The sequence below is a fragment of the Macrotis lagotis genome, chromosome 8 (genome assembly GCF_037893015.1).
Source record: "Macrotis lagotis isolate mMagLag1 chromosome 8, bilby.v1.9.chrom.fasta, whole genome shotgun sequence".
Taxonomy (NCBI): Eukaryota; Metazoa; Chordata; class Mammalia; order Peramelemorphia; family Peramelidae; genus Macrotis; species Macrotis lagotis.
The window spans coordinates 95,875,731-96,164,088 of NC_133665.1; the positions used below are offsets into that span (position 1 = coordinate 95,875,731).

The following is a 288,358-nucleotide window of genomic DNA, read 5'->3' on the forward strand; positions in this document are numbered from 1 at the left end:
GCACATAGTAGGCATTTAATAAATATTTGTTGATTGAAGTAATGAAAAAATTGCAAAGTGATTATGATGTGGCATGTTAGAAGTTAGAGGTAGCCCTTATTTTAAATTAAGGAGTAATTATTTTATATAGAAATTTGTACATTGTGTTTGACAGATGACCAATAAATGAAGAAAAACCTTGGAATTTTTTCTTTCTTTTAGTCTATGAATGTAACAAATTTTCTGTTAAGCTTTTAGCTCTACTCATTGTTATTATAACATGACTCTTGGTCTTTGGTGTAATTGTAGTGTGAGGAATTTAAGGTTTTAACTTTTATGTGTCAGGAGAGGTCCTGAGACTTGAAATCTCAGAGTCCCTGTAATCCAATCAGAAAATCATATGTCAGCATTGGATGCAACCTTAGGGGCAAGCAAGTCCAATGCATGCCAAAAAAAAACAACCAAAAAGAAAAAAATTCTTCTACAACATACCTGGCAAGTGGTAGAAAGCTTTTTCTTGAAAATCTTCTTTGAAGGGAAATTCATTACCTCCCAGAAGAGCCCGTATCATTTTTGGAAAGCATCTCCATTTCAGGTGAAGCTTTCTTACTTTTAATCTCCACCCATCATTCCTAGTTCTGGTCTCTTAAGCCAAGCTGAACAAACTGCATCAGGAGGAGAGTGTCTTCTTATTTGATATACCAGTAACAGTCAGCCCATAAGCTTTCAGTAAGTATGCAATAGGACTATTTTGAGCATCAGAGACACAAAGATAAAGCATGGTTCCCTTCTATCCACTTCCACACTTCTATAAAGAAATATTTACACTTCATGTCATTCTCCTACTCAATAAACTCCAGTGGCTTCATATTGCCCACTGAATAAAACACAAAGCTACTATTTTGTGCCATTAAAGACCCTAAAACCTTGTCCCCAAACAAGTCCCAAGGTACCTTTCTAGTTTTGTCACTGATTACTCCTGTCCACATTCATTGCTGTTCAGCTGTTGAGGACCACAGGTGAGTGGGGCTCTGACCAAGATCTCTTGGTAGAAGGAGTATTGCTCTTTCCCTGGTTTGGTTCTCCATCCCAGGAAGCTTAAGAATTTACTTTCTAAACATACAATGTTACTGGAAGTTGAGTGGTTATGTGGTTATGACACACTTGATGTGCCAGTACATACAACAGGACCTGGGAACAAGGGAAGTGCTCAATGTTCTTAGGAGATTAGATAAAAAGGGACCTAGTGGTTTTTGCGATATATAAGCTTATGCATGGCTCAATAAATCAGACTCTCTTTTCCATCTTGTCATTGTCCCATCTTTTCATTTAGTAAACAGCCTTCAGTCATATAACTCTGTAACAATTTCCTTGCACTGCCACGGGTTGGCAAGGCACCCAACACTCTGGCGTCCAACATGGGGCACTGAGAGCACTGATAGCAGGATAAGTGGTGTGTCACATGACTGCCTTAGTTTTGCCTGAAGGTCATGATAAGGTAAGAGTAAGGCTTGCAAGATCCACTTTATGGTTACTTTCACTTTCCTCCCAAACAAGGTAGCAACAAACATGGGTCAAATCTAAGTTAAGCAACCCTGGGGAGAGACATATGAGAAAGTCCTTTTGAAATAAATGAAACACTAAGGAGTTCTAGTCACAAGAAATCAGATAAAAGAATTCTTAAATTTGATAGAGATCACATTCCCCTGGCTACTCAAGGAGAGAACTTTAAACCCAGAAAAATGGAAGGTAGTTGTGGAACAGCTTTCAGAATATTTTTTGTTAGAAGGATCTGACAATTTCCCTGTTCATTGTTTCCAATTATATAATATTATAAAACTATACCTAGCGGACCCTGCACATTATAGAGAAGTCTGTAGGTTAAATACAGGTTGAAGAAGGAGGAGGGGAGTCAAGAGAATTGGCCTTAGAGTCAGATAAAAAGGCCAAAAGAAAAGACACATGAGGTGGGAACAAAGTGACTGAGCTTATTTGTCCCACTGCTCCTCTATTGTCATGCTGCCCCTTTTACAGCAGCATGCAGCCCTCCATACTTCCATTGGAAAACCCAAGATGAAATAAAGAATAGATGCCCCTATGGGCAGATTTATTGATAAGTTTAGTGGTAAGTGTTTATGTGTGTTCATGTGTGTATTTAAACAGCAATTGGATGTTTTACATCTCTCCACTAGGCTTGAGAGTTGGAAAAATGTTCTATATTTTGAGATTTTGGTGCTGGCCAGGGTGTCCAACAATCTCACTTTGCTAAATTTGAAATCTTTTCACAAAAGAGTTGTTTCTGTGTTTGTGTTAGTGTCTAAACTCCTGTGTGTAATTCAGATCTGAAATAGTTACTGTTACTCAAGTTAAATGTTACTCTTTTTAATTTAGGTTATGCTTTTGAAGTTTATCAGATCTTTGGGCAATGTGCTTTGGCCATCTGGAAGACAATACTTACTCCTATACATAAGAAACAATCATTAGTGATAATTATACAAAACAGTTCAGGAAGTTTTACAGATTTTATTTCTTGGCTACTAAAAGCCATTGAGAGGTGTATAGGTACAGGCCCTGCATTAGACAAGATAAACAATTGTCTTTAGAGGAACTGCACAACTGATTATAAGCGTGCTTTTCTCACCTTTTCAAAAGATTCAGACATTGATGAATATGTTAGAAGGAGCAAGGATGTAGATTCTTAGACTTTTCAAGTAGCTGTGATGACTACACAAGACAAGAAAAGAGAAAATACAGAAAATGATTAAATATTGTTGACTTTTTCTTTTCCCCACTTCTTTAATATGATTCTGTGCTACCAGAATGTTTTCTCTGCCTCTTCCCCCTCTCTGCTGTTTGCCAGCTTACAGTTCTGGCTCTTATCTCTTAACCTTGAAGTTAAGTGAAATGGAATCTATTAACAAAAAAGGTCTAATTTATAATAGAATTATTTCATGAATACTTAGTACTATAAGTGTTAAAAAGTGAATTTTTTGCAGTTAAAAGAATCAGGAAAAATACAGTGTATATTACCAAATATGTTAATTAAAGAAACCATAGAAAGAAATGCTATCTTAATTTGAGAAAGTTTGGGATAGTAAATTCTAGATAGACAAGAGAATCAGGTACATTTTAAGATATATAATTTGGTCACAATGCCAGGAAAAGGGAAATTAAATAGTTAGTTTTTACTAGAATAATTTGGTAACATTATAGCTTCAAGAGTTTATAAGTATAGATTTTGATAATATTAGTTATTACCTAGATTAATGGAATTCTGGGGATCTAAAAACAGAAGAGCCCCCAGGAAATATTTTGGACCCCTCTCCCTCAGGAGGATTTATGTGGTCTATTCTATCTGAAGAAGAGGACATGGGATATTCTAATTAGGCTTTGAGAATTTTTTTTTTCAGTGGCTGCTTGCCTTCTCACTAGTTATACCAGTTAAAATCTAGAAGTGTTAAATATTAAAACCTTTGAATGGAAGATGTATTGTGAAAAGTGGAATCATGTAGAGGTATGTACTAATATCATACGAGCTAATAGAGAAGAATAAAGCGTTGCAAGGAAAAATGTAAAGGTATATAGTGACAACTGGGTTTTTTAAACCCCTTGTGAAGTATGGAAGTTGCTTAATGTAAATAGATAGAAGGACGTTTAATTTTGTATAGTAAAAGTGGATTTTGTAAATTTAGGAAAGTTATTTATAAATCTGTGTAAGCAGAGAAATGACAGAGATATGTGTTTAAATGATGTAATTGCATTAGAAAATTGCATTAGACTGTCACATTTTCAATATCTGGCAGTGAATTGATTGGAAAAGTGATAGACCCCATAAGATTAAAAGTTTGATATGAAAGCACTTGCTAAGTAAATGTTCATTGTTTCTTCAGTTGGGTAATTATATAATATGATATAACCTCTGTACAAAGTAATATGAAAATACATGTAATTGAATTAAGGAAAGCATAGAGATATTAAAACACTCATCCAAAAATAAAAGAAATGGGGGGGGGAGATAAGGGTATAACCCATACCCACAGATTGAATACTCTGAATTTTCTTTTATGTAATGTTTCAGGAGTTACACCGACTGAATAGTACATTGGAGTTAAAAAAACTAGGAGTAGAGAACAAGAAACAAACCTATGTATCAAAAAAAGAACCCCAAGGGTCCTGGGAACAAACATGTTATGTGGAAAAATCTGGCCAGTATTACCTGGCATGGGTCAGGAAAAGTAATAACCTAGGGGTGAGGATTTGTTTGTGTTTCCCTAGGTAATGGAGAACCATGGGTCACACAGAAAGCATTCTCCTGTACTGGGCACCCCAAGGTCTAGAATCTACAGTGGAGACAGAGAAGACAACTTGCAAGGAGTCATAGGAGTGACACACGAGTGACTGAACAAACCTGAAACTATGTTTGCTAGTCTTATCTATGACAATGATGACTAAGATGGCTCAGGGAACAGAGAAAACAAAAACCCATTGGGCTTATTGGATTAACCCTCTGTGGCTATCCCTAGTCATGTGGGAAGATCCCTCAGTACCAATAGTAATGATTGGCCCAAAGATGCTGGAGCCTGTATTTGGCCCCTCTTTAGAAAATATCAGTATAGCTGGCCATATTGGGTTCAATTATAAAAGTTTACCCACCAGTCCCCCAATATGGTTTTCCCCAGTTGGTTCGGGTCCTGATCCATGTATTCCCTTACTAAATGTAACTCATGTACTCCAGGCAGGACATACCTTTGAAACCTATGGCACCATTACTTTTAATCTGACTATGAACAGTCCTAACGCCATGTTCAGCAATCATACATCAACTAGTTGTCTATCACTGACACCTTATTCAAATATTACATTTTGGACATTGAAAAAATTGGTAACCCCCAGTAGCTGAATTCCATTCTACTTGTGCCCAGGAATGCAAGTTATGGCAAGAATTGAGTTATAATGCAAATGGCACAAACTCTACTATTTCTACACTCACTGGGACTTGGGTGGATGATGGGTCCATACGTGGGTGGGGTTAGATCAAACCCATATGGACTACACAAATCCACAAATATCAGTAGCATATCAAGAAAATATTCATTGCTACTGAAAAAATCAACCTTCTTTATGATTATATGGGACACGTACACACCAATGAAACAACAAAGAATAGTATCATGCCACGTCTCCCTAAGAATTATAGGTTCTTGGTAGGAAATGTCATCACCAAAAACAAACAATTAGGGAAACTTTGGGATGTCATATAAATGAATTGTGAAATTGTTCAGTGTATAAAGCTTTAGTTACTAGCAAACACATACTAACACAAACTCCTTTTACCCTCTTACCCATTAAACATTGGGTTGGTCTCAAGCTACATCCTTACTCAGCTAGTAAAAAGAGGAAGATGTAAAAGGTGCATTTTGTATATTATTCTTGGAGTTATTTCGCTTGCTTTGCTTTTAGCTTCTGCTACCTCAGTAGCAATATCAGTCACATCTTTGCAAGTGCGAACAAAAACTGTTGAATTTGTTATAGAATTGCAAAATGTATCTAAAGCATTACAGCAACATGATACAATTAACAGAGATCTCCTTGCATTGACAGTATGAAGAAAGGAGTTTTTGCAGAAGGGAATGAACTTGTTCTGTTAGAACATGGATTGAATATAAAATGTGATTTTATATATATATATATATATATATATATATATATATATATATATATATATATATATATATACTTGTGTTACCCAGTAATATATAACATGTCTGACTAATTTGGATAAAGTTATAAACAATTTGCTGGGAGCATTTGGAAATAGATCTGTAACTTTGGATATGCAAGCATTGGATAATATCATTGACCAAATTAATAATGCATCTTTAAATAACATGAATGTAGATGAAATTATTGAGAATCTCTGGAATTCCTTGAAAGAATTGACTCCTATGCATTGACTTCATATTCTTGTTTCACCTCTTATCCCTCTGATCATATTAGTACTCCTAGCCTTTTGCTTTGTTCCTCCATGTTGCCATCACTGGAGTCAGGCCATGAGCTCCATTGGAACAGAATTGCATGTCCTTAAGCTTCAACGAAAGAAAGCAGGAGATGTTGAGGACCACAGGTGAGTGGGTCTCTGACCATGATAGTTGAATAAACCCTCTCAGTGGAAAAAGTCTGCTCTTTGCTTGGTTAGGTTCTCCATCCCAGGAAGCTTAATAGGCACTTTCTACCATTCAATGTTCCTGAAAGATAAGCAGTTATGCAGTTATGATGCATATGCCCAAACATACAGCACAGCCTGGGAACAAAGGAAGTACTCAATATTCTCAGGGGCTTAGACAGAGAAGAGACTTTGTGGTTTTTGCAATATATAAATGTGTGCACAGCTCAATAAATCACACTCTCTTTTCCATCTTGTCGGAGTCCCATCTCTTTATTTATTAGATAGCCTTCAGTCATGTAACTGTAACTTTCCTTGCTCTGCCATGAATTCGCAGGGCCTCCAACATCCATCCACATTCATTGCTGTTCAGTCATGATAGCCTTCTTCCTGATCTTCATCTGTGGCATTCCAGTTCTGTGTTTTTGCACATGTTTTCTGCCATGCTCACAACACTCCCCACCTTACCTCCATCTCTTAGAATTCCTAGTTTCATTCAAGGCTCAGCTGAAGTAACATTTTCTGTATGTCTTCTTCTCTGATTCCTCTCCCCAATGTTTGTTCTTTTCCCAACAAATTTGACATATAATCATACATACATATGCATATAGATAGATAGATAGTTAGATATACACCTACATATGCATATATATGTGTATTCATATATATTTATATATTATAATTACCCATATATGTATGTGTTATCTATGTTGGCTAGACTAAACTTCTTGGGAGCAGGTACTGTTTTTGTTTCTTGATGGTGTTTACTGAGAATTTAATACAATAGGCATTCAGTAAAAATGCTTATTAATTGAAGGAGATAATCATTCTTTCCTGTTCAACTCTCCATTAACTTTGTTGCTTTTATACTATCTTATTCAATCCTTCATCTAAGTAAACTCTGAACATTAATTTGTTCCTTCTTTGTCCTAAACTTAATACCTAACCTATCACTTCCTTCCTTCCTTCCTTTCCTTTCTTCCTTCTTTCCTCTTCTTTCTCCTTTTCTTCCTTCCTTCCTCTCTCTCTCCCTTCCCCCTCTTCCTTCCTTTTCCTTCTTTCCTTCCTTCTTCACTTCTGCCTTCCTCTTTTCTTCCTTCCCTTCCTTCCCTCCCTCCCTTCTCCCTGTCTCTCTCTTCCTAGCCAAAGGGCTTTGGAAATGCAAAAATGGATTAAAAATCTCTATTTTAGGGGTGGCTAGGTGGCACAGTGGATAGAATGCTGGCCCTGGAGTCAGGAGCACCTGAGTTCAAATCTGGCCTCAGACTCTTAATAATTACCTAGCTATGTGGCCTTGGGCAAGCCACTTAACCTCATTTGCCTTGCAAAAAAAATACCTAGAAAAAAAATCGCCATTTTAGTCTAACCATCTCATTTTACAGATGATGGAAACTGTTTCAGTAAAATGGTTATGCTTTCAGGGAAGATTCCCTCCTATTTGCAAGCCTGGTCAAGTCTTTGTGCCCTGAATGGAACTTTTTAAAATGTTGCTGTTGTGGTGATTAGGATTTTGAATGAAAGGATTTGGGAAACATTATCCCCAAAGTTTATTGTCTTCATTTGTCTTTCAATCACTATTCTCAAAATCACTTTTCCACTGCCTTTTTCTGCTCTTTCTTTCCTTTGTCCAGGGCTGTGCTTGCCAACCAGGGATGGGGAACCTCCCATCTGTGGTGCTGCCAAGACAACCTCAGGCAGGACTCAAAATTCAAAAAAAAAATCTATTTTTTAGGGATAAATTAATTGTTTGACCAAATATAGCCCATAAATAATGTTATAAATATCTAAATGACCCTTGGCAGAAAAAAGGTTCCCTGCCCCTGAAATGTTTAACAACTTCCCTCCCCCACCCCATGTATACAATGCATATTTTTTAAAGATTAATCTGCATCACGAGTATTTTCTTCACCCCCTTTCTTAAGTCTAGACAACCAATCTCCAAAACAAATCAGTCCTAAGGTTTTCAGAGTTTTCCATCTTCCAAGGTATCAATGATCACAGTGAAAATTCACAAGCTGATCCGAACTGGCTCAGCAAGCCCCTACCTTTAACCCTCATTTCTCCTTTGTTAGAAACTTCCTAACCATCTGAAAGAAGGGGTAGTGGAACCTCTCTGAAATTAAGTAGGCTTGTCCTTGGATGATAAAATATCTGTTTTGAGACTATAATTGAAGCTTGGTTGGATCTGCCAGTTTGTTTTAAGTCTGCATACTCTTTGGCTGAATGACATCACTTTTATTTAAACAAAAAATAAAACAAAAGACAAAATATTTTCACGTTCCCATCTTAAAATTTTGGAGGTTAGTACCATATTTATTTGTGATCAACTATTTCCACGGGATTCTGGGAAATTGAAAGGTTGGATTAGACGATCACTGAAGTCTCCCCAGCATTACATCTATGATTCTTTGGACACAAATTTCATAGAAGTTATATAATCAATCATTAGCTGGGAATAATTGACCCACAGTAGTCTTTTAAAATTATTTCAAAGGGGGCCATTTTAAATGCAAGCTTTGGATGAGAACCTGGAGAAAGGGAAAGTGCATTAGACAGACCAATCCCTTCCCCTGGCCCCTTAAGAGCAAAGTGGTCTTGGCTTAGTTTCTTTCCTTGGAGTCCTATTTCCCTATTATACAATGTGCATAATACAATGGCCTCACCTGTTCCCACAGTTTCTGTAAGGATCAAATGAGGTAAGGTATCTATTTTTTACTTCCCATGTGACACTGGAATAATAACTCAACTTCTATGGGCTTTGTTTTCTTCAGCTATAATGAAGGTAGAAGGGGGAAGATAAAGGCACTAGCACTAGACTCTCTTGATGATTTTACAAATATCTCATCTGAACCTTACAACTTTGGTAGTGTTTTTATTATCCCTAATTTGCAGTTGAGGAATCAGAAATTAAAGTGATTTAGCCAAGGTCACCCAGTTTATAAGGGTCTGAGGTTAGATTTGAATTCATTTTCCTGACTACAGGCTCAGTGTTCAATCCAATGTATTACTAGTTGCCATATAAAATGAAGTGTTGGATTCCCCTAGTCTGGACATTCTTCTTTTCTTAATGGTACCTTGTATGGCATTCATTTTTTTTGCCATATCACATGGTATGATAGAGAGCCAGCCTTAGAATAAGGAAGCCCTGAATGTCCATAGGGAAATTACTTAACATCTCAGTGTCCTAAGAAATGTGGTGCATTGAATGAAAGTGCATGTTTCATTGAGATTCAGAAGATCTGGGTTCAAATTCCACCTCACTAACTATATGACTTTGGAGAAATGCCTTATTTTTTCCTGACTTCAGTTTTTCTTACCCTCAAAGAATGATTGAAGGGGTCAGACTAGATGACCTTTGAGGTCCTTACCAGTTCCAGATGCACCTAAGTTTAGAAATTACTGAAGATTTGTTCATCAGTAGAGTATCCCAATTGCAAGTGTCCTCCACTAATGAAACCCTAGACCCTGACCTCTCCCACCAAAAAAAAGGCAAAAAACAATAATCTTTGTCACTGATATAGTGCTTTAAAATTTTCAAAGCACTTTATATATATATGTATATATATATATATATATATATATACACACACACATATATATATATATATATCATCTGTACATAGGCATATTAGGCATATATATGTGTGTATATATATATATATGTGTACACACACACACACACACACATATATATATATATATATATATATATATATATATATATATATATCCAGTATACAGGTAAGAAACTATGGGTAAAAAAAAATAAGGGTATCTGAAGAAAAACTTAAACTCAGGTCTTCCTGACTCCAAGGCCAACACCTAACTGTTATCTGGTTATCCACATATGTGAATCTATGTGGGTATGTGTATCTACATATCTATATTCAGGACCAGGCAAATTTGAGAATAAGAGTTTAAGTAAAGGGGAGGCAATAAGCAGTTTTATCACATCTACTATATGTCAGACTTTCTCATTTGGCCCTCACAAAAATTCTGTGAGAAAGATGCTATCATTATCCTCATTTTACAGTTGAGGAAACTGAGGCAAAGGGCAGTTGCCCAGAATCACACAGCTAGAAAGTGTTCTGAGTGTCATTGCACCCGTAAAGGATGACATATGTAGAAGGTGTCATTGTTACCACATACTGGAAGAACGTTTATCCCCATTGTTTTAGATGATCCAGGTAATTGATAAATTTTGACTGAACTGTTCCATTGCCCCAGTCAGATCTGTAGAAGGTCATTGTTAGGTTGATTCCCAAGCTGTGACAATAAACAAATGATTTGTCAGGGCTTCCTGAATCCAGATCCAGTTCTTTATTCACTGTGAAACTGGAAGAACAGCAAATGACTTCCTGGAGAACCAAGAAGAATATAAAGGTAGGATATACCAATATCAGTATTACAATACACACTGAATTAGGCACCAGACCATATTATCCGGTCACCTAATAAATTTGCTATTTCCCCCAATTCTCTTCTACTTCATCTCTAGCATGAAATGTATATACATTCACTGATCCATAACTAGAGTCGCCTACGGCCACTCAGAGACATCCACTCACGCTGACAGAAAGATGTTTACATTCATCCATGGGCAAGGATACACATAGGCACACTCACACACCTATATGCATACATTTATTCATCTATAACATGAACACACACACTATATATTTATGCCTTGGTGTATATGCATACATACATAACATATATATGTATATATATATATATATATATATATATATATATATATAATATGTGTGTGTGTGTGTGTGTGTGTGTGTGTGTGTGTGTATGAACATACTCCCCATCTAACTTGTTTCTGGTACAAAAGCCCAGCCTAAAAGTAATCTGTACCTCTTTAGTTTAGCACAGGTGAAGTCTCCATGGTTGAACCTAGGGTTGATTCACAAACCCATTGATGTCCAGGGAGGAGGCATCATCTGTTCCTGCTAAATTATACTAGTTAATCAGTGAAAGTAGAAAAAAAAGACATGAGCCAGAGTATTTTTTTGCGGGGGGAATAATTTTTTTTCATCTCTTTAGAAAAATATGTACAAAAAAGCTGACAACCAACATGGAGGTGTCAGGTAAAACCTTCAAGAGTTATGGATGAGTGATTCCTTATCTCAAAGGATACAGTTTAGTTATCAGTATGCTAGAAAAATGGGAAGGAGTGAAAAATTCTAGAATGATTAAAAGTCACAAAGTGAAACCGTTGCTCATGTTCCATTTGTTGTCAATGATCTTCTTCCCTTTAAAATAATGCTGTGAAAACTGGAAAATATTCATTTTTCATATAAAGTCCATACAATATGATTTACAGAACTGGCATTGAAGAGGAGGCTTGGTGCTGATTATTCAGGAGTTCATGGGAGGGTGTTAAATGCAGGGTCCTCCTAGAAGATGCTGCTGTAGAAAAGTTTTCTCACTTTCTGAGCTGTTGAAGAAGGAATCCTCTAACAGTATATGAGAGAATCTAGGATTCTCAGCAAAGGACTTGGGATATCCCAAAGACTCCACTGAAAATAGGAGATATGATATTTTTACCACAGCCAGGTCAGTCAGATGGCAGGTGCTTTAGAAGGTCAGAATCGGTGCACCTTCCCAAGTGACACCCTTTTATTTTTGATCTCTGGTTTTTCATTAACTATCATGGGCCTCCCTGCAAACTCAGAAAACATGATATACTTCTCATGGAGCAAAAGCAGCTAATGCAGTAAAAGGAAGGTAAAAATGAGTTATTAGTGGAAACTTATTTCAGTGTCTATAAAACTGAGAAAAATAGGCCTGTGTACAAATATCACAAAACAACATCAACGATTAAATAATTGTGTTTCCTCAGTGAACACTTGAACAAGGGAAAAAATGTTGATTTTTAAAAATCTGGCATAAACTTGTTAAAGAGACAAAAAAAAATTAGGGTTAGCTATATCACTTCCTCATACAAAAAATGTATAAAGCATCAGGTTCTAACTAGTCATAACATAATACTTGTCTTCATAGTCTGATATTTAGTAACTTTCTCTTGGAGTAGTGAACTGGAGGGTAATTAAAAAAAACCCCAGCTTCTGGTGTCATCATCTACCTCAAGTAATTTCATTAATGGAGGCCAAATGATTCTGGAGAGCAAACACAAAGATGTGGGCACCTGAACATTGGGTTATCTCATTACCCTTCGGTCCCCATATACTCCAGTCCAATTGACTCTTATGCACATATCTCCCATGCTTACCTGCCTTTGAATCTTTGCTCATGATGTTGCCTTGCCCCAAAATGCTTTTTCTTATTTCTATTTGTTGATATTTTAGTCATCTTTAAAGCCACCCCCAGTAGGAAATCATAGATGATTCATGACCTCGCAACCTTGCTCTGAACCTCTCTAGCTCTTTGTGACTATCCCAATAATAATCACTTTATTGAAATTTTTCTGTAACATTTTTCTTCTATTAAAGATTTTATTTATTTTGAGTTTTACAATTTTCCCCCATCTTACTTCCCTCCTCCCACAGAAAGCAATTTGTCAGTCTTTACATTGTTTCCATGTTGTACATTGATCCAAATTGAGTGTGATGAGAGAGAAATCATATCCTTAAGGAAGAAACAAAAAGTATGAGATAACAAGATCATACAATAAGATATCAGTTTTTTCTAAGTTAAAGGGAATAGTCCTTGAACTTTGTTAAAACTCCAAGGTTCTTTATCCAGATACAGATGGTATTCTCCATTGCAGACAGCTCCAAATTGGCCCTGATTGTTGTACTGATGGAATGAACAAGTCCAGCAAGGTTGATCATCACCCCCATGTTGCTGTTAGGGTATAACAGTGTTTTTCTGATTCTGCTCATCATCAGTTTGTGCGAATCCCTCCAGGCTTCCCTGAATTCCCATCCCTCCTGGTTTCTAATAGAACAATAATGTTCCATGATGTACATATACCACAGTTTGCCAAACCATTCCCCAATTGAAGGACATTTACTCGATTTCCAATTCTTTGCCACCACAAACAGGACTGCTATGAATATTTTTGTACAAGTGATGTTTTAACCCCTTTTCATCATCTCTTCAGTGTATAGACCCAGTAGTGGTATTGCTGGATCAAAGGGTATGCACATTTTTGTTGCCATTTGGGTGCAGATCTAAATTTCTCTCCAGAAAGGTTAGATGAGTTCACAGCTCCACCAACATTGTAGTAGTGTCCCAGATTTCTCATAACCCTTCCAACAATGATCATTATCCTTTCTGATCATATTGGCCTATCTGAGAGTTGTGAGGTGGTACCATAACATTTTAAGATGTCTAAAATACTCCATTAGTAACTTTATTGTTGATTCTCTCTTAATCATATCTTTGATATAACATTTCTAGAGCATTTTAAGATGTTTAAAACACTTCATTAGTAATATTGTTATGATTCTCTCTGTATACTTTTCTAAACCATAAATTCCTTGAGGTCAATGATGACATCTCATTCATCTTTTTATCCTTCACAGCACCTAGCATTGAACTTTCACATAACAGGCAATGATGAGATAGGGTAGAGACTACACTGAGGATGGCAATAGTGGTATTTTCACTGTAGAATAGGGTAACATTTTTCAATTTTCATCTCAATTTAAAGAAAGCTATAACTTAATAGGATGGATGGATGGATAGATGGATGAATGAATCAATGAATGAATGAATAAATATCTTTAGAGGTACTAGAATCAATCTATCCTGGAAGGCAAGAGAACATTTACCCCATGGTTTATAGTTTTTATGCCATTCATCAGAGGTGAGGAAGGGGAAAAGTGGTGCAACAATTGCTTAGCATCTTTGGAAATTCTATCTGATGATTTTGACATCAAAGACATTTACTTAACTCAATTCTGACTTGGTGAATGATGTTATAGAACCCACAATGTGAAAAATGATGCATACTAAAATTTCCTCATCTCATATATGGACAGCACATCAATATATATTTAGATGCAACAATATAGATTGACAAATAAAGGTGTATAATGAATCACTGAGCAGAAAGTTAAAATCTTGCAGTAAATTTGATAAACTGCAGCTTTATCAAAATCCCAATGAAACATGAAAAATCATCTACTATGGTTTGTGCTTAATTTAGTCATATTAAGGGTCCTTGAATTTGGAGACTGTTGGTAAGAGAATCAGTATGTTGCCTTTTATTTGAAAAAAATATTGGGTTTTTCAGATAATCCTGGGAATATATTGCATGGAAATTCCCATGAAGAAGAAATTTAACTTCTTGAAATTGGGTCATGATTAAGCTAACCCTGCCCCCCCCCACATCTGCCCCCTCTCTCCATCATGCCCTTGGCTTCTCAGCACTTGGCGTATTGGCAATATGAGCTTTTCAACCTGAGATTCTTGCCAGTTTGGAGATGAGTAATCACAATAGAAAGAGCATTGGCCTGGCAAGAATCCTTGGTATTAATCGTAACTGGTCTTCTCATTAGATGACTTTTTCAAGTCACAATTTAAGTAGTCTCATTTTCCTCTCCTTTAAACAATATAAAATTTGGAATCCTTTTGGTCCAATTCATCTCTGACAATATATGACTACGGCCCTAAAATAATGAAATCTCAGAACTGGAAGGAATGACAGAGGCTATTGAATCTTATGCAACATCTGGGCAGGAATTCCCTCCAAATTCTCAATGAGTTTTGCTTCACTTGAAGATTTCTGGTGACACAGCCCCACCCCCCACATTTGTGGAAAGCTCCAGGTGCTAGGGAATTTCCCCTAGCAACATTCTGTCCCTATTAAATTTTCCACTTTAGAAATAGCCTAATAATCCTCAAGTCTGGGATATGACATCTAGAAGGATTAATTCTCAGATCTTAAAAGTCCATAAAGTAAGTAGGGTATCTCTGCTGATACTATTTTATCTGAGAGCAGGTGCCTTTTTATCTGTAGGATCCAGTCTGATGGGGAGGAAAGCTATTTCCCAGTCAGTGGGTTTTGATTCTTGGGTCACTGACTTTAGAATTTTATATTAATGCATGATGGCCCAAAGTACTAGACCTGTAGGCAGGAAGACATGAGGTCACATTTCAGACTTCAGTGGATATGAAGAGCAAAAAGATTTCTCTAAGATACTCAGAGACATAGTCCTGTAAAGGTGCCATCACACTTGGACTATCTAATCTATAGATAATTTAGTTTTGTTTTGTAGAGGAAATGTATGAAACCTCTGTTCTGTGAGTTTGCAGAAATCATCACCCTAGAAATAATAGCCTTAGAGTTGAAAGAAAAGTAACCTGGTCTACTTCTTTCTCACCTGGGGACTCATCTAGATATTCTGATAAGATTAATGAGATAATGCCTACCAAACTAAAATAGTCTGAGATTAACTATAGAGGAAACATTCTCATCAGCAACATACCTGATCTTAAAGTTATTCCATAGTTTAGACATCCCTCTGTCCCTGTAACTTCATCCCCCATTGGGGAAAAAAACAAAACATTGGACAGCCTGTCATCTTGACTAAACTTCTGAAATAATGAAAGTGTCTGGGTAACCTAACCTGAGAGGATCCTGTTACCTCTTGTTCTAAATTTGTTGAAAATCCTAAACAGTATATCTATCTATCTATCTATCTATCTATCTATCTATCTATCTATCTATCTATCTATCTATATCTCCCTTATTTTTATGGAATTGCTAGCTACATCAGCTGCAAGTAATGAAAATTATCTTCGAACCTTCTTACTTGCTCTGACACCCAATCAAATGGACCCAGGAAGGAAGAATTACTCTCCAGGAGTATTCTAGTGACTTCCTTTGAGTGAAAGTTGGCACTTCCTTTCTTGTTTTAAGAAATTTAACACAGAGAAGGAGAGTGACTGCTCTTGGTTCTGGAATAAGCTCATCATCATCATGAGGATTGCTACTTGGACCTCATCAATTGCTTTTGCCTCTCTGACCAAAAAAAAAAAACCCATAGTTTCCCTTTTAAAAAGACTGAAAATAGTAGCCATCTCTTCATTTGCTACCAGTTGCTGTGTTTGGAGTGGAATCATGACCATCTCCATCTTCCACTCCCCCTTCCACCATCTTTTTAAGATCTGTTTGTGCTCTGTCTTCCCCAAGTAGATTCTAAGTCTCTTGAGGGTAGGAACTGTCTTTATTTACTTATTTGTATCTCCAGCACTTAACATAGTGCATGGGACATAAAAGATTTTCAATAAATGTTTATCATATTAAGTTCAAATAGTGAGCATGTTTTAGAAGTAGTAATCCATACTGCCTCTTCTGCCTATTATTGAAAGTTGTTAAGTTCTAAGTGGATACCCAAAGGAAGCTGTAAAAACTGCTTTCTTGGAAGTCTTTAAAACTCAAGAAATCTCTTAGCTGTCAGGATGGATATGTTCATGGACCCATCATTATATTCCTGTTGATAGATATTGGTAGAAATCAGGTGACCTTCTAAAGCCCCTATTTCCCCATCATTCTTTGATGTTCCTTCTTACCCCAAGTATCTGCACAAGTCCCATCTTTGTGGCTGATGGGTGGTTTTCATAATACTTGTGTACTCTGAGTCACCAGAGGACTTTCTATTCTGGGAAAGGTCATTAGAGGCATTTCTCAGGGATCCTCAGGTTTGGGTTTAGAAAGAGAGCCATGTGTTTCTTTGAAGTTGTGTACAACATGCATTCTGTATAGGATGAAAATAAAAAGAAGTTGGAGAAAGATTGAAACCATTACCCCCAGGACCACTTCTGAGGGGAATCAGGTCCTTTGAAGACCATGATCAGAGTAAAGATCTTCTCCTTTTCTTGCATTTCCACCAATGATTGGTGAAAATCCTAAAACCTCTATTAATAGTTGAATGATGATCCAGCATCACCATAATAATAGTTTTTTTAAAAGAAGCCTTCTTTGATTTTGCTAGTTTCATAAATATCATCTTCTTGTCTTCCATTTTCTCCCTCCCCCCCACAGTTCTTGGTTAGTTGTCTCTATTATTCTTTTAGAAAACAGATATTTACTCATCTTTTAATTTTTATACCACTTACATTTCCCAATATAGTCTATAATATTCCCCTCTTCTGATAGATCTATTATTATGCTGCATAAGATCATAATTGCCTCTTCCTGGCCTCTGTCTCTCTCTGTCTTTCTAATAATTTGCCCTGTATCTCTTTCTGCTTTGGGTGTCTATCTAAATACTCTGCCTCTGTCTTTGTCCCCTATTCCACCCCAGTTTACCCACCATGCTCTTCCCTGTGCATAAGCAACAAATATCCTGTTCCCCTATGCCTCTCCCATGCAAATTATTTTATATTCCTTTCCTGGACTCTTCTATGATGTTTTAATTTTAATTTTATAAACTGTGAAATGAAATGTTACCAATTCCTCAAAAAGCTTTCTTAACCCTGGATTTTGCTATTATTCTCTCTGCTCAATTATCTACCCTGAAACTTGATCTAGTCAAGTCTCTCATAAAATAAAAGAAAACATCACATGACAATAGGAAGAGTACTGGGATTGTAGACCCAAATCTACCATTTCAATTTAGGTAAGTCTTTTGATTTCTTGGACTTTTGACCTTACAATTTTGATCTGCTTAATAAAAAAAGGTGGGGGGAAATTGGGTAAGAATAGGTGATCTTTAAAGTCCTTACCTGGGTTTGAGAGAAATGATTATTTCTCCCTCTCATATTAATATCTAATTACTGAAACAGAACCAAGGTTTTCCCCCTTTTCTACATCCTCGTCCAGAAATCAAATAGCATGGGAAAAACTTTTACCCAGCTGGGATGGGTAAGAACTAATCAAAGTCAGTAAAAGAAATTCTAAGTTGGAGAAGCTAGGTGATGCAGTGAATAGAGCACCAGCCTTGGAGTCAGGAGTACCTGGGTTCAAATCGGACCTCAAACACTTAATAATTACCTAGCCATGTGGCTTTGGGCAAGCCACTTAACCTCATTGCCTTGAAAAAATCTAAAAAAAAAAAAGAAATTCTAAGTTTAGGTGAATGGGTAATTTCTGTTCATTTTGTTTACTTTGGTGTGGAAAAATGTGCATTCTCCTTTTTTTGTCAGACAGGTGATAAAGACATTGATAAATATCTTTGCCAAAGATGTAGGTGCTCAGTACCCTCATAGTACTATTGACCTCCTCACTGTAATATTTAGAAACACCCAATTTTATACGGGCATATAAACTTGCGAATCACTCACTATAGGACAACTTTAACATCTGAGAGTGCCACTGACCTCTTTAATTAAGTACATGAGCCTTATTAATAAAATTATTAAATTATCCAGAAACTATATCTCTTAATCTTTTAACTTGTCACAAGCTGATGTTTAGCAAATGTTGAAATTTTTTCAAAGGACACAACTAATATTTTTCTGAAATGAAATTTTGGAAAAGTTTTTTGGCTGGTGACACATTGTGGAGGGATCAAGTACAAAAATCATTTGAAGGTTCCAAGTGTAAACTGAAATGAAGCTGAGCAGTTGAAGAAATAGAGGTGAAGCTACTGAAGGGAAGATATATTTTCTTAAGTCATGGGAGTTTTTCATATTCAATCTAATTCCTCTCTGTGGAAGAAAAGTTTTTGTCTCCTCTTTAAAAAGTCTGTTCCCTGCTGTAGGAGAGGAGTGAGGGAGATAGCTAGGAGTAGGGAAGGGATTCCCCCAGCAGTCATTGTCACTGTTAGCCCTAATAGGTTCTAATACCAGAAAGATCATATTGGTGCCTTAATTGAATGTGAGGATCTTGGGTTGCCATGGAAGAAGAAGATAGATAGTAGCTTGGAGGAGCCAGAAAATAGTCTTTGATTCTTCTAGAAATATTCTTTGAACATTTCACAAGGGAGTTACTGTTAATATTTTTGTACTTTTCTTTTTAAATTTTTTTTGTTCTTTTAAAGCATTGGAGTTAAGTGACTTGTCCAAGGTTCCACAGCTAGACAATTATAAAGTGTCTGAGGCCACATTTGAACTCAGGTTCTCCTGATTCCATGTCCGGTGATCTAACAACTCTGCCACCTAGCTGCCCTTATTTTACTTTACAAATACAAACATAAATTCCTGTGTGTGTGTGTGTGTGTGTGTGTGTGTGTGTGTGTGTGTGTATAACTATCTTGGTAACTATATTTAAAAGTAATTGATTTCATTGGTAATTCCAAGTATATAAATATATATATGCATATACATGTACATATATATGCAGATACAGATACACATACACATACACACACATATACATATACATGTATATATATATAAACACACACACACATATATTTATATTTGGAGACATACATTTTTTTTTAGGTTTTTGCAAGGCAAATGGGATTAAGTGGCTTGCCCAATGCCACCCAGCTAGGTAATTATTAAGTGTCTGTGGTCAGATTTGAACTCAGGTACTCCTGACTCTAGGGCTGGTGCTCTATCCACTGTACCACTTGCCACTCCCACAGACATACATTTAAAAGCATTCTGGGAAGCTAAGCGCATAGAGTGCCAGTTGGGAGTCAGGAACCTCTAATCTGTTCTCAGACATTTATTCGCTAGACAAGTCACTTAACCCTGCCTCATTTTTCCCTGAACTGGAGAAGGAAATGACAAAGCATTCTAGTATCTCTTCCAAGAAACCCCTAACTGGGATCATGGAGTGTTGGACACAACTAAGAACAAATCAATAAGAACAACAACAAAAATTCTGATATTGGAACTTTAGGCTTCAATATATAGGGATTCATGACACAGAAAAGGTCAAGAATTCTTGTACTAAGTCCATGATTCTCTCTAGTGTGCCAAATTGCCTTTAAAAATACTTACCTAAACTTCTGGCCAAGGTGGCAGAGAGAAGACAGGCAGAGTTCTAAAGTCTATTGATCTTTCCCCATCTATGATATGAAACAAACCTTATAACAGAAATCCAACCCACAAAACCCAGAAAGAAAAGCCCAGAGAAAGAACATCTACCTCAGGATTTGTCTTGGGTGAGTTCCAGATGGTGAGTCCTCATGCAGAGGGCGGATCAGTCCTGGATCAGCCAGATTAGCAGCTGAAGTGGAGCTGGGGAGTCTGCCTGAGAGACCTACTTGCTAGATCAGTAGGGGGCTAGACCACGGGGGCTTGAGTCAACTAGGGAGCAGAGGCATTGGTGTTGGCACTGACCCTCTGGAGCTTGCCAATAGGGCTGGGGGGAGAGTTCTGGTGCAGAAGAGGTGTGGTCACCATCCCTGGGCTCCTCTGGTCTGAGGAACTCTGAGTCCATGCCTCCATTGCAGCTGGGGTCTCTTCCCAGAACAGTTGCAGACTACTTCTGCCTCAGGCACAGGTGTGAGAGCAGAAGAAGCAGCCCATCTGACAATAGGGAGAGGGATGATGATCTCACCCCAGGGTAAAGCCCACAATTGATTGAAGACAAAAGAATTCAATATCTTCAATTGCTCCCTTCAAGCTAAGGGAGAAGGCCTCAATCAAGGTCAGAGACCCTCCAGAGAAAGCAACAAGCACCCCCTACTGGCCAGCCAGAGAAATTGCACTTAGTGAGTAAAGCCTCTAGGGATCCCAACACAAAACCCCCAAGAACCAGTCCTTCCCAACTCAAGGTCTTAGCAAAATGAAGAAAAGTCAGTGGAAAGGTGGATCCATACAAAAATACTTGGAAGGAAAAGACCCTAAGTCAGAGAGACCTAAAACCTCTGAGTAGAATATGACCTCGTCTCCAGCACAGAAAGACCTCCTTGAAGAAATAAGGAAGGAGTTTAAAAATCAACTGGAAAATTTGGGCGAGACAATTAATACCTTGCAACAAGAAAACAAATCATTAGAAAATACAATTGCTCAAAAACAAAAATGAGACTAAATCAGATCCTCAAGTGGAGAAATACAAAATGAGAATAAATTTCTCAGATCATCAGTTGGGCAAATTCAAAAAGAAAATAATTCTCTCAAAACCTCAGTTGGTCAAATGGAAAGCTCTTTCAAAAGTAGAATTGACCAATTGGAAAAGGAGTTGCAAAAGGTTAATGAAGAAAACTCCTCCCTAAAAAAAAAAAGAATGGAGTCTGCAGAAACTAATGACTTCATGAGACAGAAAGAGCCTGTTAAACAAAATAAAAAAATAGAAAAATAGAAGAAAATGTAAAATACTTCATCAGCAAAACCACTGGCCTCAAAAACATGTCAAGAAGGGGCAATCTGGAATTATTGGACTTCCTGAAAAGCCTGGACTTAATATTACAGGATCTGGTGATGGAAGATTGCCCTGATATCATGGAACAAGAGGGCAAAGTAGTTATTGAAAGAATACATCAATCCCCTCCAGAAAGAGATCCTAAAATGAAAACCCAAAGAATGTTGTGACCAAATTCCAGAACTATCAGATAAAAGAGAAAATCCTGCAAGCAGCCAGAGAGAAACCATTTAAATAGGCTGCATCAACATTAAAGGATCGAAGGGTCTGGACTGAGACATTTTGAAGAGCAAGGGAGCTTCGAATGGGGCCAAGAATCCACTATCCTGTAAAATTGAGCCTTCTCTTCCAGAGAAAAAGATGGACATTTAACAGAATGGAAGGATTACAAAAATTCCTGAGGAAAAGACCAGAGCTAAACAGAAAATTTGAGCATCAAACAGGAGGCTCAAGATTCACATGAAAAGGTAAAAAAAGGGGTGGGGCAGTAAAAGAAAAAATAAACTGTTATACAATAAGTTGAAACTGGCTATATCCCAGCTTGAGGAAAAAGATTCTTGTAATTCTTGAGAATTGTAAATCTAACAGAGAGAATATAGCTAACCAGAACTGATGGGCATTCATGACCTATCCATGAGATTGATATCCAATGGGATGAAACTGGGTATAACCCCACTTGGGAGAAAGATTCTAACAACTCTCAAGAATTTTTACTCTATTAGATAGAATATACTTAGCTAGAAGTGACAGATACTCAGAATTTTCTATGACTCAGATAGAATGGTTTTAAAAACTCCTCCTCCTTATGAAGGGGGACAGGAAGGAGATGGGAGGAGTGAGGGGACTGAATGGGGTAAATCTCATTACACTAAGAAGTACAAAATACTTATGGTAACAGAGGGGAAGAAGGGAGGAGATGAAAAACACATGAATCTTCTCATCAGACTTGTCTTAAAGTTAACTTACACACATACTCAGTTAACTTAAAAAATATCAAACCTTTCAAGTATTAAAAGGGGAAAAGGGGTGGGGGACAGAGAAAGGGAGGGTGAGGGGGCAAAAAGGGAACTAACAAAAGGAAAGTAAAAAGGGAAAGAAGAAAGAAAGGGAAAGGGGTGATATAGGAGGGCAAACACATGGAAGGGGGTGATATTCAGAAACTAATACTGGGGAATATGGACAACAGGGTAAAGGAGGAAAATACAAACAGAGGGAAGATAGCATGGAGGGCAATAAAGAATTAGTAATCATAATTTTGAATGTGAATGGGATGAACTCTCCCTTAAAACGTAAGTAAATAGCAGAGTGGAAGCAGAGAGATACATATAGAGTAAACGTAAAAGTTGGGAGCAAAATATATTTTGCTTCAGCTAATGTGAAAAAAGCAGGGTAGCAATCCTTATCTCAGACAAAGCAGCTGCAAAAATAGATAGCATTAAAAGAGATAATGAAGGAAACTTTATCCTCCTAAAAAGTGCCATAGAGAGTGGGATAGCATCCAAATTCTTAGAGGAGAAGCTGAAAGAACTACATGAAGATATTGACCTCAAAACTCTACTAGTGGGAGACCTCAACCTGAACCTCCCACTCTCAGATCTAGATAAATCAAATCATAAAATAAACAAGAAAGAAATTAAGGAGGTAAATAGATTGTTAGAAATACTAGATATGGTAGACTTATGGAGGAAATTAAATAGGGATAGAAAAGAATATACCTTTTTCTTTGCAGTATATGGAACTTACACAAAAATTGACCATAAAAACCTAATGAGCAACTACAGAAAGGTAGAAATAGTGAATATATCTTTCTCAGATCACAATGCAATAAAACTCCTATACAATATTGGGCCAAGGAGATACAGACCCAGAACCAATTGAAAACTCAATAACCTCATTTTAAAAAATGAGTGGACCAAAAAACAAATTATAGTAAGAATCAATCATTTTATCATAGATAATGATAATAATGAAACAACATACCAAAACCTATGGGACTCACTCAAAGAGGCTCTCAGGGGTTATATATCTTTAAATGCTTACATGAATAAATTAGAGAAAGAGGAAATCAATGAACTAAATATGAAACTAAAAAAATTACAGAAAGCAGAATTTAAAAATCCCCAATTATATATTAAAGTAGAAATTAATAAAATTGAAAGCTAAAAATCTATTGAATTAATAAATAAAGCCAAAAGTTGGTTTTATGGGAAAACCAATAAAATTTATAAACCTTTGGTCAATTTGATTAGCACAAAAGGAGAAAACCAAATTGTGAGTATTATAAATGAAAAAGGTGAACTCACCACCAATGAGGAGGAAATTAAAGTAATAATTTGAAATTATTTTGCCCAACTCTATGCCAATAAATTTGATAATCTAAGTGAAATGGATGAATGTTTCCAAAAATATAAGTTTCCCAGGTTAAATGATTAGGAGATTAAATACCTAAACAATCCTATCTCAGAAAAAGAAATTCAACAAGTAATTACAGAACTCCCTAAGAAAAAATTTCCAGGGCCTGATGGATTCACAAGTGAATTCTACCAAACATTAAGGAACAATTGCTTCCAATTCTATATAAACTTTTTGGGAAAATAGGGAAAGATGGAACTCTGCCTAACTCTTTCTATGAAACCAATATGGTGCTGTTACCTAAACCAGGAAGAGTTAAAACAGAGAAAGAAAATTTTAAACCTATCTCCCTAATGAATATAGATGCAAAAATCTTAAATAAAATCTTATCAAAATGATTACAACAAGTTATCACTGGGATAATACATTATGATCTAGAAGGATTTATTCCAGGAATGCAGGGTTGGTTCAACATTAGGAAAACTGCTAGTATACTTAATTGTATCAACAACAAACCTATCAGAAATTATATGATTATATCAATAGATGCTGAAAAAGCTTTTGACAAAATACAGTACCCATTCCTATTAAAAACACTATAGAGTGTAGAAATAAATGGTCTGTTCCTTAGAATAATTAATAGTATCTATCTGAAACCATGGGGAGAGGCTAGAGGTATTCCCAGTAAGATCAGGGGTGAAACAAGAGTTCCCATTATCGCCACTACTATTCAATCTGATATTAGAAATGTTAGCTTCAGCAATTAGAGATTAAAAAGAAATTGAAGGAATTAGAATTGGGAAGGAAGAAACAAAACTCTCACTCTTTGCAGATGACATGATGGTCTACCTAGAGAATCCCAAGAAATCATCCAAAAAAAAGTACTGGAAACAATTAGCAATGTTAGCAAAGTTGCAGGTTATAAAATAAACCCTCAAAAATTCTCAACTTTTCTATATATGTCTAGCAGGATACAGCAGGAAGAGCTAGAAAGAGAAATCCCATTCAAAGTAATCTCAGACATTATAAAATGCCTGGGCATCTATTTGCTAAGACAGACTCAGAAACTTTTTGAAAACAATTATAAAACACTTCTCACACAAATTAAATCAGATTTAAATACTTGGGCAAATATCAATTGTCCATGGATATGTAGAACTAATATAATAAAAATGACAATTCTACCAAAACTAAACTACCTGTTTAGTGCCCTCCCAATCAAAATTCCAAAAAATTACTTTAATGAGTTAGAAAAAGTTGTAAGTAAAAAGTAAAGTCAAGAATTTCCAGGAATTTAATGAAAAAAATTTCAAAAGAAGGTGGCTTAGCCCTACCTGATCTAAAATTACATTATAAAGCATCAGTCATCAAAACTGTTTGGTATTGACTAAAAAATAGAGTTGTGGACCAGTGGAATAGACGAGGTGCATTAGCAGGAAATGAATATAGTAATCTACTGTTTGAGAAACCCAAAGAGTCCAGCAGTTGGGATAAAAACTCCCTCTTTGATAAAAACTGCTGGAAAATTGGAAGTTAGACTAACACCTCACACCCTTTACCAAGATAAGATCCAAATGGTTACAGGATTTAGACATAAAAAACAATACTATAAGCAAATTAGAAGATCAAGGACTAGTTTACCTGTCAGATCTATGGAAAGGGGAGCAGTTTATGACTAAGGAATGAGAACATCACCAAAAACAAACTAGATGATTTTGATTCTATTAAATTAAATTAAAAAGCTTTTGCACAGATAAAACCACTATAACCAATATCAAAAGTAATGTAGGAAATTGGGAAATAATCTTTACAACTAATGATTCTGACAAAGGATTCATTTCTAAAATATATAGAGAACTGAGTCATATTTTTAAAACAAAAAGTCATTTCCCAATTGACAAATAGTTAAAGGATATGCAAAGGCAATTTAAAGATGAGGAAAGCAAATCAATCCATAGCCATATGAAAAATAGCTCTAAATCATTAATTTTTAGAGAAATGCAAATTAAAGCTTCTCTGAGGTACCACCTCACACCTCTCAGACTGGTCAATATGGCCAGAAAGGATAATGATCATTGTTCGAAGGGTTGTGGGAAATCTGGGACACTATTACACTGTTGGTGGAGCTGTGAACTCAAACAACCTTTCTGGATAGAAATTTGGAACTATACCCAAAGGGCAGCAAAAATGAGCATACCCTTTGACACAGCAATACCACTACTTTGTCTATACCCTGAAGAGCTGATGAAAAAGGTTAAAAACATCACTTGTACAAAAATATTCATAGCAGCCCTGTTTGTGGTGGCAAAGATTTGGAAATCAAGTAAATGTCCTTCTTGGCATATGGCTTAGCAAACTGTGGTATATGTATGTCATAGAACACTATTTTTCTATTAGAAACCAGGTATGATTGGAATTCAGGGAAGACTGGAGGGATTTGCATGAACTGATGCTGAGTGAGATGAGCAGAACCAGAAAAACACTGTATACCCTAACAGCAACATGGGGGTGATGTTCAACCTTGATGGACTCGCTCATTCCATTCAGTGCAACAATCGGGAACAATTTTGGGCTGTCTGGAAAGGAGAGTGCCATCTGTATCCAGATAAAAAGTCATGGAGTTTGAACAAAGTTCAAGGACTATTCCCTTTAATTTAGAAAAAAAACCCAGATATCTTATTGTCTGATCTTGTTATCTCTTAGACTTTTTGTTTCTTCCTTAATGATCTCTCTATCATCACACTCAATTTGGACCAATGTACAACATGGAAACAAAGTAAAGACTGACAGCTTGCTTTCTGTGGGGTGGGGGGGGTGGGGGAGAGAAGTAAGATGGGGGAAAAATTGTAAAACTCAAATAAAATCTTTAATAAAATACACCTAAACTTGCCTAAGTAATGGAAATCAGATAAAAAGACTGCTCAAATCTTTCCTTTAACAATAACCAATTTTTAATGAGAGTATTTTCATTTCTGTAAATAAAAGTATTGAACTAAAGGGTTTTTCCATCATTGAATTTGTTATTTTATAACCTATTTTGTTACTAAATTTAATTGCTTTTGCTTTTTTGGAATAGCTTAGAATTTATCTAGGATTTCTCGGTCCCCACACCTCCTGAATAAATATACTTCATAGAGAAAGATGATTAGCAAAGACTGTGTTCCTACTCCTACCCCCACTGTTTCCCAGTCAAATGGAATTAGGCAACTTGGGAAATAACATTCCAAGTCTTTAAGATACATTCTATAGTCTGTATCTACAGGTATGGTTCCCTTGATCTTGCTCTGACCTGAAATTGTAGCAGCTTGCTTGGGGTGGGGGGGGATGGGTGGAATCTACAGGGTTTTTTTGGTTAAATTGTATTTGTACTGGCTTCAGCTGTGACTTTGGTAAATACGTGCAAGGTTATAATATATTTGGCTAGGTCTGTCTGTCTGTCTGCCTCTTTCTGTCTATTACAGCTATTGTTTAGCTTTCTTTCTACAAGCTGTTTGTCTCTCTCTACCTGTCTCTATCTCTGTCTCTGACTCTTAGAAAATCAAAAACCTTCAAAGGAGGCTGAATTGTTTACCCTGTCTCTATCTGATGATTTGACATTATAGCTCAACTAATAAACTATCCAAAACCCTGGTGAGAATATGGAAAGTGATTTAATAAAGACAGATTTATGGCTGAGTCTAAAACACTGACTTGTACATAATAGAAAATTACTAAGTATTTGTTGAATAGCATATTGTCCTAGAATCTAGATGATGCAAAGATATAATGGGGGTTGGAGGAGAATTCAATGAATTAAATAATTTATTAAAAATGAAGATCTATAGCATTTTCTTTGTTGTTGTTTGTCATATGCCAAAGCATATTTAGCTTAACATTTAAAAATTCTGAAACATATCAATGGTAGCAATTGCAAAATAGGAAGGAGATTCTTTTTAGCTGCACAGATATCTTTAAGATAATAGAGCATCCAAACACAGATTGAGAACCAGAAGGAAAGTAACTTAGAGGACATGAGGTGCATCCCTCTCATTTTTAATGGGTGTGGAAACAGATACGAGAGAGGTTGACTTGACCAGGGTCACACAGCTGGTGGGTGCTGAGGTGGGATCTGAATCTGGGTGTCTCTTGACTCTAAGTTCAGTGCCCTGTCCACTCTATTGCCACCACCCTAAATACAGCATCCACTTTGCAGTCAAGGCTATGGAGAGGTTTTGGTCTTAGAGGGTCAGGGATATTGGAAAAGTCTTAACAATGGTGAATGCACATCCTTTTACTTCAGGGTAACCTTCAAGTTGAATCCCACTCACTTAGGCAGCTTTTCTAGTGTGTAGAATGGTGAGTCAGAAGTGTGAGAACTACAAGACTGTGGATTTTTTCCCCTCCCAAGTTGCTGCAATTTCAGGGCAGAGCAGGAAGACCAAGAGGGGGAATCATTTTTCTTTCCTTTCCCAATGGGTCTGTCACCCATGAATTTATTTGCAAGATTTTCCCCTTTGTTCATGGATTATGCATGGATGTGAGAACTTCTAGAGGCTGCAGTCCTTTAAACTTTGTATTTCCTTCTGAAGCCAGTGCAGTGATCTGTATGCAATTAGACATTTAATAAATGTTTGTTGTATAGATTATTCCAAAAGCTACTCAAAGGCAGGGATTTTTTTCCTTTTGTATCTCCAGAAAGTGCCTTGTATACAATAGACCCTTATTGTTTGCTAAATTTAATGGACAAGAGGTTAAAAAGTGACGGAATGTTCCTTCTGTTCCTCCTCATGTTATAGAGAAGGATTTCAAGGGGAGAAAAAAAAGGAAACTTGGTTTTATTCTAAACCTACACTAGATATCATCACAGAGTCACTCTACCATCATTCTTTGTCATCTCTGGCTTTGTTGCAAGAGGAATTGTGTTTGTGGACAATTCTGCTATTCAAAAGCTAAGAAAAAACTTTAGATTAAGAAAGAGAGATATAGTATGAATGAGCAGAAAGTGGGTGTCTGGGGGGTCTCTGCCACTAACTTGGATGTGACCTGAAGCAAATCCTTTTATTCTTTTCTCATCTCAAAGTTTTCACTGATTCCCTATGGTTAATACTATATCTCTGTAAATTATTTATACTTACTTATATTAGGATGCATTATCTAATTATCTAATCATTCAAAAGAATTATGTGATAATGGAAGATGCCCTCTCTTTGTAGTTGGAAAACTTGGGTTCAGATATTTACTAGCTGAGCTACCCCAAACAACTCATTTTCCTCAGTTTTAAAATAGAAAGAATAATCTATAGGCTTCAATGGTAAACTGTATTTAAAATACTTCACAAGTCTCAAAGTATAATAGAAATGTTAATGTTTCCTGTTGGTTTTAGAACATAAATTCCTGGAGGGCTATCTTTTTTGTATATACAGTATGAGGAAAGAAGGGCATTGTTGGTCTTCACAAGGTGTGGAGGGAGGCCCCTTTGAAATCTATTACAAAGGGGGAATGGTTCCAGTCAATCACAAAACTGGGATAGTTGTCCTAATCTCATTCCAAATGTGGCAAACTAGATTAGAAGAATCTAGTCTTTAACTGGTGAAGAAAGAGTAACCTAATCTTGACCTTCTCCTTTGCACATGCTCAAAGAGATCTATCTGTTCTTGCTCATTAGTATAATTAGCAGGATGGAGAAACATATAGGAGCCAAAGTATCAATTAGATTTGTGACCCCAGGTTATGTTGGCATGAAGGGGCAGGAACAAAGTCTTTCAAAGTGCATAAAAGATTGTATGTTGGGATTTCCCCTCTCCTCTCTCTGACCATGAGAGAGGTGTGCCATTTTGTTAAGATATCTTAATAAAAATCATTTTAAGCACTCTGGACTAAGTATTCTCGAGCCATTTATGACATAGCACAGAGTATATTTCAGAATAATGCTTTTCACATAGAATTGGATTAATTGTGCTAATTGAGTGTAAAATGAGGCGGTTGAACTGGATGATCTTTGAGCACCTTCAAACTCAAATTTTGGTTCCTTTGTTGATTCTCCAAAGGAGTCATGATATTTGAAGGTTGAAGGTGTTAGGAGGCTCCTCAATGAAGGGTCCACAGATCCCAGGATGGGATCACTCACTCACTTACTCACTGTAACATACAGAGCTGAGTAAATGCTTAAAGCAGCATATTTGGAGGGAAAGGATCTCTGGGCCTTTTCAATCACCTCCAGGTCACCAGTGCAGTTGCTCCCATTTTTGATGAACTGCTGGTGGATCCTGCAGGATGTGCTGGTGTAATTGGGCTTACACACTGTGAGGAAGTAAGGTGCCAGGTTCCTGGTTACTATTTGGCTGGCATTTATGAATATGTCAGTAGCAAAAAAGTCCTAAAGGCAAACACTCCTGTAAAAAGGTTCATGGCGGGGGTGGGGGATAATAGTAGATTAATCTGGGGGCAGCTAGGTGGCGTAGTGGATAAAGCACTGGCCTTGGAGTCAGGAGTACCTGGGTTCAAATCCGGTCTCAGACACTTAATAATTACCTAGCTGTGTGGCCTTGGGCAAGCCACTTAACTCCATTTGCCTTGCAAAAAAAACCCCTAAAAAATAGTAGATTAATCTAAGGGTAATGCATCTATCCCTAGAAAAGCAAAAAATATTAAGGGAAGAAGCGGGAATTTCTCCTTTACAATTCTGTATATATTACTCAAAATATCTAGTAACGGATGGACCCAGAGAGGTGGTCTAACGAGCTACGAAAGGAGTCTTAAAATTGTAGAAGTGATAGGGTAAGGCTGATCTTGTTCCCTGCTCCATGGTGTGATTGGAGGAGCAGTAGAGAATTTTACCAAGGCTGTCCAAAAACGTAAGTCCACTGATGCTAAAGAGCCATTAGCAACTCATCTCTTTCTTAAAGCACTAATCCTTTGCAAATGTTTCTTTTCTTTTTTTTTATTTTCTTTTTTTGTTTTTGCAAGGCAATGAGGTTAAGAAACTTGCCCAAGGTCACACAGCTAAGTAAAAAAGCCTCTTTTTTTTTTTGAAAGGCAAAGGAGTTATGACTTACCCAAGTCAAATTTGAACTCAGGTCCTCCTGACTCCAGGAATCATGCTCTTTTCACTGCGCCATTTAACATCCTCAAACTTTTTTTTTAATGAAAATATGCATGAGAAGAAAAGCATATCAAATTAGAAAAATATAAATGCTATTAAATCTTTCAGATTCTGGAGAATTATGGCAATCAAAGTAGGTAAAGAGGAAATTTAAACAACTATAGAGGGAAACACAAAGGGATGGGGGAATGAATTAGGAAAACACTTTATTCTCTTTATGGAATGCTAGCCTGGGTAACCCTTTCTGTGTCCACTCTATTTTTCCAAACTTCCATGGGGTTCCTTAGAAACTCCACTGAATATATACACTTAGAGAAGGCAGCCAAAGGTATTCTGGTTAAATAAGCTCTCTTATCTTTGTATTAGATTGTGAAAGACCACTGGTCATACACCCCATGAATCACAAGAGAGTCAATAGCCTAGCCAGAAATGGACTTGTGTCAAGGAAGGAAGATAAATCTCTTTTGCATTTCTGCCTGGAAAATTCAGGGGTAGGTCTAAATGAGAAACATCAATAGAAGTTATGGCCTCATATCTCTTTTCAAATCTTTGCGAAGAACTGAAGTGCCCATCTGCCTAGATCTCAGGACATGTGCTGTTTCTATAGAATGTGGTCACAATTTCTGTGCAGGATGCAAGAATTCAAAGTCTGGATTTCAATGTTTTAAGTGCAAAAAGAAGTGTATGAAGAATCTGTGGCCTAATCGACAGCTGGAGACAGTGCTGATCCTTCAGATTGCTCACATTTCACATGATGAGGAACTGCAAGTTCAGAGATGTGATCAAGAAAAAATTCCATGAAATCAGTCTGGATCCTGAAACTGCCTATCCTGGAATCCTCTTGTCCTCAGATATGAAAACAATGAAAGGAAGAGATTCATGGAAGAAATTGCTTTATTTTCTGAAAAGATCCGATTTATGTGGTACTGTTCTAGCACTTCAGAGTTTCATGTCTGGGAGACATTGTTGGGAGGTGATAGTGGGAAACAGTTGTTCTTGGGATGTTGGTCTTTGTACAACCTCTGCAAAAAAAATTGGAGAGGTTTCACCATTTTCTTCTACTGGCTATTGACTTTTGAGTCTAAGACAAAAAAAGTATTTATTTTGTACCACACCTAAGATGAACATTCCCTTAAAAGAGGAACTCCACAAAGTGGAGATCTTTTTGGATTATGAGGCTGAAGACATAGTCTTTTATGACGTAGACAATAAATGCCACACATATGTATATGCATATATATGTATATACATATATATATATATATATATATATATATATATATATATATATATCCACCAGCAACTTTTCAGAACCTCTCTGGCCTATATTTTCCATTGGCCTCTACTCCAAAAATAAAAATTGTATGACAATTGACCCAATAAGACTGCAGATAAGGCTGCAGAACCCCAGAGCATGACCTTGACACTTGCTTGGAAATTTCCTCCAAAGCAGAATCCAATCCCTGACCCCTACATATATTATTTTCCTGTATTGTAATGCACTTCACTTTAGGAATAAGTAGACATTTGTTTCATTCTGTAATATTCAGGCAATGAACTACCATTACCTTGTAGGGGGAGGTCACATATTGATGATCCACAGATGAGAGATAGAATATGCTTAATAAACTAGGGGAATTTAGAAGATTCAAGATTGAGGAGGTAGATTTTCAAAAGACATGAATAAAAAGAATGATGACATATTTCTGTTCCTTGACATAAGTGGTTCTTTGTAGTAGGAAACCAATGCCCATTCACCTCTGCTTTGTAGCATTCCTATCTTTATTTTCTGTTGATTCCACTTCTCCCAAACCTTTCATAGAAGTTTCTCCCTTTTCATTCCATTCCGCATTTCATCTCACACTATTTTAGTGTATATTTATTCATAAAAGAGCTTTGTGGCAAGAATGCTAGATTCCGTATCAGGAAGACTTGGATTCTAATCACATCTCTACTAGCTCTGTGACCCCCCAGAAAGTCCCTCATCTTGATTATGTCTTCCTCTTCTCGAAAATGGAACTTTAAACCTTAGAGTTTATATGGATCTATACTGTCTCTACTAGACTGTAAGCTCTTAGAGAGTAGGCAAAGTGTCTTTCATTTTTGTTCAACCAATTAAATGGTACCTTATATTGTTCAGTTCTTTTCAGTCAGGTACAACTCTTCAGGACTTTATTGGTGTTTTCAGGGAAAAGATCATTAAATGGTTTATTCCTTCTCTAGTTCATTTTACAGATGAGGAAACAAGTAAATAGGGTTAAGTGACTTGTTCAGGGTCACAGAGTTAGCAAGTGGCTGAAATCAGATATGAGCCCAGAAAATTGAAGCTTCCTGATTTCAGGATTTACACTCCATTTGTCTACATAGCTGGCCTGTCTTACATGCACAAAGATGTGAATATATATATATATATATATATGTATGTGTATGTATATGTATATGTATATATATACATATATATGGCAGTTCATAAATATTTTTCAAATAGAATTTTTTTATTGCATTTCATTTTTAAAATTTTTAAATATTAATTGGACACTCAAATGACTAGTTCAATTGTACATATATACTTATGTATATGTGTATATACATTCATATATGCAAATATATATGACAATTCACAAATTCATGAAGTTGAATATTTTATTGAATTTAATTTTTGAAATTTTTCTTTTATATAAGCTGGACTCACAAATGACTAGTTCAGGTGATCATTTTCCACCTGTCTGAGATACTTTGGCTACTTCTGTAGAATGTGTATTACAGCCTTTGGGAAGCTACATTACTGCTTTCAAGCCACAAGGGGGCTCTTTAGCTCTCCAAAATGTCTCATTGCCTCCTAGGAAAGCAGTTTTCAGGCTAAAAGGTTAGGCATTTAGTAAAGCTTTCAAAACCTTCCTCACTAGGAAGAATTCTCCTAAGAATTAGCAGGGCTGTACTGATGTTACAGATGTGGAAGAAGGAGAAACCTACATTTTTACGCATTTTATGAAGCAAGCACTTTCCTATCATTTGTTTTTCCTTTTAAATATTTTTTATTTAGCATCTACTGTAGACCAGGAAAACATTTGCATGAAGAAGGTAGAAGAGCTAATAAGAAAGAAGCAACAGCTGATTATGTGATGGAGAGAGAAAGGAGTCTTGGGTTACGGAATTGACCAGGAATGGAAGCCTTCATGGACTAGAATATAGATAGTGGCATCATAGATTTGAACTAAAAAAATTACATATATATATATGTACATACATATATATGTGTGTATATACATACATACATACATACATACATACATATATATGGGAAGGTAGGTGATGCAGTGGATAGAGTACCAGCTCTAGAGTCTGGAGGACCCGAATTCAAAACCAGCCTCAGTTGCCTGATACACACTAGCTGTGTGACTTTGGGCAAGTTACCTAACCCCATTGCCTTGCCAAAAAAAAACCCCAGAAACAAAAAAAGAGATAATAAAAGAAAGTGCTTTGGGAACTTTAAAGCATTGCATTACATTACAGGAAGCTCCCAGTTGGTTGTCAGTGATGAGAGCTATGCCAAGATGACTGGGATCTAAGAGTAGCGAAGGATAGATTCTGCTGGAAGAAGCCACTTTCCCTAAATGGAGTACATGAGCTCTTTTCTCTTGTAAGACCCCTTTTCATCAGTTTCTCTTCCTTGACCTTCCTGAATTCAGTTGAGGAGGAGAAGGACTTCCTTGGAGGAAAAGATGCCTAGGTAGCAGAATCCAGCAATAGAAAACCTAAAGAAAAAACCATGTCCTGATGGGCAGGAGATCCAGATGATGTGAGTAATTTAGACAGTGAACATGAAAGTTGTTTATTAGTCCTTCAAAATAGCCTTTACTTTCCAGGAGGACTATAGTGAGTGTAACAGTCTGCTTGAATGTTTTATATTTTTTATTTGAAGTTTGTTAATTCATGAATGTGATTATATCACAACTGCCTAATTAACACCTGATATTCCTATTTTATATTGAGTTTTTTCTAGGTTATTCATACTTTGGAGAAATCTTTGAGAGGTTTTCTACCTGATCTTTGAATCAAAGATTTTTTTAGAGTTTCTCCAGGGTTGGGGCAGATTCAAGGAGAGAGAAATGGACCCTTTTTGGTTTAGTCACTTCAAGATTTAACCCACTTCACCATGAGCTTAGAGCTATAGTTGGGTAGTAGAGCTATACATAATTGACTGGTAGATTCCTCTCAAAAAGTAATGAAGTAGGGGGCCACTAGGTTGCACAGTGGATAGAGTACCAGCTCTGAAGTCAGGAGGACCTGAGTTCAAATGTGACCTCAAACCCATAATATTTACCTAGCTGGGTGACCTTTGACAAGTCACTTAACCCCATTGCCTTGCAAAAACTAAAAAAAGAAGTAATTAATTATAGAAGGAGAACATTGGGACATTGGGAATTGGAGATTTGGAATGAAGGAGAACCATCAAGAGAAAAGAACTGGAAAGGAGAAACTCAGGAACAAAAGGTAATTTTTTGACTTACAATTTTGCCATGCTTTGATTTCAACACCAGACGTAAAGCTTATGAAGAGAACATTGTTCTTTCAGGAGTGAAGGGAAATGAGGAGGTTAAAGGACAACAAAATTTGTAACATAAGCATCTATCAAGTGCATCTCAAATCTAGGATCTGCAATCATCTAAATGAGATCTGGTGTGCTCAGGAGCTTCTCTTGTAGCTTAATCTGATATAGTTGCACATACATGATATGGTTAGAGATAGCCATAGGTGAATAGAAAGTAAATGACAAATGCTGCATTTTCAGTCAAAGGAAATATGTTCAAATGTGGACTTTGAAACTTCTTGTGTGTGGCCTTGGGCAAGCTGTTTAACCTTTCTGGGCCTCAGTTTCATTATTTGAAAAAGTGAAGGGATTGGACTTTGTGAATAGGAGTATGAACTCCTTTCTTAGTAAGCAAGTAATAATAACTAATATTTATGTAATGCTTAGTAAGGATATAGTGGAGACTCTGGATAGCTAAGGGATCTGAGGAGGCTGCTCAGGTGAAGGGGAGTGAGGAGAAAGGTGTGCTGATATATGTTTAACAACAGATTCTCAGAAAAAAATTGCTTACAACACACTTGAGTTTAATGTGCATTAAGTTTCTTTATCATTTTTAAGTCATCACTCAACAAAACAATAAATCTACACTGATCTAAATTGAATGTGATGAGAGAGAAATCATATCCTTAAGGAAGAAAAATAAAGTATAAGAGATACCAGAATTACATAATAAGATGTTTGGTATTTTTTTAAATTAAAGGTAATGGTCTTTGGTCTTTTTTCAAACCACAATTCTTTCCTCTAGCTACAGATGGCATTCTAAATTGTAGATACCCCAAAATTGTGTCTGATTGTTGCACTGATGGAATGAGCAAGTCCATTGAGGTTGATTATCACCCCCATGTTGCTGTTAGGGTGTACAGTGTTCTGGTTTAGCTTATCTCACTCAGCATCAATTCATGCAAATCCTTCCAGGCTTCCCTGAATTCCCATCCCTCCTGGTTTCTAATAGAACAATAGTGTTCCTTGACATACATATACCACAGTTTATTAAGCCAGTTGATGGACATTCACTCAATTTCCAATTCTTTGCCACCACAAACGGGGCTGCTATGAATATTTTTGTACAAGTGATGTTTTTATTGCTCTTTCATAATCTCTTCAGGGTATAGACCCAGTAATGCTATTGTTGGATCAAAGGGCGTGCACATTTTTGTTGTCCTTTGGGTGTAATTTCAAATTGCTCTTCAGAAAGGTTGGATGAGTTCATAGCTCCACCAACAATGTATTAGTGTTCCAGATTTCCCACAACCCTTACAATATTGATCACTGTCCTTTCTGGTCATACTGGCCAATCTGAGAGGTGTGAGATGGTACCTCAGAGATGTTTTAATTTGCAATTCTCTAATAAGTAGTGAATTAGAGCAATTTTTTCCTATGACTATGGATTGCTTTGCTTTCCTCATCTGTAAATTGCCTTTGCATATCCTTGGACCATTTGTCAATTGGGGAATAGCTTTTTATTTTTTTAATGAAAATTTGACTTAGTTCTTTGTTTTAGAAATGAGTCCTTTGTCAGAAATACTAGTAAAAATTGCTTCCCAATTTCCTACATTTCTTTTGATCTTTGTCATAGTGGTTTTGTCTGTGCAAAACCTTTTTAATTTAATATAATCAAAATTATCTAGTTTGTTTTTAATGATGTTCTCCATCTCTTCCTTGGTCATAAACTGCTTCCCTTTCCATCAGTCTGACAGGTAAATTATTCCTTGATCTTCTAGTTTGCTTATAATATTGGTTTTTTATGTCTAGGTCCTGTATCCATTTTGATCTTATCTTGGTATAGGGTGTGAGATGTTGATCTAAGTTTCTTCCATAGTAACTTCTAATTTTTCCAGCAGTTTTTATGGAAGAGAGAGATTTTATCCCAATAGCTGGACTCTTTGGGTTTATCAAACAGCAAATTACTATAATCATTTCCTATTATTGCACCTAGTCTATTCCACTGATCCACCACTGTTTCTTAGCCAATACCAGTTTTGATGACTGATGTTTTACAATATAATTTTTGTCTGTTTGTTTGTTTTTAGGTTTTTGTAAGGCAAATGGGGTTAAGTGGCTTGCCCAAGGCCACACAGCTAGGTAATTATTAACTGTATGAGACTGGATTTGAACCCAGGTACTCCTGACTCCAAGGCTGGTGCTTTATCCACTATGCCACCTAGCCGGCCCTACAATGTAATTTTATATCTGCTAAGGCTAAGCTACCTTCTTTATTTGTCATTGAATCCCTGGAAATTCTTGACTTTTTATTTCTCCACATGAATTTACTTACAACTTTTTCTAACTCAATAATTTTTTGTAATTTTCATTGGTAGGGAACAAAAAAGGTAGTTTAGCTTTGGTAGAATTGTCATTTTTATTATATTAGTTTGACCTATTCATGAGCAGTTGATGTTTGCTCTGGGTGTTTAAATCTGATTTTATTTGTGTGAGAAGTGTTTTGAAAATATTTTCAAAAAGTTTTTGAGTCTGCCTTGGCAGATAGACTCCCAGGTATTTTATATTGTCTAAAGGTTACTTTGAATGGGATTTCTCTTTCTAGCTTTTTCTGTTGTATCTTGCTAGTCATATATAGAAATGTTGAGGATTTATGAGGGTCTATTTTATATCCTTTGACTTTACTAAAGTTGCTAATTATTTCAAGTCATTTTTAGATGATTTTTTGGGATTCTCTAAGCATACCATCATGTCATCTGCAAAACGTGAGAGTTTTGTCTCTTCCTTCCCAATTCTAATACTTCAATTTCTTATTTTTCTCTAATTGCTGAAGCGAACATTTCTAATACAATATTGAATAGTAATGGTGATAATGGGCATCCTTGTTTCACCCCTGATCTTATTGGGAATGCCTCTAGCCTGTCCCCACTGCATATAAGGCTTGTTGATGGTTTCAGAGAGATACTACTTATATTCTAAGGAGCAATCCATTTATTCCTACACTCTCTGGTGTTTTTAGTAGGAAAGGTTGCTGTATTTTTTGAAAAGCTTTTTCAGCATCTATTGATATAATCATATGATTTCTGATAGATTGGTTATTGATATAATTAATTATACTAACAGTGTTCCTAATATTGAACCAACCCTGAATTCCTAGGATAAATATTACTTGGCCATAATGTATTATCTTAGTGATAACTTGTAATCATTTTGCTAGGATTTTATTCAAGGTTTTTGCATCGATATTCCTCAGAGAGATAGGTCTCTAACTTTCTTTTTCTGTTTTTACTCTTCCTGATTTAGTTATCAGCATCATATTGGTGTCATAGAAAGAGTCAGGCACAGTTCCATCTTCATCTATTTTTCCAAAGAGTTTATATTGAATTGGTTCCAATTGTTCCATAAAGGTTTGATAGAATTCACTTGTGAATGCATCTGGCCCTGGAGATTTTTGTCTTAGGGAGTTCAATAATGGCTTGTTGAATTTCTTTTTCTGAGATAGAGTTATTTAGATATTTAATTCCCTCTTCATTTAACCTGGACAACTTATATTTTTGTAAATATTCATTCTTTTCACTTAGATTATCAAATTTATTGGCATATTTGGGCAAAATAATTGTGAATTATTACTTTAATTTTCTCCTCATTGGTGGTGATTTCACCTTTTTCATTTATGATACTGGTAATTTGGTTTTCCCTTTTTTAAATCAAATTAACCACGGGTTTATCAATTTTATTGGTTTTTTCATAAACCCAACACTTGGTTTTATTTATTAGCTTCATAGTTTTCTTGTTTTCAATTTTATTAATTTCTCCTTTAATTTTTAGAATTTCTAATTTGGTATTTAATTGGGAGTTTTTAATTTGTTCTTTCTCTAATTTTTGTAGTTGCATATTTAATTGATTTCCTCTATCTCTAATTTATTCACATGAGCATTTAAAGAAATGACATTTCCCCTGACCATTGCCTTGGTTGTGTCACATAAGTTTTGGTATGTTGTTTCATTATTGTCTTTATCTAGGGTGAAATAATTAATTCTTTCTATAATTTGTTGTTTAATCCACTACTTCTTTAAAATGAGGTTATTTAGTGTCTAATTATTTTTGGTTCTATATCTCCCTCACCCAATATTGCATGTGATTTTTATTGCATTTTGATCTGAGAAAGATGCATTTACCTATTTCTGCCTTTTTTTTGCAATTGATTATTGGGTTTTTATGCTCTAGTATATGGTCAATTTTTGTGTATGTGTCATGTACTGCAGAAAAAAAAAGTATATTCCTTTTGATCCAGATTCTTAGAGGAGTTTGAAGGAGTTACAGGAAGACATAGACAGCAAAACTCTACTAGTGGGAGACTTCAATCTCCCACTCTCAGATTTAGGTATTATACCATTGGGTGTATTACATATTTAGTACTGAGATTACTTTATTGTCTATGCTACCTTTTAGGAGGATATAGTTTCCTTCCTTATCTCTTTGAATGATATCTATTTTTGCAGCTGCTTTGTCTGAGATAAGGATTACTATCCCTGCTTTTTTTCACCTCAGCTGAAGCAAAATATATTTTGCTCCAACCTTTTACCTTTACTCTATATGTATCTCTCTGCTTCAAATGAGTTTCTTGTAAACAGCATATTGTAAGAATCTGGCTTTTAATCCACTCTGCTATTTGCTTATGTTTCAAGGGAGAGTTCATCCCATTCACATACAAGGTTATAATTACTAACTCTTTATTGCCTTCCATGTTATCTTCCCTCTGTTTGTATTTCCCTCCATTTTTCCTTTTATCCATATTCCCCAGTATTTTCTAATATCCGCACCTTCAGTGTGCTTGCCTTCTTAAATCCATTCCCCATCCCCTTTTTTGCCCTTTCCCTTTGCCCCTTCTTCCTTCCCTTCCTTCTGTTGGTTCCACCTTTCCTCCCCCTCCCCTTTTCTCCTTTTAATACTTTAAAGGTAAGATAAGGTTCTTAACTTAACTGAGTGTATGTACCTTAATTTTAAGCCAACCTGATGAGATTAAGATTCAGACAGTTCTCACCTCCTTCCTTCTTCCCCTCTACTGCAATACATCCTTTGTACCTCTTAATGTAATGAGATTTACCCTATTCAGTCACTTCCATCCTCCCTTCTCTTTACTGTCCTCCTTTTTAAGGAGGTATTGTTTTTTAATCATTCTTTCTGAGTCACAGAAAGGTCATGAGTGTCCATAATTTCTAAGTATATTCTAATAGAATTACAATTATTGAGAGTTATTAGAGTCTTTCTCTAGTCTTTCTCCCAGGTAGAGATATTGCCAGTTTCATCTTATTAGATAACAGTTTTTTCCCCTTCCCCCCTCTTTTTTTTTTAAACTTTACCTTTTCATGTGTATCTTGAGTCTCCTGTCTGAAATCCAAATCTTCTATCAAACTCTACTCTTTTCATCAGGAAAAGTTCGAAGTCTCCTATTTCATTAAATGTCCATCTTTTGCCCTGGAAGAAAAGGCTCATTTTTGCCAAATAATGAATTCTTGGCTGCATTCCAAGCTCCCTTGCTCTTTGGAATATTGCATTCCTGGCCCTTTGATCTCTTAATGTTGATAGAGCCAGTTCCTGTATAATCCTTACTGTAGTTTGTTAGTGTCTAAATTGTTTCTTTCTGGCAACTTGTAGGATTTTCTCTTTTATCTGATAGTTCTGGAATTTTGCTACAATATTCCTTGGAGTTTTCAGTTGGGATCCCTTTACAGAGGGATTCAATATATTTTTTTCTTTCTTCCTTCCTTTATTTTTTCTTTTTTATGTTTTTACAAGGCAATGGGGTTAAGTCATTTCCCCCAAGGCAACACAGCTAGGTAATTATTAAGCATCTGAGGTTGGATTTGAGCTCAGGTACTCCTGATTCCAGGGCCAGTGTTCTATCCACTGCACCACCTAGCCACCCCCCCAATGTATTTTTTCAATAACTATTTTGCCCTCTGGTTCCATGATATCAGGACAGTTTTCCATCACCAAATCCTGCAATATTGAGTCCAGGATATTTTTCTCTTCAATGTTTTCAGGAAAACCAATAATTTTTAGGTTATCTCTCCTCAATCTATTCTTGAGGTCAGTGGTTTTGCTGATGAGGTATTTGACATTTTCTTCTATTTTTTTCAATTTGTTGGTTTTATTTAACAAATTCTTATTGTCTCATGAAGTCATTGGTTTCCATGGATTCTTTTTTGAGGGAAGAATTTTCTTCATTTACCTATTGCAACTTCTTTTCCAATTGGTCATTTCTATTTTTGTAAGAGTTTTACCTTTGATCATTTGAGGTTTTGAGATAATTATTTTCATTTTGCATTTGTCCAAATGTATTTTCCAAGGATTTGTTTTCTTGTTGCAAGGTGATAATCTTCTCTTGGGTTATTTTTCCAAAATTTTACAGTTGATTTTTAAACTCCTTCCTGATTTCTTCAAGGAAATCTTTCTGTGCTGGAGACCAAATCATATTCTCCTTAGAGGTTCTACGTCTCTCTGAATTAGGGTATTTTTCTTCTAGGAATTTTTCTATGGTCCCCCATTTTGATGGCCTTTCATAATTTTCCTAAGATCTTGTGTTGAAGGAGGGGCTGGTTCACACAGGTTTGGTGGTGGGATCCCTAGAGCCATTACTCACTGTTTGTAATGTCTCCAGCTGGCCAGTAAAGGATGTCCGAGGCTTTGATCCCTGAATGTCTAGTAGGGGGCACTGGAGGCTTTTCTCACTGTATGCAATATACCCTTCAGACCAGTAGGGGATACTGGAGGCTGGAACCTACCCTCCAGCTCCTCCCAGACCTTCACTCCCATGGCCCCGCCTCCACTCTCTGGTTGTTTCTCAGAGTGATGTGGTTCCCAGAGTGAAAAGCCCCCAGGGCTAAGCTCAGATAAGTCCTGCTCTGGCCCCTCAGCCACTGGCTGTTGGCACTGCTCCCTCGGTAACTGGTTTTTATTTCTCACTTATCTTTCTGGGCTTTAATAGGACTTCCATTAAAAGGTTTGTTTCAGGGTGGCTAGATGGTGCAGTGGATAGAGCACTGGCCCTCGAGTCAGGAGTACCTGAGTTCAAGTACAGCCTCAGACACTCAATAATAATAATAATAATAATAATAATAATAATAATAATAATAATAATAATAATAACAACAACTTAATAATAATTACCTAGCTGTGTAGCCTTGGGCAAGCCACTTAACCCCATTTGTCTTGCCAAAAAACCCCTAAAAAAACGAAACAAAATACCCTATAAAAATGGCATCTTTGATTTCACTGGAAGAGGGAACTGCATTCCTACTCTGTAACTTAGAACAGTAAAGATTGCCTGGAACAGAGAAGCTAACTGGCTTGCCTTAAGTCTCCCAGCCAACATGAAATCAAAGTGGGACCTGAATCTATATATTTTTTTGAAGTTGGCTTTGTAACCACTTGTCCTCATGTGAATGATACATTCAAAAATATGAAATGTCAGGATAAAATTTTACCAAAGGCTACTGTGATCAATAAGAACCTAAAATAAAATGGCAGAATCCTAAACTCTCTGAGTTGGAAGGCACCTCGGAAATCATTTAATCCAACCTGTAATTGAGCAACTCTATATTTTACAATATTACTTTCAGGTTAAAAATCTTCAGTGATGGTGAGGTCCTTACAGCAAGAAGACAGTGAACATGAAGTCAGAAGCCCTGGGTTCAAATCCTGGCTTTACCACTAATTACCCTGACTTTTAAAACAAATTTCCTTTGTTATTTTTGTTTGTGTGTTAGGAAAGGAAGTTGAGTGACTTGTCCAAGGTCACAGCACATCCCAGGGGAATGATAGTAAATATCAAGTGTCTGAGGTTGGATTTGAACTCCGGATCAGTGTCCTATCTTCACCAACTAGCTGCTCTCTGAGTTACTGTATGTGTTCAGACAAGTGATTTTTAACCTCACTGTGCCTCAGTTTCCTCATCTGTAAAAACCAGGAAAGCTTAGATTTCATTACTTTTTTTTTCTTTCCTTCTAGGTTAAATCTATGAGTCTATTAGTATATTCTACTTCCGTATAACTCTAATTGTTAGAATACTTTCTGTTACAATGTACTGAAATCTTTCTTCTTATAAACTACTCTCAGAATTCCTTGTTCTTTTCCTCTAAAATCCAACTCAATAAATTTAATATTTTCAGATATGTAAACTACTTGAAGATAATGTGTCCTGTCTCTCCTCACTATTCTCTTTTCCATCCTTCAGCCAGTCTTCATGAGGTATGGTCCTCCTTCTCTTCACAAACTCTAGTCAAATTCCTCCAGATGTGTTCTCCATCATTCAAGTCATTCTTAAAATGTGCTGCCTAGGGAACACAATGTCCCAGATGTTGTCTGACCAGGTTGGGGTCTAGCAGAATGCCACCCTCCCTTGTTCTGTATTCTGTGCTTCAATTAATACAATTTAAGAAGATTAAAGGAGCGGGGGAGGATATTTCCAGTCCTAGAATGGAAGACGGCAATAGTATTAAATATGTTAACGGTATCAATTAATTTTCTCTTTAGCCATGTTAGATGCCTTGCATCTTGGAGATTGTCATGACTTCAGCTTATAAAGACTAATCTATCATTGCATTGACAGAGAAGAGCTTTGCAGGAACCTCCATACCAGCATTCATTCAGACTTGCATTGATCATTCTAATTTTATTTTTTGCAGCTTTGCCAAAAGGCATTTTATTCAAATCACAGCCAGCTATTTTTAATGACTCCAGCTGGCTGCAATTCAACAAGGCTTAAATTCTGAGAGAAGATGATAATCGCATGAAGCTATCCAACACCCAACTGACCTGGAAACCAGACATGCCGGGGCTTTTTATATTTTCTGGGGAGATTCTCTTGGCTGGAGTGAAGTGGACTGCTCTTCTCACTTCCTTTCTGGAAACTAAACTGGCTTCATTCTATAAAAAGTGAAAGATCTAGGAATTGGCTCTATTCTGTCTTCCACAAGTGTTGCTCTAAGGAATCTGAATTTGTCTTCTTTATTGTCTTCTGGGATTCAGCAGATCTATTCGCTCCTCAGATCTGTGGCTCTGATCCTAGGTCCTTAGCCATATGACCCACTAACTGACACTATCCTGTGATCTACCTGTCCAGTGATAACTATGGCTTTCCTTCATTCTCTGCATCTTTCGGGTCTGAATATATTCTACTACTGAATGTATTTTACCAAGAGCCTGCTCTCTAGGGCAAACTGTTTTAGTGCAATTGCTCTTCCCTCAAAACCATACTAGGGGACTCCCAAGGGAGAAGACATAGTAACTGGGTAGACAGAGCCAACAAAAGGATTCACAGCACAAAACATTTGTGTAAGGAAAGCCAAATTGTTTCTTTTTATTTTAATCCTAGCTCCCTGTTTACATGTCTTACTAGTTCCTTATTCAAGTCTCGAATGCTAAAAATACAGTTGTTCTTTCTATTCTCTAATTATTGATAGTACCTCTGGTACCAGCTGATTTCATAAGCAATGACTTTTCTTAAGGAGTTACAGTGTCATTTATGTGTTAGGATTGGAGGGGGATGTTAAAATACTCCCATCTTAATATGTATCTCTCTCACTGATTCAGTCCTTTTGCCAGAAATTGTGGGTATTAGGTAGGGATGCCTAAAATGGGTTTACTAAATGGTTAGTAAAGGAAGCAGAGCTCCTACAGAGCTCTCACTAAAATGGCAAATCAAAATATATTACTGATTGTTTCGACAAAAACTCAAAAACTTTTAAAAGTAAGATTGGACAGCCCTGTCATTAGAGATAAGGCATTTTTGTGTTCAGAAATCTTGCTTTAAAATAGAAATAGTTACAGGAAAGATAGCATCTTAAGTTGTCTATAACACCTTAGTGGGATCAGAAAGCTGACTATTGTCTTGGAAATGATTCCTGGGTCATGGGAAGCTAACTTTGCAGGGGTACCACAGAGTCCCAGGCTTAAGCAGACTTGGGGCAGCCTATAGACCTTGAACACATTGTGTGTGTATGTGTATGTGTATGTGTATATGTTTGTGTGCATGTGTTTGTGTGTGTGTGTGTGTGTGTCTTTGTGTAAAGGATAAGAGATAGGAGAAAAAGGAATAAAAGATCTCAAATGTGACCTTCATGCTGATATCTCTGTTACCCTGTTCTCTGAGAGTAGGTTTTAATGGGAGGGATCTGAGGTATTGGGTTCCTAAGGTAAAGAGGAGAGACTAGGAAGACCAATGAAGTAGAAGGGTTCAGAGAAACGAGGACAGTGACAGCAAAGGCAAATGATCCCTACAACTACTTGTGCCTTAAGGGAAATCTCTAGGCAAAGACAAGATTGAGGTGACTACTAGCTATCTGGAAAGTATCCTATGAGGGATGGAACTTTTACTGTAAGAAAAAGACCCTCCATGTCCTTGTAGGGTGGGGATGGAGATGTTGGAAAGGTACAATGATGGACTCTCATTTTAAAGTGTTAAGACCTGAACTAGAAGAAAGGAGCTACTCAAAAAATGAGACCTCAAGAGAGATTTGTTTAATTTCAAACATCCTCCTTTACTTCTCTTCAGTGTACTTAGAAGATTTAGAATTGAGTGAGAAACATACTGACACATAAAGATGAGAGGGAGACTTAGTGTGAACAGGAGGAAGCAGAGACAAAGAGAGAGAGACAGAGAGATAGATGGAGAGACAGAGAGACAAATGGAGAGATATACAAAGAGAGAAGAAAGGAGAAATGTAATAATGTGTGTATACATACATGTATACATATATATACATACATACATATGTGTGTGTATATATATATATATATATATATATGTATATAAATTGTGACCATAAAATAAGTATATAAATTCAGCCTGGCTCTTTTAAAGGACTAATTGTATCATAAGAAGACAAGCATTCTTTTGCAATAAATATCCGAGTGGCTCAATCTTATTTATATACCTTGAAAGTATGTTAACTATGCCTTCCAGCTGCCTGACAAATTGAGGTCAGAAGCATTCTTGTTTGTCTATTTCATTAAAAAACCCTTCAAGTGCATAAATCATAAATACATTTATTTTCAGAAACTTATAAAGAGCTTTAATTTCATTTTTAGCTTCATTCTGTCAGGCTTCTTTGTATTTTATATTTAATGTGTAGATTTTGAGATTCAGAATTCACTGACACAAATGGTAGAAGTATGAATTCAACCTTTTTGCTACCTCTTTGCTAGTATCATCATGTAAGTAACTTAATGACATGGACATCCAGTCACAAAATCTAGGTCTATATTAGAGAAAATAAAATCAGGGTAAAGTCAGGTCATTGGAACTGAGTTCAATTTTTTAACAATCTAAATTAAAAACAACATAATCTAGTGTCTTTATTAAGATGTGTTTCTCCCAATGTAAACAAGATCAAAAGAAATGTAGCACATTGGGAAACAATCTTTACAACTAATGATTCTGACAAAGGACTCATTTCTAAAATATACAGAGAACTGAGTCATATTTTTAAAACAAAAAGCCATTCCCTAATTGACAAATGGTCAAAGGATATACAAAGGCAATTTACAGATGAGGAGATCAAAGTAATCCATAGTCATATGAAAAAATGCTCTAAATCATTAATTATAAGAGAAATGCAAATTAAAGCTTCTCTGAGGTACCACCTCACACCTCTCAGATTGGCCAATATGACCAGGAAGGATGATGATCACTGTTGGAAGGGTTGTGGGAAATCTGGGACACTATTACACTGTTGGTGGAGCTGTGAAGTCATCCAACCTTTCCAGAGAGCTATTTGGAACTATGCCCAAAGGGCAACAAAAATGTGCATACCCTTTGACTCAGCAATACCACTACTGCGTCTATACCCTGAAGAGATGATGAGAAAGGGTGAAAACATCACTTATACAAAAATATTTACAGCAGCCCTGTTTGTGGTGGCAAAGAATTGGAAATCCAGTAAATGTCCTTCAATTGGTGTTGGGGGCAGGGGGAAGAGGCTTGGCGGTCGCTTAGAGGGGGAAACATAATCACCTTATAAGGGAATGTTACAGAACTCGGCCCCTCATTGAGTAAGAGTTCATGGGAGGGAGGACAGAGGGGATAAAAGTGTCTGCTGAGAGGTTGGGCGTGAGCGGGATGTGATCACAGAAGAATAAAGACTCATTATCCACCTCAGGCGCTCTGTCTGGTTCTTCCCCCATCAAAGAGTGGGGGCCGGAGGTACCCCGAAGACTCATCACGTGTTGGACTGGTGAGTAAGAGGACGGACTAGCATAAAGAAGCCGGCGTTGTAAATAAAAACCCGGCAAGTGGCACCCGGAACAGGGACCTGATTTTGCTAGGGAACGTCTGAATCCGCTGGTCGGATTCTCCAGACAGCCTTGGTCGTTTCCGACCGGGAGGAAGGAGAGGGCGTTTACTCTCAGATATTGCCTGAGGGACATATCCCTATTGTGTTGACTATGCTTCCTTTCTCTTCCCTTTCTCCTTCTGCTCTAATCACGCTCCTTGCCATGCTGGCCTGTCTGATTGTGCCCTGCTGCCTCCTTCTCTTTTGCCGAACGGGAACTTTCCAGTTCTGCCACCTGTTAGGATTGCAGCCTCGGCTAGTAGACAGCATGGGGGGCCGGAATAGTATTCCCGCCTTTGAGCCGGAGGAAAAAGAGGTCGTTGCAGCGCAGCTTTATAAACTCTGCGCTAAGCATGGCTGTAAATTACCTATCAAGACGTGCCGTGCTTTTGTTGAGAATATCTGGAACATCTGCCCTTGGGTGCAACATAGTGGGATCCAACCAGATAAATGGAAGGTGGTAGGGCAGCAGATGGCCTCCTATGATGACACCTGCCCGGGAAAACTGACCCCTGAGGATTTTACAGTGTATAAGATAGTGGATGCAGCCCTGCATCCCCAGAAGGTGACTTTGGCACGACCAATCAGCACTCAGGTGGGTAGCTCGTTGGCGGGATCGGATTCAGAGAGCTCAGAGGAAGAGGGAAGGCCACCCCCTCCCCTGTATCCATGGGAGGAACTTAGAAGAAACAATGGGGGAACAAGGGGCCCCCAGGGAGAAGAAAATGCCGCATGCCCCTCCTTACCGAGACAGAATGAAAAGGGGGAGGGCGATGAATGTGGCACACTTAGAGATTCAGGGCCGGAAGTTTCCGAGCGCGGGAAGGGAGGGGTGCAAACAGTCCTCAGGGGTGGCAGGAAGAGGAGCGTGAGTAGGTGGGACCGGGAGGCTGCTGACGAGGAGGGAGAAGTCCGCGCTGATTGGACAGCTGCCGCGCCCCAGACTTGGCGGCCCAGCCAGGAAACAGAGGCAAAAAATCCCCCGTGTTCCTTGTCCGCCCTTCAGAGATCCCCTCAAGGGCTCCGCCCATCCGGCCTACTTGCCACGAGTGCCTCCATAGCAATAGAGAAAGGGGAGGAGGTGGACTGGGATGACTGGGGCCTCTACCCGGTATTTACGGACCCCCTTACCGGAGCCTGAGACTACCGCCCTGTCCCTTTTAAGATGCTTAAGGAACTTAAGGAGGCCGTGACTAAATACGGCCCAAGCTCCCCTTATGTAAAAAGACTGATGCAAAACCTCTTTGCTACGCACCCTTGGACCCCTGCTGACTTTGACGAAATTGCAGCCGCGTGCCTGGATGCCTCCTCATATTTAGCTTTTAAGGCTCAGGCCCGCAGAGAGGCCTCTAAGCTGGCAAAATCCCGGGGTTATACTCCCCTGGATTTAGCCATTGACCTCCTGTGTGGAACTGGAGCCTATACTGACCCTGCTGTTCAGGCCCGGTATGGCCAGTTTGAGCTAGAGACTGTTAAAGAAACACATGTTGCAGCTTGGGATAAGATTGGAGCCATGAAAGGGGGGAGAGCCACACAGAAGTTGGTTGGGCTGAAGCAGAGAGCAGATCAGACACCCCTCTCATTTGTGAACGAGGTTAAAGAGACAGTGACTCGTATAATGGGAGACACCCCGGGATCTGATCTACTTATGAGACAATTGATTAAAGAGGGTCTTCGCCCCAAAGGGATCGCAGCCATTAGCAGCCTTCCCCCCGACGCTTCATTAGAAGAAATTGTTGACAAATTGCTGGACATGCCCAGCAAGGATTCAATTCAAGCCTTAGTGACTGCCATGGAGAACCGGGAGGATAGCCTCCTGACCGCCCTTCGTGGTATGCAGGTGAGACCCACCTGTTTTGGGTGCGGAAAGCCAGGGCACCTCAAAGCACAGTGCAGGCAGCGGCCCCCCTCCACTTCAGTTCCGACCTGTTATTCCTGTGGAAAGCCAGGTCACATAGCCAGGTTCTGCCGATCCAAAGAGAAGTCGGGAAAAGGGAAAGGGAGGGGCCCGGCCGCGGGCCCCCCCCCCCCCCCCCCCGTGCTCGAAGACAGCGGCCCCATTACTGTGACTATCCCCGTGAGGGTTGACTATAGAGAAGGGACACAGCAGAGAGAGATCGGGCCTTGGGAAACCTCGATGATTCCCATCGAGCTAAATATTTTCCCAGCGCTCATCACAGGGGCTGAGAGATGTGTGGACTTAGTCACCCATACCCAGGTCATTTTTGGTCCCGGAAGTCCCACATCCGTAAGGGTCACAAACCCCCACCCCTTTCCCACCTTGGTAAAACAGGGCCAAGAGGTGGGAAAGGCGCTGCCCTTGCGGGCCCCTCCCGCTCATGTGAACTGGGTCCACCCGGTCAGCTCTGGGCGACCACTGTTAACCATCACGGTGGAAAATCAGAAGCTCGAAGGGATAATTGACACTGGAGCCGATTGCTCTGTCATAAATAGGGGACAGTGGAGGCGCGAGTGGCCACTCCTACAGAGCCCTCAAGCAGTGACGGGGGTGGGGGGCAATAGATCTGCCATGAAAGCAGCACACGCCTTACGGTGGTCAGCTTTGGAAGAATCTGGACTCTTCACCCCACTGTGCCTACCCGACCTCCCTTATGCATTATGGGGTAGAGATATCTTGAGCCAGCTTAACCTGACACTTGCCACCCCTGATAGCCTGCGGGGAAATTAATTGGGGCCACTCTAGAGATGAGCTTTTCCCCCAGAATAACATGGATTAATAAGAAACCTATTTGGGTTGAGCAGTGGCCCCTGACAAAAGAAAAGCTCATCGCCCTCACAGACATAGTAATGACCCTTCTGCGCGAGAACAAAGTGGAACCGTCCCTTAGCCCGTATAACTCCCCCGTCTTTGTCATAAAAAAGAAAGGGGGGAGTTGGAGAATGTTGATTGATCTTCGGGCAGTAAATGCCAACATGGTACCCATGGGGACCCTCCAACCTGGTCTCCCTATGCCCACTGCAGTCCCGCAAGGGTGGACTATTATAGTGATTGATGTTAAAGACTGCTTCTATAGCATTCCCCTCCACCCGGAGGACAAAGAAAAATTTGCCTTTTCCCTCCCCGCGATCAATTTCCAAGCCCCCAGTAAACGTTATCAGTTCACCGTCCTACCGCAGGGAATGGCCAATAGCCCCACCCTGTGCCAGCTTTACATGGATACTCTGCTACATCCTATCAGAAAAGAATTCCCGAATTGCATGCTCATACATTACATGGATGATATCTTGATTGCAGCACCTTCTGTGACGGGGGCTCGGGCTTGCTTGCAAACGCACCACCCATGTCCTCCGCAAGAAGGGGCTTCACATAGCCCCGGAAAAGGTACAGATGGATTTCCCCTATGATTACTTGGGGCATAGGATTTTTCCGGGAAAGATTAGTAGGGCACTTCCTCCGATCAACGTCGAGGGATACACTACTCTTAATGATTTTCAGAGGCTTGTTGGCGCCATACAGTGGCTGCGTCCCGCTATGCCCCTCCCATCCTCCTTAATGCAACCTCTATATGATGTCCTTAAAGGCGACTCCCATCTGTCATCCCCTAGAAGTTGGACCCCCCAGGCAAGACAGGCACTCTCGGAAATTTTCCGCAGAACCTCTTCCTTCTTGGTTCAATACGACCCGGAGTCGCCTGTCCTCTTTCACACACTGGGGGACAGTTCCCTGGGCTGGGGATGTTTATTCCAGAGACATGGATGCCTTGAATGGCTATACCCCCGGACCACTAAGAGCATCATCCGGGACCGGTGGGAGGCCCTGGCCTTATTTTGCCTTCAGGCCTCAGAGCGATGCCAGCGTCTCTTTGGCCTCTTGCCTGTCCTCAACTTTACCCTCCCAGAGGAGGTGACCCACTCGCTAGTTGATAGATCTATCGCTTGGGCCACTGTCCTGACTACCCTCTCTCAGACCAGACTCACACCACCTCCCGTGGTTAGAGTGTTCGCTGAACTGCACCTTTCCCGCCCGCGCCCTCTAGTGTCCCCAGAACCAGTGACCGGCCCTAATGTCTTCACTGACGCTACCAGGTTGGGCCGTGCTGTGGTCCATGACCCTGCTAGACCCGCCACCTGGATTTTTGATACCCCCTTTGACTCCACTCAGAAGAATGAACTATATGCTATACTTCAGGCTTTCCGTCTCTACAGAGACACCCCTTTTAATCTTATTACTGACAGTATGTATTGTGCCATGCTAATCCCTCGTTTAGAAGATGCCTTCATTTCCTCGACTTCTTCCATTAGCCCACTCCTTATACAGCTGCAATCCTCCCTCCGTGATAGAAACCACCCCCTGTTTGTTCTTCACGTGCGCTCTCACGTTTCTTCCACCGGCCCCATATTCCAGGGCAATGCGGAGGCAGATAGGGCTCTCTTGTTAAACCTGTCCACACCTGCCCAGCTGGCACATGGTAAGTATCACTTGTCATCCAGGTCGCTCCGGCGCCTATACAGCATTCCCCGGAAGGAGGCTCGCCAAATTGTGCGCTCCTGCACTTCTTGTGCTCCCTTTAGACAAGCCCTCCCCGCAGAGGGGTCTAACCCACGTGGGGACGGCCCCAATGCTCTTTGGCAGATGGACATTACTCACCTGGGTCGTAAGTACATCCATGTCTCGGTGGACACCTTCTCCTCCTTCACCTTCGCCTCTCTACAGCCAGGAGAAGCGGTTAAACACGTTCTCTCACATCTATATGCCCAGATGGCTGTCTTAGGCGTCCCCTCGGCTATCAAAACCGATAATGGGCCCGCCTACACCTCGAGAGCCTTTGCTTCCTTTTGCAAAGAATTTTCCATTTCCCATTCCACCGGGATCCCTTACAATCCCACTGGCCAAGCTTTGGTAGAAAGAGCAAATCGCACACTCAAAACTACGCTCTTTAAACAGAAAGGGGGAGTTGGCAGGTCACTGACCCATTCAGACCTGTCTCAGGTACTATTTACCATGAATTTCCTACAAGTCAGGGATGACGGCACTACAGCCGCCCAGAGATTTTTCTCCCCAAAAGGACATGCTAAGAAAGAACCAACACTCCTGCCCTCTCCCACCAAGGCCCTACCAGGCTCTAAAGTCATGTGGAGAGATGAAGAGGGAGGTTGGCATGGCCCTGTAACGGTAAAGAACAGAAGACAGGGCCACCTGTCATTTCATCCCGAGGATAAGATAGAAGAGCCAGAAAGATGGCTCCCTGTTTACAAGATAAGAGACCTTGATTAATGCCCAACCCTATGGGGTGAGAGGAATTTCTTCCTTTTTCAGGCCTTCTGATCGTCGTAGGGATCCTTGGAGGTGCTCCATCTGAAGGAAATCCGACATGGGGAATACTCCGAGTTATTCCCTCTCCCCTTCCGGTAGCACGGAACTCCCCGATCTACCCTCGCCTGCTAGTGACCAATACATCGATGGGGCTCAGCCCAGCAGGGACAAAAAAGGGGACCCAGCTCCGAGGCCTTCTGGGTTGGCGACCCCTGGTGAATCAAACTCAACGGGACTTCACGATTCCTCGGTGGGGCCCCTCATGTGTGGCCACAGGGGAAGACATCAAGGATCCCATACCATGGAGGGATTGCCAGATGGCGGGAGGATACCCCCTTGAGGGTGAACAAGGACGCTGATTCTGGGAATCACCCTACTTGTTGTCTGTTTCTGCCGCCTAGCTAGGCGACAGAGGGGCTATATGCTTCTTACTCAGAAAGCCTTCATGGCCATGGAGACGGGGGAGGATCCCCAAGTCTGGCTAGCCGCCATGCATGACATGTGACACCTAGGGGTAAGACGAGGTAAACCCCAAGACGGGCAACCTCTCCTAACCCAGCCACCTAAGACAGGCCCTGAGGGTGTCGGGCGCCTAGGACGGGCAAGGTCCTGGGTTGAAGGAGATGACCTAAGACAGGGTTCCTCGCCCCCGGCTATCAGAGGCCAGTAGAAATGACACCGCTTAAGACTAACCTCAGCACCGCTTAAGGTCACACCAAGTGATAACCTTGTAAAACAGAAAGGGGGAGATGTTGGGGGCGGGGGGAAGAGGCTTGGCGGTCGCTTAGAGGGGGAAACATAATCACCTTATAAGGGAATGTTACAGAACTCGGCCCCTCATTGAGTAAGAGTTCATGGGAGGGAGGACAGAGGGGATAAAAGTGTCTGCTGAGAGGTTGGGCGTGAGCGGGATGTGATCACAGAAGAATAAAGACTCATTATCCACCTCAGGCGCTCTGTCTGGTTCTTCCCCCATCAAAGAGTGGGGGCCGGAGGTACCCCGAAGACTCATCACGTGTTGGACTGGTGAGTAAGAGGACGGACTAGCATAAAGAAGCCGGCGTTGTAAATAAAAACCCGGCAAATTGGGGAATGCCTTAGCAAACTGTGGTATATGTATGTCATGGAACACTATTGTTCTATTAGAAACCAGGAGGGAAGGGATTTCAGGGAAGCCTGGAGGGATTTGCATGAACTGATGCTGGGTGAGATAAGCAAAACCAGAAAAACACTGTACATCCTAACAGCAACATGGGAGTGTTGTTCAACCTTGAAAGACTTGCTCTTTCTATCAGTGCAACAATCAGGAAAAATTTTGGGCTGTCTGCAAAGGAGAGTGCCATCTGTATCCAGATAAGGATCTGTGGAGTTTGAACAAAGTGCAAGGACTATTCCCTTTAATTTAGAAAAAAAACAGATATCTTATTGTCTGATCTTGTTACCTCTTAGACTTCTCTTCTCTTCTTTAAGGATATGATTTCTCTCTCATCACACCCAATTTGGATCAAGGTACATCATGGAAACAAAGTAAAGACTGACAGAGTGCTTTCCGGGGGGGGGGGAGCAAGATTGGGGGGAAAATTGTAAAACTCAAATAATATCTTTAATAAAAAGAAATTAAAAAATGTGTTTTCTCTATAATCATTAATCAATAAATCATTCAGGCTTTACATGGTCAAGCATAAACTCAGAAATGAGCTTTTGCTGAAGCAGAATGTAGTGAATAGGAATGTGAGTTGGATGGCCTGTAAGATCCATAGCTTGGTGATTTCATTCGAAATGAAAATCCATTCACTAAGGAAGGTATTGTTGTATAGATATGAATGATCTGAAAAGCTACTTCAGGCTGTACCTACTGGTCTGACATTAGCTCTTATTCCTGAGTGTTCTTGACCACAATGGTAGGTGGAGTGGAAAGCACCATCAGACTGATCCTCCTGACTGTATTCCTCTGTCTTAATATTTCTTAAATTCAGGTTATATGCAAATTGATTATATAGAAAAATATTTGGGTAAATAGCACCTTTCATGCAGTGGTTAAAAACTAATTGTACTGCTGGCAAAGATAAGATTGGATGATATACTTAACAAACTACTTTCTTCCTCTAATTGAATTTTATATTACTAAGGAACAAAGCTTTGTTAATGCATGTTGCAGTCTACTTCCAAGTAATAATCCTTTGCTTGGTTTTATTGATAAAGCATTGGCTTGCTTCTGTCACCACTGTGGGAGTTGGATCATAAATCCAAATTGGGATTACTCAGAAGTAGAGCTAGCTACTAATTTCAGTACAAAGAACAAATTAATTTAGACATTGGAGTTCATCCTTTCCCTTCCCTGGATTCATTAATTACTCAATAGTTAACATGTGTCCGCCCTCTAGTACTCTTCCAACCAGTGATTTTCGAATTCCCAGTTGTATTTCCATAGCCATTTCTCATCCTCCAGTATCTACTTCCTTGATCCAATCTCTCTCATTTCCACCAGTCCAGATGTACCTATTCCTTTCACTCCTGGAATGAGTATTCCACATTTACCAAATTGAGTCTCATTTTGAACTTTTTCCACTCTCACTGTCTTCTTCTTTTGGCTACTATATAATGACACTGCATTTTGAGCCATCCTTTCTAGGACTAGTTTGTAAATTCACTCCTAATTCAGGATTCTCAGGTCATGGTGGAGGCATCTGAATATTCCTTGCTTCTCATCGCCACTTCTGAACTTTCCCCTCTATCTCCATCACTCAGTAAGTTGTCCTCAATCCAAATTTATCATCCAAAGAAGATAATGGTTATCAACAACATTCAGGATATTATCCTCCTCTCCTCAATGACTTCAGTGACTGGGACTCAGTTTTTCATTTTCAACTCATGCCCTCATTGTAGACTTCAACATACATGTTGACATTCCTTCGATACTATAACTTCCAGTTCACAACCTGCTCAGTTTCTATGACATACTCTTCCATCCTTATCATCATTCACAGAAGTGCTTGAGTTCCATATTTGTGAACTTCAAATTGCTATATCTGATAATAAATATCGTTATATGTTCTTCATTGGCTTATGACCTCTTCTCTTTGCCTTCACTTTATTTATTTATTTTTTTTAGGTTTTTGCAAGGCAAATGGGGTTAAGTGGTTTGCCCCAGGCCACACAGTAAGGTAATTATTAAATGTCTGAGGCCGGATTTGAACTCAGGTACTCCTGACTCCAGGGCCAGTGCTCTATCCACTGCACCACCAAGCTGCCCCTTCCCTTCACTTCTAATTCCTCTACTCCTCTGTTCTTATGGCCTTTTTTCAGTCCTTTTCCTTCTTCCAACTCCACTATTAGTTCCTTAAACTTTCAGTTTCCAAAATATGTAATTTTTTTGGGGGGGGGAGATTTTTTCTCTGCCCTATTAAAATGTGAATTCGTTAAAGGCAGGGACCATATTTTGGCTTTTCTTTGTGTCCCTACCACTTAATACAGGGTTTGGCACTTTCCAACCTCAATAAATTCTTGTTGACAGTCACTATACCATCCTCTCCTTTGTATTGGGGATTTTAAGAGACATGTGATACTCTCTCAAACTAAAATTTCAGCTCTGTCCTCCTTTTCATCCAAATATTGATCTGCAGGAACATTTTAGAAAGTCAATAATGAGAAACTTGGAAGAAAAGTTTCGCATCCATGGATGCAGGAGGTAGAGACTTCCACAGAATGACTAGAGACACTTGTTTTGCCTGTCTGAAATGCTCCTCTTTTTCTGGGGCAGAAAATGTTAGAGGGAGGGTATCTCCAAAAGATCCTCTCTCTGTGGGCTGATCTCTGGCTCAATTTGCCAGGACTCATGATGTTCTTCTTAAATAGTACCTGGTTGCAAAAAGTCCTTTTATTTTCTCAGAAGAGATTCCCTCATATCCATTATCAGCCCCCCACATATATTTTTTCTCTTTCCACATTGCCACTGCTTCTAGAACCCTGCTTCCTTCCTATCTCCCCACAGAAGCCTTCTTCCCCTACATTGGGAAGACATGGGAGTATGCATTAACAGTGAGATAGATCCTTTCTTGTTGTGCTCTCCTGTCATCTCCAATGGGTATTTTCCTCATTATCTCCTGAAGGTGTAAGACCCTTGGAGGATGTCAAGGTGTGAGAAACTAGGATGGTTGTTTCTAGGCTAGAGGAGAAATGGCATCCTGCAACTATTAGCATGTGTGGGAAATCATGTGCCCCACGATATTTGTCCCCCAAATTAAGTCAGCACTAAGGAATAGGGCAATATGAGCAAAGTTGGACAAATTTCACCAATCATTCCAGCTCCAAAAGGTTTCCCTCTTCTCTAAACTGCTCCTATGTATCAGTATTATGTCACTAGATCCATTCTTTCTAATTATTGTATAAGAATTATTTATTTTTTCTAACTAGATCATAGACTCCTTGAGGGCACAGATCAATTCTTATACTTATATCTCCTCACAGTGTCTAATATATAGCTAACAGAAATTGGAGATAATTAATGTGCTTTCATGAAATTTGAGACTGAATAAAAGAGAAAAGCTGAATTATGATATAAAAATCTGTTTCCACTACACTGTGGTATGTTAGAAAGAATATTGGACTTGTATTCAAATTCTGTCTCTGATACTTGCTAGCCAAGTGACCAAGGACAAATCATGATCTCTCTCACTCTCAATTTCCTCAACTGTAAAATTGGATAACGCATTTCTTATCTTCCTGACATAATTAATATGAGGTTCAAATAACGTAATATATAGAAAGGATGTTATGAACTCTATAAAACTCTATAAAAAAAATCAGTTTGTATTACTTGTGAGTCTGCTAGCAGGTCATTCCATGCCTCTGGAGCTCATCAGTTTTCTGCTCAGTAAAACTGGGGTGTGTGTAAACTGGGTCACTTCTAAAGTACCTTTAATTTTTTAAATATATAATCCTATGAATTCTTGTTTCATATATATATATATATATATATATATGAACTCAATGAGAGTTAGAACCAAGTGAGGAAGAACTTTCTGATTGTGAAAGTTGTGAGCCATTTCAAATGTCTGAGTTCTCTGAGCTCAACGGCTGCAACACTGATCTGGATTGCTGATGCAGCCAGTTTGGACAGCCCCTTCTTGTAAAAACTCTTATCTTCAGTTTTAGAAGTCATATAATGACATTTCATTTTGTGTCAAGTACAAGAAATGTATGAAGAAAACTTAAACATTTTTTGGTTAGGTAGAGCAAATTAATGTCTCTAACCTCTGGGACTTTGTAAAATGAATTAAACTGAATAAGAAATATGAGAAATACTCTGATTATAAAGAAGAAACGTTGCCTGGTACATATTAGAAACATAACAATAGAAACACAAATGACAACCAGAGCCAAAGAGAATCTTGCTCAGAAAAGACCCAATTGAATACAGGAGTTACAAATAATATGGTCTATAATTGAATGAGGTAATGAACCTATAAGGATTATCAGTATTGCTATATGGGCCTTGGGGAAACAATTGTTTTTATGATATGAAATATTAGAATCGATAAGGCGGGGAAATGGTTGGGCTGACACATTAAGGTAAATGAAAAGGTAAGTCTTACTAATTCTGGTTCTTGAAAGTGTTTCAGCCCCAGCAAAGCAGAAAGAACAACAGTGTTTCAGCCAAGCAAAACAGAAAATACTCGTCACATTGTCATATTCAATTTAGCAAATATTGCTGAATATTGCCTAAGGTTGTTGTATTTACAAAGTATGTTTACATTTGCAAAGTTTTTTCTCCATTATAATGTTACTCCACATAGTGTAATTACTTACTTCACGAAGGAATAAACTATAGAAGGAAAGAAATTTGTGTATAATGATGATCCTTGGAGGCATATCCAGAGTTATGAAACTCAGAGTCCTACATTCTAATCTGTCTCTAAACCCTTTGCTTTCCACCTTGCACCTCTTGGGAAAAACTTGCCTATTTTTTTCTATTCTGTGAGAAATTTGTAAATACTTCAGTTTTGTGATACCTTGATCACAGAGCCAGAGAGAGGCATATGATATGGCCCTCAATGCAGGAAATGAAGTCACCAAGTCACTAGATGATTTGTTAATATGATGAAGGTGAGAAAGGATTTTTATTTTGGAATTGTAGAGACAGGATGCCTTGTCATTAAAACAGGCTCAAATTCTTTCTCTTATACTTCCTTTTTAAAATGTCTATGGGTAAGTTATTTCATGTCTGTGAGCTTCAGTTTTTTAAACTGAAAAATGGGGATAATACAGGGTTTATCTAAAAGAGGTTTGAGAACTGATTTAGATAACGTATATTTTTAAAAAGCAATATGTAAATTTCAGTTGTTGTTGAATAGTGAATTTTGTGAATTTGAAAGAGAATGGCAGATGGGGAAAACTAGAGCCAGCCAACCAAATTAATGTAACACTTGAGCCACTGTTTCCTCAATTGTAAAATAAGGAGTTTGGACTATAGGGTCATGGAAGTCCCTTCTGGTTTTATATTTGTGTTCTAATGTTCATTTAAATTGTTTTTTTTTCCATTCTATAACATACTAATGACTAATGACTCTGTAACTATCTTGCAATACAGCATGGTGGATGGATATTTCATTACCTTTCATGTCAAAATATGTACTGGCCAGAGAACAGATAAGATATTCTTGAAAGGTATCATCTTTGTTTCAATAAAGAACTGTCAAAAACAAGAATGTTGGATTGTTGAATGTTGAAAAGAATGTGGATTCTGAGCTCTTTCTGTGTGGTTTATGATACTAGAAACACTTGTAGGAGATTAAAGTCATGTACATATTTTGCTTTGGTCAAGTTTGGGTAAAGTAGTTCCAGAATGTAGATATGGAATTTAGATAACTGTTAGATTTCTGGTATTAGAAAATCACCATTAGCAGCTTAGAGACTTCCAAACTTCCCAATAGATGTTTTGACATAGTAGTTTTGAACAAGATTAGATATACATATCATTCTTGATCTGCAGACTCTTCTTAACTATCTGAGGCTTAATAATAAGTGGCAATAGGTATTAGATCAGAGACTAAAGAGGCTCACGGGGAAAGGGCAGGGTGGGTAATTTTGGCTGGTTTCATTAGCAGTAGAAAAAGACGGACATGAATTATCAGTTACTACTGTGATATAACAAAAGTTTAGCTATGTGAGATTAGTCAATATCTTCACCCCTAAGCCAAGGACAAATAAATGCTCAGAATGGGACTGTTAGTATGGTTGATTTGATGCTGAGTCACTCCATTGTGTTCATATTGATGGTTCCAGAGACTAATATGGACTGAACTTTTAGGCAAGGAGGTGAAGGATGTTGGGGCAGGGAACCATGCCAATCCTAATTGTTTCTAAGCTGGTGAATTTGATAAGAAAAGTTGACAAGGAATACCTTTGGGAGTTGTTCATGTCCTGTCCATCCTCTTTTATTTCAAGATCAATGTGGGGAGGAAGAATAATGAGCTGTCAGTGAATAGTTCTCAGGTCTTGCTCAAGCAGGTGGCATTGAATAGAGACAGTTTTGGGGTGTTTTCATGTCCATCAGCACTGGCAGTGCCTTTGACCACAACTATAGTGTACTGGATATATAAAGTTCCCTGGGACTGTAGCTGCTGGCTGTGTGCTCTTTACTCCATATCAGCTAATATACCAAGTCTGTTGAATACATTTGAGAAAACTCTCCAGCTGTGCCCCTTATGGCATGTCTAAGTTATTTTGGGAAAAATTAAAATTGAACCAAAACATTTATCAAATGCTCAGGTTTTCCATAAGGATAAATGGCCCTCTCACCAATTATGGAGGGCTTAGACTGAACATGTACAGTTCTTTGGAGCTTCTCCATTCAAAAAGCTGGAAAGGTTGGGTGAATATCAGAAGAGAGAGATATATCAGCTTTTGTAGTAGGATATTTTCTGAATTTACTCAATAATTGATTATATTGCCTTCTTAGACTTTTTTGAAGAAAAGGAGTAATTATTACATTAAGGCTTTATTTTCAGATTTAAAAATACTTCTTTAAAGGAAGGAGAAGCTTCCATCTATTTTTGACCTTTTGGAGAAAGTCCATTATGATGCAGTGACCTAGTGAATACAAGGCAGAATTGGTATTAGAAAGCCTCCATTTCTCTCGCATTCTAGTTAAGTCACTTTGGTCAATTAATACATTTATTGGACTTCAGTTTCCTCATCTATACATTAAGATAAAAAAAGTTGCATATGGGTGACATCATGGTATAATGCATGGTTCTTAACAAAGGGTTTGTAAATTTTTTAAACACATATTTTTATGTCATTAGAATTGGTTTTCTTTTTACTCTTGTGATTTAATTTAGGGATTTAAAAACATTTTTTCTGAGAAAGGTCCATGGCACAAAAGAGGATAAGAACCCCTGATTTAGAAGGAAGAATACACAAATGGATTTAGAGGACTTTGATCTGCCTGGCTCTGCCTCTTACTCCCTGTGTGATTTGAGAAAAATCATTTAACCTCCCTAACACCGTTTCCTCATTTGCAAAATGAGGAGCTTCTACTCCTTGGCTGGTGAGTTCCCAAGTCACTGTTTGTGCATAGTCTAAACTCTGCACAGTTGACAATGCAGTAAAGGGCTAGAATAAGGAATTACTGATTATCTATTTGACACTCCAGTGCAAGAAAGAATTGAAGCCTGGACTGGATAAATTGTTGCTTCCATTTCAACCATCAAGAAATCCATAAGTCTTTGTACCCAATGTGGATTATGCTAAGTGGAAATTCCCAGATTTCTAGTCCATTTTCTCTGTATGTTTCCTAAAGAGCACTGTGAATAAATAACTTTTTTCTAACATGTTTTGCAGAATTGAATTAAATGTCATGGATTAATGACCAATGAGTTTCTTTCTCTGACATTTTCTAAGACCCATTACTGCTGAAGAGAGGAGAGGGAAAAGGAGTGACAAGTTAAGGGGCTGGAGGTCAGTCCTGGAATATTCCCTATAAGAAAATTAAGGTTAAAAGTTTCTTCCTGGGAAGAAGGCAAGATCATCCTATAAGAACTAAAAAAGAAGCAAGCACTCAAGTTTCTCCAGGAGCAGCCTGGCTGCTAAACTCTATGCTGTGGAAACTTCATTTCTGGATACATTTTGGTTTGGGATCTAAACATTATCAGTCTTAGTCAATCTGTAAAAACTGAACAGACAAGTCATCTAAAGAGAAGAGCCTTAAAAGGAGATTTAGCTCTGGGCTTGACTCCAAGTGAGGGATACTGAGCATGCCCTACATTTCAGACCAGGCTACATTTCTGTAGATTTTTGTTCCTTCTCTTGGAAATCACTTAACCTCTCATTGCTCTAGGAGATTCTCTAAGACCATGAGTTGCAGAGAAATTGCTGACCTACATTGGTCAGGGGAGTTTCCATAACAAGGAATTCCCTGGGCCAATAAATCATGGGTCCAGTCCCTATCCCTAAGAAATAGTAAGCTTGTTAAACAAATAAATACATTTGTAGCTTGGGACTGAGAAACAGTCATCCCCAGTCCTGTGTGTTACTAGAGATCTCTCTTCAATCTCAAATAACACTTTGCTCCTACCTTTATAATCCATTTAATATGGAATATTGAAGTTTATAATTGTATCTTGTCTAAAGTATCTTCACCAGAACAGTTTTCTATAGATGCTTAATACATGTTTACTGAATGAAAAAAACAGGAGTGGATGAATGTCCAAAGAGAAGAGTGATACATTAGGTCTACAATGGGACAGGTAAACTTTGAAACTATAGTGGAAATTTCATCTGATATCATGGCTCAGCAGGAGAGAGAGAGAGAGAGAGAGAGAGAGAGAGAGAGAGAGAGAGAGAGAGAGAGAGAGAGAACCTAAGATGGTTCCTGGGGATCCTCATGGACTTGATCTCATTCTAAGTTTGCTGTCACAATCGGGTATCATTTCAAAAATCTCTTTTTTAAAATTTTTTGTTGAGTACAGACAGAGATAGAGATTCGGGTTAGTAAAGATTGTTCAATTTTTAACTGAGACTTTAAAAAAGGAAAGGGATAGTTAAGGAGAGGACAGTTAAAGGAGGTAGAAGGGAAAGGAAAAGGGACTTGATGATAAAGGGGAAACAAAGAACCAGGCAGGTGGGACAGAATTTGGCAGACAGCCCTGAAAGCTTTTACAATCACTAATAAATTCTTGTTTCTTTGCTTCTGTCTGCTCATAACTGAGGAGCAGAGAAGATGATAGTGACAAAAGAACCCCCAAATCTGTAACCCCAATTCAATCAATAAGCTCTTATTAAATGACTGCAGTATTCAAAGTTCCCATTCAAATGAAAATGCTACCTCTCTTGAGGGAAGAGAGACCTGGCAGCCTTTTCCTCAACTATTCTTTCTGTCATATCATGCCAGAATACTTGTGCCTGATCACCTCCCCTCATTTGTATCATCTCCAGCTCTTTTCAGTGGAAAGTAATGGAGTTCTCTCCATTCACTTTAATCACTCCCTTTTGTCTTCCTTTCAACCTTCCCTTTCACATTCTACCTTATTTTACAACATGGTTTCTTACTCTCTTTTAGTTCCTGTATCCCTAAGAGAATCTGGCAAAGTCTCTTTCCATTCTCAGAATGATGCTTTTAAATACAAAAATCAAAATAAACAAGAATACTAAGGAAACCAGAGATTAGTGAAAATACAAATATATATATATATATATATATATATATATATATGTATGTATGTATGTATGTATATATCTCCTTTGCTCCATCCAAGTTCCTAGATTTCCCAAAATTTATTCATAGATCCTAGGGTAAGAACCCTTGGATCATAACTATTTGTGTCCATATCTCTTCTCCTCTCCCCCATTAAATTATAAGTATTAGATTTTAAGACTCCTTATGTCTTATTTCATGTTTGTATTTCCAGCACCAGGTCCAGTATTCTGTGCAACACTGAAACTCTTTTAGAAATTGCACCCCACCCTATTCCAATCCTGACATACCTATTTATCACACTACAGCCAGTGCTAGTAACTTATTAAAGTTTATGCAGCTTCCAAAAAGGCTTAATTTCCCACCAGGGAGTAGTTTTGACTTTGGAAGAAATTGGTTGCTTTTTGTTTTATGATAAAGAAAGTGAGTCATATCCCCTTTTAACCAAAGGAAGTTATTTATGATGATTTTAATATCCCAGGATGAAAATGGGGCCTCTAATGGTTTGCAGCTTGTATTGATCATTAAAATTGTGCAGAAGTGTATAAAGAATTTTGAAAAATACACAGTAGAATGATGTTGGCTATAGGGTCTGAATCCTAGCTCTACCACTTACTATCTGTGTGACCCTGGGCAAATCACTTCTCCTTTCTGGGTCTTGGTTTTTACATCTGTAACATGAAGGACTTCAACTAATTTCTAAAAGTCTCTTCTATTTGTAAGTCTGATTTAATGCAGCTTAGATATGGATAAATTCTCTTATTAATATGAGTTGGATATAGATTATCTTTTTACCTAGAGTCAGGATTTAAGTTTAAATCTCATTTCTATCAATTACTAGCTAATAATAATAACAATAACAATATTTTTATTACCATTATTAATGCCATTAATATCAGCTAGTCTGTAAAGAATTCTTTAATGTTTAAAAAGAATTTTATATATCTTATCTCACTTGATCTTCACAACCTAGGAGAAATGAGTTATTGGTTTTCCCAATTTAAAGATTAGGAATTGGAGGATGGAGGGTATTGTTTCTTCACTACTTTGAGACTTAATATACTCCTCTGTAAAAAGTACTCAAATAGCTTCTTCATGAAATAACTTTCCCAAGATCTCACAAATACTAAGTGTCAGAGACAGGATTTGAACCCAGATAGAGGTGTAATGAAAGGCTCTGAATATGATATCTGAGCTATGCTTTGAGGGAAGATAGAAATTTTAAGAAGTGCATTTTGGAGGGTATGCATGAGAGAAAAGCATGGGGGTATGATAGGGAATTTTTCACCCTGAGAATAAAAGGGCATGTTTCACTGGAACAAATAATGCATAAGAGTGAATTGTGAAAATCTCTGAAAAGATATTTAGGAGTCAGATTATAAAGGACTTTTTAAAATGTCGAACAAAGGATTTTTGAATTTTATCTCAGAAGCAATTGGGAATAAAGATGTAGAGTTTTATGGAGGCCAGGATCATAATGATAACAGTAAGCATATAGGCTAAAGATATGTATGTAAGCGAGAAGATAAAGCCTTTGGATGCAGAATGTACCAGAAATGAATGTCAGTCCTCAAGGAAAATTTTAAAAGATCAACATGGCCATGTCTGTGATCTCATTGACTACTGAAAATTTGATCAGTCTTTGCATAAAGTTCCTTCTTAAGGAGTCCTGGTGTCTTGACTTTTACTGTTGGACTGAATTCTTGCAAGCATTGGTTGCCTCCCAGCACATTTCACCCCAGAGAATTTAAGACTCTCAGAAGTCATGTGTAAATTTGGTCTTCATGTGTTTACCTTGTTCATTTCTTAATCCTCTTAACCTCTAATCATGCCATTGGTTCTTGGTTTTGTTCCCAAATCTCTGGTAATACCTGATTGATACTGGTCTATGGTTCTTAGTCTTCTGCTATATACTCTGCCTAATTGAATATCATCTCAAGAGTGAACTCTCAAGAGATCCCACAAAAAAGAAAAAATACTTTTTAAATTTTGAACCATATTGAGGCTAGCATCGCTATCTGATATAATTATTGGTAATATTAATAACAGATGTTTGGAGAACACATAATAAGTGTTTAATGAATATTTGTTGATTGATGGGTAAGAGATAATTGTGAAAGGTCTTTGGAAAAATTTATACTTTTGATTTTATAAATTGTCATGAATTATTATAGCTCACTCTGCTAGTTAGCAACTTCCAAGTTAACAACTACCCTTTGGAAACCAGTGATTTTCCTTAAATATGATCATATTTCTGAATTCTTTAGTTTTATGTTGGCAGACCCCTAGGAAAGAAGGAAGGAAGAAATGAAAGAAGGAAGGAAAAGAGAGAGGGAGGGAGATAGGGAGAAATAGAGGGAGGGAAGAAAGAGAAGAATAAAGGGAGATGGAAAAAGCAGGGAAGGAAAGAAGGAAAGAGATGAGGAGTGAGACAAGGAAAAATGGCAGGAGAGAAGAAAGAAGAAAGAGAATAAAGGGAAAAGGAAAGAAGGAAGGAAGTATGAAAGAAGTAAGAGAGACAGGTAGAAGTGGATGGAGAGAAGAAATGGAAGAATGAAGGAAAGGGGAAAGAAAAAAGGAATGAAGGAAGGAAGGAAATAAATATTTGAAGATATACCCTATGTTAGATATTAAGCTAAGTGCTTTAAAATTTTTCATTGATCCTTATAACAGCTCTGTGAATGAAATTCTGTATAATATTCCACTTTCATAGTTAAGGTTGACAGAGATTGAGTGATTTGCCCAAGGTAACACAGCTAGTAAGTGTCAGAACCTGAATCTGAACTCAGGTCCTTCTGACTTCAAACCTAACTCTCTATTATACCATATTTCCCCATTTATAAGATGCACCCTTTTTTGAAAAAAATGGGGTCTAAAAACTGGAGCCATCTTATACAGTTCTTGTAGATTTTTTTTAGGTTTTTTTGCAAGGCAATGGGGTTAAATGGCTTGCCCAAGGATGCACAGCTAGGTAATTATTAAGTGTCTGAGAGTGGATTTGAACCCAGGTACTCCTGACTCCAGGGCTGGTGCTTTATCCACTTCACCACCTAGCTGCCCCTCTTGTAGATTTCTTTACTTGCATTTCCTGCTTTTTCATGCCCATTGTCTTTAGGCTCATTGTTTCATATTTGTTACCAGTACATTAGGTTAAGTTTTGCCACATTCTGCCTAGAAATGGCTCTGAAAATATTTTCAAATGGTGCTGAATTCAAGTTCACAATGATCCAGTTTGCAAAAATGAATGGAAATCATGCTGCTGAATGTCAGTTTGGTCCTCCTCTGAGAAACCAATCAGAGACTGACTACAGGAAGAAGAAACACTCCTGAAAATGCCCCAGCAGAAGAAAGCCATGAGAGGCAGATCAGTCAAATGGCCTGAGTTAGAGAGGGAATTGAAGAGATAGATTGAAGAGCAAAGGGGAAATGGAATTCCTGGATCCACAAAGATGCTTCATCAGGAGGCCAGAAGAATTGCTGATGAAAAGGAAGTGATTGATTTCCAAGGAGGACACAAGTGATATTTCAAGTTCATGAAATGAAATATGGACTAAACATTCCTCCATGCACCAGACTTGCCCAGGGAGTGCTTGTGGTCAACCACAGACTAGAGCACAGGCAGGAAAATGGTCAGAGCCTCTCCAGAGAGAGAGTAAGTCATCAAACACAAATGAGGATGAACTAATGGATGGGAGTTTTAACAGTGATGGGGAGTTTTGTGAATTTTGTGATGAATAAAAAAACTTCAGTTCAATACCTTTTTTTTCAAATTTCAGTTCCCCAAATTAAGGTGCATTTTATAAAGGGGAGAATCTTATATTTGGGGAAATACTGTACTATCAATCTGCTTCAATCATATGATGAAATTATATAGAGTTCTAGATTTGAAACCCCCCTCAAAAACTGAGTTTAAATCATGGCTTTTCTACTTGTTATAAACAAGAATCAAATAGAAGGAGAAAGCATAGGTAGGCTGCAATCTGAACTAATAGAGGAAGTACCATGTAAAGGCAAATATAGGCACTTTGCTTTATTGCACTTTGCAGAGATTGTATTTTTTCCTTACAAATCAAAAATTTGAGCAACCCCATTTTTTCAACAGCATATGTTCATATTGTGTCTCTGTGTCACATTTTGGTAATTCTTGCAATATTTCAAACTTAATATATTTGTCATGATCAGTGATCTTTGAAGTTATTATTGTAATTGTTTGGGGTGCTATTAACCATGACTATTTAAGATGATGAATTAAATAAATATTCTGTCTGTTCTTACTGCTCTCCTGGCCCTTCCCCCATTTCTCTCCCTCTATTCATGCTTTCCTATTCCCTAAGCCACAATATTGAAATTAAGCCAATTAATAAACCTTCAGTGGCCTTGAATTGTCTAAATGAAATGGAGAGTCAATTGATTGGGCAAACTTCATTATTGTCTTTTGCCAAGAAACTGCCACAACCACCTTAAACTTTAGTGACCACCACCCCGATCAGTCATGAGCCAAGTCAAGACTCTCCACTAGTAAAAAGGCTGATTTTCTAAAGGCTCAGGTAAGGGATAACATTTTTTATCAATAAAGCATTTTTCATTGAGGTATATGCATTATATTTTTAAGACATAATGCTATTGCATATATTACAGATAGCAATATAGTATTAATATAATATCTATATCCACTGGGAAAGCAAAAAAGTTAATGTGGCTAGATTCATTGCAATATTTACTTTATTACAATGGAACCGAAGCTACAGTATCTTCCAGACAGGCCTGTATAGATATGCCACCTTAATAATATTGCTAGTTTTAGTTTCCTTATCTGTAAAATGGCATTATCATAATCCTATGATTAATCTCATAGGATGGTTAATATTCAATGAGATAATGTAGATAGAGTTCTTTGCAAACTAGAGTGAAAAATAAGCATCAACTATTATTCTTTTTCAGCCCATATACCCATTAACTATTGTAATATTCCTGCAGATGATAGAAGTTAAAGAAGATAGAATTAACTTATCCTTTCCTGTATATTCAAGCAGATCTGTGATCTCAATGATACCAGTAACAAAGATCATAAACCCCACAAATCCCATTCATCCTTGTCCATTTCCTTCAATAAGTTTGCCTTGGGTGTCTACCTGACCTGCCTTATCTTTTCCCGATGTCACAGGATTCTCAGTGAAGCATACAGCCTATTCATTGGTTATTCTAAAACCTCACCATGTGACCAACCAATTTTCTTTTCAATCATACATTTCTCTGATGACAACCTTTTTTGTAAGCCTTGAAATCTGATCAAACCTCTCATATTTCTCTCGTTTACTCTGAGAAGTACAAATTTTTTTTATTCTTTTGATATAATGCTGTTTCTTGATTTTTACCCATACACAACCAGTAAAATAATGATAATAAAAGTATGAGTCATTTTTTCTTGTATGTTGCAAGAACAAAAGACCCTAACAAAATCTGTGCTATTGTTCATCTTCTTCTACCCTTTAACCTGAAGGCCTATGTAGGTGAGGACCAGATTCCTTTTCAACTTTGTATCTTCCCCTTTAACTAGGTAGAATTCAGCATAAAACATGTATTTGGTAAATGTCTGTTAAATAAATTAATTAATGAATGATTCCTTGAATACTATCCACCATAGGATATAAGAAATGTATCCTTTTGTAGGAAAAGATGTTTTCTCCAAGTAGGATATATATGAACGTTTTCTGAATTGTAAAGGAGTACTTAGTTTTAGAACAGGTGCCCTATGGTATCCATTCTTACATCCATAAAACACTATGGCTGTGAAACTGCATTTAAAATATTTATGCTTCATTTGGAATGCCCCTGATTATGTGGCAATGAATTCATTGTTAAGTGAATTAGCTGTTTACCACAGCATTTCTTGTTCAGTGTAGCCTTTTTCCTTCCTTGCCCTAATTTAAATGGCAGAAAACTTGTTTGCTATTCAATTTTTTATTGAAAGCAATAATGGAGCAACTTTGTAATCCCAAATGAAAAGAATAACATAAGTGGATTCATTATGATCGACTATCTCAGGTGCTATTAGATGGATAGTTAATCTAATCTCAGCACATTCAGGTAGCTTTTTCTTCTTTCTCTCCTTTCCAATAATGATAAGTGCTTAAGAAGGGGAGACTAATTTGTCTTCTTGAATATGAAGTCTTTCTGGAAGTAATGTTCCAGGGAGAAAATATATATATATATATATATATATATATATATATATATATATATATATATATATACAGATATATATATGTATACATATATACATATATATATATATATGTCCATTACTTTTATTATTGGAAGATATGCATGAGAGAGACAAGCATATGGTTCAGGGGTTGTATAAAGGGCAATGATCCTATTTCTTTCATTTAGTATTCTCATCTTGCCTCTAAAATCTGTAGCTTGATAAAGAGAATCTTGAGAAGGAGAGGGCCTCAAACACTTCAGTCTCCGTGATTCCTTTGGCTTCAGAAGGAGAAGAGGTCTTGAAATGGCATTAGAATGTAGACATGATCAGGAAATTAATAGGAGCTGAAAGGTCTTTTAAATCTCAAGATAGATAGTTGTCTAGGATCAAGGACCTAAATAATATATTACATCTGAATCTAAGGGATTCTGGTGCCATTTGTTGGTGACTTGGTTAAGGGTGATGATTCTAATCCTTGGGTTTTGTCTTAAGAGAATAATAGCTCACTCTGCTAATAAAAGTTTTTTTCTTTTCTTTTCTTTTTTCTTTCTCTGGTAGTTGTTAAAAGTAAATGAAGGTCACCTAACCTCATTTCCTTTGGTGACTTGTCCAATGTCACATAGATAGCTAATTATTAAGTTTCTGAGGCTGGATTTTAACTCAGGTCATTAGTTATGATTGGAAGGGGTATTAAATCAGAGTATTTCAAACCTAGGACTATTTTTCTGAGGAAAGCCCTCTGAGGAGGGCTCCAGGGATTACAAAAAGAATAAAAAGAGATTTTTAATAAACCTATTCCATTTTCTTCTTTGTTAATCAATATTATAGTCACTAAAGTAACTATTCCTTGATAATTAAAGTTTGGAGGTTATGATCCTACATACTACATTCAAGTAATCTCTTAAATTCGTTCAATAAATTTAAGAAAACTCAAGTTTCAGGTGAACTGAAATATTTTGTAATCATGGCTCACTCAGTTTGCATCTGGTAAAACTGTCCTTTTGCATTTAACTTGGGCTGCTAAAAAATATAAATGGAGGAATTTTTGTCACTTGAAATCTTGAACCTCAGAAGTTTCTATATGTTACAGCTTAGTGAAATAATGAATTTTTTGCCAAATGGACTTTGGAAATGCTTACAATATGCCAGTGGCTGAAGAAGAAGGGTCCAGTAAATTGTTTGGTGGTAATCAGATCAAATAAACAACTTGATTGAATGAAAATGTTTATTTTTCCTCTGTTATGTTGACAAGATATAGATTAGAGGAAACAACAAAGATCAGAGATGAAGGGAAAGGCAATGGTGGCATGACAGCCTTGAGGGTTTCACATGCAAATTTAAGAGAGGGAGTTTGACTCTAAAAGTACAATAATTTTGTGAGTTGATGCACTCTTCATGCTGGGTTGGCTCCTCCACTTAAAAGCCAGATTCTCTTTATCAAAATACTTCATTAATACCATCTGTCCTCATATGGATTTGATAATATAAGCATTACTTTCTTGGTTTTATTCTACTTGGGATTTTCCCCATTGCATGGGTTACTGTTGTCACCTAAGGAGCATCACAGACCAGGACCCTAGGAATCAGAAGACATGAGTGCTTTTTAACTCTGCTCCAGGACTGAAGCACAACTCAGGATAAATTCTGCCATGTTCTGTTTCCTCCCTTTGAAAATTGGAGTAGGTTGAGACTTATGGCCAAATAATATCGATCATATGCTCTGAAATATTTTTAAAAGTGTCAAGATTAGGGGCAGTTAGGTGGTGCAGTGGATAGAGTACTGACTGGCCTTGGAGTCAGGAGTACCTGAGTTCAAATCCGGCCTCAGACACTTAATAATTACCTAGCCATGTGGCCTTGGGCAAGCCACTTAAGCCCACTGCCTTGCAAAAAAAAAAAAGCTATAAAAAAGTGTCAAGATTAAAAAAAATGCCACTTTAAAGGAGGTTTCTCTTTTATTAGAACAAAGAGCTGAACTGTGATTTTCTGAACGTTCTTACATGGCAGATTGTGTTTCATGTACTCTTGGGGTCACTGGTCTAGAAAATAAAGCTATCAAAGCTCTTTATACTAATATTTATTTATAAAATTATTATTTTAATGAAAAGAAATCTATGTTCTCTCCCACCCACTCCTATCCCATTAGAATTGCTGCCTTTGAGTCATTTCCAACGACATGATAATATTCTAGCATTTATATAATGCTTCAGAATTTACATTGTACTTCACAAATGTTATTTTATTTGCATCCCAGAACAACTGTGGGAGGTGGGTGCTATTATCCCCATTTCACAGGTGAGAAAACAGGGAAACAGAGGTTGAGTGACTTTTCCAGGATCACACAAGTAGATGTGTGTGAGGCAGGATTTGAACTCCTCCTCCTAACTTCAGGTCCAATTCTTTATTCAGCTACCTAGCTTTCTCTTAAAACAAAATATCTTCATATATGGGATTCCTGCATTCCAAAAAACACAAAACAAAGATAATGAGTATCTTTATTTCCTTGATTCTTTAAAAAAAAAAAACAAATACATCCCCCACAAAAAGCCTGAACATATTTCCTTTTGTTTTTCTGAATCAAATAGGTTCTGCTTTTCACTATGCCCATTAATGAAAAGAAGCATTGAAAGTGCAAGGCACACTTGATCTTTTTACAGTAAAACATTTCCTTGCTCATTTACTGGATATAAATAAGAATGTACATGAAGAAGCTTTGATCTTGTGCACATTTGTGATGGATACAAAATGTATTTTTGGCATCACCATTTCCAAATTTCAAGCACATTCCTAAGCAATTCTTTTTGATGTCACTTTCTTCAGAAGCTCAGTACATAGGCATTCATTGTTGAACTTCACCCATGCTTATCTTGCCTGGGCAGCTGCCAAAGTTCTTGATGTTTTACTTCCCTCAACAAATGTGTCAGTCCTTTGTCATATTTATTTAGCACCTATCTTTCTTGTAAGATGATCCAATCAATTTAGAAGTGTTCATCAGTTAGTAGGCAATGATGCTTTAATGTTCTCAAATCCCACATGCCTATGGCCATCTTTGAGAAATCATACTTTAACCCAAAGAAAGCATCCAAATTGTATAAATTTTAGGAACCATGGAAGATAGGGAAATCAAGTAAACTTGTATAGTGGGGGATTCTTAGCAATTTAAAAATTATATTATATAGGTGGCTAATATTCTGCAAACCCATAGCACTTACATATATGATCAATAGCCAGCCCATGACTTATCATTTCAGTCCTGTTAGTCTTGAACTGTGGAAGATGATCAGATCTATTATATTTAATAACATGTGCCATTATTTTCATTCTACAGCACGTTTGTGAGTTTGATGAACCTTACCTCCCTGACAATTGACCAGGTATCAATTTATTCATCACTCTAACTATAATTTCCAGTCCCAGCATATTCATATGCATATATATATATATATATATATATACACTTACATACACATATACCCATATATTTGCAGGTATACACATACTCCCTTTTCTGCATCTAGCCTACCATAACTTCCTTGGTTTAACCTTTTCTTACTGGGAAGTAAAAAAAAGCATGCAGAACATTGTAGCATTCCACTGATGTATTTCCAAACACATGAGTGTGTTTTATTGCATTTCTAGGAAAGCATGGACTAGAAAATAACTGCTATATTGGACAGATCACACACCAATTTAGCTTGGTTATCTACAGTTTAAAATTGTTTACTTTTAAATTAATATTTCCTAGGTTACTCTCTTCCCTCTTGTCTTATTTACTCCTATCAAGTGAAAGTTTTCATATTTATTTTTTTTCCTATGGCTAGTTGCCTACGGATTTTCCAGACTGGATGCTCTGAAGACATTTTGCATTTAACATATCTAAAATGGAGCTCAGTATCTCCCCCCCCCTAAAGTTTTCCCTTTTCCAAAGTTCTTTATTTTTTTTCAAAGAAACAATGTCTCAGGTTCATAATCTCAGCATTATCTTATATGGAGAACTCTTCATTATCCTGTATTTATAATCAGTTGTCAAAGTTAAAAGTTAATCATTTCTAACTTCATTGCATCTCTTATATTCTACCATTTTTTCCCACTCCCATAGCTATACATCTTTGTTTAGGCCTTCATAACCTCTCTAGATTATTACAGATTCTTAACAGGCCTACTTGCCTTAAATCTCTCTTACCACTCCAGTTCATTCTACACATTGATGCCAAAGTGATTTCTTTAGGTGCAGATGCAACTATGTGACTTTTTTATTTAACCAACTCAAGTGGCTTACTATTGCCTTTCGAATGAAATAGAAATTACTTTGTTTAGTTTTAAAGCCTCACCTATTCCTTACCTGCCTTTCCATTCTTATTGGACAGCACCACTTTCTTTTTCCAGCACTCTGCTAACTAATCAATGTTAGTTTGTTTGATCTATATTCAATACATTCCATTTTTCATTCCCATACCTTTGCACTAGATATTCTCTATATCCAGAGCATTCTCCCTTTTTATCTCTTCTCACAGAGTTCCTATCTTCCTTTAAGACACAGGTTAGATATCTTCTTCATGAAGTTTTTTTTTTGTATTCCTTCACCTGGGACTGCTATCCCTTGCAAACTATCTCATATATAGCTACTTTGTGCATATGCATTAACTTTATATTTATAATGTATACAGTATTATATCTACTTTTTCCCTCCATTATAACATAAGCTAATTGTGCAAATAAAAATTTTTAAATTCTTTGTACTTGCATCCCCAATGCTTGGTATTATTTATTAAGATTGTAGTTTCAAAGTCACTTCAAAATCAATATATTTATTTATTCATTAAGAACTTAATAAATACTTGTTAATTAATCAAAGCTTCTTATTGGAAAAATTCAAACTTTTATATATAGAGAAAAATGAGTTAAACAATCCTAGGACTCTCTGGTTCCACAACTTATGACACAGACACTCTTCAAGGCCAGACAAAGCACAGAGAAAAATCAAGGATTCTATAGTTTATAAAAGGTTGTGAAAGATATACTTTCATTTCTAGAGTCTAAAGAAAATCAACAAATTTTCGGAAATTGGTGAACTAATATAATTTTGTACTATCGCAAAAATTTTAAGAGCTATTTTTACATTAAAATAAAAGTTTTCTGAGTTTTATTTTTTATTAATTTTTGGTTAATTGTTATATTTATTGAAACTTACCTATAAATCAGATGATCCTTCGGAGCAGTAGGCTCAGATAACAACACTCTCCAGTCAAAATCATTTTCTCCTGGGCAATCAAGGTTTCTCTGGTAGACTTTATGAAATACATGGACAGCTCCCCAATAAAAATCTGGGAATGAAAAGTTTGAGAAATTTCAATACAGAGAACTGTGTAGTCAATTGAACCCTTTGAGGAATCTCAAGATGTTTTTAATCACAAAAGAGGCAGAGTCCTCAACAACAGTTGGCTTTGAACTATTTAAGAGAACTAAGGAAAGAGTTCTTGGATAACATCAGCTGGCATCCTCACTGGAATGCTAAAATCTGAGAAGAAACAAAACACACTGGAAATACAAATCTTTTAAATATGCTGTGGAGGGAGTGATCTATGATATTTTATGCTTTTACTGGGAATGTGTGTGATGGGGTCAGTAGGGGGAATCAAAATGAGGAATAGATTACATTTCAGTCTCCAACATTCTGTCTACACAATGACAAAACAACTAACAACTTCAAAGAATAAATAAATAAACACAGGACTATTAATACCCTTCCAAACTAGGGGTTCATGCACTTATTTAAAAGTATCTTGAAAACAGTTTCAATATAATTCCATTTTGTTGTATTTCTCATGTATTTTATGCTTTTAAAAGCATTATTTTAGGAAGGGGTCTATAGACTTCAGGGTGGTTTGGTTGTTCAGTGGTCAGTGGACCTGAAGTAAAGAAGATCAAATCTGGCCTTAGATACTTACTCAAGTCAGTAAACCCTGTTTGCCTTGGTTTCCTCATCTGTTAAATGAAGGAAATGACACACCATTCCATTATCTTTGCCAAGAAAACTTCAAGTAAGGCCACAAAGAGTTAGGCCTGACAGAACAGAACAACAACAACCATAGGCTTTGTCAGATTTTACCAAAGGGGTTCATGACACAAAAAAAGATTAAGAATTCCTGTTCTAGAGCTAGCAGAAATTGTGAACATGAGAAGATTTGTTTATTTTTTAAATATTTAATTCATAGTAGATATTCAATAAGGAATTTAGGTAATGCAATGGATAGGGGAATGGGACTGCAGTCAGGAAGACTTGAGTTCCAATTTGACCTGAGATACTCACTTGCAACTTTAGGTACCTAGCTTTTGTTTATCTCACTTTCCTCAAATGGAAAATAGAAAAAAAAAAACAATAATACCTCGCAAAGAGTGGTAAGGATTAAATGAGTTAATTTTTGTAAATTACTTAACACAGTACCTTACCACATAAAAGTTGGCTATTATTATGTCTTAATTTTTTCCCATATATTATTAAATATCTTAAGAACCCCCCTCTTCTCTAGTCATTCCTATTTTTCTCTATCTTCTTTCTTTTTCAATACCAAAAAATATGATTTTGGTTATGAAAGGTCTCTAGATCTTTTGGTTTATGGCATGAACAGTGAATCAGAGATGGAATAAGTAGAATGAAATGAGATCCCAATCTTACATTCTATTTTATGTTTAACTCCCCAATACCTGTTTTCATTTAAAAATCAAAATTGCTCATCTTCTAGAATGCTCATGTTATCACTTTGGAAATATCATATCTGATTACCAAGAAGATATGGAGATAGGGTAGGGTCCAGTTTTCTAGAAAGCAAGTGTCCCAGAAGGAAACACGCAATGATTCATTGTCTCATCTGGTCAACTGAGCAGCTGAGACCAAGGGGTCAAGTCACCACAGAAGAGGTTTAGTAGGGAGAACAGGCATATAGCAAATAAAAACATTCATGTAGGAAGTTCTGTAGTAACCATATTCCTTGTTGGTTTGTCCTGTTACAGTTAGGTACCTTAGTTCCATAGCCACCATCATGATGAACTGCTTCTTTGTATGGAATCTGACCAAATTTTATTTACATTTATTTGAAACAGATTTCAGTATAATAGCAACAATGGTTGAATGCATAGAAAGATATTTGTATGGTACATTGTGCTCTGGAGCCTCCAGTGTCTGATTTTATTAAAAATGGCCTTTTGTGTGAATCTTTGTGTATCTCGCTTGGGTTTAACCCCTTTGGAAGTGACACAAAATCCATATGGCCTGACCTTTCGTTCCAAGCAGGGTCCTGCAAGGAAGGTGAAGAACTGGTACTGAGGCTCTAAATTTTTTTTCATAGAAAGGTGACATTGCAAGAAAAACTGCTCTTATAGTTGGAGGTATCTGACTCAGAAGGGATGTGAATCTTAATGACTCCTTAAATAATATCTTGAGACCCTAAAGTACAAATTGATCTATCAATCTGTCTTTCTATTTGCGTATATTCTGAGGAATCCAGACTTCTTCAGATTGTCAATGGGAACTACTACACAAAAAAATGGTTGAGAACCCCTACTTTAAAAGTTGTGACACTGGAGGATGCATCTTTTTACATGATATACATATATTGCTATTTGGAGAGGAGGGAAGGGAGGAAGGGAGGGAGAGAGAAATAACTCCATTTTGTAGATGGGGAAACTGTGACTCAGAGAAGGGAAAATAAGTTGCCTAAGGATATACATTTGGGGAACTGCAGTGCTGGATATTGAACTCAGTTCTTCTAACTTTGAATCTTTCTTTATACACCAGACCATCTTCATTGTAAAACCACTCCCAAGGCAGATGAATACATGAAACATAACTATTTCTCACAATCATATGAATATACTCAGCAGTAATAATAGTGCCATATACCTTGATGCTGGGGCATAAGTAGGACTAGTTTTATAGTTTTCTGTTTCTATGGTAATCTGGCAAACAATTAGCCTTGGGTGAAAAAAATTGCTGAATCTGCACAGTAGGTTTAGCAAATGACTGAACTGGAAAATGAATCTCATTTTCTCTTTTCATATCTCCTATCTGTTATGGCTGCTATCCCAAATTAGTTAGTCCATTGACCTTCCGTACTGCTTAAGTGACAAGAGCAACTAAAGACCCAATTTATGGTACACCTCTCACAATACCAAGAAGCATGTTAACTTTTGGGTAGACACCTGAATGACAAAAAGCTGCAATCTAAGTAAGAATGAAACAGAGAAGTCCTGTGTCTTAATGTTTCACAGGATACTTATGATTTCTGCTTCTTATACTCTCCCTGTGTTCCAGTCAACCTAGGCTCCTTATTGTCCCCTGATGACTTCTCTTCCTCTTCAAGCTGTCTGCAAAGCTCTGTCTTCCTGTCCTCATCTTTATCTGCTGAAATTCATGAGCCCTTCAAAATCAAGTTGAGTTATTGCTTCATCCATGAAGTTTTCCTAATTTTTCCCATGGGAAAGCTCCCTCTCTGTTTTCCTCTCAAATTGTGTCATCCCCAACATTCTTAAGCACTTAAAGTCAACTATATTACAGTTATTTGTGTACATATTTTGTCTCTGTTAGATTGTAAACATACCTTGAGAAAAATAATTATGTCATAGAGTTGTACATTTCTCTAGTAGCTAGAAAACTATATGTAAAACAGTTAGACCTTAAGTAAAGGTTTCTTACATGAATGATTTGCAGTAGGGGAGAGGAAGTGATATAAATGGTAAAACATTTTAGTAGAATGCTCTGAATTAAATATAAAGGTTATTGGGGAAAATGTTTAGAATAATAACTATTCAAAGTATAACAATGTAAGATGTGGCATGTACAATGTGACTGGATTTATAAATATACTGTAGAGGAAAGGGAGGTGTTTTAGAATTTTCTAGCTTTTTTTATAGAACAGAAATTATAAAGTGAGACATAAACAATCTCATCATAGAATTTCTCAAGATTTTTTACTGTTTGAGGAAGAAGGTAAGATGTACTTCAGTCAGGGGTTATGAGAAAACCTAAAAACAAAAATGAGTTTCTGACCACAAGTTAGAAGACAGTTGAACTAAAAAATGAAAGGTAGACAATGGAGGACAAGGTGATTAAAAAGTAGTTTGCAACAAGAGAAACAGTGTTTGCTGTTTAAGTGTTCTAAGAGGAATTCAAAGGGCACAGCTACTTGTTATCAGATTTGGCTTCTGCATCTACCGAAGCACCAACTGAAGGAGAGAGTAGAAAAGGGAGGGGAGAGAGAAGATGTTGGATATACCACATGTGATTTTAAAACATATACTTTTATTGTTGAGTATTTTTGCATTTACGAGAAGGTGAGTTCAATGATTCTGGAATGTGTATGTGAATATTTAGTCATTTTATTTACAGCATCTAATTAAAATGCCTCTGTTGTGAATTATTTTTGTCTTATTCTGATTAGGAAAGGTGAAACATATCAGTAGGAATTCTGGAGCCATAATTCAGAGAAAATTCTGACATATAAAGTATCAATAACCTGGATTTGCTAGAGTACACAGAGCAAGGGGTAACTCCTGGCATTATAATATTTAGAGATAGAATAGTATCATATTTGAGGCAGCATACATAAATTTTCATTTTATCCCTAGTATTTTATGATGATTGTTTATTGTTGCGGTCTACTCTGGGCAGCCAGGTCTCAGTCTAATTCACACGACTCTTCAGGGAGTTCCGCCAGACATGTCCCGCATGTTCAATAATGAAAGTCAGCCAGTGAGAGATAAGCAAGGAGTTTATTGCAGGTATATGCTACATCTCTGACTCACATAGTTGAAATAAGGGTATATATAAGCCTAGTCCCCTTGTATCAGCATCCCTCATCTCCAGGCCTGTGGAAGTATAATGGGCATGCCACAAAAGGTCTGTATCCTGGAAAAATGTGGAATCTTCAACAAGATAAAGATGAAAGGTCTCTAAGGACCAAAACTCCTTCCTGGGACACTTGAGCAAGATGAGGATGAAAGGCAGAGGGATAAGGACAAAAGGTCCTTCCTGAAAATATTCAACAAGATAAGGATGAAAGGCTGGAGAACAAAGAGAGAGAAGGGCCAGAGCTCCTTCCTGAGTTCAGAGCACTCTGGTATGGACATTCCTGTTGTCCCAGGTCTCAATGACTCTCAGGATGAACTCTGTCTATTATCCCCTTACAATTCCCCTTTCTTGTTTAAGAGCAAAGCTCCCTATAGATTCCCAGAAAAGGGTTGTCTTGGAGGATCAACAAAAACATCAATCAGAACCTTTCTTATTTATGAGATGAGGACTTGCATCACAAGGGGCACACACAAGCAAAATAATAAAAGTCCAATACCAAACAATATATAAGGTAAAAATATATGCAACAGACCACCAGATTGAGCATGAAAGAACTGATCAGAATCTGCTGCCTGGTCAATATAATCAACTATTTGGGCTAATTTTGACAATTCTAATGTAACATTTTCCATACTCAATCCATGCAGCTGGGCTCTAATAACATTCCATTCTACTTGAGATTCATTATATTGTGCTTTGGTTATCTATAATCACATTGTAACCTTTGTTGTAATTCCAAATATTGTACTTCTTCTCCCAAAAACATAGTGGCTTTCTACAATTGATATAATGCTTTACAAAATTGCTCATCTACCTGAAGCTGGTGTTTAAATCCCACTGAAACATTCTGCATTAATTCTTGTAATCCCTGTGCTTCAACTATCCAATTCTGAGTATTAGATATTGACATAGCAAAGGCTGTAGAAGCCACAATGGCTTCTACCAGTAATGTAATGCCCAAAATAACACACAAAAAATATATCTTCTGTTTCTCTGTTGAAAGGATAATATTTTCTCATTAATTGTCTCAAAAATATGATCACTATGTGTTCTATGACAATTTTTTTACAATAGTAAATGCATAATGTGGTCATGTTACTTTGAAAACTTTTCTACCTACAGCAAATTTAGGGCCTATGCAGGTTCTTACTAAACAATTCATACAGGTTAAATTGAACACCCCATCAGAATATTTAGTTAATGTAATATTAGATTTTCCTTCTACTAAAAATGCATATTCCTCACCCAAGCATACCCTGGCACTAATAGCGATATTACTAGTTATATTATTCCTTATATCAATATTAACCAATTCAGGCATTCCTTGCACAGTATGTCCCCCAACCAATGCAACAAATGAAATGTTTCTATCCCTTTAACCTCTATTCCAGATCCATATATATATATATATATATATATATATATATATATATATATATATATATATATATATGTATGTATGTATGTATATTGCAGTCGAGGATCATTTACTGCTCCTCTATCTTGCATGTCTCTTGTGGTATTATGACAAGATATTAAATATTCTGTATAATTCATAAAGTCTAAAGGTACTTTGATGCACTGATGAGTATGGCAATATTCAAAGGGCATGAAACCAGGATAATGATACATAAGTAAATAGAATTACAAGAACTTAACCTGTTTCCTTGATATTGTTTAGTTTCATTCAAAGGTATCTCAGTGCCATTTAATCTCCATGTATATAAGTGATATTTCCTGGTGTCAATTTGTATAGAATTCTTATTTGTTTTTACAGCAATATCCCACAAATATATCCTTCCATCCACAATCTGAGTATACCATCTATCAGCAGGTACAATACTTTTAGTGTAATTCCATTCAGTGCTCAACCAGATTCCTCCCATTTGTTTCTGGAAGTACACAGGAAATCCTTTAATCAATCCCATGAAAGTCATTGTTTTGTTAAAGTTCTGTATGGATTCATTACTTGTTATTTCTTCAACACTCCCTTCATTGTACATGCAAGAAAGATTTCCATGTAAAATAAATACTAGCATAGTATCTGTCAAGGATAGTGTTTTCAACCACGGTAGAGACAGAATGAGAGCCCATCAATGATCAGTCATATTAGCCTTTCCTACTGTTAACAAGTGCATCATCATAAATGTTCTTATGAGTATCTTTGTCTTTTATGAGCATTATTCTTTCTTCCTCTTTTGCCTTGCCTTCTCTTTTGTCAATTCTTCCTCAGTTTCCACATTTCTTATTCTTTTTGCAGAAACCCATTTGTCTCCATGATCTGTGGAAACACAAAGAAAACCCGGACCCCATATTAATACTCTGTAAGATCCATACCATGAGCCATCAAGCTCCTTTACCAATACCATAGATTTTTATTTTCAGAATTATTTTTAAAGTATTTTCTTTCCAACTGTTTCTTAATTTGTATAAAATGTCTCATGGCTGGAGACAAATTGTCCAATTTAGAAATTTGTAAAAAATTATACATATATATATTGCTTTGTCTAGAATTCCTTGTGATAGACGTCCTCTTCCCCTTTCTTGTTTAGCAAGGATCACCTTAATATTTCTGTTAGCATGTTCCACTATGGCCTGACATGTAGGATTGTAAGGAATTCCAGTGACATGCTTTATTCCCTAAAACTTTTAAATTACAAAGATTTCTTAAGACCAATTATTGCTAAAAATCCCTTCTTATGACTATAAGATTTTCTTCATACTTCTCTTAAATTCCAAAAGTCATATTCAAATTAGTTTTAAATCATCTTCTTTTCAAAAGCCTAAAAACTTTGCAAATTCTTATCTTTATCAGTGCAATACTAACTTCTCAATGCTTTCACTTATAAAAACTTTCTATCCTTACTGACCAACATTTCTTAATATTAAATTCTTATTATTAAATTAAATTCTTAATATTAAAACATCCTATATTCTGGGAATGAGAGATTCCCCACAATTTGAGATATCAAAGTGATATGTACTAATTCTTTACCTTTATTGTTTATCATTAATCACTCATTCCAGATTCTTCCTAGATACATGATCCACATTCCAATCAGTGTAAAATATTAACTTCCTCTTAGTTATTATGAAGCTAACTCACAAGTCTGTCCTGACTCCCATAACTCTGGAGGAGCCATAAAACATCAAAATCCAAACTCAAACATATTCTTTACAAACCCCTTAATTCAATTTACATGTATCTTTAGATTAGCATACTATAGGATCAATAATAACATAAACATTTACCTTACAATTGCTTTCATATCAAACTTTTTACTTTATGGGGCTTATTATTTTTCTAATCAATTCATTGCCAAACATTGCAAAAATTACCAATTTAATGCAATTCTAAATCATCCCAACCTCATATAAACACATATGTCCCTATAGACTTACAGTTCTATACTTTCTTCTTTTCTTATAATGATTTGTACACCATTTTCCAAAGTTCCCAAAATCCATTTTTTGTATACAAAGTCAACCCTGCTCAAACCTTTCCATACTTAACAACTGTTTCAAAAGAAACCCCAATTGTCTCTAAGTCTGGATTTTCCTTCCAGTACTTTCAGAATCTCTTACTCAAAGTATACCACTCACATTTTTCCACCATTCCTTTTCATTAGCTCTTCTTGACTTTAATTCATACTATTCCGAACTAGAGTCACATAGCTTATACAGCTGTATAACTACAGATATGATTCCACTTTTCACAATGCGTTTTTCCTTCCAAGGTTTTAATATTTAACATTTCTTGATTACGACTGCTAAAATCCTGGAGAAGGCAGTCATTCAAAAATCCCTTAGCCTAATTAAAATATTCCCTGCCCCCCTTCTTCAAATAGAGTAAACTAAATAACTTTTATAGAGAGAGACCATCCTAGATTCTTTCTGGGGGTGGTGGTCTTCTATTCTTCAACCCTTACATGTCCCATAATTTTCTGTAATAACTAACAATATCTGAATCTATATTGATAAACTCCTGAAGCTCTAATGGTGCCATATCATTCTGGAAAAAAATTAATTATTTAGTTTCCCCTATATGGGCATTTTGGTAACCACATTATACACTTTAGGATTAACCTGACTCTCTTGTCTTTCTGAAATTTATTTTCCCTATTTTCAAATTAAAATAGCATTTCTTTCTATGATTTCTTTGTTTAACATATTTGGTAATATTTGCTGTTTCTTTAACTTCAATGTCCTTTTTAACACTTACTTTACTAATTCTTCCTGAAGTAGCTCTCCCTCCTGAAAGTGGGAGGGAGGGGGAAACACACCGGCAGCACAAAATCAAGGAGAATGAGAAAGAGAAGGGAACATAAAAAGGAATTGGGGGGGGGCTCCTCATAATACTAAAATAACAGGGTGAGTAGTTTGGCCTCAGTCAATTTAACACCAAAATCCATTCCTTTTTTAAAATAAAAACATAAAATCCTGGAAGAGGAGGGGGATCAGATTACTCACAGAAAGCAGGCTCAAGGGGAGAGCCAGTGAGGGCATTAGATGCCAAAATAACAAAGAGCAGCAATTTAAATGAGGCAACCCAAGGACAATTTTAGGGGAACTTTTCTCCCCATCTAGCAAATCAATAGAAGAACCCGAACACACAAGTAAACAGACAATCTAAACACATAAAGACAGACAAGGCACAAGCACAGTTTACACAAACACAATAGAATTTTCCAAACTGACAATCTCAACACATATCCACAAACACAGACCAATGGCAAATTCCTGACGTCTCAGGAATGCTGTGAGGGGAGACTCTCTCTTAAACTAGTAAGAAGGAGCTGGTAGGGGAGGAGGAGGCCAAATTTCATCCTCCTGTACAACTTTATTTCTTTTCTTTTCTTTTTTTTTAATATAGTTTTACTGTCTGTTTGGCTTTCTATAGAGAAATATCGCTCCATTCCCTCAAAAGCATTTTTCACTATACTAATTATCAAGAAATCTAGTTCTTTAAGATAATCAGGGCATTCTTGTTCATAGCTAGTCATCTGTTCTCCTGTTACCTGCCATTTATCTTTTGTTATTTCTATATTCTGGGCCCATGGTGATATAGTCTATATTTTTTCAATGAATGTCCATAAATCTTTTAGTTGTATAGTAATCCCTTGTTTCTTGATAACTTTGTATAACTGTCTGGCTCAAATTTCACTTTCCTCTGGCTTAACCATGGGAACCTATTCCCCATCTTCCCCACCTACTCAAGTAGCGAAGGTACTTTCACTATCGTCTTGTCCTACTGACAAGGTCCCGGTTCTCTTTCCTGCCCTTACCTTTAGTCCCTGTTCGGACGCCAATTCTGTTGCGGTCCACTCTGGGCAGCCAGGTCTCAGTCTAATTCACACAACTCTTCAGGGAGTTCCGCCAGACATGTCCCGCATGTTCAATAATGAAAGTCAGCCAGTGAGAGATAAGCAAGGAGTTTATTGCAGGTATATGCTACATCTCTGACTCACATAGTTGAAATAAGGGTATATATAAGCCTAGTCCCCTTGTATCAGCATCCCTCATCTCCAGGCCTGTGGAAGTATAATGGGCATGCCACAAAAGGTCTGTATCCTGGAAAAATGTGGAATCTTCAACAAGATAAAGATGAAAGGCAGAGAGATAAGGACCAGAACTCCTTCCTGGGACACTTGAGCAAGATGAGGATGAAAGGCAGAGGGATAAGGACAAAAGGTCCTTCCTGAAAATATTCAACAAGATAAGGATGAAAGGCAGGAGAACAAAGAGAGAGAGAAGGGCCAGAGCTCCTTCCTGAGTTCAGAGCACTCTGGTATGGACATTCCTGTTGTCCCAGGTCTCAATGACTCTCAGGATGAACTCCCCATGGCCACATACTCTGTCTATTATCCCCTTACAGTTTATCTGTCCTGAATTTACACTGTGTTATTAGGGTTATTGGCATCATCTCTGGACCTGCTTTCATCTCTCTTCACAACTCATAGGAGATTGATAGATCTGACTAGCAAAGCACATATATTATCTAGTGAGGTTCTATACTCCATTCAGATAAATAAAAAAGTCAAGACCCTAAAATTTTCATTCAGTGGTTCTTCAAATAACTATTTCTACTCTTTGTATTATTATTATTCAGCTGGAATTTTCAGCTAAAAGAGCTTTGTCTTTTCTCAGTATGTTATTTTCCCTGAAGAAATAAAGAGCTTTAGAGCCCTAGGACACTTCCCAATTTACTCCCTGCTAGTAGGCATAGACCATCTCTAATCCAGATGGGGATAGACTATCTCTATTCTCCCCCTCCACCACCCTCCAAGACTTTTGGACTTGAAATTTGTAAAACTTTGCTTGAATTCTTAACTTTGCCATTGATCACCTTTGTGACTATTCACTTAACCATTCTGTGTCATCAATTTCCTCTTCTATAAATGAGGTAGGCAGTTTAGATGGTCTATGAAATCCTAATCTTCCTGTAAGGAAACATCAGTATGTTCTCAGTAGAACAGCAGGTGTTGCCTCAAATAGTCAAGTGGTTGGTATGATTAATCAGAAAGTGATAAGTAGAAATTCAGCCCAACATTCTGAATCTTTCCAGTCACCAAATACTCTATTCTAATCTATGGAATGATCCTGAACCTTGTTTCAGATTTTAATTAGTGGCCCAAGTGGCATCAAGAGCACTATTAATTTTGCTGTCACTATTAAAGCTTTTTATTTCAATTAAACTAATATTCTGATGGGGATTAACTAACTTTAGCCTAAAGTCTGATTTTGTGTCTGTTAAAAAAACTTATTCATGAGATTTGTATAATTATTCATGCTTATATTTATATTTTACAATGTACTTCATATATATATATATATAGATATAGATATATATAATTCTATTAGTTCCTTACAACTATCTTTGTATAAGGTTCTATTAGCATCTGTATTTTACACCTGAAAAAATCAGTCAGAGAGTTGCTCATGATGCTATAGGTTTCTGCTGGAGAATCAGAACCCAAGTCTTTCTGACCACAAGTCCACAAAACCTGCACCTAGTGACATATTTTATACATAGCCTTCCTCTTTGTTTTGCTTTTAGTGCTTGCAGTGTAAACCACTGACCTATAATGTGTTAACATGAACAGTTAATTTTTAAATTATTTGATGACCATCAATGAAAAATAAAAAATGATCCAGATAGATATGGTACTAATTTTTCTTAGTCTAACTGGTTCCATTATGCTCTTTAGAAGATTGTGTTAAATTTTTACTAGCATTTTTATTCTGGTTCTGCTCTGGGGAATTATACTCATATCCTTGAAGTCAGAACTTGGTAAATCTTAGAAACATAACTACAGCTCTATAGGGTATAATTTGAGAAACAAAATTTGCTAGCTTTTTATCTGAACGCTTCTCTCTGTTTCTGAACACAAGCAAATTTAGGGGACACAAGTGAGTCATGGAAAGGGAAAGAAGAGGAAGAAAGCACAAAAAAACTCACAAATGGGCAATTAGTTCTTTTACCCTGGCTTTTCAGGATAAAGTTCATTGAAAGAAGTAAAGGGAACCCTGTTTAGGGATCCATAGAAGGAAAAGTGTGCTAACATTAACATATTTGCCAGCTTTCATTGAGATCCCTGGAGAAGAAACCAGTATGAGAAAAAGCTCAGTACTCAGCAGCCAAGTGTTTCCCTAGTCTATTCAAGATTCCTTTGTTAAAATCTGATGGAGAGACTTCCTACCGACAATCAGCTTCAATAATTAGGGACAAGAGTTTAAGGTATCCCTCTATTTCCCAGAGACATAATGATTGCTCTAAAAACTAAGCGAGGGTATCAAATCTCTAGGAAGAAAACAAGAAATATGAAATGATTAGGATATTTGCATGGAAAAAGTTTAAGTAATTTTCTGGTGATGACTTGCATCTGTCTAGTATTTTATTAAGTGTGCATGGAGTCCCAATGAGTTCTTGTACTTTACAAAGTACAAAATTATCAAAAGGCACAATAAAGTTTCATGAGACTACTACATCTGCATCTGGCACAAGGGGCTTTGATTTTGTGGGGGGAACAATTTAAATGATATGTATTTTGGTCTTTTGGATCCAATGTGGAAATGCCTTGGATGGATCAGGTAGTTAAGAGCATCTGGGAAATATCAGACAAGCTATGGATCAAACTTCAAAGTTGGACCCAAAGGAAAAAATGCCTTCAGAGTCATAATATGGTAATATGTTGCACTAGAGACATCCACACATACATGTATGTGTTCATGTACACACACACACACACACATAAGATGTAAGAAAACAGAATCAACTTATGTTTGTATTAGAGAATTTTTGTTATGGATTTGGGAATTCTTTCTACCAAAACATATTTCAACCAATCTATGATTGAGCAAATGAGTACTAGGAAATTGCCTCAGGAACAAAGGTTTAAGTGACTTGTGTAGGATCACAGAACTATTTCAGCTCCCAGAACAGCATTCTCTCTCCTCTACAACTGGCTGACTTAGGCAACTGGGCAGGTTTACCATTGGTACTGGGGCTTCCAAAATCCATTGCTCAAAGAGGTGTCACTTCTTTGAGGATTATTTTCGTATATTTAAAAGCTAGGGCAGCTAGGTAGTATAGTGAATAGAATACTGGATTTGGAGTCAGGAAGACAGGAATTCAGATCTAGCCTTAGACTTTTTCTAGCTATGTAAGCATGGGCAAGTCAATTCACCTCTGTTTATTTTAATTGCTTTATGATATAGTAATTATAAAGTATTAGCACAGCTCATAGTTGTTGCTGTACAGTCATTTCAGTTGTTTCTGACTCTTTTGGACCCCACTTGTGGTTTTCTTGGCAAAGATGTTGGAATGGGTTGGTCATTTCCTTCTTTAGTTCATCTTACCTATGAGTAAATTGAGGCAAATAGGGTTAAGGGCCTTGCCCAGAGTCACACAGCTAGTAAATAACTGAGCCTGGATTTGAATTCAGGGGGATGAATCTTCTGACTTCAAACCCACATTTACTATGCCACCTAGCTGCCTATTAAAACACAATAAGTGCCATTTAAATGTTATTATTAGTTAAGAGTTTGGGAAGGAAGTGTAGCTATTAGAAGGCAAACAACAGTGAAAGTAAGTTCCAAATGCATCTGACTGTTTTAGAGTGTTCTAATCTCATGATTTCTATAGCTAAATACTAGAGAGTTAGCTGAGGAATATGATATAAAATGATTTACTTAGAATCAAAGTATCAGAAGAAAAGGCATAAATATATACAAATATATAACCTTTCCCAGTCCTTAATCTCAGTGGCTGCCCACCGAGGTCATCTCCAATTTAATCTGAATGTATCTTATTTGCATGTGTTCTCCCCTATTAGATTATCAACTTCTTGAGAGCAGAGGCTGCTTTTTGCTCTTCTTTGTAGCCCCAGTGTCAAGTCCACAGTAGGAACTTTATAAAATAAGTGCTTGTTGATTTGACTTGATTTTTGTCACATGTTATATAAACATATATACATAAATATTAAATATAATATTTTATACTTATATATTTAAAATGGAGAGATACCTGAAAATTCATCTCATCCCTCTCCTTCCCCTGTCCAATTTAGAGACGAGGACCAGAGAGAAAACGATTTTCCAAAGTCACATAAGCAGTATTTAACAGATCCACAATTCAAACCTAGGAAACTTCAGTCCAAATATGCTTTTTTTCCAACTGTGCCACAATATTTGGCAAATAAGCCCTAATGAATTGCCTGAGATGTGTAAGGTCTGAACAACCTAGATTAAGCGCTGGAATGGATCATAGAAACCAACTGTTTTTGACTCCCAATTTTATGACTTTGGAAATCAAAGTCCAGAGAGCTTATGTGATTTGCTCAAGATCATGTAACTAGTAAGTGTACAAGGAAAATCCAATTTTTGGTGATGGGAAGATTCTATAAAAGTAGTGGTTGCATTTCAGCTCCACTTGGATATTTATTTCTCATAGACATGCTTCTTTCCCAGCTGCTTAGAGAGAATGTTCTGGTTTCTAGATCTATGAGAATGGTTAGCAAAGGTGAATGAATTGAATTCAGGGAGTCTGAGATCAATGACTAATCTGGGCAATTTCCTGATTAGGTAGAGGTTTTAAAAATGTAATCAAATAATGCAATTACGATTATGTCCACAGAAATATATTAGACTCATATAGAAAACATGATTTCTCAAAGCTTTTAGTAAAGAAAGAAGGAATTCCCCCTTTAGGTTCTGACCATTACAACTAGCACTTTAACGGACAACAGCTAAGTGAGAGGAAACTAAATGCTTATATTTTTGTATTCCAAAGTAATTCCTAAATTGTCTTTGGATCAATTCATTACATTGAAGTCTGGAAAAAAGCAGAAAGATGGAAGTAGGGGGAGGAAGGAAGAAAGGGGACAATATTAAAGGAGCATGCTGCCCTTTGCCTTATCTGATATGTTTTGTAAAAAAAAGCATCATTTTCCTTTTCTTTCTGGACACAAAGAATACAAATTGGTGCTACTGTACAGTACATTGATTAAGAATTACTTTTTAAAGTCATGTAACAAACTGAAAAGGAAAAACTCATGAAAATATTAAATATTGGACATTCAAAGGTCAGCAGATTCTTTGAGAAGAAAAGGTGCTCAACCTCTGCTTAATTACAAATTCCAATTTCATTCACAACTTTTTATTTGGAATTCCAAAGAGAAGATTATAATTTACTGACACCATGTCAGGTCTGAAAATTTTTTATGGAAAGATGAAAGAATATAACTAATTGTTACCTGAACATTTAGAGAAAATTTCATTTAATTTCTTTACTGATATTAACACTGAAAACTTTCATTAATTTAATTTCAGAGACAGAATTTAGGTAGTATCTGTGATTCTTTTGATCACTAAATACTGGGGCAAATAACTTGTGATATAGGAAAACTAACACACTGACAGTCTTTATTTTCCATTGTTTTTATATTATTTGTGGCTAAGAGTTCAGCCAACTTCATGTAGAGCCTAACACACAAGACTTGATAAGAGTTCACAAGTTTTGAGAGAGACACAGGTCAGAATATGTAAACATATGGAAAAAGGAACTGAACCTGTAATTTTTCTGGTTTAAGGTAACTCCTACATGAGGAAACTTCCTCAACACATACAGATTGGCACTTCTTCAACTTACTGTGAAGTTGAATGGCTTGACCAGGGTCACATAAAAAGTTTGTGTCAGGGTTGGAATAGCGATACAAGGCAGACAAATATTACACATAAGACCCAAGTAGCCAGACTACCAGGCAACCACTGTTTAGTGAAAAAAAGAGGTCTCACTTAATTCTCTTGCTCTCTCTAATGTCAAAAAATTAGTTTTGTAGAATATGAGACAAATTAGGAAACATTAGTCCATTGATTCTTGGTCTCTGCTTTTATCTGTTCATCCTGGAAGCCTCAGAGTGAAAGGTTGATGCCATAATTAGGATTATTACCTTGTCTCCTCAATTTTGGCAATAAGTCTAAGGAAGCAGGCTATATAAGAATGTACAAGAATGTAAGGAAGCAAATATACAAGAATTTAGAGAGAAGGGGAGGGCAAATCCCAGGCAAAAGCATTCACATAAGGAAAGTGAAAAAAGGTTTAGTTCCTCTGGTTATAAGCTTGGAAAAAGCATAGCATCATAGTTTCAGAGTTGGAAGGGATCTTAGAGTCTATCTAGCCCACTCCCCTCAATTTGCAGATTAAGTGACTGAGGCCTATTGAAGTTAAAGGAAACCTTAAATTGGAACTTCTCTTAATAATACCCTTGGAACATCCAATTATCCATGAAGACTTCTGACCTTGGAATATTCCTCTTATAGGTTGACTTTTTTCCTCTTATTGATGAACATAGAGATGTTCTTAGATGGCCTTGGGCAAGCCACTTAACCCCATTTGCCTTGCAAAAACCTAAAAACAAAACAAAACAAAACAAAAATATTACTCTCAATTTTTGTGAGTAAAAAGGGATGGGAGAAAAGAGGGAGGAGACACAGATGTGCTAGCCCCAACTGCAGCAATATGCTGGCTACATAATTATCTACAATGGTATCTTACTAATGGACTACACTTACAGGTACTATGTCTTTTCTAAACTTTTATCTCTCACAGCGTCCAGCTATTTAGTAGGTCATGGTAGGTCATAGATGAATGGTTTATTGAATAGAAGGAGGTATCAGCTTAATATTCATATTGTGAGGGGTGCAAAATAGGTAAACCAGTCTTTAGGTCTATCCTCTCCATGGGAATGACTTTTATTCCCAGAATACTCCTTCCTAACTTCCAAACTGAACTTGCTAAGAGTCACATGAGTATAAATGAAAAATTCATTTTTGGTCAAATTTCAGCCACCAATGTAGATCAGTAAGTGTCCTATAATTTATAGTCTATGAGAGTTAGCTGGGATTTTTGAGATTGTTCAGGGTCACACAGTTATTATGTGTTTAACTCAGACCTTCTGGGGCCATTACTGTTCCTACCATTCCAATCAGCTATAATGAAAAATGATGGATAACATCTTCAAATAATACCCTTCTCAAGGGGATTTGTAATTTACAAGGGACACAGGTGTAAACTAAAGGAATGGAATTTAGACAATGGAATTTTAGATAGCAGGCTAGAGTAAGGATTTTATTGGTGTTTGTGGGAAATCTTCTTATTGACTTTAATATCACTCATATCACAGACCATCGCCTATTCTTTCTAGGAAGACATCTGGAATCTGTTTGGCTCAATATCACATTAACAGCTACAATAATAGCTCAGATATCTAGAAATCTTTCAGGTTTATAAAGCATTTTCTTTTCTACTTTCCTGTAACTATTTCTAATAAATATCTATTATACAGTAAAGGACCTTCTTTTTTGTGTGATTTTGTGATTTTTTTTGTGATTTTGCTATTTGGGGAAGGGGCAGTGGTGATAGAGGGTAGGTGGGGCATAATGGGCATAGTATTGAGAGAGAGAATTTGAGATAAATGGATGAAAACAATGTACTTTTAATATCAACAACAATCAGTAATGAATATATTTGTTATGAGGTGCCTAATTTCATCATTATCCATTGACATAAACTTTACTTTCTAGGTACCTGGAACAAGGTGAGCAAAAACTCACCTCCCAATTTCTTTTCCTTCTCTCTCCCCACTCTGCCAACCTAACAATTAGTCAAAAGAGCAAGTTTTATTAAAGATGGCATTGATGGGTGTTTCAGGCCCTCAGTCTAAGGATGATTATATTTCTCTCTCTGTGCTCCTGTCTGTCTCTCTTTTTTCCTCTATTTTGTTTTCTCTTTGTCTCCCTATGTCTTTATTTCTGTATCTCTGTCTTCAGCCATGTCTTCCCCCTCCCTTTCTGTTAGGTCTCTGCCTCTTGTCCATTCTTCTCCCCATCCTCACCCTCTGCTTTTCTTTTAAAAAAGTTTTTAATGGCAATGGGGTTAAGTGACATGTCCAAGGTCACGCAGCAAGACAACTACTAAGTGTCCAAGGCAGGATTTGAACTCAGGTCCTCCTGACTTCAGAACCAGGACTCTATCCTCTGCACCACATAGCTGTCCCACCTTCTGCTTTTCAATTGTGAGTTTGTGAATATATATATATATATATATGTAAATAAATTGATAGTGATTTTTATTCTTTATCATTGAGAGTCAAAAGTCCTGCTGTTCCCCATATTATATTGTCTCTCCTTTTTGCTAGGAATGGTAGTAAACAGGGTTAATGTCAGGGACCCAGCTCTGGACCTTGGCCACCTATGGGCTAGGAGACACTTGGTGGTGCAAACCCGTCTACTTGGGCACTGGGAATGCCCTGTTAACAGAAAAGGTTCCACCCATGAGGGAGGAACAAGGGAGGAGCACAGGGGCTATAAAAGGGACTGGACTGGGGAAGACGGGGCCATATTCAGTGCAAATGTAACCAATAAAGACCTGCTTGTTAGACTGCAACCAGCTGCTCTGTTTATTGCCCTCCATCCCCGAGGAGGGTCCGTGACGTCCAAAGACTGGGAAAAGGTATGTATCCAGGAGAAGGCTCTGGATAGGTCCCCAAGCAAGTTAATAGCCATTTTCTCATGCAATGTGCTAGTACTGAGATAAATAAGGGTAACAATTTCTCAGGAACTTAAATCCTCCCCAAATTGATTCATTACTTTCTGTCTCTGACTCCAGGGACATGAATAGGTAGCCTACCCAGGAAACCTATGGCAGGCTATTGGTTTAGTCTTAAGGGTTAATCAGGACAGAAACTACAACTGCCCTTATCCTACAGTTCAAAGACTTCTAGTCAAATGATTCTGAAGTTGGTCTTGAGAAATTACAATGGGAATAAACCTGTGGTCTATGACTTTTTATAAAGAGTCTGAGAAGCATGGCTATGAACTTCTTCCTTTTGTTCCATATGGTCTTTGGTTAACCAGACAGTAATCATATCTGATGAAGAAAATCAAAAGAAAGTCAGATACTTGAAGGAGGTAATCTGTTATAGATCTCTTTATATGCTTCTGGATAACATGGAATTTCATGGGGTAATCAGAAATGTATTTACCAATCTAGGAAGATTTGTTTTAGCATTTGTACTGTATCAGGTAATTGGGAATAAAAAGAAAATTTCCTCCTCCCCCCCTCTATGGTTTTTCTCATGCCATGCCAGCAACTGCAATACTTGCCACCCCTCCTCCACCTCATTCATCTTTGCTGGTAAGTATGACATTCACCAATACCTCCTCTTCATTGAAATTGTTCCTTTTTTCCTTAGATCTGGTATATAATTTATATTTTTGTATGTATTATCATAATAAACTTTGTAATTTGAGCTAGAATGCTATTTCTATTCTTTGCATTCTTTATGTTGATTGAAGTCTTTGAAAGGACAGGGGATGTATCTTGGTGATCTTTTGTTATTCCAGAATAGTACTCATAGGAGAACCTTAATGTGTAGTAGTAGTGGTGGTAGTAGTAGTAGTAGTAGTAATACTAGTAGTAGTAGTGGTAGTGGTGGTAGTAATAATAGTAGTACTATTAGTAGAAGTAGTAGTGGTAAATAGTGGCAGTGATGATGCTGCTGAAGCCAAAGAGGAAGACAGAGACCAGGATTGGATAAGTTTGGAGATCTTTATTTCCCAGCGACTGCTTAGGGATGCAGAGTACCCAAATCATACAGTACCTGTGTATTCAAGGCTTAGGATTTTTATAGTGTTTTGGGGGAGAGGGGTACTGAGAGCCAGCAGGATACAGAAGCAAAGACAGCAGTTAGATATGTTCTCTTGGTATAAACATATGTAAACATTGGGGTTCCATATAGATAGGGGTGGGCAAGGGTCAGGGGGTCTTTGTGTAATATTTGAACATATTTTTTGAGATGGAGGGAGCCACATATTCATGGGGTTCCCACAGGTTTGAGGGAGTGGAATTTATTGTCTTATGGTTCCAACCACATCTGGGGAAGGAAGAGGCAATCCTGGAATTTAACAGACACAGAAAAATAATAGGCTAACAAGGGTGCTTTGTAAATCTTTAGACAATTGTATGGTATATCTGAGATCCCCAGGATCAAGACCTTGGGTCCTATCAGACTATTTTCAGACCCAAAAGCACCTAGCCAAAGTTATATTTCTAAGGAATTTCATAGGGCCCAAAAGGATGTCAGGGAACCCCTTTCTATATAGGAATTTCACAAACATTGACACTGTACTTCAGTGCTAGCAGTATCAGCAGTTTTAGTACTAGAAGCAATAATAGTAGTGGTGGTGATGATAGTTTTAGTAATGAGAGTAATAATTATTGTTATAATAATTATTGTGATGGCTGACATTAGATCATTTTGACTACAGTATCTCATATAAGCCTTAAAAAACCCTATGAGGAAGGTCTTAAAGTTATTATTACTACCCTGATTATATAAATAAGGTAAGATGAGAGAGGTTCAGGAAAATTACATGACTTTTTCACAGTCACACAGCTAGTAAGGATTACAGGCAAGATTTAAATCACGTTTTTCCTTAAATGAAGTCTAGCTCCCAATTTACTGTGCCACTTCTCTTAGGGACTAAACTTATTCTGTTCATTCTCAGGAGATAGAACTAGGAACAATGAATGGGAATTGTAAATTTAGTCTTGATGTGAAGAATTTCCCTACAATCACAATGATCCCCAAGAGGAGGAAGAGAGCCCCTCCTCTTCAGAGGTCTTTGAGTGAGAGCTGGATGTCCACATCTTTGGGTTTGTTGTAGAGGAAATTCTTCAAACATGGATGTTTGAAGACTGTTGAAGTCTCATTCAGCTTTGAGATGCTGTGATTTGGTGATTCTATGTGTCATTGAATTAAAGGTTGAGTTATTGTCTTGAGAACATTGTCAGCATATTTCAACTCCTTTGTTGTTGAGTCATGTCTTACTCTTTGTGACCTCACTTGGAGTTTTTTTTTTTTGGCAAAGATACTGGAACAGTTAGCCATTTCCACCTCCAACTCATTTTATAGATGAAGGAACCAAGGCAAACAGGGTTAAGTGACTTCCTTGGGGTCACACAGATAATAAATATCTGAGGCCAGATTTGAACTTGGATCTCCTTGATTGTAGGATAAGCACTTTATCCACTGTAACACCCCTCTTTCCCTGATATAATTTAAATCTAATTCATGCCTCACTTCTATTCTGGAGGTCATTTAAGAAAGAAAAACAAAGACTAGGAAGAAAGGGACAATGAGAATTGGACAACATAGCAGAAATATGACTACAAAATGACAATGATTGAAGTCATTGTTTGTTTTCTCAAGTTCTGAAGTCCTGATTGAAGAGCATTTCAACCTGAAAAATAAAGGAAATTTGGTATTCTAGAGCCATCAGCCCAAAAATTTATTCCTGAAGCTCTCAGAGAATCATTGAATTTAAGGGGTCAAATAGGAATTTAAAAGTCATTCCAGTTCACTGCCTTGATTTTACTGGCATAGGGAAATCCCCAGAAAGGAAGTTTTCCCTCCCTCTGCAATTCATTGAGAGAGTAAGTGACATTCAGGGTTCACAGAGCCAGAGACAGAGTCAGAGGTAAGATATGAAGGGTGTCCTGGCTCCTAGGCTAGTTCTCTATCCACTACATCCTATTACCTTTTCTTAGCTTTGTTTTAAAGATTTGATTTTGAAGATTTAAAGTCACCCAGCTGTTTTGTAGCAGAAGTGTTCCAAGAACCTCAGACTTCACCAAGCATCTTCTTGAATTCTCTTAGCTTGTTGGTTTCATACTCTAGTTATTTGTGTATTTTGTCACATCATCCTTGCCACATCTCCCTCTAGCTGCCATTCCCAAAGTCCAACATCTTTCAACCATCATGTATGGTTTTGTTCACTACCATAGAAGTGGGATCAGACAATGCAACCCATTCATTTTACAAATGAGGAAACTTCAGAGATAGGTAAAGATTTGCCAAAGGTCACACTAATGATAAACTTGAGAAGTAGAATTTGAGTCTGGATTCTCTTCGTATTGCTTTTCCACACCATACTAGCATAGTAAGATTTGCAAAGTGCTTTCCTCATAAAAGTCAAGTGAAATAAGAGGTATAAGCATTATTATTCCTACTTTACCAAGGAGCAAACTGAGCCTCTGAGCATTAAAATGACTTACTCGAATTCATACAACTGGTAAATTTCTCATAGAGTTTGAACTCAAGTTTTCTTACTTTGCACTCCTTCTGCTACATCCTAGGCTCTTTGGCAGATCTGCTGTATATAATTTTTTCTATGTGAACTATTTTATTTTTTCCAATTACATGTAATTTTTATTAACATTTGTTTTTTAATTTTAGTTACATAATTCTTTTCCTTTCTTTTCTCCCTTCATTGAGCAGGTAAACATTTTGATATAGGTTATTAATGTGCAATCATGCATAACATATTTCCATATTAGTTATATAAGTGAAAACACAGGCCTCCCCACATCTCCCAAATAAAGTTTTTTTTTAGTTTGTTTTTTTTTGCAAGGCTTGCCCAAGGCCACACAGCTAGGTAATTACTAAGTGTCTGAGGCCAGATTTGAACTTAGGGACTCCTGACTCCAGGGCTGGTCCTCTATCCATTGTGCAACCTAGCTGCCCCCCAAATAAAGTTTTAAAAAAGTATTTTTCTATCTGCATTCTTCATCAGTTCTTTCTTTAGAGGGGGGAATCATGCTGTAGATCATAAACTTGTAAGGGCCCTTGATGTCATCAAGTTCAACACCCTCTATATTCTAAACATACCTTATGATTCCAAGAGGTTTTCTAAAGCAAAATGATAAAATAACTGTGTCTACTCAAATTATATAACTAGTTGAAAGAATGAAAAATTAAATGTGTGCTGATCATTTACAAAGCATATTTTTCCTCTCCAATGATTCTTCCATGATAATTCCACGCCATCCAATGGGGGTAGGGTGGGGAGAAAACTATCCTTTTGTATAGTAGTTCTTCAAGTCAGATGAGTTCTATGTCCTGGATGAATGAAAATGAATAGATCAAATAGAAAATATGAATAAAAGCAATACAAGGGAGGGAGGCAGAAGTACACCTAAAGTAAAAATCATGAATGTATTTCTTGCACAGGGTTATCAGAATGACACTCACATGTCTATAGCTACCTCCTTTACTGGCATATTATCATTCAGAAGTATTTGATTTGATGTGAACTAACTAGAAGCGGATGTAAAGGAACAGATAATACTTGATAACTTGAACATTTATTTATAGAAGAAAAAAAGAGATGCTACTAAAAAGCAGAATCTGAGTTCAAAGGGACCTTTGAGTTATCATCAGATCCAAGACAATTTTTGATAATATTACTTGCAGTTGTCATTCAGTTTTGCTTGAAGACCTCCACTGGAGACAAGGGAAGATGGTGAGAAACCACTGACTTCTTATGAAAAGATTCCACTTTTGGGCTACTTACTAAGTATTTGAAAATTTTTTGTTCCTGTCTCCTGTAAAAAAAGAGTAAATCTTCTTTTCTGCCCTTTTCTACCTGTTGGTCTCATATCTCTTCTCAAGTTCCAAGCAGAGCAAGTTTAATCTCCTTTTCCAGTGATAGTCTTTCAAAAGCTTGCAGAGACAAGACAGTGAACAGGACACTGAATTTGGCATAGGGAAGACCTTGGTTCAAATTCTGCCCTAAATTCTTGCTAGCTGTGTAATCCTGAGCACATTACTTAAACTTTCCATGCCTCAGTTTCCACATCTGTAAAATAAAGGGTGGGGGAAATTGACTCAATGACCTCTAATTTTCATTTTAGCTTCAAATATTTGATTTCTCATCCATGTTTAATTCTTCTCCAGCTAAACAACCTTATTTTTCTTTAATTGGTCCTTTCTGGAAAGGTCTCTGGTTCTCTTTGCCATTCTGGTTGACCTCTTTTGGTGGTGCACTAATTTATCATCTCCCTAAGTCTGGAATTGTGTATCTCTTATTATTAACTAAGGTAAAAACCTTGCCTGTGGATATTGGAAGGACCGATAGAACCAATGATGGCATATGCAAAAAGTGGTGAAAAAGACACAATCCCCAAAATATATTACTGGGAAAGGAAGTGGGTCAGTCATGTACTGTGTATGAGAGAGATAATAGAGAGCTGTTGCACAGATAGCCACAGAAGGCTAAAAAGAACTAGAGGGAGGTCTCCAGAGTATTGGTTAGGTATGGAGGATTTAAGGGAAAACACAGGCAAACACAGATGAGAAGGCTTATATAATTTGAGAGTTGTAGGGGAGGCTCGGTTGCACAGTGGATAAAGCACCGGCCCTGAAGTCAGGAGTACCTGGGTTCAAATCCCGTCTCAGACACTTAATAATTACCTAGCCGTGTGGCCTTGGGCAAGCCACTTAACCCCATTTGCCTTGTAAAAAAAAACCTAAAAAAAAAAGAAAGTTGTACTATCAGAGTGAAGAAAAATGATTATTGGAAAAATGAAGTTATTAGAAAGCAAAAATAAATTATTAACTGAGCAAGAACTCAACAAAGTTGACCAAAATGTTTTATGTATTTTCTTATATTTATATCTTGCAACAGTTCTAGAATACAGGCACTGTGAATATTGTTATTCCCATTTTTATAGAAGAGGAAATAGAGATTCAGAGAAGGTGAGTGGCTTACTTTTGGTCACACAACTAATAAGGATAAGTGGAAAGATTTGTACCTAGGTCTTTCGAACTCTAGGTCCAGCTCTCTACCATCTATATCAATTTGTCTTTCAACAGCTCATTTCTAAGGAAATTAGAACACTACGAAGAACCCAAATTGTGTCTGTGTGAACCCCAATTTTAATCAAGTCCTTATAGGATTGAAAGTGACCTTAATAGACTGGTCATCTCCTTTTTGCCTCATTATAAAATTACCAGTAGAATCCTTTCAGTCAGAGAAAAACTTGTTCTTGGTTTTTTGTATTTTCAGTTCTGCAGGTTGCCATGTAAGGCATGTGGGTGGCACTCTTTGGTTCTCTCCCTTGTTCCTAAGGTTGGCAAGGAATTGAGTATGACACAGACCCCAGTTCTTTGCCTCCTTCCAGAGGGAGGGCATGCCACATAAAACTCCAGTACTTTGCAAGAGAAAGGAATGATGGAATGCAGGTAGAATTAAATCTAGTTCTCTTCAGTTGAGAAAACTCTACTTATGTTTCTAAAACTGCTAAAAAATAAGTTTGGCCACCCAGGAGCTCCCCAGCCAAAATATTTGGAATTACAGAATTTAAAAGACAGAAGGGACCTTACAGATCATCGAATTCCCTCTCTGGCTCCCTTCTGTGTCCCTGTTTCCCCTGACACATTCCATATATTAAAACAAACAAAGAAACAAATAAATGAGAGTAGGTGGCTGGTCTGGTTCTCAAACTCAACTCTTCTGACTCTAAGGTCAGCACTATTTCTATTTACCAGGAGGGTGGGGGTGCACCCTTATACTCTTCTCTATTCCAAGCCCAAGAATGAAAAGGATGGTTTGAAGTGCGTTCAGTTAGCTTTTGACTCAGTCATTTTAACAGCCTCTATCCAGCTAAAATATTTTACAAAAATGTTGTGACTAAAAGTACTTTTCAAATAGAAAAAGATGTCTTGTGCTGTGGTAGATATACCCTTGATCCAGAGAAAATCAAATGAAACTGAGTTTAAATCTGACTGCAAATATTTTCTAGCCTTGTGGTCCTAGATGAGTTACTTAACTTTTGTCTGCTTCAATTTCTTCATCTATAAAATGGTGATAAAATATATAAGGTACCTACCTTCCAATATTGTTGCAAGGATAAAATATTCATGCTGTTATTAAAAACCCTAGTACATATAGGTGCCATAGAAATGCTTATTTAAAAAAAGGGAAATAAGCAGTGGAGCCAAGATGGCAACAAGAGTGGATCGTGTCTTAGGTGCTCTCTCATAAATCTTCAAAATTAAGGGCTCTAACTAAATTTTCAAAAGACAGAACCCACAGAGAGACCCAGGGAGGCAGTTCTCCTATTCAAGGTAACCTGGAAAAGAGCAGAAATGCTCAGATCCCCGGGGTTGGAGGGGCGGCCCATCAGAGGGGTGGCCCACCAGAGTGAAAGAACTTCAGCCTCCTGGAGGCAACCCCAGGGCGCTGGGAGCTGCGGCTCACAGCAGAGGGGTAGGGGTAGTTTTCTGAACTACGTCCCAGGGAACACCAGGCTCAAATTGGGGTAACAACTGCCAGAGGGAGCAGTGAAGTCCAGCACTCAGACCAGACAGCAAGCAGCATGGCCACAGCATTCCAGATCCAGGAAAGAGAAGCAGGTGAGCCAGTAAGGAGAAGCCCCCAGGGCATGAGCCCATTGAGCTGAGGGAGCAGAGTGATGAGAGAGACTGCAGAGCTCTTTCCTCTGCCCCTGGAACAGGACTCTGGGGCTCTGACAACATTCAGATCCTGATAGCAGTCTAAGCCCCACCATAGAACAGCAGCCCCCCCCCACCTCAGCCCCATGGCAGAGGGGGGCGCATATGTTCATTCACAGTCCAGGAGGGAGGACAGAGCCTTACACACTGAGACCATTGTAGGAGTGGCCCAAAAGCTCAGGAAGCACCCCAAAAATAGACTTGCTGGGAAAATGAGCAAGCAGAGAGAAAAAAAGAGGAACACCATTGAGAAATACATTATCTATGATCCCAAGAAGGATCAATATACTCAGTCTGAAGATGAGGAAGCACAAGCTCCTGCATCTAAAGACTCCAAGAAAAAAAAGAAATCGGGCTCAGGCTATGAAAGAGCTCAAAAAAGACTTTGAAAATCAAATGAGGGAGTTGGAAGAAAAACTGGGAAAAGAAATGAGAGAGATGCAGGAAAAACATGAAAATGAAGTCAGCAGCTTAGTCAAGGAAATCCAAAAAAAAAAAATGCTGAAGAAAATAGCATGCTAAAACCCAGCTTAGGTCAAATGGATAAAACAGTTCAAAAAGTTATGGAGGAGAAGAATGCTTTAAAAAGCAAAATTGGACAGATGGAAAAAGAGATAAGAAAACTCTCTGAGGAAAACAAATCCTTCAGACAAAGAATAGAACTCAGGGAGATTGATGAATTTACGAGAAATCAGGACTCATTAGTTCAAAACCAAAAAAATGAAAAATTAGAAGGAAATGTGAAACACCTCGTTGAAAAAAACAACTGATATGGAAAAAAAGATTTAGGAAAGATAATTTAAAAATTGGTGGAATACTTGAAAGTCATGATCAGGAAAAGAGCCTTGACATCATTTTCAAAGAATTACTACAGGAAAATTGCCCTGATATCCTAGAAGCAGAGGGCAAAATGAAAATGGAAAGAATCCACCGATCCCCCCAACAAAGAGATCCCAAAAAACCAACTCCCAGAAATATTATAGCCAAGTTCCAGAACTCCCAAGTCAAAGAGAAATTATTACAAGCAGCCAGAATGACACAATTCAAATATCGTGGAGCCGCAGTCAGGATCACACAGGACTTAGCAGCAACTACATTAAAAGCTGTAGGGCTTGGAATATAATATAACCGAAGGCAAAAGAGCTTGGAATGCAACTGAGAATCAAATACCCAGAAAAAATGAATGTCTACTTCCAGGGGGAAAAGATGGACTTTCAATGAACCAGGGGAATTTCAAGTGTTCCTGTTGGAATGGCCAGAGCTGAACAGAAGGTTTGATCTTCAAATACAGGACTCGGGTGAAGCATAGAGATTGGAGGAGAAAAGGAAAATATGAAGGACTTAATGATGATGAACTGCATGTATTCCTGCATAGAAAATTGACACTGATCATACTCATATGAACCTTCTCAGTTAATAGAGCAGGTAGAAGGAGCTTTTATAGTTGAAGCACAGGAGAAAGCTGATTTTGAAGATAAAATATGGTATAAAAATGGAGTCAATAGAAAAAAGGGAAATGTAATGGGAGAAAGAAAAAGGAGAGGGGGAATAGGCCAAGATATTTCATATAATAAGATTTTTCTTTATTACAATGAACTATTGCAATGATATGGAAGGGGGGAAGGCAAGGGGGAATGAGGGAATCTTTGCTCTCATCAGAGGTGGCTAGAAGAGGAAACAGCATATATACTCAATGTGGTATAGACATCTGGAGTAAGAAAGGGGGGCACAGGGAAAAGTTGGGGATGTGAGTGATGGAGGAGAGGATGGACAATGGGGGTAGAGTGGTCAGATATAACACATTTCCTTTTATACTTCTTGCAACGGGTTGGGATTGGATGGCCTGTCAGGGACCATAGGGCCAGGTAGATCCTGGTCCTAAGGGGTGGTATGGGGGCTCAGGGTCTCTTGGCCCCAGGGCTGCAAATCTCTCAGCTGTACCATTAAGCTACCCTACAGCAAAGTCAGAGTGAAAGGAGAGAGAAAATATAGTACATGGTAGTGGAGAAATACGAAAGGAGGGAGTTGCTATCAGCAATAGCAATGGTGGAAAAATATGGAAGTAACTTTTGTGAAAGACTTATCATAAAGAATGTGATCTACCTGCAAAAGAGTTGTTGGTGTTGGAACACAGACTGAATCACATTTATTATTATTATTATTTTGGGAGGCAGGTGCAGGGCAAATGGAGCTGGGTGGCCTGCCTGGGGCCACACAGGAGGGTAATCATCAGGTATCTGAGGCCAGATTGGGACCCAGGTGCTCCTAGCTCAAGGGCCAATGCTCTGGCCACCACCCAGGCAACCCTCCTATTATTATTATTTTATTTTATTTTGGGTCTTTTTTTTTCTTTTTTTTCTTTTTGGTTTTTGCAGGGCAGTGGGGTTGGGGTGGTTTGCATGTCACAGGGCTGGGTGATTGTTGAGTGTATGGGGCCGGATATGGGCTCGGGTGCTACTGGCTCCAGGGCTAGTGCTCCATCCATTGCTCTACCTGGCCATACCTACAATTATTACTATTATTTTTTTATTTTAATTTTTTTCTCTCCCCTTTATTGCTCAAGCAAGTCTATATTTTGGGGGGAGAGGGGGTATTTTGTTTACTCTTAAACAAGAATATTTTATTAATGTATAAAAAAACATTATTTGTAGGTTTTTTAGGGTTTTTTTTGCAAGGCAATGGGGTTAAGTGGCTTGCCCAAAGCCACACAGCTAGGTAATTATTAAGTGTCTGAGACCGAATTTGAACTCAGGTATTCCTGACTCCAGGGCCAGTGCTTTATCCACTGCGCCACCTAGCTGTCCCTAAAAAACATTATTTGTAAAAAAAAAAAATGAGCATACCCTTTGATCCAGCATACCACTCCTTGGTCTATATAACCTGAAGAGATGATAAAAAAGGGTAAAAACATCACTTGTACAAAAATATTCATAGCAGCCCTGTTTGTGGTGGCAAAGAATTGGAAATCAAGTAAATGTCATTCAATTGGGGAATGGCTTAGCAAACTGTGGTATATGTATGTAACACTATTGTTCTATTAGAAACCAGGAGGGATGGGATTTCAGGGAAGCCTGGAGGGATTTGCATGAACTGATTCTGAGTGAGATGAACAGAACCAGAAAAACATTGTACACCCTAGAGCAACATGAGGGTAATGATCAACCTTGATGGACTCGCTCATTCCATCAGCGCAACAATCAGGGACAATTTGGGGCTCTCTACAATGGAGAATACCATCTGTATCCAAATGAAGAACTGCACCAAGGACTATTACCTTAAATTTAGGGAAAAAAAACCCTGATATCTTATTGTCTGATCTTGCTATCTCTTATACTGTATGTTTCTTCCTTAAGGATATCATTTCTCTCTCATCACACTCCATTTGGATCAATGTTTACCATGGAAACAATGTAAAGACTGACAAACTGCCTTCTGTTGGGGTGGGGGGTGCAGGGAGGGAAGTAAAATTAGGCGAAAAATTGTAAAACTCAAAATAAATAAAATCTTTAATAAAAAAAGTAAAATATAAATTTTAAGAAGGCTTTGATAGCTCTGAAAGTAGATAATACTCTAATACCACATTATAGTTTTGTCTGTCCATAGAGCACCATTGATTTAATATTCCATCCAAATTGGGTGTTCGTTTTTTTTGTCAATTGATATCAGTGACAAAACAATCCAAGTTCATCCCTGTATTTACTTATTGGGTTGCCTTTCAGTCCCAGAGCCTCTCTGCCCCAAGTCCTAAAATGAAAAAGCTTTCTGTTCTAGTCACATTTTATAGAGGCTGTTATAAAAATCTTAGTGCAACATACTTTTGGGACACCTTGCATAATTTCTACTCAGAATACTACTCCACCACTAAGCCCACAAATCTCAGGATGTGTATGTCTAACAAACTAAACTAGATGAATGGTTGTTCAATCTGTTTGTTAGAAAGAACTCTGGTCTTCAAGTAAAAAAGCGAAGGTTCAAATCCTTTTTTGCAGCTTAGAAGTTGTATAATCTTTAGCAAGTTGCTTAGTCCCTTTGGGGATAGTAGTGGAAGAGTTCAGGTTGTGTGTAGGTGGGGTGATGTCATGCAGAAATCAGCACTAAGCTTGGTAACTTGAGGTGAAAGAGAGCAAATGATTTGGGGGACCCAGGAAGGCTTTGTGAGTAAGGACTAACAAGGAATACCACCATCTAGCATTTATATTTGAGCATCTTGAATGAAGACCAGCATTATGGGAAGTGATGATGGGGAGAAGTGTAACAACCACATAAAGAAAAGTAATCGCATATTTTCTGACTAGGTGTTATATTTAACTGAGTATTAGCTTTAAAACATAATAATACCAAACCAGTCATCATTTTTACACTAAATCATTTCAACAAGAAGCCCAGATGCTTTAGCTACTTACTCTGAATGCAATATTTCCCAAGAGGATCATCTAGGAGAAGTGTATTGACTTGTGAGAGAATAAAGTAAATGAAGGTAAAGATGAAACTTATTGGATGTGATTTAAAGGAATCCCAGATAGAAACAAAGAACTACTGAGGGCAAATTACAAATGAACTCTGGGAGACACAACTTTTCTCTTCCCTGAGCTCTGCTATAGTTCGTTCAGGATGGCAATAGAATTTTGAGGATCTGAATTTTCCTTCCCTTCTAAATTCAGTCCTAATCCTGTGAAGATCATGGGGAAAAGATTTTATTTACCACCTACATTCTCCAGACACATGTGCTAAAAGTTAATTTACAAATTTGATTTTCATTTGATCATGGAAATGTCAGCAAGAACATTTACATCTGGGACCTCTGTTTAAAATCATGCATTGCAGAAGTCATTAAAAATAGTCATGTTTCCACTTCAGAATATAAGTACATGATTTTTAAAATTCATGTTTAAATTTTATTCCTCAGAGAATAACAAAGGGACAGCAGCTCAGATTAGAACATGGGAGTTGCTGTTATGTTTTATTCTAGAACAACTGGTCCTTGTAACCTGTACAATTAAATCAGAATTTTTTTCAAAGGCTAACCCTGAATCTTATGTTGTTATGACTTTCAGGCAGCAATTGAGGCAGAGCTGCTTCTGAAAGCTCTGGAGGACAAAACAACAAAAGGCAAAGGGGATCTTCAGCATTCCCAGTGAAGGATTAAATTTATTTACTTACAGTAGCTGTGGGGGTGGCAGCCAAGACACAGTAAAGCACAAGAGGTGAGATGAAACTTTCTTCTTCTGTCCCAGGGTAAGGCTTCATCAAGTCTCCATCCTGACAGAAGAATCCTTGGATATGTACCTGGAAAGTGTCAGTACACTCCAAGTAATAGGCAAGTAGAATGGTCCCAGCTATGATGACAAGCTGAAAATAGAGTATGATCACACACACAGATATACATGTTAGTTGTCATTCCCTTGTTTCTCAGCTGCTTTCACCCCACCAGGCAGCCTCCCTACATTGCCCAGCATGATCAGAGTACATGTGCCTAAAGTTCCTGAGCTTGGGCATGAGTGTGCCTGCATGAATGTGGATGTGCCTTGTCTTCTGACATCTGCCTAAGTAACATTAATGCAGATCCATGGTCTCAGGGAAGAGGAATCTGGACACCTCTGATATGGCCCCAAGCTTCTGAAACTGCTTCTCAGGATGTCTAAAAGACTGCCAGGACAGTTAGAGAAACTATTGAAGCTTGCAAGATGTCCAAGTGATATCAATACGCAAATGATTTTTCCATTTCCCTAATACAGGCTTTGCTTTGATACTAAAATGTTTTTTTTTTCTCGGAGAAACTTAAAATACCCTTATAGAAACCATACCCATATCATTTTTTTCACATCTCTGATAATGTTACTTGGGGAGAGGCAAGGATGAATGAGTCTTTAATAGTTTCAGAAACATAAATATATGTGTGAGGTACTTGGAGGGCAGAAGTTAAGGTGCATGCAAAATGTACCCAAAACAAAAAATAGTTATACTAATAAAAGGTTGATTAGCACCATTAAAAACAATACCTTTTGGGGGTCCAATTTTTTCTTATCAGGTTTGAAGAACAGTGCTTGTCAAAGGCAACAAGGTCACAGCAGGGTAAAGACTTTGTTTTGGTATTGGCAATATTGGAAGGTGAGGATTGGTGGCTACATTGGGTAGAGAAAGTGGTCAAACTGAGCCAACAGAGAGGGATACAAGAATTTATCAAATAGATATTATGTCCTAGACATTGTGCTATGAGCTGAGAATATGAAGACCAAAAATCCTTCCCTAATAAAATTTACATTCTATGAGGGGAGAGAAATGTATACCTACACACATACACACAGAAACACATGCATATCTATCATCTACCCATCCATCCATCCATCCATCCATCCATCCATCCATCCATCCATCTATCTAACACAGGGTAATTTTTTTTTTCATGGTGGGAAGCAGTCTAACAGTCGGGAGAATTAATCATAATGGCTTAAAGTAGAAAATGATGCTTGAATTGTCTAGAGAGAAAGAAATAAGATTCTTATCCTTCATTTTAGAAGAATACCATGACATCAGGGAGGTGATACCTTGACACACACATGAACTGGATTTGAGTGAAGGGATTTTGTGTTAAGTCACCAGCCTCACTTTCTCCTCTGGAGCCATCTGGGTTCAGTGGCTAGCTATGAAACAGAGCGAGAGTAGTAGTAAGTAAGGCAATGAGGGTCAAGTGACTTGCCTAAGATCACACAGTAAGTATCTGAGGTCAAATTTGAACTTGGGTCCTCTTGATCTCAGGGCTATTGCTCTACTCATTGCTGCACTAGCTTCCCATAGAAGGAAACAAAGGATTCCTTGTGGTGAAGGTAAGGAATGAATATATTTCTTTTTTAAATTTTTAAAATCTCTTTAAAAAATTTATTTATTTGAGGCAATGGGGTTAATTAACAAGTGTGTCAAATTTGAACTCAGGTCTTCCTGACTCCAAGGCCAGTGCTCTATCCACTGTGCCAACCAACTGCCTCCATGAGCATATTTCAAGAATGGAAACAGTCAGTGGAAATGTATGTACATGAGAAGTTGATAGTCATGGGAGAAAGGACGAGAAAGTCAGTTTGATTGGACCATAGATTGTGGGAAGTTAAGTAATGTTTAATAAAGTCAGAAAGATATGTTGTGACTTAGTCATAGAAGGCTTTAATTACAAAATAGAGGAACTCACATTTGATATTAGAGGCAATAATGAATTACTGGAACTTATAACTAGGGGAGTAATATAAGCAGTCCTATACTTTAGGAAAGATATGTTACATTTAGTCTTTCTTTCATTCAACAAATATTTATTAAGTCTTTACCATGTGCTCACTTTTATGATAATTTCTGTGGAAGATATAAAGTTTATATTATATGGTTTCTTTTCATAAAGCTTAAAGTCCAGAACGGAAAGTCAGACACAAATACAGACTGGTTTTATTTATTTTATTTTGTAAGGCTGTCAGGGTTAAGTGCCCTGACAAGGTCACACAGCTAGTAAGTGTCTTGTAGCTGAATCTATATTTGAATTCAGACTATCTGGACTCCATGGCTTAATGCTCCATCTACTGCACCACCTGTCTCCAAATTGACTTTAAAACAGTATTACTTAGAAGAATTAAATCAAAGTACTGTGTGAAATCATCAGGGAGGAAGGCCTTTACTTGCAGGGAGGCTCAAGGAAAACTTTATGGAAGGCATGACTTTAAGTTGCCCTCTATAAGGTGAACAGAAACTCATAAGATAAGTTAAAGAAGCATGCTTGCAGGATAAAGAAGTGTCAACAAAGACATGGAGGTGGAGATGTAACTTTTCTCTATACCCATGAAATTATTTTCATGTGAGCTACTTTGTATCATGTCTACTTCATCTAGAAGTTGTGCAGTTGACTTTTTGAATCAAAATTCAAGAATTTACATTTGTTCATAAGAAATTTAATCACGATTATCTATTGTCCTGGCTTCTTAGTATTTTATTGTTCCCAATTTTATCATCCAGATGATTGGTGTCATCAAAAAAATTTGATGAAATTGTTGCCAGAACTAAACAAATTACTAACTTTTACAAATGCAATTACCTCTGTATGGACTGCTTTCTTCCTTTTTTTTTTGCCATGTTTTGTAATTGCTTCCTTTAAGTAATAATGGGGGTTTATATGACACTTTTATTTGCTTTGATTTTATAGACGCTTCCTGCACATAATAGGAATTTAATCTAAACTGATCTACTCTCTGTCCCCAATACATCCCCTCCCTCCATTTCTTTTTTGACACTATTCTTTATTCTTCAAGCTTTCTCCCTGGCCTCCTCCTGTGGCATTCCGATTCATCCCTTAAGTTTGTTGAATTACCTTATTTGATCTTTATATAAGTAAGAAGGGCAAATAGTGCAAATATTAGCCCATTTTATAGATGAACAAACTGAGATTCAGAGAGATAAAATTGCTTACTCAAGACCATATAATTAGTAGGTGGCATAGCTGGAACTCAAACTCAGATCTTCAGAATCCCAAGCCAATTTTTCTTTACCTCTCATTTCTCTATCATGAACACATCTTCCTATCTTAATTATTCATTCTATTTAATCTTTTGGATCCCATGTGATATATATATATATATATATATATATGTATGTATGTGTGTATATGTATATGTATGTATATATACATATATCCACATTATATACATATATACCACTATATATATATATACATATATATCTCAACATCTCTAATTTTATCCTCAAGTTTCCTGTGTTTTTCTGTCTTCTTTGCATTTATGTTGACATTTACACTGTAGGTGGATTCTCTCTACTAGATTATATTTGAGAGTTTCTCAAAAGTAGGTGCTAAAGTATTTCTTGTTTTCAAATCCCCAAGACTGAGTGGAGTGAAAAGTACATAATAGATACTAAATTCATTTTTGCAGAACTAAATCTATGGTTATCTATTTATTTTAGACTATTTCTCTGTCAAGGATAAATGACTGGTGCTAAAACTAATAAATCACTTTATTGCTTCAAGAAATAATTTAAATTTTTTTTTTCATCATAGGCAACAAGGAGTGCAGGAGGAGAAATGTGTTTGCATGGGATGGCCAACAAAATTTTTATCTGTTGCTAAAAGTCTCCCTTATCATTTATATATAGAATTTCAAATAATGCTGCTAGTCATAAAATTTCTCATTGTACTGAATTTAGCAGGTTGAACTGGTTAAAAAATAATACAAAATTTTGTAGTAGAAAGAATGAATTTTCAGGTTTCTTTGAGATCTTACACAAATCACTTAAGGTTTGAATTCTCTCTAAAATCCTTTCCAATTCTAAATCTATAATGCTTTAATCACAATAGCTGGAAGAGAGAATGTAGGCAATCCTGAGTGATTATAATGATAATAAATCTGAGCTAAAATCCAATTCCCAATCTCACAGTACCTCTGATTTAGTCATCTAGTCCAATTTTAGAAAGAATCCTTTTTATAGCAGTCCTAGCAAGTGGCCATTCTACTTTTGCTCAAAAATCTCCTGTGAGGGGAATCTCATTGCTCTTTAAGGCAGTCCATTACATTTTATATATTTCTAAAATAAAGTTTTTCCCTTACATCCACCTTAAATCTACTTCCTTGAATCTTCAGTTCATTATGACTAGTTTTGCCTTCTGGGGCTAAACAGAAAAACCTAATTTTTATTTCATAGTCAGACCTTTAAATACTTAATAGACAACTATCATATCCTCCCTAATTCTTCTCTTCTTCAGGCTCAATATTGCCTTCAACTATCATCAGATGATGACATGGTCATATCTTCTTTTAATTACTCCCTTCTACTGAGTATAAAACCAACTATCCATGGTTTAGATAGAGGCAGAATTAATCAGAGGTGACACAAAAGGTAATATTGAGGATAGCACTGCCCTTTGTCATCAGTAATAATGGCCCACCTCAACAGTGATGTTTAATTCATTTGAGAGTGGATTGATGAGGGAATTGGAAGCCTTGATGTCTCTAGCCAGCTAGTCAATTATGTCAAGTCACCCTATTAGGATACCAGTAGATTTATGCACATTGCACCTCTCATTTTTTCCTCTACTGAGAGTAACGAATGTGCATGATTACCAAAGTGAAAGTGAAAATGAGGATACAATAAATCATGTGAATGCTTGTAGTCATGAAAATTAAACATGAATGGTGAGAATCGATTGTATATGCACACTCATGTGTGCATGGAAATCTCTTTTATTCTATAGGGAAATAGAACGGGAAGGAGATGAGCAAAAAGGGGGAGATGGAGGATTAAGGGAGGCAGGTAATGATGATCAACTATGAAAGACTTGTCTATTTTGATCAATACAATGACCCAAGACAATTTTTTCTTTTTGTTGTTTTTCTTTTTTTTTTGGCAAGGAAATCTGGATTAAGTTACTTGCCCAGGATCACAGAGTTGGTAAGTATCTAATTGGTAAGTATCTGAGACTAAATTTGAACTCAACTCCTCACTCCAGGGACAGTGCTCCATCTAATGTGCCACTGAGATGTCCTCCAAGACAATTTTAAGTACTCATGATGAAATAAATCTATCTACCAGAGAACTGATGAGCTTCAAGTTCAAATTGAATTATACTTTTCTCACCTTATTTCTTTTTCTTGACAATGTGGCTATTATGGAAATATATTTTCATATCATATTGATTGCCTTATCATTAGAAGAAGAGTTTCCCTAACTTCTAGGGGTAGAACTGAAATGACTTGCATGAGTAAACTAGTGAGTAGATAGAGGAGTCTTTATTCCTGTCTATCCTATTCTATTATGACATTATCTCACTAAAAAGGCAAATGTATCACTTCCACTTACAAAGCAAACAGAATTAAGAATTTCTATTCTAATTCTGTCTTATGATATGGTCTCTTGATGATACATTACAATCAGACACTAACATCTTTGTTTCTTCCTTTTCCTTGATCTATCATTCATCAATTCCTTTCACCAGCATGTGTCACAGTTGTCTACTTGTACATCTCTACCTACAGGCACTGTTGCTTTCCCCTTCTTGGTGTTTTTAATGATTCAGGAGGGAGTCATGCTGTTAGGTGTCACTTAAGCAGATGATGAAATCCCACTGGGGCCCCTAAGGTTGTATGACTCCAAGGAAGTTAGAAGGTGTCAATAGGCATTATCAAAAGAGCAACTGTGAATGGTAGACAAAGATGAAATGAAACAAATGTGTGGAAAATTAAACACAGATGCATTTTATGGAGAAGGAAAATAATGCATCATAAAGAGAAAAAGGAATATTAGATTCTTGCTATTCCCTAAGGTATAAAAAAGAAATAGCCTATCATATCTTTAATCTTCTTAAAATAAATGACAAAGGAGTTTTAGGTAGATTCCAGATCTCTTATTGCTTTTGTCATTATATTTTCAACTACATTTTTAAGTGAGATTTTACTTACTTTGAATTTTACAATTTTTCCCCTAATCTTGGTTCACTCCCCCCTCCCACCACAGAAGGCAGTTTGTTAGTCTTTACATTGTTTCCATGGTATATATTGATCTAAGTTGAATGTGATGAAAGAGAAATCTCATCCTTAAGAGAGAAACATAAAGCATGAGATACAGCAAAATTACATAAAAAGATAACTTTTTTCCTTTTTAAATTAAAGGTAATAGTTTTTGGTCTTTTTGAAACTCCACAATTCTTTCTATGTATACATATGGTATTCCCCATCATAGATACCCAAGAATTGTGCCAATTGTGATTGGTAGGGCACTAAACAAGTAGTTTAGTTTTGGTATAATTTGGTATAATTTTGGTACAATTTGGTATAATTGTAATTTTTATTGTATTTGCTTGACCTATCCATAAGCAGTTGATATTTGCCCAGTTACTTAAATCTGATTTTATTTGTGTGAGAAGTGTTTTGTAATTGTTTTCAAAAAGTTTCTGAGTCTGCCTTGGCAGATAGACTCCTAGGTATTTTATATTGTCTAAGATTACTTTGAATGGGTTTTCTCTTTCTAGCTTTTTCTGTTGTATCTTGCTAGTCATATATAGAAATGTTGAGAATTTATGAGGGTCTATTTCATATCCTTTGACTTTACTAAAGTTGCTAATTATTTATTTCGAGTCATTTTTTAAATGACTTTTTGGGATTCTCTAGGTATATCATTGTGTTATCTGTAAAAGAGTGAGAGTTTTGTCTCTTCCTTCCCAATTCTAATTCCTTCGATTTCTTCTTCTTCTTCTTCTTCTTCTTCTTCTTCTTCTTCTTCTTCTTCTTCTTCTTCTTCTTCTTCTTCTTCTTCTTCTTCTTCTTCTTCTTCTTCTCTTATTGCTGAGTTAACATTTCTAATGTGATATTGAATAGTAATGGTGATAATGGGTATCATTGTTTCACCCCTAATCTTATTGGGAATTCCTCTAGCCTCTCTCCATTGCATATAATGATTGCTGATGGTTTCACATAGATACTGCTTATTTTTCTAAGGAATAATCCATTTATTCCTACATACTCAAGTGTTTTAGTAAGAATGGGTACTGCATTTTGTCAAAAGCTTTTTCAGCATATATTGATAAAATCATATGATTTCTGATAGGTTTGTTAGTGATATAATTATACTGACAGTTTTCCTAATATTGAACCAACCCTGAATTCTTGGGATAAATCCTACTTCATCATAATGTATTATGCTAGTGATAACTTGTTGTAGTCCTTTTGCTAAGATTTTATTTAACATTTTTGCATCTATATTCATCTGGGAGATAGGTCTATAATTTTCTTTCTCTGTTTTATGTCTTCCTGGTTTGGGTATCCACACATATTTGTGTCATAGAAAGCATTAGACAGGGCAGCTAGGTGGTGCATTGAATAGAGCACTGGCCCTGGAGTCAAGAGTCCCTGAGTTCAGATCCGGCTTCAGACTCTTAATAATTACCTAGCTGTGTGGTCTTTGGAAAGCCACTTAACCCCATTGCCTTGCAAAAAAAACAACTAAAAAAAGAGACAGAGTTCTTTCTTCACCTACTTTTTCAAAGAATTTATATAGAATTGGAACCAGCTGTTCCTTAAATGTTTGACAGAATTCCCTTGTGAATCCATCTGTCCCTGGAGATTTTTTCTTAGGGAATTCAATAATGGCTTGTTGAATTTTTTTCAGAGATAGTATTATTTAGGTTTTAGTTTCCTCTTCATTTATCCTGGACAACTTATATTTTTGTAAATATTCATTTATTTCACTTAGATTATCAAATTTATTGGCATAAAATTGGGCAAAATAATTTTGAATTGTTACTTTTACTTTCCTGTTCATTGGTGGTGAGTTCACCTTTTTCATTTATGATACTAGAAATATGGTTTTCTTTTTTCTTTTTTTTAATCAAATTGACCAGAGGCTTATCAATTTTATTGTTTTATTCATAAAACCAGCTCTTGGTTTTATTTATTAGTTTAATAGTTTTCTTGCTTTCAATTTTATTAATTTCTTCTTTAATTTTTAGAATTTCTAATTTGGTGTTTAATTGGGGGGCATTTAAATTGTTCTTTATCTATTTTTTTAGTTTCATATTTAGTTCATTGATTTCCTTTTTCTCTAATTTATTCATGTAAGTATTTAAAGATATACTATATCCCCTGACAACTGCCTTGAGTGTATCTCATAAGTTTTGGTATGTTTTTTCATTATTGTCATCATCTAGGATAAAATAATTGACTCTTTCTAAAATTTGTTGTTAGATCCACTCATTATTTAAAATAAGGTTATTCAGTTTCCAATTAGATTTGGGTCTATATCTCCCTGGCCCAATATTGCATGTGATTTTTTAATACATTATTATCTGAAAAAGATGTATTCACTATTTCTTCCTTTCTGAAATTATTAGGTTTTTATGCCCTAGTACATGGTAAATTTTTGTGTAAGTTCCATGTACTGCAGAAAGGAAAGTATATTTCTTTCTATCCCCATTCAATTTCCTCCCTATGCCTGTCATATCTAGGTTTTGCAATAATCTATTTACCTCCTTAACTTCCTTCTTGCTTATTTTTTTTAGGTTTTTGAAAGGCAATGGGGTTAAGTGGCTTGCCCAAAGTACACACAGCCAGGTAATGATTAAGGGTCTGAGAGACTGGATTTGAACCCAGTTACTCCTGACTCCAAGGCCAGTGCTTTATCCACTATACCACCTAGCCACCACCTTCTTGCTTATTTTATGGTTAGATATATCTAAATCTGAGAGCAGGGGATTGTGGTCTCCCACTAGTAGAGTTTTGCTATCTATGTCTAACTGCAACTCCTTCAACTTCTCCTCTAAGAAATTGGATGCTATACCATTGAGCGCATACATAATTAGTATTGAAATTACTTTATTGTCTATGGTACCTTTTAGGAGAACATATTTTCATTCCTTATCTCTTTTAATGCTATCTATTTTTGCAGCTGCTTTGTTTGAGATAAGGATTGCTACCTCTTCTTTTTTCACTTCAGCTGAAGCAAAATATATTTTGTTCCAAAATTTTACCTTTACTCTTTATATATCTCTCTGCTTCAAATGAGTTTCTTGTAAGCAGCATATTGTAGGATTCTGGTTTTTAATCCCCTCTGCTACTTACTTATGTTTTAAAGGAGAGTTCATCCCATTCACATTTAATGTTTTAAATATTAACTGTTTATGGTCCTCCATATTATCTTCCCTCTATTTGTATTTCCCTGACTTATTCCCTTTATCCATATTCCCTGGTATTTTATTTCCGAATACCACCAACTTCAGTGTGTTTGTCTTACTATATCCAACCCCCCCCCACCTTTTTTCCCCTCTGCCTTTACTCCTTCTTCCTTCCCTTCCTTCTGTTAGTTCCCCCTTTCTTCCACCTTCCCTTTTTCCCTTTTGATACTTTAAAAGTAAGATGTGTTTCTTAACTGAATGTATGTATGTATGTTAATTTTAAACCAATCTGATGAGAGTAAGATTCAGGCAATTCTCACCTACTCCCTTCTTCCTCTCTACTGCAATAAGTCCATTGTACCTCTTAATGGAATGAGATTAACCCCATTCATTCTCCTCCCTACTCCCTTCTCTTTACTGTCCCCATTTTTAATGTATTGTTTTGAAATCATTCTGTCTGAGTCACATAAAGATCATGAGTGTCCATAACTTCTGGCTAAGTATATTCTCTCTAATAAAATTACCATTATTGAGAGTTATTAGAATCTTTCTCCCAGGTAAGGATATATCCAGTTTCATCTTATTGGTTAATAGGGATTTTTCTTTTTTTTTTACCCCCACCTTTTTTTTCCTTTTAATTGGTCTCCTGAGCTTCCTCTTTTAAGTCCAAATTTTCTATAAAACTGTGATCTTTTCATCAGGAAAAGTTGGAAGTCTCCTATTTCATTAAATGTCCATCTTTTGCCCTGGAAGAAAAGGCTCATTTTTGCTGGAATTCTCGGCTGCATTCCAAGCTCCCTTGCTTTTCAGAATATTGCATTCTAGGCCCTTCGATCCCTTAATGTTGATGTAGCCAGGTCATGTATAATCTCTACTGTGACTCCTTGGTATCTAAATTGATTCTTTATAACTGCTTGCAGTATTTTCTCTTTTATCTGATAGTTCTGGAATTTGGCCACAATATTGGTCTTTACATTTTTGCATCCCTTTACAGAGGTAATTGCTGTATTCTTTCCAAAACTATTTTGAGGGATGGCTAGGTAGCCCAGTGGATAGAGCACCAGCCCTAGAGTCAGGAGTACCTGAGTTAAAATCTGGCCTCAGACACTTAATAATTATCCAGTGTGTGGCCTTGAGCAAGCCACTTAACACCATAGCCTTGCAAAAAAACTAAAAATAAAACAACCCCCAAAGATCAGTGATGGGGCAGCTAGGTGTTGCAGTGGATAGAGCACTAGCCCTCGAGTCAAGAGGACATGAGTTCAAATAGGAATACAGACAATTAATACCTAACTGTGTGACCTTGGACTTAACTCTACTGCCTTGCAAAAACAAAAAAAGAAAGAAAAAATAATTATTTTGCCTCCTGGTTTCATGATGTTAGGGCAATTTGCCATTACTGAATCTTATAATATTGACTCCAGACTTTTTTTCCTCTTCAATGTTTTTAGGAAGACCAATAACTCTTAGGTTATCTCTACTCAATCTATTCTCGAGGTAAGTTCTTTTGCTAATGAGGTACTTTACATTTTTTTCTATTTTTTGATTTTTTTGGTTTTGTTTAACAGATTTTTGTTGTCTCATGAAGTCATTTGTTTCTACAGACTCCATTCATTTTTTCAGAGAAGCATTTTCTTCATTCACCTTTTGTAATTCCTTTACCAATAGGTCAATTCTATTTTTGTAAGAGTTTTCCATGTGACCAACTGAGGTTTTGAGAGAATTATTTTCTTTTTGCATTTGTCCAATTTTATTTTCCAAGATTTGTTTTCTTGTTGCAAGGTATTAATTTTCTCTCCCAAATTTTCCAACTGATTTCTAAACTCCTTCCTGATTTTTTCAAGGAAGTCTTCCTGGGCTGGAGACCAAATCATATTCTCCTCAGAGGATCTAGATCTCTCTGAGTTAGGGTCTTTTTCTTCTAGGCATTTTGCTCTGAACTCCCCTTTTTGCTGGCCTTTCTTCATGTTCTTAAGATTTTGTGTCAGGGAGGGGCTGGTTCCCAGAGTTTTGTTGTTGGGATCCCTAGAGGCTTTACTCACTAGGTTTAGTAACACCAAGTGTGCTGGCCAGTATGGGGTGCTAAAGGCTTTACTCACTGAGTTTAATAGCTACACAGAGCAGTAAGGAGTGCTAGAGGATTTGCTCATTGAGTTTAATAACTCCACCTGGCCAGTAGGGGTGCTACAGGCTGGAACTCACCCTCCATCCCTTCCATTAAGCCCTACAACATCAATCCCACAACCAATGCCTTCACTCTCCATTTGGTTCTCAGACCATAATTCCCTTAGTGAACACCTCCATGGCTGATTCCAGGTTGTCTTTCTCTTACTCCACCTCCCTGGCTCTTTGCTCTCTGTGTCCAGCTCACCCACTATCTCTAAAGACAAACCTTGAGGTAGATGTTCTCCTGGCTTCTCTTTTTGGGTTTTGTCAATTGGATTTCTATTAAGAGGTTTGTTTCGCATTATATATGAGGGAAGATCAGGAGACCTTAGCATGGGTCTGGTTTCTATCTGCCATCTTCAATGGAAGTCCCCTCAAGTAGATTTTTTGATGAGAGAAGAAGAACACCTAGGAACTTAAGAGAGAGAAAAATAAAAAAAAGAAAAAAGAAAAAAGATGAGAGAGTGGTTTCAGGAAGATGAAATTCTTTCATCATAGATACATAATGGCTTCAGTATCTGCCATTCTGATTGGACAACTGGAGAGTATAGAAAAGAACTTCAACCCCCCTTTCCCTCCCTCCTCCCATTCTCCCTCCCCCCCTCCCCTGCAAATTTCTAAAGGAGTTTCAGGCCTTCATGACCCTTTGTTCCATTTTTAAATTTCCCTCCATGGAGCTTCCAATCCTCTATACTATATATACCTAGATGAAAAAAACCTCCACTTCCTGTTTCCCTCATTTAAATCAAGGCTATTATGTATACAATTCAAAGTTCATTTTTTCACCTCCTTACACGATCCCATACATCCTTGATTGATTTTTCTAAACCTCATTCCAGTTCTACCTCATTTTTGAAATGAAGAGAATATGGGGAGCATACCAGTGTGGCAGAAGGAAGCTTGCTTTAGGAAGCTCATGGGAAGGAGGGAGGGAATATTTAGACTAAGTATTATGTCCTTGTCTGTCTGGATGAGCTTAGCAATGATACTCAGCAAGAGGAGTATTGCCTAGTGTTAGTCTCACCAAAGACATTTTTTGTATACATTTGCTTCTTTCAAAGACAGATTCAGAGAGTCAAATTTCACTTAAATGCACTGAAAATAAGAGACTTGATTGTTTCTTAATATATGCTGAAGCACAGCTCATTAACATGCTACTTTTCCCACACTGCAACATTAATTCCTTTCTGCCTTTAAATAAACATAGATCCTCTCTGAAACAAGCACAATAAGAATACACTGGCTTCTCACTCTAAAGCCATTCTCAAGAGTTATGACAAAATTCAAAGTAGTATTGCTTTATATTGAATGATGAATTAGATACTTGATAGCCAAAGGGATTTGCAAATATAATGGCCACTGTCTATTATTTGATAATTTGCATTGATTCAATTTATATCTATGCTCTCTTTATTTATATATGAATTATCTCCTTGCATATAGGGATTGTTTCTTTCCTTTTATCATCAGTGTCTAGCAAAACACCTGGTAAGACTTGGTATTCATGAAGTGCTTGTTCATTGGATTTTTAATGAGTGGAAGAGATGCTAGAAGATTGGAGAAAGACAGTATTATTCCAAATGGTGGAAAGATAAACTATAAATCAGAATGCCAGCTTGCTGTGAATCTTCAGCTAAATTCTGAAATGAATTATAAATAATTTGTAGCATTTGGAAAAGAATGTGGTGATCACTATGAGATAAAATGGGTTTATTAAGAACAGATCTTGCTTGGTGGAGTGACACCTGCCAGAAATCACAGCTATATGGCTACTGAGGCTGGTTGATCTTTTGAGCTAAGGAGATCTGAGTTGCAATGGGCAACTTTTTATTCACACTAAGACTGGAACTTATATAATAAGCTCCAGGGACAGGGGCCACCAGGTTGTCCAAGGAAGAGCAAACAGGTCCAGGTTGAAAAAAGATCAAGGTTTTTATGCTAATCATGCAGGATTGGGCCCAAGAGTAATTTTAACACTTCTAGTCTAGGTAAGATAGGGAGATCAGCCTTAAAAAATCTTGCCAAAACAATTTTGTTATTTTTTTAAAATAGTTTTGTAAATGTAAAGAAAATCTACTAAAATAAAGTTCTGATAACTAATCATTATGTGCAGGTTACCCTGAATTTTAAATCATATATCAGTTGGGATACACATGCTGTCAAATCCTACCCAGTTAAAAACACCAGATACAAAAATATCAAGCAGACTTTGTATCTTGTCATTTGAAATTTTTTTGAAATTTTGTACTAAATTATACTGGAATTATACTTTTTATCATTTGAAGAATACTTACAAGACTGCAAATCACTAAGTCTACTGAGGATTTGGAAAGTTAATTGAAAATGATAGAGCATTTTGGTAAAATAGACAAAAGGTGGGACAACTAGGTGGTACAGTGGATGGAACACCAGCCCTGGAGTCAGGAGAACCTAAGTTCAAATCCAGCTTCAGACACTTAATAATCACCTTGCTGTATGGCCTTGGGCAAGCAACTTAAGCCCATTTGCCCTGTAAAAAAAAATCTTAAAAAAATTTTAAAAATTAAATAATTTCCCAGGTGTGTGACCTTGAGCAAGTCACTTAACTGCATTGCCTTAAATAAATAAAAATAACCAAAAGGCATCTTTTCTTTTTAAATTTTTTTTTTTAGGTTTTTGCAAGGCAATGGGTTTAAATGGCTTCCCCAAGGCCACACAGCTAGGTAATTATTGACTGAGGCTGGATTTGAACTCAGGTACTCCTGACTCCAGGGCTGGTGCTCCATCCAATGCCACCTAGGTGCCACAAAAGATATCTTACATATAAGAAAGGTGAAATGGGTTGGATGGCAATGTGGAATAATAATTAGGTAACCATACTCTGTGTGGACTGTTTTTGACAATATTGAAAGAAGCTAAATAGAAAAACGATAGAGTGCTGTAAGCTTCCATCTTTTTTTCTTGTGTTGTTAGACATTTTTATCAGTTACTGATAAGAAATTATGGAAAGGAAGCTTACAAATTTACAAATCCAGGAGGACTAAATAATACTATCATTGGTGGTATGAACATTCAGTTCATACTGAGATTTTAGAAGTGGAAGGTACCATATGGTCCAGTTCTCTAATTTTATATATATAATGAGAAAATTTATTATTAAGTGGTTTGCCCAAGGTCACAGGTAGTGAGGAAAATTGAGGAAATAGTACAACAAGAGTCAATTCTGGGAAATGAGTGAACCACAGTGACACTCCATCTTGTGACTCAATTTTAGAGGTAGTTTATTTTTCTATTCGACTATGGGGTCAACTTGAGTTCATATCTTGTGAGAAAACTTTATTTAATCATGGAAACTGGGAGAAAACCTTAATACATTGTTTTAATGTAATCTTGTTTGGGTGGGAAATTGGACCACCTTTCTCTATAGTTTAGAGATCCTTAACTAAGGATCTAGGTTATGCTGACAAGAAATTTAGTCAGATCCAAAGATTGATGCAAAGAGTTTTCTCACAATTGTACATCTCAAGCAATCCATATGTCTTATCAGAAAACTGGCTCCATATTTATCAGTCAGTTATTTCTGTGTTCCCTTGATTGTTTACAAATACTTGGGGGGTAAGACACCTCCTTTTTTGAATTCAGGGAACTGAAATTGGTTTCTCTTCCCCTCCCTACTTGGAAAAGCTGTAATTCTTCCTCCCATAAGAAATCAAAAATCCTAATGTTGAATTGTTTTCTTTTATTAATTGGCCTTATGTGATTGATTGCTTTTATTGTATAAAAATCTGCATCATCCTGAACCAGAAGCTTAGGCCTAAGCTGATGAGAGCTGGTCTCAGTTTCTTAGGCAATTGGCATACATTATTTAGTAAACTGGTATGCTTAGAAGATTGAACATTTGTTTGACTCAGTCATTTCATCTTTTACACAACACGGAGTAGTAAATAGCAATGCTGGGGTGTAATCTCATTTTGAGATTCTTTCTTCCATACTATCTCCCCACCCCACTGCTCTCCATAATGCTTCTTAAGACTATTATCATATAAGCAAAAGAAATTCAGGGAGGAAAAATGTGAAATTGTAAAATTTTGGTTATGAAATTCATTTCATCAATATAAGATATTTAAAAGCTACAAAGAGACATAATCAGTAAGAATTTGTAAATGAATAGAGTTGTCTAACAGTACAATAAAGAAGAGAATAATGAAATAAAAAAGTCAGAAAGGGAAGATATCTTAGAGTGTAGTAAAATTCTATTTCACATGTGAGAATGATACTAATTGGCATTTATGTAGCACTTTTAGCTTTAAAAAATTATTCCAATGTTTCATGTTATCCTATGAGCTAAGTACTGGAAGTATTACATCTAATTTTAAAGATGAAGAAATTGATGTTCAGAGATATTAAATGATTTGCCTGAGATCACATAGGTTGCACATGTCAGCAGTAAGATTCAACGCATATTTCTCCAGCTTTCACTCTTTCCACCATGAAAAAATATAAATTATTTGTTCTGGTAATACATTTAATCTTTGGATTCCTGTGGGTTTCTTCCCCTAAAACACAGGATCTCTTTCTTATAGCCAGAGGCAAAAGTAGCAAAGTGTGGACTGAGTTGCTGGCCATGATGTTGACCCTTGCTACTCAGTCTTATATGCAACAAATGGGCAAACTCTTATATAATAATTATAATCATTGAGAGATATTTGAATGGTGCATTAATTTACATTTATGAATTCAGTAAATTATACTCCCTTACTTATTCCTTTACTGCATCCTTCCTTTTAACTTTTAACTCTCTCTTCAGTGGGATGATGTTTTCCTTGGAACTTTGAATCTTTGACCATTCTGATTGAGAGGGCTAATGTAAGAAGTAGATTTACCTAAAAACCAACTGTTCAGGGTTTAGTACCATCTGCCCATCATAATCAAGTTTATGACTTATATGCAATTTCATTTTTCACTAATTCACTAATATCAAGAGTAGCTTTCCATTTTTTGGTCTTGTTTGTGTGTGTGTGTGTGTGTGTGTTTGCGCACGTGCACATGCACACAAAGCAATGGGGTTAATTGACTTGTCTAAGGTTACACAGGCAAGTAAGTATTAAGTGTCTGAGATGGGATTTGAATTCATGTCTTCTTGACTCCAGGGCCAGTGCTCCATCCACTGAGCCACCTAGCTTCCCCTAGTATTCTATTGAACACATAAAATGCTTAATGAATATTTTGACATGAATTAAAGTATTGATTTCTGTTATCAGAGGCATTTAAGTAGAGGCTATGGGACTATTTGCAAAAAAGATTTTGTAGAAGGGATCTCTGTAAATGGAAAGTTAATCCCTTAGAAGTACCCTCAGACCTTGGGGCATCTTCTTCTGATAAGATGACTCCTCCCAAAACCTCCATTTAAGGAAAGTCACCAGACTGGTCATCTTTTTACATCTCACCAGGTTGCAATGCATAATATCATGATATGAGGTGACTTCAAGTCCCTTATTCTTTCAATTTTTTACTCTTTAGAATGTGAACTTCTTAAAGGCAGGGCTGTCTTTCTGCTTTTATTTGTCCAGCAAATAGCATAGTACCTAGCACATACTAAGTCCTTAATAAATCTGTGTTGACTGACCATGTAACTTTAAACTCCCATGGTTCTGTGGCTTCTACTATCCATATTGAACAGTCTTACAGTAGCATACCAGAGACATTTAATTATGATTCATAAAAGGTAGCTTTCCAAAGCTGTCCTAAGATTGGATGATAACTTAAACTATCTGGCTCTTTTAAGGGGAGAGTTGCTGTTTAATGGAATTGGGGGTAGGAAATTGAGTAGGTATGTATAGCTTAATCATATTAAAGAAGAAACATCATCATCATCATCATCATCATCATCATTATCATTATCATCACCTTGCCATCACCTCACCATCATCATTCATCATGAAAACCTGACAGAGCAGGAACTTTTCCAACAATAAATGGCATTGGTATATGACTTTTTAAATGGTCTACAAATTGCTTTGTACTCATTAACTCACTTGATGTTTATAACAGCCCTATGAAGTAGGTTGTGAAAACACCATTTGCTCCATTTTATAGATGAGGAAACTGAAGCTCAAAGAGATTAAGTGATTCATCCAAGGTATCACAGGAAATAAGTGCTGGGGACTGGGTTTGAAGATGGGCATCCTGGTTCCAAGACCAGTATTTCCAAGACTATATTGCCTTTTGTAGAGTGTATATAACTTAGGTGAAAGAAGATGATTTACATCCAATTTTAAGAGATTTTCTAAATTCAGGTGAAGGCAAAAATGAACACAACACTTGAAATTCTGTCTAACTTATAGGGGAAGTCTGTTTTTTTTAATTCTCCAAGGAAATGTAATGATTTTTATACTAAAAAGAAATTCTAGACATGATTCAGATCTCCAGCTAGGAGAAAAATATAACATAATGGATCTTACCTTTGTTATGTTGCTCTTTCTACATGGGCAGAACTCCCATTGTTATCCAGATATTGTATTGTATAACTTGAAAATCTGGGGAGGGGGCAACTGAGGGATTCATTCTTTTAGGTTGTAATGCTTTATATCACTGTATCTACTTAGCATTTAAAAAAAGTGATCAAAAACATTTCAGATATTTGTGATGGATCCACCCAACCAGTTTCCTTATGGGTGGAAGCTAGGTGACACAGTGGACCTGTAGTCAGGAAAATCTGAGTTCAGATATGTTCTCTGACAATTACTAGACATTTAAGCTTAATGAAGTTACTCCTTTTGACTCAGTTTCCTAAACTGGAAAATAACGTCTCCTGGGGGTTCTGAGGATCAAATGAGAAAATATTTGTAGGTATTAGGACAGTGCTTAGTATATATATGGTGATTAATAAATGCTTATTTCCTTCCTTGTGAATTATTTGCACTGAATGGAAGAGAGAGGAAGTGTTGGACAAATTCAATATTCTACTCTTATTGCTAAAGGATTATGTTAGGAAGGTAAGTATTCAGGAAGAAAGCAGTGTATGGTGAGAATGTTTTTAGTATACTCTCCACAGCTTCACCTCCCTATGAAGTGTAAGACAGGTTGCTTCTGGAATTAACCTGGAGTTTTCATACATAGGAATTAGGAAGGAATATAAATGAGAATAGGAATTCTACCCTCTGCTTAAAAGGAAGTGCCTGCAGAGATGATGAGTATCTTTCTATTAATCCTTGAAACTCCTGCACTCCCTCCACCATAAAACCTAACAGAGTTACAGAGTTCCCAGAACCCCAACCGAGGCATTTATTCTCTTCTATTCAAGCAAGCAATATCTCCCACTGACATCAAATGTGCTACCTTATGCAGAGACATACTTTTTTTTTTTGCAAGGCAATGGGGTTAAGTAGCTTGCCCAAGGCCACGCAGCTAGGTAATTATTAAGTGTCTGAGGCAGTATTTGAACTCAGATACGCCTGACTCCAGGGCCAGTGTTCTATCCATTACGCCACCTAGCCACCCCTAAATATTCTTTTTTTTAGTTCAGTTTGTTTTTTTTTTTTTTTTGCAAGGCAAATGGGGTTAAGTGGCTTGCTCAAGGCCACACAGCTAGGTGACATACTTTTCAGTGTGAGCCTGTCATATGCTAATGCATCTCATGACTGAGTGATTACTTTCAAATATTTTGGAATTGGGGTATAAGAAATATAAATGCTTATATCCTTTAAATTCCATTGAATTAAAGAACACATGGTTTAAATCTCTTCTTAGCCAAAGAAGGCTCGGACTCATGCTTAGGAACCTTTGAAGTAAGGTCATATCTCTATATTTGGGGGGGGTGGACAAAAGACAGCTGATTAAGTCCATTCAAATCCTTGACTCCTCATTTTATCTCAACCTCACCCACCCCCCAGTCAATCTGTTGCCAAATTCAGTCAGTTCTACTTTTGTGACATCTCTCCTCTGACATTTTCACAATCCCCTTTCTTTTTTAAAACTTGATTACTTTTTACCCATTTCCTCCATCTTCCCCCCTTTTTTATGTTTTTTGCAAGGCAGTGGGGTTAAGTGACTTGCCCAGGGTCACACAGCTAGGTAATTATTGAACTCCCACTGCATCACCTAGCTGCCCCTCTATTTCCATCATCCTGGTGCAGGCCCTCATCATCTTAAGTTGTACTCCCTGCCTTAAGTCTCTCCCCTCTGTAGTCCATCTTATATCTGGTGGCTAAAATGATTTTCCTAAAGTGCAACTGATAATGTCATCTCACCCCCTCAATAAATTCCACTGGCTCCCAGTGACCTCCAAGACCAAATATAAAATATTGCTTGCTATTCTAAGCACTTTATAGCCTATTCCTCTTACCTTTACAGTCTTCTCAAATCTTATCCTCCCCTAAATATATTCTGATTCAGTAACACTGGCTCTCCTTAGCATTCCTTTCCATCTCCCAACTTCAGACATTTTCACTGGCTGTTTCTATGCCAGTGGCTTCCCTGGTTTCCTTCAAATCCCAGATAAAAATTCAAAAAAAAAACCCTTCTAATCCCTTTCCTCTACTGATTTTCTTTAATTATCTTGTATATACCTTGTTTGTACATAGCTGTTTGAATGTTGCCCCCTCCCCCCCAATAAGCTGTGTGTAAGCTTTTTTTTTCTTTTTTCTTTTAGATTTTGAAAGGCAATGGGGTTAAGTGGCTTGCCCAAGGCCACATGGCTAGGTAATTATCAAATGTCTGAGGTCAGATTTGAATCCAGTTACTCCTGACTCCAAGGCCAGTGCTCTATCCATTGTGCAACCTAGCCGCCCCCTGTGTGTAAGCTTCTTGAGGGCAGAAACTATCTTTTTTTTCATATTCCCAGTCCTTACCACAGTTCTTTAAAAATGTTTGCTAACTTTACTTGACTTGATTCCCTCCCTTGGAGCAGTTCCTGAACCACCCAATGGAAGTCCACAAGGACTTTTCTATCTATTACTCTTATCATTCTGTACCTCATTTTTTTCTACAGAGAATGGGAGTCATCATAATCATAATCATCATTTTTTCCAGTACCCTGGCAAACTTGCATAAAAACTAATCTATGTATAGAAAATGTTTTCATTCGACTGCCACTCTTCTGCCTCAAGCATTAGAGAGTAGGAAGAATTTGCCCTTTTCATGGTATACATGCAGTGGCGTAAGTCTGTGATATGTTATGCCTTCAGCTTAAAACACCAAGGAAAACCCTTAGGAATCCAATTTTCCACATAGACAGGATAGTCATACTGCTCAAAGAAATCAAAAAGACTTTGATTTCTGGCTATTGAGACATGCAGGAGACTTATTAAGTGACTAAGAAAGGCCATGGCTGAGGGTGGGGGTGAAAAGAACAGATGAAAGGGAGCCTCATTAATCTAACAAGATGAGACCTTTACCATTTGTAAAGAGACAGTAGAAAAAAACTGCAATTATGCTAAAATATCAAAGAAAATTATATTTCATTCTTATCTTTTTAGAGTCTTCTTCATTAATACCTCAAAGAATTTCCCAGTAAAGAGGATAAGGAAAGATTTAATCACTATGTACTGAAGACAGCTTCAACTTGGCACCCAAACTAAATATGAGAGCACACTGTTTGAACCAAAGGCTTCACTGGTCTTTTTTTATTTTTAGCCAACTAGTAATGGACTTAATAAAAAGTGCTTTGATTCTCCTTTAATATAAAAGGAGAAAAGAATAAGAAATAAAACAATTTTTAAAAATAGCATCTCTACATGGGTATTTCTCCTAGAGCTTATGTACAGTATTCATGATGTCATATTGCCAGCTCATTACCCTTAGAACTTTTTAGTTGTCTTTGACTGTTGCTTCTCATTCACTCACCTTTCAACTACCAACACTCATCAAATCTATTTCCATGACCTCTCTCATATTTATCTCTTACTCATTCTCATGATACTCTCATTCAGGCTATCATTATCTCTTGGCTGTACTTTATAATAAGTTTTTTAACTGGTCTCTGTGTTAACAGCTTCTCCCCTTATTCAATATATCCTTCACAAAGAGTTAAAAATTATCTTCCTGATATGCACACATTTCTGACTCCTATTATTCCTTTGCTCTAAAGTTTTCAGTGGCTCCCTTTTGCCTGTAAGACTAATTATAAACTTTTTGTCTTGTCATTTAAGGTCTTCTCTATATGGTTCCAAACAACCTTTCCATATTTTTTATACTCTTGAATTTGATGTCCTTGTTAAACCATTCTCTGAATTTAATATTCCACTTCTTGCATTCATGTATTTTCAGAATGTATATCCTGCTCTCAGTAACTGGTTAAAAACCTTTTCTTGCTTCAAGGAGCATCTCTGGTGTCACTTCTGGGAAGACATTCAAGATCCTCTCACATAAAAGTGCTCCTTTTCTCCTCATATCTCTTAGCTGATTTTGCATTAACCTCTTCCTTGCTCTCATCATACTTGACCTTGGATTACAATGATTTGTGTATTTTTCTTCCTCCAACTCCAACTTCGATTGAATATTTATCAATTTTCCAATGCCAGATAGTCACTTTGTCTCCACAATTTCAACAGCTAGTACAGTGCTTTATATACAGCAGGAATATCACAAATATTTGTTGAATTTAATTGAGACTTTATTATTTACCAATCATTATTGTATTGTATTGTATTGTACTGTATTGTATTGTATTGTATTGTATTGTATTGTATTGTATTGTATTGTATTGTATTGTATCCTATTGTAAATAGATTGTAATAGATCCATGCTGTAAATAGATATCCTCTGAAGCACAGTGGATATAGTACTGGACCTGGAGTTAGGAAAACACATCTTGCTGATCTCAAATCCAGTCTCAGGTACTTACTAGCTGTGTGACCTCAGGCAAGTCACTTAACCCTATTTGGCTTAGTTTCCTCAAATATAAAATGAATTGGAGAAGGAAATGATGAACCACTCTAGTATTTTTGGCAAGAAGATCACCACTGAGGTCATGAAGAGTCAGACAGAACTGAAAAAAATGACTGAACAACAATAAATCACAGAGATATGGTTAAAATTCCTATTGTATGGTATAATCTCATTCACTTTTCAAACACAATGTGTAGCATTAAATATCTCTGAATCAAGTTCAGATATACTTTGAAATTTACCTTGGTCTATCAATCCTTAAAATAATATGAATTTGTTAAATCAAATATGCATTTAAACATAGGCTAATGGTTACTTAAGTTTCTATGGTATGTTATGATTATAAAGTATTTCATATAGAGGCAGCCAAGTGGTACATGGTTAGAACGCTGGATCTGAAATCAAGAAAACCTGAATTGAAATCCAGCCTCAAACACTTACTAGTTGTTTGACCTTGGACAAGTCAAGTACTGCTGTGTGTCTCAGTTTTCTCAACTGTGAAATAAAGATAATAACATCTATCTCAAGGATCATTGTAAGGAGAAAATGAGATAGGATCTGTGAAGTACTTAACACAATGCCTTGCACATAGTAGTTACTATATAAGTGCTAGGTATTATCATCATTAAATACTTATTGAATTATGTATGAAATTAAGAAAAGAAACCTATGGACATAGGTTCAGAAGATGAAATTTTAAGGTCCTGATGCAGAGAACTTTCTTGCAACTCTACCAACCACTAACAAGCAGAAACAATTGATTCACAGGAATTGATTTAGAATGACGGAGGAATAATATAATAACTCACATTTGCCTAATTTTTTTTTTAAAAATCACTTCCTTTATTTATTAACAACCTTATGAACAATTTAAGTGCAGATATTAACCTTATTATAGAGATGGGCAAGCCAAGGCTCATAGAGATCATCTAAGTTGCCCAAGGTCAGAGAGTTTAATGTGTTATAACTGGGCTTAGAACCCAGGTCTTTTGATTCTGTTTGATACTCTTTGTATCACACAATCTCACCTCAGTTTGTTGTTGTTGTTGGGTTTTTTTTTTTTTGGCATCTCAGAGTTGGATCCCATCTGGTCCAAACAATACCATACAGAAATCAATTCTTTAATAATTTCACCTCCCTATTAGTCATGCTGTCTTTACTTTTGCTCAAGTGAGATAGAAGATATTTCTTCCCAAGAAACTTCATGTCACTTTGGGGCATATCACTTTTGACAGAAGACATTCCTTCCATTGAATTAAGATCTATCTCTCTGGAACTCCCACCCACCACTTCTGCTTGTACCCTTGGTGGAATAAAAGATCTTGTAAAGACTATATACCATTTGTTTAATCTCTGTAACATCAACCCATTAGCATGATGCCTGGAACAATAGGGTCCTACCTATTGGTACCTAACAAAATAAGTGTAATCCTCTTCTATAGGATATTCATTAAAGTATTTGAATAAAGCAACTATGTCCCCCATCCTTCCTACATCTTATCTTTTGTAGGTCCAACAGACACAATTCCTTCATTCATTCTTCCTATATCATTGTTTTGCATAACCTTACTATCCAGGTTGCCTTTTTCAGACACTCTTTAGTTTGGCAGTGTCTTTCCTGACATATGGTATTCAGAACTGAACATAAAGAAGTCTGAATGTGGCCTGACCAGGACAGAGTACAAGAGTAATAGCATCTCCTTATTCTCAGATACTATATCTCACAGGGAAGAATTTGAGAAAAAAATCTTATGACTAAAAAGTCTTGCTATTACTCAGTTATTTCCAATTGTGTATGACTCTTTGTGACCCCATTTGGAGTTTTCCTGATAAAAATACTGGAGTGGTTTGCCATTTCCTTCTCCAGTTCACATTATAAATGAAGAAACTAAGGCAAAGAAGGTTAAATGATTTGCTTTAAATCACATGGATAGAAAGTATCTGAGGTTGGATTTGAATTTAGGTCTTCCTGACTCCAGACTCAGCTTTTTAGCCACTGTGCCACCTAGCTACCAAGGAAGGAGAAGATATATCAAATAAGAAACCAAATCCTCTGTCTCTTCACCTCTGATACTAGCTTCCTTGGTTTTCTTCAAGACTTAGCTCTAATCTCATCTTCTGACTCACACCTTTGTTGCACCTAATTCTCCCCAGCTGTGATTTCACTGGTATAGGGAAAGGTCTGTTTGTGTTCAGTCATATCTGGCTCTGTGACTCCCAGGACCATAGCACACCAATATTGTCCATGGCAATGATGTTGGAGTGGTTTGTCATTTCTTTCTCCTGTGGATTAAGGCAAATAGAGTTTAAGTGATTTACCTAGGCTCATATAGTAAGTGTTTGAGGCTGGATTTGATCTCGGGTCTCCCTGATTCTGGGCCCAGTATTTTCTCCACTGGGTCACTTGGCTCCCTCCTACAGTATGATATAGTATGTACATCCAGGACTATGGAGGTGATAGCTCCACTTGTGATAGTTCTGCCTAGATCAGATCACACCTGGAGAATTGTATTTAGGATAATGAATGACAAAGCTATCAATAGTTCACTAGATACTGAACTAATCTCTGGAGATAAAAATATAAGAACACAAGACAGTCCTGGCCCTCAAGAAACTTACATTTTAAATGAGAAAGACAAATTCTATCCTATAATCCTATAGTTTCTTCCATTGGAACACATAAAGGTGAACTAGAGGAAAGAAAAATGTACATGGGAGCATGTTATGGATATGCCTTGAAAGTAAGAATGGAAACCAGATTCAGAGTAAGATAAGACAAGAGGTCACCCATCCCAGAGTTTCTGGGAAAGATTCCAAGGTTCTGGTGGTGGTTAGAGAATGAAACAAATGGCAAGAGCATAAGCATGAGATCTAGTAATGATTAGGAAGTGACTTGGAGGCATGGTTTCAGGCAAGGCAACATCAGAAGTCATCTATCAGAGCTCATGAAGGCTATTGGATAATGCAGGTATAGTAAGAGGATGATGAAGGCTGGCATGACAGTCCATATGAGGACTTGCTGAAGGAGGGGAAGTATACCCCAAAAAAGAAGACTCAAGGCATAACAGTGGCTTTCAAGTATTGGAAGAGCTATTATATGAAAACTGTAATAGATTAATGCTGCTTTTCTTCTAATGGAGAAATGAGTGGCAGGAGAAATAAGGAGAAATTGGAAAGAAGAAAATCTAGATTTGATGTCAGGAAAAAACTTCCTAACGATGGGAATTTCCAAAAGCAGAATGGGCAGATTTGGGAGGGAAAGGACTTCTGGGCCAGTGGTGGTCTTCAAGTAAAAACTGTCCAACCTTTGCTTAATATCTTGTAGAGTGGTTCTAATTCAGCTTTGAGTTGGGTTGGATATCCCCTGAGATTCTTGCTAACTTGGAGATGCTATGATTCTATATTTCAGGTTTGACTTCTTATCTAAACTCTAGCCTCATTTGTCCAAAGGCCTAAAGGATGTCTCCACCTGGCTAGAGTATTAGCAATACAAACCCAGTGTGTTCAAGATTAAGCTTACTAACTCTTGCCCTGAACCTGCTTCTATTTTGGACTTTCCTCTGTCATTTTGTAGTATTACCATTCCACTAAGCTCTATATTTATAACCCTGGTATTATGTAGCATTGTGGATAGTGTGTTGACTGCAGAACCAGGAAGCCCTAGATGCAAGTCCCACACTTGGTGTAGACTGGCTGGGTGACCCTGAGAAAGTCACTTAACCTCTTTGGCAATTCCCTAAGAATATCTGTTGTAAAGAAGCTGTTGACTTCCTTTGGCAGAGGGAAAATTATGGTGGTTTAGTGAATGGACTGTTTGACTTAGGGTCTGGAAAACTTGAATTTGAATTCTGCCTCAGAAACTTAACCATGTGTTAATTCTGTGCAAATCACAACCTTTCCTGGCCTTATTTTTCTTATCTATATGAAGAAAAGGATCAGATAAGGTTCCTTCCAGTACTCAATCTATGATCCTATGATTCTATGAATCCCCTCTTTTGAATGTTCTCTATACCAATAAAATCACAATCGGTCTCTACTGCCTATTCCTTTGATTCTACCTCAGAAACTTCTCTAGCAACATTCCCACTTCTCTATATTCATCCCCTCTACCACAATAGTCTCCCAACAAGTCATTCTATCATTAGACTTCCTCCTTCTATCCATTCATTCTTACTGCTACAGGAATAAATATTCTTACATACAAATCTGATCACTTACTATTTTGCTAAAAAAAAATCTTCAGTGGCTCAATATTTCTTTCTGAATGAAGAACAGATACTTTTGTCTGAATTTATATTCCTGCATATCCTGGCCTTTCCAACCTTCCTACTCTTTTCCATGATCTTTTTTCTTTTGTTAAACTCTGTAACTCTCTATACCCTACAATCATATCTTTATCAAACATCTCTACTTTGCATGACTGGAATGCCCTTATTCCCCAAACTTGCCTGAAGTATTATATTCATTCTTTATATCAAAAATATCATATTTTGTACAATATGTTCTTTCTTTCTTTCTTTTTTAAATATTTGCTTTTGATATTTTGTTAGTTAAACATTTTGGCAAGTAGGAGTGATAGCTAATTGATCTGTGCAGTAGAGAAATTATTCTGGTTTACCAGTAATGGGTAGAACAAAGAGAGGTGTGAACCCCTTTAATTGCCTTGAGCCTTTTGTTTGATGGATGGACATCTCAGACACATGAATTTTCCAAAATCAAGAAATGCAGGGGTTTTTTTAGGTTTTTGCAAGGCAAACGGGTTAAGTGGCTTACCCAAGGCCACACAGCTAGGTAATTATTAAGTGTCTGAGACTAGATTTGAACCCAGGTACTCCTGACTCCAGGGCCAGTGCTTTATCCACTACGCCACCTAGCCACCCAAGAAATGCAGTTCTTAAGTTTGTTTCAAATAATAATAAAAAACAAAAACCTGGTTGAAGAATCCACTTGCACTTATTCTATTAAATATTTTAGGAGCCTATGTAGCCTTGTAGAATCTTCAATTAACAGAAAGCTGGAAACAGAAGATAAGTAGGTGGCTAAGTGGTTAGAGCGCTTGGCCTGGAGTCAGGAAGACCTGATCTCAAATTTGGGTTCAAATATTTACTTGCTATATGGTCCAGGAGAGACATGAAGAGTCAGACACAACTAAACAACAGAACAACAACGCAACAAAAACTGAAGATAAGCAATGGGGAAAAGATGGATAGTATGTTAGTTAGATAACAATTTAGAATCTAATAGAATTGAGAGAGACTGAAACAATGGGCTGAATATCAGACAGTCAGTCAACAGGTCTTTAAGTCCCCACTATATGTTGGAACTAGCATCTCGAAGATCCTTCTTCAAGACTTCAAATCCAGCCTCAGACACTTACTAGTTTGTGTGACCCTGGGCAAGTCTAGGATCTACCCAAGGGGATCCTGTGTTGGTGTTCTACTGCGGATTAGAGATCTGAATAATCTCATGTTTTTTGTCCCTTTATTCAAAATGGTAATCAAGATTACATATAATCTTTTATCCCTTTATTTAAAACCAAGACAGAAACAAGCAGGATATGAATGCATACACATATGTTGTGGGTTTGGGGGTTTTCAGTCATGCCTATTTAGAGATTCCTTGGAAACTGAGACAAAAGGGTTAAATGACTTGCCTAGGGTCACACAGCAAGTTAGTGTCTGAGGTTGGATTTGAACTCACAGTCTTCTTGACACAAGGTCTAGTGCCCTATCCACTAGCTACCCCTAAGTATATATACCCATAAACAATATTTGTTAATCTTCAATAAATGGATAAATTTAAATGCTTTTATTTTATATAAATATAATAATAAATATTAATCTGTTCACAGTAGAAAACTATACTTTCATTTTATGTCTGTATAATATATATAAATATATATTTACTCCATATATGAATATATCACAATATGTCATTTTGTAATATAACATATATTACAATATATTATATTATAATTATCTGATTGATTGGTTGTTGCCTGGTTTTAAGGCAGTCCAAACCAGTCCTTGTCATGACACTCCTTCTACTCAAGAAATTTTAAAGTCTCCCTAATGCCACTAGAGGCTCATTTGATTCCAACCTATCTTTCTATGCTGACTTCATACTACTCTCCTTTATATACTCTACATTTCAAACAAATTGTCCTGCTTTCTATTCCTGTCACATGAGATTTCATCTCTAACTTCTATTACTTTATAGAGGAAGCATATCTAGAAGGCTCTCCCTTTCTGCTCTCTCTCCTGCCTCTTTGCAATCCCTAGTTCCCTACAAAATTCCACTCTGTTACCACTTCCTATTACAAGGCCTTTTCTGTTACCCTTAGTCAAGTCAACAAACAGAAGAATGGAAAGGTTTTAAAAGCAAAGTCAAAGAAGAACAAGGAGACCAGTGTCATTGCATCACAGAGTATATGAAAGTGAGGAAAGCGAAAGGAAGCTGGAAAAGTAAAAAAGGACCAGATTAAAAAGGGCTTTAAAAGCTAAATTTAGGATTTTATATTTGCTCCTGAAAATGATAGGGAGTCACTTGAGTTTCTTGAGTAGAGGAATGGTATGTTTAGACTGGTCCTCTGGATAACTATTTGGATTGATTAAAATGGAAGATTCTTGAAGCAATGAGACAAGTGGAAGGATATTTTAAAACTCAAAGCCTGAAATGATGAGGGTATGCACCAGGGATGTTACTGTATCACAGCAGAGAAGGAGATCTGTATAAGAGATGGTGTGAAGGTATAAATGTCAGAATTTGGCAACAGATTAGATATATGGGGCTGAGTAAGAGTGAGTTGACTCTGACACTTGTTTTCAGTCAAGATGACTGGAAAGATTAGCAAGGAAATTTGGAAGAGAAGTGTTGGGGAAAGGATAATGAGGTCAATTTTGGAAGTGCTGAGTTTAAGATGTCTACAGGATATTTTGTGCTAGATATTCAATAGGTAGTCAGAGATGTGAGACTGAAGGCCATGAGAGATGTTGGAGTGAGATAAATAGATCTGAGAATCTTAAGCATAGAAATGACAGTTGAACCTCCAGGAAGTGATGAGACCACCCAGGTGAGAAAACATAATACAGAGAAGAGAAAGACTAGGTTAGAGCCTGGTAGGAACACCGATAGTATGGGTGACCTCGATGAAGATCCAGCAAGGGAGAGTGAGAAAGACTGATCAGACAGGTAAGAGGATAACCAGAACAGAGCAATGTCATAGAGGTGAAGATCATTAGCACCAGAGACAGCAGAGAGTTCAAGAAGAATGAGAACAAAGAAAAAGTCATTAAATTTAGTAATTACAAGATCACTGGTAATTTTAGAAAGACGTTTCAACTGAATTATGAGATTAGAAGCCAGATTATAGTGAGTTTAGAAGAAAGGGAGAAGTGGAAGCAACCATGAAGAAAGGAAATGTAGTATTAAATTTGGGAAGCTAATAATTCAGTTTTGTTGGAGAGTTTATGAAAAGGGAATAATGTGAATTAAGGCTAAAACATTAGAAGTTGTAAAGTTCATTTTATGGATGGTGGGCTTCATTGGCCCCAGAATTTCCTTACTCTGTCTTGGGAATGATTTGGACCTCTTGGGAATGGGACTTCAACAGGCATAAATTTCTTTAGGTTCTCAGAGTCATTCATTTATCCAACAAACATTTGTTAAGCTCTTCCTACATTTTTTAAGTTCAAGGTAAATATTCCTGAAAGGGCATCTGCTCAGTATGCTAAAAGGAACTATAATTATAAAATCTGCAGGAAGATTCGAATGGAGGGAAGAGCTTTGATGTGAATGATAGCCACAAATATAGAGGACAATGAGATATCTGGTTTGTAGAATTTTTCTATTACCCTTGAAATAGATTTTATTCAAAGATAGTTATACAGATTGGTGCTATTGAACTTAACCAGTAACCCTGGAACCCCTGCTCAGTCTGTGCTAATGGTCTGTGTCATTGATATTCGTGAAAGTGTAAAAGGAACTTTCTTCATATCCATGTCTCTGAGGTATGTGGTCAAACTGAGAGTCTAGGAGTTCCCAGTTAATTATTTCATTTAGTAAAGGGTTACTGAACAGATACAGAGTCATTATTTTTTTTAAATTGAAATTGGATAAGGACTGACATTAAGCTGCTTAGAGACCTGAACAACAGAAATAATTATTCTAATATGTAGAAGACAGTGCATCTTGAAATGAATAATCTCCTAATTCTTATGAAACAGCATGATTCTGTGGATGGACATGCTTGATTGCAGGTTTTACAAAGATACCCTAAACCCCCTTCTTTCCTTTATCCTCTTTGGTTTTTGTTTCCTTTGCAAACAATTATCTTGCATTCAAACTTTCCAACCCTGTCACAGTTCAAAATATGTCTGATTTGACTCTCTGAATGTGCTACCATCACACCAATGCTCTTAATATTGGATATACCTTGTAAATTGAAATCCATTCAGTGGCTTGTGAAATTGCTTAGAGAGGAGGTGTCTTGGATAAGAATTATTACCCTGAAAAAAGATTCAGGGGACTCTAATTCCTAACTTGAGAGCAAGCTAAGCATTGATACTCTCAAAATAAAACAAATATTCACGGCATTATAGAGGATCCTATATGAGATTCTCTTTGGGAGATCCTAACAGTTTCTCTGCATTTCCTTATCTTTCTGAAATCAGAGCATCTGTACCCAATGCATCCAGGCAGGGTCTGCACCCAGCATCTGCTAGTTCCAGTTCTTCTCCCTCTGTCCCAATTTCTAGGTCAGCTAATTCCTCAAGGATCACAGATGTCTGGAAAACTTTTGCAACTTAAGACTTTCTGGGTCATCTTTGGAGATGGCTATGGGCTACTTGGATCTCTAATCCCATCTTATTCAAGGTGTGAGCCAGTGAGAATCTTGATATAGTGGATAATTAGAAAAACCCAAGTTCAAATACCACTTCTATCAATTACCCACAGTAATTTTTTCATACCCTGGTTATTTCCTTCTTTTGTTTGGCAAGGTAATGGGGTTAAGTGACTTGCCCAAGGTCACACAGCTAGGTAATTATTAAGTGTCTAATGCTGGATTTGAACTCAGTTCCTCCTGACTTCTGGGCTGGTGCTCTATCCACTCCACCACCTAGCTGCCCCTTTATTTCCTCATCTTTACAATGAGGATGTTAGACTCAACAAATTCTAAGAGTCTTTGCAACTCTGAATTTTTGTTTCTGTGATCTTGATTTTATGCATATCATTTGTTATGGGAATGGAAAAGGCTTGAAAAGAGTTAATGGAGGTCAAAGATATTCAGATTATCAGGGAAGATGTTAATAATGTCTCAAATATGATTAGGTTGATTTAATTCTTCAAAATATATGTAGAGTCTCATTATCTCTTGGCATCATAGTCTAGACCTTTGGACCACTTCCTTATAGAAACCTATACCAGATAAATAGCTGTGGTAGTGAAGGGCATAAGTCAGAAGTAAGAGAAGTTCTAAGTTGTCAGTTTATTTATTTACTAAGCATATGTGTCCTCATCCTAGTTCTCTTCTAGTTTCATTGATGATAAACTAAGTATTTATACAATTCAAAAATATTCTTACTTGTTACAGTTGAAAAAATAATGAGGTCAACAAAGAAAGATTGGGACATAGTTTCATTTTATGTCACACACAAATGAATTTCCATTCATTTAAAAAAGTAGTATTTAATATTGAGTGACCTATACATTAATTATGAGTCCCATTAGAAACTGAAAATGTTTAAAACTGAAATTCTCATAGATAGAATATTGGTAATATCTAATAGGACTTTAATAAGATTATAAGCTGTAGGAATTGAGTTTATAGGAAGAGGGTGGTACAGGTGGGGAAAATGATGTGAAGTCTGAATCAGAAAATGCCTTGAAATAATAGTCTAGCAATCATTAGACATGAGCTAATGATTCTTAACATGGATTCAGTGATTTCTATTATCCCAAGTTGGAAAATGGCCATTTTATTACCCAAGGGGAAGGGCAAGGTGAAACACAGCTCAGACACATAGCCTTTGGTAAAACCCAGTGTCAGCATTTAGAAATTTTAACAAGAAAGACTCACTTAGAATCATAAATGAGGAGCCATTTTCCAGCTCATTCCAGTATGCCTCCCTGAGCCCTATTTCATCTAACCTATATTTTATCTCTCTCTCTTTCTCTCTCTCTCTCTCTCTCTCTCTCTCTCTCTCTCTCTCTCTCTCTCTCTCTCTCTCTCTCTCTCTCTCTGATTGTCTATCTCTTTGTCTCTGTGTTTCTGTCTCTCTCTCCCTCCTCCCCTCTCGTCTCAACTTCTTTCCTATCAACTCCTCTTTTCATCTCATCTCTTCTTGTTCTCCCTTCCTCACTTCTCCCCTCCTTTTCCTCTTTCTCTTTTTTCCAACTTCCCTCCTCCACCCCCACATGCCCATGTACTTCTGTTAAAAGTGTAATTGGAATCAGCTGCCCTTTGAAAATAGTTTCATCTTGTTGAAGACTGACAATTCATTAGTTTTTATATTAAGCCAGAATCAAATGGTAAGGAAAAAATATCAATTGCCTTGGTCTTAGAGTGTTATTTTGGTAAGTAGTTGAAATAACATAATAAATTTGTTTTAATCATCACTATTTCCAACCACAACAAACAATAAAACACACACACACACACAAACACACACACACACCACACACACACACACACACACGTATATATACATATATATATGTATATATATGTATGTATATACATATATACACAGTATTGCATCATGAAAAGCACCAAGGGGTCTGTTGCTAATTGGCTGTGAAATGTGTTAGTTATTTAGTAATATCATTTATAAAATGATCAAGTTGGAATAAATCATCTTTGAAGTCCCAACCAACTTTGAATTTTTTTCTAAGTGGTAAGAATCATATAGAATAAGAGAAAGGATACTGGTCTTAGAAACAAAAAACTTTGGTTCAAGCATTAACACTGCCTTTAGGCAAAGTGTTTTGTCTCTCTGAGCCTCACTTTTCTCATCTGGAAAATGGAAATAAAATTCACACTACCTACCTCATAGGATTATGAGGAAAATACTTTAAAAAACAGTAGAAAGGGGAATTTTTATGAATGGTTTGTGATCTGCATGCCCAAAGGGTTCAAGTAAACCAAATCATAGATCTCCTAGAAAGTTTTATATTTTGACGTGGAGATGTTAAGCTGCCCAAAATCATTCTTCACTTGTTCTAGCATTTTAGGAATATTCCTTCAAATAAAAGGAAATAGAAGAGATAATATCTGAATCTTCAAAACTTTTGAAGCTTTGAAATACTAAACCAATTGTTTTCTTCCTAAACCAATTGTTTTCTAATGGAAAATGCACAGAATTCTGACCAACTAATTCACACTTATAAAATGAGAGAACTACTTTAAAGTTTCTTCCAGTTCTCATATTTTGTGGGGATTTTTCTGTTGATCTGTTAAAGTCCTTTACAACTTGACTTCATCCGATTTTTCTATCCTCATATATTACTGCCCTTTCTACATTCTAAGCTTCAGCCAAATTGGCCTTCTCTGTTCTTCACACCCAACATTTCGTCTTCCAACTTCATGTTGTTGTATAAATCATCACCTATACCTGGAATTCACTCCCTTCTTCTCTCTACCTAATATCCTTATTTTCCTTCAAGAGGTATCTCAAGTACTACTTTCTTCCTAAAGCCTTTCTAATTCCTGATTGCCAGTGTACTCCCTAATCACCTTGTATTTATTTTGTATATGGATATCTATATAAATGTGGTTTATTTATTATATATGTATGTGTGTATTTATTGTATATATAAGTATATATATATATATATATACATATATATGTATACAGACATGACCCCCCCCAATAGAATGCAAGTTCTTAAGAGTAGAGATTGTCTATTTTTATTTGTATCTTAAGTGATTGGAACAATGCTGGCAAATTATAGATAATTAATAACTGTTTATTGGTTGATTATTGATGCAAATTATTTAATCTGGTTGGTTTCATTCTACTCTTTCCCCAATAATGTTCTGATCGATACAATTTTCTTGTGACCAATGTATTTGATGTCTAGCCAGGATTAAGGCTCTGTGATAATGAAAAAGAATAAAACCATCTGCTCCTGTATTAGAGATCTGAACCTGTTACCCTGGACTCATTAGAGCTCTTATTTAAGTAACTGAGATAACCAGTATACCAAAATATTGTAGTATCTGTAATAGTTCTAGGCAACATCCTCATCTAGCTGTGAATAAAAGCCAAGCCATGATGTATAGTGAGTTTCATCAGATGATCTCTTAAAGAACACAGTAGCAAAAAAGGCATATCCATGTGCTGATTGAACCATCTATTACCAAGATCAATAGAAGGCTGCCAGAGTGCTATGAGGCCAGGTGCTACCATGGCATTAATCCTTCTGTTGATGAATGATCTTTGGTGGCTTTAGATCCATGAAGGGGACATTTCTAGTCATGTGCAAGGAACTGCTCCAGACCAGTTCATTCACCATCCATGACTGAGCTGATGGTTACTATTCAGTGGTACAAGCAACAAAATGGAATCCGTAAGAGTCCGTAATGATGGGTCAGTGAATGGTTCTCCAAAGCCACCTATTCTGGAAAGGAGTGAGATGCAATTGTACATTTTCCAACTAACACACAACAATGTAAACTTCACATTCACATGTACAGCAACACAGTTTTTGGGGTCCACATCAATGACCAACAATCAATATAATCAATCTAATCAACCAATCAATATAAACAACAATCATTTATTAAAATAGGTCAGGGAGAGAAAGATCTAAAACTATTTAGAAACTAAATAACCTCATTTTTTAAAGATTTTATTAATTTTTAGTTTTACAATTTTCCCCCTAGTCTTGCTTCCCTTCCCCCAACCAGTCTGTTAGTCTTTACATAGTTTCCATGGTATACATTGAACTAAGCTGAGTGTGATGAGAGAGAAATCTTATCCTAAATAACCTCATTTTAAAGAATGAGTGGATCAAACAATAAGTTATAGAAAGAATTAAAGATTTCATCATAGATAATGATAATAATGAAACAACATTCCAAAATTTGTCGGATACAGCCAAGGCAGTTGTCAGGGGATATATTATATCTTTAAATGCTTACATGAATAAATTAGAGAAAGAGACAAGCAATGAACTAAACATGCAACTAAAAAAATTAGAGAAAGAACAAATTAAAAATCCCCAATTAAAAACCAAATTAGAAATTCTAAAAATTAAAGGAGAGATTAATAAAATCAAAAGCAAGAAAACCATTGAACTAATAAATAAAACCAAGAGTTGGTTTTATGAATAAAACAATAAAATTGATAAACCTCTGGTTGATTTGATTTAAAAAATAAAGAAAACCAAATTGCTAGTATCATAAATGGAAAGGGTGAACTCACCACTAAAGAGGAGGAAATTAAAGTAATAATTTGAAATTATTTTGCCCTACAGTATGCCAATAAATTTGATAATCTAAGTGAAATGGATGAATATTTACAAAAATATAAGTTGCCCAGGTTAAATGAAGAGGAATTTAAATATGTAAACAATTCTATCTCAGAAAAAGATATTCAACAAGCCATCAATGAACTCCCTAAAAGAAATCCAGGGCCAGATGGATTCACTGGTGAATTCTATCAAGTATTTAAGGAATAATTGGTTCCAATTCTATATAAATTCTTTGGGAAAATAGGCAAAGAAGATGGAACTCTGCCTAACTCTTTTCTATGACACCAATATGATGCTGATACCTAAACCAGGAAGAGTCAAAACAGAGAAAGAAAATTATAGACTTATCTCCCTGATAAATATAGATGCCAAAATCTTAAATAAAATCTTAGCAAAATGATTACATCAAGTAATAAAAGCAGATTTAAATAACTGGGTAAATATCAACTGCTCATGGATAAACTGAGCTAATATAATAAAAATAATTCTACCTAAATTAAACTACTTATTTAGTTCCCTACCAATCGAAATTCCAAAATATTACTTTAATGAATTAGAAAAATTGTACGTAAATTCATATAGAAAAATAAAAAGTCAAGAATTTCCAGAGATTTAATGAAAAAAAGAGCAAAAGAAGATGGCTTAGCCCTACCAGATCTGAAATTATATTATAAAACTTCACTCATCAAAACTGTCTGGTATTGGTTAAGAAACAGAGTGGTGGATCAGTGTAATAGACTAGGTGCAATAGAGATAGCAGGAAATGATTATAATAATATGCTGTTGAAAAAACCAGAGTCCATCTATTGGGATAAAAACTCTCCCTTTGATAAAATCTTTTGGGAAAATTGGAAGTTAGTATGGCAGAAACTTGGATTAGAACAATGCCTCACATCCTATAATAACATAAGATCAAAATGGATACAGGATTTAGACATAAAAGTCAATATTATAAGCAAACTAGGAAATCAAGGAATGTTCACCTGTCAGATCTATGGAAAGGGAAGCAGTTTATGACCAAGGAAGAGATGGAGAACATCATTAAAAACAAACTAGATAATTTTGATTACATTAAATTGAAAAGTTTTTACACAAACCACTGTATCCAAGATCAAAGGAAATGTAGTAAATTGGGAAACAATTTTTACAACTAGTATTTCTGACAAAGGACTCATTTCTAAAATATATAGAGAACTGAGTCAAATTTATAAAAAAATTAAGCCATTCCCCAATTGACAAATGGTCAAAGGATATGCAAAAGCAATTTACAGATGAGGAAATCAAAGTGATCCATAGTCAAATGAAATATTGCTCTAAATTATTATTGATTAAAGAAATACAAATTAAAGCATCTCTGAGGTACCATCTCATACCTATCAGATTGGCTAGTATGACCAAAAAGGACATTTATCAATGTTGGAAGGGATATGGGAAAACTGGGACACTAATATATTATTGGTGGAGCTGTGAACTCATACAGCCTTTCTGGAGAGCAATTTGGATTTATGCTGAAAGGGAAATAAAATATGCATACCCTTTAATCCAGCAATACTACTACCAGGTCTGTACCCTGAAGAGATCATGAAAAAAGGATAAAAACATCACTTGTACAAAAGTATTCATAGCAGCTTTGTTTGTGGTGGCAAAGAATTGGAAATTGAGTGAATGTCCATCCACTGGGGAATGGCTGAACAAATTGTGGTATATGTATGTTATAGAACACTATTGTTTTATTAGAAATCAGGAGGGATGGGAATTCGGAGAATCCTGGAAGGATATGCATAAACTGATGCTGAGTGAGATGAGCAGAACCACAAGAACATTGTATATCCTAACAGCAACATGGGGGTGATGATCAATCTTAATGGACTTGTTCATTCTCTCAGTGCAACAATCAGGGACAATTTTGGGGTATTTATGATGGAGAATACCATCTGTATGCAGAGAAAGAATTGTGGAGTTTGAACAAAGACCGAAATCTATTACCTTAAATTAAAAAAAAAAACCTTGTTATTTCATTATGTGATTTTGCTATTTCTTATATTTTATTTTTTTCCTTAAGGATATTATTTCTCTCACAACACATTCAATTTAGATCAATGTATATCATGGAAACAATGTAAAGACTATCAGACTCCCTTCTGTGGGGGTTGGGGGGAGGGAAGCAAGATTAGGGGGAAAATTGTAAAGTTAAAAAATAAATTAAAAAAACAATCATTTTTTAAGTGACTGCTATGTGCTAGTGCTGTTCTTTTTCTCACCCAACTCTTTAAGGCTAGAGCTTAGTTCAAGTCAACAAGTCAAATCAACAAGCATTAATCAATCATTTCTATTTTACTAGGCATCGTACTAAGCACCAAAGATTTTAAACAGAGGCAAAAAAGTCAGTGTATATAATGGGCACTTTATAATGATTATTGATTGGATTGATTAATTAATGAGGTTAAATAACTTGTCCAAAATCATGTTAGATTTGAGACTTGAAACCAGATTTTTAGTTCTCTAAACTCTTGTTCTCCTATATCATGTTTCTTCCCCAAGAATTAATCATTTAGTTCAATCCCTACCAAAATCATTTATATTTTCTATCATACCCTAACAGGTAGTTACCCACTCACGCCTTAAAGACTTTTGATTACAGGAAATTCATTACCTCTTAAAGCAGCCCATTTCATTTTTGGATGGCTTTTATTATTATAAACTTTTAACAATTTTATATCCAGTCATAATTTGCTTCTTGGAAAAGTATACCAATTGTTTCTAGCTCTACCTTTTGAAGCAAAGCAAGTATGTTTAATTCATCTTACATTAGAGTGGCCTTTTGCATGATTAAAGATAGCTCTGCTTCTTTTAAGTTTCACTTCTGTTTCTTGATTTCATTTTCCTTCTTTTCTTTTTTTTAAACCAGGAGATATTGAATAGTTAGTTTAATTCTCTAATTTCTCCTCCCAGATGTGATGTTGCTTAAATGTCTACAGGTTGTCAACAACAAAAAAAGACAGTAAATTTCCTAAGAGTATCTGATCTCACTTTCAATAATTGAATTAAATTCACTTCATGTTCAGGTACAGATAAAACACAGCAGATTAGAAACTGGACAGATACTAAAAAGACTCTTATTTGAGAATTTCTTTGACAAAAGTGCTTCAATTTTAAATTGAAGATATCACCAGCAAGGAGGAGAAAAGTGGCAGAACTATTCAAGTTTACATCATAAATCCACTGAATGGAATAGTTATCTAATTTAGCTTCATGTAGAGAAATAATTTTGACGATCAATGAACAAAACACAACACATAGGGATTGTTCCTACTGTTATTCAATTTTACAGATTTTTCTGCCTCATCTTACAAATATCTAAGGTGCAATGTCTACCATATCAATGAACCTAAAAAAAGCTATAGGTCTTTCTGACTGCTTTTTACAATACCCTGGCTGGATATTAAAGCTGGTCAGTCAACCTTGATTCATCTTAGGTCCTTCTGCTTATCTCAGATTGCTCTGACTTCTGTTCCCTTGGTCCATGGCCCAACATACCACTGTTTCCTGTCACTGGAATAATACACAAAGGAACAATCTTGAAAGGTATTCACTTGATATTAGAGAGGGTGAGACCACTCTTTTCATGTCATTTAGCATGAGCCCCAGCAAGATTATGTTTCCATCTCACTATCTTAGACTGGAAGCCAAGAAAATGAAGCTATATAATAGGATACATACATTATAAGTATTATTTTCAAACATTACTGAGGCCACCGTTAGAAGTTTCGGTGCTTTAAAAAATAAAATCCTTTGCTATGTTTTTCTCTTACTAAGCTCCCATTTATTAATAGAATTGTATAACATCAATATTAATTTGTCAGTTAATTAAATTAAATTAATTAAATAGTGCTCCCTTAAGCTTGAGTATGATGATTAAGTCTCAGAAAAGTTTAAATTCTATTTTTCCAAGGTTTGACTCCAAAAGAATCAAAGAATCAAAATTTAATTACTGTAGATTCAAATTGGTTTATTTAACAAATCTTTTCTAAAAAAATTTTTCCTTCTCTTCTCCTTTCCTCTTCTCTCTTTCTGTCTCTGTCTCTCTGTCTCTCTGTCTCTCTCTGTCTCTCTCTGTCTCTCTCTGTCTCTCTCTCTCTCTCTCTCTCTCTCTCTCTCTCTCTCTCTCTCTCTGGACTTGTATCCAATCTGTCCATAGAAACCAAACTTCACCATCACATCTCTCTCTCCACTTACTCTAACCTGTCTCTTGATTAATACTAATGTATTTAAAAGTTAAATTGATATCATATTACATAATCTGTTTTATCTTTTCTCCTAGGACTTTTAGCTCTTGAGATTCTTGGACCATGTCCTTCCCGTATGCTCTTCATATGTCAGTTTTTGGACTACTGTCTAAATATTAAATCAAAAACTTAATATTTTATTTACTGACTTTTTTTTATAAGTTGTCTATACACTTATTCTATTTTCAGTATCCAAATTGCTAAAAAATAAAATTCTATGAATAGTGAACTCCATTTCACATAGTGGTAAACAAAGGTAGAATTTTACTTGTCTGAGATAATATTGGTATCATGAAGTCTTGACTTCCAGCTATATGAAAAATATACCATTCCAAAGACCAAACAAGGACAATTTGTTTTTAAATGCTTCAATACATCTTGTATATCCAATTTTTCTCTTCTCTGGATTTTTTAAAAATGTGAAACAACTTCAACACAGGGGAACCTCAAACTTTTCTATTTTTGTTTTATATTTACTGTAAGATACATGCACACACACACATGTATATGTATGTATCAGTGTGATGGGAGGATTTTTTTCCTATCTGATTATACAATGTCATCACCCACTTGATCAAAGAGTATTAGAGATATCATTTAGTCCAACTCTTATTTCATAGGAAAGAAAATTGAGGCCTGGAGACATGAAGTGAGTTGTACAAGGTTATATAGATAGTGGCATAGATAATCTAGAAACCCAGGTCTACTGTTTTTCCAATGCACTCTGATTTTTATATATGTTTTTATGTGACAAGGCTTTTAAGATTATGTATTTTCCCATAGGTGGATTTTGGAATCTGCCCTACAATGTAATATAAAATATATCTGTCCTATATCTGGACCTATAAAATTGCCAAGGAGGAAAATTTTGATTCCCCTACTGTATATAACCCAAGCACTTCACTTCTATACTTTGAATCAGTGCACTAATTGAGACTTTGGTTTTTTTGGTCTCAGGACTCCTTTGCACTCTTAAAAATTATTGAGTACTTCCTAAAAAGCTTTTGCTTATGTGCTTTAGATCTATTAATATTTACTAGATTAAAAAGGAAGAAAAATACATTTTAAAATACTAATTCAATTAAAATAACAATAATAAACCCAATACACATTATTGTAAATATTTTAATGAAAAATAATTATATTTACCAAAACAAAATCTTGAGGAATGGCATTGTTTTACATATTTTTGCAGATCTCTCTAAAGTCTATTTTGAGAAGATAGCTGAGTTTTTATATAGGCTTTTCTGTTCAGTTTCTTGTGATATGTTGTTTTGATTGAAGGATATGAAAATAATCCGGTCTCACAGTGATATATAGTTGGAAAAGGGAAGAGCAATTTAATAGATATATAATGTTTTACTATTTTTTAAAAAAAGTTTAATTACAGTGGATCAAGGATCTCCAGGTATCCATGGATCACACTTTGAGAATCTCTGCTTTAATGAATATCTGATCTCACCATTGACGCATGCTCCTTCTAAACTATGAAGAATATGACTTATCCATGTCTTCTCTTTCTATGGGAGTCATGACTATGTCTTCACAAAAACCTTCAAAAGAGAACCTAACTATTGAGCTGAATACCAATGGGACAGTTTGTGGGCACCCATATAGCAGTCAGGATGTCCCCTGGTTATCCTTGGTTGTTGCTACATTATGACTCCTCTCCTTTTCTGATCATATGTATCAGGGGTAGGGAATGTCCTGCCTATGTACATATAAGGCCCACAGAATCATTTGCAAACAAAGGTGGAACTCAAAATTCAATAAATCTAGGAGCTTTTTAGGGGTGAATTAATTAAATGTTTGAACAAATATAGAGGCTAATTTTTAAGCTGACAATTGTGTATGACATGAGAATGATGATATAAATATCCAAATGGTTCTTGGAATATAAAAGTTTCCCCACCCTTGATATATACATATATATATATATATATATATATATATATATATATGTATGTATGTATATAGCCTGTATTATAGCTTTTATTATACTTCTTGCATTCAAAACCCAAGATATGAACTTGGTACTATATTTCTGTCTACTTCCTGACACCATGAGTCTTTCAACCCAAACCATACTGGAGACTAATGACATATAGCTTCTGAATGTGTACCATCTCCCATTTATTTTTCACATGGATCAGATTCCCAATCTATAAAATGAAAAATGGTAAATACAAGTATTTCTATGGGGAAAATGATATCGAAGTATTTAAAGAGAATTGATCAACTCTAGTCCTTTCACAATTCAATAGAAATTAATTAGTACAGTAGACTATTCTAATAGAGTTTTCAGATTAACAGTGAGAGTGGATGTTTTTGCCTAGATAAAACAGTAGGTATTAAGGAGTACCAAATGTTAGCTGTTTCCTATTTTGTTTCCATTTGAAGTATTTAGATAATTTTAAAATATTTTCTAATAACAGCTGCCAATCATGAAATAATTTCAAATCTATTTCAATAAAATTGAATAGAGTGGATTATACTAATGAGTATTCTGATAATAAAGAATAAGATGTCCTTAGGGGGAAAATCCTTTAAAAATTAAGATGGTGAATAAATATTGTGCTCAGTCTGAGTGGTTGTTTGAATTTCTGTTAAGAAAGGTTTGGTTAAATATATCAGCAGGGGGCAATGATGCTCTTCCAAAGTCCTGCACTGATCCATCACAGAAAATGCTATTTGTAACACTGAATGCTTTAGAATGATCAATAAATTATTGAGAGAAACTATTTTTCTTAGAAAATCTGCATAGAAATATCATCTGTTCTGAGTGAATCTTTACAAAATGAAAGTACTCTGTGTACATACTTGGCTCTTTCAAGTAAAATGAAAGATGCTCAGAACTTTATATGGGAGGGGGGGGTTGGAGCTTGGTAATAGAGAGGGGAATGTTGATGCATAGATTCAAGGTAGTTGCAGATTCAGCATTTCCCAATCACAAGAAAGTAGAATATAGCTCAATTTTCATAGTGGGGAATAGGAATCTGTAACACTGCTTACATTTAACTGTGAAGGGAGCCAAATAAACAGCTTTTTTTGGGCAATGGAAATGTATTCCAGTACCACATATTCTAATCCTCCCTCTGCTCTCTTCTCCTTTTCTCTTTTTTTCCTTTCCTGTGCTCTCCTATCATCTTCTCTGCTCCTTGTTTCTGCTCTTCTTTGCTTTGCTTTCTTCTCTCTTTTCTTTTTCTCTCTTTTCCTCTTCTTTCTCTAGAAGGATCACTCACATAGTTTAATGAAAGGGGTGGGAAAAGAAAGGAATGCACTCTACATGAGACAAAGAGAAAAAGAAAAAAATAAGATGAAGTAAATTCTACTATCTTCTGTCACACTCCTTTAGGACATAACAGAGTAAAAGATGACATTTCATGGTAGAACAGATTATTTAAAACTAATAAAAATAGCAGCAAACTATTCTGCCAATGTAGAATGCCATTTAAGTACTAGGCAACAAGCACAATTATTTTTATTTGATTTTTCATATTAAAGAATCTGTTCAAATTTCTCTTTCTCTTTTGCTCAGCCTGGAAACTAAGATATTCTGATTTCATGCATGAGGGAAAAGGGTGAACAACAAATTGGTCATTTGTGGGAGTCAAGAGAATAAGGGACCATTAGGGAGTAAGCCTTCATGGAAAATATTGCATACTTGTCATGATGTATCTATTCTATCGAAGTACAAGAAAGCAAAGTTTATTTCTGACACATTATGATTTCTTCCAACCTGACATGTATTCTCTCTCCCAATTCCACTTGAATACATGTATATGTCTTACTTATCCTTTAAAGAACAATTGTCTCATTTACTATTGTCCTAGGACATATTCTCTTTATACAAACACAGGTGGTCTATTGTTATCAAGGGAAGGAGTGCGTGTGTTGATTAGTTACCAAAACTATGCATTTGTGGAAACAGACTCCTCTGTCAAATAGTTAACTGTATATCTCTTTCTGTCTTCTATTAACTCATAGTCTTCAGGTTTCTCTCAAATTCCTTTTCTAAGATTCTGACTGATTTTCAAAAATCAAATGCTGCCCACATGCACAAGTTGGTAGAGGAATATATGTGAATTAAAATGTTATTGGCCCAGTTTCCAACAGTCATTTTCCCCCTAATTCCTACCAGCAGAAACGATTACTTTCTCTTTTGAACTCTGATTAAGATTTATTGGTGTCTTTCCCAAGTGGTTTCACTCCATTTTGTATTATAGTCACTTCCGTTCATACCTTATCCACTCAAATTAGATTGTAAGTCCTTTGAAGACAGGGACCATGATTTGTTCATAGTTATATCTTCTTCAACATGGTGCATTAAACATATTAGAAATCCGATAAATGCTTGCTTAATGTTTACCCCTCAAGGCAAAAGCAGTATTTGGGTTGGATTAATTCCTCAGAGAAGTGTGATACAATAGTTAGAGAATTAGCCTGAAAATCAAGATCATCCAGATTCTAGTCCAACCTCTAATAAACACTGGCTGTGTGACCTGGGGCAAATGATTAAACTTCTCAACTCGCTAGGCAACACTCTAGGACTAAGTTGCCAACTTGTATTGATAGAGGCATTTTATGATCCCAGGAGTGTCTCCTATCAATGAGATCACAAGTCCAGGGCCTATCCATAAATTCTTAAAACTAACCAAGTGAACTTCTTTGACTTCAAGTCATTGGGGATCAAGAGGAGATATATCCAGAGAATAAAGGAGAGGAGAGTCTGAAGTCTAAAGACCTTCTTCATGATGCCTCCCCCAGGTTCTCTAATCATCATTAGTATCCCCAAAGTGGAAGTATAATGCCTTGATATCTGTTACATTAAACTGTATTAAAAACATTCATAACACCAAACAAATTCAACTAGAAAAAACATCTATAAAGCACGTATATAGTTAGGCCAAGACTCTATGATGACTCATTGGGGATATAAAGACAAAACTCAGCAATAATCCTTCCTATTAAAGAGTTTATAGTTTATTATTATAGTTGCTGGGGGAAAGGTGAGTAGGGAAGAAAGTCAAGATAAGAACAAAAATAAATAAAATACAAAGCTGAGCATGGAGGGAAAGGCTACCTCTAGATAAAGTATTCTAGGAAAATGCTAGAAGGGAGAGAAGACTGCAGTTCAGGCACTGAAGCAGTACAGGTGATGCAAAGAAATTCTAGAATCCAGCTAGAATTGGAAGAGATCTAAGAGATCATCTTGTCTACCATACTTAGGGTCAGTTAGGTGGTCCAGTGGATCATACAGTGGACTTGTAGTCAAATTCAGTTTCAGATACTTACTAGCTATATGACCCTGCTCAAGTCACTTCACTTCTATTTGTTTCAGGTTCCTCATCTAACAAACGGTGGAGGTAGGAATATTAGCATCTAACTCCCAGGGTTATAGATAATACTTGTAAAGTGTTCAGCACAGTGCCTGAGATATATGTGTGTGTGCGTGTGTGTTTGTGTGTTAAATATTATCTTGTTTCATGGGCGATAGGGAACTAAGACTCAGAGAGGTGAAACAATTTTCTTAAGATAATACAAATATGAAGCCACAGATCTGTGAAGGTAAATGATGTCCTCAGTACTCTTGAGGACTCTAAGAAAGGAGAGAGGACATTTATATAAAGCAATAAATATCAATGCCACAGCCTGTGCTGTGTCCAATAATTGGTGGAGTCAGAGATGCTTTGAGCACTTCTCTTGAATATTCAAGGGCATTGCTTTTGCAGCCATTCTATTCCAAAATTTCTTATGTATTGACTTGTCAGCTGGTGAGAACATGAAGTATAATTGGTGATTTTATAATTCCATAGAGAATGGATATACTTTATGGTTATTTGCTATCTCTTCCTTTCTGGGTCCTTATAATTTTAACCTTTGTTGTGGTCATTATATCTTTCTCACAATAAAATAAAACACCTTGATTCAACCTCATTTCTTAATAAAGGTGAGCTTTTGGCAAATTAATTAGAAGAAATGGAATCTTTTACATCAATAACCATAATTTCTAAATAGGTCCCATCTCAATACCCTATTGAATGAATCCTGGTTTTATTTTTGAATGACTGGAAACAGAGTTTTGGCATATCTGGATTTTCCTTTTTTATTTTTAATGATCCCTCCAATCTATGTAATTTCTTTAGAGATGCCTGGGTTGTTTCCAGGAAAGGGAGGGTGGATGAGATGTATGCTCTGCATCTATAATGATCTCTGACAGATTGACATGGAGCATTGATTTTTTTTTTTTACTACAGCAGCCAAAATTACAGTAATTAGAGGAAATATCTACATCTTTATAAACAGAGAGTTAACTGATTCAAAGGAAACTTAATAAGAACTTACAGAAAAAAATGCACTTTTGCCTTTCATTATTAACCATTAATTAAAGTTAGGAGGTGATAGCTAAATTAACTGTGATTCAGTCACTTGGCAAAGCACTGAAGTCAGGGAAGGAGCTTTCTATAGACAAAATTGGTTAGATTGTTTGGAGGTCAAGAAATTAATGAGCATTTTTTGAAATAGGGTAAAGAAAACATGCACCAAACTATTTTGACATAATAGATGATTCTTGAGTAGAATAGAATTGACTAATGTCATAAACTAATGCTTCAAGTTGTTCATTGTTCAGTTGTTTTCAGTGATGATCTGACTCTTCATGATTCCTCTTGGGGTTTCTTGGGAAAGATACTGGAGAGGTTTGCTATTTCCTTCTCTAGATCATTTTACTGATGAGGAAACTAAGACAAACTAGTAGGTGACTTGCCCAGCATCACACAGTGTCTGAAGCCAGATTTAAATTCAGAAAGATGCTTCATCAAGACATGGATGTTAATCTGGAGATGATTTTGAAGGCTAGATTGAACATATATTCATGGACTGAGTATTCATTGTCTAATGAGCACTCTAGATAAGTCTAGAGGGACACACTACTAGATGGACTACAAGGTGATGAATTTTTTAGCCATAGCAACTCTCAAGCACATAGTATGTTGGGTGGGTTGTGTTCTGTATCATTGAAGAGAGTACCCAAGCCCCTCCATGTGCTTTTAAATACTTTTATTGCTGTCTTTTCATTTATTGATTTATTTCAGTGCTGATTTTACTTTTCCTCTGTACCCATCCCACATTTAAGCAAAGCCAGACAACAAAATGACCATTTGTAATTGTAGATATTGCTTCTTGCATCTCTGGTCCCTATCCTATGGTTGATAAAGGATAGGTATTCTCAAAACTATTATGGGGATGGAATCATAGACAGAAGACCCATTGGAATCCCCTGCAGTGTGAAAGATCAAAGCTTTTCAATATCCTAGAAGAGAGCACTTTTTAGGGCAGACACATTGTGTAACAAGTAACTCATAAGTATTGGCAACAGCATAACATCAACTCTTTGCTCATTTCTGGCCCATATAATTGTATGTATCACAAACTACTCACTTCAGTTCTTAGGCAATCTAATCCTTCCAGTGCATTTTATCATGATAGCATAGAAGGCCAAACATTTATGTCTGCATCTAACATGAATGTTGGTTACTTGTTAGATTTATTGCATTTTCCTTCCACATCCTCCCCTCTAGCCTTACTGGATTGTAGCTTGGTTTCCTTCCTAGCCCATTAAATTCTCAACAAACTCCACTGTATCTTCAAATGTTCTAGTTAATATTCCTGTCATCTCCCTTTTAATGAAAGCTGGCTTTCTCCTTTGGACACCAAACCCTACCAACCCTCTTCTTCAGAGATTCCTCTGATATACAGTGCCAAAAGGAAGGTATTGGTGTGTTCTCTATATTCTCCACTTAGCTCACCCCATTCCAGGTCAGTCCTCTATCTAAATACCTCAATAACCTGACTTCCCTTGAAGTACATGTAATCTGCTTGTTAACATCCTAGATTTCCTCGTTGTAGCTGTCAATGTATTGACCTTCAGGTAATTTTCCCAACTCCTTCAATGTCATTAAGTATCTGTATAGTAGGCTTTCTCTCCATTCCTTCCCTTACTATCATCTGTATGGGCTTAATTATTCATGTTGCTGATCCCTCCAATGTCTTTATAACACCTAATTCTTCAAGCTTATTGATTTCAATGACTTGCTCAGAGCCACTATAAATGGTATATGTACAAAGTTGGGGATCAAAAGCAGATTTTTCTACTCCAATGTCTCTATACCACACAATTTCTAGACTCCAATGTCTTTATATCATCTAATTCCTCAGTTTTTCCAATTTCAGAAAAACTTTCTTACTCACTTTAGTCACACATCAGCAACATGTTCATACCTTGAATGTTATCATTTCATTGATTTGGAGCCTTAAGGAAAATTGGAGTTCCTTAGCCTGATCCTTTTATTTTATATATAGGAAAGTTGAGACTAGATTAAGTGATTTGCTGATAGTCTTATAATTTGCAAATGGTAGAGTTGGACATGAATCCAGATGTCTTGTCTTCCACATCCAGAACTTCCTGTTGCATCACACCATGTTTGGATGTATACCTCATGTTCAGCACTTTGTACATGTTCAACACCTCTAACTCTTTCTCTTATTTCTCATGTAATAGCAGCTGTTAAGTCCTTTGAAATATCTCTGAGTTTTCCCCGCCCTTCATTTTTCTACCCTAATATCCATTACTCTAAGGGTGGGGGACTCTCATTACTATTATCTTGATATTCTGGTAGATCCCTAAAAGGTCTTCTTCCTTTACTCTCTCTCCCCCCACTCCCCTCCTTCTAATGTCCATACTATTGGCAGATTAGCTTTCTATTGTACTTAAGATTTTGTTGTATGAATTTTCTTGCTCAAAATCCTTTGTCAGTTTTCCACTGCTTTTTGAATAAGGCTCTGGGTAGCATAGTGGTATGGAATGCTGGGCCTGGAGTCAGGAAGATAGGAGTTCAAATCTGGCCTCAGACACTTATTAGCTTTGTGCCCTGGGACATTTAACTATCTGTATCAGTTTCCTCAACTATAAAATGAATAACAATAGCCCCTATTTCCCAGGGTTGTTGTGAGGATTAAATGAGGAAAAGAATTAGTAAAATGGTTAGCATAGTATTTGTTGATGCTGTTATTATTTTTATATTATTATTACTTGGTTTAGAATTTAATGTCTCATTATTTATTGCCATTTTACCTTACAACTTATATTAATCTCTTATGTATGACATATATTCTATCCAAACTGGATGACTTCAGTTCCTCCATATAATTGGATCTCATCCAGCACTAGTATTTTTCATAGTACTCAGGGCATTGTAAAAACTTCAAAAAATTTTGCTTAATTTAACTATTTACATGGTATTATGGAAAGAATATTGGTTGTAGATTTAAGAAATCTGTCTTTGGACCCCAATTTTGAAGATATACTAATAACAGGGTAGATAAGCAAGTCAATTTAGTCTTTTTTTGTTTCAGTTTTCTAAACAATAAACTAGTTATAATAACCAAATTGTTCTATATATCAGACTTCATCTGATTATAGCATTTCCCTCTGAAATATGGTATCTCTAAAGGGGAGAAAGGATAAATAACTATAGCCTAAAAAAGAAAATTAGCATATTTAAAACATTCAAAGATATTAAACTTGCCATTTTTCCCTGAAAGTAGGATTTCAAGTCTATAGCTTTGGAGACTCTTATTAACCGCAATTACGGAATTTATATTTTCTGGCCATGATTAACTACATCTCCTGAACATTCTACTCCAGTGCTGTTCCATTGAGATTTAATGTACAATTATATTGCAAGAGCTGAAAGATGCCCCAGTATTATCAGCTTTCTTTTTTTTTGAATGATACTCTCTAATCTCATACTATTAGAAGGAATGACACTTTCTCATCTTTCCTTTTTTTCTAAATTCTTAAAAAAAAATCTAGCGATCTGAAAAACTTGATGTGAGTCAGCAGCCTAGTCTTGACCTGCATTGGAAAGCCTATTTTCCAGGAATAAGCAGAGATGTTAGTTTCTTTGCAGTTAAGGAGAAAAGTTGATAGAGTGACAGACATGGATTAAGAAGACTCATCTTCTTATGTTAAGAATCTGGGCAAGTTTCTTAACTCTTATCTCAGTTTCCTCATCTGTCAAATGAGTTGGAGAAGGAAATGGCAAATCACTCCCTATCTTTGCAAAGAAAACTCTAAATGGTAATATGAAGAGCCAGACAGGACTGAAAAATGACTGAACAAGTCCCTTTGCTCTCTGCCCTGGTCAGATCATGTTTTGGCACTTAATAGAAGATGCAGTTGAAGGCTTCTATTTTTCTTTACTTTGAATTTCCTTCTTCCCCTTGCTTAACCCAATTTTAGCTGTTTCTGGACCTTCTCTATTTTGCTCTTAGTTCTAGTCACTGTAATTTAAGAAGAAAATTAGTAAGCTGGAGAATATTAAGTGGTCATCTGTCAAAATGGTAAAGATACCTGAGTTTATAGTATGTCAAAATAAACAAAGAAATAGGGATATTTAACCTGGAAAAGGGAAGCAGTTGTAGGGGTAGGAGAAGGGGAGTGAGATCACTGATTTTTCAAGTATTTAAAGGGCCATCATATAGGGGGGAAAAAAAGAATTCAATTGGACTCAAGGGCAGAAACAGAAGCTGAGGGTGGGGTGAAGCTGTAGAGTTAAATTTTGGTTTATTATCTTAGTTTTAGAGCTGAAAGGGATCACAGAGTCTATCTAGTCCAATTACTTTATTTTATATTTGAGGAAACTGAGGCTTAGTGAGTTTAAGTGGATTCCTCAAGGTCATGTAAGTAGCAGATATCAGATTTGGGTATCTGAACCCAGATTTCCCAATATAAATTTTATACAATTCTATAATGTTTTATGAATTATTACACAAGTGGATAAAATAAAAATTTTAGGTGAATTTTTAGTTGTACATTTTTTCTTCTGTACATTTCATGAAAGTACATTTTGAGACAATGTTGATAGAAGACAGTATGATGAGAATGATATGCATCTCATCCTGTTCTCACATAATTTTGATTTCTTTGGATAGATTTTTTTAAGTTAAAGTTTGAAGATAACAATTATTTGGTGTAGTAACACTTATTAAAGATATTTTCCTTAAGTTTTTAGGTGATATTATTTATCTGGGCAACTTGGGACAACTGTTTTATCTGTGATGATTCTCTGATTCCATTATAGTTTATTTGCTGAGTTCACAAGGACAGTTTGCAATCTATTATTTGTAGTGGGCAAAGTTGGCATCTGTTAATTTATTAATATTATCAATGATGCCAAGAGTAGAGTTGCTAATTTAGAATTGAGCTAAAAGATAATAAATCATCCTTTGTTATACCCATCTCTATTTTGGGGAAGTCAGTGTGCTGAGTGACAATATTTCACTTTGCAAATGGCTCATAAGAAGTGTTAAATCTGTCATGGGCTCTAAAGGCATTTTGACTTAATGACCATTCTTACTTAAGGAATTATTCTTAGTAAAATTCATTCTTAAAATGACTGATAATGACAGTTCCTTGACAAGATAGGGAGTCCTGGCTCAACCTACTAAAACATGTTTTTAGTATCCATATGTCTTCTCAGTGGAGTCTTAAAATGTCAGTCTCAGCTACCCATTGAAACCTGAAATGAGCCTGCCAATTGCTTTTCCTGCCAAATTACATAGCCATCAGAATGCCCTCTTGATGAGGAAGAAAGAACATGCCCTTTTAAAAATTCACAGCAAAATAGAGAAGGTCTGGAAACAGCTAAAATTGGGTTAAGCAAGGGGAAGAAGAAAATTCAAAGTAAAGAAAAATAGAAGCTTTCAATTGCATCTCCTATTAAGTGGCCAAAATAAAGGTTTGTTTGAAATCAAATCCTAAATACTCTCTTATATAATGGGGCCTTGTAATTATATTTAGGACTTTTACCATTCTTGGGTGTAGGCATGTTAGTTATGGCCTGGGTGAATGTTCTCTGGGGTGGTGATATGCAAGGACAATATGCCCTGGATTGTGGCAGGAAATGAACATAGTGGTAAGGGTATGGGTGGTACAGGCAGATGGGTGGAAATGTTGTAAGGGTAATAATGTGGGATTGATAAGAAATCTGGGATCATCATACTGGTCAATGGATAATCAGAAAATGCAGGAATGGTGAATCAGTGGCTTGTCAAAAAGAAGGAAAACTAGGTTCACTTTTTCTGTGGAATGCTGACTATAATCTCAGAATCCATTGATATATTATTTATGTTAGCGCTCTCTCTCTCTCTCTCTCTCTCCTTCTCCTCCTCCTCCTCCTCCTCCTCCTCTTCCTCCTCCTCCTTTATTACAAGAGATGCTCCTCTGGGAAGAAGAAGAATATATCTGGAAATGAAGGTGATATAAGAACAAAATATAAAAGAAATTTTAAAAGTTTTTTAAAAGGAATATTTGCCTAAGGATGATTTCAGAAAAACCTAGACAGACTTACGTGAATTGACATAAAATGAAGTGAGCAGAACCATGAGAACCTTAATTACAATAACAACAATTATTATATGATGATCAACTCTGAATGACTTAGTTCTCAATAATACAATGATCCAAGACAATCTACATCCAGAGAAAGAACTGATGGAGTCTGAATGTGGATTGAACTTTACTATTTTTCACCTTATTTTTTTTTCATTTTTTTCTTTTTTTGGTCTGTTTTCTTTTGTACCATGACTAATATGGAAATGTTTTGTATGATAGCACATGTATAATCTATATTGAATTATTGTCTGGGGGGGAGAAAAGGAGAGAATTTAGAACTCAAAATACTAAAAAATGAATGTTAAAATTGTCTTTATTCATAATTGGATAAAGTAAAATATTATTTTTAAAAATGCTTACTGAATGAATGGAAATGTCCATGAGTTTGTTACTCTTTGACCTAAAAACTTTATTTGAAACTTAATGCTATAATAATCCTTATTGACCCAGGAATAGATTTGGTAATATTACATTCTCTTTTATCTCTTTTTTTGAATAATAGAGTTTGTACAACACTGGGAATTCATTTTTTGTAACTAAAATATTACCTATCAACTCCTCATGTCCACATGGATATTCAAAAGAGCTCTTCTATAACTGTTAGGCTATATAACTGTGGAATCTCATAGATGTAGTTTACTTCTGGATCAGCTTTGTAAGGTGGTCCCTAATGTCTCAGGAGATTGTCAAAGAATAAGTTCAGTCATATAACTATATAACCCAGCATTGGTTTCATTGCTGAGGAGAGAGTCTTTTTGTGAGAGAGTATAACACTGACTTTGCCCATTTCTCCTACAGATGCTGAACTGGGTGCCAGGTTAAATTTCTGGGGAAATTCAGAGAAAGAATTATCATTTTACCATTAACTTTCTCCTGTTCAGGTAATAAAGGTATAGGTATAAATCCAAAGATAGCATCCCTACTACGTTTTCTGTGAGTTTAAAATGGTGAGGTGGTGGTTAGAGTATTATTGCTGACAAATCATATAAATAATTACTAACATTTCAAGAGTATTGAACTCAGTCAATAAGCAAACAAAAAGATATTCTTGGTAAGACTTACATAAAGTAATCTGAAATTTGGATTTTTGATGAACATAAATACACTGGTATAACAAGCTCTCTTGTCTGAGCTCAGAGACTTCTCAATCATAATATTCTTTGATTTGTACTGCCTTCCAGTGTATCTCCTAGGAATATTAGAAATCTATCTTGTTTATCTTTGAGTCATAATCTTTGTTTCCATTCTACTTCTGCAAGTGCCAAGCTTACAAAGCATCAAAAAATTGGTTTATTAAAATGGCAGTAACAAAAGAAAGTAAGCTGGTAATGGTGGCACAAGTCTATAATCACTCATGGACAGAGACCAAGTTGGACCATTTCTATGTTGCAATAAGACTAAAGCTGACTTTGTGTCTGGGCTAAGACTGGTGTAAAGATAATGGGCTCCCTGCAGTAGAAGGCTACCAGGTTGCTTAAGAAGAGGTGAACAGGTGGAGCTTGTTAGTTTATGTACTGCTCAAAACTGTGATTGCCCTGGGCTCCTCCAATATTGATGAGATACGAAGACCATCCTAAAGAACAAACAAAACAAGAGAAAGCAAAATAGTAGTCACCCTTGTAATGGGATTCCCATTCTCCTAAAGGTGAAGGAAGGAAGAAAAGGAGGGAGGAAGGAAAGGAAGGAAGAAGAAATGAATGAATGGAGAGAAGGAAACATTTATTAAGCACATACTATATATGAGCCCCTATGCTAAGTGATTTATAAATATTATCTCATTTACATCAACCCTGGAAGATAGGTGCTATTATCACCCTCATTTTATAGTCAAGGTATCTGAGGCATACAGAGAGAGTTAAATAGTTTGTCCATGATCGCACAATTAATAAGAGTCTGAGGCCAGATTTAACTCAAGTCTCTCTAGCCACTGTGCCACCTAGCTGCACCATCACTTTCAACTCACTAGCTTTTAAAAAATAGATTTAATTTCCTTGGTAGAATCACCATTTTCTTGGTTCTTGCCTATTTCTCCCTAGGTTTTATGCTTTCCCTTCCAATTACTACTGTTCCTGCTACCACCGCTGAGATGTATACCCAGAGCTTGATGATGAGTCTTCCATCCATAGTCTGTCCTGGCTGTTTGGTTGCTTTCACCTGTTTGGCTTTGGTACTCTTAGTAACTATCCCACCTATTTAGCTCCTTAAAGCCTACAGAGGTAATGTGTACCATCACTGAACCCTCAAAGAGCTACCTGCCTTCAGTCCCACAGAAAGGAAGCACATTCTAATCCTACAGTTTTATATTGTTCCCATTGATTCTTGGACTGGCAAAGGTCACACAAATCCTTTATATAATCTCTGCTACTTATGCATTTCATTACATCTCCATGATATACATGCACATATACATATATTAATATATATATCACCTCTCTATGCATGCATATATATCTGAATATGAAAACAAACACAATAGTTTATTCAACAGTTCCTAAAACAAATGAAAATGTGTACTATAATATTTAGAGCATTCTCTAAAATGATCTTTGGTTATAAAAAAATTAGTTTCTCTTTTATAATAGAGTAACTGACTATTTTTCTTTACAGTGAATTTCTTTTCTCTAGAAACCAACAGGTTCTCTATACCTTAAAGTTGGAAAGGAGCTCTCTCTAGCTTTATACCCATTACAGTACAGACCATGACTAGCCATGACTACTATATGGTGAATGATTGTTGTTCAGATTCTTCTTGACTATTGACTGAAATTCTGCCTTTTCTGGGTCCACTTTACTATAAGACATTATTCCACTATGCCATTAATAGTAGTGGAAAAGACAATAACAGAGACAATGTCTGCCTTGGACTTGCTATTTTTATTATACTTGTTGGCCATGATGAAAAAAATATTGATGGTATCCTACCATTAACATCTCAATATTCCACAAAGCCTTGCCTAGCATTCTGACACTCTGCTCTGGCTTCTGAAAAATAGTGGAAAAATAGTGGGTATTGGCAAGGTGGACAAGTCTAGAGAATGGGGATTGAATTGAAAGCAAAGTGAACAAGTCTTGGGTTCCTCATGAAACAGTAGACAGATTTGTCCTTTTCTTGTTTCTCCTATAGCTTGTAACTCAGTGTTGGCATACAAGTACTCAGTTGATTGACATCCTGGCCTTTGGATATGCTACACAGTAAGCAATTATTCTGGGCTTCTGCTCAGTTCCACAGTGAGTGGCCTGGGTCAGTATCATCCCAGAGGGAATGTAGCAATTTTGGATTAAATTTTTTTTCTTTTTTAGGTTTTTTTTTTTTTTGCAAGGCAATGGGTTTAAGTGGCTTACCCAAGACAAAACAGCTAGGTAATTATTAAGTGTCTGAGGTCATATTTGAACTCAGGTACTCCTGACTCCAGGGCAGGTGCTCTATCTACTGCACCACCTAGTCACCCCAATTTTGGATTATTTCTTAATAGTAAAAAGGAGTCAGGGTGCTTCCAGCCTTTCAGAGATACCTCATCTCACCCCTTCAAATCATGCTATTTTTCACTTGAATTATTGTACAGAATTGATTTTTTTCAATTAAAATTTTTCTGTTGATATCTTCTGTTTTTACATTACTTTCATTTTTAAATATGTCTCTCTGTATTCACATATGTAATTAATCACCATCCCTTATAATCAAGAAGAAAAAATGAAAGAGGGAAGAAAGGGAGAGCATTCAAACTGACAAAATGTAAAGTGAGTCGAGTCTCACCATCTAATATTTTGTGAAGAAACTTGATTTTTCTCAGTGAAGAATCACCATCTTCCTGTTGCTTGTGTGTTTCTCATTAAAGTTGGTTCTCCAGCCACTACTGTTGTTGCTACTCCCACTGAGCTGGAGGGTATAGCTTGATGAATGTGCTATTCACAATCCTTCCCAGTATTATTGTGGCTTTCTTTTATTTGGTTTCTGTGTTCTTAGGGAATCTCATAGATAGAAGGGAGGGGTGCAGTGTTTTATGGGTACTAGTTGTTTTTTAGGTTTTTGCAAGGCAAATGGGGTTAAGTGGCTTGCCCAGGGCCACATAGCTAGGTAATTATTAGAGACCGGATTTGAACCCAGGTACTCCTGACTCCAGGGCTGGTGCTTTATCCACTTTATCCACTGCGCCACCTAGCCGCCCCTTTTATGGGTACTATTTTGATTTTTTTCCCTCATGCAGAAAAGCAAGAATAGACATCTATTGTATCTCATTTTTTCAGTCTTCTCCACAGGAGACTACTTCTTATTGGGAGGATCAGCAGAAGGTTGGAGCCAAGGGTTGACCACTCTCTTCTCCTCAGAAAGAGGAAGGTATCAGGCTTATATCATCTGCTCCCTTAAATTATTAGTCTACAGGAAGTAATTTTTAGGTTCAAGTTAAGCTCCTGAAAATTGTTTCAGGAAAGAAGAACCAAAATTTTATATTCAAGGCTTGATCTCTTTCCTACCAGACGCCAGTTCCACAATAAATACATGTAGCAATTAGCAAAAGAATCCATTTATCTAAGTTAATAGCAAAACAGAAATCAAAGAAAGTATATGGAGGTATCTAAAATGTACACTAGACAATAAATAAGTAATAAGCTTTCTTATAAGGAGTGAGGCAGTTCAATAGAGACAAAGTCTCTTGTCTAACTCAAGCAAAAATTTTCCAGTCTCTAGAAAGGTGGGTTTACTCAAAAAAGTAGGAGAAACAGAGGAAGGGGAAAAATTAGCAAAACTAATGATGAGCAATACATCAAATTATATTCAATGCTCCTGTTTTGTGAACCCCATCCTGTTGTCTCCTACTAAACCAATGCTAATTCTTGTGTGGCTCAATTCTTAAATTTATTTTTTAAGGAACTATATTGACTCTTTTCCATGTTTCTAAATATTTCTTCCTTCATGGAGCAGAGGTTGGAATCAGGTATCTTCTCTCTTCAAGCCAGAGAAACCCAGGTCTCTCCCATCCTCTACTCTCACAAACTGACCAACTTCTCATGTAGGCAGGTGCATTGATCTGCATTAATCAGGAGATAGTCTCATTTAATTGACCCTTAGAGTCAAGGGGATTGGGGCATAGAAAAGATGTGAAGGCAAAACCTACAAGACTTGGAAACAGATTAGATATGGGGGGTATGAGTGTGGGGCTAAAGGTTGACACCATGGTTCTAAATCTGCCTGATCAGAAGGATGTTTGGACCCGTGGCAGCAATAGAGAATTTAGCAAGAAGAAAGGGTTAACCCACTCCAAAATGTGTACAAGAATACAGAAATAGAGTAAATACATGTATCTCTAGGAGCATACTGATGCTACATTTTTAAAAATCTCCCATTCCCAATGCTTTCACATGATCTACTGTCTTAAATGATTTATTGCCCCGGGGATTTCCTGCTATTTTGAACATAAATGGAAAAAGAGATTCCTTGTACAAGGCGAATATTAAAAGGGTTAATAAACTCATTCCACAGTTCTAAGGGTCAATCCACCCTGCATCTTACCTTCCAAAGATCATCTATGTCATCTCCAGAAAGTCTATAGCCACTTATAGAGAAATCTGAAGGTAATATAATGTACTATACTCTTGTTTCTGGCCCAAGTAAAAGTTGTTAAAGAGAAGCCTTAAATGGAATACTATGACTGCCCTTCTATTACATTCACCATGGAGAGAAGTTGAATTGAAATTTTGGTGTTTGGTTTATTTTTTCCCTCTTTTTTGTATTTTTTTTTCTTTTTTGTAAGGCAATGGGGTTAAATGACTTGCCAAAGGTCATGCAGCTTGGTACTTGAGGTCACATTTGAACTCAGGTCCTCCTGACTCCAGGACTGATGCTCTATCCACTGCACCACCTAGCTGTCCCGGTTTAATTTTTAAACTACATTAATTCCTTCTTTCTAATTCCTCTGCTTCTTTTACAGACAGTTCCAAAAATTTCATTTTTGTTCTTTTCCCTTAGAACACATTCCTCTACCTCTATTTTTAAAGATATGTAAGTTGAGACTAACTGAGGTTAAATGACTTATCCAAGGGTCATATATTATATGTCTAACCTATTATGTATATGTGTGTGTGTGTGTGTGTCTGTGTGTGTGTGTGTCTCATTACTATTTTTATTTTCTCCCTTTATCAGGCTTTTTCACCCTCCCTGCTTCAATTTTTAAAATAGATTTTACTTATATCTTTTGTTTTTACATCATTGAATTTCTATCCTTTGACATTTCTCCTCCTCTCCCCTCCAAGAGAGACATAGTTGAAAACAAAGAATCACCAGAAAAGTATGAGAAATAGAGGAAGAAGAAAAATTATTAAAACTGGGCAATACATAAAATATATGATATTATATTCAATATTCCTGTTCCATGAACTCCATCCTGTTGCTTCCTCCTATACCAAGGTTAATTCTTTTTTTTTTGTAAGGCAATGAGGTTAAATGGCTTGCCCAAGGCCACACAGCTAGGTAATTAAGTGTCTGAGGCTGGATTTGAACTCAGGTACTCCTGACTCCAGGGCCAGTGCTCTATCCACTGTACCACCTAGCTGCCCCCCAAGGTTAATTCTTGTGTGACTCAACTCTTCAATTTATTTTTTTTGCAAGGCAAATGGGGTTAAGTGGCTTGCCTAAGGCCACACAGCTAGGTAATTATTAAGTGTCTGAGACCGGATTTGAACCCAGGTACTTCTGACTCCAAGGCCGGTGCTTTATCCACTACACCACCTAGCCGCCCCTTCAATTTATTTTTTAAGGTACTATATTGGCACTTTTCCATGTTTCTAAGCATGAAATCTTTTCCATAATCTCTTTTATGGTCTATGTTTCAATAATTTTCTTTTGCTACCTGCTGAGGATATGATGGCCTTAATCATCACATTTTAAAAAGACAGCTGTATTATTGTGTGTGTGTGTGTGTGTGTGTGTGTGTGTGTGTGTGTGTGATAAACAAGCTCCAAGTGACTCAGTGTTTGAAAATGCTAAGCAAGGTACTATTTCTTTTGCACTAGATGTCATTTGGACTGCTGAGTTTATTACATTAGGTTTCCCCATTTCACTGGAGCAAAGGAAATGCCATGGAATGGCATGACCCTGGATGTTCTGAGAGAGGCTAAATGAACCCTTCTCTTTCCTACAAACTAAACCTACTATATAATTATTTAAAATATGAAACACTATTTAGTTACAGGACTTCAAGGGTGAAAGGGATCTCTGTAAAAAGTTGGGTTGTCCTTCTCATCCTAACCATATTTACATGGGTCATTTTGTGAGCTGACTCTGACAAAGGTATCTCTTTCCCAAATCTTCAGTATCTTAAATAGTAGTAGTGGGCTAGTCTCTTCCCAATAGGAATGCGGTTTGTCACTGACCTCATCATTCCCTTTATGTGTTTTCTGTGAAGTTTAACAAGGGAGTCAGGAGCAGTTCCACTGAATCTCTTCCTCACCATGGATTTCATAAATCAAGACTTAACATGAAACATCCCCAACTCCCACCCCCCTAAAGTGACCCATGTTTCCTAACCAGAATTTTCTTAAAGAGCTCTATAGGTTTACAACAATGAGATGTTGATGAAGGGAGAAGCTAATGTCAAATTTTGCTTTCTCATCAACACTGCTACTTCCTAACCCTCATGCCCCTGTAAATTATGTTATAGAGAATGTCACAACCTGGCTGATTTGAAGACACTGCAGATTTATGCAATCCAGTCTCTTCTCATTTATACCTTATAGAAGTCCTGGATTTATACAAACCACAAGTCAGATGACACCTAGAAGCTAAGGCCTTCCCTAACCCCTTGCCTCATCTATCCACATTCTTTTTTGATGTTTCTTTCATTTCATTTATTTCTGTATCTGCTGTGTCTCCAATTAGAGTTCAAACCTTTTGAAGGCAGGAGCTATTTTTGTTTTTACATCATCTAGTGCTTTTTCACTGGAGGCAGTTTATAAATAGAAGAAATGGAGATTCTCCCCAAACTATGTAAACCTCAAAAAAAGTAACTAAGAATTATTTGCTTCCTACCTAACATCTGACTAGCTTGTACTTATAGAAAAATATCTGATCATTAAATGAAAAAGAACATTTACTACATGAAGTCAATGTTTTTTTTTCTATATTCACATCTCTAATGGAATGGTCTCTTGTAAATAGCAAATGAAATGAATTTTAAAAACATGCAAGGCATATACTATAAAACATTGACTATGACAGGAAACATTTATGCTTAATGCTTTTGGTTCATTGTTCAACAAGTCTTTACTAAGTGTTAGCTATGGGCCAGACCCAACCAAGGGGGATACAAAGACAAAACCAAAGTAGTACCTGCCTCTGGGAGTTCAATGGCATGAATTCCATCGTTCAAGATAACCTTGCCCATATTTTCTGTATTTTGGTCAATAGTTTGCCTCAGCTTATGTCTGAGAAGATTAGAAACCTGCATCTATCCAGGTAACTCATTGTACCTGACTTACTATGACTGAGCCATCTTGCTATCTGTCTAGCTCCCATTAGCTTCTTGCCATGTTTTAGAGAGTATTGCTTCTTTGAGGTCCTTAATGATCCTAGAGAGAAAACTGGTGTACTGTCCATATCGTTCTATGATGAGACCTCCCTACAAAAGTTCTGATTGAGTTTCAGAGGGAGACCTGAGATCCTTGGCAGAGACAGCAGACCCTCAAATGACAAGAGGACTGAGCCACTGGGGAAGTAGAAGGGATTAAGCAGGATGGGGTTGCTCCCAAGAAAAATTAACAGAAATTATTATTTGACTGTTTCCATTTTTGCTTTGCTGTTTTACCACCTTCTGATTTTCTGCCTCTCCTGCCCAGAGAAGTTAGCACTCTCTTGCTGCTCTATGACTAATAAGCTTCCAGACCTGAGTATTCTTGACAGACCTAGCATCCCTGCAAGTGTCCTCCCAATTGCTCACTTCTCCTTCCCAAATCACTCTCCCAAACTCTCATTCTTAGAACATATATATCACTTAGGTGTTTCCTTGAAATTAAGAAAGGTAAATTAAGCAACATTTTAAAGTACAGATTCATAGAAACTATATATCCATGTCAAAGATTCTTGTGCAGGATTCTTGTGTAGGTGCTGATTAGATTGGATCAGGGGTTATTAAAAGTTTTGTGTGCTTAACAGTATCCGTTAGCTTGGTCTGGTGGGAACCTTTGAACTCTTCAGAATAATGCCTTTTAATACATGAAACAAAATACATATTATTACACTGTCAATTCAGGATTGGGGGGTCCAATTTTTCATGTCCCCATTAGGGTTTTCTTGAAAAAAAAATAATGGAGTGGTTTGCCATTTCCTTCTATAGCTCCTTTTACAGATGAGAACAATGAGGTGAAAAGCATTAATTGACTTGCCCAGGATCATCTAGCTAGCAAATGTCTGAGGTCAGATTTGAACTCAGGAAGATGAATCTAATTTCAGGCTCAGTACTCTAGCTCCTGATTCATTTAGCTGCCTCCACAGAGGATTACAAAGGAAACCAAATATATTAAAATGCATTTCTCTATCTTTATCTATCTAAAATGAATAAACTCCAAATTAAGGATCTCTGAACTAGGTCTCTGAGGTCCCTTCCTCCTAGTATTCTATGATGTAAATGTTTCAGATCTCTCTCTCCAACTTTCTCACCCTAACCTAGATCCCATAAGGAAATTTACTTGTTTATTTACTAGATTATCCCTTAATGGTAGAATTTTAGGTAAGAGGGAGCAAATATTTCTCTAAGTCAGCTCCTTAGGCTATTGCTTTCTAGGCTACTACATAAGGGAAGGAAAAGGAAATTTTTAGCTCTATTCTTTCTTCTGCTAGGGAAACAACTGAAAGTATCCATCACTGTTATGCTTTTTCATCTTCTATAAGTATCCTGTAAAAAAGCCTAGTTTGTACTGCCCTGAAATGCACTAAAATGCATTATACTACCAACTCTCAATGAAATATGTTTGTGTGTGAGTATGTATATTTGTTTGCCTGTGGGGGGGTGGAGTAGAGAGGGATTGCCACAATGAAAGGAAAAATGATTCAAATGCCTTATACCAGCTGGTATGATCAATATATGGAACTCCTAGTATGGAAACTCTCTCTAATCTTTCTCTAAACTATTTTTACTCTGGGAACAGGGGTTAAACCATGACAGGATAGTCTCAGATTGGGAAACTATTCTTTAGAATGCTGATTTTAGCTTCCCTAGCTCAGATGCCAGAATCTTTGGTTATTTCTTCTCCCTGGGTCTTGATTTTCTTATTTGTAAAATGAGAAAATGTGGCTACATAGAATCATAGATTCAGATCTGGAAGGTATTTTAGAGGTCATTTAGACCAAACCTTTCATTTTATAGATAAGAAAACTGAAGTTTAAAGAAAGGCAAATGACTAGCCCAAGATGACACCAGTATTTATGTAATAGAGCCATTATTCAAACTCACTCTAACTTCAGACCCAGCCTCTTTCTGCTGCATCACCAGGGTTCCCTTCAGCTTTAAAGCCTACGATTCTAGGACCAATGACAGATGTTGCAATTAGTATGAGAATCAGAACTTGAACTCAGATCTTCTGACCCCAAGTTTAGTGCTCTTTATATTAGGCCATGCCGCCTAGCACACACTATTTAATTTAATAAATATTGATAAGATGTTCACCCCGTACAAGACCTCAAGTCATGTAGTAGGAATAGGGAATAAAAAAATCGATATAGCATAAGCATTTCTGGTCTCAACTCCTTTCACCTAGGGGTGCTAATTGTAGGCTTCCAGAATATCAAGGCTACAACATCCTCTTTGGAGGACTGATTGCCATTTGGCTTTTTAGGTTCCTCTAGTTAGATTTTGCAGTGTCTCCAGAGGAACCTCATTCAAGCTCCAGGCTTTGTGGAGTTTCCCCTTCCTTTCCTCCCAGCTGACTTGAGAAATGTCTGGTCTGGTGGTGTAAAACTGATAGTAATTATGGTTATTTACATGAACTACTTACTATTTATGCCTGATTACCATGCTGCATGTGAACCATTATGCATATGATTAAATATATGCCAGATTCCCTTGACTGTAAATTATTTTGGTTACAGCACTAAACTCTGCTCATATGCAATGTCTTCCATTTATTGCTCACATGTATAACATAATACTTTGCTTTTTTAATTTTATTTTTTCCAATTACATGTAAAGATAGTTTTCAACATTCATTTTTTAAAAAATTTTTGCAAGGCAATGGGGTTAAAGTGGCTTGCCCAAGGCCACACAGCTAGGTAATTATTAAGTGTCTGAGGCCGGATTTGAACTCAGGTACTACTGATTTCAGGGCCAGTGCTCCATCCACTGTGCCACCTAGCTGCCCCTTCAACATTCATTTTTTGGCAAATTTTAAGGCATACATTTTTCTACCTCTTCTCCCTTTCCTCCCTACTCTCCAAACAGTGAGTCATCTGATATAGGGTATTCATGTACAATCATAACCATAATACTATAAAATCCTTTTTAATCAAGAAAGAACTAGTGAGAAATCTTGAAAACATTGAGGTATCCTCAATAAAGGGTTTGTAGAGGGATTCATATAAGAATTGGCTCAGATGGGATGTTTGGAGGGCTTTCAATCTATACCTACATCAAGGAGATTATGGATCCATGGAAAGACTCACAGGCTTAGAGAATATCCAATAGTCATATATTATCAACTCCAGAAGAACTATAGAAGGGATCTATATATACAAAATGAATAGACCGTGGCACAAATTATTTCATTTTTTTTCAGTCTTGAAGACATCTGAAGTGATCTGATCAGTTGGGATTTTGATATGGCAGTGGGTATCTATCATCATTTCTTGGTTTTTATTATACTTTTTTGTTTTCTTCTTTTTGCCAGGCAATAGGGTTAAGTAACTTGTCCAAGGTCATACAGTTAAGTAATTATTAAGTATTTGAGGCTGGATTTGAACTTAGGTCCTCCTGATTCCAGGATTGATGCTCTATCCACTATGCCACCTAGCTGTCCCTCTATTATACTTTTAGAACAATATCTTTATTATTTTACTTTTTAATTACACTTTATAGTGCCTACCATGTCACCAGAAAATATACATTAATTCATTTACTTAAACATTTATTGAGGATTTACAATGTACATCGAACTATGCTGGGGCGGGGGGGTCACTACCATTTTGTAAAGTTCCAGGATGCCATGAAAGATAATGAGTCATGGTGTTGATGGGAACTCTTCAGAAAACTTTGGGGGGGGGGGGAATTAAAATAAAGGACTAAGCCACACCTGACTTCCCCTTAAAATTCAGAAACAGGAAAATGAAATTATTTGTATTTATGTTAATACCCCTGCTCACAACCCTATTCTCACTTCTCCCTCATCTGGAACTGAGCCCTACATCCTAAATCCTAGATTTTGCCTCTTGAGAATTAGCCAAGGATATGGTTATGTTTCTGCTTGACCTGGATTCCTTTTTGAATTCCATTATTGGATTAAACTTATTAAAGTCAGAGACTGCCTCTCTTGGCTACCATTTTTGGCTTTTATCAAAGATATCACTATCCATTCTGTTTCCTTCATTTCCAAGGTTTGCATCCCTGGTCACTGACCTCTATTCACAGAATTCTATCCTTACCCTTGTTCTACAACCTGTGTCAGAATGTCTTGCTTGAATTCCCCCCACTGCTTCTCTAATGTGGGAAGGCTTCAAAGAATGTTAGAGCTACAATGGATATTAGAAGGCATTTATCACAATCCTCACATTTTTCCATTGGTTCTGCGAGTGGTGGGGGGGGGGGGGAACTTGTACTTGCCCAAGGTCAAGAGTCGTAACTTTTGTAGACATAGAGTTGGAAGGGATCTTAGAGGCCACCAAGTCCAATATCCCCATTATATAGATGAGGAACCTGAGTTTAAAAAAGTTTAAGTGACTTGCCCAGGGTCACATAGTATGTTTCTGAGGTAAGACTCCCTGACTGCAAACCAATGCTCTTTGAACCAAGATTTTCTGACCAAAAATCCAGTATTTTATCCATTAAAGCACATTAAAGCTTTAGTCAGCACCATGCAACCCTTAGAGAAGAGCCCCTACTCAGGAGAAAAACTTACAAATAGCTATAAAGTAGAATGCCATAAAATCAGAACAAATAGAAATAAAGTCCTAGAGCAGAACAAAATAGACCAAAATCTTGTCCAGATCTGAAGACTAGAAGGAAGTATTTGATATGGGTTCTGACATTAGAGTTTTACTCACTAAAGATTGTGGAGCATCTTTGAGAGAGGAAGCCTGAGAAGTGGAGACCAGAAGCATCTTCCAACCACTTACATGGGTGTTGAAATCACTAAATTCAAGTCCTGATCCTCACACACACTAGTTGGTTCCGTGGGCTGGGCAAGTCATTTCCCTTCTTGATACCCTGGCTGACTCTTGAACTATTACAAGAAATTACAGACAAGCTTCTGAATAGCATAGGAAGTTTCAATATCAGAAGTTCTCTGCTTTGATAAATTCACAGGTTAAGACAAAAAAGAACAGGAGACATTTTTAGAGCAATGATGCCAATTGGATCTGATGAACCCATGAGCCTAGATCTCCTGCTGGTTCTTCAATTGGGTAAATACTGATTACATTGTTACTGAGCTATGACTAAAAATAGTTTAATAATCACCCCTAGTTATGGAAGCTCTCACTCTTACTGGAAGGTTCCATTTTTTTTGCTTGGGGGACTGGATGAATGAGGGAAACCTTCTGCCTATATTGTGACTATAAAAAAACTGAACTGATCTAATGATAGATATTTACTGAACTAAACTAATCTTTGAATACAGAGGCATTTTAGCTATTTTGAGCAAATTGCAGATGAGAAGCACAGATTAAAGAATAGCTGTGATGCCCAAAAGGAGATGCTGGCAAGGAATTCAAAGAAAATTGTAGGCAACAAAATGACAGGCATGTTGAAAGAGGAAAATGCCATAAGGTAGTGGGAAATTAGCTACTACCAGAGACATTAGAACCATTCAACTAAAGACACTATTTTTCATCCTTGAACCTCAAATAGCACTATTCATTTTCTTTATCTATTTTGTCTAACAGTAAATTATGTTTTTCTCTGAAAATTTTATAGATTTTCCAAGAACCATTGGAGTCAAATCAATTCAGTTCAATATGTATTGTGCATTTAATTTATACAAGAAATTGTATTAGGGATCTAGGATGCAGAAATAAAAATGAAATATTCTTTATTCTTAAGAAGCTTATATTTGATGTGTATTATACATGTATTATAAAATTTACATAGGTAAATAAACAAGATAATTTGATGGATGAAATAGTATTAGTGATCAGTGGTGGTGGTGGTGGGAATCATGGAAGGCTTCCCAAAAGGAATTGTGCCAGAACTGAGACTTGAAGATAAGGATTCAGATAGAAAAAGGTGAGCAGAAGATGCACTTCAGATATAGGAAATAACTCCTTTTACATTCCTATAACACAAATACCTATACAAATACATTTCTATAACATAAATTATATTCTTATAACACAAATTTTGATTTCCCAATTAAGAGAATGGTATATGATATATGTTTTCTAGATTTTAGGATAAAACAATTCCTTTTGCTATCATTCCTTTATTGCCCCTTAATGACTTTCTCACCAACTGCTGTCTTTCTACCTGTTAATCTCTAGACTCTTTAAGACTTTGCCCATGGAACACAAATTCTGAAAGCTATTACCAAGCCTAATGACAGATTTCTTGACAGGCTATACGCCTATTGCCTTTCAACTCAATAAGTAAGGAGCAACTCATTGGCAGAGGGTTGAATAACTATCGATGATTACTTTCAGACATAGTAACTCATGAAGAATGAGGTCCACTAAGGAATTGAGGAGTTGTGATCTATGACACTGGATTGAGTACCTTCACTGTTAATTCCATGGATTCTTGACACACGAAAGTCAATTGTCAGTGGAAGACATGGGAACCCATCACTGAATGCTACCAAGATCCTCCAAATAAAGGACATTATTGCATATAGGTGACAGACAAAAGTATAATTTCATGCATTTGCATTAATGAAGTATTTTCTATGACTGAGAATCAGAACTCTCAGAATGCTAATGGAAGAATTCTCTGAAGGGGTCATGGAGATGAAGCTATGGGCCTAGAGGCTGTTCATTAGCACAACTTCTCCGTGACCTTGTCATCAAAGGAAAAAATGTTTCTCTTTTCTCAGGCACCATCTGTTCCCCTTTTTCTCCTATTATTACCATGTCTACTGGCATTCCCTCCCTATTAACACTCTTGTACTATCCACCTCTCTATCACCTCTCTTTTCCTTTCCTCCCCCATACATACATACACTCTAAAAGAGAAAGAACCAAGCAATTATGAAATGAAGAAAACAAAGGAAAGATGCTATTCTATCAGTATCCCTTCTCATCATACTTGAGATTCTGCCATAGTAGGGGATTCCTATTGAGGAATGACCCAGGTAACCATGTTGGTAAGACTAGGAAATATAGAGCCGATACATGAAAAAGTTAGTATGGAATATTCATGCAAGGCAATCTCAGGCAAAAAATCCCAAACAAACAACAAAATAAAAACACATTTTTTCCTGATATTAATGTGATACAGTGAGAAGAGACTAACGATTAAGAAGATGCCAACTCAAATGGAAGATCTGTTTCTTTACTACCTCTGTGTCTTGGTTTCCTTATATGTCAGATCACAGGGTGGGAAGAAATGATCAATGAGGTCCTAATTGAATAAATGAGAAAGTATTTTTAAGCAGTTTGTGCAGAATATTGATGGATAAGTGAGTTTGACTTAGAAAGATCATCAATATTCACTGTTAAGTTTCTGCATGGCAACTCCCTGTCCCTAAACTTGGTCCTGGGAGATTGCAGGATATAGAGCTAGAATAGTCTTTTTAAATAATTTAATCTAATTCTCTCATTCTACAAAGAAACTGAGGTCTTAATGGATAATTTAATGCAACTCCTTCATTCTACAAAGTAAATGGGTTCAGAAAAAGAATTTTGACAGGATTAAACAAGTGGCCAAGATTTGAATCCAATTGTACTGATTCCAAATCTAGTGTTTTTTCCATTTTTTTTAACTTTACTCGCAGGAGAGCTGAATTTTAGTCCAGACATTGCTGTTAACTTATTTGACCTTGTGAAAAATCGCTTTCCTCTCTTAACTTCAATTTCTTTATCTATAAATAGACTGGGCTGGCTCAGATCATAACTAAGGTACCTCCTGGTTCTGGCATTCTGTGATTCTTGATTGTGAGAAAGTAAATCTGAAAGTTTTATATAAAAGTTATCTGTCTATCTATCTATCTATCTGTCTATCTATCTACTGTCTATCTGTTTGTTTTTCTGTCTGTATTCATCTATGGTGTTGCCTGAGGGGAAACTCACTTTATCTTCATAGAATATTGAGTCTGGAAGGAAACTTAAAATGTGGATGTTTAGAGCATCTGTATCATTACTCTCAGATTTCAACAAGGAACCTTGAAGATTGTGAAATACAAGTCACAAAAAAAGAAAAAGGAAAGGAAAAAGAATTTTTTTTCCCCCTCTTCTAGGTCTATAGCTACTTTACATGAATTACCAAAGTAATTAATGCTCTAAACAGAATGTCATGAGATTCATGTTTTGTGTACAGGTGAGGGATAAGGAAGTCTCTGAAATGTCCCAGTAGAAATAAAGCAAGCTCTGAGATTTTAATGAAGGGAAACATCACAAGAATTTCTAAAGTTGTTTTGGGATCATCTGTTAAAAGACTATTTGGATCACCTGCCTTGTCATGAGTCTCCTCAAGAGCTAACTCTCAATGCTGTAAAAAGGGGTTCTCTGCCCAAGTGTTCTTCTAAGAACTGGAAGAGATTCAGGGTTGAGTTCAATTCATTAAGATCATCAAGATTACCTTCCATCAGAGGCTTTTCCCTGTCTCTAATCTCTATATATCTTCAAATGTATATATATATATCAACCTCTTAGAGACAAAGACTGTTTTTGAAATTTCTTTTTATACTAAGTGATCAGCATAAGAGACATGTACAAAGGCCTCATATGCTTATTGATTGATTGCTGCTATTTTCAGGATTGTACCATGTTCTCTACCCTCTTCCTGTCTATTGAAACAATATACATCCCTTTGGTAACTAAGACTGGGGAGTCTCTAGAATTGGAATGGACCCTAGGGATGCAAACCAGAAGTACTCAAAGACCTAAAACTGAAATGGCCAAATTTTGGTAACCCTCTTCATAAAATATACTCTGGTAATGGAATTGTAATCAATAGTTTATTCACCTGTACCAATCATTATGAGGGTGGATGGAAGGATAAATTAGAAAATAGGAGGGAGGTGGTAGCCATGCAGGGAGGATAATAGTGGGAAGGGAGTATGAGTACAGCAGATAGTCTTGCTATAGGTTCAGTGGAACTGGTAAAAGAACTGGCTCATTCTCAAGTTTCTGACCCACAGTACTGTAAAGGCTAGTGAGTTAGGTGGGCCCTAGAAATGGTGTCAGAGTGATAGAACCCAAAGGGTCATTGTCCTGGGTCAAGAACAAAGGAACAGTGTTGCACCATATAATCAAGACTAGCAAAGGACCACAAGGAACAAGGCGTAGAAATAGCGATCCTTGGAATATACCAGGTAGACTGTTGGAACTGGACCTAACTCAGTCTTGCATCTTGCTTGTCCAGGTTTGATTGACCAAATGAAACATTTGAAACTCACTGGATAGATAACTAACCATTGCCAAATCCATCCCACAATCTTCTTAATTAATTCAGCAAAGACAACACTTAGTTTAGATAGGATTTTCTTCGCTCTCCCTTTATCCTTCTGAAAACATCTCTTCAGCAAGGGTAGATGTGGTGCCTAGCATGGTCACCAAATCTGAATGGTACCAAGCCAATGAAGGTTGGTCATTTTATGTCTTTACATTTCTAGTAAACTACTTCAAGATATGCAGAGGCTACCAAGAGGGTACAGTTGGTGAAGCACATCTTGAACTTAATGTTGAAGTAAGATCTATCACTGGGCCAATTAAGTCCCAATTTTGTCATCTTTTAGGGATAAACTTTCTTATCTTATGTTGATTGGGGCAGGGAAGAATCCTGGTATATCTTGTTCTATCAGAAAGTATGCCCTTTGGTTGTCAGCACTCTGGGGGAAAACTCTAGTTGCATTGCCTTAGGGCTGTTTGGCAATATATGCTAGCATATCCAATGACTGCATCAGAACCCAAATTCAAGACAATGTTTTTATCACCATGTGGGACTCTTTCTTTAGTACTTTAGCCTAAGGATGTATCCCTTCAAGAAGCCTTATTGAGAAAGTGGATAATAAGGATGGTAGGGAGTAGATCAGTGCTAATAAAGAAGGTATAAGTGTAGTGTATCAGTCACTTTAATACCAATCCAATCTAGTCTAGTCCATACCTGGTATCCAAACTCTCCTCATTTCTGCCTCTTAGAATCCCTAGTTTCCTTTAAGACTCAGCTCAAATCTATCTAAAGCCTTTTGTGATCTTCCCTACTTGAGATAATAATAGATTAAATAAATATTATTCTCCTGTGCTGGAGGCAAAAACTTGTTCAGAAAGAGTGACTTGCCTAGGCTCACATAAACAGTAATATCAGAACCCGTATTTGAAGCTACTTTTCTTTGGATTTCAGGTCCAGTATTCAGTTTGTTATACTAACTACCTTTCCAGTATGCACTGGAGTACTGGGTTGAAAGTCCATCTGTCAACTTGTACTTGTGTGTGACCTTGGGTCACTTATTTTCTATGGACCATAATTTCCTTTTTTTTTTAATAAAAGAGTTTGTCTCAATAATCTTTGAGGTGCTTTCTAGCTGGAATTAGATAATCCTCTGATAGTAATTATTGCTATATAATTGATCTCAAATCTTAGGTAAAACAGTTATTAAATTATATTGAAAGTAGTGATATCACAACTTCAATGAAATCTATTATGATAGCACAATTTACAATGTCATTTAACAGAGATAAGGAAACAAACACACAAACAAGAATTCTCTGAGAACATTCTTTCCCTCTTATGCTGAAAATGGTATCTCAAAGAAAGGAATAGAGAGACACACTTTCTTTAGAAGATGTGTATATACTTTGGTGGTGTTTCAAAGTTTGTTTTATCAGGGGCAGCAAGGTGGTGCAGTGGATAGAGCACCAACCCTGGAGTCAGGAGCCCCTGCATTCAAATCCAGCCTCAGACACCTAATAATTACTTAGCTGTATGACCTTGGGCAAGCCACTTAACCCCATTTGCCTTTCAAAAACCCAAAGTTTGTTTTATCAACTTAAAGGATAAAAATATGACTTTCCTATCATATATATGAATGAAGTTGTTTTTCAATATGAGTTTATGGTAATTCATCAAGTCTCTTGAAGTTGTGAGCAATGATGTGCTATGGTTAAAAGAACTGACCAGAATCTAGGATTCAGAGATTTCAGTGAATGTTGGTCTGTGGGTCATTAAAACTCCACAACCCTGGCCTCCTCTTCTCATCAACTCAACTAACTATCCATAGACATGTGCATTAAAAAAAAATCAATCAACTGACTTTGGCAGAATTTTAAAATAATGCAGAGTAAGACGTGCTATTTCTGAATATTTTTCAGTCAGCATTTGGTAATATAACATTTCAGCTTCTCCAAAATGAATACCCATCTGGTAACTCTGAAAGCCAAGACAGTGACATCTCTTGTGTGTCAAGATCATTTTCAGATTGGTATTAACTTTTTAGTAGGAGCCAAAATTATCTCTGGGGACTAACTCAAAAGTTTCAATGGAGTTGGAAAAAATTGGTTTAGTATTAAAGACTGATTTTTTCCACTCATTTTTTCACTTTTTTTCTGAAACACTGTTAAGTGTTGATACTAAAATAAAAAGTACCTACCACATAAAAAAAAATGAGAAAAAAATTAAACAATATGCTAGCTTTGAAAAATCTTACTAACTTGGGAGTCAGTTGCTAATGACCATCCTCCTCTTGTCTCTGGTTACAAGTTACTATTCCTAATACACCCTATAGGACAAAGTCTAATCTCTTAGCTTGGAATTCAAATTCTCAGTAAATGTCTCAATCTACCTTTACAGCTTTAACTTTCATTATTCACTGTAACTCATTCTATACACCAGCAAAAGTGGTTAACTAACCATTGCCAAATCCACCCCACACTCTTCTTTAGGTAGCAGAGAATAGTTTTACAGAAACAATTTTTATGTTTGGCTTACCATACAATTTTCCATTTTCTATTGCTTGACATCCTACCTCTACTTTAATTCTGAATTCAAATGTGACTCACTCTGTGAAACTTTCGACAATCTATTCTTCATTTTATTTCACAGTATACTTTGAACTCCCTTTTATATAACATTAATTTCCACATGCCTAATCATTCCAGCATTGGAATTGCCTTGAATGATGTAGATTTTTAGTATATGTTTCATTTATGAATGGGAAAAGAATAACTGCTAAAATAGAAAAGATACAAAGTCTCCTAGGGAAGAGTGCCAGAATCATATTCATTACAGCAGCTTCTGGTGATGATGTATGTTTTTTTTAAACCAAAGCAGAGGTTTGGTTTTAATTTCTCTATATCCAAACAGTCAAAATTTACAGTCAAAAATTCAAGTACATTTGAATGCACTCCTTGGAAAAAAAGGGAGGTGACTACTTGCTTGAGAGCAAGGGGAAGTACTTTTTCCTGGGAAGTCAATGTTTGCTCAAAGGAAAAAGAGCATGAAGCTAGTGAAAATTAATCTAGTAATATTTTGGACTTATCTTTACTTCCTTTCATAAGTCCCTTCTCTGTAACATTCCATCTTCTGCCTGTGGTTCTGACTTCCTTCTGGATCTAAACATGTTTTTGAAGGGCATGAATAGAATCCCAGTGAGGCATAATGATGTCTATTCAATCCAATGTGAAATGTCCAAGACCTGAAACCTGGTTGGCAAACTTCAGGGAAAAATATAAATAATGTCTTTGTGGCACAGTTTACTTTAGAGAAAAGAAAATCATAGATTTCTAGAGCTGGAAAAAACAAATAGTACAACCCTTCATTTTAAAGTAAGGAAAACTAAAATTCAACATTGTGAAATAATTTTCTGTCATATCCTGAAGGGAGAGGTCACCAGGGGTTAGAAGAGGACACTGTGAGTCGAGTGATGGACTGACTATGATAGTTATCTGAAGAGAGAGTCAAGGTAGCAACTCTCATGGAAGTGAACTTTATAATGATAGATTATGGGATATCAAAGTATTAGGAATAACTTGAGAAATTTCTCATTCTGGGGAGGCATTCAGACAAGGAACAACCAAGGTCAGAGTATTTTTGTTAAGCAACTTGTAGGATTCCAAGAGGCCAGATGACTAGAAGGGAAAGATGGTAGAATGTCAGACAATGACAAGGTCTCAAAGAGCAAGGGGTGAAGCAACAAGCTATATGGGCCAAGAACAGAGTAGTGGATCTCACATTTGATTAGATATTTACTAATAATTAAATAGCCATATCAGCAAAGTTTCCACATATAAAATAAGCAGGCTTACACCAACCCTTTTACTTATACATATTTCCTCTTTTGTGGTATGTGGTTTTGGTCTTGACGATTTTGATTTTAATTAGAACTGTGAGTACATTTGTCTTTAAAGAAATAAAATGAAAACCCCTTCCTCAACTCTGCCTTACTCAAAAAATGGTTTAAATGAATAGCCAAAATACTCCATAGTGCCTAAATAATTGTAATCTCTATTTCCAGATAAACTTCGATCCCTTCTAATTTTAGGAGTTTGATAATTCTATGATCCTATGGTACAATCAACTCTATATAAGCTTAGGTGTAGTTGTAGGATCATAGGGACATAGATCAAGAGCTGGAAGGGACCTCAGAGACCACTTAGACTAATCTCTTTATTTTTCATATAAAGGAACAAAGGTCCAGGGAAGTTAAATGACTTGATATAGGTAATGCAAATAGTAACAGAGGTAGTAACAGGTCCTCTAACCGGAGCCAGTGGTCTTCTGATTATCATGAACTTGAATTGACACGGATTCCACAAGAGGATAAGTACAAAAAAATTATGGCTCCCTTTCTCACCTCCAACTTTACAAATATATTTTTGTTTTGGCTGCACTGTTCCTTCCTTTAGGATTGAAATAAAAGTAGACCTTTAGACATTTATTAGTCAATCTTTTTTAAAGTCAAAAATCCCTTTTATTTATAAGATATCTGTTTAATTATCAGAGTTAAACTTGGGTATTTCAATTTAAGCCAAATTAGATAGATGCAATGCCAAATTAGAGTTATTATTCAGGTCAAATATAAGAGTGTGTGTGTATGTGTGTGTGTGTGTGTGGTCTTGTGTGTCTGTAAAAGTACATCTGTTTATGTCTTCAGCTTTAACCTTTTAATTAACATTTTCATGCTAAAAGAAAAAATACCTTTCCATTTTCAATCATTTGCAAGCACTGCATACATACATACATGCATACACAAAAATTAATTTATAATAAAGTTACAAAAAATACAAAAGCTTTTCTTTGGGTTGAATTGACAGATGTAGTATCCAGTGGGTAGAGCTCTCCAACTTCAATGTAAGGATTTCTGACCTATTAGATTTCATGAAGAGCTGATTATACACATATACACACATACAAAAACATGATAATCTTATCAAAGAAATCAAATCAATTCAAAAGAGAATGTTTGAGTTCTGTACCAAATAACTCTCATGCTGAAGGAAGTCCACTTCATTAAACATACTTCAGATTCTGATAATTTTCATCTCTATAAATTTTATCTATTAGATTTGACAGATCTTTTTGATTCTTTATAAAATGTCTATTTTATTATATGTTTGAGTTCATTAACTCATTTATACATTAGCATAGTCAGAATATGATGCTAATGAGGCCATTGTGGGTTCACTCCCTACATGATACCATTGGTTTCTTGCAGAGAAAACCTGTCTTCCATGATGATAGACTATACCAATTATTCTAGTAAGGCATTTAAAATTATGTGCTTTTTCATGAAGGTAAATGGATTATTTTCAACAAATCAACTTCATTCAGGGAAACCTGAATTTTTCAGTTATCATTTTCATCTTCTAAAGGGAAAAGTGTCTTTAGTGATTGTTAGTGGCTCAGTTTTCCATAATGAGATAATCTGAATTTGATCACTTTGCTTAGAAGAGCAAGGTTATTCCTAAGAAAAATGTCTTGAAAACTGACTTCTACTTCAAGTTCAAAGTTTAGAGTAGAATGGGATGGTAGTAGATCATCTAGTCTATTCCCTTCATTTCAAAGATGAGAAAGCTTATATGCAGAGGAACTAAGGGACTTTTCTAAGCTCCCAAGGAATAAGTAGTTCTCTCTGATGTCAAAGCTACTTCCCTTTTTGCTCTACCATGTCCTGCTCCTCTAAGGAAATTTTTCATAAAGAAAATGTAAAATTTTTACCATTGCTTTATAAATTACAATATGAGCATTGCCAGGATACTTTTAAAATTTTTAAATGAAATGGTCAAACTGTGTTTCCATATCCTACCCATTCTATATCCAATTCAAATAATTTCTCTTGCGAAATTTTCTGCAACCAATCTTTAATTTGATTTCAGAGAACTTTGAACTACTCTCATATGCTTAATCTAGTATAATTTTGATGGTATCTATTTTTACATGTCAGATCATCCCTGCCAGACTGTAAGTTTTTAAAAGACAGAATATGTATCTTTTTTTTAATCATGTATTTTCTCTCTACCTTGTCTCTGCTAGTCATTTTGCACAATGTAGATTTTTGCTACATGGATGGGGAAAAATAATTGCTAAAATGGGAAGAATTTAAAATCAGTCTGGGGGGAAAAAGTCATATTTGAGACACTAAAGAGCCTTTTAGTGGTACCTATGGAACTTTTTTACCTTTGCTTATAGCAGAAGTGGAAATTTTCTCACTAGGTTGCAATTTAGATTTTTTTTTTTCCATGCTTCCTTCCCTAAGTTCTTCATCCAGGGGGATTAATTTAGCCCCAGAATTCATACCTTGAAAGAATCTTCAGTCCTTAGGTCCTTCCTTCTGATTGGATGGTGTTTTCCATAATCCTCTTAGTTCACCTCACATCCCCAAATCTCCTTTATCAAATGATCATCCACCTTCTGTCCACATGGCTTTACTAAAGGATTCTTAGTCCCTCTTTCTCTTCCTTTTTGACATTCTTTCTCACTGATTCAACCACCATTTCTATTCAAATTACTCCCAAATCTATGTATGTAGCTCTTAGATCTCTTTTGAATTAGTAGGGTGGAAGGATCAAGTGAGGAGGGAATCAAGGACATATTTTTAGGTAGCAGGGAGCAAGTAGGAGAGAGATTGACGATAGGTATAGACTGGGGTATGACAAAAGGACCAATCAACTAGAGGAAATGGAATAGAATTGGGTGTGTGTCAAGGGGTTTGCCTTGGTAAGGAGTAAGGCTAACTACATGAAAGTGGGAGAGCAGTGAAGGAGGAAATACTGGAGGAAGGTATCTAAGTGATATGAGGTAAGGAAAAAGGAAGATGAGAGAACTTAGGGCTAATGCTTTTTTTCCCCTGTAAAATATGAGACAAAGTTCTCAGCTTTGAGAAAGGTGGTGGGAAGGTTATCTATGTGAAGTTTGAGGAGAGATTAATAGGTTTGGAAGAGGGGCAGCTAACTGGTGCAGTGGAGTCAGGAGGACCTGAGTTCAAATTCAACCTCAGATACTTAATACTTACTATGTGACCTTGGGTAAGTCACTTAACTTTGATGGCTTTACGAAAAGCAAAGGTTTGAAAGAGCTTTAAAATAGTGAATAGAGATCTGACCTCACACATATCATGATCCTGGGCAAGTCTCTTAATATCTCAATGCCTGAGACAACTCTCTAGGACAAAAAGTTGCAGAGAAAGAGCCTGTTGACATTGGGAACCTCAGTTTCATACTAGGGGTTTTCTATGTCAGTAAAGTCATATTAGTTGAACTAAAACAACAACAGAACTCTTTATTTTCCCCATTCTTTTCACTCGGGTCACGATCAATTAATTTCAGGAACTCAACATTTCTTGTCTGGACTAATGCAATAATAGCCTCCTAATTGCTATCATACCTAATTTCTCCCATATACATACCATCTTCCACACAGGTATCAATATAATATTCCTAAAATATGGGTTTAATCCTATCACTGTCCTGCTCAAAAAGTTTCAGTGGCTCCTTATTGTTTCTAGAATTATATATATATATATATATATATATATATATATATATATAATATTATATTATATTATATATATATATATATACTCTTCTGTTTGTATTTTAAAATACTTCACAATATTGTGCCCTTCTCTCTCCTGACTGATTATATATTTCTTCCCCTCACATACCTTATAGTCTACCCAAACTGGATTATTTGCTATTTCTCTGCCTGTGAAACAACTCTGGAACAACATTCAACATTCCATCTTCCATTTTTATATCATTTTACAGACTGTCTCCTGTCACATGCCTGGAATGTTCTGCCCTCTTAACTTCAGTCTCATCCACAATCTAACTCCTTTCAAGATCCAATACCTAAAAGAGGTCTTACCAGAAGCATGGTCCAGTCTGTTCCTGGAGTCCGGAAGAGGCACTTACTAATTGTGTGACCCCAGATAAGTTACTTAAGCTCTGCCTTAGTTTCCTCAACTGTATAATAAGGATCACAATAGCACCTACCTCACAGGGTTGTTATGAGGCTCAAATAAGATAATATTTGTAAAGTGTTTACCATAGCTCAATAAAAAGTTCCCTCCCCTTACCAGATTCACCCAGTTGTCTGTGGGTTTCTCTCTATTTTGCATATTTTTATTTGCTTACCTATATTATTTCCATGTTATTTCCCCATTAGAATGAAAGCTTTTTAATGTCAGAGAAATATTTCCCCCCTTCTTAAAAATCCTTTTCTATCCTTTTATACAGATCTATGCACACTGGTAATATATGCTAGCTGAGTTGAATTGAATTAGTTATGGGGAGAAGCAGAGCAAGGTAAATTGGAAAATTACTTTGGTGTAAAGCAGCATTTTCTCTTTTATATGTGGCATACACCCCAGCCCTCAGCTTTGTATTGGGAAAATGATAGGATAATGAAATCCCCAAGATCAAGATTGACATTCCTGGTTATATTAGTCAAGAGGGTCACCTTTGTGTATGAAGAAAACAAATCTAATAATTATTTGGGGTCATCATGTAGTCAAGATTGTATTGATATTGTCATCAATTAAGTTTTTGGCGTATCTACATAAACACAATAGTAGCTCTAAATCCCCAATGGGACAAGATAAGAATGTCCTTTTACTGAAGATATCTTCAAGCCCTGAAAAATTCAGTTCATTGTCAGAGGTACTGACAATTTTTCTGTTGCTAAATCCCTCATTTCCCAAAGCATACTCTGTTCACTATAGCTTTCTTTATTTTTCTGAAAAGAGACAGGCAGAAAAATTAGATTATTTCCCCAAACTCTCCCAGCAAGAAAAAGAAAAGAGACACATCCAAGTTCTTCTACAATTATAGGTCTCAAGCCATGGTATACAGATCACAGGTAATGAGAGAAAGTTCTAAATAGGGTCAATGAACTGGTCTCTTATAGGATTAAATGTTTATTATATCTTCATGTCTAAACAGTGGTTTCAGTGATCATTACTAATGTATGATTTTGGGGAAATTAAGATCCTTTAGATGTCTTTTTAAAAGAAGTACTAGTGTTCCCCATAATTCCAGTGGTGACTGTTTATGGTAACAGGAAGAAGCAATAGATGGGAGGTAAATTCCAGAGTCTACTGGGTCAATGGACTCTTTGTGTACTGCTGAAGTCCAAGAAGTATAATTTTAACCTCATTGGTAGAGCCATGCCCTTATTGACTTCAAGGGTGAATAGAAGAGAGGTTCAAATCCTATAAATGATTTAGCATAGTGCCTGCTCAAAAAATACTAGTTTCCTCCCCTTACTAGATTCATCCAGTTGTCTGTGGTTTCTCTGTATTGAAATCAATTTGCATATATTTTTATTTGTAAAGTCAAGGACACATTCTGTTAGGTATCATAAATGAGTCAATACTCTGAAGAAATGAAGTCTGGAGTACCACAATGAGCAATACATTTTCCTAACCCAGTCTCACAACTGTTGTGGCTTTTATTATTTGCCTTAGTGATCACCCTGTATTAGGACTTAAAAATTCAAGATGTTAGTAACAGCAATCTTTAATGTTACTCTAATTAAAATTCTACTCAGCAATCAAGTGATCCTTTTGGATTTTCATGATTCTAGTCATGTTTGCACATTAAGGCAATGAGAATTAGCCCAGTTTCACATTTCATAAAGTATTATATAGAGAACATATTTGATTCCATATCAAATTATATGTGCCATATCTTTGAGAATGAAGGTAAACCCTAGCATGAAAGCATAATATTACTAAGTAAATTATCACAGCAGGTACATTTATTTTTGTTTTAGGAATTAAACTCCATTGACTTTTGGAGCTATAATGAAGAGAAAAACAAAGAGCTCAAATAACAGCATTCACAATTACAAAGTTGATAGGTAAATAGTTTTTTTAAAGGAAAATTCAACTCAAACTGAATCATGGATTTACAACTAATATAGGATAACAAATATCATGAATGTTTAAGAAACGTGATATATCTTGAACAAAGTCCACGATGGCATCATCACAGTTGACTTGGCTGGTCATGTTCCTTGAATGGAGAATGTTAGAGTGCCCTGGATATTTTCTAGGATCAACTCATGTGATGGTACCAAGAATTCCATTTACTACACAGAATAAGGGTTCTTGATTGAAATCTAAGGTCACAGACTTTAATTTTATAGAAGCTACTAATGCCACTAGTACATTAATAAACTGATTGTACATTTAGCAGATATACCACAGTCTGGTCTAAGAAATTGCACAATGTTGTCATAAGGCAAGAGTTTTAGTGAAACAATTCTGTGGAGGGCATGAGGTTCTGGGAATAAACACTAATCACATGGCTAGAATAATCAATAAAATTTGCCTACTGATAAGTCAAAAGTACAATCCAGACACAAGTACATATATCATTATGTGTTCAGCTAATCAGAACTTGGGTAACTGAAGCTCTCAATTAAGCAGGGGGTGGGGGGGGTGTTTAAATTAAGTGAGGCAAATCAATAGAAAACAACTTCTTAATAGAGAGAGGGTTTCACCTATCAACTTCCAGGCTATGTCCTGGGGTCAGTGGAGATTTAGGTCAAATTTTTTTATTTGCTTTAGCTAGTAGTCTGTGCATTCCTCATTGATCTTCAAATAACTACTAAGGATATTTTTTTTAGTTTGTTTGTTTTTGCAAGGCAATGGGGTTAAGTGGCTTGCCCAAGGCCACACAGCTAGGTAATTATTAAGTGTCTGAGACCATATTTGAACTCAGATCCTCCTGACTCCAGGGCCAGTGCTCTATCCACTGTGCTACCTAGCCGCCCCCACCACTAGGGATTTTAAGATCATCAAATCCACAAAGATTATGTTTATTCTAAGACAAAAAAAATAATACACCTTAGAAAATTTTATGAATAAAACCAAAAACAGTATTCTTATTTATTCTCATTTAAGCAGAGTGTTAAGTTAACCAGAAAGATCCTTTTCTTAGAACCTTTTAGAGGTTTTACTAGGTGTAGACATGTAAGCATCCACATTTTGGGGGCTGCTTGATTTATAGTTTTTTCATGTACACACCAACTTTGTGAGGTCACTTGGAAGTATAAAACAGAATAAAAATTTGAGGTTTAGTGATGTTTAAGGGATACATACCAGGGCCACATAATATACTAGTGTTTTAGATGAATATAGAATAGTGCTTGGGGGTTCCTACTACAATTGCACTACTACCCACAAGAACACAGTGCTTCTCATTGTAGGAACATGCCTGCTGAACAAGTTGTAAGTAATTCTGTTATGCTTCTTTCCCAAATGAGAAGGAATAAGTATCATGGACTAGTATATCAAGTTCTCTCATCAAAAGAGTGGATAACAGCTGTTCCATTTCAAGATTTTTGACTGACATATATAGATAGAAGGAAGGAAAATATCTACCTACCTTGAATAATTTCGTATTTCTTTGTTTGGACTCAACTAAATGACTGATTAACAATTAATTTATTAAGCTTTTAAGTAAACATTTAAAACAAATTGACATTTCTAGATGACAATTGGAATATAGAGTAAAGATTACTATTCTGGTACATCAAGGATTTTTACAGAATAGGAAAATTTTAAAAATAGAAGGAACCTCAGAAGTCACCTAGTCCAATCACTGAAGAGGAATTAACTCTATAATATTCCAAAAAATAATAATTCTGATTCTACATGTGAAAGGGAAATCACTACCTTCTGAGGCATCTAATTCTGCATTAGAATAATTCTAATACTAAGTTTTTTCTAACATCAAAATGAAATTTTACTCTCTCCATCTTTCACTCACTTCATAGTTCTGATTTTTGGGTCACTCTTCCAAATGACAATCCTTCCTATATTAAAGACAATTGTCAAGGCTCCCTTTGCCCCCATTTCTTTTTTCATTTTGACCAAACATCTGTATTTTCTTCTTATAGGTCTTCAGTCCCCTCACGATACTAGTTGTCTTCTTCTGATTGTATTTCAGCTTGTCACTGAACTTTGTAAAATGTGGCTCCAGGAAGAGACACAATAATCAATATATGATCTATCTGGGGAAGAGCAGAGGAAGATAATCACCTGCTATATTCTGAATACTATATCTCAGAATACTAGGTCTCAAATAATAAAAAGGTGGCCAATGTGGGGGTGGGGGAATAGGAAGAGAGTCAGGAAAACCTGGCCTTAAACCCCACTTCAAACACTAGCTCTGTGACTCTGGAAAAGTCACTTAATCTCTCTCATAACCAATTTCCTCATCTATACAATGATAGCACCTCTTTCTTAGGACAAGTTGAGATTATATATATATACACACATATATATATATGTATACATATTATATATATACATACACATATATATACATACATATATGAAATGCTTTGCAAAAGAAATTTCCATATAAATACTAACTGCTATAACAATGAAAATGATTATTATCATTCAGCTATGCCTTTTTCATCCTATTCTTATGCCTTTGGTTTTTAAATCCTTTTATTAGATTTGACCCATCATTCTAAATAGGTGAGATCTTTTGGATCCTTATTGCCATCCAATGTATTAGCTTTCTTTTCCAAATTCATGTCAGCTACAAATTTTGTTAAAATTCTATTTATATCTTCCTCAAAGTCAATGATAAAGTTATTGAATAGCACAGAGTCAAGGATACATTCATGGTGGCACTCCATTAGAGATTTTCCTCTAAGATGATATTGAACCATGAATGACTATGTACAGAAAAAAACCTGGGTTCTCCTCATTTAACCAATTTTAAAAGTCACTTAACTGGAGTTTCAGCTAGCCTATATAACTCTATTTTTTCCCCCTGCTAGGATAACATGAGAGATTTTGTCAAATGTTTTGCTAAAATTTAGATTTATTATGGCTAGGTTATTCTCCCATTCTATCATTCTAGTAACCTGTCAAAAAAGGAAAGCAATTCATTTCCTTCATTTAGTATTCAACAAAAATTATGTTTAGTCTGGCAAGCCTTGTTATGATGAAGCCAATTTTAGCTGTCTGTTATCATTCCTTCTCTTTCTACATGCTCATATGCCATACTTTTAATAATAATTTATGATGTTTACTAGGAATCAAAGTTAAGTTCAAGAACCTATAGCCAAAGGGCTATGAAACTGTGCTTATCCTTTGATCCAATAACACCCCTGCTAGATTTGTATATCAAAGAGATAAAAAAATGGGGAAAGTATCTATTTGTACAAAAATATTTACAGTAGCTCTTTTTTTGTTGTAGCTAAGAATTGGAAATTGAGGGGATGTCCATCAACTGAGTAATGGCTGAACAAATTGAGATATATGATTGTAATGGAATGGAATTCTTGTTTTGTAAGAAATGAGAAGCAGGATGATTTCAGAAAAAAAACCTGGAAAATGTACATGAACTGATACAAAAATGAAGTAAGAAGAATCAGTAGAATATTTTACACAGTAACAGCAGTATTATAACAATGAAAAATTGTAAATGATGTGGCTGTTCTTAGCAAGACAATGCTTCAAGACAATCCCAAAGGACTCATGATTAAAAATACTATCCATCTCCAAAAGCAGAACTGATACTGTCTGAATGCAGACTGAAACACACTATTTTGTTTCTTTCTTTGTTCCTCTTTCTATTTCTTCCTCTCCTTTCTTCATTCTCTATCTCTGTCTCTGTCTCCTCTCTCTCTCTCTCTCTCAGGTTGGATTTGAACTCAGATACTCCTGACTCCATGGCCAGTGCTCTATGCACTGCACCACCTAGCCGCCCCCTATTGAATGATTTTGAATGATTTTTTTAATTAAAGATTTTATTTATTTTGAGTTTTACAATTTTTCCCTTAGTCTCATTTCCCTCTCCCTACCCTCCCCACAAGAAATTTGCCTGCCTTTACATTGTTTCCATGTTGTACATTGATCCAAATCAAGTGTGATGAGAGAGAAATCATATCCTTAAAGAAGCATAAAGTATAAGAAATAATAAGATCAGACAATAAGATATCAGTTCCCCCCCCCCCCCAAATTAAAGGGAATAGTCCTTGAACTTTGTTCAAACTCCACAGTTCTTTATCTGGATACAGATGGTATTCTCCATTGCAGACAGCCCCAAATTGTCCCTGATTATTGCACTGATGAAATAAGTGTGTCCATCAAAGTTAATCATCACCCCCATGTTGCTATTAGGGTGTACTTGATTTTTTTACATGAGTTTTATGACTTGAACTTATTGAGACTAGCTTTGTCTTCTGCTACCATCAGCTATCATTTACCTCATTTATCTTTGACTCTTTAAAAACCTATTTAACATTTTTGTTTTCTATTTCACAGTGAAAAGGTGATTTTCCTTAGCAGAGAAGAAACAACCAATTTGAAAAAAGTTCTAGAGATTGTGTAATTAAAGTTCTTATTTCACTGAGGAAGAAATTGAGGCTTGAATAATTTAAGTGGTTTGCCTGAGGTCAAAGAGCCTTTTGTGCATATCTACCCAAAAAGGCTAAATTCAATAGGATTCTTTAGAAATTCCTGAGTAGATGAGCAGGATAGTATAGAGAATAGAGTACTAGATATGGGGTCAGGAAGATTGGCTTTCAATTCTTACCAGCTATGCAATCTTATGTATTATTTAATCTTTTCATTTTCAGGTCTTCATTTGTGAAATGAAAGAGTTGGACTAGATAGCTCCCTTCCAGTTCTGCATTCCTGAGCTTCTTCCTTCTTTGACAATCTTCTTGTCCCCATTGTTGTTTAAAAAATACATTTTTAGTAATCCTTATGTACCCATTGCTTTCATGTTCTTTCTGGGCTTTAGTATACTTCATAATCTTTTTATAGAACTAGGCCAATATTTTACATTCATTCCATATCCTTATTGCCATCTTATATAAATATTTTTAAGCATTCAAGCTGGTTGATTTTCTCCATGTACAGCTATGAATCTCTTTCTATACTTCCTTCTTTTCATCATATTGGACTTTTTAGTGATTTTATTCTCAGAATTTGTTTCCTTTAAAATGTCTAATTCTTCTAGTATTAAAATCTTCCTGTGGAATTTGAGGACATTAGATGACATTCATATTATCCATCAACCCTTGGCAAATTTACAAAATCTAGAGTAAGTATAAAATTGAGTTTTAATTTTCTGTTCATTCATTACCTTGAATTCTTAGATGGGAATGGTTACTTTCCCCCAGGGTTTCCATCACTTCCCCTTCAACAATCAGTTCCTCCCTAATTCATCAGTATCTGGCCCAGAATAGCAGTTCTTTTTATTCCTTCCACCATATTTTGAAGAATGAATTGGAGATTATTATTCACTTTTGACAGAGTAAGAATTTGGCCAATCCTAGATTTGCAATCTATTTTCCATATTCCTAATCTATTCCTTTTTTTTTTTATTTCTAGGTGGTTTTTAGTCTACTCATAAGATATGACTAATGCTAAATACACAAATACTCTCCATCATACTTTTTCCTTGTAGCTTTCACGTGTAATTTGTTATTTTTCTTCATTTCCATAGGCTTAGCTAGTCTAATTATTTGCAGCATCAGTAAAATAAAATTTGTCTCTTTTTGTTAGGATCTTGATTTCTCTAGTTTTTTTGTCTCTATAATCAGCTTTTTTCTTATGGATATATCAGACCATGGGTTTTATTATTGACTACATTATTTGGTCTCATCTTCTGTGAATTACTTGTTCTTTCTACTTGTGATTCTTCTACCTATATTGTACCTACTATTTCCTGTTGTATCTAATGTGACAAATATATGTGGGCTGCATTCTGCTTTGTTTATTTTCTCCCTCATCTCCATTTAATAATTAGAAACAAAACATTGTTTTTTTTTTCTTTTAAACCTTCATAAGTAAAATTCAGTTCATTTAGGAAAAACATCTACTAAGTATAAAGCTCTGTGTTCAGTATTGGAAATGCAAAGTGGCAAGATACAACCCCTGTCCTCATGGACTGAAAAGTCTGGTAGGGTAGCAGACATCTGTTACACAAATAAATATATCACAGAATAGCATAGAAGTACAAAAGAGAAATATGAGCAACATCAAGATTAGAAAAGAAAGATACTTGAGAGTTGCATAACTAGTCAGAAAGTCCAGAATATATTTTATAGTCACCAAATTGAAACACAAGCTTACATAACATACTTTGTGACAAAATATATTGGAAACTTAAATCATTGTCTACTTTACTTTTTTAATTTGATAGGAATATTTGCTAACGTAAGCTTTCATAAATGAATTGAATAGATTCTGTAGATACTACAGGAAATAGTGGGAACAATATAGGTAGAAGAATCACAGTAGAAAGACAAATAATTCACATAAGATGAGGCCAAAGAATGTAGTAAACAATAAAACAATAAAAGTCTCATATATCCATAAGGAAAATAAAAACTCTTGATTTGATTTCAGTAAGTTTAAAAAATTGTCAGAACTAAGAACCTAACTATTCTTTTTCTAGGAACAAAGCATACAAATCACAACAATTTCAAGGTCAAAAGCAAAGTCAAAAACCACTACATTCTATCATTTCTAAAACAAGAGATAAAAGCAATAATCAAGGTCCATGCAGACAGAAATCAGATCCATTGTATTAAAATAATGCAAGAAATATATTTACTTTTTTGCATGGGGAGAAAGATATTTGACTAAATTAACTTATTGCAGAGCTCTGTGAATTCTTCAATCTTGGGATTAGTATATATCATAGTCAGTTTGTATCCTGGAACAGATGTGCACAAGAAAAATGAGTTGTCAAAAATGGGCAATAAAATATTTCAAGTATAGGCAGTCATCAAAATAATAAAACTGACACATCTGGGCAAATCTAATGTTGGTAGCATACACTATTTCTAATTGCTCAATGTATGATACTGTCCACTGTCCTGGGGAAGCCCCATTTAGAACTGCTTGTCTACCAGACAATATACTGGAGAATTGCTTTTAGCAATATATAATCAGATGACATTCAACTATTCAGTTTGTGGGTGACTACAAAAACACAGTGAAATTTCCTTGAGAAGAATGTAATAGAGACCTAGGTAAAACAGTGCCAAAAGAGAAATGTTACTATATGCAAATCTCAGTTCTAGGGATTCCCAGAATGACCACATATGCAATATGGATATTTCACTTAGGTACTTCATTACACTATTTTTCAACAACTCACAATTACTTAAGGGATGATGGTCCAGCTTATCAATTATCTAGGTCCTTTCCTTCCTTATTATAGTTCTTCCTACTTATTGGCCATTTTATTACTTATTGGGAGAGCTATAACAAGAGTGAGGACAGATGGAATATTCTCCCAGAGCACCAACAAATGAGTTATACTTCTTCCTTATAGCTAAGGTGCAGATGTATGGAGAAAAGCGATAAGCCTTCCCCCAGGGAGTTCATTCTCTGACCTCTATGACACAGATAATAGCCCACCACCCTAAAAAGGTGGTGAAGGTGGGGAATGTTGGAATTAGGAACCATTGACTATGTAATAGGAGGCATAGACTAAGCCTCCTGAGGGAAGGGTTCCCTATCTACTAATATTATTGTACTTTAGTATCACCTATCAATATCACATCTGTCCTTGTAAGCTCTCCTGTCCCATCCATCACTAAATTGGCTCCAGATATTATTTGCCTCTTAGACCATTGCTTGTTGATAAGTTACCTTGTGAAAGAAAGGGAAACCATTGAATTCTATTACTTTTATTTTAAATTAATAAAAGCAGACAATTAAGGAGATTAAAACTATTAGAAAGATATGAATAAATTTTTTTTTCATCCATAATATCACTCTCAAAAGGGCAAAGATAGATATTCTATCCCATACACTTTTCAGAAAGTCTTTTCCCTTTCACACTTGAAGTTGTTCCTGGGGGCTATGTGAGACAAGGTTGATCCTTAGTCATAGAATCAGAATCTCCAGGTTGGAAGGGAGTTATCCAGCATTTGCTTAAGGCATCTGGTGACAGCAGCTTCTTACACTTCATGTCTCTAATTGTTAGGATGTTTTCCACCTTCATTAAGGCTAAATATTATTCTTTGCACCTTTTGCTCTTGTTTCTCTTCTCTCACTTTATGCTCTGGGTAATATAGGACTGTATGTCCAAATTCAAGATCTATGCTCAAAAATGAAAAGGTGTTCAAAGAAAAATCAAGACCCTGTTCCTTATCATCCTCCTAATCTCTAGAATTTTTGAAGGCAGAGAATTTGGCTTGGTAAAGGAATAGCCGCTTTATCTCTGTGACCTTGGAAAAGTCACTTAGTCAATCAGCCATTAAACAGTTATTAAATAGTAGGCTCTATCTCAGACACTGTGCTAAATAATGGTAAATGGTAAATGGTGAAAGACAGTCTCAGCTCTCCAGAAGCTCAAAGTCTAGTGAAAGAGACAACATTCAATCAATCATGTTCAAATAAACTGTAAAACAAATTGGATAATTTGGAAATAGTCAACAGAGGCAAAGATTAGAATTAAAGGAATCAGATAGGAATTCCTATAGAAAGTTGGATTTTAACTAGGATCTGAAGGAACCCAGAATAACTAGGAGACAGAGATGAGAAGGGAGAACATGTCATTAATGGGGAATAGCCAGAGAAAATGTCTGTTGGAAGATGGTAAATTATCAATTTTCTCAATATCTGAGAAACAGCAAAGGGATCAGTATCATTGGTAGGAGAGTATTTGGTGGGGTAAAATGTGTAAGAATACACAAAGAGGGACAGCTTGTAAATGGTTTTGAATACTAAATAGAGACTTTTATATTTGGTCCTGAAGATGACAAAGAGCAACTGAGGTTTATTGATTGGGAGCGGGGGGGGAGAAGGGATGACACAGAACAGTGTTTTAGAAATATGACTTTCACAATTGACATAATGACAAAAGATAAAAGGGTGTATATTAAAATGATCTTACAAGGGTAAAATTGACAGACCTTGTCAACAGATCGGTTATAGGGAAATGAGAGAGCAAGAAAGGGGGGCTGACACCTAGATTTCAAGCATTGGTGACTGCAAGATGGTGGCACTCTTAAAATTAATAAGAAAGTTAGAAGAGGGAAAGATTTTAGGGGAAAAGCTATTGAATTAAGTCTTGGATATGCTGAGTTTAAGATATCTTTAGGATATCCAGCTTGAAGTGTCCACTAGACAGTTGAAAAGAGAGACTAGAGATCAGTAGAGAGGGTAAGGTTGGATAAGTAGATCTGAGAATCATCAGCAGAGTTACATCAGTAAGTATTACAATAAAAAATATACATACTTCTAGGTGTCCTCCATGTAAAATGTCCATAGGATCATATATTAAACATACAGAGCATATAGTCCAACTCCCTCATTTTATTGCAGAGGCCAAATTAAGGGAAATTAAGTGATTCACTCAGGGTCACACAGGGAGTAAGTGTCAGAGCTTGGATCAGTCATTTATATAGGAGATGTCAAGTTTTGAATATGAGGCAAAACACTTGCTCATATCTTTTCTAGAAGGCAAAGATTCATCCATTCATATGTTCAACAGGCATTTATTAAGTACCTATTAAATTATAGATTCTGTTCTTGTAGCTGAGAAGATAAAAAAAAATGGTTTTTGCCCTTAAGGAAATTATTCTATTGTAGAGAAACAATATGTTTATGGAAAAGTATATATATATATATATATATATATATATATATATATATATATATAATATATATATACACACGTATATATGAATGTATAGTATGTATGTATGTATATATATGTGTATGTATGTATACATATATATGTGTGTGTGTGTGTGTGTGTGTGTGTGTGTGTGTGTGTGTGTGTATTAGGGCAGCTAGGTGGTGTAGTGGATAGAGCACTGGTCTTGGAGTCAGGAGGACAGGAGTTCAAATTTGACCCCAGATACTTTACTCTTACTAGCTATATGATCTTGAACAAGTAAAATTCAGGGTCATTTCCAGTCATTCTGATTGATATCTAATCACTGGACCCATACAGCTCTGGAGGGGAAATTGAGGTTGATGACTTAGCACAGACCCCCCCTCACTCAAATCCAACTCATGTACTTGTTATTGCAATACTTTTCTGACATCATGATCATTTTCGCAAATGAAGGACTAATATTATTATGTGCAAATATACTGAAGGACTGAACAAAATTGGAATTAATTTGAGTGGAGAGGAGGGGAAGTCAATAAAAGATATTATAAAAGTAGAATCAAATTTAATTGGATTTGAAATAACAAAACTAATTGGCAACTAATTAGATATTTTAAGTAAAACAAAGTGAAGAATTGAAGATGCCTTAGAGGTTTGCATAGACAAATTTACACATACATATAAAGTAATTTTGGGGAGGTGGATAGCACAAGCAGCTGCAATGATCATCAGGAGACCTGTCAGAGATAAGTTCACTCTTTATAAGAGTGTGAATACACTAAAATAAAGAGATAAAAGCCAGTTTTTTGATTTATTTTTGTGTTTGTGTCAGGTTAAGCCACAGGAAGACTAATTTATATCTCCATCATCTGCTCTAGCAGTCAAGCCCATCATTCATGAATTAGAGGGCTGGAAATCTTCAGAGATGGTTGCTCTAGGCAATAAATTAAACATCTTACTCTGAGGTTTGATTCCCTTCTGATTTTTAAGCAAATTTAAAATAAAATTGCTATTGGAGGCATAAAGATGATGACAGATGACTTAGCTCCTATCTGATTTCCCTTCAGCTTACTTCATGAAATTTGTTTTCTGTCACAAAGAAATAAGGGCTGGAACATTAAAATGTGGTAGCAAAATGTTCCATCCTAATCCTTTGATAAATAGAAAAGAATGAAAAGAAAAGGCTTATAAATGAGTATTTCTCCCCAGAAGGATTCATACTGACCTTTTTCCTCTCATCTCTCTCTCTGTTGTTTTTCTTTTTTTTTTTTTTTGGAAACAGCTCCAATCTGTCTCTGTCTCTGTCTCTGTCTCTGTCTCTGTCTCTGTCTCTGTCTCTGTCTCTGTCTCTATCTCTGTCTCTGTCTCTCCCTTCTCCCCCACCCCACACTGCACCTTTCATCCTTGGTTCTCCTCCTTCCTCTCTCACAGTATTTTGTTGTTATTGGTTTTGAACCGCTATCCTTCTAATCAATTACATTTACAACCTCTAAAACCAGTTCTTCACTTTCTTATACCTAAAATAAATGATTAGTTGCCAATTAGTTTTATTTCAAATCCAATTAAACTTGTTGATTCTACCTCTGTAATATCTCTTACTAACTTCCCCTTCTCCCCACTCACATTAATGCCAATTTTGTTCAGTCCTTCAGAATATGGACTATTTTAATAATCTCCTAATTGCTCTCTCTGCTTCATCTCTCCCCTGTTCAATCTGCCTTCCACCTGGTTACAAAATGACATCCCCATGGTCGATTCTAATCATATCACTCAATAAATTCTAATGGCCTCTTTTTATGTCAAAGATCAAGTACAAACTCTTTACAACCTGTCTCCAATCTACATTTCCAGGATTATTACTGTAATAATAAGTACTCTGCTTACTGTTGCAACTAGGTCAGTAGAATGCCAATCCTGGATTAAGGAGGGGCTGAGTGCAAATCTGACCTCAGACACTTACTAGTTGTGTGCTCCTGAGCAAGTCACTTAACTCTGTTTGCCTCAGTTTCCTCATCTGTAAAATGAGCTGAAGAAGGAAATAACAAATCACTCCAGCATCTTTGCCAAGAAAGCCTCAAATAGGGTCACAAAGAGATGGATATGATTAATTGATTCAACAACAACAAACAACTCTGTTTAACTACACTGTGCTCTGGTCCAATCAGCCTTTTGATTGTTACATATGACAATCTATTTCCCTTCTATGAGATTTTGTATAGTTTATCCCCTATGCCTAGAGTGTACTGTCTCTTCATCTCTGCCACTTTATATCCCTTAATTTCTGTCAAAGCTCTGGTCAAGGGTTAATTCTTGCATTTATTCTGAATGTATTCTGCATGTGCTTTTATGTGCTTTCTCCTTGAGAGAGACTGTTTCAGTTTTGCCTTTTTTTTTCACCAGGACCTAGCTAAGAACCCAGCATATAAAAGGGGCTTAATAACTCATTTATTGCTATAATTTTCATCATCATTACCAGAGCAGTAGCAGAGCCATTGCTAATAATCTGGTGATCTGACACAAGTAACATAAAACTTCTTATATCAACTTTGCAGGACAAAATGCTTGATAGAAGAAAGATCATAGATTTTCATCAAGGCTAGACATAAATTCCAAATAGCGGTCAATATGAGTGCAAACAACAAGATACTGAACAGCTGTTACAGAAGAGGCAGACCCCAGATATATATATATGCTAAGTTCAATTTACTTATGTGAACAAAGAAGTACAAATCCACCACTGAATGTTAACACCTTGGGGCAAAGCCTATGGCACCCTGTGGTAGATTTGACTCTTAGTAGCCCCCAACAGTTTATGAAGTGGCAGATATGGGAATTATTTGCCCTAATCTGTGTATTTCATAAAATGATTTAAAGAGTATAGTTCTAAGTATTCTTAATAAGAATTCATAATTTCTATTTCTTTCTAGAATTCAGAAAAGAAAGGTGGAAGAGAAAGGCATTGTAGTTAGGATAGATCAGAGATCATTAGAAAGTGAATTTGGGGATGACACAGTGGATAGAGCACTGGCCCTGGAGTCAGGAAGACCTGAGTTAAAATCTAGCCTTAGACACTTAATAAATTACAAGTCATTTAACCCCATTGCCTTGCAAAAGAAAAAGAAGTGAATTTATTCAGTTCTCCCCTTGCCCCACAAAAATATTATCTATTTTTTTGGTCAGTTGTTGTTAAAAATGCTCTTCAGAGGATCAGTAGTTTAGTCATTTTTCAATCATGGCTAAATCTGTCATGCCCTTGGAGATTTTCTTGGCAAAGATAATAGAGTGGTTTGCCATTTCCTTTTTCAGCTCATTTTACAGTTGAGGAAACTGAGGCAAATAGGGTTAAGTGATCTGCCCAGGGCCACACTACCAATAAGGACCTGAGGCCAGATTTAAACTCGGGAAAGATGAGTTTGCCTTGCTTCAGGGACAGCACTTTATCTACCAATTCATTTAACTACCCTAGAGAACCAGTTACCCAGTGATGATTGTATATTTAAAAGCTGATTATGTCTACAATGTGGCAGAGGTTCCAAATGAAAACCCTCCCAAAGTATTATCAAATGTCTTGATTTTTGACATCTATCTGTCTATCAATCTATCTATCTATCTATCTATCTATCTATCTATCATACACATGTATTAACTGTATAGCATTTTACTATTGATAAAAGCTGTCCCACACATTAACCATACTAATCCCAAATCATCTCAGTTGTCTTGAGTTTTGTCTTATCACTATACTTTGATGACTCAGGAAAGAGTATGAGGCTAAAGACTTTGTGTACTTCTTTCTCAGTTAAATCCAATTCACAAATAAGTCAAGACCCATCTTCATGATGTCATTTATCTTCAAGAGTGAAGGAAGAACAACAGCACTAAGAACACCCCATACATTATCTGTCTTGATTATCATATAGTTCTTTGAGATGGGTAGGGAAAATATAATTATTGCTATTTTATTAATAAAGAAGTCTATATTTCAGCTTCAGAAGTATGAAAAACAATATCTAAACAATGTCTCTCTCAAGGAAAATTTTCAGAAAAATATTTTCTGGGAACTAGTGTATATTAAAGGAGAATTTCTTCCAAAATAATTGCCGAATGTCAGGTGGGTCAGGTTACATAGTCAACTATGTCATCTACCTATTGATGCTGGGGACTATTCCTCACCCTGAATTCCCCTTATATTATCTAGGCCTAAGGTAAACTTGCATCATAGAACCTCATTATCTTAATCTACTTCTAAAAGTTGGTCTCTGATGGCTTAGAGATATCTCAAATACTCTGAGGGTGAGGTGATAGAAAATTGGGAATGCTGATATTAAAGAGTAGTTTCTCTAGGGAATTTGAGACTTATTCTGCGATATCTTTCAAAAAGGGATAGTATTGTATGAACTCCCCTTCATGCCCATGCTCAATATTTTATTCTCCTCTGTGTTCCTGTCTTCCTTGTAAATAAGCATATGGAAAGGTGAGGTTGGAGTATGGAGGGATAGAGTAGAGGGGGGAGATTCAGAACCCAGTCAAAATCAGAAATAAATTTTCAAATGACTTGAATAAAAAGGATAAGGAAATAAATAGCATAAATAATTTTTTTAAAAGCTCATAGAAAACACTTATCTTTAAGATTTTTTTCTTTTGACTCTGAAGGGAGAAATCCTTGAACTAACACAAGAAAAAGATTGTCTAAATTTCTAGGACACCTTTCTGAAAATTATTTGTATAAATACAATATTTCTTGACATATTTAATATCCATAAGCTAAAAAATTTGTTGGAAAGAACATATTTGAGTTACCACTAGAAAGAAATGGGAAAAATAAATGTGTTTCTTCTGAACCTTTCAAACAAAATGTATAAGCTTTTTATAATTGGCTTTCTCACTCAAGAGAGCATGCTTCTACTTAATTCATTAATTCTTTCCTAATATCCAAGAGATCACATTAATTCCTCATGAAAACTAATTGTTTTCAACCAAACCAAGTTTCAGGTTTGGGTTCTCATTGGAGCCTAATGAAAATGCCTACTGTAGCAGCCATATTTTCACAGGATTGAACGGCAGTGCTTACCTCCACAAATATAAAACAGGGGATGATGGAATAACTTCTCTGTGTGTGGTTTCCAATAGCCATTTCTTATCACACGATGGAAGGCTACACGGTCTCAAATTTGTCTAGGCTGGAAAGAAAAGAAATTGCACAGGTTAAGAACAACTTGCTTCTCTGTGTCTCGCCATGCTAGTGCAAAGTCTAATTTTGTATTGATATTCCTCTAAATCTCAGTTTAAAGATGCCATGGACATTATATTGAAACTGTCACATAGATCTAACTACAGCAAATCCAGAAAGCTATCAACCAATACAATAAAACAGCCTTCAAATCACTTTAGCTAGGTTAATTTAACCAATACTATCTTATCTCAGTGGAAGAAAAGCACCAGTCTTAACAAACAGAAATTTTTTTTTTAGGTTTTTTTCCAAGGCAAATGGTTAAGTTGCCCAAGGCCACACAGCTAGGTAATTATTAAGTGTCTGAGGCCAGATTTGAACTCAAGTACTCCTGACTCCAGGGCCAGTGCTCTATCCACTGTGCCACCTAGCTGCCCCTGGTTTTTAGATTTCTATAGGGAAACCCTAAAAGGGAAAAAAAGTCAGCAGTCATATTCTTTTGATGTAAAATCTCTCCCATACCCTTAGACAATATGAGAAAAGGAATGTAATCATATTTTCCCCTATATTTTATATTTTCAATTGTATTTTTTAGTGTGCAGAGGTGACCATGAATCAGAAAGCAAAATCACAGCCTATTGTTCTATTTTTCTTTTATTATGCTATTTCCAATCAAGGATACATTTTTTCACTTAATTTTCTGAAGTAGTAATGCCTATTTTTTTCTTTGCCCCAAAACAAAGAAACTCAGAGGTGAAAAATGGTTTGTACGATAAGACAAAAAGGACTCTATCACTGTGTATTATGAAGAGATAACATCATCTATTGGAATGAGGCTGGACTTGATTGAATCCAAAAGACCTGGACTTGAATCTCAGTTCTAGGTTACTTTGAACAGTATCACAAATTTATATTTGGAAGAGACCTTACAGGTGATCTTGCTTAATTCTTTCACTTCCCAGAGCAGGAACCTGGAATCCAAAGAGGCTACCAGAATTGCCAAAGATCACACAGTAACAGAGCTGATTTTTTGAATCATTTCAGTGTGAATTCATTCTGGGCAAGGACTATCTGTTTGACATATAATAAGATGGTCCTTAATAAATAAATGCTTGTTGTTTGTCTGACTCCAAGACCAGCATTCCTTCCATTGAACATGTGATTCACTTCTCTAAGTCTCAATTTTCTAATTCTTTAAAATGGAAATAATGAGTTCCCCAATTTGCCTCTTAGGGTTGTTTTGAGCATAAATGAGTTTCTATATCTCTGCAAAACATGTATGGTGCACTAAGACTAAATAGCTTAATTCAGGAGATTCATATATTGTGAACTAAGAATAAACAGCTCAATTCAGGAGGTTGTTTTTTAATGTAGTAAATCTAATAGACTATAAAATTCAGTTAAGAAATATTTTAATAATTCAACATTAAAACTAAATAATTAAAGAATTTAAAGAATTTAAATATAACTCCCTTTCCATAGCCAACAGATCAGGAACTCAAGAAAACATTCTGTAGGTAGCTAGAACTCAAGAAAAGTCTTCTGACTCTCTTTCTCAGTTTCTGTCTAATCCTTTTATACTTCCAGACCCCAGGAGGGCAAAGCACTAGGAGGATGACTTAAGAGGTCACATGTAAGACTGGCTATGGCTGCAATTGCTTCAATAAATCCATTAGACCACCCACGCTCCTAATATACCATAAAAGGCTATATAAGCAAGGATCAGAAATGTTCTATATTGGTTTGCAAGGGGAGAACTTCATTCTACTTGTAAGTTATAAATGTGACTTTTACAGCTTCCAGGAAAGATGATTTGGGTCTTTCCAAGAAGCTGTGTGAGCAAAAATTTCAGAAATCAGTTGCTGTTGTTTATATTGCATCTGAAAGCACTTAATGATATTTTAAGAATGTAAAATGGTGAAGATGATTTTATTCCAGGATGATGATCTTATCAATTGTAATTGTGGAAAAATGCCTTATTTTTTAAGAACTATGCTCTGTAAGTTCAGTCAAAACAAGAGAGATATCAAAAACCAAAGAAAAGCTGCTTGCAAGAACTTTTGATATCAAGAACATGATATCAAGAATAAGTGGCAGGAAAAGGAATTTCTGAAAAAATAAAGTCTAAAGTTTCTTCCAATCAAAGATTTTTTTAATCTATAGCTATGTTACAGGTGAAACAATATAATATTGATATCTTCCTGATTCTTCTATTGATATATGTTCAGGGGATAGTCTTCAAGATTGACTTTATACTGAATTTTGCTTTAAAAAAGAAGTACATATGGGGGAAAGAGAGAGTGTGAGAGAAGACAACAAAATGAGAACATATCCTGCTCCAAGACAAACCAGGGTTTCTGATTGGATACCACATCCATTACCCAATTATAATAGTGCTTCTATATTGTTTTCTACAGTCTTGCAGTTGATTTGACTATTTTGCAGAAAACTAGCTTATTGAAGGTATTAACAAAAGAATTACTAGAAATCGTAGTTGGAATTGCTGTCAGAACTTTCAGACTTAAAATTACAAAATTTCATTTAGTCAGGGCATTTAAGTTCATAGTTGAGGTCTGGAAAATATAGCCTCATTCCTTACCAGTGCCATTAATCCAAGGATACATGGACTCAGTTTTGTAATCTCAAGGTACATGCAGATATATTTCTTTGACATTTTTACTTGAGTGATAGCTGACTTGAGTGGCTATATCTTTGTCAAAAAATAGAACTAGCATGAAGTGTCATAGTCGGGAATTATGGGAGGAACCAAATTTTAAAGTAGAGGGTGAAGAGTGAACACACAGCTTGAAGATTGTTCAGGGTTTCCTAACCATTTTTTTTTTTGGTCAAGACTCTTTTTAACAATCTAAGGTAACCTATGAATTCCTTCTCAGAAAAATGTTTCTTTAAGATCAATAAAATATAAAACAAATTACATTGAAATAAAGATATATAATTTTTTCTCCTGCAAGTTCAAGGACCTCATGAAATTGCTGCTTGAAGGTCAGCAGAATCCAGTTTAAAAGTATCTGCTGTAATTGGTTGCTATCACTTCCATATGCAAGTTTGCCTTCTAAGTTTTCTTATTTTCCAAAAGTATGAGATGAGTAGTAGCTAGTAGCCTGCTATGATGTCTCATCACAACATGAAGGTGACCCTAAATTTTTGAATGGGTCAGTAGAGTGAAAATTTTGATATTTCCTTCCAAAGTGGAAGGAGATCAACCCTTTATTAGGACCGGTACCCTAAATCACAGGAATGTTGGTCACCAGGGGAGATTTATTCACAGCAAATAATGAATACCATTTACTAAGATATGGAGAGGCTGCAACTTCCATTGGTGGAATACCAATATTGAGGAAATAACCTTTAAAAATGGCATTTGAGACATATTGTTTGAGATCCTACTGTAGTATGCTTAACCCCTCTAGGATTCAGCCTATGAATGCATTAAATGAGAGGACAGAACCAGGCTGATCACTAAGGATCTTTGTAATTCTTAATGATTCTAAATAAGACTATGTTGCATCAAATGTGCAGTTGGGTTTGTTGTTGCTTTCCCAGCAGGATTCCTTTGATCCCCTAAAAATCAAAGATAAGCATCACCCATTTATTATTCAGTCATTAATTATTTCCATTGGATCCTGTGAAGTCTGTTGAGAATTCACAGGAAAGAGGGGAAGGAAAAAGCCAATAAAGTGAGAGGAATGCCCTTTCATTACAGGGTCTTTCAGAACAGTGACCAAACTGAATGGGTATCAAACCATGTTATCACTCTATTTCATAGAGACAGAAGGAGAAAAGATTATATTCCATGACTAAAAGGAAATTTTTGGTGAATACAGTGATGATGAAAATTTTTATGAGTCTAGAATCTTCCCTTAGAGCTGGGTAAGTCAAGTGGATAAAGCACAAAAAAAAAAGTGGTTTGAATGTATGTTTGTAGACTAATATAGAAATGTGTTTTGCATGATGACATATATATGTGTATGTATATATATATATATAGATATAGATATAGATATATAGATATATATCTAGAGAGAGAGAGAGAGAGAGAGAGTCTATATCAATTTGCTTACCATATCAGGGAAGACATAAAGGAGGGAGGAAGGGAAAGAATAGAAAACTCAAAATTGATAAAAATGACAGTCCAAAATTGTTTTTTACATGGAATTGGAAAAAAACTAAAATATTTGTTCAGGAAAAAATGATGCATTTGATTTGAATGTGTATGGATTATTTTATTTTTTAAATGTCAGGTCTTCCTATTACTTTTTTTGCTATGAAAGTAAGATACACAAGATTCTTATTTTAAAAAATAGCTAATTAGCTAGGTAGATGATAGATGGAAAGAGGGATAGTGAAGTAAAGTCTAAGGAGTCATGGACTTTTCTAGATTTGAAGAAAGCATTTGGAATTCTCAAAGGAAGTTTGGGAAGGAATTCACCATCAGAAAAGGAGGCTGTATAGATGGTGACCTTACTAGTATGAGGAGAAAGGTTGCTGGGTTAAAGGTAGAGAGATTATTTGGGGAATCATGGATTTTTCTTACCATAGGTAATCCTAGGTGATAATAACTTTCTTATTAGCCTCAGAGCTACAGTCTCCCCAAAGGAATCTCAAAGCTGGAATTCCCTTCTTTGGGGTTCCAGTCTTCCATCCCACATTCCCAGATAATCACAGAGCTGCCAGAAAAGAAAGAGCTCCAAATCCAATACCACTATAAACTAGTGTCAGAGACCCCTATTGAAAAACAAAGAAGCAGGGGAGTATACTTTATTCATTTTGTCTCAGCAGAACTCTACCAACCAACTTAAATCACTAGCACAAGTAGACAGCTTGCATTCTATATCAGATATAACTTCCTACCCAGGGGCAGGTGGCTCCAGGCTGGTTCAAGTATTCTCCAGGCAGATATAACATCTCTTACCTTGACAGTCCCTTTGCTATTTGGAAACTTGACAATCTCACTTCCTCAAAGCTATTCTGCTACTGCTAATAGTTTTCTCTTCTATCAAGGAACACAGCTACCATTAATATAAACAAGGAGTATCAATTTACTCAATATTATAGAAAACTGAACTTAAGGAAGTCTTCCTTAGTACAGGAGCATGGGCCACAATTAATTAGGGGAATAAATGAATATTTTGTTACTTCTCTTTACCCAGCGAGAGTGTGCCAAAAAAGTAGACATGAAAAATGAAAATGACTCACAATGAGTATGCAAATAATGTTTATAGATAAAACTCAAGGGAACAACATTAACCATCTTTTCTTTCTCTAAGTTAAAACACATGGCCTTAAAGTTGGTATCTATTTAGTACTGCCTTCAACTAAATAATGTCAAAAAGCATTCCCATGAGCATTTATAGAAATCAATCATAGGTCCATGTTATTAAATTATATCATTTTTATATTATATATAATACTATATTATGTTACAGTATATTATATTACATTGTGACATTTTATTATAGTATATTGCCTAGCATAATATATCATATATTAAATAATATATCACATCATGCTATTATATACATGTTACACTATATGTTGTCCTATTATAAGAGCATTATAAGAAAATAAGTAGTGCAGTGAAGAGAGAAGATAGAAAAGCATGTGAAAAACCCACTTACAAATAAATGTAGGAGGTCAGAGTAGGACTTTCAGGCTACCAAGGTCTAAGGCAAGTTATGTTTTTATTTGGGTGGGAAGAAGCAGGGTATAGATTTTTTGCATCTCAGGCCTGTATATTGTTATCTTGAGAGTTCATTTAGCTTCTTTTGAATTGTACAAGAAGGAATTTGCCATGATAGAAAGAGCTGATCTTAGAACCTGGAAGACCTGGTTTTAAGCACTTTCTCTTATACAAATTGAATGTGTGACCCTGGGCAGGTCAGTAAACCCATTAGGACTAGTCTCTCTAAGAGTATAAATTGCAAAGAACTTCCAATCTGCAAGCATTTACTCATGTAGGAATCACAGGCTCACTCTCTATCCTTATCTCCACTGGTTTACACAGAGTGAGGGCTTTGCCCATGCTGAACATGTCATTGGTCCATATTATCCTCTTTAAACTTCAGTTTTATCTGTGAAATGAGGAGGCTATGGTGGATGACCAGTAGAGTCCTGTTCAACTCAGGCCTATGCTACTCTGTTAATCTCATGATCATATGCTTAAACTACATTTGCTGAATAAAACAAGTCCAGTGCTAGTAAAAGTATAAAGCATGTGAGGCTTATCTTTGTGGACTATGCCTGTTTCCTCTTCTAGTGCCTCTGTTCTTTGGACACTCAGTAACAATATCACACACACACACACACACACACACACACAAGATATTGAATTGAATGAAATGGACTGGCATGACTAAAAAAGTCAGATTTTGGTTGGTCAATCTCTGTCATTTGGGAAGGCAAAAGAATAAGGTGAATAAAAAAATTCACAGTGGTTTTAATCAATAATTTCAACTTCTCTCATTTAACTTTTAACTAAAATGGCTAATGATCAGTATAATTCAATGACAGCATCTCACATCTGACTCCTTTTGTACACTTTGATAGTAGTAATTAGTAGTAGTAGTAGTAGTAGTAGTAGTAGTAGTAGTAGTAGTAGTAGTAGTAGTAGTAGTAAAGTAGTGCTAAGGAATAACAAAATGTTCAAAAGGCAGATAGAAAATATGAGAGTGAAGTAAACTAACAAGGGCCTAATCCACATACCTGATCCTCATCCCTTGAGTGAATGGAGGCTTGATTATATTTAGATCAGCTGGTACTATTTACAGTTGGACAAATAGAAGTCCATCTGATAAGACAAGTGAATTTTTACCAATTTCAAAGTGAGATCTTCAAATCACTGGCTCATTCAGGGATTCTGGTCAGGAAGCTTGCTCATCTTCAGTCACAAAAAGAGGTCAGAAATCAATTTAATGGCTAGACTCACCATTATCTTACTACCTAGCATTGAATTGGTTTAGGACATAAATCACCCCCTGTAAACCATTCATGTTTGTTTAATCACTCTGTCTACTACAGCAACATCTTTTCCTTTAACAAATTGTCTGTGTACACAGTCTTGGATAATTGTTTAAATGAACACCTGTTCCAATGTTCTCACTAGCTTGTCCCACTTTTGTGCATATACATAGCTGGTTAGTAACCCGTGGAGGATAAAATCTGGATGGATTTGTTGGCAGCCTTTTGGCTACACAGAGTAATCAGTGACTGGGGAGGATTGCCGTCCTAGGAGTGGGGGTTGAGGCTGACAGAGGGCAACAGCTTTATCATAAAACCAATAATGGTGTATTTGTCAGACTCTTGGTCAGGCAGCAGACTTCTTACAAACCACACTCCACACATTCACCTCATTTTTTTCCCCTTAGAATGTGTGCTCAGACTTTACAAGGCAAGGAGATATTCCAATGCCACCCTTTTTAATGAAGGACCTGAGTATTGGGAATAGTAGCATTACATCTAAGAAGCAAGTCTTGCAAAGATTAAAAAAAATAGACTAAAGAAGGTCTGAATTTAAATTCTCTTCCAGACATTTACTAGTTCAGGCACTTATTGATTCTGGGCAATTCACTTAAACTCTATGTGCCTCAGTTTCCTCATTTTTCTGGGTTTTTGCCTAGCAATGGGGTTAACTGAGTTGCCCAAGGTCACACAGCTAGGTAATTAGTAAGTAATTTGACCTCAGGTCCTTCTGACTCCAGGGCCGGTGCTCTATTCACTATGCCTCCTAGCTGCCCCTTCATCTTTTTCCTATATGACTGGCCGAATTCCTCTTCATATTCCTCATGTGTTCATGTGTGTGGCTTTATTTATAGTAAAAATATCATATAGAGAAGACCTGACATTATGGCACATATCTGTAATTCCATATATCTGAAAAAGTTGAAGTTGCCTTCCTAGGAGTAAAATGGAGATAATGATAGTACTTATCTCCTAAGTTTATTGTGAGCATTATTAGATATTTATAAAGCATTTTGAAAGCCTTAAAATGTTACATAAATGCCATCTATTTATTAAGTGTAAAGGCTACTCATAGACCCAATTTCACTAAATATTGCACAGGAACTTTTATTTATTTCTTAATTGATGTGGTTGGCCCTCCTTAGGGAACCTGGTCATACCCCCTCTTTTTGGAAGCTCACCTTATCAGTTTCAAACATAGTGCAAACACTCGAGCAGCATAACTTACTACACAATTCAGAACTACTAAATTTAAGATATCCACCAACCTCAACTGCCCAGATAGATGGAATTACAGACATGTGCCACAATGCCAGGTCTTTTCTATATGATATTTTCCCTATAAATAAAACCAGACATATGAACACAGGAATATGAAGAGGAATTGGGCCAGTCATATAGAAAACAAGGAAAAACAATGGATACTACATCCCCTACCCTCTTCCCCAACTCCCCAGCATGTTTGATAGCCCTACAGTGTCAGAAGATTAAAGGAAGGCCCCCTCAAAACATTTGTGTTAAACTTTCTAATAGAAGTTTTATGGTAATTAATGGATAAAAGTTAAACAAGATCTGAAAATATGGATGTCATCTACATTACTGGAGAAAGAGAATGGCCATATCATTGAGACTGGTATGTATATGATTAACATCTAGTCCATCAAAGATACTCAAAATACACCTAAAAGATCTGTAATAAAAAAAAAATTGATGACAGCCAGAATGTCTTTTTTGCCCTCTGTTCTAGAACTTTACATGCTGGACAAGAAAGTCAACCCCCACTGGGGCAACTCTATACAACTATAGAAATGCAGCCCTGAAAATAAGTAATAAATGCAAAATTCTATAAGCTACTTATTCAGGATTTATAAAGAACCATCAAATTAAGATTTGTCTTAATGTTGGTTATATATCCACTTCAAATACTTTTATTTTGCCCTTAAATATACTTTTGTGATTGCTTTGTAGTTGAGCCAAAGTATATTTCTGATCAAAATACATGATTCACTGGTTTCCGTCAATTTGTTCTATATTATGCTAGTAATGAAAGGCTGAATTTGGAGAAGGTCCTGCATGTCTCTAGAGATAATAAAGGTGATATACATCTCCTTTGATGTATTCATCTGCTTGAAATTTTCTTTTAAAAATATCTAATCAGGATTAGGAGGTAAATGTAAGGGGAGAAATACTAGAAATGAAATCAGTGTTGTTAAGTTCAAGATCCCTAATAGATCTTCCCCCATTAGAATTTAGGCTACTTGAGGGCAAGGAGTATTTGCATTTATTTGTATTTATCTATTCAGTGCTTAACACTATGTTACCCAAGCACATGCTTGTTGTCTGACTATCTTTTGTGACTACCTGCTACTCCCAGAGTAGTATATGCATAAATTATTATTTGTGTGTGTGTGTGTGTGTGTGTGTGTGTGCGTGCGCGCGTGCCTGGGGGGGGGGGGGGGGCTAGGCAACGAGGTTAAGTGACTTGCCCAAGGTCAAACAGCTAGTAAGTATCAAGTGTCTGAGTTCACATTTGAACTCCAGTCCCCCTGGTTCCAGGGTGGGTGCTCTATCCACTGCACCACCTAGTCATTCCTTGAATAAATTATTTAGTCTTTCTGGGCTGGATTCTCTCTCCTTTTTCTTCTTCTTCTTCTTCTTCTTCTTCTTCTTCTTCTTCTTCTTCTTCTTCTCTCTCTTTTATTTCTTTTTCTTATTTTAATTTTCTTTTTTCCAATTAAATATAAAGATAGTCTTCAAAATTCATTTTTTCTTAGATTTTTGAGTTCCACATTTCTCTCCTTCCCTCTTTCCCTCCCCTCACTTCATGACAGTGAGTAATCTGATATAGGTTATATATGTACAAGCATGTTAAACATATTTTCATATTGGTCATGTTGTGAAAGAAGAATCAAACAAAAAAGGGGAAAAACAGTGAGAAAAAAATACTATACAATAAATTTTTAAAAGTGAAAACATGCTTTGGTCTGTCTTCAACTCCATACTTCTTTCTCTGGGTGTGATGTCTAGATGGATTTTTAAGTTCACTATTTTAATTAAAGACTTAAGGTCACTAGATTTGGATTTAGGATATCTTGGTTTGAATCCTAGCTCTACCAATGACTACCTGTGAAACCTTGAGCAAATCACTTTTGTGGGCTTCAATTTCTTTACCTGTAAAACTAGCGGATAAAGACTAGATCATATTTTAGTTCTAAATTCTATAGTATTTTTAATCTCATTACCTTTTGTCAGTGCTGGCACTCCCCCCTCCCCCCAAAATTTACTTACTGTATCTGGTATTTTTTGGTAGATGATATTGATGGCTTTAGCATAAATTGAAAAAAAAAGAGTACATTCTAAGTTCTTTATTCAGCAAGATTTCTTTGACTTATACCTTCAGGAGATCAAATGCAAAAAGTCAGAATGATGTAGTGACATTAGCAAAGATAGAGGAACAAAATGTAATTCTTTGAAATAGGCATGCTTTGGAAAGAAATTAGAACTGTTTCTAAAGGGTAGCTTTCAAGAGCTGAAGGATAAATGATTTTGTTCATATCAAAACAATGAATAAGCTACAGAAAATTGGCTGAAATGAAGTGGTTATTAAAAAATACTTCAATGACATTTTATATTCATAAAGGGGGCTAGTTTGAACTGAAGAATTGATGTGTTGGTTTAAAATCATTTGCATTTGATTTGAATTTCTATCTAGCCCTATGATTTTATGCATAAATATTTATGGAATCTTTCTGATGGCTAATTAGATTAAGTCTTTTACCATAGAATTTGTTCAATTTTATGCTCTTTAAAAACCTGAACAAACTTGATGCTCAACAGACGTGAAATAATAAGAAGCAATCATTATAACCTCAATAGCTACATTGTGAAATTCTAGTTTTTCCTGTGTATAAGATTGTAGGAAATATAACAATTCATCAATTTCCAATAAACATTTATAAGTGCCTACAAAATGCTAGCCCCTGTTTCAGGTGCTGAGATTACAAAGATGGAAAAAGCAGTGTAAAAGGTTCTTCTATTTGCCAACTATGTGGCTTTGGGCAACTTAATGGAACCACAGTTTCCCCCAGCTGTAAAATGAAGATTGTTGGACTAGATAGCCAGCAATTTCCTCTTTAAATCCAAATCTTTTTATCATGGTACAATGTTATTTTCTCAAGGTTCCTTTCTTGGGGTGAAGGAGAACAAGTAATTCTGTTTCTCTCTCTTCTCTATCTCTCTGTAAGATAAGATTCTAGTTGGGAAACCAGTCCTTACCAGAAAAGATAATCTAATTCCATCCTATGTGAATGGAGCAGAAGTGTGGACTTTAGAGTTTTTGACTGGTTCCTCTCCTTATTTTAACTATGTAACAGAACTTCCTCTGATTTCTAAAATGAGGAAGCTAAATTCCCTTCAAGGTGGACATCCATGATTTTTTGAATACTTACAGGGTCATACCCTTAGGTTTATTCCTGAGAATTATGTTCTCCATTTGTAGGAATCATTTTTGATAGGGGTGCATGCGTGTGTGCATGTGTGTGTGTGTGTGTGTGTGTTTACTGAACTTTAAAAAGTTCCTTAAAGTCTATCTTCATGTGACTTCTCATTAAATCTCTTTGACTTGAAAAGTTTCTTTATTAGATGTAGCAGGGTTTAGTTAGCCAAATATCTTATTGTCTACTTCCTAAATATCCTGAATACTGAGTAAGGAAGGGTCAATATCAGGCATATAGTAAAGGTATCCCAACTGATTGATTTATTGCTTCATAATCATAATCATAATCATAATCAAGAGTGAGAGACAAGTCCAGGAACTGGAAGTTGTAAAGACATGGGTGCAAAGGAGAAGAGTAGTAATATTCCTGAAATATATCTTATCATCTTATATTTCTAAATTAGCACATAAGAATACAGCCAGGGTCCAGCAGTTTCATTTTTATCTTTGTATTCCCACCAATCAGCACAGTATATGCATTTAATAAATGCTCATTGACTTAAACTGAATTGATCTAATGATTGTGAACTGGCTTTTGGTACTTGGTTTTGGCTTTGTAGAGAAAAGTTTTATTTTGTTTTGTTTTCAGGAGGAACTCTATGGTTTTTTCAGGCATGAGTTATATACACTTTTAAGACTTTGGGATTCTATTGCTCTTGCAATATTGTATCCTTATCATGGAATCCATTTTTCTAAAAATCCTCCAGAGAGGATTTTGCTATCTGTGTGTTTCTGTTCATAGAAAAGCAATGACCCCTTGATAGGAACTCAACTAATCCATTTATGTGTTGAGAAATGAAATAGGGATCTGCTTACTAGATAGTAGCAATTAATAGAAACTGCCCTGACACTATGAAAATTTAATCATTGCCCAATAGTGTGATTTTTTTCCCTTCAATTCTCCAGTAATGACACCCAGCGAATAAAGTATCCTCCTCCCTAACCATTGGGGAGTGAAATCCCATTTCTCCAATGCCTATCCCCTTACTCTCATTACCCTAAACCTTATCTCCCAAATTCCCTTCTCCAGATCTACCCAAATCTTCCACTGTCTCCTCTGGAAATCCTTAACCAAAGTTTAACTTATTAGGAATAAACAAAGGAGAATTCTTCATCATCTGAAATGTAGAAACAGTTTAAGATATATGTCTCAGTCCATTCTAGTGCTCCTACAATTATTTGCAGTTCCCCAGGTTCAGCAGCCTTTGGATGCTCTATGTTAAAAGCATCAAAGGTTCATACTCCCTATCACATTCTCTGAAGCACAAACAAGTGAACTGTGCTGACTCACTTTTTGATTATACCACTGCATATCTTTGGAGAACATTCAAAATGCTCAGAAAACTCCTCCAATTTGCTTCTCATTTTACTTTATATATAATTTATAGTCTGGTCAAAACATCAGAATCTGCAAGGTTTTGTGTTTGCGGAATTGATGGTAGTGTTTTTTGTTAGTCTTTATTACTATTAGATAATTTCCCCTTCACAAACTTATCCCAACCCTCTTTAGTATATATTATTCCTTTTTTAGTACTCTATGGTCCAGGAAACTTGGCCTTTTCCCTGTTCTTCATATAGGACATTCTATGTCCCAAGTTCATACCTTTGTACAGATGGTCCCTCCTCACCTTCATATCTTAGAATTCCCATCCTATTTTTCAAGACTCAGCTCAGCACAAATGCAAACCTATACATAAAACTTTTTATCTGGAGTGAATAAGTTTTTTAAAATGATAACTGAATTTCAATATAATTGGTTCCCTTTGTGATTAAGTATTTTATGATTAAAAGCATTATTCTAAGAAGAAGTCTATAGGCTTTACCAGACAGCTCAAGAGCCCCATAACACTAAAGGGTTAAGAATGTGATTCAGTCATTTATGTGTCTTCAAAATGAGATCTTTATCAGAGAAATTTGCTGCAAAATTTCCCCAGTTAATCACAGTCTTCAATATTAGCTTTATTTGTTTGTGCAAGAACTCTTTTATTTTAGGCAGTCAAAATTATCTATTTTATCTTCTGTGATCCTCAGCATTTATATAACTATTTATCATAGAACTAGAATTACTTCATTTCACAGATGAGGAAACAGGCCAGAAGAAGTAAAGTGGTTTTCCTATGCTCATATAAAGCTAGCAAGAACCAAAATTTTAAGCTAGTTCCTCTATTCTGTGCTATTCCAACTATACTGATAATGCAGTCCTGATTTGAAAAGGAACCCTCCCTAAAGGATTCCTGGCTAGGCATCATCTGCTGGAAGAACTCTATTGAAGAGAAATTTACTGTCTCCTGAGGCTGTTCTTTTTTTTTTTTTTGAACAGTTCTAATTATAAGGAAGTTTTTCTTTCTATCTATCTATCTAACCAGAACCAGACTCTCTAATGTCTTGTTTCTTTTTAATGATCTTTTTTAAATTTTCCTGGCACAATTTGTCTTTTTTTTTTTACTGCATTGTACTTTGCTATGTATTTCTTTTGCTCTATACCCTCTAGTGTGGTATAAGGCATTATAATTGTTAGATAATAATATGATGGAGGCATAGCCAAGTGAAATGCAAGGCAGAGAGAGATGGGGCAAGGGAGAAATCCAGACAAATTCTTAGAGGAAAACTGGGAAAGGACCATGAAATGGAATAAGAGTCTTTTTCATCATTGTTTCCTGGAGCACTGAGAACAGTGCTTTATACATTGTTGGTACCAAAATGATATTTAAGGAGGATAATTTGACACATATAGCACCTTAAAGGTTTGTAACTCTCTTGATGTACACTGAATTGAATTGGCCCCAGTTCTGATCTGAGAAAAGTAAAATTAGTTGCATCATGGTCTATACTAGAAATAGGTACAGTCAGTTCTTCTGTAACCTGTGTTTTAAAAAAGCAATTGATTCATTAAAAGGAACATTACTAGATTTCTTTTTTGAGAAACAGTGGGAATATACAAGGTGAACTACTTCATAGTAAGCTATAATTCTTTCAGTGTCCACCTTCACAAGCAAACTTTGTCAAGGTAAAATGCCATAGTTACTGGTGTTAGTAGGAGCTTTGGGTAGAGAAAGACTGGTCTGCACCAACCCCCATCTTCCCATCTCCAAATCCTATCTCTTTTGACATCTGAGGCTTGGAGTCAGGAAAACTTGAGCTCAAATCAAACTTCTGACCCTTACTAGCTGGGTGTCCCTGGGCAAGAACCTGAACCTCTGTTTGTCTTCATCCCACGGATAAGGAAATAACAAACCTCTCCAGTATCTTTACCAAGAAAACCCCAGGGAAAGTAGGTTCCACAGCAAAAGTCACAACAAAAAACAACTGCCTGAAATCTGAAGTTGTGGTCTGATCAATCTGTTCTTTCAGCCTGATTACAACAGCCCAAGTCATTGGATGCCATATTGTAGCTCATACACATTTCTTAATCACTTAACACATATAAAACTGTGCTTTAAAAAATCTATTTCTTTTTTCATTATGTATTTCTAATGAGGCTTTTCAGCACAGAGTCCCTAACCTCATATCCCCTCCTGAGCTCTGTGGATTTTATTGCCATTTAGGACAACATGGTGCTTTGGGAGAATGAGTATGTTAGTGTTAAGAGTAGAACTGCTTGCCTATATTTCTGAAAGTTAAAACTAGTACTGATGTTTAATGAAGAAAATATTAGAATTCTAATAAAAACATGTTTCTCAAAAAGCTGATGGTAGATAAGCTTTGAATAGATGAGAAGGTTGAAGTAAAATAGAAGCTTTTTGGACTGAGTCCTGTACCAGGGGGACAGTAATGAAGTCTGAGAAACTTCAGTAAGAGCTGTCGCCAAAGCTAAATGTTTCATTTCTGTGATTTCTCTGTTCCCTAGCCTGTAAATAGAATGTGCTTGTGTTAACTGCTCAGCCATTAGTAAAAATTGGTTTCAAATGCACTGAAGAACCAACCCTGAGTGTATTTGGCTTTATGATAAGGAATACAGATGATGGGGAAAGATTCTGAGGCTCTTGCAATCAGTTTCCAAGCCTTTAGTGGTGTCAGTCAAGGGAATTCAATTTAATTCAATGAGCATTCAACATACATAGCCTCCTACTATGTATTTGTTACAGTATTCCATTCTGGCAAAACAACGAAGAAAAACAATTATAGTGCTTACTTTCAATAAGCTTCCATTCTTCTTTGAGGAATGCTAGAATTATACAGAAAGATGTATAATAGGTGCCCTGGCAGAGTGGATGGAATCAGTCTTGGACTCCAGAAGATCCAGGTTCAAGGTATATTTCTGATGTGACTGATTGTGTGCTGCTGGGCAAGGTAGATAACATCCCAGTGCCCAGAAAACTCTCTAAGACTGCAAGTTCTGGAAGAGTTTCAGGTTATCTTCCATGCCCAGAATGCATTTCCTCCTTACCTCCACCTCTATGACTTGTAGATATAGCTATTGTCTCTCTCATTAGACTCTAAGATCCCTGAAAGGAAAAATTGTTTCAATTTTGTTTATGCAGCCCTAGCCCTTAGAACAAGTAAATACTTGGCAAATAATTGATCAAATGATTGGTAGATGACTTTTCCTCATGGAAAATTCCCTATGGTAATGAAATAACATGTCTGGATAATTTAAAGAATATATGGAGGGGGACGGAAGGGAAGTGTAGTCAAAAGGAGACATTTTGAGAAGGGAGAGAACACAATCAATTGATGAAACAAAGAAGGCTTAATGGAAGAGGTAACATTGGAGCTGAACCTTGTTGAATCATCACAAAGTTTCTTGAGAGGTGATACTGATACTGTCTATTCATCAAGAAGGAAAAGGCAAGTGGTTCACAGAGTTGTCTCCCTAGTTTCTCTTTTCCATTCAATTACCTTTGCCTGACTCTCAAAAAGCCACACAAGTAATTCTCTGTCAACAGAATATTTGTCATTTAGTCAAAGGATAACAGTTTCAGGTTTAGAGAGCTAAGATGAAATAGGAACTGTGTGGAATAGCAGTACTTAAGGGAGCCTCACTCTCTGCTTGGGGAAATCAACCCCTTTACAAGAACATAAAGGGTCCCTGAGGATCCCTTTAAGTTCTGGATGTTCAAAGCATTTAGGAACTCTTTAGACAGTGGTTACAAGCAAGAAATAAGACTATGGTGCTTTTATAATAGAGAAAAGTTCCTATACAAAGGCATTTCACATTCCTACTATCAGTAATGTATTGTCAATAAGACTTCAAGATGCCAATGACCATAATATTTATTTCATACAACACAAATTGTTGTGCGAGAAAAGGGAGAAAAGATTTTGGGAAAAAATTATAAATAAAATTACTTTTGAAGAGAAGAGAAATATCAGAAAACCACTTAGATCTTTTAAGTAGATGAATTTAGTAAGTGCCTAAAAATAGGCTACTGCTAGAAAAGCTTGGTTTCTTAATGTTAGGATGCAGTGAGAATCAGTTCCCAGAATCATAGATTTTCAGTGTGAAAGGAACTTCAGAGGTCATGGAGCCCATATCCATCCTCTCTGAAACCTGTCTGAAAAAAGCATCATATCAATCACCCAAGGAGAAGGAAATTGAGCAAGAAGTTGGAAAATGGAAAGTCCATAAATCCAAACTAGGAGTAGAAACTGGTAGTTATCTGTAAAGAACTTTACAGACAACATGGTTTCTTAGAAAGTTTTCATGTCATTTAGAGGTTGTAATCCCTGGTTTTAGTAGAGGAAGCATATTATAGTGAACACAGAACCAGTCTTGACTCTGTTACCTATGACCTTAGGCAATAAATCAGTCAAACTAACTGCTAAATATTTATTTAGTATATGTGCTATGTGTACAAATAAAAAAATGAACCAATCACTTCCTCAAAGAGCTTATATTCTATTGGTTGGACGAAGGACCACCATATAGAGGATATGTGTGCAAAATAAATACGAGGTAGTTTGGAGAAGAAAGATACTAGCAGCTGTTGGAATCTGGAAAGATTTCATATTTAGCAGCTAGGTAGAATGGTACAAAAATATTGTACTTGGAGTCACAAAGACCTAAGTTTAAATATTACCCCAGTAACTACCCCTCAGGATTATTGTGAGAATAGAGTGAGATAAAGTAAATATTTGTAAATCTAGATGGTACTACTTATCCTTAAGAAAAATCATTTTAGCAGTTGAAGAATATAAGGATTTCAATGACAAGAAGACAAATCCCAAGTAGGAGAAAGTTATTAAAACGGTCCAGGTGAAAACTGATTGATGATCTTACTTTTGGTGGTGGCTGTTTGAGGACTAAGAAGAGATTAGGTGCAGAAGATGTTATGTAAGTGGAAATAATAAAATTTGGCAAGTGATTAGCTATGAAGATTGAGGAATTGAAAATAATGACCTATTGTGGGAATCTGGGAAAATGGGATAATAGTAACCTTGACAGCTAGGAATATTCAAAGGAGTAGCAGGAGATAATATATCATTTAGCTTCTCTAGACCTCTCAGTTTCCTTTTTTGTAAAATGGGTTAAACAATCTATTAGATCTCTTCTATCAATCAGATTTCACTTGCCTGAATGTAGGGAATCAAAACTGTGATTTTTTTAATTCTTAAAATCACTATCTAGGCATACTCTTAAGGTTTCTGATTCTAGGAATAACCAAATATAATGGACAGAAAGAACACTGGTCTGGAAGTTGGTACTTAAGTCCCAGTCTTGCTTTTTGGAAGCCAAGTTATTTGGGCTGGTAACTGCAAGCTTTTTTTATCTTAATTTTTCTTATTTGTAAAATGGGCATAGTATTCTCTTCCCTAAAACTTAAAGCATATTTTTGAAGAATAAATAAAATAGTAAATCATAAAAATTTTATACTATTTTTTAAAAAGTAATAAGTACTGTAATATAAGTGAGTTATTATTTTTCCAATATGTATTGACATAACCCTCTTTCCCATAATAAAGGTTATAATAACTAACAATTTTATATCACTTTAATTTTTGCAAAGTGCTTTATCCTTATTGCATTTGATCCTCAAAACCCTCTAAGTCAGGTACTGTTATAAACTCCCTTTTTTGCAGATAAGGAAACTGAGGCTGAGAGAATTTAAGTAACTTGTCTAGGGCCACACAAAAATAACTGTGTGAAGCTGGGATTTGAACTCACACCTTCCTGATTCCAATTCTACTACTTTATCAACTATATCAGCTTGTCTCTCATAAAATATTATTCCCGTCAGCAATAATTGAAAGAATAAATTAATACTTAAAATAAAAATTTGTCATGCCAACATTTCTAAATGTGAATGTGTGTGCATATCCAGCCCTTCCTCACTCCCCCCGCAAAAAACAAAGTGTGTTTACCAGCCTCCTCTTGCTTCTCCATTCTGCACTGAAGAAACCACAGGGACAATTTTTAAGGATGTCCTCCATAATGTTTCATTTCTCTTCACAGTCTTCTCATTCTAACCAAGGATAGCTACCTGCCTCCTACTTGAGAAATACTGTGGGTACCTCATGGTACAACAACTTTCCTCCTAATCCTCCCCATTCATCAGGAGCAACTTTACCACTAGGCTTATTATGCTAATTCATTGACAAAAACAGGGAAATCAGAAGGGAGCATCATACTAGAAGGGAATTAGAAGTTTGGTTCTAATCATGATAAATTTGAATCATTCAGACAGGTCATCTTAATGGAAATGTCAGAAAAAGATGTGATAACCACCATATCTAGGGTTGCCCAAGGTTGAGAAAGGAACCTGATGACTGCTCTGACCAGTGTTTAACTTGTGCCTATTCTGATTAACATCTGCCCTCTACAGATTCAATTCAATTAGGTATCTACTATTTGTAAAATACTAAGCTATGGATCCCAAGCTTCAGGTCCTTTGTGGGTTGATAAGCTCTTGAAATGTCCCCTAATTATTAGGTTGTATTAGTAGGGTGGTCATAGCAGAGATGAGGCAAATCCTAAGATTTAAAAGTAAAAGGGACCTCAAGAAAGGTCTAATTCAACCCGGTTCATTTTGCAGGTGAGGTAAGTGAGCCTTTTACTCACTGAATGTAGTCAAGAAGTGAATATTGTAACAATATGAACACCATGAATTTTTACTGTAATCATAGAATCACAAAATTCTAGAATTGTACAAGACCTCAGAACACATCTAGTCCAATTCCTATGCACTCCTTTTAAAACATCCCAGAAGAAGCAAATGCTGACTTGCCAAGATCACAGTTAGGATATGAATCCAAGCACTTCTACAATACATGACTTCCCCATCTACAATTTACTGGATTGAGAAGTTGTTCTAATTTTCTTTTAATTAATTAACTCACATCCTTGAAATGAATAAGTTAATGATTCATGCTAATGCATTACCTAAATACATAACCAACAGCATGGTCCATTGTTAACTGATGAATAAACCTTAAGGCATGCAAATATATCCTGGGAGAAACCTCCAGCAACTCATCAAGCTTCTCTTTTTCTAAGAAAGGATTAACCAAGGTAGCTGGTTGCTAGATTACTTAATTCAACAGAAAGTACTTAAATACTTAAGGAAAGAATTTGCAGTGTTTACAACAGAAAGTGGAAGATTTATTATGCACAATTAAGGATTCTGATGCTACTTCTATCATCCTATTAACAAAATAGCCAATTATTCTTGTTCCTATTTCATCCCTCCAGATCTTCAAAATAAATATAATTGAACTCATAAAACAGTTTTACTGGATTGCAAAGGGGTTGTCCAGGACTCCATCTGTTCACCTAAAAGCACTTCATTCTCCTTTTAGATTAATTAATATGGTCTAGAGGCTTCCTGGAAACACAAGGAAACCACTAATGCCAATTTCTTCGCTTCTAAAAAGCTCAACAGCTGCATTTCTTTATAATGCTATTACAAGGCAGGTAAAGCTATCAATTATCAGACTGTGGACAAAATTACATTGTTAATGTGTTTGTCATTTCCTAGGAAGAAACATAAGTTAAAGAGACAAAAAGACAGAGAAATGGAGACAGAGAGAGAAAAACAGAGAGAGAGGCAAAAAAAGAGAAAAAGTCCAGAAGAGGGAGAGAAATAGAAACAGAAAAAAAGAGAGGAAAAAGAAAGATATAGAGAGACAGAGAAAACAGAGAAATGATTTGAAGTAAGACAATGTAATACTAATAAATAATTTGACAATGATAATTCTCTACATGAAGAAAAAATGCATTTATATGAAACTAGATGTCTTTTTACCCAGCTATATGGTTTATTTGTTTTTAAAATTCCAAATAGGGTGGCTAGGTGGTGCAGTGGATTGAGCACCAGGCCCTGGAGTTAGGAGTACCTGAGTTCAAATCTGTCCTCAGACACTTAATAATTACCTAGCTGTGTGGCCTTGGGCAAGCCACTTAACCCCATTTGCCTTGCAAAAACAAAAACAAAAAAAAACCAAACTAAAAACAAAATTCCAAATGATTTGGTGCAATTCAGCAATTGTATTAGATCCCATTGGCCCCGTAGGATAGGGCAATACTTGATTCCCTGACATCATTAGGTAAATGAAGATTTTTAGATAAATGAAACTCACCTACTTATTTAAATGACAAAATGACAAAAATTAAATCACAAAATTTAAATAGAAAGTTTTCTAAAATATAATATGATAAGATGAAGGTATAACTTTAGAAAAAAGGTACACGTGGGTATATATTATAAATCTTTAAATGCTTACATGAATAAATTAGAGAAAGAAGAAATCAATGAACTAAACAAATAAGAGAAAGAACAAATTAAAACCCCCAATGAAATAATAGTAAATTAGAAATTCTAAAACTTAAAGGAGAAATTAATAAAATAGAAAGCAAGAAAACTATTGAACTGATAAATAAAACCAAGAGTTAGTTTTATGAAAAAAACCAACAAAATTGAAAATAGGTACACTGACAACAGGGAGAGGAAATAGTTGACAATCTAATTGTCAGAAAGATCCAGAAGACCTATTTAAAAACAATCAAAAGAGGGGCAGCTAGGCAGCGCAGTGGATAGAGCATCCACCCTGGAGTCAGGAGTACCTGAGATCTCAAATCCAGCTCGGTTCAAATGCAGCCTCAGACACTTAATAATTACCTAGCTGTGTGGTCTTGGGCAAGCCACTTAACACCATTGCCTTGCAAAAAAAAAAAAAAAAAACCCTAAAAAAGTCAAAAAAATTATAGAATCACATCTGACTAGGGTCTTTTGTTGTAGGGACTAATAATCCTAAGTAACTCAATAGTTCCTGAGATAATCATGGGGAAAAAGCATGATATGGTGATTTCTCAGAATTAAAATTATCCTGAAAATTCAATTTTTGTACAGCATACTCTGTCTAAAAAGGTAGGGGTTATCCAGCTTTTAATTTCTAATTTAAAAAAATTATTCATCCATGTGATTATTTAAAAAAAGTTTGCCCAATTTTGGTTTTCTGGAAAATGTACTTGTCATAGAATTACAATATTATTAGATTATGGGGTTTTAGAGTTAGAAGAAGCCTCAAAGACCAACTAGAACAACCTGTACTTTACCAAGAATTGCTTCTTAATGGCATTTTGAAACCACAAGTGTCAATTCCTTGCTTCAGAAGGGTTCAACAGCTGGTTCCCTTTAGAATGTTATTACAAAAGCAGATAAAGGCATAAATGATCAAACTCTGGACAGAATGATAGAATTAATGTGTTTGCAATTTCCTAGGCAGAAATACTAGACAGAGACTGACAGAGAGATAGACAGGCACAGAGACAGAGAAACAAACATAAAGTTAAGCCGAAGATAGAGCAGTTGAGAAGAAATTGAACTTCAGTCAAGGGATATGATTATTAAGAGATTCCAAAGGCTAAATGCTCCAGTTAAATCATTGTCTAAGTTCTGTGTCATTGGTTACATAAAAAAAGAAAATAAAGAAATCTCTAGGTTTGAAATGACAGAGCATGCTAAGATTAGTTTGATTTCTGTCAAGACTAGAGGAAATTGCACTGTTTCATATCCCCTAAATCTTAGATTACCAATCTTCTCCGCCCCCCCAGTAAAAAAACAACAAGGATATGTTGCTGTGAGATCTTCTATAGTCTCATTAGGCATAAGAGGAAAGAAGTTAATATCTGGTTTATAACAACTTCCTGATTGGTGATATTCTAAAAATCTACTGCTTGGTGCCAGAGTGATTAAAGTCAAAGTGATTAACTTGGAATCAAAAGACCTAATTTTCCTGTCTCCAACACTTCCTTTTAAAATTTTTTTTTGTTTATTTAAGGTGATGGGGTTGAGTGACCTGCCCAAGGTCACACAGCTAGGCAATTATTAAGTGTCTGAGAGTGGATTTGAACTCAGGTCCTCCTGACTCCAGAACTGGTGCTCTATCCATTGCACCACCTAGTTGCCCCAACACTTCCTAGCTGTGTAACCTAGACAAGTTATGTAACCTCTGTCAGTCCAGCTTTATTCTGTGAAATGGAAATATCAAAGCACTTATTCTTCAGGGTTGTTTCAAAACCCAAATGAGATAATTTATGAAGAGAATTACACCAATTCTAATGCATTATATACATGTTGACTATTATTATTGTCTTCAGCACAAGTAAAATTATAATATAGAAATGAAAACTTGTGAGGAAGACTCTAAGTTAGACATAAAAGTTTAGCATTAATGCCAATAGTTCAAGCACACAATATGTGATACTTTAATGTATCTGTGGTTTTACTGATGTGGCTATTCCCACCACAGATGTAGAACAGAATTCCTTTACACTTTCCTATCCTGTGTGAATCTTCTCCATGTAGCTCCATTAATTGAGGCTTATCCTCTTGTTCTTTTAATATCCTGAAGTACTAATGTGTCACTTTGTCTATCCATCTGTTGTTTCTCATTCTCACTACGTGATCATCTTACTTTCTTGTCTGGTCATACATATTCTTTATGCTGTGCCTCACATAATTAGTCCTTGTTAATATACAAGGGCTTATTTATCCTCATCATGAATCTTTCCATTGTCCTCAGGATTACTTATAATTTTGATTATTTTGAGATATTGGTATTCCCTGATTCTCGGCCATCTGGTATTGTTGAAAAATTGTAATAAAGAGATGTGCTTCTGTGACCATGAGCAGTTTGGAATCATTGAAAGCCCTGAACAGTTTCTCATAGTAGCCTGATCCTCTCCTCTCAAATCCTTTTTTGATGTCTAAACCCAATTCACAGGTTATCTGCCATGTCTGACCCGATATGACCCGAAAGACTAATACATCATTTCTCAAGGTGTTGTCCATGGTTCCCAGTAACCTTTCAGGGAATCCATAAGGTCAAATTATTTTCATAATAATATTAAGATATTTTAATTTCTAATATGACAAATATTTATAGATATATCTCATTTTTTAAAAGTCAAAATTATTTACACAATAATGCTGATTTTTACATTTGTAATATGATAAATATTTATGAATATAAGACTTTTTAAAAAGTTCTTGGTGGGGTCGGCTAGGTGGCACAATAGATAGAGCACTGGTCTTGGAGTCAGGAGTACCTGAGTTCAAATCTGCCTCAGACACTTAATAATTACCTAGCTGTGTGGCCTTGGGCAAGCCACTTAACCCCATTGCCTTGCAAAAACTAAAAAACAAAAGTTCTTAGGGGTCCTTAATAATCTTTTATAATAGAAGAGGGTTCCAACTTCAAAAATTTTGAGAACATCTAGTCAAATATGACTATCTTCTAAATTTCATGGCATAGCCTAGAATTATATTTTTCATCCACTTCATTTTTCTATTATGGATGGTTAGATCAGTCTTTTTTGTGCTACTATGGATTTCTCAGAAGCAGCCTAATAGCAGCATTCTAAAGATTGGATCTGATGAATACTCTGAATAGCACAATTTTCCAAGCCTCCACATCAACAGAGAGTTGTTTGTATCTTTGGAAAGTGTCCAAATGAGGTACTCACTTTAGTGACTATGTTTTATGCTAACATTCAACAGGTCATCACTACCTGTTGAAACATCATCTGTTGAATCTCCTCCATCATTACATCTGTTGTGATCTCCTATAACTTTGATGGACACAAGGGAAACACCTGATTGAAGATATACTGCATTATTTAGTTTATTTTCTACTCAGGAAAAATGTTTTAATTAATGTATAATGGATTCAGTGAGTTCTTAAATTAACTATACTTTCCAGGCAGCTATGTTCTTTTAGATATCATTGGTGAATACTACCTTTATGCAAACATGGATAATTCTCAAAGATTTTGTGAGTATGAGAAAAAATGATATATCTGTTTATAGTAGTTTAGTCCTCTGTTTCCTGTGGGGAGGAGTGCAAGGCCTCATTTGCTTTTAAGTCTAAATGGACATACATAAGTACCCATGCATAGGTGGGTTCTGCGGCCATCCCAGATGTCTCTCTCTCTCTCTCTCTCTCTCTTTGTTCTTTCCTCCCCTCTTTGTCTTTCTCTAGCTCTGTCTCTCCCTCCCACTCTTTCTGCCTTTATTTTTCACTATCCCTGTCTCTTTCTCTATCTCTCTCCATACCACATGGATTTTTTTCCCCTTTGGTTTTTGCAAGGCAGTGGGGTTAAGTGGCTTGCCCAAGGTCACACAACTAGGTAATTATTAAGTGTCTGAGGCAAGATTTGAATTCAGGTCCTCTTAACTTCAGGGCTGATGCTCTATGTACTGTACCACCTAACTGCCCCAACATAGATTTTAAGTAACTAATATTTATTGACTCCACTAGATGGAGAAGATAGAAAGAGACTGGGCTCCTCTCCTCAACTACCTTATAATCTATTTTGTGATTACAAAAGATTTATGCAAGAGATATGGAGAGTCAACCAGATTTGCATGTGTTTGGAGATGGGTATGGAGAAGAAAGAGTAAATAATGACTCCAGGAATCTGGGTGGTAATGCTCTCAAAAGAAATTGAGCAAATTGGGTGGGAGGGATATTTTATGGTCAAGAATGGTGAGGTTTATTTTGAATATGTTGATTTTGAGATACTGAGATGACAAATTCATATGGTTATGTCCAAAAGGAAGTTAGAGATGTGAAACTGGAGTTCAGGAGAGAGATAAGGGATCTCTCTCTTTCTCTCTCTCTGTGTGTGTGTGTGTGTGTGTGTGTGTGTGTGTGTGTGTGTTAGAATTTTATAAAGTTAATGATTGAACCCTTGAAAGTGGATGAAATCAGCTATCTTTACAGTGAAGAAAGAGAAGAAAATAGAGACTAGGAAAAAGTATGGAGGATAACCATATAGGAGCTAAGACCTGGCAATATTCAGCATTATTGTCTTTAATATAGTCAAGAGACATCTGGGGATTGACATCCCTGTGAGTGTGGTTTACAATGACTTGCCAAACCAAGTTGGAATGCCCATCAAAGACTTCTCTTTAGGGTCAAGGGCTCCATGTCACTCTCAATTCCATGCCTAGTGATCATCTATTTCAGTCATAGACACTAGTTCAGTCATAGTAACTCTTGTTTCATGGTTGAAGTGCTGGTGTGCTAAGAGGCAGAAATTTGCAGTATCCTTGAACTAGAAATTCAGAAGTTCTTTTAAATCTTTCTTATTGGTTCTAGTATAAAGTTATTCAGAAGTTATCTAAATAAGAATAATAATTGGTAAATCAATCTGTTAGATCATCCATTCCAAATACAACTGAAGTAATAAGCCTTGCTTATTATTTGTCTCCATTTATCCTTTAGTCATTCAATCAATATATCCTCATATAGATCTCCAAATCTCCAATTTCTTCCTCTACTAGTAAAGATTATTGGTCTTCTTGGAAGCCAATACATCAGTCTCATGCTCAAGATTCTTCAAGAGTTCCTAATTAGCTAATGAGTAAAATACAAACACCTTCAAATCTGTTCAAATCCTTTGTTAGAATAGCTAGGAAGTTAGTGAAGTATAATGGTACAGGTGGAAATGGGAGAGATGCATTGATACTATCAACCACAAGGCAGCTGTGTATAGAGAGTATTCAGAATCCTCTGCACATGGAGTAATAACAGCATCAATAGGAACAGTATCTAGCATTTTTATAACATCTAGTACATAGCAAGCAATGGGCTATGTGCTTTACAAATATCTCATTTGATAGGTGAATGGAAATAATGTGGCTCTTGCTGGATTATTTGAAAGTATTACCTATCATATTGAAGTCACAAAATAGTCAACTATAAATAGAGAACTTTGTGTATTTCTTATCCTATTCTAATTAGCTATTTATTTGGATTCCCACTTGGTCTCATGGTGACAAAGAAGAATGACTTTTATATTTAAGATCCTTAGATATTTTCCTTCGTGTAAGTACATATGAGTACTCTTACTGTCCATCCAGGAGAGTATATGCTAAGTGGGTCCTCCTAAGTTTTCCTTGAATAGTGATACCACTCAGCTATATCAAACTTCAGGAAGAGGTAGCACTAGCAGAGAAGCTAGTGATGAGATGCATCTCAACAAAAGTTATGTAATACAACAGTATCGCCAGGCTGACTTCAGAATCACAGAGGGTCAGAGCTGAAAGAGAATCACAGAGGGTCAGAATCACAAAGTGTCATTGAAGCCGTTTAGTCCTATCCTCTCATTTTACAAAGGAGGAAACAGCAGCCCTGAGAGGTTAAAGGATGTACCTCAAGTCACACAGCTATGGAAGGGGCAAAGCCAGGTCATTGGACTTTCTTCATCATACCATACATCTTCACTCTTAAACCAGGCTATTCTCCTTAAGGTATTCTATCTTCTTATCATTTATTTGTATTTTCAAACTGTTTATATATTTCCTTCTGTGTTTCCACATTTGTGTCATACCTCTGATCTTATACATACCACTGTCTTTCCTAGTATGGACATGAATTTGGGTGGCTGAAGAGATTATTTTGTTCCCAACATTCCTTTCTGAAATACATATTCATGAATGCCCTGAACCTCCCTTTTAACTTATTGGTGCCTTACTTTTTATGGGAAAATACCAATACCTCTCCCATTCTCATTGTAGGGAGACTGAGGTCAATGAAGTATTGCTAACCAAGGCCTACTTACCATGCTGGAGGAGGCTCGGTTGGGTGGAGACTAGTTTCAAAGGCATTCAGCAATAGCTGCATCTCTTCTCTCTACCTAACCACTATTATGCTTTCTATTTAATGAAGCTTGTTCAATGAATGAATAGATGGAATGAGTGAATGGTAATTCTGAGGCTTTCAGGAGTCAAACCTACATCCCCTCCAGGGTGTATAATATCACCTGCTGAAAAGAAATCTCAACCAATCATTCAGTCTTTGTATCCTTTTTTACACAAGGCTATAACCTGCTACCAGCCTCAAGGGCACAGCTTTGAGTGTCACACTGAAAGGTTCTGGGATCACCTCTCTCCCACTGAGTGTATTCTCCATTTCCTACTAGTGTTGAGGCCACTTCTCATCTGTCTGCTTGATTTATACTAGGAACTCCCCAGGATGGAGCCCTCCCCTCAGTTCACATAGAGAACCTATCAAACTATGGGAGCTCAGCAAATATTAAATATTAATATGAAATAATGTTATCAACAGCATACTGGCCACATTCTAATTTAGATAATTGTATACTGACTCCTTAACCCAGTCCCTCCTGCTGGTTCCAGGGGTATTATAACCTTTCTGACTCCCTGATCATCAAACCAGGCTGCTAGTTGCCATTAAACAGCTGCTGGATCCCCCTTCTAGAAAGGGCCATTTATCTCTCCCTAGTGGATGAAATGATGGATAGGTATGAAATGTGGGGAAGCCCATGGGGACAAAGGCTGTTCTGTCAATGTAAAAGGACTACCCCCCCACTTCTCCCCACTGTTAAAGATCACATTCAACATACAAAGAACACTCTGCACGGGAATTTCCGCTCAATGATTTATAGATGGGCTTCAGTGAATGTCCCTATCTTCAGAACTGTGTTCTATATGCTTTTCCATCCTGCCTTCCTATGTTGTTTTCCTCTTCTTTGTTCTTATATATGGTTCTTTTTTTAAAATGGATCATCAAAAGCCTTTTTTTTCCAGACCTCCTTGCTTCGATGTGTAAAAGTACAAAGGAAAGAATAGGGTAAATCTGAAAGAAGAGGGATTAAAGGGGAAGAGGCCAGCCAAGATGATGATGATGATGATGATGGTGATAGTGGTGGTGGTGATGGTGATGATGATGATAGCTGCACTAATAATATTAGAACTTATGTCATACATTAAGGTTTGCTAAATAATTTTACAAATATTATCTCATTTAATCTTCTTAGCAATCCTGGGAGATGGATGTTATTGTTATTCCCATTTGACAGATAAGAAAGCTAAAGCTGAAAGTTTAAGTGATTTGCCCACATACACAGCCACGAAGTACTTGGGGCAGATTTTGACTTTAGGTTTTCCTGCTGATTCTAAATTCAGTGCTCTATCCATTGTACTTAGTACCTAGCTTCTTACCTAAGGTAGCTCTTTTCCTCTAGGGAGGCCACAGTTCTTCAAAAACATCATCTCATTAATACTGTCCCTTTAAGGCAATTGTATGGAAGATGTTATTATACTATTTCTTTTGATGAGAAACTGAGGTATGGATCAGCAAATCATCTTCAATTAAGTCGGTGGCAGATCTTAAACCTTTTACCCTCTATCTTTGTCTATATTTCTCTAACTCTGCATTTCCAGTACTTTATTTCAATGTGGTGATTTAGGAAGCAGTTTTGCATTTATTATTGAGTACTCATTTTCTGTTTTAATGCATGTGAAAGTTAACATTCAGACACACTTTTCTATACTTGGGTGCACATTCTCCATTCTTTCCCCTTTCTCCCAGTTTTCCTACTTCCCCTACTCCATCTTTTATATACTGCCTCACTTTCTCCTTTTACCTTTCATCTATCCTGGAACAGTGTTGGAAACAACTCCCTCTGAGAACTGTGATTCTATTATTCTTAGCTGTCTGTTTTGCAGAGCAGGGCATCCTATGAATGTCAACAATAACATCTATTTATTTTTACTTCCTAGGGATCACCTTTTCCTTTTGTTTTCTTAAGGCAAAAGGAGCTAGATAACTGAATGCTTTTAAAACTAATAGAATAAAAAATTGAATTGCAAAATTGATTGCCTTACCATGTTGTCTCTTGGGATGAATATATTATAAAAGCATAAAACTATGCTCACTACCATATGTACTCTTGAATGGCTTGTCAATTTCTTTAGATAGAGTCCAATATTATCCTAAATGACACTCTAAGGTCCATTGGGTGATATCAACATAGGGTGTGTGTGTGTGTGTGTGTGTGTGTGTGTGTGTAATACAGACAAGGATTTTTTACAAAAAGCAGTTAAGACAATAATTATAAAAATAATAATTGCTATTTACAGAGTGCTTAAACTATAAAAAGCACTTTACATATATTATCTCATAATAACCCTGGGAGGTGAACTCTATTATTAGCCCCATTTCTAGAAAAGCTGGAGATTTGGTAGAGCAGAAAAAGGATTGGTCATGTCTAAGGTTATCATTCCTTCTCAATTATAAACTTTGTATTTGTTTCTTCTTAAGAGACCTAGAAAGTTTTTCTGATTTTGTAGAATGATAGTTAACACAACTTCTGATTTCTGTCTATATTCTCTCTCTCTCTCTCTGATATATGTATATATATATATATATATATATATATATATATATATATGTATGTATATAGTTTAAGATGCAAGTATTTTTACATTACCTAATCGCTTTTGTAGGGAACTTGCCTGTGACAGGTTATTATTATTATTATTATTATTATTATTATTATTATTATCAATTATTTCAATATTGAAATTCTTCTGAGTTGTAAATTAACTCTTCCCAGTCCTGAGCAATCCCAATTTCAATTCGTTGTAATTGAATTAAGCAAATGTTTATAAATTTCCTCCTCTGGGTTAGACACCGGGGAGACACAAAGTTTAGATCATAGAATCACAGACTTAGAATGATAAGCAAGCTTAGTAAGTGATAGCTGCTCTCATAGAGACCATAATCTAATAAGAAGATATGATGCCTAGAAAAAATAATTACACTATGCAAAAATATATACTGAGTACATAAAAGTAATATAAACAAAGTGATCTGTAAGGATAGCAAGGAGCAATCTTCCTTATTCATATGAATATTTAGGAAAGAGCCTTCACAGAAAAGTTATTTGAGTTGAATTTTAATAAGTGTGTAGAAATTCAGTTTATTGTGGGATCAAGGAGGGAATATTTCAGGAATGAAAAAAAGTAGTGTAAGAAATAGCAAGAAGGTAGGAAAGTACAGGGAGAATGAATAGTTCTGTTTGACTGACCCACAGAGTATATGAAGGAGAGAAGAAAAGTTTAGAAAGATATGATGCTACTAGACTTAACACCAAGCCAAACCAATAAGTTTGAACTCCATACTTCACACACAATATAGAATGATTTTAGGGTTTTGAGCTGAGAAGGGATGTTGTCACATGTCTATCTAATAAAAATTGATCCAGTAGCTGTGTGAAGAATGAATTGAAATAGGGAGAGAATACAGGTAGATTGTAATATAATAGCAATGCAGAGAGCCATGGGAATAGGGAATATTGAACTTAATTGGAAACAAAATTTTGTAAATCTTTATTCTTCCTCTATCACTCTGTTAAAACTCTCCATCTTGACCTCCAGGCTAACCTTGGACACATTCTCATTGGTAAGGCAAGTGATGAAACAACATCTGAGACCACCCAGACAGGAATCCAAGACCCTCCACCCCTCCCCAAAAGGGAAACTCTCCATTGTGGGACTTGAGCAACTCCCAAGTCACCACCTCTTCCCATGGACCCTGAGGGGGGATTTAAAGAGATTTCAGGCAAGGCTTGATCTCTTGCTCCAGGGGACTTACTACTTAACCTGGCAGCTGGCCTGCCAAGATTAATTAGTAATCCATTTGGCTTTTCTTTAATCTCTTCTTAATTTCTCTATCACTTTCTTTTGTGTTGTAACTTCTTTTTTAATAAATCTCTATTTTTATTTTTATACCTGCATTCCTAGGTCAAGGAGAGAGTCTTCACAGGAGAATACTGAACTCACAGAAATAGTAGAATTTGAACCAGGAGAGGACACATAGGAGAATTATTGAAGAAACAGACATTACAGATCTTGGTAACTAATTGTATATGAGAAGTGAGGGAGAAAAAAAGTCAATTATGGCACCAAAGTTTCAAACATGAGAGAATAATAATATCAAACACTAAAATAAAAAAGTTAGAAAAAGGAACAGTTTTTGAGAAAAGATATAAGCTTAATTTGAAACAAGTTGAGTTTGAAAAATTATCGAGATATGAAGGTATGTCCTATAGGCAGCTTGAGATACTTAGATTTGAGTCTGAGAAAGGACCTAGTTTGACAATAGCTTAGTAGTTTTAATCACTGGTCTTTCCAATTAGTGGAAACTTGAAGGAATAATGTGCCCTGAGTTCTAAATTTCCCTTTAAGTTCTAAACATCTGAAGCTATGAATCTATGAAATACTTGAATCACAGAAACAGGTACCCTGGAAAGACCAAGTAAAAAGATATTTCTAGTTGCTGATGGAGAAGTTGAATCAAATCAACAATAATTCTTTTTTTCCTAGACTTTTGTTCATAATTTATTTTATATTATTATTACAATAATTTTGTTATAAGAGTAAACAACCTCCCCCCCAAGAAGATGACAAACCTCAAGAATAGTGAGAGAGAGAAAAAAGTATACTTCAGATTGTGTTCAGATTCCAATGGCTCTATCTCTGGGGTGAGTTCCTTTCTTTATCATTAGTCCACCAGAGAAGTTGCTTCAATATTTTTCCCACAGTTGCTATTACTAACTGTATTTCCTTCCACTCTATTTCTCCCCACTCTCATTTATTCTATTCTCTCTCTCTCTCTCTCCTTTTATCCTGGTCCTGTCCAAAAGTGTGTTGTATCTGAGTACCCTCTCCCACAATCTTCCCTCTCTTCTATCTCCTATTCCCCCCCCTTCCTTCCCCCCATTTCCCCCTTATCATCCCTTTCTTCTCATTTTTTTACTAGGGTAAGATAGATTTCCTCACCCTTTTAAGTGTGTATGTTATTTCCTCTCTGAGACATTTCTGATAAGAATGAAGGCTCACTCATTCCCCCTTGCCTTCCCCCATTCCACTCCATTGAAAAAGCTTTTTCTTGACTCTAATGTGAAATTTCTTAGTTTCTTCATCTCCTTTCCCTTCCTCCCAGTATTTTCATTTATCAACCATTGACTCCATCTGTTTACCATACCATTACATTCTGCTCCTTCCTGTGCCCCGTCTATATATGCTCCTTCTAACATCTCTTATAAATGAGAAAGTTCATATGAGTTATCAATATCTTCTTCCCATTCAGGAATACAAATAGTATCATTAAGTTCCTCATAGTTAGTCCTTCTCATCCACCTCTTCTATGGTTCACCAGACTCCTGTACTTGGAGATCAAACTTTCTGTTCAGCTCTGGTTGTTTCAATAGGAAGGTTTGAGAGTCCCCTATTTCATTGAAAGTCCATTTTTTTCCCTGAAAGAGGATGTTCAGTTTTGTTGGGTAGTTGATTCTTGGTTGTAAAGCAAGATCTTTTGCCTTCTGGAATATCATATTCCAATCCCTACAAGCCCTTAATGTAGATGCTGCCAGATCCTGTGTAATCCTGACTATGGAGCCTCAGTAGTTGAATTGTCTGTTTCTGGCAACTTTGAAAATTTTCTGTTTGATTTGGGAATTTTGGAATTTGGCTATAAAATTCCTGGAAGTTTTTCTTTTGGGATCTCTTTCAGAAGGTGAACGGTGAATTCCATTGATTTTTATTTTACCCTCTGTTTCTAGGATCTCAGGGCAATTTTGCTGTATTATTTCTTGAAAAATGAAGTGTAGGCTCTTTTCCTGGTCATGACTGTCAGGTAGGCCAATAATCTTTAAATTATTTCTTCTGGATCTGTTTTAGCAGTTGGTTGTTTTTTTCCAATGAGATATTTCACATTTTCTTCTAATTTTTTACTTTTTTGGAAGAGTTTTATTTCTTCCTGATTTCTTTCAAAGTCATCAGCTTTCTTTAGTTCCATTCTGCATTTGAAGGAGTTATTTTCTTCAGATAACTTTTTTTTAATCTTCTTTTCCAGCTGACCAATTCTGCTTTTTTAAGGCACTCTTCTCATTTGCCTTCTGTTTTGCTTTTTTCCATTTGACCTAAACTTGTTTTTGACATATTATTTTCTTCAGTATTTTTTCTGCATTTCTTTCACAAGCTTTTGATCTGCTTTTCATGATTTTTCTGCATTGCTCTCATTTCTCCTCTCAATTTTTCCTCAACCTCCCTTAATTGCTTTTCAAAGTCTTTTTGGAGCTCATTCACAGTCTGAGCCCATTTTCTATTTCTATTTCTCTTGGAGGTTTTGGATATGGAAGCTTTGATTTTGTCATCATCTGAGTATGTGTTTTGATCTTCCATGGGACTAAAGTAATTCTCTGTGGTCAGATTCTTCTTTTTCTGTTGTTTATTTATTTCCTCTTCCCTAGACTAATTTACAGCACTTCCAAGGCTTTGGGGTTTTTTTGGGGGTCCCACTGGGACCTTTATTCCTCCAAGGTTTTATGCTCTCTTCCCTGTGCTTTGACATGTGGATGACCCCAGCACTACCCTCTGCCCTGGAGCTGTAAGGAGGAGCCCTGCTGGGCTATCTTAGTATGGAAGCCCAAACTGCAACCTGGATCTGAGTGTGGACAAACAGCAGAGTCCTGCCCCCAGAGAGAGCAGAGATATTTCTGCCTTCTTGCCTGTCCTCCTTACCATCTGTGGGCCATGCTCTGTAGGTGCAGACTGGTTTCTCCCAATTCTCCAACAATATTTCTTAAGAAACTACTATGTGTTTGTGACTATGCTAAGTTCTGAGACACAAAGAAAACAGAAGATAGACTTAAAGATATTATGCCTATTCTAAGATTAGACTATATTTCCCTCTAGTATGGGCTACATCTAGGAAGCTAGATATGTATTACTAGACTGATTCCTCTAGTTTCATAGGCCAGAATTCATTTGGTAGAACTGTGACTTGAAGAAATGCATATCAATCTAAATAAGGTTGATACCTTCGAAATGTTAGGTCTGCTGAATGATATACTGCACTCCTATAATTATATCTTTTCTTGTTTCTTTCATTTTGCTCTTATTTAATTTACCCAAACTGCTTACTATAGCAATGACCCTTTCCCAAAAAAGAATTTTGAGTGACACAGAATATAGGGTGGTATAAGAGGGAGGGGGAAGAAAGAAGTATTTCAATTATATAGAGGCCAAGACAGAGAGATAGAATGAATCTTATTCCCAGACTGGATAAGAACTTGGAAGAGAAGTGACATATGATCAAGGATAGAGTATTATGTTGAATGATCATAGCCTTGACTGTCCCTAGATGATCATATAGATAACTATACACAGTTTCACATTTTGACCAGTATACCAAATTGAAATCAAATATATGGCACTATCAATTCAGGGGGGACAAAAACTGAATGTAGCTTGAGAGTCAGAATGAAGGAAAAATTTCAAAAATAGCTAACCATTGAGGAAAGGTAGAAAAAAATGACAGTAATCTTGAAGTTAGAATTAGGAAAGAAAAAAAAAGCTTAACATTGCATTGTTATGCAAATCATGTATTGAATGCTGTCATCAAAAAAGATGGGCACAGTAAAAGCACAAAATCTATTTCTGTTCCCAATTTTAAGTGTATCTGAAGCAGGCTCTTGATTCAACTGACTCAGGAACCTACACATTTTTCCTTACTTCCTAAGTTGACATCTATGAATTCAAATTCTGACTTTGCTACTTGCTAGCTGCATGACCCGAGGAAAATTATGTCCTCTTCTTGGGAAAGAAATTTTCCTTATTTGTAAAGAAAATAAAGTCAGTGACCTTCAAGACTTTTTTTCTAGTTCTTTTGAATAATAGGAAAAGTGTAGGCGAGGATAGATATTAGACTGACTACCAAGCTTAAGGTCTACAAAACTGTTGTGTTGAATGCATTGTCATATGCCTGAGAAGCTTGGACACTATACCAGTGCCATGCCAGGAAACAGAAGAGCTTCCATTTGAATCTATCACCTGGAAGAATGGGATACTAGACACTGATGTCCTTTGTTGAACTAAAATGCCAAAAATTCAAATTCTATAGCAGAGTATTTTTGTTCAAATGCCATTGTACACTTGCCAAAAAGATGATTTTATGGGAAACTCACACTGGGCAAGTGCTCACATGGTGGTCAGATAAAGTGATACAAGTGCCATGGAACTGACTGTGAAATGGGAGACACTGGCATAGGACTACTCAGGACTGTCATCAGAGAAGATCCTGTGCCGTCTGTGCCACACAGAGTTGTAGCACCTGAGAAGAAATTTGAGATGTACAAAGTTAGAGAATCCATCCCAAATGATCACATGATCTATTTTATGCCCAACCTGTAGAAGAGCATTCCAATCTTGTTTTGGTCTGATCAGGTAAAATTGGACACACTTACTTGACTCTAACATGGTGATGTCATTTTGATCATCTTTCAGAAAGAAGGACAAGAACTAACCAAACAACTGAAATTTATATAAGACGTCATTTACTGTTTCATGTGAACCTCATAAAAATCCTATGAAGTACATTACTATCTCTAGTTTACCAACAAGGAAACTGAGGTACAGAGATATTAAACAAATCACAAAACTATGTATTAGAAGTGGAATTTGGACTCAGATCCTCTTGATTACAAAAATAGAACTATATATACTATAATATGCTGCCTCCATATTACATGTACCACATTGTATTTGGAGATAGAGATAAAAGAAATGGAAGGTAAAATCAGGAGAGATCCTCTTGGAACATTTTGTACACACATAGAATTGAAGGAGAAAGGAACAGCTTCTAAAAATACAATGTATTCTTAAATTTGAACCCAATCTCCAGAGATATCTTTTGTGTTCAGGAGGTCTTTGGGTCTGTAGTTTCATTGTAACTACTGTTCTTGAAATACCTTTTCAATCAAAGCCCTCTTCTAAAAGTTAATTGAGGCTATTGGCAGGTGATAATTAATGTAAAGCACACTGTTGTGGTCCTGTGAGCAAGACGACAAAAAACCAAATGCCCTTAGGATTTTCTCTAGAACTATAAGGAGAGAAAAAAGAACTCAGTGGCAATTTGAGGATTTAGTACATCATGTTGAATAGGATTAGGAAAAGTAGCCCCAGAAATTCTCTCTCTCTCTCTCTCTCTCTCTCTCCATATATATCTATATATGTATATATATATATATATACATATATATATATATGTATATATATATATATATATATATGCACATATATAAGTCTGTATAATCTATATTTCCTATAGCGGGTTCATTTTATTCAAAGTTCCCTGACAAGTGGTGGGGTTAAAGAAGAAAATAAAATAGCCAGGTTGTTTAAAAAAAAAAGCTAATAATATGATGGCCACCATGGATTATTAAGAGCCATAAATCTACTTGAGGTAGATTTTATCAAGAAAAATTTACCACAGCTTCAGTCTTAATACTTTTAAGGTCAAGGGAATTCTGAATATGGGGGAAACTTCTTTGACAAAAAGACATTTTCAATATAGGAACAGAGTACCCTAGAATATTAGCTTCAAATGTGGAGATCTGAAGGTGTGAGGAAAAGCAACTGAAGATACTTAATGTAGGAAGAACCAAGTCCAGTTTCATAGATCCAATGGTAGCAAGTGGATGTGGTAGGATTAAAAAAGTACCTAAGAGAAAACTTCAGTGCCTATCAGATCTCAGATCCTTTAGCTTATCAAAATGAAAATTCATAGAATTGGTCCCAAAGGAACTTAATGATGATGTCCATCCTTCATTCTCGAAGAAGACTATGACATCAGGGAGGTGATGCCAAGACAAGCATATGAATTGGATTTGAGTGAGAGGGTACTGTGCTAAGTCACTAACCTCACTTTCTTCCAGAACCAACTGGATCCACTGACTAAATATGAATCAGGATAACTGGATTTGAGGCAATCAAGGTTAAGTGACTACAGCTAGTAAGTATCAAGTGTCTGAGGAAGGATTAGAACTCTAGTCCTCCTGACTCCAAGGCCAGTGCTTTACCCATTGAGTCATCTAGCTGCCCTTAAAGAATCTTAAGGATCTGAAGAAAGAGCTGGTTAAAGTGGAAGGGACTATCTCATATGGAAACAGAGCAGTCATGTGTTCTGTGACTTCCAAGCCTTTTACAATTAACCTAAGAACCCTAGACATAGTTTTCTAACAATCTGATAGGATGTTCCCCATTCAAATACCTTTCCCACTACCTCCCAAAATACTTTTTCTGTTTATTCATTCCAGATGGAACCCAAGGTCAGCCCTACACTTTAACTTCCCCTTTCCAGTTCTAAACAGCTGTCCAATCTTTTATAGTATCTCCTTTTCTAAATACGTGCTGTACACATGGTCTATATTAGTGGTGCTGAACTCAAGTAAAAATGGGTCCCTGCTGCATATTGATTAGAAAATCACAAAATAAGAAGTTCTATTCCAGATTGCAGCAAGATTCCAAGCCTGAGGCAATCCACCATTGAGACCCCACCCTTTGCCCTCTAGGCAAGTGAGCAATCTGTGCTGTACAGCAAGCTTCCACCCAAGTGACTCCCAGAAAAACTTTCTGATCAGACCTTAATCCCATTGCAAGACCCCTACCCCTGGAACCTGCCAGTAGAGAGAGAGACCCTAATTCTATAATAACTCAGCAGCAAGTTCACTCTGGGGCAGATTAATAACAAGATCTCTCCTTCAAGGTTAGCCAAAAGAAAAACTGCTACCATACAACCCGCTAGCATGACCCAATCCCTGGAGCAGACCACCAGCTAAAGCCCACACCCAGGGGATGCCAACAGGGAACCCATGCCCCAGGATAAGCCAGAAAGGTAGTCTTCTGACAGCCGACAGCTAATTCCAGAAGCCCAGTAAAAGCCAGCAGTAGGACCCTGAGTCTAAGCATAAAAAAAAACACTAAGAGTGTAGGACCAGAGCCCAACTCTCATATAAAAGCACCAAATCACAAAACAGGCAGAAAAATGAGCAGAACTTTTTTTAAATGATTATAAAAAGTTAAAAAGTGACAGGGAGGATTAAGGCATAAATTTAGAAGAGTATAATAGTATTATAATGGCTCCATGTGAAGCCTCAAAAAAAGATGTAAGTTGGTCTCAGATCCAAAAAAATTTTCTGGAAGAGCTTTAAAAGGATTTTAAAAAGCAAATTAGAAAAGTAGAAGAAAAATGGGGTGGGGGGGGGAATGAGACTGATATAAGCAAATCATGAAAAAAAGAATCAAGTGCATAAGAAAAGATACATAAAAATTTATTAAGAAAAATAATTCCCTTAAAAATAGAATTGTACAAGTAGAAAAGGTAATACAAAAGAAAATATTTCCTTAAAAATTAGAATCAAGCAAGTAGAATCTAATGAATCTATGAGACAGCAAGGTATGATAAAACAAAATAAAAAACCAAAAAAAAAAATAGAAGAAATTTGTCATTGGAAAAACAACTGACTTAGAAATAAATCCAAGAGAGATAATATAGGAATTGTTGAACTATCTGAAGCCATGATAAAAAAAAAAGCCTGGGCAGCATCATTCAAGAAATTATCAAAGAAAACTTCCCTGATATATTAGAGCTAGAGGGCAAAATAAAAATTGAAAGAATCTACCAATCACTCTTTGAAAGAGATTGCAATATGAAAACTCCTAGGAATATCAGAACCAAATTCCAGAGTTCACAGATCAAGGAGAAACTGATCATGAATTAGGACATTAAAATCTCACAACCAAATGTAGAAAAGCAAAAATAGTAAATGCATTCTTTTCAAATCATTATGCAATTATTATATTAAATGATAAGCAATAAAAACAAAGATTAAAAATTAATTCAAAATTAAACTAATTTTTAAAAATAGGTGGATCAAAGAACAATAATAGAAATAATCAAAATTTCAATAAATCAAATGGCCACAATGAGACATACATATCAAAATTTATGGGATGCAGCCAAAGTGGTATTTAGGGGAAAATTTATATTTTCTAAGTGCTTACATCATTAGAATAGAGAAAAAAAGATCAATGTATTAGTCATATAACTAAAAAAACTAGAAGAAAGATATTAAAAATTCTAATTTAAACATCAAATAGGAAATCCTTAAAATCAAAGGAGAGATTAATGCAATTAAAGTAAGAAAACCATTGAACTAATAAATGAAATTAGAAATTGGTTTTAGGGGAAAAACAATAAAAGAAATAAACTATTAATCTGATTAAAAACAAAAGAAGAAAACTAAATTACTAGTATCAAAATGAAAGGGATGAATTCACTGCCAATGAAGAGAAAATTAAGACAATTGTAAGGAATTATTTTTGCCAATTACATACTAACCATTTACAATTTAAATGAAATAGATGAATATGTACAAAATTATAAATTACCAGATGAACAGAAGAAGAAACAAAATACTTAAATAACTTATTTTAAGTAAAAATAACTGAACAAGTCATCAGTGAAGCTCCTAAATAAATCTCTAGGATCAGATGAATTTACAAGTGAATTGTAACAAATATTCACAAAACAACTAATCCCAATAATATATAAACAATTTGGAAAAATAGGAAGAAGCAGTCCTACCAAATTCCTTTTACAATATAAATAATGTGCAGAGAAAGAAATTTATGAACCAATTTCCCAATGAAACTTGATGGAAAATTTTTTAATAAAATGCTAGCAATGAGATTATAGTAATATATCACAAAAACTAATCATGGATAGCATACTTATTGGCATGCCATAAAATGAAATTTCTTTGCATGTCCCTGAAACTTTAGACCTGTATATGTTATGAAACACTAACTCATTAATTGTCCCACTATCTGCAAGGGAGGACCAGAAATTGCTGAAATAAAATTTCTTTTATAATTAACCATTTCACAGTGACAGAGTAAAATTAGATTAGTATTTTAAAATTGACTACATAACTTTATGACCAATAATAACTTTTGAGTTTGGATCATCTAGGTGGTTCAGTGGATAGGGTGTGGACCAAGTGTTAAGAAAATTTCAGATCTGGGGCAGCTAGGTGGTGTAGTGGATAAAGCACTGGCCCTGGAGTCAGGAGTACTTGGGTTCAAATCTGATCTCAGACACTTAATAATTACCTAGCTGTGTGGCCTTGGGCAAACCACTTAACCCCATTTGCCTTACAAAAAACCTTAAAAAAAATTTCAGATCTGGCTCAGATATTAGCTGTTATCCTGGACAAATCATTTCACTCCTGTTTGCCCTAGTTTCCTCCTCTATAAAATGATCTATAGAAGAAAATGGCAATCTTCCACAGTATCCATGCTAAAAACAAAACCCGGAGATCTCAAAAAATGGATTTGACTGAAACAACTGAATAACAACATTTGAGGTTAAAATGAGAAGGTATGGGTAATGAAATATCATTCTCCAGTGAATTACCAGTTACTTCCTACTTCTTTCCTCTGTTTAATTGTTTCACTTGTTCCTTCAAAGGAAAAGACCTAGCCTGCTCACTCTCACTTCTGACTTGAACATCTTAGTAACTTAGAGGATGAAATCTTATTCTATGCAGAAAATGTTTTCCTTCACAGACTCTTCAATGAAAGGTCATCTTTGGAAGGACTGTTAACAAGATAGCTGAAGAAGACTTCTAGATTTGCATTTTCTGGATGAATGAGGAAAGGGATTAGTCCTCTGATTTCATTTATGTGGTGAAATCCAAGTGTAGTTTATAGTCTTACCAAGTTGCCAAGGAGCATGGAGAGGTTAAGTGACTCCCCCCAGTGTCATATAACTAGAATATGGTCAGAAGAACTTTCTCTTTTCAAAGCTTGATTTCTATGGATTATGCTGGTGAGCCTCTCTATAAGCTGTGAATAATTCCACTAATTCAAATAACAGTTAAAATTCTTATAGATGGGGGGGCAGCTAGGTGTTGCAGTGAATAGTGCAGCACTGTCTCTGGAGTCAGGAGGACCTGAATTCAAATTTGACCTCAGACGCTAAATAATTACTTAGCTGTGTAACCTTGGGTAAGTCACTCAACTCCATTGCCTTGCAAAAGGAAAACAAACAAATATGTTTCACATAGACAGTGTCCAAAAATTTTAGCAGAGATTTAAGCATTAATAATAGCTTATTCATACATACTATATTACTTACATACATAAATACGTATGCATATCCTACATGCCTATCTTTTAAATTTGTATAACTCATCCCATTTTATCTTTACTTCAGTTCTATGAAATGGGTCATTTAAGTACTATTACATTCATTTTACAGATAAGAAAATTGAGACTCACAGATTTAGAACTCATAAGTTTATACATTTAGAGCTAAACAGACCTCAGAGGTCATTATAGTTGGAAACTGAGGTCCTGAGAAATGAATTGAATTGCTTGATCCTTAGTTGAGTTGGGGCTAGAATTCAGATTTGATTACTATGCTGCTATCCCTACTTTGATTATACCACATTGTCTTCCATGATACCTCATGTGAAGGTACTGTTTGCATGTCTGGTTATAATTCCTTGGATGTATATATAATGGGAACCCCCAAAGATAAACTTTCATATCCAAGCTTCATTAGCCAAGCCTCAGACCTCAACTCATTCTCAGCTGCCTCCTTAGGCAATCCAAACTTCTCAGGCCAGAACCCAATTTATCTCATCATGATAATTTCAGAAAATGAATGCATCAAAAAGAAAAGAAACCCATTCTTCAAGTATGTTGTGCTATAATTTTATTTTCTGAATAACTTAGAATATCTAGTTAAAGCCAACTGCAATGAACGCATTACCTGGGAGAAGGCAGGTAAGTTGGTATGCTTTACCTCTCATTTGACTGTTGTTAAAGGGGAAGTAAGAAAGGCAGTCAATCACAAGTAAAAGAGTTTGCCACAGTGAGCACACTGCATAAGAGGTTAGTGATTGCGATGTTTGGTCTAAAGTTTCAGTAGCTGATTAAAGTGCATGTTGATGGGTAAGATGTTATACATGGAAATAAGAAAATGGCACTTGGGTGATTCCTGAGGCTGCTACTCAAGCCTGAACTTTTTAAATTTCAAGTTCCTCTTATCTGACCTAAACACCCAGGGAGCTGCAAGATAGCTAAACACTAATTTTAGTTGCAACAGTTTTTGCCTGGTATGATTGAACCTGTCTACGAACAAAATGTAAACATGAGATAACTGAAACTGTAATCCTCATAATCATTCAAGAGGTAAAGACTCCGGAGACTTTGATTGAAAAAAACAAAACAAAACAAAAAAGCAATATTGCGGGTAATTCTCCAGTTCTCTCTTTAGGGAAATATGGTGTGTTCAGACTAAGGATTTAGAAGAGCTAATAGATCTTAATCTCTTTGTAAGCCTTTCATGAATACTCAATGTGCCTTCCTATCTGCTTCCAAGCTACCTTTGATTTAAAAGCCCATATGAATGATGGTTTCAGATTCTGTGGGCCACACAATTTTGTTTCTTCCAATGCTAAGCAAATATGAAATCCTAATGTGGCATGGGCCAGCTATAATAAAGATTAAACTATGTACCTTAAAAACATATTGGTATGTTGGGAACAATGGTTCATAGCTATAATCCCATCTACCTGGGAGGCTGAGACTGGCAGATGTCTTGCATTCAAAAATTCTGGACTACAGTGGTCTAAGCTAATCAGGTATTCATACAAAGTGTTTCCCAAGGAGGGACAAATCGGCCCAGGTCAGAAAAAGAAAGGCAAAGCTTCCGTGGTAATCAGCAGTGAAATTAGACCTATGAGTAGCCTAGGCTAGATGGAGAGATACAGTCTAAAAAATCAAACAATACCACATGCTAAAAGATTTATATATTCTATAATGTATTGTGCAGTCATTTAAGTTGTATTTGATTCTTCATGACTCCTTTTGAGGTTTTTCTTGGCAAAGATACTAGAGTGGTTTGCCATTACCTTCTAGAATTCATTTTACAGATGGGGAAACTGAGCCAAACATAATTAAGTGATTTGCCAGGTTCACACAGCTGGTAAGTGTCTGAAGACAGATTTGATCTCAGGTCTTCTTGATTCCACAGTTGGTGCTCTATCTGCTGCCCCACTTAGATTGGATATCATCACTAAGACTTAAGATTTTGAAAATTATGGCAGAACTAGGATCTAGACTTTGACATTCAAGGACTTTAACCCCTCTGTTTCCCTGTGCTTCACTTTCTTATTTTTAAAAATCCCTCATAGAGATCTTGAAAGATATAATTCCTATGAATGAAGTAAAGAACTAAAAATTGAAAATGGGGAAACATACCAATAAATAGAATCATGTATGACTGTCTTCTCAGTGGCTACAGTGATTAGTTTTTGTTAGTGTCTATATGAAAAGATCATTCATAACTTAGCTGAATATTAGAACTTTCCTTTTAATGGAAAGTCCCCTAATGCAAATTATTATAATGCATAGTCCATAATATGCACATGCTTATACATGTTTATTGACTGATTCTTCCCATCCCCATTTGAGGAAAGATCTTAAAAGAGAGAACCCAGAGATAGTATGGTCTAATATCTGTTTTTAGATATGAACTCATTTAGTTTTCAGTCAGTTTCATTACCACCTAATGGTCCACTGGAATCATAACCAGTTCTGACCAGATCTTATGTACTTTACCTCTTCCAGGTAAATACAGGTAGATAGAACTTCAGAGAAAATGTATACACTCAAATACACAATCACAAAAATATAGGCCCTCAGGAAGACACATGAAACTCACAAAAACAGAGCAACAAGAAGGGAAGTTCTTGATGGCTATGGTTGCTAAAGATTCCTTGGGATCCTGACTCTGAGGAATTCTTTTACTTGCCAAACATCCTATTACAAATAACTCCTCCATGCATGTTGAAGGGAATTAGCATTGATTGACCAAAGGGTTTGCCAAGAGGGGAAAAATGGTTGTTCCTTTTACTAGCTATTTTCCTCTAGCTTGCAACTGAGAATCCAGAAAAAGAAATGGTGAATCAAAGTGAGAGTAATTGCAGTCCTCTGAACTGTTATGCCTGTGAGACAGTCTCACTTTCTCCCTGATAGATTTACTTTCTATACCTGATTAAACAGTGGGCATGCCTCCATATATTTCCACACATTTCTGTTTATGCTTTTCTTATTTCTCTTACTTACTGATGGCCCTTGGCTTCTAATCTCACTTCATTTTGCAAAAGCATTGCTCTTTCCTATGATTTCCTACTTATATGCTTTGTGAATTGTATGAATCCCAAAAGGAATATGGTTTAGGGAAAGATAATTCTTCTTCTATAGAAGTACTACATGACATTGTCCTGAATGTTCAAATCTTGAATTTTGAGAATCTTTCCTATAGCAGCTTCATACTTCTCTGGGTCTCATTTTTACTCATCTGGAAAATGAAAGATCCTTTCCAATGATAAACTTATGAATCTCGAACTCCCTTTAGATCAATATAACTGCCTTGTTCATTACCGTGATGAACCAGGTCACCAGGTCCTGGAGAATAATTGTCTTCTTCAATCAGATATAAGCTTTGTTCAAAAAAAAGAATCCAAGAGGTAAGAAGAGATAGGTATTCTGCTTCATTACAAAGTGGGTAGTTATCATAAAATGAGTGCCCAAGAGCTGAATAGAAAGCAACTTTTTTCAATAATTGTTAGAGATGACATAGTATTTTGGGAAAAAATGCTTAGTGATTAGGAGAGGGGAGAAAAATTGTCCAATGGAACAAGCTCCAAGATGCAACATTGGAACTGAATATGGAACAGCTAATTGGTTTAGGAAAGGTACACAACAAAGTTGTATATTGTCACCTTATTTATTTAATTTATATACAGAGGATATCATTCAAAATGCCACAGTGGATGAATCAAAATTTGAAATTAAGGTTGCCAGGAGAAATGTCAATAATCTCAAATAAGCATCTGATACTGTGAAAGTGAAGAGGAATTGAGAAGCCTTATGGTGAGGTGAAGGAGCAAAGTGTAAAAGTTGGTTTAAAGCTCAATGTTAAAAGCAATAAGAACAACAACACAAAACTAAGATCTTGGCAACTGATCCCATCACTTGATGGCATATATAGGGAGAAGAAATGGAAATGGTGTCAGATTTTATGTTTGGGGATACAAATATCACTTTAGACAGTGATACAATCATGAAATTAAAATATTCTTGCTCCTTGGAAGAAAAAATATGGCAAATCTGGATAGCACATTAAAAATCAGAGGCATCACTTTGCCAACAAAGGTCTGTATAATCAAAGCTATGGTTTTTCTGGTAGCAATGTGTGACTGTGAGAGATGGACAATAAAGAAAGTTAAGTGCCACAGAATTGACACTTTATTTGTGATTAAGAAGTCTTTCAAGAGTCTCTTTGTCAGAATGAAGATAAAAATCAGTCAATACTTACAGAAATTAATTCAAGATATTCACTGAAAGGTTGAATACTGAAGCTGAAGCTTAAATACTAAGAAGATAGTACTCATTGGAAAAGACCCTGATGTTGGAAAAGACTGAAGGCAAAAGGAAAAGGGGATGGCAAAGGAAGAGATAGATGGTATCACAGAAACAACAAATATAATGTTAGAAAGACTTCAAGAGATAGTGGAGGCTAGAAAGGACTGGCATGCTATGGGTTCATGGGGTCATGAAGAATCCAATATGTGACTGAACAACAGCAAGAAGAACAATTGGATTTGGAGAGATTGAATTGGGGCCACAAATCTCACCTAAGCTTGATCTGGAGTGATTTCACCACCAAGACTATATTCTCCTTACTTATAAAATGAATGGGTTAAAGCAAAGGCTCCCTAACCTAAGGATCATAGGATGATTTAGAGCTAGAAGTAATTTGATTGGGTTTACTGAGTTCAGTCCCCTCAAATTGAGTTCATTGAGTTCAATCCCTTCAAATTTTTACTGATAAGGAGACTAAGGCCTGTAGATGTTGGTCACACAGACAGTGGCTAAGGCAAGATATGAAATAAGGTCTTCCTGAGTCTAAGCCCAGTTATTTATCTATGCTAGTCCTGCTACTTTCTAGTTGTTTTCCTTAGGCAAGCCTATGCTTTAATTAACTCATCTATAAAATGGGATTAATATTTTTCTTCAGAACTATCAGGGACAACATAAAGACAAAATGTGATAGAGTACATTTTAAAAAATGCTTTGTAATCAGCAAAAAACTAAACAAAATTAAGTTTTTATTAGTTATTAAGGAATCAGATTTTTCTCCTTTATCATGGGACCAGCCCAGTGTTGGAATATATAGACTAGTAGTGAGGTTGTTGTGGCTTAAGAGTTCTTTCTTTGTCTTTTATGCACATTTAGTATCCAAGGTATTTTTCTTTTTTGGAACATCTGAATACACTTAACCACAAATAAACATTCACGCTAACTCAGATAAGCACAAATGAAAATGGAATATGCTTTCTCCCTTTGGAGAATGAGTGAAGTGAGTAGGTGCCCAGAGTGATTTTGCATTATTCATACCCACAGACAACACTCCTCTTTCTTTGTCAGTTGCCTCATTCTCTATAATTGATTGGAAATCAGTGAGAAGTGAATTAATTTGACAAAGTTCTTTTGAAACTTGTGCCAGTCGCAGAACAAAAGATTCTTAGTGCTATCACACTAACCCTTTCCCAAGCTTCTTCATTTAGTGTGTCATTCAGAGGAGGGGAATATGGGGAAACAGAAAAAGGTGACATACTAAAGAATATCATATTCTTGATAGAATAACAAAATGTAAGAGCCCAAAGGAACTTCAAGGTTTACCTAGTCCACCTGTAAAATGAAGAAACCAAACAGACCTCAACTCTGACCAAGTCAATAGAATTGCAGTGATGACTTACTATACATCTAACATTATGCTGTGGGTTGAGTGGACATAAAAAAGTAAAGGATATCATGCCTGTGCCCCCAAACTTACATACCTGCCTGGTTCATACCTAGATAATGTAGCTAGAGAAAAATTTTGGGGAAAAAGATAAGTATATGGCAGGTAACATGGAACTGATTACTGTCTTTAAAACACATGCTACAGGAATTCAAAGTAAGGGGAATCCATAATCAATGCAGAAACATATTATTATTTGCCTATTATAAGCCAGACACTATGCTAACAGGTGAATTTTGAACTTGGACTTGAAAGAAGTCATCAATTTTAATCAGCAGAAGGAAGACTAGATGGTGATTAAGACCAGGAATAGAATAAAGCTTACTGACCTTTCCAAAGAAATACTCAACTCCCTTTTCAGTAAAGATTAATCTTTCAGTTTGTGAATTAATCCACCTCTCCACCCCTTGTCTTCCTCTTCCCTCCTTTCCACTTATATTTTTGGCCAGTAATGTTTTAAGAAACACCTACTACATATACTGTAGGACTGGAGAGAAGATAAAATAAGAACAGTTCCAGCCCCACAAAAGTTTGTACAATCTTGTACAATCTAGCTAAAATTCTATCATCTATAAGAAGTCTTTCCTGGTAATCCATAATGAAGTGCCTTTCCTCTGAGAATATTTGCAGTTTATCTTGAATATAGCTTGAATACAGTACATAGTTGTTGGTAGGTTTTCCCCTATTAGCCTGTGAGCACCTTGAGAGTGGAGTGGCTAGGTGGCACTGTGAATAAAGTACAGAAAGACTATTCTCCATTAGTTCAAATCTGACTCAGACACCTAATGACTGTGTGACCCCAGGCTAAGTCACTTAACCCTGGAGACTCAGTTTACTCATCTGTTAAATGATCTGGAGAAAGAAATGGGAAATCACTCCAATATCTGTAAAGAAAACTTCAAAATGGGGCCACAAAGAGTTGTACGTGATTGAAACAAGTGAACAGCAAAAAAATTCTTGAGAATAGGAACTTTCTTTTGCCTTTCTTCATATCCTCAGTGCTTAGTAAAGTTTCTGGCACATAGGAGGCACTTAATAAATAGTTTCTGACTATTCCAAAGTAACTAGAATATATAAAAGCATAGAAAAGTGCAAAGGCAAGACTCAAACTGTTCTAAGAAACTGAAAGAGCTAGGGACCAATCACTTCTACCTAAGGGTTCTAAGATGGAGATAAAGTCTTGATTAGTGGAGATGGGAAATAGAGAATGTTTTTACAATAATAGGGAGGTAATGGCGTGAGAAAAACAGTAGGGAGGAGAGATTACAGAATTAGAATGGAAAATCACTGAATTTTCTAGTTTGGCAGAAACAGAGACTATAAGAAGAGGAGTAGTGTGAGATAAAGTTGGAAAGGTTTATCATTAATTAGCACTTTCCCAAAGGGTGAGAAGTTAAATAAAAGAAGGGAAAATTTAAGTTGGCAAATTTTTCTATGGATTAGCAATTTTGTTGGGAGTTTTCTTTGGAGAAGATGTAATTATTGACTAGAGTGGGGTTTAGGTAGCATCAAGTATTTTTTATCAGTTTCCATCTAATCTGTTTTTTCTTTTTTTTTTTTTGCCAAGAAAACTCCAAATGGGTTCTCAAAGAGTCAGACATGACCAAACAACTACAAATCTAATTCCTCTCAACACTGTTGAAATTTAGCTAGTAAAAAAAAAAAGAAAGAAAAGAAATTTAGCTAGTGAATGTGAAGATTCATTTTCTAGCATGGTGCCATTTTTAGGCCAATATTTCCTCAAACTTGCCACTTGTATATAGTGAGAATCAGTTAGTCGGCATATAACACACTGTACTTTCTGCTTTCCCAAGGGATAGGAAAAAAAAGCAAAGAGGAAACAGGATGCAGGGGAGGAGTAAACTATGGACCATTATGTGGTTGAAAACAGAGCTGAGCTTGTACACAGCTTATGCTCAAGCACAAGTCCCAAATCCCACAACATGCTCTATTTATAAAGGTTGTGGAGTGAATGATTTCCTTGACCCATATATTAGCATCCTCTAACCATAAAACATAGTGGCACCTCAGAATTGATGATCTTAGCTAACATTCTTTTTATTCAAAGAAGCTTTTCTAGAAACAGAGATTGAGTGATTAATTGATGGAGCTTTAAAATGGATCCCTGCTCATATTTAAGATTGAAATAAGTGAATTCCTGAGTTCTTTTGAAATTCTAGAATTCTGTTCTATCTGTTGTATGTTATATGTGTTGTGGTCAAAACCTCACTGATCAAAACTAGGAGGAAAAGCAAGTGGTTTTCTTTGAAGGGTACCCCATAACATTTCATCATGGTGTCTCTTACAGACACACATAGATATGGAAGAATTGCCCTTGTCCATGTAAGAGCAGCCTGGAATAAGGGAGAGAATTCTTTCTTTAAGACTATGAAAGGAAAAAACCAGCCTATACAAATCATGGGACTAATAAATGTCAGTATGACTTCAGTGATTCAGTCAATCAAAAATAATTTCATTGATGCCTACACTGTACTGCAAATTTGTGCTATAAATAAGAGTCCATAAGGAACTTATGGACTGAATGAAGATCATCTTACATATAGAAGTACATACAAAACATACACACACAAAATATGGAATAATTTGGAGAGAGAGGACATTAGCAGTCTGGAGTATGAATGGAAGGAAAGGGTTAATGTATAAGCGACCTCTAGAGTTGAATCTTGGAGGAAGTAAGATGAAGATGAAGACAGATTAAATACAAGACATGTGGAGATCATAAGAAAACAAACAAAGAGAAAGAAGAGAGTATAATGGTGAGAAACAGAAGAATAGTTTGTTTACACTATAGAATTTTAAGGAGAGGGATATCTAATGAAATCAAAAAGCCACCAACTTAAAACAACTACCATGTACTGTATGCCTCTGTTTCCAGGAGTTCTTTGAAGTCCATGAAATCCAATTATACTATTCCCCCAGCTTTGTCCCTGACATCTCCAGACCTCTAGGTCAGGTTATTCTCCTATCTTAGTGACATTACCACCTTACTCATAGCCTTTCTCATTCCCTGTCATCATTCTTGTGATTGAAATTTCATGTTCACAAATTCCCTGGCTTCTGGGACAGCATACTCTCCTATTTTCTCTCTTATGATTTAGATTACTTCTTCTTTGTCTCCTTACATTCAGAAATCATTCTATTCATTTTTCTTACTTTACATGTGAGAGGACTCAGGACCAGAGAGTTTAAAGGCCCTGGGCAAAATTCTTCAATCTGGGATTTGAAGCCAGTTTCAGAACTTTTCTCCAATACTATGCTATTTCTTACTGGCTTTTCTTTTTCTTGTTCATTCCTTGATGTCCCTCCAAGTTTCATTCCTTGATGTTCCTCCAAGTGCCTGTCTTTCCTTCCTTCCTTCCTTCCTTCCTTCCTTCCTTCCTTCCTTCCTTCCTTCCTTCCTTCCTTCCTTCCTTCCTGCCTTCCTGCCTTCCTGCCTTCCTGCCTTCCTTCCTTTCTGCCTGCCTTCCTGCCTTCCTGCCTTCCTTTTTTTCTATATACAATCCTCTTTAGGAGGTTCAACCATCATTTCTACTCAGTTCAAAAATCTATATTTCTAGCCCTGATTTCTATCTCAAACCTGACCCACATTATAAAGAGGGTAGAAATTCTACCTAGATTCTCCAGAAATTTCCCTAACTCAACTTGTAGAAAACTTCTTATTTATTTTCTTATATATGTGCCTCCTTCTGATTTCACTATTTCTAACCAAAATGGTACCATCTATTTGATTTTTCAAGTAAGAAGTCATGGTCTTTGATTATTCTTTCTTCCTCATTTTTCATTTTCAATCAGTTGCCAAGTCCAGTTGATTTTTACTTCTGTCTTGTCTCAAGCATCCATTCCTCTATCTTTATTTCTAAAATCACTATCCTAGAGCAGAACCACATTACTCCAACCTCTCCTCACTTAAACTGATTCTTAAAACTGAGGCCAGACCAAAGAACTGGAAATGATTAGGGAATCCATCGATTTTAAAATGACCAAGCAAATGACAGCATGTGAACTGTGCAGTAAGAAATGATAAAGTAGTTTCAGAGAAACCTAGGAAATTTATATGAACTGATGCAGTGTGAATTAAGCAAACAATTTTTTATATATTAATAACTAGATTGTAAAGAAAAACTTTGAAAGACTTAAGAACTTTGATCAATGCAATTCCAGAGGACTCATGATGAAAGATGCTACTCACTTTCTGCTGGAGAAATAATGGACTAAGAGTATAGATTGAGACTCATATTTTAGACACAGTCATTATAATTTTTTTATATGAGTGTGATTATATCTTATAGTGATTTTGTTTTTCTTTTTTTCATCAAGGTGGGGGGATGGAAGGGAGATTAGGTAGATTTTCTTTTACTAAAGAAATTATGTTAAAGAAATTGTTGCCATGCAAACTTTTTTAATGACTAGAATTGATTGTGTCATTCCTCTGCTCAAAATTCATTAAACAGGCAACCCTATTGCCTACTAAATAAAAATAAACCTTCTTACCTTGACACTCAAGGTTATCAGAATTCAGTAACATTCTACTTTGGGGGGGGGTACTTATCTTCTATTATACCCTTCAAGCCAAATTGGACTATTAGTTGTCTCTGAATAGTTCTCTCTCTTCCATGTCCTAGTTTATACTATTTCACTACTGAAATCCTACCTATTCCTTAACTTTCTCCTCCATGAAACTTTCTCTGATACTTTATGAGTATTAATTTTTGGTGCCTTAGCTCTCCAAAAGCACTTTGTATCTCTTATGTACTTAACATGAATTATTTTGCATGATGCATATTTCTGTGCCTACTATGTCCCTTTAGTAATCTGTAAGTTCCACAAGAGCAGATGCTATATCTTATTTTTGCCCTTACTAAATGTTTGTTGAATTAATGAGGGAATAAATTAATCCTTTAGAAATTTGCATAAACAGTATGCATATAACTCTTAGTCTTCCCTTCTGGCTCCAGGTCTTTCAAACTTTGGAGAAGGATTTATCTCCCCCTTCCCCTTGTTGCTCTTAAACAGGTGAGGAGAAGAATGCTTTCATGTCCATGTAAGCCTGTAACAAGATCCAAGGTGGAATGGCAGAAGATTCTTTCAAATGAAAGGCAGCTGTTTGTATTTCTGATTCCTTCCATCCATGCCACAATTCCAAGGCTAAAATAGACTTGGGGTCCTTTGTCAACCATGTGATTTAGGAAGTGTTCCTTTGTTCTCTGAGATTCCTAAGTAGTAGGTTATCTAAAATCCCACACTATCTTCTTATGTAAAACATGAGGAATTTTAGGTGTGAAATGCAAATGGTATGTATGGCATGATTATCAGAGGAAGAGAGTGTGGTAGAGTGGAATGAGTACTGACTTAACAATCAAGAGATTTGGGTATAAATCCCCAACTCTAATACCTACAAAGGAAAACTAGGTGGCACAGTGAAAGGTTTAGGGTCAGGAAGACCTAAGTTCAAATCTTGCTTCAAATATTTGCTGGTTGTATGACTCTGTAAGTGTCACTGAAGTCTGTTTGCTTCAGTTTCCTAATCTATAAAATGTACCAAAGAATGTAATGGAAAATAGATCTAGTGTCTTTGCCAAGAAAACCCCAAATGGGGTCCTCAAGAGTCAGACACAACTGAAATGACTGAACAACAATGCTTACAAGCAGAATGATCATAGACAAGTCACAGAACCTCTGTGAGCCTCACTTTCCACTTAAAATATAAAAATACTGGGGCAGCTAGGTGGCATAGTGGATAAAGCACTGGCCCTGGAGTCAGGAGTACCTGGGTTCAAATCCAGTCTCAGACACTTAATAATTACCTAGCTGTGTGGCCTTAGGCAATCCATTTAACCTTGTTTGCCTTGTTAAAAAAAAAAAAATATATATATATATATAAATACTCTTTGCAGTTCAACAAACACTACTTTGACTACTGATTAGAAAGAATGTACTTTGTAAACCTGAGAGTTATATAAATCTGAGCTTTTGTAATTATTGAGGGAGCAAGATGGTGTAATAGAGTCTTAGATCTTAGAGTCTTATGTCATTTCTGTTGAGTCGAGTCCAACTCTTTGTGATCCTCTAACTTAACCCTCTTTCTCCCTCAGTAAAAGGGAGACAATAATTGTATCTACCTCCTAGGATTGTCATGAAGATCAAATGAAATATTTTCAGAGCTCAATTCAGAACCTGGCACATAGTAGGCATTTATTAAATGCTCGTTTCCTTCCTTCCAAAAACTTTAGTCTTCACATAGAAAGAACTTTCCTTTGTGAATAGTAGAGATTCTTATATTAGTTAAGAATTTGGAGTAAAAAAGTTCTAAGGTCCCTAATAACTCTAAAATGAGAGAGAGAGAGAGAGAGAGAGAGAGTCTAATAAGTCCAAGAGCATGATTTTATTTAGATTTTTGGGAGGGAGCCAAGAAGGCAATATGTAGTTAAGAAGTTCCTGAACCTTTTCCCAAGAGTGTAGCTTTATCAAGCAAAGGGTCCATCTAACGCCTATGTTAAATTTTCTTTTGATTCTGAAAAGAATGTAAGCTTCTTTGGGTCAGAGAATGTTTAAGATTTTTTTAAAGCCTTTATATTTTTAGTGCTTAGTGTGTAGTAGGTATATAGGTATGTCTGGTATATAGTAGTGTTTAATAAATTTGTTGTTTTTGTTGTACAGTTGTTTTCAGCCATTTCTGACTTTTTTGTGACCACATTTGAAGCTTTCTTGGCAAAGATACTGGAATAGTTTTTTGTTTCCTTCTATAGCTCATTTTATAGCTTAAGAACTGAGGCAAATAGGATGAAGTGATTTGCCCAGGGTCACACAGCTAGTAAGTTTCTGAAGTCGGATTTGAGCTCAAGCCCTCTGATTCCATGCCTAGTGCTCTAACTATTGTACCACCTCATTATCCCTACTTAATAAATGTTTATGATAAATTGGACTAACAAGTCAAGTGAATAAATGGGATGCAACCTGTTTTGTTAACAATTTTATTCTGGCTGGGGAAGATCCTAAGAGTTAATTCTGTTTGTACAACAATTAAGCTAAGCAGAACATTTGATAGGAAAGTCAAGATTTACTTAGTATATGAAAAGTCTTTTATTTTTACTTTTTTTCCCTTTAATTTCTGAGGCTATCAGTTTTAAGTCACTTGCCCAGGGTCAAATAGCTAGTAGATGCCCAAGATCATATTTGGACTCCGGTCCTCCTGAGTCCAAGGTCCATGCTCTATCCACTATGCCACCTACCTACTTCCGTTTATTCTTTAACTTTTATTTAAAGACTTGTGTTTTCATTCAAGTTATGTGAAATTCCTTAATCAACATAGATTATAGTCATCTAAGATTTAATAGGCAAGTATCAGGAGTTTCCTGAGGTACAAAAAGGTTAAGAAATTTGCCTAGAGATACCAAGTTGGTAGAATTTGGACCTAGGTATTCTTGATTCCAAGCCAAAAACTCAATTCACAGCACTCTACCTTCAGAGAGTTGATTAAAAAAAAAAGTTTAGACCAACACCAAAATCGTGTGACTCATTGAATAATTCTAAATAATGCCATACATGGATCATGTGAATTACTTGAAGTACAGTGATAACTCTAGCAAATCATAGTATTCTAGACTTAAATTAGAGATCTGTAGACACTGAGGTATAGGGGGTACACTAAGTGCTTCCATGTTATATAGATTTTAGTGATAGACCCATAAGAATTGCTGTCTAGACAGTTGCAAGGAAATTGTATTGATTCACTCTAGATGAAAGACTGATAAGGCTCTTTTTCATTCTTAACAGCTACAGGAAATCCTGTGCAAGAATTCAGAGGATAGGAATGGTCTCATAGTATCATATGGAATGAATAAATAAATTAAAAAGAATTTCTTAAATGTTTACTATGTGCCAGTCACTGTACTAAGCACTGGAGAAGGTTGTACAAATACAATCATACAGAGAGTTCCTTCCCTCAACAAGCTAACATTCTACCTAATTTTTTTTTAGGTTTTTGCAAGGCAAATGGGGTTAAGTGGCTTGCCCAAGGCCACACAACTAGGTAATTATTAAGTGTCTGAGACTGGATTTGAACCCAGGTACTCCTGACTCCAGGGAGTCCAGGTCCACTGTACCACCTAGCTGCCCCAACAAGCTAACATTCTAATAGGGAGAGGCATCAATTCAATACTAGGAAATGATGATCAGAAAAGAGTATTTCAATTTAGAATGTTAGTAGAGCTCTAAGGAAGTAGACTTATACATCTTTTTGAGGAGCAAAGGGAGTAATGATTTAGTGATGAATCTAGAACTAGAAAGCTAGGAGTGCAGGATTGGAAAGAGATGTAGCAAGGTGACTATGAAGAAGGTGATGCGAAGTCAAGTGAAGTAAGGCTAGAGTTAGCCTAGGCATGACAATATCTAAGGCTCTCACCAGTATGAGAAAAGAAGAAAAATATCTTTAACCACATACTTCCAAATTTTTCCAATACAATACTTGGCCTAAGTAAGTTCTGGATTTTAACTAGAGGATATATATGACAGATTTACAAAATGGTGGCTAGGAACCTACCCCTGAAGATATAATATCCCAGCTATGAGGGAGCAAGTGAGGAAAAGGCATTGTGTAGGAGCCACCATATAATTTGTCATATTTTTGTCACAGTGCACTGAGAAGTTGAAGACCTACATTCAATTATCCAACCAACCAAGCAGCACTCCTCATTTCTCAAATCACAAATACTAGATTACTATTATATAATTATAATGGAAAATGCTACTACTGTGTTCTTCCAGCTTATTTGCTCCCATTACATGCAACAATGGCATTCCAGACTTAGTTTAGAGAGGAACTGCATTCTCAATAACCCAAGGCCTTTCATCTATTAAGACTCCACCCAGTGACAATGACTGTTACTGCTGCTTCTCCTACTGCTAGGAAAGAGAAGGCATAAGCACTGATAGAAGATTTATAAATTTCATTTGATCCTCCCAACAACCCTGTGATGTAGGTACCAATAACATCCCCATTTTAGAGTAAAAGAAATTAAGACAAGTAGAGGTTTAGTGATTTGCCTAGGGCTGCAGAATCAGTAAGTGGCTGAAATCGGTTTTGAACTTGGGCCTTCTTAACTTTAGGCCCAAAGCAATGCCATCACCAATATCATTATTATGCTATTCTTAAATAGTTATCTCCTCCACTTAATGTGATGTGTGTTTTTTTGTGTGTGTATGTGTGTACCTACAGTATGTATATGTTTATATACATGTTATAAATACATTTATATATATAACATGTATATAATATATATCACACATACATACACATATGTATGTATGGACTTTTGAAAATTGTCTGATATAGTGGAAATGAAAACTGGACCCTGACTTAGGAAATTTGGACACTTGCTTGGATTTTCTAGACTCACAGAACCATCATGGCACTGGGAAGGTTCTTTGTAGTGATCTAGTTCAATGTGTGCTTGAAAAGGAATCCTTATTTTAATATATTTCACTAATGGTCACCCAGGCTCAGTTTGAAGATCTCTAGTGGGGAGAGAACCCAAGACCTCTTGAATCTGCCCATACTACTCTTGTATAATTCTAATAGTTAAGATGTTTTTTCTTCCTTGTAGCAGAAGCATGTGTGGAAAGAATGGGAGATATATAGCCAGAGGATATGGGTTCAAATCTCAACTTTGGCATTTATTGCCTATTAGACACTGGGCAAATCATGTAACATCTCTGTTCTTTGGTTTTTCATTTGAAAATGAAAAGAGTTGGAATAGTTTTATTGCAAGATCATTTCTAGCCTAAATGTATGATGTGATTCTATATTTTCTTCCTCAAATTTCTACCCATCCCTATTAATTTTACCATCTGGGCCAAAGAGAATAGTCTTAATATTTGATTTTTGCAATAGTCTTTCAAATTTTTAAAGTAGCTGTCATCTTCTCACTCCCTCCTCAATTATTCTTCTTCCAACTAAAAAGCCTTAACTGTAGTCAGAGATAACTTACTTATTAGACACTGAGATTCCTCATATATAAGATGAGGATTCTCACCCTACTTACTTCATAGTATTACTGTAAGAAAGAAATGATTCATAAACCTTAAAGGGTGATATAACTGTCAGTTATAACAAAAATGGCATAAAAAATCCCATCAGTTAAAGACATAGAGAAGGATCTCTCAAGTACTGTGACTCCTCATTCCCTTCAGCTACAACTTTTCTCTCCTCACATTCCCTAAGGGATCAGTGTATTTCCCTACCTCCCTCAAGAGCAAACACAAGAAATGACATCCTCATTTTCAAGCAATGAGATAATGTGTAGGGAGCCTAAAATGAATGAAGAGACTAATCCAACATCTAAAAAAAGAGTAAGAGGGTAAAACTAATACTATGTCTTAAATCTAAAACTGCATTGTTATGACTACATAATTTTTTTTTTATTAACAAGCATTTCTTTTCTTTCTCTCCCACATCTAATTTCCCCTCACCTCTTTGGAAATTAAAAAAAAAGCAATATGTAGGGTCAAGCAAAACAAATTACCAATTGACCATTATAATGACTACTTGTTAACATAGACACTCAACAATACAATAACTTCAATTTTATGACAGTTAATGTATAAACGTCAAAGTCTTTTGCTTCTAAAGAATATTCGTCATTCTCCATTTCCCTAAATTGGATTCCACAGTGTTTTGAAGACTGACTGCCACCAAAAAGAAATATAAGCACATACCATGGGACTCTATGCAATGTTTTCCTCCCCAATGATATGTATTATTTTTATTCCTATTAATAGCTTTCCCAAATGCACATACACAATGACTTTCTGGCACCAATGGGAATTCTGTGGATAAACTGAAGACCATAAAAATATGAGTCTCATTTCTCTACACATATTCAACTTTGACAATAAAAAGTCTAATACAGTGATACCATATGGCACATATACATATTCTGAGGTTCATGTTTAGATGATTGTTGAGAAGACTTTTAAGCTGTATACTTTTAATGATTCCTACCCTCATTCTTTTAAATAAAAAATAAAACAAACTCAATATTCCACCATGGAATCAAGAGTTTGGCTAATAAATAAAGTAGAATTCAAGTAATATGTTTTTAAAAAAATCTATTATCACAGCCATCATGATCATCCCTTGCTAGGGCTCAAATTAGGAGTTGCCTATCAGTTAGTATGGCATACTAAGTACACAGCTCTATAACTCTTCACTCAGTTTGCCTTTTCTTCTACATGTCTCTGAAAGTTGAAACAACAACGACAACATCTCACAATTCCATAACAGTTTAAATTTTATTTAGTTCTTTCCTCAGAACAATTCTGTTACTCAGGTGGAGTCAATAAAATTATTTCCATTTTACAAAGGAAGGAAATAAGGCTCACAAAGGATTTTCCTAGTTCAATCATATGTCTAATAACTGAAAAGATTTTAATTCATGTCTTCTCACCCAAAATACACGGTTCTTTTCATTCAAACAGGGTCTCTTTTCTGTGGTGTGCAGTTGACTTATCAGCAAGGTTTTATTTGTCTAGAAAATGGCAAAATACATATCAACTACCTTTCCTTCTCCTCTGAACATGCACATTCTTTAGAAGTCAAATTCAGTATGGTATGCCAGAGGGGTCAAACAGAAGAGACTTCAACTGAAGGTGTGATACTGAAGTTAATGAGAGACATCATTGTTAGTCACATAAATTAGAATAAGAAATATGTACTTAACAATGAAAGCTATCAAATTAGCAAGAAACCTTTACTCTCTGCCCTTTCTTGAGAGTACTTAGGTAATTTTTACTAGTCTAATAATGAACAGTAATTTAATGTTTCCCAGCCTCTGTCACAGAACAGTTTACTTATTACCTTCACAGAATTTTAGAGCCAAAAAAAAAGATCTCAGATGTCATATAGGCCAAGTCAATCCTTACAGAGTTCCTCTCAAAGTTTTCCCAACAAGTTGCTATTTGAACACCTCTAGTGAGAGGGCAACTGCTACCTCCAAAAGCAACCTAATACAATAAGATTAAACATCAAATCAAATTTTCTATGATGTTGGTTATGGCTCAATTAAAAAATAGTCTAACAAGTAAATCACATTCTTATCTAGAACAAGTGTTATATTTACTTAATTTGAATGCTTTTTTAATCCCATATTCTAATTTTTAAAATTTTTGAAAACTTTTTCTTCCTGCTTTGTTTCCCTAATTGGTGCTGATGAGGATGGGGGGAGAAGATCCTTAGACTTTTGAGACTTGTGCACAGACCTGGGAATCAACTTGCACAAAGTCAATTATCATCATTGGTTCTTGACTCTTTAATAAGTTAACCCACTCTAGAGCTGCCTATGAATTTCACTAAGTCCAGAGGGATCTTGACAGACAAGAAAGGGGAAATTTAATAAGATTAAATGAAAAATGATTAACATCTACATTGTGCTGGGGGAAAAAGAAACTTTAAGTTGTTTCTTCTACAAGAAAGCAGACTATAAACAAAACAATACAAAGAAGAGATGAACCAGTTACCATAATGAATGGAAATAGCAACTTTCATAAGTGTGGTTCTATTAAGAATTCATTGACAGTGTTCAAACACAAGATATATACTCTGAAAAACAAACAAACAAAAAAACACCTTATCAGCAATGCTTAACAGGCAGCTGTGGTCAACAAAACTATAGCATAGCTTTGTACTTCTTGCTAAGAATTTTACAGGTATAACCAGATAGAATTGTTAATAGATTAGCAGAGCTGTGGCTATGCTTAAGTGGCTACAGCTATCAAATTTAGTATCTGTCTGTTTGCCCATCAATAAAACATGGCGCTATCTGTCAAATACTAGACATCAATTTTTTTGACTTGGCTAATTCAGCACCATAGACAGTACCTGCCATTGTCACTATTTAATTTTAATGCAAAGACAAATGGCAATATCTCTAAATATATAGCATAAAGTACTAGCATGTGTGTTATCTCTCAAATCTTCAGCATATCTCATGAAAAAATATTATTACATCTAAGGAGAAACAGAAGGGAAGAAAAGCTCATAATGGGCCCACAGATGTTCAGAGTAAGGGTCTGGTTTTGAAATCAGTTCTTTCAGCTCCCATAACTTTACTCTGTCAAGTTCAGTAACCTTTTGGCACTTGTCCAATCATGCTATCCAAGCAAATATTTAAAATACTATTATGTATTCAGAGATATTGGAGGATCCAGAAAAATAGAAGATACATTTCCTAACCTTTAAGGAGCCTGTAAGGCAACTGGGAAGATAAAATTAAAGGCATATTAAAAAGTTAAATCATAGTATGAGCTGGTGGGGGACTTAAAGGGCACCTGATCAAGACTCTTACCTTACATAAGCAAAAGATGCCTAGAGAAATTGAAATTAAATTGTTCAGATTAATTTGGGCATAAGTAGCACAGTTCAGAGTATAAAGCAGATTCTTTGAATGTTGTTTGAATAATTGCACAAATACATATCCTTGGGCCAGTTACCTCATTTCTCTGAAGCTCAGATTATTCATTTGTAAAAAAAGGGAGCATTGATTTAGATGATCTCCAATTCTAAGAGAACATGAAATCTAGTTACATATTTGTGTAATCTTGAAGAGAAGGGGAATGGTATAATGGATAGAGCTGGAGAAAATTCTAATTCAGATACTTACTGTGTGGCCCTTAGCAGTTTATTTCACCTCTCTGGACCTCATTTTTTCCACCTATAAAATATGAATCAGACTCACCAAGGGCTGGAGTTATAAGAGGGGGTTCTCTACAGCAGCAGTATTAAACTTGAATAGTAAGGTGAGGCTATTATCTTCTTGAGTTCAAATCTGACTTTAGTCACTTATTACGTGACTCTGGCCAAGCCACATAACTCTGTTTCAGTTTCATCACCTATAAGATGAACTAGGAAAGGAAATGGATCAGTATCTTTTCCAAGAAAACCCCAAATGGAGTCATGAAGAGTCAGACACAACTGAAAAGTGAGAGAACAACAACTGAATGTTCAATTTTATTTTTATTTATTTTGGCAAATATTTCACAATTACATTTTAATCTAACCCAGACTTGGTCATGTGCTTGAAACCTCTGCTCTACAGTTCAATCACTTAACCCAAAGAGATTTTGAATTTCAAACATTTTCAGGAAAATAAGAAGCTTTTCATGAATAAAATGCATAAGTTAATCCTAATGGACTTTTTTGAAGAAAATAGAATCTTTAGGAATTCAGTAAGATGAATTTTAATTTCATATGGTTTAAGATAAAAACTTCACATTATATTAACCATGTTGATGACCAGATAGAATTAAACAGTTGAAAAACTTTTATTAATATAATTTTGGCTTCACTGTATAAAATTGTATATTCTGAGCAATAAAATCTTGAGATTTAAGTATCTGGTTTTTCTTTCTAAAATTTCAGTCTATCATTCCACTGCAGAAAACCTAGACATCAAATGTAGTTTGACAGAGTAAAATACAAAATTATTAAGTTTAAAAGAGGAAAATAGTACTTATGGTATTGATGACATACATAGAGCATACATATTAATTAATTCAAGTAGACATTAAAGAACCAGTGTACAGAGTTCTCAATATATTTCACTAATATATCAGGGCAGAAAGGTAAGTATTAGGAATCTTTAATTGGGTCCAAGCTATATGGCACTTATATCAATAACTTTAATAAGGCTCATTTGTTTATAGGCAAAACTGTTCTGGGACCAGCTCATACTGTCTCCTTCAATTGTTAAATTATCAGCATGAGCTTTTACATCCAAGATATTAGCAAAAATTATAGGTCAGAGCCTGATTTATTTTTTTAATATTTGTATAGTCTTAAAAAAGTGATGGAGAAAATGTTAATAATGCAGATTAAATTTAAGTGTGTTGTAAATGTGTTGTTTACTTTTGAGAGTTGGTTGTTATACATTTACTAGCATAATCTATTATAGGTGACAACAAAACTGGGAAGTTCAGCTAAAATATTGAATGGCAGAGTTGGAATTCAAAAATGTCTTAGCAAAAAGAATGGGCTAATAGGGATTAATGTAAAATTTAAAGCATCAGTTTTTAAAAACAACTTCAGTAATACAAATTGGAGAGGTGTGGCTAGAACAAAGTTAATCTGAACAAGATCTGAAGGTTTAAGCATACTGAAAGCTTAAAATGAATTAATAGATAAAATGATAATGTAATCTTAGACATGATTAGGAGAAGCATTATGTCTGATGAATCCCATTTTTAAAAAAGTAATGAATTCTACTTCACTCAAGGTTCTCAAATGAGAACTAGGTAATTTCTTGTTGGGAGATGCTACTGAAAAGGTTCATGAAAGGATATCAGTCTCCCAGAATTTCAGAGTTGGAAGAAATTTTTTGTTGTTATTACTTAGTTTTGTTTTTCTTTACTGTTTCAAGTTGTTGGTTATTCAGTTGTTTTCAATCATGTCTGACTCTATGTAACCCCATTTGGAGTTTTCTTGAGAAAGATATTGAAGTGGTTTACCATTTCCTTTTCTTGCTCATTTTACAGATGAGGAAACTAAGGCAAACAGTGACTTGCCCAGAATCACAGAGCTGTTAAGTATCTGAGGCCAAATTAGTTAGAACTCAGGTCCTCCAGACTCCAGGGTTAATGCTATATCCACTGTACTACCTAACTTCCTAGAAGGAATTTTAATAGCTATGCAATACAATTCATATCTAAAAATGGTTTGGGGTTTTTTTAATATTTTGTCCTTCATTTTCAAAGATGCTCATGACATTAGGGAGTCAAGACAAGCACATGAATTGTATTTGAGGGAGGAGGTGCTGTGCTAAGTCACCAGTCTCAATTTCTCATTTTGAATTTGAATCCAGTGCCCAGATATGAATCAGGACTGGAGATAGCATGAGAGGTAATCAGGGTTAAGTGACTTGCCCAAGGACACACAGTTTAATGTCAAATATCTGAGGCTGAATTCCAACTCCTGTCCTCCAGATTCCAAGACCAATGCTCAATGCTCTGCACCACCTAAGGGGAAATCCATTATCTCTGGAAGCAGCTTACTCTACTTTTCCATAACTATAATAGGGAAATTTCCTTTTATCAAGCCTTATTCTGTCCCTTTTCAGCTTCCACCCAATTTCTCCTAGCTCTACCCTTTAGGGTTAAGTAGAACAGAAATAATCCCCTTTTCAGGAATCAGCTCTTCAAATACTTAAAGAAATTTAGCAAGTCACAATATCCCCACTCTTTTGACTCCTCTCTTCAGGTTTCACTTCTTTTTGCTCCTTTAACCTATTCTCATATTGTGTGAACTCTTACCCATTCTCTGTTCTCTCTGTATTGCCCTTCATGAGATACTGTAATTCTGTGAAGTCATTTGAAAATGAACCCAAATCATAAACATTTCTCTATCAGTTTTTAATCATCTTTTCAACTCATCCTGGAATTGATTCATCCCTCCATCAATGAAAACAGAATTTCTATTGTCTAGATAACAATGACATTTATTAAGCAGATTTGACTTTACAAAGAATATTTTAGGCCATTGGTTCTCAAATTTTTTTGGTATCAAGACTTTATTTTACTATGAAAAATTATTGAGGATTCCCCAAGAGCTTTGATTTATGTGGATTATAACCATGATATTTACCATATTGGAAGTTTAGAAGTCCTAATATCATTACAAAAATAGCTTTGATCTCAAGTCCCCTCTCAAAAAAATCTCAAAAACCCAAAGAATTTCTGACCTCTCTTTGAGTACCAATGATTTAGTTATATCTCTCCTGATATGTCAGTATATGGAGAATGAAATAATCATTGAGGTTATTCAAAACAGACAAGAAACACTTTGAGATAAATTGAGTTAAATGAGTTAACTGAGATAATCAAGTTAAACATGGAATATGGTAAATAACCTTAATTTTTGAGTGCATATGTGTGTGTATGTATGTATATGAGTGTAGCAATATAGCCAATTTCTGCTGTGTCTTTAAAAACCTGGCATTTGACAGCATGGGGATTAAGTTTTAACACACCTGCTCAGGAATTCCTCAGTCAGACAGATGCCAACACCACTTCCTATCTCAATTTGGAGTATTGAAACTGTGCTCTCAGCAATCCTATTTCCCACTCTACCTCCAGTGTGTGAAGCACCATACGGAAGTTGTCAAACACAGATATGCATTGCTCTAGGTAACCTAGTAACAGTATAGGATGCATGTAATCTTTGCCAGGAGGAGACAATGATTAAATGTAGGAAGAAGTATTTTAAATACCAAAGGAATCAAAGTTTCTCTCAACATTGCTTTCATTTAAAATGGCTAAACAGGAATATTTTAGGAAGATAATCATGGCTTGAGTACAGAACTATATCTAGTAAACATAGAAAAGAATATGATAGAGCAGAATCTAGCTGGATAAAAAGGCCTAAATGGACACCATCAGTTATATGATATTTATGTGTCTGGGTTATGATTTTCTTAAAATCACACAAAGAAAAATATGTTTATTGTTTCTTTGGAGGAAACGTGAATGCCAAAGACAGATGTCTATAGTCTAATGGAAAAAGTAAATTGTGACAATGATCAGGCAGTTCTTAAGAAGATAATAAAGAAAATGAAGTTTTTTGAGAAATTGCCACTGAAGTAAGAACAGATATAAATAGGACTGAGCAAAAATATCCTGGAACAAACTATGAAGTTACTTCTAATTGTATTTTGTGTTCAAACAGATTTACATCAAACTTACAAGTCTATTGCTTGAGCAAAGTTAGAAGGGGACCATTGCATGCCCATAATTACTTTTAAAAATGAATTTCCATAAAATAATGAGATCAGGAGATAAAAGTGAGATCACTGCCTTTCTAAGCAATGGATACTGGAGAATATAGAGACTTATTTACCTTCAGGTTGCATATCTCTAATAAAATCTGGCATATTTAAGTATGGCAGTGTGTTTGGTTTTATTTTCTAAGTACTGACCTGACCAGGCTGCTAGAAGCTACAGAATTATAGAAATAAATCTGACATTTCATTTTTATACTTTGTTTTATGAATTATCATATAATTACATTAGAATTAAAGGATAATCTGCTGATCTGTGTAGATAGTCTAGTCAAGTTTATTGTCCAGGAACATCACAAAATAACTCATACATGTATTTCATAGTTTTTCCTCTGCCAAAAATAAGTTTTTATTATCTCTAAATATCACTATCTTTAAATCTCTAAAATATCACTATTTTTCATCTGAAAACTACATTGGATTGGACTGATTATTTTTTTTAGAATTAGAAGCATTAGGATAAAAGTACTATATTTAAATTTTAAGTCAAGTTAAAACTGTAAAGATTGGCAAGAACCAGAATGTGAAGGCCTTAAAAGACAAGCAAAGAAGTTTTCACCCTATAATTGGTAGGAAGGCATTTAAAATTTGGGGGTGGCATGGCAAAGGTGGAGGGGCACCGAAGGGGTATTCTATACTTTAGAAAATTGTTTGTACTACTTTATCAGAGTATTAAAGTTTGGTAATAAAAGTTAAAAGAGAGATGGAGGAGAAGGGAAAGGTTCTTCAGAAGTAAGGTTACTGCTTAGCCCTACCTGATCCAAAATTATATTATAAAGCATCAGTCATCAAAACTATTTGGTATTAGCTAAGAAATAGAGTGGTGGACCAGTGGAATGGACTAGGTGCATTAGCAGGAAGTGATTATAGTAATCTGCTGTTTGATAAACCCAAAGAGTACAGCTATTGGGATAAAAACTCTCTCTTTGATAAAAACTGCTGGGAAAATTGGAAGTTAATATGGAAGAAACTTAGATTAGAGCAACAACTCACACCCTTTACCAAAGATAAGATTCAAATGGTTACAGGATTTAGACATAAAAAAAAACAATACTATAAGCAAATTAGAAGATCAAGGACTAGTTTACCTGTCAGATCTACAGAAAGGGGAGCAGTTTATGGCTAAGGAAGAGATGGAGAACATCACCAAAAACAAACTAGATGATTTCAATTACATTAAATTAAAAAGCTTTTGCATAGATCAAGCCACTGTAACCAAGATCAAAAGAAATGTAGGAAATTGGGAAACAATCTTTACAACTAATGATTCTGACAAAGGATTCATTTCTAAAATAAACAGAGAACTGAGTCATATTTTTAAAACAAAAAGCCATTCCCCAATTGACAAATGGTCAAAGGATATGCAAAGGCAATTTACAGATGAGGAGATCAAAGCAATCCATAGCCATATGAAAAATTGCTCTAAATCATTATTAGAGAAATGCAAATTAAAGCTTCTCTTAGGTACCACCTCACACCTCTCAGATTGGCCAATATGACCAGAAAGGATCATGATCATTGTTGAAAGGGATGTGGGAAATCTAGGACACTATTACACTGTTGGTGGAGCTGTGAACTCATCCAACCTTTCTGGAGAGAAATTTGGAACTATGCCCAAAGGGCAACAAAAATGAGCATACCCTTTGACCCAGCAATACCACTACTGGGTGTATACCCTGAAGAGATGATGAAAAAGGGTAAAAACATCACTTGTACAAAAATATTCATAGCAGCCCTTTTTGTGGTGGCAAAGAATTGGAAATCAAGTAAATGTCCTTCAATTGGGGAATGACTTAGCAAACTGTGGTGTATGTATGTCATGGAACACTATTGTTCTATTAGAAACCAGGAGGAACGGGAATTCAGGGAAGCCTTGAGGGATTTGCATGGACTGATGCTGAGTGAGATGAGCAGAACCAGAAAAACATTGTACACCCTAACAGCAACATGGGAGTGATGTTCAATCTTGATGGACTCGCTCGTTCCATCAGTGAAACAATCAGGGTCAGTTTTGGGCTGTCTGCAATGGAGAATGCCATCTATTTCCAGATAAAGAGCCAGGGAGTTTGAAGAAATTTCAAGGACTATTCCCTTTAATTTAGAAAAAACAGATATGTTATTGTCTGATCTTGTTATCTGTTAGACTTCTTGTCTCTTCCTTAAGGATATGATTTCTCTCTCATCACACTTAATTTGGATCAATGGAAACAAAGTAAAGACTGAGAGATTGTTTTCCATGGGGGGGGAGGGAAGGAAAATTGGGGGGAAATTGTAAAACTCAAAATCTTTAATAAAGAAAAAATAATAAAAATTAAAATGATAATAAAAAGAACTGAGGTTACCTAAGGATATTAGCATCAGATACATGAAAAAGAGCCAGTACAAAGGGAAAGACTGCAGATGATAGAGAAAGATCATTTATCGAGCAAGAAGTTGAAGGAGGCTGAAGGGGATAAGATCAAGAGTCATGGTGGGTGAACTACAGCAAGGAGACAGCACCTTTTCCTCATAGATGGCAGGGAGACACTGGACTCAAACTATTAAACAATTTTAAAGCATAGAAGTAGGAAGCTGAAGGAACTCCTTTCAGACAGTTTTGATTTCAACAAATAGATAAATGTGGAGAAAAAGGTTAGGGACTTAAGAGAAAATAAGTCTCAGAATAGTTGGAGTGATAAGGAGTATGAAGAACAGAATAAAAGCATTCTTAGACAATAGTGAAGATCCTTAAGAAAATATGTTTGCAGATGAAATCATCATGATTTCATGACTTTTCTCTCAAATATTCAGAAACTCTGAAGGACAGGGAAAAAATATGCGACAGGTCTTATCCTCAGTTAAGAATTAACAAAACATGATTTATGATGGGTCAAGGGAGCAAGGGACTCTAGCTTGGTGGCTAACAAATCATTAAAGCAGTAGAGTATGTGGTCAAGATTAGGTATGAAGGCAAATGAAGACAAGAAAGGAAAATGGATCTGGAGATTAGGAGTTGGTGATTTGAGGATAAAGTGGGAAAGAGGGAAAGAGTGAAAGAACTGAGACTGTGGTAAGGGGATGGAATGTCTAAGTTCATCTTTGAAATAGGATTCTCATCATCAGCAAAATGGTACTTCTGCACATCATTGGTTAGGACATAGAAAATATACTCATTATACATAATTGAATGTTTTAATGGTTTTTCTTAAAATGGAAATGTACCTGCATACCACAGACAATAAGCCTCTTTAACAAGAATATCGGAGACATACAGACTAATTTCCATTTTAAGAAATGCCATTAGAGCCTGGAATATTGAAATGGAAAATAAGATAAGTGGATAAATAAGCTCGATCACTGATTTAATTTAAAGGGCCAGTTTCTCAAGCTCTTCCTCAGTCCTAGGGTCTTGGTCTTTCTTCACAGATGGAACTGCACAAATCAGGAATCAGAGAAAGAATAAAAATGCTCCAAAGACTCTTAGGATTTATATTTGAAATGTTTATTAAAAGTCATCTATACATGGATATGACCCTATGAGTAGACTCAAACACAAAGAGACATTAAATTATCTTGTTTGTGATAGTGTCCCCTCCTTCTCTTGGTTTCAGGTAGAACAACAAGATTTAAGAAGGGGTGGTCCCATTGAATCATATGCCTGAATTGAAAAGGAAGTTTCCTTTTGTTTTTTTAATTTTTCAATTTTTTTTTAAATTCTGAATTCTTTCCTTTTCTCCTCCCCTCCCACATTCACTGAAAAGGCAAGAAAAGCAAAATCCCTAGCAAATGTGCATAGCTATGCAAAACCAATTTCCAATTAGTCATGTCCAAAAATAAAAAAAAGAAAGAAAAACAAAGACAAAATATGATTCATTTTGTACTCTAAGTCCATCAGTTCTCTAGCTGGACATAATAAATAGCATTTTTCATCATGAGTCTTTTGGAATTGTAGTTGATCATTTTGTTGATCACAGTTACCAAATCTTTTAAAGTTGATTATCTTTACAATACTTCTATTACTGTATAAATTATATTTCTGGTTTGGCTCACATCATATCATGTTTTTCCAGGTTTGCTGAAACTGTTGCCTAAAAGGGCAAGAACTTACTAGTCAGTAAAAAACTGTTGGAGAAATTAATCCAGTAGAAATTATGTATCAATAAACAATAGCACAATAACAAAGTAAACTCAAAATGTATACATGATTGAGACATAAAGAATGACTTCATATACAAATTAGCGAAACATGAAAGAAATTACTGTATAGTCCATGAAAAGGGAAGAATCCATGACCTAGCAAGAAAATGAGAAGTTCACAAGAGGTAAAATAGATAATTTTGATTACATAAAATACATTTTTTGTACAAGCAAAATTAATGTAACTAAATTAAAATAAAAGCACAAAACTTAGGGGGAAAATCTTTACGGTAAGTTTCTCTTTAAAAAAACTCATTTTTAATATACATGAGGGGGGAAAGACAAATTTACAGGAAAAAAATAGCCATTTCCCAACTGATAAAAGGTCAAATGATATGAATAGATGGTTTCCTGAGGAAGAAATCTAAACTATAATAACCATATAAAATTCTCTAAATCACAATTAAATAAAAACTAAAAAGATTCTGAAGTACTCACACCCATCAAACTGACAAAAGAAAAGTAACAAATGATGGAAGATCTGTTAGAAAATAGGTACAGTAATTAACCATTGATGAAACTGTGAACTAGTTCAGCTGTTCTGGAAAACAATTTTCAACTACAGTCAGAAAGTTATTAAACTGTTTATATGTCCTTTGACCCAACGCTATTGCTACTGTATTCCAAAGAGATCAAGAAAATACAAAAATACTTAAAGTAGCTTTTCTTGTGGTGGCAAAGATTTAGAAATTGAGGGGATGATTATCAATAGAGGAATAGTTGAAAAAGTGAAGGTTTGTGAATATGATGTAAAATGATAGCACTGTAGCTTTCTTTAAGAGAACAGGTCTTCCCAGTTTTAAAAATTGACACCTCTAAAAAATAAGAGGAGGTCTCCATGTGCCCTCCTAGACTGTCTAGCTTTTAGAAACAATAATTATCTTCAGTTATCAGGATAAATGAGATCTAGTATACAATATGATAGTAAGGAACCTAAATGGAGCATTAAACAGGCTAGAAGACAGTAATAGACAATAATAGAAGTCTAAAAGTCTTTATCTCAGTTCTTACTTGCCCTTTCCTCCAATCACTTTCTGGAAGGGAAAATATCATCAATTCCAACAGCAGCCTTCACACCCACCTAATCTCTGTCCTAATTCTACCTCACTCTCTGAACCTTCAGTCAGCTAATGAATTGAAAAAAGTCTGAATAGTTTCTATGGTCTGGAATCCATGTTAACCAAGATGGGCCTTGCAGAGTCCTACTATCTTACTTACAGAAATACTTATTTGTCTGCTAATGGTGTATTATCTACTTAAAGATTTCATGTTCAGACACTATGGCATGATAGATAAAGTGTTGGATTTAGAGTCCAAAGACCAAAAATTCAAATCTTGGCTCTCCTGCTTATTACAAGTGTGACCTTGGTCAAGTTATTGAACTTCTATGAGACTCAATTTCTTCATCTGTCAAATAAATATGTTGAACTAGATGACCTCAAAGATCCACTTCAATTCTTTATCTATGCTCTTATTATATGTTTATATTTTCATTATTGAACCAGAATTTTTTTCAGAAGAAACTATGTTTAAAGGATTGGCAATAAGCTAGAATCTTAGATTTGGAGACAAAATTCAAATTCTAATCCTAATACTAACTGGGTGATCATGAGGTAAGGTATTTGCCCTTTTTGAATTACAGTTTTCTTTTCTGTAAAATGGAAATTATAATTCATGTCCCACCTACTTCACAGAGTTATTAAGATAAATGAGATGCTTACCTAACTTTCAAGTGCCATAAAAATGCCAATTACTATTAGTAAATGAGACAATGATCAACATATCAAACTAACCTTTTTTTTTTAGCAGCATACTTCAAGGAATGCTGCTGGTATACTTGAGACAGATTTTTGCTAATAATTTGATAAATTATCTGGTCAAGATTGTGGAAAGTATAGAGAAATGCAGGCTAGATGATTCTAGTGTTAGATGCAGACCTGGTTGAATGGCTATCCTCAAAGAATAATTGTGAACAACATAATGTCAACTTGGAAGAGGTCTCCAGTAAAATATTACAGAGATTTGACCTTGGCTGAGATGATTTTTAAAATTTCTATTAGTGACTTAGATAAAGATAGATAAGGTATGTTTAACAGATTTGCATGTGACACAAAGTTGACTAGAATAGCTAATACATTAATTGAACAACTGGGAATCCTCAAAGATTCTCATAGTTTAGTTGAGGATAGCATAAAATATACATGATAAAGTGGAAATAATCTCAAGGGGAAGGTACTAAGGTTAGGGAAAATTGACAAAGACTACTTGAATAAGATTGTACTTTAGTTAGGACTTGATAAGATCCAGGAGGTAGAGATAAAAATATGAGTTCCAGGTAAGAAGTGAAATATGGAGTGTGGAGATGGGCTGTTGTGACACATCAGGGTGGCCATTTTTACTGTATCACAGAGAATGTGGAGGGGTGTAGAAAGACTAGAAAGGCAGGAAGGAGCCAAGTTTAGAAGGAATTTAAGACAGAAAATTTTATACTTTATCCTAGAGATAATGTACAGGGAGTCAGTGGAGTTCATTCAGTAGGAGATGAAAAGGTTAGAATGTGCTTTGGGAAGTCTGGAAGATCTATATTTGACATCTGAGTAGAGAATGGACTGAAGTGGAAGACACCTGAGGAAGGGAGCAGGCTACTGAAATAGTCATGAGTGAAGTGATGATGCATTTCAGACATGGGAGACAGCTAGTGGAAGGACATGCAGACAAGAGATTGAACAACACAAGTAAAAAACAGAATGTTTAATCCAGTTTAATCCAGTTACATTGGATTAAAGGATGAATGGAAGGAAGTAATATGTACAAAGACTCTCACTAGGGGTCTTCAAGAAAAGGTTTGATGACTGTTTGCCAATGACATTGTAGAGGAGATGCTCGTGTAAGTTTATACTAACTGGCATTTGGGGTCCCCTCCAATCCTGAGGCTCTGCAGTCATCTTCATACTTACAAAAATAAGCCTATGAAGGAATGAGGAAGAATTGAAAGAGCCATTAATTATATTTTTTATCTAGCTTTTTGCTAGATCACTTTCCTTCATCTAATGAGACAGAACTTTTAGCCTTAACGTGAGATTAGGCCTTGCACTTTTCTTACTTAATATAATGATTAATATTTCATCATTTTGTCACTACTCTCTGAGGACATTCCATGTTGCTAATAGGATCCCAAATTCAGATTATGGTAGTTTGCCTTTACATTTCCTCCAAGATGTCACCACAGTTATCACTGCTACCTCTGGGGTGGCACCTGTTAGCATCATAGCAGTTAATTCACTGTCACAGCTGGTTCCCTCAAATTTTAAATCTACTACTATTAAGAGATGGATCAGCTCTACCTTTCCAGGGTTTGATATGTCTCTCTTTGCATAGGGTTTCCAGGATTAATGTAATGGGAGATATGATTCCTAGCAACAGTTTCTTATGGCTATATTACATAATCATTGAGGCCAATATCAACCTTGTCATAACTATTCATTGACATTTTGCCTGACGCTACATTAAATTCAAGAAAGTGTGGGGCATCACAATTTTTAGTCTACAGTAAGTATTATCTTGTAAAAGGGGTAGATAAGATAATATATGTAAAATGCTTTGCAACCCTTTTAGGGGTCATATAAATTCAGGCTGCTATTTATGTTGTTGCTATCAATGTTATCTTTTTTGAGGAACAACTGAGGAAAGTTGTCCTGAGTCTACTATGCTGCTATTAGTCTTTGTTATTTAATATTCTTCAGAATATTACATAGGTAGTTAAAAAACTGCTTTTATAGATGAAATGAAGTATCAAATGTAATATAATCTTCTGAAGGTACATTGAAAGCATTTTTGATCTAATGTCATTAAAAGACAGGCTAATGAAAATGCTGCTGATGATATATGTTATCTTGTTCCCATGTAATTTTGATTTCTGTTGCTATATTTTGAACATTATTCTTTATAGCTTGAAGATGAATACTTGATTGATAACATTTTAAAACATTATTCTGAGTGCATAAAGGTGTATGACCAAAAGTCATTTAAATAGACATATTGAATTTGATACACCTATATAATACTGACTTTTAATTGTTAAATGGCAACTGGTGATACAGGACTGGAGTTTAAGAGAGACTAAGGATATGCATGCATGTGTGCGTGAGCACACACACATACACACATGTTCACAGATATACACAAATTTCCTTTTTAACCATGATAAAATGTGATGAAAGTATCCCATAACCAGGCTCTAAATTTAGACTCTAAGAAGGAGCTAGGGTTGGGTTTTTTTGTTTGGTCCCTGAAGATCTCATAGCTCATGAAGAAAGAAAACTCAAAGTGATGGTCGGAAGGAAGCACAGCAATCATTTCTACAACATGCTTTCACTTAGGAGTCAATCATTAGCATGCAAATATGAATATGGCAATACAGAAAAAATATGTAAAGAAAAAAGATACATAAATATATACATAAATATGTGTGTATATTTGTGCCATCTGCACACAGATAATAATTGAACCCTTCAGAGCCAATGAAATCACCAATTGTGTAGAAAGAAGGGATGTTCTGAGACAGAGTCCTGGGATACTTCCACAACTGGAGGATATTATATAGATACTAATCTAGTAAAGAAGTCTGAAAAGAGGCAACCACACAAATTTGAAGAGAACTAAGAGGAAAGCAGTCATGAAAACCTATATAGGGAAGAATATCCAGGAGCTAGAGTTGTCTGTGTGGTCTACTACTTTGGGAGGGGGGGCTCAGAAAGAGCAGGAATGAGAAAAAGTCACCTATTGTAGCAATTTAGATGTTCCTGATAAGTTTGGAGAGTATGCTGTCATTTGAATGATGACGCAAGAAGCCATAATTGCAAAAGATCAAAAAATGAAAAAAAAAGTGGATAACTTTTTTCTAAGAGTTTGACTGTGAAAGGGAAGAGAGATGTAGGAAGATTATTTAAAGATACAATAGTAAGTAAAGGATTTTTTAAAATGTAGATGGCCTAGGTGTATTTTTAAGCAGCAGGAAAGGAACCAGTAGAAAACAGAGCATATGGATCTACAAAGTCAACTCCAAATGACTTATCTTCTAGAACCTGATCCCTGGCTAACAGTATAGTTCTCTCACTCCCCATCCTTGGTTATCTATATAATTGAGATGTTAGAAAGCTATTGTATAGGGAAAATTACATTGACTGGTTATTCCTCTTCCTTTATCACAGATAGTCAGTAGATTTCATTTATTTCTTCACAAGTGCCAACCCCCATTTATTTAGTTCCCACACATGTACTGGATTTACTGGCAAGAAGCTATTAATATGTATCAAAAGCTAAATTTAAGCTCCAGTCAGGTGAAATGATAAAAGGCTCTGACTTAAAGCATGTTGCATATCCAGTGTGAGAAGCCATCACCTTTAGGGAGACAGTACTATTTTGCAAGACAAAATCACTTTCATCTGCCTGCAGAGAATGGCTAATGAGATCAAAATGGATTAAAAGGGGGACCTGGGAAGAGAACCAGAATCAGTTCTTCCTTTCCAATAGATTATTCTTTTTTTTTCTTTTCAGAAAACTCAGGATTGCATTCTGTGATCATTATTTCAAAACATAGTGCTTCTAGCTGAGCCTCCACTTGATTGAATGCTACATTTACACTTTCAGTCACCAGAAAATTCTGCAATTATTATGTAAATTCATAAAAGATAGATACAGATTTTTAGACTAACAGAGTTTCAGTGGATTAAGCTGATAATGCATAGGCTATATCTGAAACCTACATAGCAAAACTCATTCACTCTTTTATTAAGGGGACACACACACACACACACACACACACACACACACACATACACAGAAACACACACATATATATATTATATATATACATAAACATATATGTAGCTTTGTTTTGTGTTTTAAGAAAAAGATTCACATAAGAAAAATTAGCAAGTGTACAAAGTCTAATATATTTTCTGCTTGCTAGTTTTAGCAGGGAAATAAATCACAATCTGGTAAAAGAGAACCAAATGAAATTTACTATGTGAAAATAATGAGGAAAAGCAGGGCAATTATTCTGGCAAGCAAATGACATCTTTTCTAATGCATCTCATGCAGTAAGTCAACCGAATCATTGGATTGGGTCCCCTTGATACTCCAGAGTACATCAACTTTTAGTATTGGTTCAAGAGCCATGTAGCTTCCAGGAGTTTCCAAAGGTTGGGAGAAATTGTTCAGTCATCTCAGAAGGCAAATACACTTTTATGTTTTGATCTAACAGGCAGAAGGTCAATTTATTCATTCCTATCCCTCCAAATACCATTGTGATATGGGAAACAGCAGTTGAAACCTATTTCTCTTGACTAAAATTTCATATGATATTATGTGAATTTGATAACCAGCTTGAATGAAAGTCACCTAACTGTTGATGAATCCAAGGATTGGATACATATCTTAGGCCTTGTTTAGGCCAAATCAAATCTCTTTAGTCTATCCCAGTCGCAGATCTACATCTTTAATAAACATATAGATGGTGGTGGGAAATGATTGTCGCTCATCTAAACATTCCAGATTATGTATTATAGTTAATAAATATGTTTGTGTTACATTTCCCTTGCTAAATTGTGAGCTCTATGAAAGTTGACACTGCCTTTATTATCTTTATATTTTTCAAACACATTAGCACCATTGTTACTATCATCATAATCATTAACTGCCTCATTGTAATCCCTTCAAAGTTCACCCTATCATCCATGTCATGATGTGTATTGGGAATGGAAAAAACATGGAATTACAAGTTAGGGTGATAGTATCATGGGAACCCATATTACTCTTAGAGTACTACTATTGAAATGAAGTTTTATCAAAAATCCCTGAAATACCATTCAATTGGACTCTTGATACAACTCATGGTTTAGCATCACAGCTTGAAATTTTGGAATTTTTAATGAATCTAAGAAACATATTGATGATAATGATAGGGAAAACATAGCATAACAAATCAGAAATATAAAACCAATTCCCAATTTTTAGAAATGCTTTAATGATCTGATGATTAAGTAGATAAATTATATGTTTCTGAAATGTAATGAAACTATAAGTGCCATTATTATGTGCAATTATTTCATAATAAGAAAACTGGAAAATAGATCTTACCTTGCCTTATAGGCAAATACTTCATACATTTATTGGTCAACAAGTACAAAATTGAGAATATTCTTGAGAATTCAATAACTAAACTGTGTTAGAAGCAGTCCAGTGTCGCAGAATGAACTTTTGCTAAATCACCTAATATCAATCCAAAAAAGTATAACATTTTAATATATGCCAACAATGAAATACTCATAATTTCCAAAATATATGCAATTAAAAACTTTTAAAATCTAGTGATCTAATGGAAGAAGTGAAAAATCTGTGGGAATAGGATAGGTGTATGTCATCCCTCTCATCTTTTTTTTTAAAGTTCATACCTCGAGGGGCAGAGCCAAGATGGCTACATGAAGGGATCGAGTCTTAGGAACTCTCTGATAAAAACTCATTAACTAAGGACTCTAACTAAACTTTCGAGAGACAGAACCCACAAAGGGACCCAGTGAGGCAGTTCTCCTACTCAAGGTAACCTGGAAAAGAGCAGAAAGACTCTGCTCCTTGGGGCCAGAGGGGCGGCCCGCCAGAGGGGTGGCCCGCCAGAGCCAAAGAACTTCAGCCTCCCAGAGGCAGCCCCAGGGTGCTGGGAGCCTCAGCTCACAGCAGCAGGGGAGTCTCCTGAGCTGCACCCTGGGGAGCACCAGCACAAAGTGGGGGAATAGAGGGGACCTCTGCCAGAGCAAGCATGTGGAGCCCAGCCCTCAGGGCACACAGCCAGCAGCCTGGTCTTTCAGCAGCCTAGACCAGGAAACAGAAGCAGGTGGAGCCAGTAAGCAGGAGCCCCCAGGGCATGAGCCCATTGAGCTGAGGGAGGGGACTGAAGAGAGACTGCAGAGCTCTGTCCTCTGCCCCTGGAACAGGACTCGAGCTCTGACCACATTCAGATCCTGATCGCAGTCTAGGCCCCCCCATAGAACAGCAGGGCCCCCCCCCACCTCAGCCCCGTGGCAGAAGGGGGCGTTTATGGTCATTCACAGACCAGGAGGGAGGACAGAGCCTCACACACTGAGACCCTTGTGGGAGTGTCCCAAAAGCTCAGGAAGCACCCCCAAAAAGCAGGCTTAGGCTGGGAAAATGAACAAAGAAACAAGAGGAAGACCATTGAGAAATATTTTGCAAATGAGCCCAAGAAGGATCAAAATACTCAGTCTGAAGATGAGGAAGCACAAGCTCCTGCATCTGAAGACTCCAAGAAAAACAGAAATTGGGCTCAGGCTATGATAGAGCTCAAAAAAGACTTTGAAAATCAAATGAGGGAGTTAGAAGAAAAACTGGGAAAAGAAAGGAGAGAGATGCAGGAAAAACATGAAAATGAAGTCAGCAGCTTAGTCAAGGAAATCCAAAAAAATGCTGAAGAAAATAGCATGCTAAAAAACAGCTTAGGTCAAATGGATAAAACAGTTCAAAAAGTTATTGAGGAGAAGAATGCTTTAAAAAGCAAAATTGGCCAGATGGAAAAAGAGATAAGAAAACTCTCTGAGGAGAACAAATCCTTCAGACAAACAATAGAATTCAGCGAGATTGATGAATTTAACAGAAATCAGGAATCAATACTTCAAAACCAAAAAAATGAAAAATTAGAAGAAAATGTGAAATATCTCATTGAAAAAACAACTGATATGGAAAACAGACTTAGGAAAGATAATTTGAAAATTATTGGAATACCTGAAAGTCATGATCAGGAAAAGAGCCTTGACATCATTTTCAAAGAATTACTACAGGAAAATTGCCCTGATATTCTAGAAGCAGAGGGCAAAATAGTAATGGAGAGAATCCACCAATCCCCCCGAGAAAGAGATCCCAAAAAACCAACCCCCAGGAATATTATAGCCAAGTTCCAGAACTCCCAAGTCAAAGAGGAAATATTACAAGCAGCCAGAAGGACACAGTTCAAATATCATGGAGTCACAGTCAGGATCACACAGGACTTAGCAGCAACTACATTGGAAGCTCGTAGGGCTTGGAATACAATATACCAGAAGGCAAAAGAGCTTAGAATGCAGCCAAGAATGAACTACCCAGCAAGGCTGAATGTCCTCTTCCAGGGAAAAAGATGGACTTTCAATGAACCAGGGCAATTTCAAAGGTTCCTTTTGGAATGGCCAGAGCTGAACAGAAGGTTTGATCTTCAGATACAGGACTCAGGTGAAGCATGGAGATTGGAGGAGAGGGGGGAAATATGAGGGACTCAATGAGGATGAACTGCATGTATAGAAAAATGATACTGATAATATTCATATGAACCATCTCAGTTAATAGAGCAGGTAGAGGGAGCTTTTATAGTTGAAGCACAGGAGAAAGCTGAATTCAAAGATAAAATATGGTGTAAAAATATAGTCAATAAGAAACAAAGGAAATGGAATGGGAGAAAGAAAAAGGAGAGGGGGAATAGTCCAAGATATTTCACATAATAAGATTTTTTTTATTACAATGAGCTATTGCAATGATATGGAAGGGTGGAGGCAAGGGGGAATGAGGGAACCTTTGCTCTCATCAGAGATGGCTAGGAGAGGAAACAGCAAATATACTCAATAGGGTATAGACATCTGGAGTAAGAAGGGGAGCAGGGGGAAGGGGTGGGGATGTGAATAAAGGAGGAGAGGATGGACCATGGGGGGACAGTGATCAGATATAACACATTTTCTTTTTTTACTTCTTGCAAGGGTCTGGGATTGGATGGCCTGCCCAGGACCATAGGCCAGGTGGATTCTGGGCCTAAGGTGTGGTATGGGGGCTCAGGGCTTCTTGGCCCCAGGACCAGGGATCTGTCTGCTGCACCACTCAGCAACCCTACAGCAGAGTCAGAGTGAAAGGAGAGAGAAAATATAGTACATGGTAATGGAGAAATAAGAAAGGAGGGAGTTGCAATCAGCAATGGCAACGTTGGAAAAATATGGAAGTAACTTTTGTGATGGACTTATCATAAAGAATGTGATCCACTCACGACAGAGTTGATGGTGTTGGAACAAAGACTGAAACAAATTTTTTGTTATTATTATTTGGGGGAGGATGCAGGGCAAGTGGGGCTGGGTGGCCTGCCTGGGGCCACATAGCAGGGTGATCATTGGGTGTCTGGGGCCAGATTCAGTCCCAGGTGCTCCTGGCTCAAGGGCCAATGCTCTGTCTGCCACCCCGCCACCCCTACTATTATTACTATTTTATTTTATTTTGGGTCTTTTTTTTTCTTCTTTTTGGTTTTTGCAGGGCAGTGGGGATCAGGTGGCTTGCATGTCACATGGCTGGGTGATTATTGAGTTTACGAGGTTGGATATGGACTTGGGTGCTCATGGCTCCAGGGCTGGTGCTTCGTCCATTGCACCACCTGGCCATACCTACAATTATTACTCTTTTTTTTTATTTTAATTTTTTTTCTCCCCCCTTTACTTTTTTGCCCAAGCAAGTCTATCTATATTCATGGGGGGAGGGGTATTTTGTTTACTTGTAAACAAGTATATTTTATTAATGTAAAGAAAAACATTTGTACAAAATGAGAATAAAAAATAAATTTAAAATTAAAAAATTAAAAAAAGTTCATACCTCTTTTATTTTACATTTTAAAAGTATTAGTTTGTTTTTCCTCAATTACATATTATAAAAATTTTGCATTCATGTTTATAAGATTTTGAGTTCCTAATTTTTTTCTCCCTCTCTCCCCTCTACTCTTCTAAATATTGTAGCCAGTTTGATATCGTTTATATATGTTGTTCTCATGTATTACATATTTCTATATTAGTCTCAGTTATGGAAGATAAACAGATAAAAAAGAAAAAATAACTATGAGATCAAAGAATGAGGTAATTTATGAAAATATGCTTTAAACCTGCATTCAGAATATTTCAATTCTTTAATCTAGACATGGATAATATTTTCATTGTGTTACTAAGAAGACATGAATCATTCACACCATGCAATGTCACTGATATTATGTGCATTGTTTTTCCTGGTTCAGTTGATTTCACTTTGCAACAGTTCATACAAGTCTTTTCAGGTTTTTCTGAAATCTACTTGTTCATCATATCTTATTACGCAATATTATTCTATTCCATTCATATACAATAGCTTGTTCAACCTTTCCTCAATTTATGGGTATCCCCTCAATTTCCACCATGAAAAGGGCTATCATTCATATTTTTGTACATGTAGGTACTTCACCCCATTATGATTTCTTTGGAATACAGACCTAGTAGAGGTTTTACTGGAACAAAGAGCATGGACAATTTGATTGCTTTTCTGGCATAGTTCCAAATTGATCTCCAGAATGGTTGGCTCAGTTCACAACGCTACCAATAGTGATTATCCCAGTTTTCCAACATCTTCTACAACATTTATCAGTTTTCCTTTTTTTCATAATAATCAGTATGATAGATGTGAGGTGGAATCTCTGAGTCATTTTAATTTGCATTTCTCTAATCAAAAGTGATTTAGGTTACTTCTTCATATGCCTATAGATAGCATTAATTTCTTTATCTGAAAACTGTTCACATTCTTTGACCATTTGTCTTTTGGGGGGCTGGTTTATATTCTTATAAATTTGACTCAGCTCCCTATATATTTGAGAAATGAGGTCTTTATCAGAGACATGTGGTATCTTTTATTCTTTTTGATATTAGAGATTTTATGAGATGGCTTCATTGAATTTATGGAAAATGAGCTTATATGCAATATTCAACTGTAAAATCCATTCATTTTCCCTACCCACTCCATAGTGTGTTGGACAGAAATTTGAAAGAATCATAGCAGAATATTAACTTATTTTCATATTAATTCTACCTAAATTCCACAATAAAATAAGAAGATAATGGATAATATAATAACAATATCAATAAAAAGTCCAATATACTTAATTAGAACACTTTGGTAATTTGAATGGGGCTAACTCAGTCCTGAATTACCATCATAAATCCTCCTATTTTCATAAACAAAATTGTAAGATTTAGTCATTTGTCCATTTCATCTTTGTTGATTTCTTGGTTGATTCTATATGAATGTACTCCATGGAGGGTCTTTTGATTCTTTTATTGAATCTTAGCCATTTCATGAGCTCTATCTAAGTAAAATAAATTTTTATTACATTTGATGTTATCCTGAAGTATGCTTATTCCAAAAGCATTTGGTACAATTATTTTATCTATCATTTTTCTCTGATAATATTTACAGACCTTTCTCCTTTTTGATAAAGAAATATTAATCTATTTACTGCTACCTGATGACAATGGGTCTTATATTTCATTAATATTGTAAAATTTTTTGTGAGGATATTTTCCAAAAATCTTATATTCTACTATATAATTTGAGAAGCATATATTAAAATAGTATTCATTGGTGTTGATTGCTTTAAATATACTCTTCTTATTCATTGTTGACTTATGAATTCCAGTTGATCTTTTGAAATAAACAAGTACAACTTTTCCCCCCATAACTTTTTTGCTTAATTAGTCTTGGCTTCTTGGTATGGAAATTGTTTGATTATCATCATCATAATCACAAACAAGTTTTGTATCCCTTAGCAAGTTACAATATAATACTCACAAAATTTTCTTGTCATTTCAAAATCTTAGAATTATAGATTTCTGAAATTGGGAAGAGACCTCAGAGACTGTCTAGTCCAAGGATTATAGGTTTATTTAATTGTAGGACCATAAATTTACAACTGGAAAAGATCTAAGAAATCATAAATTCCAACACCTCCATTTTACAGATGAATAACACTGACATAAAGATATTCAACAACTTGCCTCAGATTATATTAGTAAGTAGCAAAGTCAGAATGTGAACTTAGATCTTCTGATGCCAGGACTGATATGCTTTCCACCATACTACTCCCCCTTTAACCTATTCTAACCTTTCTCTAGAGAGAAAGAATCCACTGTCTTCTGAGTCGTTCATTTTCCTTTGGAAAGTTATAATTGTTAGTGAATATTTTCTCCATATGAAGTCTCAATTTTCCTCTAGAAGACTTCCATCTACTTCTCTGAGTTTTGCTGCCTAGAGTAAAGGAGAACAAGTCAGTTCCCCAACATCAGATTATGGTAGCACATAATGATTGCCTCCTATATATCCATTTTCCTCCTTTAGCTAGAATTTAGTGAACCTTAAAAGTTTTTCCTACCTTGCTATAAGAGTTTTCCATTGAATAAAATTACAAGTTCAATAGAGATAAAAATTTCCTCTGGTTCACCCTCTGGCCCCTAGAGTCATACTGAGATAAATGACTCAGATAAGTTATCACCATTCATTAAGATAACTAAATGATTACTAGGTTCCCTGAAAAGCATAAGACAATGTCTTAGAAGCAAAATTAAAGTTTTTAAGGAGCCACAGATTACATGTAAAAGAGTCACATATTGATCAAGAATAAGTATCACTGCTTAAATTCCTAGAGTAGACTACTCCCTACTCACCTAACCCTCAGCAAAGCCCTGATAATTCAGTCTTGCCATGTACTCCAGAACACATACACCTGCTTATCCTGTGATGAATTAGTATAGATGATCCAATAAAAAGAGATTGGAATGATTCCCATTTCATTTAGCAAAGAAGATGAAAGTATCTATAGGAGAAATGCACTGGAACAGATGCCGGTCCAATCACCAAATGAAAATTTAGAAGCCAAAGAGGAATGGCCTGAGTTAATAAGATATGGGTTGGGAAACAATTCCACAAACCACTAAGTAAATGAGTATCTTCATCCAACTCTAATATTCTATGAATTTTTTGAGTTAATTATTTATTTACTTATTTTAAACATTATTTAATTTTTTTTAATTTCTAAATTCTCTGCCCCCATTAAGAGAGCAAGCAATATAGTATTAATGTGTGTATGATGTGTATTATATAAAATGTGAAGCATTCCCATATTAGTCAGGTTGCAAAATGAATAAATAAATGTAAAGTAAGTAAAAAAGTATTCTTCAATCTTCATTTAGAATTTCTCTCTCTCTCTTTCCATCTCTGTCTCTGTCTCTGTCTCTGTCTGTCTCTCTCTTTCTCTCTCTCCCCCTCTCCCTCTCCCTCTTTCTCCTTCTTTCTGGAGTTGTAAAGCATTTTTTATCATGGATACTTTGGAACTGTCTTGAATCATTGAATTGATCAGAGTAGCTAAGTCTTTCACAGTTGATTGAATTCAGGTACAATATTATTGCTTTTAAATTGTAATATGGATAATACGGCGGGATGTAATTGCCATACATTTCAAAAGAGACAAGGGATTCCCTGTCTTTTGGTGAGAATAAAGGTCAACATTTTCTGTTTATGAAAATCTAGTTTTATCTCAATATCAAAAATATTTTCAACTGAGTCATAGCAGGCATTCATTTAATAAATGAATAAATTTTCCAGGGAGAATTTTCAGATTCCCAGCCTGTCTTCTTTCCCCTCTTTCACAATTTACTTATGGACGGGATGAATGAACAAGATGAAAATACATTTCAGTGGGTATATTCATTTTAGGTAAGAGAGTAGATTAATAGATTCATGTCAACTTATGGAGAGAATACTTCACTGGGATACTGCAAATCCCTATCCTTGACTCTGACCTATACAACAGTTTAAACAATGACTTAGAATAGAGATGCAGAAAGAATGTTATCAATGTAAAGTAGAGGGTAGAGGGAGGTTACTGGGGGCTTCTCTGATCAATTTGATGAATTCTCCAATGAACCTGATAAAATTTCAACATATGAACTTCATTCTGAAAAAATTTGAAGGCCATCTCACATAGAGGTAGGCATGTACACTGGTACTTAGTTGAGAAGACACAGAGACCCCCTCTGATTGATTTTGAGGGACAAGATGATGAATTGATGACTGGAAGGGAGTTAGGGTGATAGAGTCATGTCAGGAAAAATGTTCTTCCCTATTCTCCCTATTCAGATTTACCCTCCTTCTCTCTCTCTCTCTCTCTCTCTCTGTCTTCTCTCTCTCTCTCTCCTGATCTCTCTCTCACTTTCTCCCTCTTCTTTTCTTTCTCTCCCTCCCTCCTTCCCTCTTTCTCTGTCTCTGTATTTCTCTCTCTCTCCACCTCTGAACCCTACCTCTCTCTCCATTCCTTCAACTTCCTCTTTCTTCTTCAGGTTCTTCTGTGGAGGAAGGAAAAAGGCAGAAGAGATAGATAAAAAGGAAAGCTCAATATCCATGGTACTTTAAAATTTATAAAGTTATTTTTTCACAGCAACCCTCTGTCCTAGGAAGTACAAATATTATTATTCTCATTTTATAGATTTGGAAAATGAGATTTCAGCGAAGTTAAAGAACTTGTCTATGGTCACAAAATCTAGAAAGTATTACAGCAATTTTCATCTGAATCCAATTGTTGAATTTTCACAAGCCCACAATTGACTATTTCTTTGTTCCATTATATCAAATAATTATATGAATAACAGAATTAAGATTCAAAATGATTTCAATGTGCTAGAGAGAATCAAAATAAAGTGAAATATGATGGAATGTAGCTTCAGAGAACAGTATTATAGTATCAGAGCTGACAATGATCTTAAGAGTTTTAGCTCTTCATTTTACAGATGAAGAATGGGACCGAGGAAAGGATGTTGGATTTGGATTCAGAACAATTCAATTCTGATGATTAGTTTCCTGTATGATCTTGGGAAAATTATTGAATCTCCTTGGGTCTCTGTTTTTTTCCTCCAAAAAATGAAGGAGTTATACTATATAACCTCTAAAATTCATTTCAATGCTAAATTCAGTGCTTAGTTTAGTATCTGGAATGTGATAGGTGCTTAATAAAAATTTGTTGACTTACTAAACTTATTATTATAGAAAATTAAATTTAAAGAGAGTGAACTGACTTATTCAAGGTCATACAAGGAGCAAATATAAGAGTAAGGGTTCAAACTCACATCCTTTAACATCTAGTCTCACATCTTTTCTAATATACACTAAGTAATACCAATGGTCTCTTAATTGCCAAATCTAATGAGCTTTTCCCCAATATTAATCTTTCTTGACTTCTTTGTAGCATTTGATGTTGCTGATTTCCATTCTTCTAAATACTCTTTTCTCTCTCTGGCTTGTCATAACATTGCTTTCTTTTGATTCTTCTACCTAGATCCTTTGTTGGATACTCACATCATGTCCCTTAACTGTGAGTCTTCCCCAAGGCTTCCTCCTGGGTTTCTCTTTTCTTCTCTATATACTCACTCACTTAGTGACCTTATCAACTCCCAGGGGCTTAATTATCATCTCTAGGTGGTTCAATCAATTAAACAACAAGTTAGGTGCTGTAATTTGATGGGGGGGATACAAAGACACCCTAGTTCAGGTTCTTATCACCTTTCACTTAGATGATTGTCACCTAATTGGGTTCCCTCCTTGTCTCTCCCAATTCCAATCCAGTGTCCACATAGCTGCCAAATTGAGTTATTTTTGGTACATTTTTTAGTCTAAATACCTGGATAAAACTTGATATTCCTATGAAGCACAGAAAAATAGTGCAATACATCAGTACATCAGGTTAAAGAAAGGATTATTAGGATCCAGAAAGATATAAAACATTTACTTACAGAAAAAAGAAACATTAAAGCATAAGATATGTGTTGAATATACCTATGTGTCCTCTTTATTACTATAATTTGGAGTTTCATGTGATAATCCCAGTAAAAGCCAATAACAGGTAGTATTTAATATAGGAGTTACATTAAAAATTAAATTCTTCAAATGAAGGACCAGAAACTCTTATTCTGGATATTTCTCTAGTCTCTAGACTGTTCCACATGGTTATTGATTTGATTGGAAATCTGAGACTTAATACAGATGGGAACCCAAG

At 36.1% G+C, this 288,358-nt stretch overlaps 1 protein-coding gene and 1 long non-coding RNA gene across 2 annotated transcripts; one reads left to right on the forward strand and one right to left on the reverse strand.

Moving 5' to 3' along the window:
* Nucleotides 1-12,237: 12,237 nt before the first annotated feature.
* On the reverse strand, nucleotides 12,238-201,942 carry PLPPR1 (phospholipid phosphatase related 1). The gene is given in 7 exon segments (XM_074199020.1): nucleotides 12,238-12,270; nucleotides 16,692-16,821; nucleotides 29,789-30,033; nucleotides 50,403-50,412; nucleotides 74,995-75,131; nucleotides 106,672-106,860; nucleotides 201,880-201,942. Coding segments are annotated over 7 exon segments (807 nt in total).
* On the forward strand, nucleotides 136,180-185,487 carry LOC141494919 (uncharacterized). Its single transcript, XR_012470581.1, has 3 exons — nucleotides 136,180-136,378; nucleotides 160,205-160,287; nucleotides 185,427-185,487. It is a non-coding gene; the product is annotated as an uncharacterized LOC141494919 (long non-coding RNA).
* Nucleotides 201,943-288,358: the final 86,416 nt, after the last annotated feature.